This window comes from Lepisma saccharinum, chromosome 24 (genome assembly GCF_977018435.1).
Source record: "Lepisma saccharinum chromosome 24, izLepSacc3.1, whole genome shotgun sequence".
NCBI lineage: Eukaryota > Metazoa > Arthropoda > Insecta > Zygentoma > Lepismatidae > Lepisma > Lepisma saccharinum.
The window spans coordinates 47,355,468-47,636,080 of NC_139252.1; the positions used below are offsets into that span (position 1 = coordinate 47,355,468).

The 280,613-nt window shown below is 38.4% G+C and overlaps 7 protein-coding genes across 14 annotated transcripts; 5 read left to right on the forward strand and 2 right to left on the reverse strand.

Moving 5' to 3' along the window:
* Nucleotides 1-11,827: 11,827 nt before the first annotated feature.
* Nucleotides 11,828-61,898, reverse strand: Ttc26 (tetratricopeptide repeat domain 26). Of its 3 annotated transcripts, none has more exons than XM_083110983.1 (12): nucleotides 61,676-61,898; nucleotides 50,217-50,357; nucleotides 48,188-48,382; nucleotides 44,730-44,938; nucleotides 42,312-42,410; nucleotides 37,433-37,625; nucleotides 34,051-34,206; nucleotides 27,575-27,685; nucleotides 24,331-24,528; nucleotides 23,933-24,041; nucleotides 14,426-14,666; nucleotides 11,828-12,164 (listed from the first exon to the last, which is right to left on the reverse strand). In XM_083110983.1, the coding sequence occupies exons 1-12, from the start codon at nucleotides 61,676-61,678 to the stop codon at nucleotides 12,053-12,055; spliced, it is 1,767 nt and encodes a 588-aa protein (XP_082967109.1). In that variant the 5' UTR covers nucleotides 61,679-61,898; the 3' UTR covers nucleotides 11,828-12,052. The 3 variants fall into 3 exon arrangements, with proteins under 3 accessions (XP_082967109.1, XP_082967110.1, XP_082967111.1); XM_083110984.1 differs by lacking the exon at nucleotides 61,676-61,898 and adding an exon at nucleotides 54,100-54,149; XM_083110985.1 differs by lacking the exon at nucleotides 42,312-42,410.
* Nucleotides 61,899-62,230: 332 nt separating this feature from the next.
* On the forward strand, nucleotides 62,231-97,923 carry Nubp2 (NUBP iron-sulfur cluster assembly factor 2). 2 transcript variants are annotated; one of them, XM_083110816.1, is made up of 7 exons: nucleotides 62,231-62,352; nucleotides 77,005-77,117; nucleotides 83,840-83,928; nucleotides 88,932-89,041; nucleotides 90,034-90,145; nucleotides 91,542-91,695; nucleotides 97,544-97,922. In XM_083110816.1, exons 2-7 carry the CDS (start codon nucleotides 77,007-77,009, stop codon nucleotides 97,766-97,768), a joined length of 801 nt encoding a protein of 266 aa, XP_082966942.1. In that variant the 5' UTR covers nucleotides 62,231-62,352; nucleotides 77,005-77,006; the 3' UTR covers nucleotides 97,769-97,922. The 2 variants fall into 2 exon arrangements, with proteins under 2 accessions (XP_082966942.1, XP_082966943.1); XM_083110817.1 differs by lacking the exon at nucleotides 62,231-62,352 and adding an exon at nucleotides 75,784-75,806 and having other exon boundaries at nucleotides 97,544-97,923.
* Nucleotides 62,359-66,370, forward strand: LOC145978287 (oxysterol-binding protein-related protein 11-like). Its single transcript, XM_083110815.1, has one exon. The coding sequence runs from the start codon at nucleotides 62,719-62,721 to the stop codon at nucleotides 64,615-64,617; it is 1,899 nt and encodes a 632-aa protein (XP_082966941.1). The 5' UTR covers nucleotides 62,359-62,718; the 3' UTR covers nucleotides 64,618-66,370.
* Nucleotides 97,924-111,149: 13,226 nt separating the features above from the next.
* Nucleotides 111,150-112,801, reverse strand: LOC145978350 (putative E3 ubiquitin-protein ligase makorin-1). Its single transcript, XM_083110946.1, has one exon. It carries the CDS (start codon nucleotides 112,585-112,587, stop codon nucleotides 111,289-111,291), a length of 1,299 nt encoding a protein of 432 aa, XP_082967072.1. The 5' UTR covers nucleotides 112,588-112,801; the 3' UTR covers nucleotides 111,150-111,288.
* Nucleotides 112,802-112,812: 11 nt separating this feature from the next.
* On the forward strand, nucleotides 112,813-135,769 carry ECSIT (evolutionarily conserved signaling intermediate in Toll pathway, mitochondrial). Of its 3 annotated transcripts, none has more exons than XM_083110947.1 (5): nucleotides 112,813-112,923; nucleotides 119,666-120,276; nucleotides 127,710-127,936; nucleotides 130,255-130,465; nucleotides 135,388-135,769. In XM_083110947.1, the coding sequence occupies exons 2-5, from the start codon at nucleotides 119,763-119,765 to the stop codon at nucleotides 135,696-135,698; spliced, it is 1,263 nt and encodes a 420-aa protein (XP_082967073.1). In that variant the 5' UTR covers nucleotides 112,813-112,923; nucleotides 119,666-119,762; the 3' UTR covers nucleotides 135,699-135,769. The 3 variants fall into 3 exon arrangements, with proteins under 3 accessions (XP_082967073.1, XP_082967075.1, XP_082967074.1); XM_083110949.1 differs by lacking the exon at nucleotides 112,813-112,923 and adding an exon at nucleotides 113,046-113,140; XM_083110948.1 differs by lacking the exon at nucleotides 112,813-112,923 and adding an exon at nucleotides 113,151-113,286.
* A 32,981-nt stretch (nucleotides 135,770-168,750) lies between these two features.
* LOC145978003 (uncharacterized) lies at nucleotides 168,751-202,776 on the forward strand. Of its 3 annotated transcripts, none has more exons than XM_083110372.1 (15): nucleotides 168,751-168,783; nucleotides 171,400-171,509; nucleotides 173,085-173,198; nucleotides 173,793-174,005; nucleotides 177,684-177,848; nucleotides 179,555-179,756; nucleotides 180,519-180,797; nucleotides 185,677-185,738; nucleotides 186,557-186,916; nucleotides 188,764-188,886; nucleotides 193,135-193,320; nucleotides 194,851-195,035; nucleotides 195,862-196,014; nucleotides 201,259-201,354; nucleotides 202,158-202,776. In XM_083110372.1, exons 2-15 carry the CDS (start codon nucleotides 171,444-171,446, stop codon nucleotides 202,408-202,410), a joined length of 2,457 nt encoding a protein of 818 aa, XP_082966498.1. In that variant the 5' UTR covers nucleotides 168,751-168,783; nucleotides 171,400-171,443; the 3' UTR covers nucleotides 202,411-202,776. The 3 variants fall into 3 exon arrangements, with proteins under 3 accessions (XP_082966498.1, XP_082966500.1, XP_082966499.1); XM_083110374.1 differs by lacking the exon at nucleotides 168,751-168,783 and adding an exon at nucleotides 169,164-169,211; XM_083110373.1 differs by lacking the exon at nucleotides 168,751-168,783 and adding an exon at nucleotides 169,187-169,206.
* Nucleotides 202,777-214,106: 11,330 nt separating this feature from the next.
* LOC145978376 (uncharacterized) lies at nucleotides 214,107-270,504 on the forward strand. Its single transcript, XM_083110980.1, has 4 exons — nucleotides 214,107-214,222; nucleotides 249,508-249,658; nucleotides 258,393-259,443; nucleotides 264,385-270,504. The coding sequence occupies exons 2-4, from the start codon at nucleotides 249,527-249,529 to the stop codon at nucleotides 264,603-264,605; spliced, it is 1,404 nt and encodes a 467-aa protein (XP_082967106.1). The 5' UTR covers nucleotides 214,107-214,222; nucleotides 249,508-249,526; the 3' UTR covers nucleotides 264,606-270,504.
* Nucleotides 270,505-280,613: the final 10,109 nt, after the last annotated feature.

The window sequence follows — 280,613 nt, forward strand, 5'->3', positions numbered from 1 at the left end:
AGAAATGCGTCCAGGCAGCGCTTCTGCTCGTCCCGTCAACTTAGCATGAGCCGCGGAAGCGACAGTAAAGTCACTTGTTATTGTGTAAAACAAGTATCTTGTAACTTCCAGTGCAAAAATCTGTGCTCCATTTCTTGGCGATGAATTATGCCCTAGCAGTATAGCAGTATTTACTATAATTCAGCCACCCGGTAGAGGGTTTTCCCATTAGGGCGACAAAGCAAAACTTGTAACAGTCAATGGCTGAACACGTGAACAGCCTTGTTCATTGCGGATACATAGGTTGGTTCTGACTGGCAAGAACTGAATGTTATAGGAATGCCTTTTCTGGAATTACAATTATTTTCGTCATAATATTTTCTTCGCAAATCTTAAGATAATACGTTTATAGAACACTCCGGTTTACACGCTAATTTCTGCAATATAAGAGGTGATACGGCATAAAAAGGTACGGGGAGTTTTTAAATTTCCTGCAGTAAATGACAGTTTTCTTCAGTTAATATATATATTGCAAATTTCTGTATTTAGCCTACTTTTACGTCGCTTTTCCGTCATTTTGTTTAATCGCAACGATGAGAACGCATGGTTAATTTAGTATGTATCTTCTCTAACATCACATTTCTTCCCACTTTTGGCTAATCGCTACAATGAAGATGAATGACTTACAAGCAGTATTCGAAGTCGGGGTGCAGCAGTAGCGAAGCATAGTCTTACGAAGAAGGCAAGCAATGTTTCAGTACAACAAAACATGTAGTACAACGACATGCCGAGGGGAAAGATTCAAGGTTTATAGCCTCATTTACCCAGTCGCTGGATTTGTCAAAATATCGTAATAAAGTGACTGTACTAAAAATAAACCATATGATCCGCAAACGTCACATTTACTTTTTAAAAAAAATCCAGGTAACGTTATTCATATGATATTAAACGTTTTGCATATGCGAACTTTCCGCATACGACTAAAGGGAGACGGAATTTCTTACTTACTTATTAGTACCTTTATTTGTTCATTATTATTTAATAAGGTCAAACGGTGACCAAACCGATTTAGATAAAAAAAAATGGGAATCATTTGTTTATTTTACGCTGCATGATGTAATTTAGTATTTTTGGGCACCCTAAAAACAGCATTGGAGTAACTTAAACACTAAATAAAAAGTTAAACACAAACAATAAAAAATTCATTTCAAAGCAAAGAAACACATGCATAGACGATGTACTCACCACAATAAATTTCAAACTCTTGGTGTTGGTCGACCCCCTTCCACGATTTTCATTTTAACACTTATATCTCTCGAGCTAAACGAAGCAATTTTCAATTGCTCAATAATACACCCGCACTTCACTTCAACCGTTCCTAAATACGCGTTCATTCCGATAAATTCACAGCACAAAACACGAAGCAACAAACACTCACACTATCCCACGCGCTTTCCACAACTGCAAATGCAAGCATCTACACAAGATCACTTTGAAAATCTCTGAAACAACAGAAAGTGATACCAACCTATTTCATTAATTTTATCCGTCACAAAGGAAAGATATATCAGTTTGGAGATAAAAATTACGCGGAGGAATCAGAATCATTTCAGCAGAACGAGTATGTACATTAATATTTAAGTAATAAAGTGTCATTCAATGGCGTGCCTGGGGCGAAGGGGGGGTGGATGGTAGACATAACCCCCTTTTGGCCCAGTATATCTAAGAAAAAACGTCAAAGGAAGGAAAAGATGACAAAATGGGGACCGTAAAAAGACCCTGGGAACACCACTTGCGTCATAATAATAGAACTTAAAACATATTCGGGCCTCCCCGATGGCGCAGTGGTAGTGTCGTCGCCTTGTAATCAAGGGGTTCCGGGTTCGATACCCGGTGGAGGCACAAGTGTTTCAGATCCCATTTTAAACTGTAGGTCCAGTCCCGATTAGCCTTACTGTGCATAAACTGGACTTAAAACAACAAATCAATCATTAAAACATATTCTTGTGCTCATAATATGCAGAATGTATACGATTTACTTCTATGCCATGTACAAATATCAGTATATAGTTCTTTCTCAGATAGCTTTATTTTCACCCCAAGTTTTATTCAAAAGCAGTCAATATATTGATTGTAAAATTTGTGAAAGAGCTCACTTGAATTACTGCGTAAATAATTTGGCAGTTGCAAACACTGGTAGCGGTCAACACTTCTGGCGTAATTTGAGCTGGACCGACCAGGAAGCAGGACCAAGGTCCGTCCAATCTTCCCTCCCTCCCTGAGAAAACTCTTCACGGGGGTGCAGAAATTCCACTGCCCCAACTCCCAATGTCAACTTTTTTTACGCGTTTTACATTTCGCGAAATCTAAAATAATTTGTAATATAATATGATATATATGGAATTTAGAACAGTGATAATAACTTCTTTTAGTTATTTTATGACAAACAATTATTATTATATTTGCGATCTTGTTTACGTGTTCATGAAGACAAATATTCGTTACTAGTCTTTGCTGGCAACGTACCCATAGATGAATCCTTCTGCTTTCGGTTGAACTCGGCTATTTTCGGGAATCACGCAAGCTCGGAAAGCACAGCTTTTTGTAGAAGCTTTGTGGACGGATTCCACCAGAATTCACGCTTCGCCATGTGACTCCTTCGGAGGCCTTATTTTCCCGCAGAACGGCTGCAAGCATTGAGGCTGGTGCTTGCTACAGAGCTGCTGGGGGAGTTTGCGGCCGCATTTTTTCGCGAAATCGAGTGCGATGGAAACTAAATACGGTTAGAACATTAAGTACATTAAATGATATTCGAATTATGCAAGCAGTGCTTGCATTGCTTGTACTATATCTTCGCCTCTGGGGTGCAGGATACCCCCCCCAAACACACACCACCAACAAGCACAATCTAAGTATCACCCAACCTGCCACGATACGAGACGAACTTTTTCTTCTGTCCCATCTCATTTCGAAAACATTCACTTGTCCCATCTCCTTTTATGAGACGAGACGGAAAATGTCTCGTCTCGTGAGCAACACTAACATTAACAATATAAGCATCCCCCTAGCTGTCCCCAAAGTCTCGAGCAAACATCCTCCCATGTAACAATTTCCAGTTCAATGAAATGCCACTCACAAGGAAACAGTCATGCCCAGGTCGAGAGTCAAACCTGGAACATGCGATTTCCTCAGATAAATCATGAATTTTGTGTATAATAATTACAACGCCAGTTCATTCCTGGTAATTCTGAATCTGCGGTTTGGTTTACATATATAAGCAGGATAATATTCAGTTTTCGAGGGCTCGTACCTTCGAAACGAGGAGTCAAAAAAAAATATTAAGAAAGTTTTTTTTTTTTTTGTATTTATAATGATAAGCCTTTGCATACGTTGTTAATTCTATATTTTTCGAGACGAGAACGAGAATTGCCCTCCGAAACCGAGACGGATGTTTATAAATCGAGACGAGACTGTCAACGAGACATTTACAAATAAACACGAGACAGACATTTACAACTCTCAACGAGAACGAGACCAAGGCTGCCATGTCTCGTCTCGATAGGATCCTTAGTGGTGAAGTTGTGAACCAACCAATTAATGCGTTCGGGGTAACAAGATGAGGCGGCTTTTTTTCGCACTACAAAATTCAAAATATATCGTACCATTTCAATATGGGATATTGTTATACACATGGGCGTATATATAGTTCACGTGGGGGGGATGGATCAACTTTTGGTATGATTAGGGTTGCTTTATTTCGCAAGTGAAAATCCAGGACACTGCTGGCCGGAAGCTTGTTGGGGAGCAGGGGGTGGTCGACCCGACAAAGTTGTGTGTATGTAGTCACGAAGTCACGCTATTGATTCTTTTCTGTTCATCTTGTGTGACTGCGTTTTTAAAAACCAAATATCTTTAAGATGACTCGAGGGGGAAAAAATAACTGATTTGACAGTCTCAATGCAGTTTCTTATCTCAGAAATTCCGAAACTATCAGGAAATTGCAGACATTTGGTCTGCAGTCCCATCTGGTGTGTGGAATTACGTAATTTCCTTCCCATCGCGTACCCCGTCCTACGTCTCTAATTTAAGAGAATAAAATAAGTCCGAAGAAATTTTTATGAACAAGCGGATAGAACAGGTAACTCTGGTAATTTTACTGAACCAAAGGAGGGTGGACCCGTTGAACCCCCCCTTAAATATGCCCTTCGTTATACACATTATTTCCTTGTAATAATTATACATAAACTAAGTATTAATATGTACTGTACAACTGATGTAATCTTCTCAGTGTATTCTTTCTTAATTGCCCAAAAATATTTGATCATAACTTGCGCAACAGAAATGAAACACAAACTGAAATTGCTTTATGGAAAATAGGCTTTATAAATAAAGTGAAGAATGTGAAAATTCTTATTTTGCACTACATAGGTTACGGTAAATTTCGATAAATATAAGTTTAAAATATATATATTTTTGAAAGTTTGGTCAACAACCAATTTTACAAGCAATATTTTTTGCATGGCCTGAGAACATGCACGCAGCAGAACCCTTTCATTTATCTTGCACGTGAGCAGCAGGGATATTTCATGGAAGAATGGTCTCATTACAAAGCATAGCTTTCCTTTCCACTATCGCTCCTTCTTCCATTATTTAAATCTAGGGTGACCAGATATTTGTTGACCAAAAAGAGTATAGTCTATAGGTTGAAGGTGCGCATGCACAAATCGTAAAAAGAAAACGAAAATAAGAGTGGCTATTTGTTATTGCTTGTATTATAGCCCCTAAAAAGTAGGCCTACACTCTACAGATTCAAATTACTTATGGGTCTAATGTAATTAGCTAATTACAAATACTTACTCATCAATTTATACTTCTGGGATGATTTTGCTTACTTCAGTATGTTTAAATCGTCCTTTATTGCCAGTCCAAACTCTTCACAGGTCATGTCCACATTGAATTTCACTTTCATTACTTGTTCGAGTGTTAATACCAGGAGTGTACTTTTTTTCCTCTCGCCAATCAGTTTTAATAACACTGAAGAGTCTTTCACAATCAACATTTGTACCATGCAGAGTAAACAAGAATTTTATAAGAGGCACAATCACTTTTAAATTTGACCCAGCCTGTACTATATCTTTATACACTGACCTCCACTTACCCATCATTGTTTCTTTTCTTTCCCCCCCAATCTTCAAGATGTTTTTCAACGGCTGTTGAAATTGCACAGTAAGTGTCAAAAATATCATTATCATTAAATTGCAATGAATTTGAAATATGTTTTGCTTGTTGATGGAAATATGAAAATGACTTGAAATTGTTCATAGGAAATTCTTGAGTCAAGGAGTAAATACCTCAGTTTGTTGACATCTTAAAAAAACGAAGTGACCATGTTTCTAAGTATTTTATCACTTTACAATAAAACCTATTTGAAACAGAGTATGCATATTCCTCCTTCATACTCCCTTCTTTTACAAGTTTCATAAGTAAACTTTTTGCTGAAAATGGGAAAAAGTTCTGTTCCATTCTGTCCCTGTAACAGAACTTCAATTGCTGTTATATCACCCCTTTCAATTTTTAAAATAGTATCATTAAACAGGAGTAGCTGTGCATGCAGGAAATATAGCAACAGTTCACTTGTATCATCTTGACTAACTAACTAACTAACTCTCTAGCCTTCTTAAACCCGAAGGTTCATGGCTGCAGCAACACAGGCCTTCCAGGTTTCCCTATCTTGAGCAAGATCTATATACTCTTTTCCATACCTACCAATTTCCTTTAGGTCCATCTCAACGTTGTCCCTCCATCCTCGTCTTGGCCTTCCTACAGGTCTCTTACCATCAGGTTTCCCAACAAGAATCCTGTAAACTCCTCTTTCCTCTCCCATTCGTGCCACATGGCCTGCCCACCTAAGTCTTCTTGATTTAATTATTCTAATAATATCTGGACATGAATACAAATCATGTAGTTCTAAATTATGTAACCTTCTCCACTCACCTGTCTCCTCATCCCTTTTAGGTCCAAAGATTTTCCTAAGGATCTTATTTTCAAATACTCTCAATTTATGTTCCTCTTTCAATGTAAGGGACCAAGTTTCACATCCATATAATACTACAGGCAAAATTACTGTTTTCTATATTTTAACTTTTAGTTTCTTAGATATTAAACGAGAAGACAAAAGTTTATGAAGAGAGAAGTAACATGCATTTCCTGAATTAAGCCTACTTTTTATTTCCTCTTTAATATAATTTTCATTTGTTAATATTACTCCTAAGTATTTGAATTTGGAAACTGGTTCAAACGAGTTGTTATCAATAATTAGATTTTGATTATTACCTAACACTTGGTTTCGGCCTGTAAGCATATATTTAGTTTTCTCTTTGTTAACTTCCAAACCTATCTCTTTAGCAGTTTTGAAAAATATTTTAGCATTATTCTTAATTGTATTCACATCATCCCCCAGTAAGTCTACATCATCTGCATATGCTAACAACTGAGTCACACCATTTAATTTTAGTCCTTCTTTAGTTTCTTTTACCTTCCTAACAGCATATTCTAAGGCAAAATTAAAGAGCAATGGAGATAATGCATCTCCTTGTTTTAACCCATCATGAATTGTAAATTTGTCAGACATATTAATACCCACACGAATTTTACTTTCTGTTTCACTGGTGCATACTTTTATCATACTAACAAGCTTCTTAGGTATTCCAAACTCGACTAATATATTATATAGTTTATCTCTTTTGACCGAATCATATGCTTTTTTGAAATTAATGAATAGCTGATGGACATTTTGATTATATTCCCACTTTTTTTCAAGTGTCTGTCTGATGTGAAAAATTTGATCTATAGTTGATCTATTACGTTTACATCCACATTGATAATCACCTATAATTTCATTAGCATATGGGGTTAGTCTTGTTAAAAGAATGTTAGATAATATTTTATATGTTGTTGAGAGTAGAGAAATTCCACGGTAATTATTGCAGTTCATTTTATCACCTTTTTTAAATACAGGAACAATTATGGATTCTTTCCACTGTTGAGGGATTTCTTCTTTATTCCATATTAAACAAATTAATTTATGAATTTGACATATTAATGAATTTCCACCATATTTAATTAACTCAGATGGTTTTAAATCAATGCCAGGTGCTTTGTTATTCTTTAGCCTTTTAATAGCATCTTTAACTTCAGTCAAGTTAGGTTCTGGAACTAAAGGTTCTGCTGTGTGTACTTCATTTACTTCTGATTTATCTCCTACATGGACATTTAAAAGGTCATTAAAGTAGTTCTTCCATCTATTTAGAATATCACTTGGGTCAGCTAGAAAATCACCGTCTTTATCTTTTATCAAGTTTAATTTAGGTTGCCACCCCTTTCTAAATTCATTTACACCTTTATATAAATCTCTGATATTTTTATTTTTGCTGTTTGTTTCAATTTCGTTAATTTTGGTTTTCAAGTAATCTCTTTTTTTACTTCTAAACGTGCGGTTAACTTCTCGCTTTATTCTATTATAATTGTTTAGATTTGTATCATCAGAGTTATTTAACCACCTAAGTCTAGCCTGATTTCTTATTTCTATTAGATTATGACATTCATTATCAAACCATGGCTTACTTTTTCTCGGTTTATGGTATCCTATAATTTCTTTAGCTGCTGATTCTATTGCATTACGTATGTGCTCCCAATTCTTATTTACGTCTGTTTTACTTATATTTTCATCATCATTTAAATCCTGCAAAACATCAAATCTATTTGACAGTTTAATTTGGTAATCTTTCTTAATTCTTTCATCAGTAAACTTTCCTGTATCAAATTTTAGAACTTTTAGATTTTGTTGCTTATGATTTATCACTGAGAGTCTTTCTCTTAATTTAGCAATTACTAAATAATGGTCACTGGCACAGTCAGCACCTCTATGTGTGCGAACGTCAATTATACTAGTATGCCTTCTCTTATCAATGAGAATATGATCTATCTGATTATGAGTTTTACCGTCTGGAGAAGACCAGGTATATTTATGGATATCTTTATGTTTAAAAGTGGTACTTTTCACAATTAAATTCTTTGAGGTTGCAAAAGTAATCAATCTTATACCATTATCATTACTTAATTCATGAAGACTTTCTTTACCAATCGTGGGTTTAAATGTCTCTTCTTTGCCAATCTGTGCATTACAGTCACCTAACAGAATTTTCATATCATACTGAGAAAATTTATCAAAGACCTCTTCTAACTCTGTATAAAAATCATCTTTAGTATTATCATCTTTATCTTCCGTTGGTGCATGTATGTTTATTAAAATAATTTTACACCACCTACCCTGTAAAACTGCATATGATATCCTATCATTAATAAATTCTACTGTTTTAAGAGCAGAGATAATTCTATTATTTATGAAAAAGCCTGTTCCAAAATTATGATTTTCAGTACCACCATAGAAAAAAGTATAATTTTTAGTTTTACAATTCCCTTCTCCTGGCCACCTAACTTCCTGGACAGCTACTACATCTAATTTATACTTAACTATCTCATTAACTGTACACTGAAATGCCCCAGGCCGGTAAAGGCTCAGAACATTCCAGGTGCCTAATTTAATATCCTTATTCCTAATGTAGATCTTATCCTTAGTCCAGGGACCTCCCAAAGTAGTCCCCACCCGGAGATCCGAACGGGGGACTATTTTACCTCCGGAATATTTTACCTTGGGAACATCCATGGCCTTATATTGTTGTTTCTTGACATGTGTTTTTACACTGCAGAGTTGTCAGCTCTACGCCTAACCCCCAATATGAATGGAGGAGCTACTACACAAGTGTATCATCTGGGGAAAAAAAAAAATATATATCTTGAGGAAAAAAAAATGACTATAGCAATTGGGGCATTCTCCTCACTCAAAAATAGGCCTTTATCGCTTCATAATGACATATATTTTTTTCTACACAAGAAAGTAAAGAGAAGAAGGAACCTTGTCTTTCAGTGGTATAAAAGACCCTCATAATGACACCCAATAAATTCACAGAAACTTTCAAATTTTTTGTTCTCACAGTAAAAGTATTAAAGTGATTGTATATTTTGATAACCAAGTTCTCAACATCTATGGGTATTATTTTCGCACAAGGTACAGAAATTGCATTATGTAGAGTATGAACCCCACAACCAATAGGCAAAATATTTTTTTTCTAATCTGCACTCAGGGATGTAGCTAGGCTGATCAGTTTGGGGGGCCCAAACTTAAGATTTTTTCTATCAAAATATTATAAATTAACAAACTATTTATACACCATATAGGCATATGCTGTATACATACATTATATATGTATGTGTGTGTATATATATATATATAGTATTGGAAAGAAAAGGAAGGGCCTCCTCGGTGGCGCATGGTAGCATCGTCGCCTTGTAATCAAGTGGTTCCGGGTACGATACCCGGTGGATGCTCATAGTGGTTCGGATCCCACTTTACACTGTAGAACCAGTCCCGATTAGCCTTACTGTGTATAAAGTGGACTTAAAACACCAACTCAATCAATCAATAAATTGGAAAGGAACATCATTTTCTTCTGTAGCCCCCAACAGTCTACGAATATACTCTCGCGAAATACACAGCCATTATTCGGGAAACTAAATGCAGAATCAACTCATTAGCTTAATGGCTTATACACCAAGAACAATGTTATTAGTATTTAGATTTGTAAATTTGCTGGAAAAAAATTGAGAAGTAGATAAAATCCCTTTTCCGTGGTTTTAGATATAAAGTGCTGGAACCAGGTTTACAAGTATTGGCAACAGTGCAAATATGAAATGTGTGTGTAACGAGTTCAAGCTAGGAATATCATGTATACAGTTCATACCGGAATCGAATCCGGTATCTCTTAGTTCAAGGGCGGGCCCGAGTCTTCTACGGCATCTTATTGTTCACTTGGGAAATGATGGCGATAAGAAATTATATGCACACGTCTAATTTCTTAAAATTAATCTTATTAGTGTGTGGAAAACTGAATATATGATGGCACTGGATAAAACAAAGTTCCCGCTCAAATAATTACGCTCTCGTCTTTGGTTCGGCAGTTTGAACAACCTACCTGGGTTCGATACCTGATGGAGGCACACAGTTGTTTGGATCTCACTTTAAACTGTAGGTCCAGTCCCGATTGGCCTTACTGTGCATAAAGTGGACTTAAAACACCAGTTCAATTAATCAATCAATCGAAAGGTTCAAGGTTCGATCACTGGTGGTCAGGCCGGTAGCCAGAATTTGATTTCGGCATCCGCCATCTAAAGACGAAAAGGTTGGGGAGGAGTAAATGCGCTGAAGATGAAATTCTTGGTATATTGCAACTTACCATATACAAGATGTTTAATCCTGTTAATGAAGTAAATTTAATTACTACTACACATTATTAAAATCAGATATTTGTAGGATTTCGGGAAAGGGCTGCAGCCCCCGAGCCCCTTCCCTGGGTATGTGCCTGCTTGTATTCGTTCCAAAATTTCTGTGCTGTTCCAACATCGTGAGGACAATTTGGGATATACTTGAAAGTATACTTGAAAGCGATATGGTAGCAAATTCTGCTCTCGAAACTATGGAACTCGATGTGATGACCACGTGCAACTGAATGAAAGAACTCTTCGCAGGCCTTGTCCCTCAATATTAATTTTACTGACTAATTGTAAGTTTTTCTCAGCCTCCTTGATGGCGCAGTGGTAGCGTCACTGCCTTGTAATCAAGGGGTCCCGGGTTCCATACCCGGTGGAGGCACATAGTGGTTCGGATCCCCGATTAGCCTTACTGTGCATACAGTGGACTTAAAACACGAACTCGAAAATTGGAAAGTTTTAGAAGAACTAAACATGGCTTTTTATGCATTGTAGCTACATCCTCATCGTCGCATTTAACCCAAGAGGTAGAAAAGTGGCGCAATATAGAAATATATGAATGATTGATTTGGTTTATTTTACTTCGCTTTTCTGACACTTTTTGGCTAATCGTGAAGATGAAAATGAGTGATGTGAAATTGATGAGAGGACTATCATAAAGAACACACATGGCCAGTCAGTCCGGGATTCGATTCATATGAATCTGGCTTTTCGTCTAATTCTAGGAATTTTACCTCAGGTGTATGGTAAATTATGCCTAGCTCCCTCGTTATCATCTATGTTGTGTGTTGGTTGAAACTGAAAGCACCTCAAATACTGTCTGTGGGTGTATGTAACATACAGAATCGTCTCTGGAATACCTTGGCAAGGAGGTCCAAGGCTCTTCATCATTGGGCATGGATCACCCAGAAGGAGGCTCAGAGTCAAGGCTGCTCCGACCAATGATTTCAACAGTATCCACTCTCTAAAACAGTAATTCCCAACCAGGGTGCCACAAGATCGGTCGGCCTAGGGGTGCCGCAAGATATTGTAGGGATAAACAAAAAAAATTAAAAAAAAATTATAATAATTACTTTCATTCCCAACAGATGGACGAGCAGGGTATTCACTGCTTGGTGAAACAGCGGGACAAGTGCTTCTGTAACTTTGGAGATTACGGTTGAAATAAACCTTGTTGATTTCATTCTGTGGTCCCTGTTCAGTTTTCATTTGATCCACCCTAATACTTATAATACATGTAGTTCTTTAATTGATTCAGTGTGACTTAAACGAAAGCAACAGAAAATCACAGTTTACGACTTGTGCGCCTTTTCCCAAACACACTAGAATTAAAGTGGAACAAAAGAACATTCAGCTTCAACCTGGAATAAACATTTTCACATCAATATTGTCGGAATTCAAAGTAATAAAACTCACTTTATACTAAAAATAATAATATATTTTTAACGAAAAGCTAAAACAAAATGTGAGGCACAAAATATAAAAAAAAAAACCTTCTATCACTTGTAAAGTGCAAAAATGTATATCTCTGGGGTGTCATTTAAAAATCAACCACACGTTAACAACAATGGCACGGAGTGACTAGGACGGCAGAAATACCAGCAGAGCATAAGGATTAATTCCAAGCGCTCTGCTAGAATATTAAAAAAAAAAATGCAGGATGGATGTGTAAAATCCAGCACAGAGACTAAACATTAATTCTGTTGTCTTTGGCCCATCGCTTCATCACACGGATAATCTGCTCCACCTGTGGCTTTGCAGTGTTCCTTAGCAACTGGATTATGTCACTGAGAACCTCCCTGCAACGAAACGGGAAATGTACATATGTATAGACATAAGAGAGATGACACTGGCTTTTCTAATCTAATCTTTTATACATTTTAGTGGATTCATATTTAGGATTGATTGATTTACTTTATTTTACTTCGCGTTTTGTGCCTCTTGGCTTATTTGCGAAGATGGGGATGATTGATGAAATGACGAAATTGATGAATGGACATTCACAAACAACCAAGCCTGAGTGGGATTCGAACCCAGGATCCTTGGCGTCGCAGCGCGATGTGCTAACCGCTCGGCCACAGGGTCCGGCACATATTTAGGAGAAGATAGACTTGGTAGTAGATAAATACGGAGAAACTAGTTCTCACTTTATCCACGGAACTGTTTTTTTCTTCTTTGTTCTATTAATTTCAGTGGCCACTGCCACCATCCTCGTTGGAACTTGTACCGTTGCTTGGTGTGCAAGTTCCAACGAGGATGGTGGCAGTGGCCACTGAAATTAATAGAACAAAGAAGAAAAAACAGTTTCACGGATAAAGTGAGTACTAGTTTCTCCATATTTATTTTCTTGTAGTTACTCTCTTTAATTTCCTACCAAATGCAAGATTATTTTTCTTTTCTAAATAAATTTTGTCGCATTGTGAAGATTGAAGGAAAAAGAAATATTTAAAATAAATTTTGCTCATTTCATGAAATTTCGTACACACAGGAGATGTACTAGTTTCAGCGAAAAATTCAGGCTCGAGCAGGACTCAAACACGGGTCTCTGGCATTCCGTGCCATTGCAATTTTGCTCATATGTAGTCAAATGCCAACATTAGTAAAACTAGGAGCTATTTTATTTTGGAGGGTTTTGGTTGATAGTTTTTTATGTACAAATCATTTATGCACATATGAAATAAAAAAATAAAAAATCCAGAGAGAATTTCCAGTTCAGTTTTAAGTAAAAGGGGGTTTGGTCCCCTCCACTTATGCATATGAAGGCCAATGTTGGACATTATTATTCATCCACATTTGTATAGTGGTGTCAGTTATTCTACAGTGTTATACCCACAGTTTTAAGCCTTTTAAATCTGACAAATTTTGGCATGAGTGTGTTTAAGGGGCCAAGGGTGTGGTGCTGATCACATCACCACCACCACCTTTGACTGTGATCAAGAAAGTGTGGGACCCTAACTCCACACCCCCTGTACAATGTCATGGCATGGTGCAAAGCACAGGGGAGCACTTTACTTTCTTTTGAGTGTTTAAGGAAACTTAATGGAACATTGCCATTTGGAAAATAAAAATTGCAACACTTTCTAATCAATACACAAGAAAACAATCAACTCACTATTGTAAGGTGATCAGTATTAGCCAGGACAGTCACTTTATTTGAGTCTCACCCGATATTTTTGGAACATAAAACGGGATGCCAAAATTTTCCTTTCTGTGACAATTACTTATTGGCATAGATTTACTATGTAACACAAGCTGGAAAAAACATCACCAGCAATAGTTGGTTTGAAATTATATCACATTTCAATGTCAACAATGTGCCATATTTCAATTTTCTTAAAATATTGGAGTTTCTTCTCAGTTCGCCTGGAACTAATACCTCAATGAACAAGTGTTTCATACATGAATGCTATGTCAACAAGTGGCAAGAATACTTTCAGTACAAACTGTCAAAGCTATGTTGATTAATAAGGTGAAGTTTAATCACACATGTGTAAACTTTTAACAAAATGTAATTTGAAAAGAAGGCTGTTCTGAAGGAGATCCATTCATCGGTAAAATACCAATGGATGACTTCAAATTCTAAAGGACTGCTGCTTGCAGTGAAGTGCAGTGCATGTCATCATATTATGTAAGTTATTTACACACTATTTATTCATGTAATTAGTTTTCAAAGTATTTATTACTTATGTGAAATTTCGTATTTCCGCGTTGCACAATTTAATGGTTATTTCCGATTTATTTCAAAGACTCTGTCTTCATTCACTAAGGGTATGGAGTCTGGTGCTCCGCTGGAAGACAGAGTCTCTTCGAAATTAATCGGAAATAACCATTAAATTGTGCAACGTGGAAATACGAAATTTCACGTAAGTAATTCTCAAACCACATTTACCGCATCCATCATGAATAAGTATTTATGACGAAACAGTTATTATGTTAAAAAGTGTACATTTTGCCATCTCGTTTTTCCTGCAGGGAAATATGAAAAAAATATCCCATTTTGTCCTTTCAAAAATCTGGTCATCTTACACTACGGTATTCTGTAAGAAAAAATAAAGCTTACTTAGGTTCATGGCCAGCAATGATCATCTGGAATACCCCCACACAGGCTCCCCTCTTCCCTTCCCAATACTCAGGATTTGGGTCGAGCCTCTCCAGCATGTCGAAGGCCTTGGCTGCATAGAAGAACTGCCCCATCTTGTAGCAGTCGTTGGCTATCAGCTGCAGGAGGCTGAAGGATTCAGCTGAGGTCTCCATTTTCAAATACAGCTCCCATGCCTGCTGGGCTTTCTTGTTCATGATAACTGCACATGTAAAAAAAAATCTTAATTCAAACACTGAAAAATCAAACACTGTATATTAACCAGGAAAACAAATCAATAGTGTGTGTGTGTGTGAGGAACGCACCAAAAACTCGGCTACATTGGACATCCTTTTTATTTATTTAATACACTCTACAAAAGTTCATCCTTTCTTACATTAATTCTTGTAAACAATAGAAAAGAGAAAGTTCTTGTATTTGTCTCCTGTTGGTGGACTACAAAGAAATTTAGAAAAAATAATATATTTCAGTCAGTGCTATTTTTTGTTTAAGATGTTAGTGAGAACCTAATTTTCTGAAATGACAAAACATGATAGACCCTGTGTATATATATTTAATTTGGATGTAATCAATGCTTTTTTTTTCCTGGCGGCACGCAAAGATACGCCGTACCGGCATCATTTTATTGTTGAGAATAAAACTATAATAATTTATTTTAATGAAAGCAATATATATATAGTTTATGTGTGTGGGTATAATGGATGGACAATCAGTTATGAACATACCACAATATTTAGATTAGTTCTTATGATGCACACAATAACAAATAATAATAACAACAAACCATCTTGAAAGGTACCAAAAACTTTCTTCCCAGAAAAAACACTGACGAGTCATGACGATGATAATAATAAATACATTGTTCCGTAGCAGTTGTAGTAAAAATAGATAAAGAGGAAAATATAAAAATTCTTGTATTCTAGTAAGAGGGAAGATAAGTTTTTAGGGGGAGAATTCTTTCATATTGCTGTCAGTTTGCCATTGTCAGTTGTGTGCTGTGAAGTGGCTTGTTAATCTGTGACCTTATAATTTTACTCCTTGTGTAATATACCAGCATCCAATAGTTTTTCCTTTGCTACAATACCAGATTAAAATGAAAAGGAGCATTCTGCAATATTTCAGTGTTATTGCTAGAGGCATGCGTTTTTGACAAAAACATGAAATGTGAAGTAACACATTGTAATGTTAATTTTTCATGTTTCTGAAAGGTGTGAGGTGCATTTTCCTACCCTGCTTTGTCACGAAATAATGCGAAATGAACTGCAAAATAGACTCTTAAACACGAAATTTAGAGTTTATTTACCGACGTGACACTTTCTGGAAGTTTGAATTATCCTGCGAGTTATGCAATTAACGGAAATATGATTAATACTGCTGTTAATATTTGAGAAGCAAAAATGGACCCCCTTTGTACAGGAATAAATTTAATATTCTGGAAAAGACATAAATGTGCTATTAGAAGGAATTTCTTTATTTTGTGTAGTAAGTGCAGTTTTTAAATCAAATTTAGGATTATATTCACATTTTTTAAAACCAAAATGTCATTTTATATACCACTTTTTCACTGCTATAACAGCGAAATTTTATTTTATTTACCAAAAATATGTGCCTCCAGTTATTACTAACGAACATAATGGTACTGGTATTGTGAACAAAACTGAAGACAACGAGAACAGCAGATGTGATAGATCTTGTGTTCATATACTTACTTTGGCTGGAATAATAATAATAATTTTAACCATTGTTATTTTAATATGCATCATCTCCCCCTCCCCCTAGTCAATTTCTGTTCAGTTTTCCTTCTTGTTATTACTTTTAGCATGTGAGTGAATATTCTAAAAACTTGGTTTAGTAGGATTCCAAGCTTGGTGTTGACCTAAAATGCAGTGACCTTACACACATGTTTAAATACATGAATTGCTCTAATGATTTAGTCTAGAAATTTTATTTCTTGGTTCGGAAAACATGGACAAGTCCAGGAATATTAATTTTACAAAAATTGTAGACACCTTGACAGACCAAATGAAATATTTGGTTTGGTTTATTTCCCTTTGCTTTTCTGCTACTTTTGGCTACTTGTGAGTTCAATGCACATGTACCACGATACATACATGATTTTTCCAGATTTTACTGGTCAGTGGGAACCATAGATATACCTGGTGTTTCATAAACTCTTGAGGGGTTACAAAAATCTATTGCAAGTAAACTATTGAACTTCCGTTAATGAAACCAGTCCAGAATGAACGAGGAACTCATTTTTTTTTTTTACACCTAAAAATTTCAAGGTATGCATCATGGGTGACACGGGACACATCGACAGGATAGGAACGCAAATAGTTTGTGCGTGCATGTTATGTTAAGCTGCTAGGCGACACTCAAATCACCCATATCACTCACAGCATTTTGTGCAATTTTTTGGTCCCCCAAGATCATAGGAACTTATGCCGTGTGACTTATTTTTGTGGGTTTCATCAAACACAGGGTATTCGTCTCACCGATGCTGTGTGATATCGCAGCGATAGACACTATCAACACACCAGCAGCGTATACTGGGTTAAAAACCTGGGCTATGGTACCATCATAGTGTTCAAATGTACAAAAATTTGCTGCTGGGGATGATTTTCTTAGCTCATTTCGGGGGGGGGGGGGGGTGAAGTGATGTGGGGGGGACATTGTGATTAAAAATATATACCTCATAAATAAATAAAATATGGAAATGTACAGTACTTAAGGAAAGAATTTCAAGAATTGGCATAATTAAGAGGACCATATTGTGAAATATTTACGTAGGCCTACATACGAGAATAAATATAAAACTTCTACCTACCTACTTTCACGATTTGAAGTTCAGAGCCTCCTTGTTGGCACAGTGGTAACGGCGTTGCCTTGAAACTAAGGGGTCCCGGCTTCGATACATGGTGGTTTGGATACCCAGGGTGGCTACAAACAAGCAGAAATAAAATTCCCTGACTTTTCCAGGTTTTCCAGGACAAAATTTACATTTTTCCCTGACAATTACAAACTAAACTAAATCGATGTTTTTGCAAATGGAAATAATAAACTCATACAGATCCAGGTATGGATTTGTTAAGTACCAATATTATCTTCTATGAAATTGACTCAATTTCTCTATTCTCTATGATTTGAATTCAAACTTCAAAATAGTGAATTTGGAAAAGTATTACAATTCACAACTAGGGAATGATTAAGAAATACAATTTGTAAATTATCAGTCTCCTTATACATTCTCGGTATTATATGCTGATATTTTCACTGAGGTTTGGAACCCTCTGCTTGCAAAAACCATGAGTGCGGACTCATTTTTCAATGCATAAAGCTACTTCTCTTTTCTCTGTAAAGCAAATAACTTAACTCTTGCATATAAGTGAAACATTTGAATCGAACAAAATAAAGTGTCATATTTCCTTACATTATCAATGGGATTTCTGCTTCAGTACAGTATATCCAAGTGAAGTATGTACTGTGAAACTGACAACATGCAGTTATACCATTAATGCTGACGAAAAGGGTATGTAGGTATTAGAAATTTAACGCAAGGAATTTATAGAATTGCATTGTATAGGTACCTGATTTAGCTAACCACACATTAAAACAGGAAAACACTAATAATAAAAGCTTCTGAAAGTTCATATACGAGGGGCATCCTGAAAAAAGCTCCAATGGTGCCTATACACAGCACTAGTGGTCGGAGAGCGACCCACACACATGCAGGCAGGAAGAGGTGGCATGTAGCTGTAATCTGGTACAGTTGCAATGCAGCCGTTTTAGGACAGTTCTAGGTTAAAGATTGCAGTTCTCATACAGTCTCCCACCGACTGCGATGTAGCCTACATTGCACGCTCAGAATTTGGCACAGAGTCACCAGCAATCGTAAGAGGTGTGCAGACCGGACGTCGTGAGTGATCGTATGGTCAGACGATGGTGCAGACATTTCACGGAAGGCCAATCGAATGTGCACAACCCCATACAGCTGAGTACACACGGGCCCTTTGCATAACTTCAGGTGAGAAATCTTGGACCACTCCCTGAACAGCCCTGGCCTTGAATGTACCGACTTTCATCTCTTTGCTTAACTGAAGAGGTTTTTGGCAGGGCAAGGATTTGACAGCTACACTGCGGTAGAGATAGTTCCAGTCTTTGCTGTCAGACACATATACCATGGACATGCAAAATTTAGTGCCATGCTACGACAAATGCCAGAACAACGGTGGTGATTATGCCGAAAATTAGGTTAGGACTCACTGTTACTAATGCAATAAATTACAGCTGATATTCTTGTTTTATTTATACCTAATCGGCAGACTCTTTGATATTTTGTTATTTTATTTTCAAATTGGTGTATTTTCTTATTTTTTTATTTTTTACTATACGGTGTTATTTTTTCCAAAATTCACATTTTCATTTTAGCGCATTTTCTGGCAAATATCTGAAATTATACCTTCATGGTGTTTTTTTGAGTTGTTAGTGTTACGTTTCCCAAAATTCGCGTTTTTGTTTGAGAACATTTATCTGTCAGATATACCGAAACTTAATACTCCATTGTGCTTTTAAACTATTATTTTAAATTGTAGGTCACATAGTCTTCATATTTTCGTGCCAGTTTGTTATGTTGGAACAGATTTTTGAGGAAGTAAAAGTAAAGTGCTCCCCTGCACTTTTCCATGGAGTTAGGGTCCCACACTTTCTTGATCACACCTCAAGGTATCAGCTTCATATGATGCTGGGTGGATGCCGGAGCAGTTTGAATAGGTGGAAAACATCCCGGTTCTCCCCTGCAGAGGATCGACCCCGGGTCTCTCGCATAGTAGTCACATGCCCTAACGACTGAGCTCCATTATTACTCGATTGACAAATGCCGATGGTGCGCACTTAGCTTGGTAATTCAAAACATATATCTCGTGCGACAAATACGAAGATGTGGCTCTCGTGTGACGGTAGATACGCACTCGATCTCCTGTTAGAACCCTGCCACTTTCCTCTGTGATGCAAATGGCTTTGATAGAAGTTGAAAAAATCATGGGAAATACATGATTTAATTTCGCTGTCGGAATTATTTCATGTACATATAAGTATAACTCTACAGTTTACTCTTGAGTAAAATGTTGGAAAACTTGCATGTTCTATGTACACAAACATGGCCTAGAAAAGACAAGAATGTTGGATTTCATGGAATTTTTCGTTGTTTTAGGACATTTCTTTAAAAAAAAGCACGAAAAACGCCAACAATTCGCATTTTATGCCAAATTCGCATTATTTCGAACAGGCGAAAAATGTGTCCAGACATCACTGCACATTCATAAACATAACTTCGCATCAATTACCAGTTTTCACGGTTTTGGCGTTTGCGGTTCCCTACTAATCGGAAATTACTTTCTGGTCACCCCTCGTATAAATCAGTAGATGTAAAGTGAAAATTTAGCAGGGCTGGCAGAGAAAAGTCAATTCTTGGAGAAAGTGATTTGCTTTTATGATTGAATGGTTCGAGTAAATATGATATTAAAATATTTACTTATTTATTATTAGTATTTTATTTCATAATATTGGACATTAACTTCACTCAGTGAGAGATTAATGACCATCTCTCACGAGTTTAAACAAACAGGACAGAGAGTGGCGTTAATTTCATTGCAATACTAGTGTTGCGGTAAATTTGAGGTTGCGAGCATGCACTTGCCAATTTTTATAACGTTCACCAATGCAGATTTATGTTTCACTTTTTCGTGATAGTATTCAATATATATCCCGTTTGGTTGGATTCTTCTTGATATCTAAAAATAGTGCAATGTCATTGTAAACGTATGTTAACTTGTGCGAAACCAGTATAATACGTCAGGATGATGAAAGAAAACCTTCGTAAGCACTGCTACATTAAATAAGGTGAAGTGAGCCAGAAGAGTAATAAAATTCCAGCAGCATATTTGCAGTCTAAAGCTCTTCTTGTTTATGTATGCGATTTTTGTTGGATGTTGCAGTCCATGCAATTTCTGTCGCATGTTGTAGTGAGATACTTTGTCGGGTGGCGATATTCGACAAAAATAGTATGTATCAATAGAACCTATTTTTTTCCATGTTCCTTCAGTTTGCCCAAGAAAATGCCTTACTATCGGACGGCACCACCCGCTCTTATCCCCTCCATCTGTTGACAAGTCCCCTTACTACTCCCATACGGACAAGAAAAAATGATAATTCAATGCTTCCACGATGATACCATATGGTATCAACAAAGTAAGGTCGTACTGGCCCGATGATATTGTATTGTATTGCATTGTTGTTTTAAGTCCACTTTATGCACAGTTAGGCTAATCGGGACTGGACCTACAGTTTAAAGTGGGATCCGAACCACTTGTGCCTCCACCGGGTATCGAACCCGCGACCCCTTGATTACAAGGCGACAACGCTAGGCCCGATGATACCATATGGTATCATGGTGCTGATTACGAAATGAATGTGCTTTTTGAACCTTCGTACTCTTATGTTTGGGTGGAAACTCTGACACAGGTCTGGAGCAAGCCTGGGAAATTCATATTGATGACCAACCTCGCCCCCTCTCCGCAACATATCAATGCCACATTTCCGAACAGAGTTTCACATTTTGGCTCATTATTCAACTTGTACGGCACACAGGAATATGAAGAAACATGTTTCATTCTCTTTGGAAACGTCCATTCCTTGAAGAGAATACTAAGGTTTGCGCCTTCTCCCCAAAATAGTGGGAGAAGAGGGGCAAACTACAGATTTTTATGGTTTTTTTTATTGAAATTCGGTGGTCGCGCCCCCCAAACCCTTCCTCGGTTCGGCGTTCTGAATTGTACGCGGTTGCATGCTATGATGTTTTAGCTGAAGAACAAAACTTATCCGAAGTAGATTGCTCACATAGTGGTCGAGATATAAAAATTTTCCTCCAAAAATGCAAATTACCCATTTTTTTTACGTAAAGAAATCACATTTTGGCTTATTATTCAACTTGTATGGCACCCAAGAACATAAATTATATTTCATTCTCTTGAGAGATGTCCAGTCTTTGAAAAGAATACTAAAGTTTGCGCCTTATTTCCAAAATAGTGGGAGAAGAGGGGGCAAACTCCAGATTTTTTTTCATTGTAATTCACGGGACGTGCCCCAAGCCCCCTTCCTCGGTCCAGCGTTCTGAATTGTACACGGTTGTATGCTCTGATGTTCTAGCTGAAAAACAAAACTTATCCGAAGTAGATTGCTCCCATAGTGCCCGAGTTATAACAATTTTCCTCCAAAAATGCAAATTACCTATTTTTCGTAAAAAAAGAAAATCACATTTTGGCTTATTATTCAACTTGTATGGCACACAAGAACATGAAATATGTTTCATTCTCTTGAGAAATGTCCATTCTTTGAAAAGAATACTAAAGTTTGCGACCTCTCCCCAAAATAGCGAGGCAAGAAGGGGCAAACTACAGATTTTTACGTTTTTTTTCCATTGAAATTCGGGGGTCGTCCCCCCAATCCCGCTTCCTCAATCCGGCGTTCTGAATTGTGCATGATTGCATGCTCTGATGTTTTAGCTGAAAAACAAAAGTTATCCGAAGTAGATTGCTCCCATATTGCCCGAGTTATAACAATTTTCCTCCAAAAATGCAAATTACCCATTTTTTTTACGTAAAAAAAATCACATTTTGGCTTATTATTCAACTTGTATGGCACCCAAGAACATAAAATATATTTCAGTCTCTTGAGAAATGTCCATTCTTTGAAAAGAATACTAAAGTTTGCGCCTTATTTCCAAAATAGTGGGAGAAGAGAGGGCAAACTCCAGATTTTTTTCATTGTAATTCGGGGGACGTGCCCCCAAGCACCCTTCCTCGGTCCGGCGTTCTGAATTGTGCACGATTGCATGCTCTGATGTTTTAGCTGAAAAAAAAAAGTTATCCGAAGTAGATTGCGCCCATAGTGCCCGAGTTATAACAATTTTCCTCCAAATAGTGTTCGAATGTAAAATTCCCGCCGAGAAGCCCGGGCGAGAGAAATTTCTCTCTCTCTCTCTCTCTCTCTCTCTCTCTCTCTCTCTCTCTCTCTATCTCTCTCTCTCTCTCTCTCTCTCCTCCTGCCATCACTGGTTTCTGGCGCCGTGGTTATGTTGCGCATAAAAGGGGCCTAAAAGTTGAGGCCGAAACTTGCGAACGAGATTTCCTGTTAACGTGTAGAGTTCCATAACGATATCTTTAAATAAAAAATAAAAAATAAAAATCAATGAAGACGAAATTCCCTGACATTTCCCTGACTTTTTTTGACACCTCAAATTCCCTGACTTTTCCCGGTTTTCCAGGTTTTCCAGGTCTGTCGCCACCCTGATACCACTTTAAATGTAGGTCCGATCCCCATTAGCTTATCTGTGCATAAAGTGGACATAAAAGAAAATCCACAATGATTTGGAGCTTGTCGTCATATGTAAGCTGAATAGACAGCTTGTTAATTATGACCTTATTTCAGTTCACTCCACAACACAGCACATACCTTTCACAACAATACAATCCACTCACTACTGTATTCACATGCTGCCTCTAAATAAATCCCATGCACCAAGGAACCCTTAAAGACCATTTGACGCGATCTAGACTAGAACTGGTCCTTCAATTTATAGATTCACTCATACACCATTCAGCCAACAATTTTCTCCTCCCCATTGTAACTCTACTTGTTTGAAGGTCAACGATCTCTTTTTCAACTCGTCTGCAAGCATTCAATGATTCATATGGCAAACTTTCCCCTTGCCTGCGATAATTTGGCTTCAAAATTCCCTGTTCCTGGGAAAATTACATGCTGGTAAAAATTGGTTTGCAACATTGATCAAGACTGTTGAGGAAGTTGAGGGAATTTTCCCGCCAAATGCAACCGTATTCCCTCTCCTGTAACAGTTTGGATCCATAATTTGCCGTTCCTGGGGAAATTACATGCTGGGAAAAATTGGTTTGTAACACTGATCGGGTGATCCTTACGATAGCTCTGTTACGTTTGCCCATCACCCAGTGGAGTTGCCCGCCAGCCCCCTGGCGAATTCAAAGAAAGCGAGCAATGTTTCCAACTTCTAAGAAATCAGGTTCATCTTCTTAGATATCATCATCATCTTTCGCAGATAGCCTAGAGAGCCCTGAATATACGCCCCTGCGACACACCCATGTTAATGCGAGTGTTGCAAGAAGTAGACTATTGTGTTGATGTGTGCCGTGTCACCCATGGTGCATACATTGAACATTTGTAGGTGTTAAAAAAACTGTTTTGAGTTCCTCGGTCATTCTGGACTGGTTTCATTAACGTAAGTCCAATACTTTACTTGCAATAAATATTTGTAAGCCCTCAAGTATTTATGAAACACCCTGTAGTGCAATGACACACTGTATATTTGCACACCCAGACAAATCATCACATTCAGAAATAAATACTACAATACAAAACAATTTGATGCTATTTACTTACAACAACGGGCAAGGAGGCTGATGTATGTGTAGTCGTTCTTCAGCTTCTCGCTCTGTATCAGGAGGAATGTTTCCTCGGCTTCCTTATAAGTACCGACTGCTCCTTTTGCCTAGAGAGAAACAATCGGTCATAACACTAAATATACAATTCTTTACTCAATTGAATACTTAATTATTGTAATATTTATTCATTGTATCACAAGAGTGTAGAGGTTCCCTTGCTGGCCACTATTATTGATTTAGTATAGTCTGTTTTAAAGTAAATTAGTCACAACATAAAATAAAATTATAATCTGATGCATGCAAAACACAATTGTAATTTGATATGCTGAATGACTACTGTATCGTGCAAGGTGTACTCTGAAAGGAGGTGAATGTCTTATTCAGAAAATATCTCACCTGTGCATAGTTGAAATTAAAATTGTCATCATTGTAAAAATAGCTCTTAATGGAATTGAGGTATAGCAGAACATCATCAAACTGACGGAGAAGGAAGAAGCATGAAGCCATGCACTGCCTGCCAGGAATGGTGTCGCACTCGCTCGCACTTCCTCCAACCAGCTGGAAATACTGTTGAGCAATCTTCAGGTGTTCCCGCTTTGGAAAAAAAAAGGAGTATTTTAGTATCATTCAACACTACATACTGAGTGGCCACAATTAATGTTACCCTAGTCAGTGCTCTGGGGCCTGTTCAAAGCAAAGGATTGCACTGAAACTTGGTGTACAGCAGTGATTCTCAACATTTTTCAGTCTGGGACCCACCTTGAAGGATATTACACTTCATGGGACCCGTAAGCATGGATTCCAGCAGAATTATTGTAGGGGTGTGCACCCAGTTTATAATCATATTTGTGCTAAAATAGAGTACTTGAAGAAGCTTGCTTAAACAAATTACACATACTTCATTCTAGAAAAGTAAATACATAATTTTTATGTGTGGCAACTGCATATACACGTACAGGCGGTTGGAAATATCAAGCGACACTTTAAGTAGACATGCATGCACGTGACACACAGATAATTAAGAACTCATTGCTGCGACCGAAACAAAAACGATAGATATTCAATTGCCTTGAGTTAAACATCAGAGAGATGCCGATATAAAGCAATCGTGTAGAGTGTGAATAACGGAAATGTAGTTTAGACTACGTACAACAAATCTAAATTGTTAAAACAATATATCTTAGTAATTTAAATGTTAATTTAAATTAAGGCACAGTAAATAAATTTTCGAGCCCAACTTTGCGACCCATCAAACACCTCCTTGAGACCCACCAGTGGGCCATGCCCCATAGGTTGAGAAACGATGGTGTAGAGGTTATGGGGAAACAAATTCTAATGAAAAAAAATATATAGTTCAAATTTTCACCAGCAGGTTGAAATGTGGCGCTGAATTAACAACAAGCAGTGATTTGAGTTTATGTTGGTACAGCAGTGTTCAATATACATCCTGTCAACGTGAATGACCCTTTGGAAGCATGAGACAGTGTGATCAATGGTCACATAGTGTTTTCAGGGATGTGCTGTGCACCAGATTTCAGAATCACATTTGCACCTGGTGGTAAAAACTTGAACTTTTTTTTTATCAGCATTCGTTTCCCCATGGTGTTCATAGTTTCAGTGCAATCCGTTGCTTCAAACAGGCTTCAGTGGCATCTGAGTAGGACAACTGTAATTGTGGTCACCCAGTACTGATGAAATCTAAACTTGACAATATTATAATTAGAACCTTAATATTTATGTATTTACACATTCAACCAATGCAAGCACTGCTTACACTATTTTGACATGAAAATGGAACACCCCAGGGAAATCAGTTTACTCCCATTCTGAAAAATCGGTTAGGCCTAATTACAAAATGATGGTTATTATTAACATATTATTATTATCGTCATTATTATTATTTATTAAAGTATGTATCACATAAATTAGAAACCATAAACAATAAATTGACAAAGTTGAAATAGTAGTATTATAATCTCGGTAGCGTTTCTAATCCCTTCTGATCAACATTTGGTGTTAGTCCTACAAAGTTGTATCAGAAGAACCAATCTTCTTGAGAACAATTTCATTCTTCACCAACCGTTCACAAAACTCCTCGCATACCTTACACACAATGCAGCGAGATTTGCCTTTTGAGTTTGTGTCAAGATGCAGGAATTTAAATTCTTGTTTCAGGTCCATACTGAAAATACATATATGCTTCTTGGCCAATCTTATTCACTGCTCTACAAATAACGGAACACACACAAAGCAATACAACTCGCGACGCGAGCTAAACAGTAAACTGCTGTCTGCTCGAACATTCTCGAAGACAATGGATCATTTAGATTTCATAAAATGGGACAAATAGTGGGTTTTAATAATATCGACGGGACTGTCCCTGTATGGTCATCCTACATTGCACTGGACTGCATAAAAATGTGGTGTCATACACTCAATAAGTAGCTTAGTGGCAAGAACGTGCTGCTCTGCTTTCAGCCACCATAGGGGAAACCAATTCACCCAAAATATTACATAGCAAAGGGTAGAATCTGGGTGGAAATACAATCCTCAATGCTTATTATGAGCATTCTAGATCTTTTGATCTTCCCCAAAATAGCTGAAAGCAGATGGAGACACTGCTAGCAGAAACCAGTTACCAAGATTTGTCTTCATGAATATGTAAACACGATCATGAGCAATACTAATTTATTATTAATTGAGCAGTTTGAAGTAAAACTTGATAACCTACATAGGTATGGAACTAAGAAAAATGCAAGTGAAAGTTTGTCCATTGCATTGTGGCTCATATATTACCAAGATCTTCCTGTGTGTTCTTGCCAATTACCAGCAACTGAACACCCAATGTTATCTCAAATTTGAACAGAGCTAGGGGTTATCAAGTCTTACTACCAAGCCGCTCAATTATATTACAATTGAAACGAGTTATAATCATTGTTCTCAATTCAATGTACAGAAATTACAAATGATTTTATATTCTGTGAATCGTAAAAGTATCAGAAACATTGACTGTTGTGTCTGACTTTGGGGTGTTTTGAGGAAAACAGAATGTCTGCTCCCTCCAGTGGTCCAGTTCAAATTACATCAGCAGTGTTGACAACTACCAAATTATTGACACTGCGGTTTAAGTAAACTATTTCGGAATTTTTACAGTATTTCTTGATAACTAAATTACTTTTTGAATGGAATTTGGGGTCAAAAAGAGCAATGAGTATATCTTTTGACTTTGTGTTGTGAATTTACCAAAAATGAACATGAATACTTTTAGTTGTGTATTGGAAGTTGAAAATAATAGCAAGTATTTTACTGTTTCAATAATGTGATTGAGAATTTTTAAACCAGCACCTTTTAAATGTTTATAATCTTATGATTAATATTAATGTTCTTTTTTTTCATTAGGAAAATTAGGCCAATTAGGAGATTTAATTTACCCCCCCCCCCCCCCAACTTTTGTGATGCCAATGTAGTCAATTGAAATATGAGTTGCCCTCTTAAGACCACATTTTGCCATTTGGACTTTGATCCAATTTAAATTCTTGGCTGGAACCTCGATTTCTACCAGCAAAACATAGTCAACTTTTGTCACAGCAAACTTTGGGGTTTGTCTCACTAAATAGTGTGAAAGAAAGCACAACTATACCGATCCATTTTCTTGTCCCATTGCAGCATTCACAACACCCTTGAGTATGTACTCCTGTGGCACAGCAGGCTCTAGGTCTTTGATCAATTGATAAGCTTCTCGGATTTCATCCTGTTAACAAATACAAAATTATTAGAATTTATTCAACAATATCTGTCAATACATTTCTCAAATCCAAGTATGCAAAGCAATTACTTAAAATAGTTAAAATGTTAAAATACAGTGGACTCTTTCTAATTTGAACTCTCTTCTCTAGAGGATGTCCAGATTCACCTACATACACCCATTTGCAGTCACATGGTATGTTGTGTGAGGGCTAGTCAAAAAGTTAGTTGCACGAACATGAAAGAAATATGCAGGACAGTTCTTGTATTTACATGAAAGTACTCTACAAAAACTTTTCCAAGTCTGTTCAAACCTTTGTCATAGTTTGATATGAATTTCTCTATACTTTGTTCAAAGAATTCCCATCCAACTTTCAAAAACAATTCTTGCATCACAGTTTTCATTTCCTCGTCGGAAAGATATCACTGCTTTACAAGCTTGTCTTTCATAGGCTCAAAGGCATGACAATCCCAGGGTGCGAGATCTCAACCATGAATCAGTTCAACACATTCAACATTGTCCCTCATTGCAGCATTTGCCTTGGCCTTCCCTGCTGGTAGTCATCCTCAATATCCATGTGCCCATTTCTTGAACAACGCACATGATTTTGAGATTGTCTGGCACAAAATTGCTTTCTCATCATTCACTTCATGCAATTGGCGACGAATATGAGTAGGTTTACACCTTCTTGCACACAGAAAATAAATCACTGCAAGCGTTTCCAGTTTTGAATGCAGTTTTTGCTGACTTGTAGGGTGTTTGCTGGTTTAGTGTTTCATAGTATGCTTCTTGGTGTTTTCTTACTCCTGAATGCAGTAGTGTAACGAACATGCCCTGCGTCCTCCTGCAACTTACAGTTTTGCGCCCCTACTCATTTCTTTAAAAAATAACTTTCTTTTCTAAAATTTTAATTCACTTCTACATTTATATTACGTATTTAGAAATATGGAAATATATACATCTAATGTGAATCTATTAAAAAACTGGTACGATAAGTTTTAAAAGACAAACTGTAAAACGTTGTTAAAATTACAAATGAAAATGCACTGTTACTACAAAAATACAATATTGTTACATGCCCATTACCAGTCCTCTGCGTTTTTTGATGGAAGCAAATGCTTGTGTTAGTTCCGTCAAGTCCAGTTTTCGAGCACGATCGCTTTCAATGCTTAACAGCTTTCTTCGTATGATATCAGTTGATACTACATTCCAAAATGAAACAATTTCTGTAGCTATAGTGCAAGATCTTGTTGATATTTCTCCCAGAAATTTGTAGCAGATTCCTGTACAACTACTACAAAAGAAACTTAACAACAGCACAATTTCACCAAACCTTGCTAAAACTCGGGCAGTAAGTAGGGGCAGGGGGGGGGGGGGGTGAAAATGTTTCCAGCACATTTCCTTGCCTGTCGTCTACTCTTGACTATGAGTAGTAATCTATGACTTGAACTATTCAGCTAATGAAGGTTTTTCTTACCAGGAAATTCACTTTCTACTTTTCTAGTGATTAACATTTTCTGTCTGAAGTTGTAGGGCATACAAATATAATGTGTTCGGTTGAAAATATATTTTAACGCCGAAAGGAAAACTTTTGTGAACTGTCACGGTCTTTCTTAACTTTTTATTCTTACTGCACCCTCAAAGCTCGTGCATCCCCCCATGCCACGGGGGTGTTATTTACACCACTGCCTGAATGTTGTCAAAAGCTGAATTTTGAACCAATTCTACTGATCCTTTCTGATAACCTAAGGAGAGCATACTGCTCTCTTGAAATGTGGTGCTAGACAATGGAGAAGATCCACTTAACATTTTAATCTTGTTTGTCACACACCTCATGGAAGCAAGAAAGAAGTTGTCTAGCTCAGAACAGAGAAAGTTTCCAGAAATGAAGGTAATAAAAACTGAGTATCAGCGTATAAGATGCACCAGCACCTTGTTTTTAAAGGGAAAAATTGCATCTTATATACCAGCAAATATGGTAATTGGTTTTTCTTATGCAAGATATGGTAATGCATTAATAAATTTCATGAAAAAGTTCATAGAGCAGGATAATTTACGCCACTGCAAGGTTCTCGGTTTGTTAATCTCACATTAAATCCTTGCACACTAACACACAGCTTATGAAGTGTTTTCTGAAGACCCTAGAAATGTTCTTTTAATCCTGGTTAAAGAAAAATACATTCAGGGGTATGCGCTTAATGTTATGGTGGCTTCACGATAAAGCAGAATGTCAATTCCTCAGAATTGCAGTTCCCCCCGTTTCTTAGTATTAAGCTATTTGTTAATTAATTTCCTTTTACAACTTGATTAATAACCAAAATATTGTGTTAATAGCTACCAAGTTTATCCTGGCTTTGCAACCTCTATTTGTGCAAGGTGCATTAACCTTAATATTAAACCACGGCTAAAATATCTTCAGGGTAGGGCTCTTGTTTGAGAACGAAACCAGACAGTAAGCCTTCCAATGGAGACGTTTAAACAATTATATTAGACAAGAATACAGGAAAACCTCGTTAATACGATATTGGTTAATACGAAGTACCCTTTAATCCGAAGTTCTTCCCATTCCCCAGCCGATAAGATAGGATTTATAATGTATTTCAGTACGGATAAATCGAAATACGGATAATTTTTAATACGAAGTTGTTTACAAGACCCTTCGGCAAAACTGGTTTCGCTTAATTCGAAGTAGACACCTGCGTAAGTCGACAAGAGAAGATCGAATGTGGAAAGAGCTTGGACGTTATTTTAACTTGACCTTGACATGTTTCCTTGTCCTAAGAGCTGCTGACAACTCGAGGGAAGCAGCCCGAAATGCCCGCTGGACATTGACATTCTTTGTCAATGTGCATGGGAGGTCAAGCTCTTTCCCCGCTGAATGCGCCACCTTGGAAATATTCACCAGTGCCAGATGAGAAATGCGAGATAAGATCGCACGAATGTTCCAAAATACAAGACGCGTGGCACCTGGAAGTCTTACCAATCTGTCTAGCTCTGAGCTCGAGATACAGCAATTTCCCGTGAGCGAGCAACTTTTGGTCTGGTAGCAGACAACTTCCGGTAACCACTTTCATTAAAAGCGTGTTCTTTGTGCCCTGTAGAACCTCATAAAAAAAGGGAAACAGTTACAGATAATCAAAGCTCCGCTTCATACGTTTCCCAACTGTGCCGGTCATAAAATTTGCCAAAACTGTGTTTTGTTGTCTGAGTGACTTCTCCCCTTTATCTATCAGCAAACCGGGGGGGGGGGGGGGGGGGATCCGTTGCTAATTGTTTCGGCCACGATATTCTTGCTCGTGTGCGCACACCGGCTCCTTTGGCGTCTAAAAAAAAGCAAACAGTTCTGAAAACCTTTAAAAGGAACAAAAACCGCATGATAAGTAAAAGAAAAGTGACCCCCTTCCTTCTCCTACAACAGCTTATTATCCGCCACTGGTGTGCATGGTAATGTGATTTTTCACACTGCTGATAAAAGTTAGGTCTTCGACAACTGCATTATCTTTAAAATGCAGATGATATCCCTTCTGCCACGTGCTGCTCAAACTTATAGCCCGTCTCATTGTGTTTAGCTGCAGCTGGCGCCAGTGTTTAGTCTAGCGTCTGGAAACCTCTGGCTTGCTGATAACTGCAATGACTCATCCAGTGGGAAGGAATAAGCTTCATTGTTTTGAATCTCGCAAAGCCATATAAACCCCGCTTTTCTTCAGACTCACTAGCGGTGTGCTGTTAAAAAAAAAAAATGCAATGCTCAATGTAGGAATACGAGATGAAAAGTTTTGGTGGAGCGAGTGTTTGACCTCCAGAATACTTCTGAAACCTACAATAAATTGTCGATTAATCTGAAAATACGCAAGTTTCTTAAAACTTGTTTTTAGTTCATTTTATACTGCTGAACTAAGCGGGACTAAATATACAGTTTAAAGTGGGATCCAAACCAGAGTGATTATCGAGTGCGGCACTGTTTAATGTGTCCTAGGATACACATTTGGTGCAAACATCGCAAGTTGTGTGTTTACTTTTTCAGAGTTGATTACAATGCAAGTTTAGGAAGAGTTTGGACTGCTCCCTGAAAAAGGGGAGGGGGCGAATATGAAGTTAACTGAAGCAAAGAATACGTGACTTTTTTTACGATGTGTTTTAGACAGCCGAACCAGAATGAAATTTACAGGCCCGATTTTTTTGTTTTGTTTTGTGCCAGGGAAAGGTTGTGTTCTCTCCCAAGAGAATCTTCTCTTACCAGTTAATCCTGTAACGGACAATGTTCTAGTACATAAAATCCAATATTCATTCTGTCCAATTATCTCCTGTCTCTTGCTCGCGTGTGACTACTGTCAAGATTCACTTCTTGCAATAAACGAGATTGTTTTCTTTTCCGTAGGTCTCCATGCAAACGGGTTTCTTATGAACTAAAATTGTAAGAATTTCGTGGAAGAACAACAACTTTGCACAATTAAAAGAAAATACCGTTTTTTATAAGACTTTTTGCCACAACATGCATCCCGTGCATAACCGGTTGTATAACTAGGCAGGATAAATGGTGTTAACCGACTCCTTGTAATCTTTGTGTCCGCGTTAAGCTCCGTGTTCTCATTTTGTGTAACATTTTTTACACTTCCTTTAAAACGTACAATATTATTATATAGTACATATAAAGCTTATTTTCTGAGCTACCACCAAGTATAAAATATCCTTTGTGGGGCTAATTTATACTCTACTTTATTTACACCTGAAAACCGGCGCCATCTTGAAAAGTTCGGATAACTCGAAGTCGTTTAATACGAAGTTAACATTTTTTGGTCCCTTGAACTTCGTATTGAGGTTTTCCTGTACATGGATTTGGATATTTACATAATGAGCTACGTATTTCTTTGATTCTTATTTACATTCAATTTTCATCATAATATATTTTGATTCCTCGTATGCTTTACAAATTGATTTCTTCTTTCAAATTTATATAATCTTCTTTCGTCGATGATTCCTTCAGGACTTCTTTCTTTGTGGGAATTCGGATATGGACTTCCTTCTTTATGGGAATTGGTATATGGACTTCCTTCTGGACTTCTATGTAATCCCTGGAACGTGGATCCTTTATTCCACTCACTCTGGCATCTAAGTTCAATTCTCGCAAACTGGTAACACCTCACTTTTTCTTCATTTACACCCAGTCCTAGAGGGTTATGAGTTCGCTGCCTATTTCTGCTCTTCGACGATTGAGGAATTACTTTATTCTTTTTCCCCGCTCTCTTCTCTCGAGCTTTGGCCAATATCCTAAACTCATCCCTTGAGGCGACGACTGGAACGCGCCAACACTAAATAAGTGCAACCAAGTGTATACTTGGTGCCAGACGACTGAAATGCGCAGCCAAGTAGGTGCAACGGCTGAAGCACAACCAAAGGTAATGTGGTTCGCGACTGGAACGTGCCGCCACTGGTATAATCAAAATTTCCAATATCGGGATGGTAAATCAAGCGATCACCAATTTAATTTATTAAGTATTCACATTAATTTATTATTTTTATATCTTTTCTTTATCTTCTTATAATGGATTCTATTATTTTTCATCTTTCCAAATCACTTTGCGCTAATTTACACCGCCATTCGAGTATCTTGTGTCAATCTTCAATCTTGCACACCTCGTGCTGCCATCTCTATTCCACTTTGGCAAACCATTTACACGAGTTGGTCCCATTGGGTACGTAACAGCTTTCAGAACAGAAACTCAGTCTACAAGAGATATTGGACATACAATGTATTGTACTAGAGATTAAATTGTTTGCATATAGTGTTAGTGTATCGACGAAAAGTATACATATTACTTAGTAAAAAAAGTAAATAATCAATACAATACATTACATTGCAGAGAATATTACAGTATTTCTTAGCAGCATGACGCCAGTACATGGGTTACGAAAAAGAATAATCACTATTACCATTAGAATTTAAAATTTAAATATATAATCTTATTCAAGTGGTTAAGTATTCTTGCTTAGGTTCTACTAACAAAACAGTGAAATATTATGTATGTGAGGAAATGACTAATGTAAGTGGTACCAAAAGGAACATTTTATTTAGTTCCTGTGCTGCAGCCATTGTCATTATCACCATATTTATATTTTTCCCTCCTGCATTAAACCTAAGCAAACTTGACTTCCGCCATGTGGATGCATTGTTGCAAATTTACAAAAAAATGACGTGGAGTACACACGTAATTTTTTTCATGTCAGTTGGTTGACAATCTGTTTCTTACATCAAATTTCAAAAGTGTGTAGTATGTTTTCCAAAAAAATGTACAATTCATAATTAGAAATGGAGAAAATGAAAGCAAAAACATGTAAATTGTAGCACAGAGAAAGAATGAAATATTATTCACCTGTCGCAAGTAGTAGATGACTAGATTCAACCTTGCTTCTGGAATGACATCAACCAAAGGAGGTAGGATTTGCAGAGCTCCCTCGCCACCCCTGAACACGACCAAATTGTGCCTGATGAGGTCATGGCCAAAGCTGAATGACGACGAACTCTGGTCCTAAAGATAAAAAAGAAATATTAATTTAACACTATCATTTGGAAAACTGAATAATGCTTGGCTACATTGGGAGACATGAAATTAGGTAGCTGCCAATGTTTGTGTCGTTGCACCATTACTAGGGGTTATTTCTGCCAAAAAGTGGTGTTATTTTTGTTATTTTTCCTGAAATTTGCATTTTTACTTTAGCACACTTTTCTGCTAAATATACCTAAAATTATACCTCCATTTTGTTTTTAGACTCTCACCTAGGATGGTTAATTTTAGTAACAAGACGCATACGTTTGTCTTAAGCACAAAAAACCTTGTAAACAGGAGGAACAAAGAACCATTAATCTTCATAAGGCATTAATATTTTTTTCCTTTAGACATGAACTTAAGTGACAACTATAACATACATGACATTGCGTGAGAGCTGTAAATGTTTTACCCCAAGTAAAAGCCACCATAGATGAAACAAATGAGTTTTGAGATGTGGCAGGTTCTGTTTGGCTGGAGGGCAACATTGCCAGTGGCAGTGAAACCTCTGAGTACAGGTGGACAGGGACATGTTTTGCACCTTCGGTAGTCACATTCCCATTCCCACACCTCCAACCTGCCCTTCACATTAGCCTGCCACGCTACCCCCTTCTGCTCAAATTGACAAGTTTGGTGAGAGAACCAGATGCTTTGCTCTTTACTCTTGATCTGGCAACATTGCAGAAATCTGAATATGCGACCTGTGGCTGCAAAAATTTAAATTATTAAAGATAAAACAACAGATCTTACTCATTTGTGGCTTGTAAGGTTCTTGTAAAAACCGATGTTTTGAGTCCGTCGTCATGTCCTTCTTTACAGAAAAGTAGAAAGGTTAAGAAATCAGAAAGAAAAATGATTAAAGGGAAAAAAAGATCAAGCTACTTGATTTAAAACTGTCTCATAGTCCTCAGTTGTCTTGTGCTAACAACGCAACCACCTGTTACACTGGCCTCGCTCTGCATATATGTACACTTCCTGTTGACACCTCCCCATCTCTTCTTATGCCATCGGGTAAGCTGAATTTGCACTCAAGGTTAAGACTAGCAGGGAATGCTGGATATTTTATTGGAGGATTGTTAATGTTTTTTATTATTATTATTATTATTATTATTAAATCAATCCATTTTCCCCAATATCACCATCATATCTATTCAATCTTATTGTTCGATTCTAGCAAATTATTCTAGTTTTGAGTACTATTCTTTGTACAGAAATTGTATTGTGCTCTCCAATTGAATGACCCATAAATATCACATGGTCGCTCAGGACGGTCATGGTGTTCCCTTCTTCGATGTCTTTTTCATGCTCGCTGAGCCTTTCTTTGAAACTTTGCTCTGTTTCACCAATATAGCTTTTTGCCTGTGGTTATGTGAACATTTAAGAAATTACTTGATCATGATATGAAATTTAGAATATGTACATGAGTACTAAAATGATTTCCGCGAAACTTACTTCTAAATGTTCAATTAATTTCGGTGGCCTCTTCCACCATCCACTTGGGAAACTTGATGCTTCAACAAACACAGGATCCAAAATGTTTCAGTTGGGCATACAGTGCACACAATGATTGACACAAAAAACAGAGATGCATGCAATTATGCACTTTCCGCATGAGCTGAATATCAACAGTGGTTAGGCACATCATGTTTGGCTCCTGCTTTTGCAACAACACAAACCTATCACATGCAGCAGACGAACTGGTTACACCAGCGCCACTAGCAGTAAGTGAAGAAACAACAGGAACCGGAAGTCAATCCAACAGTGAAGCATCGAGTTGCCCAAGTGGATGGTGGCAGAGGTCACCGAAATGAATCGAACATTTAGAAGTAAGTTTCACGGAAATCATTTTAGTACTCGCGTACGTATTCTAATTATCAACCACCTTTTTTATTCCCTTTTTTAAACAATTTTAGCAGATCCTGGAAATATATTGGTTGGCAGAGGTGTATATTCAGGGCTATCTGCGAAGTCCAGACTACGTGAACAAAATACAGAAAAAATATCTATCAGAAAATGTGCATAAAATTGATCATTTCAATAAGAAGATGAACCTGATTTCTTAGAGGAGTTGGAAACATTGCCTGCTTTCTTTCTTTCACGAGACGGCTGGCCCAGCACCGGCAGGCAACTCCATGGGGGTGACGGGCAAGCTTGGCAGGGCTCCGATCAATGTTGCAAACCAATTTCTCCCAGCATGTAATTTCTCCAGGATTGGGGAATTGTGGAGCCAAACTGTTACAGGAGAGACAACAGGATTGCATATGGTGGGGGAAAAACCCTCTGAACTTCCAATTTTTGCATGTAATTTTCCCAAGAATGGGGAATTTTGAAGCCAAATTATCGCAGGCAAGGGGAAAGTGTGTCACCATTGAATGCTTGCAGAGGAGTTGAAAAAGTGGTTGTTGACCTTCGAACTAGAGATACAGTGGGGAGTAGAAAATTGTTGGCTGAGCAGGACTGGTTTACTGAAATGACAAGGACCAGTTCTAGTCTAGATCTTGGTGCGTGGAATTTATTTAGAGGCAGCGTGTGAATACAGTAGTGAGTGGGTTGTATCATTATTAACAAGCTGTCTATTCGGCTTACGAATGACGATAAGTTCCAAATCGTTGTGGATTTTTCTTGTATGTCCACTTTATGAACAGATAAGCTAATGGGGATCGAACCTAGTTAAAGTGGTATCTAAACCACCATGTATCAAACCCGGGACCCCTTAGTTTCAAGGCAACAACGTTACCACCGTGCCAACAAGGAGTACCTGAACTTAAAATCGTGAAAATAGGTAGGTTGAAATTTCATTTTTATTCTCATACATAGGCCTACATAATATTTCACAATATGGGTCTCTTATTTATGCAAATAAGAATGAAATTCTTGAAAGCCTTTCCTTACTGACAGTGTACATTTCCATGTTTTAATTTATGAGGTATATATTTTTAATCACAGTCCCATCACTTCAGCCCACCACCCCACATGAGTTAAAAAAACAAAAACACCCCCACCAGCAATTTTTTGTCCATTCAAACACTATGATGCTATGCGATAGCCCAGGTTTTTAACCCAGTATATGCCACTGGGTTGGTATAGGTGAATAAATGCCTATCGGTACCAAAGTTATCAGCCAATATGAATACACCAGCATCAGCATGAAATCAGTTCCAATATTGCCTTAGTAACAAGAATATTGAAAGAAAGATTTATCTGCTACCATGAGAGATTTCAGCTCTTGTTCTGCTGCCTTCCCATTGTAGAGACGAAAGTGGTTGCAAGCCTTGAGGTTGATGGCAATCGCAGAGTCTGGAAAATGCTGCAGGTACACCGCCAGAACCTCCTGCGAGACATCATAGTAGTCCAATTTATAGTAGCACAGCGAAACATACACGTTCAGAGCCAAGTATTCCCTGAAAGCGAATTTAAAAAAATAACAAAAGATAAAAAAGGAGCATAAAAAAGTCATATTGAACTAGCAGCTACATCTTAGGGAGATTTCAGACTGGAGCAACAGGTGACAACAGAGGTTCACACCGAGGTGACAAGGGACATGGCCCTCTTCACTCAATAGGCAAGCATCTGCAATATATGGCGAACAACAGACCACGTGCATGCCATTGAGAAAATGGCCCAGTCCGTGCAAGCGACAAGCAATACATGCAGCTTGTTACCTTGCTTCTGTTCGAAAGGTTGCAAATATTACTGAGCAGCACATGTCTCTTCAGTCTGAAAGTTCCCTAAAGGTGATTTCACACCAAAGCAGGGGTGCCCATAGAGGGGGTTTATGGCGCAGGCTGTGCCATCGAGATTTTTGGGGGGATTTTTTCCCTTCAAATAATATAAAATTCAAAATGTATATATTCTTCCAAAATATATGTAAAAATTTTACACTTTAAATACAACATATTTAATCCATTAGCCATTAGATGAAGAATAGAAAGTATTTAAGGGTATTATCGAAAAGGGGGGGGGGGGAATATCCATGATCAAGTATAGCTACAGTAAGAATCACGAACCTTCCGACCCTCTGTAAACAACCGCCTCACTTCGAATAACGTATCACTCCGCGCCAGCTGTTCGGGAATGATGCGGCCATCATATGCTGCTCACTCGCAACCTTTAATTTTACGTAACATGGAAAAAAATATTCTTATTTTAACTGATAATCTACACATTGAAGTATAATAAATTTTCTACAAGTGATTAAATACGTGTTCTTGTTCAAGAATGAACATATTTTTCTACGTCAAAAGTCCCATTTATCTGAAACTGGGTTAACAGATCCCCCTTCCCCCCTCCTCTCTCAGTATGACAGCGCCAAAGTTATACAAGAGAGAGAGAGATTCGTTTCAGTAAATTCAAGCCTTTATTGCCCAACATTGTTGACATGTAGAGTATTGTTTTCTCCTTTGTGCAACAAATATACCGCCAGTTTTAGCAGAAGCTAAACAAAGATAAGCCGGGGAATAAAAAGAGATTGTTTATCATTCTCTCGGTTTCTCCTCGTGCACAAGAAGGCGATAATAAGCACATTATTTAGGCACGTCTCATGCAAGTAATGTATTTTCTTACCTTGATTCAGCAGTTCCTTTTTTAACTTGAGGCATTTTCGGCGCTAGACATCATCCTGTCACAGTACGGTCTGTCAAATTTGCTTCCCAAAAAGGAACTCAACGTGGCATAAGGAGAAATTTAACGTCGATTGCAAAAATTGGGGAGATCGTCATCAATCATCACTATCAACATCTTCTCCACAATGGACAGGACGGCTCTTTGATTGAAAGAATACGAAAGCACCTCGCTTTGTATTGCGCTTATCTCAAAATCGGTGTACTTGTTTATACGAGCAAAGTGTTTTTTTCGCGGGACTCACAACTTGACCGGTCGTTTTCCTTTCTTTCACCACACCGAAAACACAAAGACGCAGACACACAATTACACTTGGACACCAACTTCACTGCTTGCTCATGATAGCAACGACACAATGTCACATAAACGTTAAGAACAACCTGCTTCTTGCCACTTTTCAAACTGCTGTATTTCCGAAAGACTACTCTGAAAACACGGGAGACCTTCCTGCACGCATGGAAGTCGCCATGTTCTAAACTGGCGCTATTTTCTTGCTGTTCACGTGATCGATTGTAATTTATACAATAATCACTTATTATTACTATAAACAGAAACCTTTAATGAAAATATATTTTAAAATTTATGATCCAATGTAATTTACACGTTTTTCTTCCATTAGCATACTTTCATAGAACGGACTACATGATGCGGAAGAAATCCGTTATTAGGCTGTTGCCAACCTCAATACTTCTCACTAAGTCAAGTACAGAAACGGAAGTGGTATGTCGAATGTCGGCATACGATAGTGTGATTTCACATTGTCAGTGACGATCCTCCTGGAGGTTGAGGGGGTGGAACGCAGGATTCGATCTATAATTCAGAGGTGTTCACCATCCGCATGGTGGCATCCTCACACTCCGGAATACTTTTGCGGGTGAAGGCCGTAGGGCGAGGGATGTTGATTTAAAATGAACACCTCTAAACAAGAGAGATGAAAAATGTGACAATAATTAAAAATTCACCCGCAAATATGCATTTTATATTATATGTAGCGTACAATAAAATGTGACTGCCTCAAAATATTTCTATATTCTACAGTCTTCTTTCCCCACTTTTATGCTTCTCTAAGTTGCAGTTTTAGTTCGCCTTTGTGTCTTTGCTGCATAATCCAGCATTTTTGAACGGGATGAAAAGGACATATGAGTGTGTTTTTGGATAAAGTAACTTTAAGAGATGTTGAAGTACACTCTGGAGGATACTGGAATCTGTGACATTGAGGTGTAGATCGACCACGTTGTGACACGCACATTTGTCATTAGTTACGAGATGATGACGGATAGGTGATATTTGAATTCCAAATTAGTTACCCCTCGTGACGGAGTGGTTAGCACATCGGGCTACGACGCCAGGGGTCCCGGGTTCGAATCGTGGCCTGGGCATGAATGTTTGTGAATGTCCATTCATCGATTTCATCCCCATCTTCGCAAATTTTCCATAAGTTGCACAAGAGGGTAAGTAAAATAAAGCAAATGAATCAAACCAAATTAGTTATTTACATTATTTTTATCTAATTAAAAATTATTAATTTAGTCAATCAAATCATATGTATTAACTCACTTTCATTATCTATAATAATAAATGATAACACTTTCAAACATCAAATAAATTTAATGAAGAAACCCCGGTTTCAAAACGTAATTTATCTCAATGTGCCACATTCTTCTAGCAAGGTTTTTTTTTATTAAAATATGAGAGAAAATTAATCCTTTGGTACGGAACCGTCTTACTCCTGGGGGATAAGATGTAAATTTTGTATTTGATTTTTTAAAATTTAGAGTTGCTTTTCTTCCACTTTTGGCTAATCCCGACGATGAGAATGATTGATCGTCAGATGAAATTGATAAAGGGACACTCACAAATAACACCCATGCCGGGATTCGAGCCAGGGAACTTCGGTGATGAGTCTGAAAGTCGGCCACCAGGCAAAATGTACATTTTTTTTATTATTTTTTTTTACATACATTCAATAACTTTCAACAGGTCCTCAGTGATACACTGCTTATTCCGCATCTGTTGACAAATGGGATGTTTTTACACCTTGTAGGCTAGGTGGATTATTTTTTAAAAAAAAGTTTGCAACACTGTTAGGGTACACGTGCTTTTGTTTACAGAAGGTCTTAAGTTCTATGATTCTCAGTTTAGTGTTCAGTAATGCTAAGGAAAAAGTTACTTTCGGTAGACACGCTGTCATAAATAAATGCTTTGTGGGGATTACAATATGGTTTTGGGAGGATGCATGACATGAATTTTGGGGGATGCACCATTGGCCTTTGGAGGGGGGATGGGTACCCCTGCACCAAAGTATGACACGTTGTCCGACATTCAAGAGATATGTCATCACTTGCGTACCCCTTTTCCTGTAAGGAGGGAGAAATTGCTAGTTAATGTGTGTGTGTGTATGTGTGGAGAAATATCACCTGTCACCTGTATCCTGCCCTTTGTCACTTTGGGGGTGAATTTTCCCTTAATTATACTACAGGAAGCTTTTCATATATAATTAATAAAGCTGGTGAATTATAAACCACAAACAGATGAAAGTAAAACAGAATTCTGGGAACAGAACTTGGAATTCTTTGATGGAGATAGAGAGTGATATTCACTCTTTCCAGTCTTGTATCGGCCTCTGTCAGTACAACCCTGAACAATTGGACATAGGGAATATAAGGCAGCATATTTAGATGTGGAGCACTGCCTTACTTCAGCGTGGATGTTTGCAACCATCTGGATGTTCCTTTCCTGCTCACTGAATTGGACGGAGGGGCCCTATTCTCTGGCCTGCGAGGTCACCTGATCTGAATCAATCGTTTTTTTTTTGTCTGGCAATATCTCAAATAACTTATTTACGAGATGCCAGTGGATGTGGACATGGAATAATTTGCTTGGATTTTCGCTGTCTATGATGTGATTTGTAACATAACAGGGATATTTGAAACAGTGTGGCAGAATTTCGTACTGTGCTTTCTTGCTTGCATTGAGGTTAGTGGACGTTATTTTGAAAACCTGTCTTAAGGTACCTAATTGTACCTTGTTAACATTGGTTCGTCAATCTATGACACTACTTTCCAAATCAATGTCAATAAATCTTGCTACTCACTGTACGTCAGCAGTGTCAGTACCTGTCCATACTTGTCACAGCCCAAATCTAGTTACTCTGGCTTCTCCAAACCTAGATTCCCTATCTCCAACTGATCAGTTATGCATCACCTATTTCCAGTTTAGTTTTTGCACGCTATTACTGAATCACCCTGTATATATATGATTCTATTGAAAATATTTATGGAATAAAAGCCTTCCCTGTTAGTATATGGAACGAATGTGAGGTAAGGCATGGGTATTTCCATCAGCTATTTCTAGCACTGTAATTAATATTTCAAATGCATATGCCTACAAGATTCTGCTACTAATTTCCAAATACTTCAGTTAAGAATGAACTACTACACCACTTGTCCTTCCCTACAAACCCATACCTGGACCTCAAAAGAAAACTGAGGAAAGATACGTCACTCTGCTTGTCGAACGACTTGAAAACCCTCACAGAAGGTAGATCCTGGCATGAGTCTGTAAGACTAATATTCAGTGGCGTTAAAATAGGATCCTATGCACTCTACAATATGAAACCTCCTACAACTGAACTGACTACACAGCGCAACGAAGGTTTTGCTTCCTGGGTTTTGTGTGGTCCTTGTGAAAGGTGGGCACGTACTAGAAACATATATGACTGACACTTGCATACGTCACACACAGTTTCCGAAAAATTAGAACATTTTGTACTATTTGTGTAGGAAACACTGGGACTCTACTTGTGTACAGAAAACGTAAAGTAATGTTAGCAAGACTCACGTAACACTCACGTAGCCTATTGTTTTTGTACATAATGTCTATACACTGTGTGAACAATAGTGACATATTTTGTTAGATTTGTGGACAGTTTACGTTAATAACACAGAGGAGAAATATTACTCCTACTGTAAGGAATACAACCTTTATTTTGGATGTAAAATTGGCTCCAAGATAAAACCTTGTCGCCACAAATACGTTGTTTGTTTTGTTCAGTTACTATGACATGGCTACATGTAATAGCAATGCCATTTGCTATCCCTATGATTTGACATGTTCCAAGGGACCATGTTTCAGTCTGCTACAGCTTGACCAAAATAAGAATGCCTGCGACTGTAGTTGCAGGGTCACAGGCATAAGAGAAGGGTAAGGGAGAGGAGAAAAGAAATGACTTGCACTTTAGTTCGCGAGTTTGCTGCACACTTCTGCTTCACAGATGTTTCTAGACATGCATCTATTTCGAAGCAGGCTATCATTTATCGTGACCCACCATCATCCCCTCCAACATTTTGCAGAACTCCCCATACCCAAAAAGCCATGCTGTTCAAAAATGATATCGAACACATGAAAATTGAACAAAACAGTGCACGAGACGTAGATACATCACACTTAATAAGTCAAAGTGAATTAAGTGATCTCGTATGGAACTCGGGAGTTGTGGAAAGGAAGGTAGAAATTCTGTGCTCTAGGCTGTAGGATTGGAACGTATTGCAGAAGGGTTTAAAGAACTCCATGAAGGCAAAAAAAATCTTGCACACCTTTTCTCTTGTTCTGGTTGTTCCTCATGCTGAAATGATGTTGGGGGTTTGATGATAGTATTGGGATGCAAGTACAGTGGGATCCATGAGTATTACCATGCAAATTGTCCATGACTATTTTCATTATTTTTTCTCTTTCATCCTGTGTTTTTAAGCGATGGATTTTTATGTATGCTGGTGCAGAAGTTGTCAACAGCTTGTTTTGAGTTTTCTTTTAATTCTTGAAGCTCTTATTGGCAAAATAAAGTGCACGAACATGGTGATGGACAATTTGGATCCCACTGTTAAAGTCAGAAGAGTGGTCTTTTTTCACATATTCATCAAAGACAATCTATGTCGAAAACATTTACTTAGGAGCAGGTGATGTTTCATGCAACATCTGAGAAAGAGGATAAAAGAGTAAATGGGTATAAAGGCTGTCCGGTTCCTCTTAACACTTCATTCATGATTATATAATTCTTAATGGTTTTCACTATAGATGTCATGGAAGCTTGTAACACCGGTTTTACTTAGTGTGTGATTAGAGAAAATCAGTTTGGCATTAAAAAACCTGCAAACCTTTTCAAAATTAAAAACTTGTCTGAAAAACCTTTTAACACCATGGAGAGATTAAATATATATATATTTTTTTGTAATTACTGAAGCATATGGGTCCCTTATGAATGATGTATGACCAAAACCAAGCATGATTCATGCCTCATCTATTCTCGCCAGCCTTCGTGGCAGAGTAGTTATCACATCGCACTATGGTGCCAGGGGTCATGGGTAAGAATCCGGGACTGAGCATTCTTTGTGAGTGCCCTCTCATCAATTTTATCACATCACTCATTTCATCTTCGCGATTAGCCAAAACTGGTAAATTAGCAAAGTGAAATAAACCAAATCAATCAATCAACTGTTCTTAGTATTTTATATATTACGACAATTGTTGCATAAGAGACATGTTCTTTTTCCAATTATTTTCCCTCCAGAAAGTGAAATAAATGTTCAATTCTTTGTAAAAGAGTGCACAATACCGCAGCCCTAAAACTTTGGGAACATCTCCAAGGGGCAGGGAAGAAAGTTCAGTTTTCGTCTAAATATTCAAACATAGGGTGTTTTGTGTGAGCATACCTCATAGTCTCACCTACGCTGAACAAAATAAGGCACCATTCCATTTCGAGGATATTAATTTTTAGCCAGAGAAGTATACATTTCCAAATTTTACATGAAAAACAGACTCAACATGTAAGGCTTAGGTCCTAACATAGGACTACCAACAGAGAACATAATAAGAGTTTCATAATTTACCTGTTATCTAGCAAAATTCTCTTGTAGATGTCGATGGCTTCCTGGTAATGTGAGCGCAGGTAGTGGATGGATGCGAGAGACAGCTGATCCTCTATCACGTCCTCCAGCTGCTGGTGATGCTCCATTAGTTTCTTCTCGTCGTTGAATTTGTGAGCCAAGTGGAACAGGAGCCTTGTCTTCAGGCGACCCTTCGGAGCCTTTTCCAGTGCCTGGAATTCCATGGTGAAATCACACCAAAAAGTGCAAAATATGTATTGGCTCGAGTAGCCTCGGTACATTTTCTTTTACTAAAAAAGTGGCAGAAATTGAGGGTGCATAGCTTACAGAAAAAACGACTAATCCTGTGTACATTGAGAACCTGTTACACTCAATCATTGCCCTGATAAGGGTCAAACAAACTGCATGTAGAGCAAGATGCCGCTGTCTGTAGTTAATGTATAACAAAACCTAAAACATGAAATTTTGCTTGTAATTATTGCCATCAATATTTAATTTACCCAGTACTGTATGGTATTGTAATGACAGTGAAGTGAGTAAAAATCTTTAACCTTTATATGGCGGAGCCTTGTGAACCTGTATTCTCGTTGAAGCCAGTGCCTTTTTAAACTTGCCGCGAAGTACAAAAAAAATTGTTCCTCGAGAACTAATTGTCGTAGAGAGACGAAATTGGTTTTGCTTTTTTTCTTAGACAGGGCTTTTATCGGAGATAAAATTTATACATTGTGCCTCACAATAATTAGTGTTAAAGGATGAAGAAAATTGAATTTTTGAAAAAAATGGCATGCCCCCATGCATTAATTGCTGTTGTGTGCAGCTGGTTGATATATCGCTAAAGGCTAAAATAGCATTCTCATTTGCAAGATTGATGCAACTCGTATTCTTGTTATTTAGCATTTATTTCTGAAGATAATATTCATGGTAGTCAACTTTCATGGTCCAAAATTAGAACATCGAATGAGCAAAGCATAGTTTTGGGTTAATTTCAGTAATTCGTGATCATCCATTTGATTTATATTATCTAAGCAGACACTATGTTCTTATGCTATGACGAACCTGTGTGATTCATTATCATTTATTTTCTTTTCAACTTTTGTATTTTCTTCCCTTATTAGTTTGGGTTTTGTTTCAAGTCCATCTTATGCACAGACAGGCTAATCAGGACTGGACCTACAGATGAAGTGGGGTACGAACCATTATGTATTTTTACTGAGACTGTTTGATTACAAGGTGATGGCATTACCACTATGTCACTGGGGATGCCCTCTGTCCCTTACGAGGTACAGTCCAGCCAGTGTAGACAGAACTAGCTGGAAAGGTCTATTCCAAATGTGAGAGAGGAAGCAGGTAAAAGCACCCTCTAAACGACCCTATGATATTTCGTTTATATACGAGGGTTGCAGCAAAAGCCATGGCAACCATTTTTTCTCCACAATGATGTGGGTCAGGCAATAAATTTTAAAATATACAATTGGAAGGTCACGATATATGCTAACGTTTTAAGTATGGATTTTGAACAACATAGAGATCTGTATCAGGATAGAGAAAACGAAAAAATATTGCGCAGGCCCAGGTTGTCCTGAACGTTGCATGTCAGCACTTGCAGTTGCTGGACATAGAGAACATCAATCTGAATGACATTTATTGACAACAGTTTCTCTCAAAAGGGCTCATTTCAATGTTACAAACCCACCAAAACTATGCAATCTAGCAACATAATTCCAGTGTTGGCAGTAACACTTATGCTTCCTGTCAGACAATAAAATTACGGACATACAGTGGAGCTCCGATTTTACGTTATTGGATTTTACATTTACCTGCAATTTAAGTTTTTTAAGTTGTGTCCCCTAAAAAACGTAAAATCGAGGCTCCGCTGCACTTCTTACACAAATTATCATGTGGACACAGCGGCGTAGTGTCCACGTAAGGCTTGAAAGTCCACCTTACAAGCTGAAATTATTGAAGAAAATGTATTTCATTCCCATATTTATTGCTTGAACACACACAGAAATATCAGACTGCAAGTAGAACTTTTAACGAAACAATTGAGGACTTGTTTTGATTCGAGTTGTTTCTCTGTAAGGCTTCTTGAGAGGACTTACGTGAAGGTGAATGAAAAAAATGATTTGGACTCGCCCATGGCGGGTGTGTTTGCTTATGTAGTATCTTCTCAACCAATGACAGGGCACCCCGATTCTCACGCACTGTAAGGCGCATAACGAGTAGGAGTTATCTGGCGAGATTTCTGTCCCCACTGCGCCCGTTTGCACGGACGGAAGGGAACCAAGAAAATCGACTCCCGTGTTGTTTCAACAATGCTTGACAGGAGGTGTAGCTAACAAAACGGGTGTCATTTTAAATGTGTAAACTAACTATTGAGTTCACAAAGAGATGGTTTAATGTTGGATATTACCTTCATTAGAAGCAGTGAAGTTAAAGATAAAAGAGGAATGTCTGGCAATTCTAGATCCGGCAGCGCCTGCAAAGTTAGGTGCATGCATCCCAGTTGCCCATAATGTTAAAAGGATGCACGTAATACTTAGCGTTATGATTTACAGATTTTTTTTGACCTTTTTCTTTGATAAAGTTGCTTGATATGCTTTCCAAAATGTGCGCAAATATCGTAACCATGATAATGAGTAATATTCTCAAATGCATTTCCATTTGCAAATTGTATCTTACGAATTTCCTACAAATGGCATTTTAGTGAAAGAAAAAGAATAATAAGAATAAAAATAGCTATGACATGGACTTTCCAGAAGAAGAGTTTGTGTGCTTAACTAAGCTGTATGCGAAATTTGTCAATTGCTACCAGTTGAAAGTTGAGCTACAGGTAATTTATTCTGAAGCCGAATATCAATTAAAGAGTGTGTTTGAACTTCATGAGTACCTGTGTACTACCCATTTGAATGAAGCTGTTGAACAAGTGTACAAACTAACAGATTTCTTCCTCACTGTTCCTGACTCAAGCTCTTCGGTGGAAAAATAGTTTTTTGCACTGAAGAGGATTCACACATTTCAACGCAGCACACAGACTCAGGCAAGGAAATCTGACTTGGGACTGATATCCATTAAAAAGGAGCTGCTAAAGACATTGACCAGAAACTCCCGATTCTACGACGACGTGATGGAAGTGTTCAGACTAAAGGATCGTCGGATCGAGTTACAGTATTAATGAGAATTTTCATTAAGTAATACATACATATGCTCTCAAGCGAGGAAAATGGCAGCATGTAACCATACTATGTCGGTGCACCTAAAACTGCATGTGGTGACAAGAGTTTCTAACTGAAGAAAATGTGTCCCCCAATTGACATTCATCAGATAATGAAGGCTTTTTATGGCACCTCTAGCGTGGATATATATATATATATATATATATATATATATATATATATATATATATATATATAATCACACCAGGTCAATGGTATGAACCAATTTACGTTCCCACTACTCACCCTATCGGCTTCTGGATACATCCCAAGATAAAAGTAGCAGCATGCCAAATCCGCGTGCACATCCGGCGGAGGATTCTTCACATGCGTTATGTTCTCATATACAAACATTGACCGTTTGTAGTCTCCCAAGTGGAAAGAACAGTAGCCGATCCACATCTCCAGCTCTGCAGATCCTTTTCCACTGTTTCTGTCGAACTGGAATCATAGCATATTGCCATCACAAAAGTTATGTTAAGCAAAACAGTAAAGCTAAGTTTGATATTAGGCCTAACACACAATAAATGTTAATGTTAGAATAGAAGTTACACGATTTCAGTAGCTATCTTTAATAGCAACATGTTAACTGTCATATACCGATATCCAATAAATACCAAAGAGGGAAGGTCAGCAACTGACACCAGAGAATCTTTACAGGGTCTGGTGAGAGGCACATCGAGCTGCTAACAATCGCTAACACTAATTGCACTGGTACTCCTAACCAAACAATTCCGCTTACTTCTAATAATGCATATGTGGTTTAGACCTCTTAGCAATAAATTTTAGTGGCTGTTATCAGCTGAATGTGCCCTGTATTATACCCTTCCTCAAATAGCACCATTAGTACTGATTCTGAAGGCTCAAGAGCAGCTGAGGCTTTCCAAAATGCACTTGCTGTAATAAACTTGTTCAGCATCATGACAGGCAAGAATAACACCGATAATGCAATTGTACATAATTTCAACAAGAACACGCATGCAGTAATAGCACAGTAACATTACTTACTTCTGTAAGTTTCAGGCACGGAGGTCAAAACTTCACAAAAATTTGAAAATGTCAAAAAATGAAAGTATAGGTCTACATGTACACTATATTTTACTTGACTACCCTGTGTACTTTTTTCTTAACTAAAATTGTGGTAAAATATACAGAGCTTCTAATCTGACATAAATAACATTTATCCTGCATAGGTAAGGGTTTCATAGATTGGAGACACATTAAAATCGGATATTTTGTGTTTCGCATGGTTCGCACTTACCAATTGTGTATTGCGGAACATAGTTCAAGGTGCCATTATGCTTTTTACACGAAAACAAACACCATTTTTCACATTCTGAGTGCTTTTTATTTATTCCTTTCTTCGCTTCTGGAACACACAACATGGCGGGCACATCTTGACTCACGTTGTGGCTATGAAGTTTTTCAACCTTCTTCACCAAAAAATACCTACTATCGTGTTCGTCACCGGTGGAAATTATACATTACGCACGGGTAGATGACGGATAGTCCCACGAACCATTTCCGATAAGGTTAGGTTAGGTTTGGTTACGTTAGGCAAGCATAGTAAAAAATAAAAAAAAAAGAGGGGTTGAAACACTGACAGGGGCTTACGTCATCAAACGTACGCAGCATCCGGTTGTCGTAGGGCAAGCAAATGGCAATTGTGCGTCAGTGAGATATTACTTTTGAAAAATACATGATTTCCCGGTCAAATATATTCCACGATGAAAGAAAATACCTCGACGAACGTTGTAAACCTTGGAGAAACTCATTTCCGTAAGTAGTTTCTTGTGCAAAATTGAAGAAATGTGTCTCCGATGTATGAAACTGTTACCTAGATAAGCACACACAGTTATGATCAATCAGTGTGATAGTAAGCTTCCATTGAGGGAGGGTGCACTGTTACTGTGTGTCTCGTAATGGAAAACAAACAGAACAATACAAATATTTGTACACATACTACTTTCAGAAATGAAAACATATTTTAAAAATGTTCTAATTATACCACACAAATCAATTAACTTTATTCTACTTCCACAGCAATAAAATTATGTATGGAAATAAATTTGGACTACCAATAAAATGTAGTAAATCCTGTCTTGTACGTTTTAAACATGAAAAAAAAATTGTCAACTGATTATTATCACAGGTGAAAGCAATATGTGGTATCACTATGGTTCCCTATATAAGGAAGTGACTAATAATCAAATAAACACTAAGCATTCAAAAATTCCTTGTTCTCTTTCTTTCTAAAAACAATGCTTCCACTTACCTCTAACACAGTCAATGCTCCTGTGTAATCTCTGTTTGTTAAGAAGTCTTCCAACTTTGGCAACTGGCGCCGCCCTTGCGACATCTGACTTGTTGTAGCGGCATGGCTGGGGCCAGCTGCAGGTTTCGCTCTTGAGAGTATCTGACAAACAACGAACAATTACTAAGGGTTTTTCTCTCTTTGCAAATATATATATACCGTGCGTCCATTTCGATCTGCAGCCGAGAGATCGGGAGAAACGTGGCAGGCGGCGCTGATGGAGGTGCCGACATTTGCGGCCTGTAATGCCCGCATATTTTTATGGACATATGCAGACATTTATATAAATATTGCAAAACTAGCACTAACCTGTGTTATAAGAGTTGTTCAAAGTGATGTCCACCTACATTCACACATTCCTGGCATCGTTTGATGAAATTTTGATTCACACGCAAAAGTTCTTCTTCCGTAATTCTTCCTAGTTCTGCCCTTATATTGTCTTTTAGTTCGTAGATGCTATGAGGGTTATTTCGGTAGACTCTATTTTTCAAGGTTCCCCACAAATAATAGTCACATACGGTAAGATCTGGCGAACATGAAGGCCATAAACCTCTTGAAATTATTCTGTCATCAAACACCTCCCTTATAGCATCCAAAGAATCAGCGGCGGTATGGGCTGTGGCCGAATCTTGTTGAAAATACCCATATTGTCTCTCATTATCTGATAACAACTGAAAAAACGGCGCGAGTATTTGTGTGCGGTACCTCTCTGAATTTATTGTGTCTTCAAAAAATATAGGCCCTATTATTCTTTTGGCACTTACAGCACACCACACACCAATTTTTGAATCGTGTAACGGAACTTCGTGTATTATTCGGGGATTTTCAGTGCTCCAGTATCTATTGTTCTGTGAACAAACATGACCACGCAAGTGAAACCATGCCTCATCCGAAAAAAATTATTAACTGTGGATCAACAATACCATCTACAATATTCTGCAAAACCCAATTACAGAAATTTACTCTACTTACGTTGTCAGGGGGCCGTAATTCTTGCACTATAGAAACTCTGTACGGTTTTAATTTTAGTAGCTTAGTGGCTGTATGTGCTGATGATTTTGACACGCCCATCTCCTGTGAAACACGGCGTAGAGGTTTGTTTGGAGAACGTTCTAACGCTGCACCAATTTCATCGAGTTTTGCTTCGGTTAGAATCCGTCGTTTTTGCTTAGGTGTTTTAAAATTTAACGATCCAGTTTCTCGTAATTTAAGGACAAGACGTCTAACCGTATCTCTATGTGGAGGTGAAACGCCTGGGAATTTCTGTACAAATTGCCTACACACGTCTCGACACGAGTCTGTTTTCACGTAAGTGTCATACATAAAAATTCTTTGTTCTAACGTGAACCTTGCGGCTGGCATTCCAATCGTCTGACTGACACAACACACATACACACTGCAATAACACAAACAAGTAACGGCAAGTAACCAAGAATAACACTCTTACGCACAGTACGAAATTAACACGCTCTTGGTTTACATCTGCCTGCCACTATATTCACAGCTCTGTAGTCGCGAAGAAACAAAAAACTTGAGCTAGGAGATTTCGGATTGCAAGGAAGCTCACGAACACCATTAGCTTTTAACGGTTCGTCTGCAGCGTAATCTTGATACAGTGTTGCACATTCGAAACCTCCAAACGATCCCCGTCGACACAAAACTCTTTCAAGGATATAAACTTAAGCAGGACGTTACTGGTCAAAACTATGATTAAAATGTTTTACAGAGTATTATCTGTGGCTCTTAATATAATTTCTAAAGCGTATTTATTTGTGTATATAAGGGTGGAACTTGGAAGAATTACAGAAGAACTTTTGCGTGTTATAACACAGGTTAGTGGTCGTTTTGCAAGATGTCCACAAAAATAAGCGGGCATTACAGGCCTCAAATGTCGGCATCTCCGTCAGCGCCGCCCGCCACGTTTCTTCCGATCTCTCGGCTGCAGATCGAAATGGACGCACTGTATATATCTTAGGGACGCAATTTAGTCAATGGTACTAGTTTACTATCTTTCGGACAGATTTTTTCATTTCTACAGAAGAAACTACTTACCGTAATAAGTTCCTGTAGTATTGTCTAACATCTGGAAGGTGTTTTGTGTGATGTTGGAATGTTTCATAGCGGAAATTCAACCATTGACGCATAGCCCCACGAACCATTCATACATAGCCCCACGAACCATTTCCGGTAAGGTTAGGTTAGGTAGGGTCACAATAGGTTACAATAGTTAAAAATTGGTTTCGAAAAAAATATGCGTAGCCCCACACACCATTCTCGCATAGCCCCACACACCATTCTCGCATAGCCCCATGAACCATTGACACATTGCCCCACAAACCATTTGCGGAAACGTATGTTATTCAGTTACAAAAACATTTTTTTTTAAAAAAAAATGATAAAAAAAACGTGAATACACGTTAAAAAATGATCCACGAAGCAGATAGGTAAGGACAAATGTCAAAAATTGACGAAACTCAGAAGTTATAGGTGTCCGAAGGATAGTAAACATTTACCTAGTCAATTATGAATCATTGATTTTAAAATTATGGAACATCAGCAAATAGGCTATTTGTGGCCAGCATCATGGACGTCCGCAGGATTTTTTCCAGGGGGGCAAACAAGGCACATTTTCCCCAATAATAGTGTTGTTCCCTCCAAAAAAATTGCTTAAATTTGAATTTATCGTATTCATGCAATAATTAACACATATTATTGTGGTATATGCAATTATATGTGAAAAATATATAAATTATGGTTGACTTTCGTTTCCACAGCCCCCCTCCCCTTCCAGACGCCAATCCCCACATGCAATGTGGGGAAAAGGCCCTCAACTGGAACCAAATGAAAGACTACGATGTTAATAAAATAAATGATATATGTCTGTCAAAACTTTCTAAATAAATTGCTAAAACTAATAGTGTCACAGACAACTACCAATAGCTATACTGTCTCTAAGGATAAAATCTCCCTACCATAGTTAAAAGGTGAGGCTGTAAAGGCTCACTCAGCACACATAAGGGCAACACGATTCCACAGAGGCTCCACGAGTTCAGGTGCCAGAGCCTCGTTAGCCTGCAAGACTTTAGTCAATTAAGCTGGTTAATTTCATATGATGATCTTTATGAAAAGCTCTGTTGCTTCTAATATAACTTGCAATTAAAATTAGTGAAATACGAACTTCTTCCTAGAGGAATCCAGGGGTAATTTCTGTGATTCAAGACGCAGAAAATGGTATCACTGACGTTTTATTTTAAGTCCACTTTATGCACAGATAGGCTAATTGGGATTGGACCTATAGTTTAAAATGGGATCCGAATTAGTATTGCTCCTCTGGGTATCGAAACTGGGACTCGTAGATTACAAGCTGACGGCATTATCACTTTGCCATTGGGGATGCACAATAGCATTCATACCATTGCATACTAACCAAATTTATTGGGAGGGGAGGAGGGGGTGGCAAAAAGAACTTGGATAATGTAATGGTCTTCACGTAGTAAAGGTTAAATTGAGTGTAGTGAGTCCAATATCAATTCACACCCAGGGAGAGGTTACGTACCTTATTCTTTGTAATGTGTAGAAATGGGAATTAATTAATGATAAAATTTATATGTGCCAAACAACATAGTAAGTTTGCAACATAGCAACTCTCTTCATCAAGGGTTTTAAAAATGGAATTTTTGAAATAAAAAACAGCATGAGATTCTGACTCACTGTCTGTTTAAGAATGAAACAAAGTGTAATGCCAATTTATCTTGAATTATCATGATACTCAGGCATTTTTTGCATGATTCGATATCTATTTACGTCTGTTAATACATACTTCAGTGTCTTAGAGAATACTTACTGAGTGTTATCTGGATAAGCATTTTTTCCCTTCTGCATACTCCTATATGATTTTTTTTTTTTTTTTTTTTTTTTGGAGCAGCCATGTGTTTATCGTAGTCTTGGATATGAACTGCTGCTGCCATCTGCTTTATGTGAATGAAGTGCAAAAAAATATTATGTCACAAAATGCTTTTGTTGTTAGGTTAGATGGTCTAAGAGACTAAACCTGATCCATATAAACTAACAATTGCAGCAACAATCCTATTCCAAGACACCGATAAGCAAATGACTATGCACAGGCAAATATGCATAAAAGGGAACATAAAAAAAATATTCTCCAGAAAACACACGGTACATAAGTAATCACTAAGTCAATGAAGAATGTTGTTATGACGTAAATAGCAATTGAACCATGGTAAAAATGCATGTGTGCCATGATTAGCTCAGAATTAAGTGATTGAACTTGGACCGATGGGGTTTTTATTGGCCCATACTCAAAATCATGGCATTATTATTAAAATAAATAGCACCAGTCCTTGCCCCACACTTAAAGTGCAACTTGCCAGGTGGTAAAAAACTTTGTTTCTTACTTCATAAAGTTAGTAATGAGGTAAATCTCAGGGGGCTTGAGTTGGACCATAATCTACAGTCTGGGAGCTCAATACAATAGTTTTAGAAATTCTGTTTGTTGAGTTATTAGTTTTATCAATATTTTGGAGATGTTACACTCTCATATAGATAGTAAAAAAATGTGTAAGGTTGTTCCGAATGAGATTTTTTGTAATTATATAGGAGTATTAGGAAGTTCTTTAGAATACTGGAAATGGTTGTGGAAGTAACTTCGAAGCTTGGAGAAACTGATTAGCACACTTAAAAGCTTCAAGTATTATTTACCACAGAAATTATGATTTGAAAAGTTGCTTATGCGAGCAGGCGATCTTGCTTTCCAGATGACTGGAACAGGCGTTTTCATGGATTTTCATGCAAGGCTCAATGGGATTACCAGACCGAAAAAAACTTGAAACCACCACACTGATATTCAAAAGAAGCCCCTAGTATGATAGTTGTACTTACTGGAAAATTGGTTGATTTGGTGTTTTAAGTCCACTTTATGCACATTAAGGCTAATTGGGACTGGACCTACAGTTTAAAGTGGGATCCGAACCACTTGTGCCTCCACCGGGTATCAAACCCGGGACCCCTTGATTACAAGGCGACGACGCTACCACTGCGCCATCGGGGAGGCCTACTTACTGGAAAATAGATCGTCAATTATTATCATAATTCCAGTAATCCATTAGATGTTTGTTCTAACATTGCGGATAGCTGGCAAATGCTTCTTTGGTATAGCTAAATGAGCAATAGGTGGAGCGATGCTTTACATAAGTTTCCTGTTGGGAATGCTTTCCTGAAGACAAAGGGAAACTTTGTCACCTTGTAATCAAAGAGCCCCAGGTTCGATACCTGGCAGCGCACTAGTGATTCGGATGCAGTCTTGATTAGCTCATCTGTGCATAAATTGGACTCAAAACAAAAAGTACGAACAACACCTAGTTGGAAGGATGGATCCTCCTGCTCCTCCATTCCCCACACTGCTCATCATCATTCATCATTCTTCCTCAATCTCGCAATTTGCCAAAATTGGCAAAAAGCTACTCTGGATACCAGAATAAAAAAATATACGATTCAACCTCATTGTCATGATTAGTAAACATTGCAGAAAAGCGACGTAAAAGTAGAAGAAATAAATACATTTGGAAACTTTATATTAACTAAAGAAAAGTATCGTTTCCGTAGAAAAGTCAATAACTCGTACATACTTTTTATAATATCATAAAATAAATTGAGGAAACTGATGTGTAAACCCGAGTGTTCTAAACGTATTGCAATTTTTACTTTTGTGAACAACTATTATGATGAAAATAATTGTAATTTCAGAAAGTGTATGTCTATCATTCTTGTAACAATACTTTCTTGCTGGTAAGATCCTATGTACTAACAATGATCAATGCTGTTAACGTAATGAACCATTGAATGCTGGCACTATTGCTTTGTCATTGTCCATCCATTAATCACTCGTTTTTATCCTGCGAGATGTGTTTTACACAGTGATCAGAACGCTAAATTTTATAAGTAGCTTCGCTACAACTACAGCTACTCTTCCAAAATGTAGCTTCGCTACAGCTACAACTACATTTACCAAAAAGTAGTTTGCTACGCTACTCCTGTTCGCTACTTCGCTACTTTTGCGCTACTTCTGTATTAAAAACTTAAAACAACTATATGGCTATTCAAAAGAAGCCCTAGTATGATAGTTGTACGTACTGAAAAATAGATTCTGTTATTTATTACCATGATTCCCTTCATTCTATAATTTTTATAGCAGTGTTACTTCAGTTACATATTTCTAATAAAGTGTTTGAGAATAAAGTACCTTGTAAGTGGCATATGAATTCAAAAAACTAGGTCTTACACGTATGCGTGATGTTCTGATTGTCATTTTAAAAATATTTATGTGACAGACTTCTTTTTAAAATTAATTGGAAGAATATCACATGTATCGAAATTAACTAGAACGTGTTGCACAAAATGGGAATAAGATAAAAATGTGATATGTAGCAATTTTATCTTCTTAACTTAAACAGAATGTTATTTGGGGGATGGCGGATATTTGCTCGAACCTTGAGGATAGCTGAGGGATGCTTCTAATGGTATAAATGAGAAACAGCTGGAACAATGCTTTACGTAAGTCTTTCTGTTGAAAATGCTTCCCCGAAGACACAGTGGAAATTGTAATTGTCACCTTGTGTTCAAATTGCCCCAGGTTCGATACCTGGCGGAGGGCACATGGTGGTTCGTATCAGTCTCGATCAGCTGATCTGTGCATAAAGTGGACTCAAAACAAACACTAGTTGGGAAGATGGGATCCTCCTTCTCCTCCATTCCCCACTCATCATTCTTCCCCATTCTCACAATTAGCCAAAAGTGGCAGAAAACGGCCTAAGAGCATAACTAAATAAACAATGCATCCTCATTGCCATGATTAGAAAAAGTTACAGGAAAGGGACGCAAAAGTAGGAAAAATACATAAATTTGAAAACTGTGTATTTTAACAAAAAAATGTCATTTCTGCAGGAAAGTCAATAACTTGTACTTTTTTTTTTACAATATGATAAAATATATTGAGGAAACTGATGTGTAAACCCGAGTGTTCTAAACATATTGTAATTTTAAAATTTGCGAACAAATATCATGACCAAAATAATTGTAATTCCAGAAACAATCGTTCTTGTAACAATAATTTCCTGCCGGTGTGATCCTATACACTGACAATGATCAATGCTGTTAACGTACTGAACCATTGATTGCTGGTACTATTGCTTTGTCAGATTAGTAGAAAATGGATTGCCCGTTTTTGCACTGTAAGTTGTGTTTTACACAGTAATTATCAATATTTTGCTGTCTGTTACGCCATCGATATCCACAGGATTTGTTCCAGCGGTGGCACAAACGGGGCATTTTTTCCTGGCGGTGTAGCAAATGCGGCATGATTCTCCCCAAAATAGCGATACAGCTAAAATAAATGGCTATTAGCCTGAATATATTCATATATGCCAGTTAGTTATCTGGATATTACAATTATTCAGATGTTAATTAAATAAATTACGCAGATATTTATAATCTGCGATATAAAGATATTTATAATCTAGATTATCTGTATTTGCATGTAATGGACTTCGTCTTATTGAGTCTCTTGCAAAAGTAAGCAATATTGTCATTTATTTTTGACGCCGTTGCCACATTAAAAAATTCCCTCAAAATGCTGAGAAAAAATGTAGCTGTAGCGAAATTTTCGCTACAACTATAGGAATTTTGTAGCTTCGCTACCGCTACAACTACAATTTAAAAAATGTAGTGCCGCTACAGCTACCGCTACAAATTTTGTAGCTAGCTACAGTAGCGACGCTACTTCCGACCACTGGTTTTACACAGTAATTAATGACATTTACCTGCATCTTACACTGTGGATATCCACATGATTTGTTCTATATGAACCTCCTGCAAAAGTAAGCGTTATTGTCAAATTTTTCTTTGACGCTGTGGTCACATTCAAATTTTCCTCAACATTCTCAGAAGAAAAGTAGCTGTAGCGAAATTTTCGCTACAACTACAGGAATTTTGTAGCTTCGCTACAGCTACAATTTTCAAAATGTAGAACCGCTGCAAGTAGCGTGCTACTTCCGACCACTGTATTTACAGCATTTAAAGACGTTACTTTAATGCTAGGAGATCTAAACATGACGCACCTACAAAACAACGTAAGGATGTAGCCTATGCATATATTTTGGTAACGGTAGTATAAGCCGGAGACGGATTTCTTAAAATTTACAGGAGAAAAGACGAGAAATTACTTACGGAATTGCATTCTTGAGGACTTTCTGAAGCCGGGGAAATTGTTTTTTAGAATCGTGCAACGTATTTTGCCTGTAAATAAGGTATTTTTCGTCAATCATGCATCTCCGTTGTACGATAGCTCGTGCCGCCATTACCGTCGACTACGTGAACCAAATGTTCCGTGCATTCGGTTATGTAACCTCCTCACAGTGTAGCAACCACGCGGAAGTTTGACAAGATGACGTGCGAGGTTTTTTTTTCCAATGTAAGGTAAAACTCTAGTTTACGTCCTTTTCCTAAGGAATACGTGTCATATATCGTTGGAAAGCTTATTTTATAAGGAATTCAACAACGTAAATCCCAAAGTGAGCAAAAATTTCCTGAAGGAGTAAATCGAGAAAAACCGATGTTGTCCGGATATGCGCAATTGAACGTACTGAGGAATTTTCTAGATGATGAAGCACATATCTAGGGGTGAAATGAGTGCTAATGGAACCTAACCTAACAGGCCTAACCTAACCTAACAGGCCTAACCTAACCTCGTAGGCATACCTCGACCCCGTGAATGAATAGTGGGGATATCGTGAACAGAAAGTGTAAAAAGAAAAAGGTACTTACCCGAAGAGATGCCGGGTGACGCACCACGATCGCGCATCGCGAACGCAAAGAAGCAATCACCATGCAGATAAGGACGTAAAGTAGAGTCTAGCCTCAATTTTCGCTTAAAAACCTTTTGTGAATATTTTGTGCGGCATTTATCGGTTCATAAGTTTTGAAACACTGCACATCAGCTGACGATAGACAACGTGAGTCAAAATTTGCCCGCCGAATTAGCAACGACCAATAAATGATTATAATGTTAAAAATAACGCTTTTTTCATGGAAAAAAAAGTGATCCCCAGCTTGAAAAATCTTCCGCTATGCATATGAGGTAAGTAGCAATGATTTTTATTTGAAAACAAACGAGTTTAATGTGTCTCCGGCTTATACTACTGTTAATGGAGAGGTGTATGTGGAATGAAAAAATTGTTCTCCAGAAAACGCGCAGTAAGTAATCGCCAAGATTCTGAAGTATGTGTTGACAAGCATAATATTAGAAATAGCACCATGTAAAAAGTGCCTGTGCACCTAGATAATTTCGGAATTAAAGAATCGAAACTTGGGCCAAATATAAAGCAGGATTCATAAAACTCTCTACAATATATTCCTACTAATGCGAATATTAAAATTTCGGTAACCACCAAACGTCTCTAATTCCCTTATTTTCGTATTTTTCACATTGATACTTACATATTCTGCATTCGTAAGGATTCTTCTATTTCGCGTTTCGTTTTTTGCAGGCAAATAATCTCAATTTTCGAAATATGGAGTATTTTTATTTTCTTCGCTTTTGCTTGCGTTACACGCGATATGGCGGAGAAATCTTGACTAGCGTAGTCCATGATCAGTGGTTATGCAGTGTTGCGACCTTCTTCATAGCAAAATATCTAGGTACTAGTATGGAGAATACGTAAGTATGAATGTGGAAAATACGAAAATAAGGGAATTAGAGACGTTTGGTGGTTACTGAAATTTTAATGATATGGATAACAACATAGGCCTTTAGCCTAAAAATAAACTTCAGTCTGCTGACGTCAGAACGCAAGGTAGCAAGAGTGTTGTGCGATAAGTGATTGAAATAAAACAAAGCAACTGAAACCATTGGCGCGTGGATAGGTTAGTAGGGCCACGCAAAGGTTTCAATAGTGAAAAAGAAAGCCCCACGAACCATTGGCGCGTGGATAGGTTAGTAGGGCCACGCAAAGGTTTCAATAGTGAAAAAGATAGCCCCACGAACCATTGGCACGTGGATAGGTTAGTAGGGCCACGCAAAGGTTTCAATAGTTAAAAATATAGCCCCACGAACCACTGGCGCGTGGATAGGTTAGTAGGGCCACGCAAAGGTTTCAATAGTTAAAAATATAGTCCCACGAACCATTGGCGCTAGCCCCACAAACCACTGGCGCGTGGATAGGTTAGTAGGGCCACGCAAAGGTTTCAATAGTTAAAAATATAGCCCCACGAACCATTGGCGCTAGCCCCACGAACCATTGGCGCTAGCCCCACGAACCATTGGCGCTAGCCCCACGAACCATTGGCGCTAGCCCCACAAACCACTGGCGCGTGGATAGGTTAGTAGGGCCACGCAAAGGTTTCAATAGTGAAAAAGATAGCCCCACGAACCATTGGCGCTAGCCCCACGAACCATTGGCGCTAGCCCCACAAACCATTGGCGCTAGCCCCACGAACCATTGGCGCGTGGATAGGTTAGTAGGGCCACGCAAAGGTTTCAATAGTTAAAAATTGGTTTCGAAAAAAATATTCGTAGCCCCACACACCATTCTCGGATAGCCCCACGAACCATTTGCGCTAGCCCCACGAACGATTCACGGATAGCTCCACGAACCATTCACGGATAGCCCCACGAACCATTCACGGATAGCCCCACGAACCATTCACGGATAGCCCCACGAACCATTCATAAATAGCCCCACAAACCATTCACGGATAGCCCCACGAACCATTCATGGATAGCCCCACGAACCATTCACGGATAGCCCCATGAACCATTCACAGATAGCCCCACGAACCATTCACGGATAGCCCCACGAACCATACATAAATAGCCCACGAACCATTCATAAATAGCCTTAGAGATACTGGGCGAAAGGGGGGGGGGTTGTCACCCCCATCAACCTCACATTGAGCACGCCACTGATCCTGTGCACGTCATGTTGTCGCAAGTTCGTAATCAGAAATGATGAACAGTAACTCACGTTTATTTACGTTCTAGAACTGTTACACAGTTACAAAACCGCGCATTTGGAAACACTGACCGGTTGTTACGTCATGAAACGCTCGCAAATATTTGGTTCACGTAGTAGACGGACATCAAGGGAACAGCTTTCATGCATCGGAGCGACATTAATGTCGAAAATTACATGATTTATCGGCAAAAAAATTTCAACGAGTTGAAAGCAAACTTCCAAGACCTTCCTAAAGTATAAATAAACCCATTTCGGTAAGTACTTTCTCCTGTAAAATTGAAGAAATACGTTTTGGGGATACGAAAATTTTACCATGCGAATAAATAAACTAGTCAATTACAAAGTTTTTATGATTTACTAGCCTAGCTGTCATTATGCACATCGAAAACTTACCATGTTCACAACTTCTAACCAAGGTAATGTTTCTTTATAATAAATCTACCTATTAGTCACATCGAATGAGATAAAACACGACAAACGGCTACGAGCCCTTCTATTTACTGGCCCACACCGCAAACAGCTACAAGTGTCCAATGTCCCATATCATTAGTAATTTGTTTACGTAGATGCTATGTGCTTCGGCTAGCTACAGGAATCTACATTTGAACCAAAACAATTCGTCGGCAGAGGTGATTGTGAAGGTGATAAGTTTTTGCTCTCTCGCTGGCATGCCAGAATCTTGCAGAATGCTATTATTATTATTAATATTTTATTCAGCAACCCGTTGTAAAAGAATCTTACATCAACCTCTGCTTATATTTATTTAGTTGGTGATGCTTATACAGTGTGCAAAAATAAGGAGACTGAAACTTTATAAATAGGTCGAAATCCATAAAAAAACACAAAACTTTTACAAACATGCTGTATACAACCTTTTGTCTGTGGTTTATTTATCTTTTTTCATAGTTTTACGGACACATATATAATAAATATATACATGCAATACAACTATACAACGAAATAAGTTGCAAGTGATAAGTGAATCAACAACCAAACAACGTTGAGCTGAAAACTTCGGTGATCAATTTCCGACCTGAAGGAGGGGTATTTCTTTTAGCTGCCACCATCAGGTAATGAGATGAAATACTTTATTTTGCATGATGTGTTACTATCGGTTTTAAAAGGAGTTTTTTATATTTGAACTGGTAGTTGATTATCTTGTGATCGCGAGTGCTGACAATTTAATTGTGAAGCACATATACAAGAATTTTCTCACTTTGTGAAAAAAAAAAACTTTTAGTGCAAACAGTGCTAATTACTGTCTGTGACTATCATGTTGCATAATATTAGGGTACAAATTTATTCCAACCGTGTTCGCAATATAGTTGGTAAAACGTATTTTTACGCTGATTAACTGGAAATAAGTTATTCCCGTAATGCACAAAGTGCACATGCTTTGCTAAGGAAAAGATTGTAAGATTAATTGAACAAGAAACATGGCTAATGACAGAATGCGCCAAATATTTGAAGGACAACTTTATAAATACACGAATGTGATGAAAGGTTGGCAATATAGATGGTTTATACTGGATCCTGAGAGAGGAATGTTAGATTATCATGTGTCCTACAACGAAAAGAAGCAAAGTCCTCGAGGATCAGTCCATTTAGCAAGTGCAGTTATTTCTCCCAGCGATGAAGATTCAAACACTTTCACTGTGAATTCAGCTACAGGTGAAGTGTTTAAACTGAGAGCATCAGATGCACGTGAACGTCAGGAATGGGTTACAAGATTACGTGCAGTTGCTGAAATGCATACGCAAGCAATTGCCCAGAACAACCCCCCTTTACCACCACGTGAACATCATTCTGTTCCTGTAATGCTTGGTGCTGTGTCACCTCAGTATTTTACGCTCTCTGTTTTAGATGCCTTTAGCTCCGTGAGAGAGTATTTGCTGAGAGCAGAACACAATTGTTACTCATTAGCAACTGCAATAGAAGATCTCCCTTCATCAGGCAATGGTTTAAAGAGTGTGGATCAAAATTTGCTAATGCTCAAAGCAACTGCACAAGCAACGCTTACATGTCTGGGTCAGTGTTTTGACATATTACAACAGCAGCAAGTTGTTGGTACACCAACATCTAATCAAGTTGCTTCTGTTCCAAAACAACGCCCTACTGATGAAGGAGTTCGTTGCCCAGAAACTGTTGGTGGCAGAAAGAACTCTGGTGAATTCAGCAACCAGTTGCCTACGACTGCACCCACTAGGGAGAAAATCGCTCACAAAATAAGTGTCAGTGATGAAGTTACCGATGAAGAAAGTGATACAGACAAGTCATCCGAGCTAGGTGTTGTTGAGGAACATAAGCCAATGATACTACACTTGTTGTCGCAGCTTAAATTAGGCATGGATTTAACCAGAGTGGCACTTCCAACATTTATTTTGGAGAGACGCTCTTTGCTGGAAATGTTTGCAGACTTTATGGGTCACCCAGATTATTTTCTGCAGATTCCAGACAAAACAACACCCGAAGCTAGGATGCTGGCTGTGGTTGAGTGGTACTTAACATCATTCCATGTTGGAAGAACAGGTTCGCTGGCAAAGAAACCGTATAATCCTCTTATTGGGGAGACTTTTCATTGTTCGTGGAGGGTTCCAGGACCCACCGAAGAACATACTGTTATTCGCTACACTGCAGAACAAGTTTCACACCACCCCCCAATATCAGCTTTCTATGTTGAATGCCCATCGAAAAATATGTGCCTAAATGGGTCAATATGGACAAAATCCAAGTTCATGGGGATGTCAATTGGGGTTAATATGATAGGTGAAGTTCAAATGTACGTTGGTGACTATGGTGAGAAGTATGATATAACGTTACCATCAGCATTTGCAAGATCGATTCTTTCCACTCCGTGGGTTGAACTCGGTGGAAAAGTAACCATCAATTGCGGTAAAACTGGCTGTTCAGCTATTGTGATGTTCCACACAAAGCCTTTCTATGAAGGAAAAATTCATAAGGTGACAGGTGAAGTGAAAAATGCAGACGGGGTGAATATATGTAAAGTGCAAGGTGAATGGAACAGTTTTTTCGAGTTAACATATCCTAGTGGCGACACCAAATACATTGAAGTATCCAAATTGCCCGTGTTCAGGAAGAGAGTGCGGAAATTGGAGCAGCAGAGTGATTTTGAATCGCGAAAGCTGTGGCATGCAGTCAGCCAGGCTTTGAAGGATGGTGATGTTACAGCAGCTGCCTATCACAAGAAAGTTCTTGAAGATCGGCAGCGGGTCGAAGAGAAAGCAAGGAAAGATTTGGACAAGCCATTTCCTACAATATACTTCCACCCGAAAGATGAGTTGTGGTTATTCAATGACATTCTAGTGAAAGTGTAGACTACATTATCATGATTTTGAATATGTAAGGGCAAAAATGGGGCTGTAATCAGTATGAACTTAACTTTTCCATTGGTCTAATGATTTGCCATTTTATTATAACTTATTGATTGGAATGGATTGTTGCTGTAATTGTATATGAAACCAGTAAGTACTTCCTCATTCGTTTTTGTTACCGTAACACAATGATGCATGGCTTTTGCCAGTGGCAGCAGTGTGAGGTTTTTTGTGTGACTGCCTGATATGACATTTGCTCTTGATCAAATGCAAATGATCATAATGATTCATGACTATATATTATGATATATTTATAGCTTTTGCTATTTGCAGAGCAACACTGATTTGTTCTTTCTTTTCAATACTGGTAACACTTATGTTGTCCATAGAGGCTTAACAGTACGTCACTTCAACTTGCCTTCATATAGAATATAAGTAATTTATAGCAATAAACGTGAAAGAACAAAAAATCTCGGTTAATGCTCAGAACAAAAACATTAATTTCTAGTTCATAAAGACATAATTCATTAATATATGACTGAACATTTGTCTCAATCTTTACCATGGGAAAATATAATAATTTCAAAACATGATGTAAAGGAATTTTAATACAGCTCTGAGCTTCCATATTGCAATGTTAAAAAGGTCACTGCATGGCTGTAACTTTTATTTGACTTTTCCATCTACTGTTTGGTTTGAAATTAATATTTTTATATTCATTCTGAAGATACAGCAGTATAATTTGTATATCATTTAAATGTCCAAGAATGAGCTAGAAAATTGTTACTCCAGTCTTTACAATGTTTGTGTATTGGTATGTTACTGATATCCAGTTTTTATTATTGAATCAAAACACTTTCACGTTTGTAAAATATAACATGCTAATTTAACAACGATCTAACTCTATTTCTAGTAAAAATAATGTGTTAACAAATTATTCTATATTTTTGTTTGAATTCAGTGGTAATTATTGATTTACGTGAATGGGAGTGACATATTTGTCACAGGTGGAAATGTACTGACATGGTTAATTGTACCAAATTGCATTTTGTTTATATGCAATTTCTGCACACAGTAGTACCTATTTGGTGCCATTTTATGTTTTGTAAGATGTGTGTCATGTACAGTGTTTGAAGTCCCTTCAATGTACTACATTCCAATTTACAAAGACTGAAAAAATGTACCAATATGGGGCTCAAAATTGTTTTCATGACAGGAACTGTGAAATATCGAAAATATAATCCATTAACAGACTAGAAATCTATAGTATTTTGATGTGCTAAAGAAACATATTTATGCTATCAAACACTTTTATGTGTATACATATCTTAATACCATATTATTGTTATTTCATCAATGTAATAGATGAGGGAATATCATTAGAGCTTTACTCATAAAGTAATATTATTAAAAGGTAGTTGCAATACGAAGTACATTATAATATTTGTATAGTTCTGCAGTACTTTTGTTCAGTTACAAAGGAAGATGAAAATATATATGTTCTTATGGAGCTTATCATTTATAGGTTACGATATATGACTGCTGTTTGCAAATTGTCCATCTGAAGTTTCAAAACATGTATAGTTTACAAATAATTATGATTCTGGTTTAAGCAAATTTATTATTGTGTTTGATAAGGTCATTTGACCAACTTTGGTGTAAAATTATATTTTATTCCTGTTTATAAACTTTATTTTTGCAAGTATTTGTGTTAGACATTTTTTCTGACATTAAATAGCTGCACAGGTGTATCAAGTATCCATTCATGATTTGAGTTACCATATCACTCTTAAACGTAAATGAGGAAAGAGATTTAAATAAACAATGGTAGGCTGTTGCTCCCTCCTCTTTACAATATACCAGGTGGTTACAACTAAACTAACTGTGTTGAGAGTGGTACAGCACGGGCTGTAATGAGCATAGGAGTCTGAAACTTCGTATATATGCTAATGAAGCAGTGTGCTCACGAATTATGCAAAAAAGTTCCAATTCTCACCACCAGGTTAAATAATGGCGCTATAAGCAGTCAGAATGTGATATGGATACAGGAAAAAGGCAGGAATGATCAAACACATGATAACAGTGGTTCTGGCACGTCTATTAGGAACTGTGGTTACAAGAACTGTTCAATATGGCCTCCCAACTTAGCAACATACTGCATCCGTAACATGGCATGGTCGATAGTTGCTCGCAGCATGTCTGGTAAAATCTGAGCGACATGTCGTTGTGTGCTAGCCTTCAGATCAGGCAGAGACTGGATATGTCCCTGATAGACACGTTCTTTTAAATATTCCCACAACCAGAAGTCACATGGATTTAGGTCGGGGGATCTGGAAGGCCACACATCTAGAAATTGCATAGAGATGATGCGGTCATTAGTGAACGTTTCTCGCAACAAATCTTTCACCTGGTGAGCGACATGTGGTGTTGCCCCATCTTGCATGAAAATGGTGGCGTGGTAACAGTTCCGTTCTTGCAAGGCTGGAATCACGTGTTGCACAAGGAAGTCCCTATAACGTGCAGATGTCACTGTACACCTAACAGGCCCTCGAGGTGTCATCTTCTCAAAGAAAAACGGACCCAGAATGAAGGAGCTAGTGAACCCACACCAAACAGTCACGTAAAGTGAGTGCAATGGTTGTTCCTACACAACATGTGGATGAGTGGAACCCCATACGCGACAGTTCTGTGTATTCACTGCACCGTCCAGAGTAAAATGCTCCTCGTTAGCCCACAAAATATTCCCTGGCCACATGTCATCCACTTCCATGCGTGCGAAAAACCGATGGGCAAATTCACGGCGTTGTGGAATATCTGGGGGTTTCAATTGGTGCACAGTATGAATCTTGTAGGGATAGCAGTGTAAAATGCACCGCAAAACCGTGTGAACTGTTGACCAGGAAGGAGACAATTCACGTGCTACAGCAACTTCGTCCACAATTTACATGGGGATGGGCCACCTTCCTCTCCCTGGTGCAACACCCAATTCACCTGTTTCCTCTAATTTCTTCATCATGTTCTTTAGCCCATTAATTGACATGGGCCCCTCTTCTCAGCCCTTTCTGTCGGCGATATTCCCGCAATGCAGTGTTGTTATTGCTCCCATTCTGGTAAAACAACTTCACTAGCAGTGCACGGTCTCTCGTCGCAATAGCCATTGTGTTTTATACGAACAAATTCAACCTTTTTAATTTTCAACGAACATCCACATCGCAAAAGGAATCATCAACAAGCGTCACCAGCAACAACCAGGGAGCTCGCACAATGGTTAGGCAATGCCACCGACGTCGGAATAACATACTGACATGTGAATTGGATCTTCTTCTTTTTTTTGCACATTTTACGAGCGAATTGCTTCATTAGCGTATCTACGAAGTTTCAGACTCCTATGCTCATTACAGCCCATGCTGTACCACTCTGAACACTGTCAGTTTAATTACAACCACCTGGTATCTGTCTGGAGACGGCGTGTGCCAAGTTGTAATAAATGATCTGTTGAATAAATAGCAAGATTATGTAAGAATATAAAATTTGGTACATGGCAGAATTTTCACTGTTGCCACATTGGTAACAATGTTCTGTTCAAAACATAATTGCTATGAGATTTACAGTATAGTATGCTCATTGTGCAGTTTGTCTTTAACTCTTAAATGCCGGGTTGTGACATATTGCCTTATAGCTATAATTTGTAACTCTAGCGTTCTTAGTTCCAGAGATATAAAATTTTATTTAAGAACATGCGGAAGTTTAAAATTCACGCTGAAAACACCTCCGTCGTTGGTGAGTTTACCCTAAGACATGCTCAGTCGTCTAAGAGTTAAAATATTTAGGGTGACTGTAACTTTGTAACAAGCTAATGGTTTCAAAGCAGATGGGCAAGTTGAGAGGTTGGTATTTTCAACATAAATAGTGCCTCATTAAAAATTGGAAATGGTAAAGAGGTTAATTGACATGTTATTGATTGGTTGGTGTCTTTAATTTCAAACAACTTTTATAGAAAACATTTTTTTTTATGAACTACCATATTCGAGTTGGAGCCCAAAAACTATTGGCCACATTATAATTTTTAACAGTTAAAGAAAGTATTAATAATATTTCATGTAGTAGTTGTAGTTGAGAGTGAAAAAAAGATTCTTCATATTATGTATTTTCTATTTTTACATCCACAATAATAGCTTGTTACAGATGCAAAGAAATTCATTTTTGTGTGCCTGTTCAAATATTGTGGACCATATCAAAAATTGAGATCTACCCAACAAGGTGTCATTTGATTGTCCTTTCATACTGAAAATGTTCAAGGAACCTTTTAGGTACCGTCCCATGTATTTTCACATGTTGCCAAAGTACTTTCATTTTGTTCTCACTTTTGAAAATATTAGGAAAAATAGTTTTGAGTCTCATATTCAAATAATATTGTGACCTGTACCAAAAAATTTTTTTTCTAGAAAATTGTGTTTGAAATTAGAGACATTCGAAACCATTAGCCTGTTATAAAATTACAGACTTGCTCTGTATATACAGCCTGTTGTCACATAGCATGCAGAGGACAATGGGACGAACAACTTATCTTGGGAACTTAGCTCGTTAAGATCTTGTTTCAAAGCTCCAGACCTTGAAAACTTGCATTTTGTATCCTGTATATATGCAGCCAAGCAGCACAGATTCATGGTTGCCCTGCTACTTGTCTGTGGGATAACATAGGAAAAGCGATAATATACTGTGGAGATAGCAGAGACAGCACCTGCAAATAGTCTTTGTGTTTAAACCCTATCACGTAAATTATGCATGTATGATCATCCAATATGTTACACTTCCTATTTTATACTTTTGTATTAGAGATGTGTTTCATTTGTGGTCTATAACCCTTCACACTCCAAAGGTTGGCCTCTGCCGTGATTGGTCACCCAGTCTATCAGTGGCATTCTGAAACTTTTGTTATTTTCCAACAGAGAAAATAAGTGTCAGTGGCAACCATGAATCTATGCCACATTAATGTAAACATGCAGGAAAGAGAGAGCTGTTTTTTGAGGGCTTTTACCATTGAAATGAAGCATAACAATACATTAGTAAGAAAAATTGTTCATCTACGTGTGGTGCTGTACAGAGTGTTGCATATGTGTACACTTGAAAAAAATGTCATCAACGTGAGATAATTGGAATGAAAGAAAATATTCACCTACACACACAAAAGCAACAACAAAAGAAGAAACAATTTCATAGCTTGCAAGAGCATATCTTCTATTCTGCTATTATTTATAACAACAATAAATACTGATAGAAGCATATTATCTCAAAAGTACATTTGATATAAAAAAAGGTAAAGTGTTCCCCTGTGCATTGCACCACACCAAGAAGGCGTATAGGGGGTGTGGGGGTAACGCCCCACACTTTCTTGATCCGGTCGTGAGTGGGGGTGATGTGATCAGCATCACGCCCCTGACCGCCTTTACCCCCCAGGGTTTCCCCCAGGTACCCATGTTATTCGACGCTGGGTAGGCGCCGGGGCCGCTTCCACCGTTAGAAAAGTTCCCGGATTTGAACCGGCCGGGGATCGAACCCGGGACCTTGAGCATGGTAGTCGGACGCGTTACCGACTGAGCCACCGCGGCCACTATTTGCAATTCCGTGGCATTGCGTGCGTTTCACATACGGGTGTTCACAATAAAATCTTTATACTAAATGTAGATTTACTCCTCTCCCTTGTAACTTAATCTTCAATTGAAAAACTGAGAATAGCAGTTCAACTTATTTTCAACAATTTCCTCCCCAATTCACACTGTATTTGAAGTAATACAAGATTTTTTAATATAATTAATACCATTTTAATTACGTTATTTATAATTAATAATGGCTAGTCCAAACTAATTAGTATAACGTGCAATATCAGGTATGTACTAAGCAAGACTACCATACTTGACAATCTTATTTTTATTTCACGGACCATGTGTTAACCAACGACATTCATTCAGCATTGAAAGCACGTGAATTGTTAGCAGGACAGAGGGTAGGACGATGCAAGAGTCCAGAAAAAATATATTATGTGTATGTAAGATATTCGGGTATTATACAGAATTCCCCCCACCCACAACAACTCTGTTGCAGTACTTAAGATTGAAGTATCAGTGAATGTGACATTGCTCATATTCCTTCTTCCCTCATGTTTCGTGTTTTTTCTCCTAGCATCATTTTGCCATGGTTCAGAGAGATTGATTTTTGACCATTAAAGCTGGGGTTCCCAAACTTCTTCGCTTCACGATGCCCTTAGTGTTTCAAGATTTTTCCATGGCACCCAAGTCAGAATGTAGCCGTATATAACACTTGCAACACTCAGTTATGGATCGACCACAAGGGAAAGAACCTTGGGTGAAAAGCATTTGCGCATCTTCCCTACTGTTCTCGGGGCTTCGGTGCAGAGTTGCCAGGTCAGACTTAAAAAAAATCGTGGACAAACCAGAAAATCTGCTAAAACAATGATCTAATAGTAACAAATGAATAATGTTCTCGAGGAAGGAGGCATGGGCATGCACGCTGGGGTACAATTGCCCCCTAATATTGGACCGCCGCAGATTTTTTCCAGGGAGGGACAAGCAAGGTATTTTTCCAGGGGGTAAACGAGGCATGTTATCCCGTGTTAGTGCCTCCCCCTCAAAGAACACCACTTGAGTTTGAAATTATCACGTTCCTACATCCCCATTATAATATTTAATGTAAATTATTGTGACTGAAATCAACTTATTTGTCTGAAGTAATATATACTTTTAGGATAACATTCATTTTCCGGAAAGGGGGACGGGTGGCAGCCATCATACTTACCCGTAGAGGTACAATATAACCAGAATAGAAATAGATTTTGGGTTGGGATAAAATACAACCATCTAAAAATAGTAATGCAATAATAGTAATAATAATATTTATTATTATTATGTCCTAGCACAATTGAGTAGCGTTTGGCATAATTTCACGGTTCCAACAGCACTTTTCATAGCTGAGTGGAGTTCCACGTGCTCCATTCAACCTCTCCTCTCCATGCCCAAGACCAGGAAACGCATTTTTGAGAAGGCCCTTTGTGGTTCCATAGGAACAGTTTATTCAGTTTATTAAGGAAACCTCCCGAGAAATCAATAGGCCTGGCAACACTGACTCTGACCACGCTAAAGGTTCCTTCCCCAAACCCGTGAGCACGTTGTGGTTCTGCGTAAGTTCTTTCCCTGTGGTTCCACTATACTTGTAAGGTAACAGCTATTTAGACCATAGTGCCCCATACTATTCTCAGTATGGTTACTAAGAAAATTCACATTGAATTGATGTAAACATAGTCGGCACTTTCCTTTGCAATTTAAGTTGGTGAGAGTTATTTTCTTGACATGAAAGCCATTGATTACTAAAAAAAGTTTCAGTCTGAATGGCCCTTAGACGCACATGCACAAATCATACAAACCTCAAAAGATATTATGTAACTCCTGCAGACTAGTTTCTAAAGAAAAGTCACTTGTTACTATTCCATGAATTTTAGCACCCACTGCAATTTGAAATCTTCCAGGTTTAGTGACTTCTCGCTAAAGTTTGCAACTATGTAGTGCTGACCTTTTCGAGTCCCCTTAGACATGCCTTCTATATGCTGTACTCGGGTGCCGAATGTAAGAAGTATTGCCGCTTACCTCAGGGTTCGCACAACGAAGTGAACATCTTCAGGGTATAATGACCAACAGCCTCTTAGCTGTCAGTTTTATACAACACGCACAGCAATTGTGTTCAAACCCCTCTGTTGAACACCATTGGAGTCAGTGTTACCAACTATCTAGGAAAGTTATCAAACGTGAAAGAAGCCATGTCAGAGTAAATTGTGTGTATACACTCGAACTACAGTGATCAGAACGCTACATTTTAAAAGTAGCTACGCTACAGCTACAGCTACTTTTCCAAAATGTAGCTTCGCTACAGCTACAGCTACATTTTCCAAGAAGTAGCTCACTACGCTACTCCTGTTCGCTACTTTTCCGCTACTTTTGCATAAAAAAAATTAACAACCACATGGATATTTCTAAGAAGACCCTAGTATGATAGTTGTACTTACTGGAAATTAGATTCTGTTATTTATTATCATGATTCCCGTAATTTTGATAGCAGTGTTACTTCAGTTGCTTATTTTCAATATAGTGTTTCAGAATAACATACTTATGTAAGCGGCAGATCAATTCAAATTTGATATATGAGTATTGCAATTACGATGACACAAAATTAATGATTACAACTATACACAAATAAAATTTGGTAGAATTATTTACATTTATATATCAACATATTTTCCTTGAGAATAAATATTCAGTTAAGTCACATAGTGGTTCGAAACCAGTCTTGATTTGCGTATCTGTACATAAAGTGGACTCCAAATAAAAACTAGGAAAGATGCCCGGAGTGTGGGGATCCTCCTGCTTCTCCATTCCCCACACTGCTCATCGTCTTTCATCATTCTTCCTCATTCTCACATTAGCCAAAAGTGGCAGAAAGCAACTCTAGAATATTGATTGACTTTTTGTTTTAGGTCCACTATGCACAGTAAGGCTAATCGGGACTGGACCTACGTTTAAAGTGTGATCCGAACCACTATGTGCCTCCACCAGGTATCGAACCTGGGACCCCTTGACTGTAGATAAGATAATTACTAAATAAAACATTGATCTTCATTGTCATGATTAGTAAAAGTAACAGAAAATCTAAAGGGAAATATATTGAGAAAACTGATGTGTAAATCCGAGAGTTCTGTTAACATACTGAGCCATTGATTGCTGGCACTATTGCTGTCATTCTAGAGGAAAATGGATCGCTCCTTTTTGCACTGCAAGTTGTGTTTTACACGGTAATTAATGACATTTTGCTGCCTCTTATACTAGGGATATCCACAATATATGTTCCGGGGTGGCGCAAACGAGGTATTTTTTTTCAGGGGTGCCACAAATGAGGCATTTCACCAAAATCTAAAAAAAAAAGTAGCTGTTAGCTGGAATATATTCATATATGTCAGTTAGTTATATTAGAATTATTAAGATACTAATGAAATAAATTATGCAGATACCTATACTGGGATATCAAGATATTTATAATCTACGTTGTCGATATTTCCATGTAATAGACTTTGTCTTTATGAACCTCCTGCAAAAGTAAGCGTTATTGTCGATTTTTTTAATGCTGTTGCCACATTCAAAATTTACCTAAGAATGCTGAGAAGAAATGTAGCTGTAGCGAAATTTTCGCTACAACTACAGGAATTTTGTAGCTTCGCTACCGCTACAACTACAATTTTCAAAATGTAGTGCTGCTACAGCTATAAATTTTGTAGCTAGCTACAGTAGTGCTGATACAAGTAGCGCGCTACTTTCGACCACTGCTCGAACATCAAACAAAGTATTTTTTCAAATAAATATATGTTTGTTTGTGTGCATTTAATATGTAAGTAATTTAAAACATATGCATGAGTGTTCATGTGCTCATGCGAGCAATATCAGGCAACATGCATGTACAATTCTAAGTTCATTGCCTATCAACCTGTTAAAGTACCTAGTTGTGGATGTATACACTGGACTCTTTTCAATTCAAACTCCAAGGGACACAAAACGAATCCAAAATTCAAATTAACAAAAATATGTATCATTAAACTAGATTTCAAGGGTATTAAACTTCTGTCAAATAATTTGAATTAAAGGGAGAGCACAGCTATGAACATGAATATATTGTTTTTAGCTATAAGCTACTTAAACTGTGTGGATGCAGGTTAAACAGCAAGAGCAAGGAATCAGGTGAAAGCAGGGCTGGCTTGATAGCTCATTTGGTAGAATAATGCACAGTATGCCAGAGTACCGGTTTCAAGTCCTGGTTGAGCCTTCATTTTTGCTGAAATTTCTACATAGTACATCTCTGGTCGAGGACAGAGTTCCCAGTGGGGATCCACAAAAATTCTCTACCAATAAACTAATTAATCACTTCCTCACATGTTACATTCACCTGAAGATGAATGTCATCCCACACAAGTGAACAAAATGGATGAAAGCACATTGTTCACTCACCTTAAGTGTTTCAAATGCTACTAATGCCAGCCTGCACCATGAACACACAATGAGTCAAATGATGCTCACAACTGTCTCTAACAAGCTTCATGAATGTCTTTTAACGCAACTCTCATATTTCTCTGTTTCCATTTCTATAATAATAAAAGAAGGAGACATTATAACTTGGATGCACCCCACATAAAAAAAAATGCATTTGAACATAAATGAGATTTTGCCTAGAGCACTTCTATAAGCTCCATCTAGTTTGCTGTATTTTTTGGCTCCCTATGCATTGACTTGCCTAGTTGGTTGGAAAGTGCAACACTGAGTTATCTACTTCACTTATTTGGTGTCTGCATCATTTGCTATGCACTATAGCAGTGTACAATATTGATTATAGTCACATGGTACGTGATAACCAATCAGTGAGTGTTGAAAGCAGCAGGCAGAAATTTATTAAATCTTCTGGACTTGAACACTGCCAATTCTTGCATTCAGCATCTATTTGGTTGATCCTTGCACTAGACCTAATGTCAAAAAGTGCAGTGACTAGATGAGGCTATTAACATGGTCATGAACATATGTAACATACTGTTTTTTTAGTATGATTCCTATTGACTACAATTCACTTTTGCCAACATTCTGAAAGATTGTGAAAACCACTTGCGAAGAAGGTTTCTGATTGGCCACACATCCAACCAATGTGCACATTGGACTTGAATCTCTGACTGCCAAAATAATATTTCAATGGTCCGAACAAATACAGTGGAACCTTGATTTTCCGTTCCTGGATTTTATATTTTCCCACACAATACATTCAACCTTGTTGGTGCTAACATTGCAAAATGTTTTATAAATCCATGATTATAAGTTTTTCCAGCTTGGCCCCCTGAAAAACACAAAATTGAGGTTCCACTGTAATGGTTCTCGGGAGCTAAGTTAGTACAACAAGGTTAAACAACATCCTACTTAAATTTTGTAATTGCTAGCCGTGCTTATGCTATGGTGTGAGGACATGCATTGTCGTGAAGGAAAACAACAGAATCCTGACATTTGTTCCGCTTGAAGGAGATTGCTACCCTCAGCTTTCAGTGAGAAGTTGTCTATGATATGGTGCATCAATATTTTTTGACTGATGAAATAATTCAGGTACAGTGTAGCCTTTGAATAAATGGATCAATTCTTGCAAAATTCTCAGAAGCCACATATGTTCTTGACCACCAGGGATGAAGTCCAGTCTCCACATGATCTCATCCTTTGTGGTCATCCACGTACCCTTGCCTAGGGCACACATTCATCCTTCAACTATAATTTAAGCCTGGTATAAATGCCAGGTGAAGAAACATCATCATTATAATAAACTGGTGTAAGTTGGTACTTGTCATAATATGATACAGCATGCATCTTTCCAAACATTGTTTCCTGCATTCCTTGAACTATATTCTCTTCAATATTTTCTAAATTTTCATAATTGAAATTAGATTGTACAATTTTGGTCTCTGAACAGCTACCTCTTAAAGTATATGAACCAAAATTGTAATCCAGCAAATAAAAACTGCATCTCATGCACATAAACATTCTTAATACTTCATACAGCTCAACCAATACGAGAAGAACAATGGTAAACTAAAGTGGACAGTCATTTTTTTTTATCCCTCAGTGCCCCCACATTGCCACATGTATAACTTCCCTCACCTTGCTTCATTGTCAAAAACTTAAATATTACATCTCTAATTTTGCTGCATACAGTTTTCCCCTTCATGATGTTACAAACGCTGAATAAAGGTGATGGCAATGTGTTTAAGGAAGCTGCTTATTTTGGAAATGCAAGGGTAGATTATATGATAAACAACTGCTTGCATGGTCCACGCTCCCTCCACTCATTTAAGGTTGAAAATTTGATGACGGTGCCAGAAGGTTTTTCTCATTTTGGTCAAGCTATGTATAAATAACACCACTCATGTTTTAAACATCATTATTATTGTAATTTTTCTTCAAGCATTCAGAAATTCTTCATCATTTTATCATTATTAGAATTATTCATCTGTTTGCATGTAATTCAGTATCATTCATTTTGGGAAATACATTGTAAATATATCATTTGTTAATATTTATCAAACTACTTGCGTTTTTATAATTATTGTTCAAGTACCGCTATTAAGCATTTAATCAGGTTTTTTGCTTATTGGTTCTTACCAACAGAGGATTAGTTAATCAATTAGATCTCTCATAAATGTACACTATTTATTATTAGACCATAAAAGAAAGTTAAATTAACCCTAATTTGTATTCACTCTTTTTTTTTCTTGCATTTCAAGTTTTGAATAAATTACTTTCTACTTTTCAGCCATGTTGACTGGAGTGAAGCATGTTGTTCTGGTGCTGTCTGGGAAGGGAGGTGTTGGAAAGTCAACTGTTAGTACGCAGCTTGCACTAGCCCTTAAGCACGCTGGTTTCAAGGTATGATGTTCTCTTAACAATCTGACTCCTTTGTGTTATGTCAGGAATGCAAAAAAAATAATGAATGTCTCTTGAACATTCATCTCTAAACATACAAAGTACAGAGGACATTTTTTTTTGTCTCATTTTGATGTGCTGAATCCTAGAGGTTATAATATGCCATGGAATTAGTATTTTTCACTAATACGAACTCACAAGCCATAACTCCCTGTGCCTGTGTGGAAATCCTGGAAAAGTCAGGGAATTTAAATTTTCAGAAAAAGTCAGGGAAGTTTGCTGTGTTTCTGGAAATATCAATATTTTGTGTGGAAGTGTACTATAAATTGGTTCTTGCACAAAGAAAAAGGACAAGCAAGAAATTTTAAGTGTGTTGTAGAGAAACTATGCTACTGCTAGAGTTGACGAGCTGTATCTTTGCGGGTGGCCTTGGCTACTCCGCGCAGAGTGTGAGAGAGATACGATTATGTAGTTGCCACCTACTCGCCCTTTGTGTGGTCGACAGCAAGGACAGAACACTAGGATAATAACGCGCAGCCGGTAGCTCCTCCCCCTTGCTACTGCGCAGCCGGGCTTGGGCAGGGTTCACCCGCAAAGATACAGCTCGTCAACTCTAGTGAGTATTACCGGTAGTTACAGTAGAAATTGTGCGTTAACTACTTGACACGCACCTTCTGCCTTTAGGGCTTTATGTTAGTCAGTTACAACCTTTTTATCGGACTTCTCAAAGGCTTCTAAGGGTTAGTAGGACCAAGCCCTTGCAAGGTCTTGGTGCAGGATTTATTTTTAATTATCACCTATGTAGGTTTGAAATGAAAGATCTTTAAGACCTTTTATCCGAAGATTTATTTAAACTTCCGATGTTATACAAACACTTTTCCAAACAGACAATTCACCTGGTACAACTTGTAGGCCTGAACCTATTAGTTGTACCGAAGTTTATAACCCTGGTCTTTTTGATGATGCATTAGAACACGTTATTCAGAGTTGGGTTTGTGGAATATCTGCCAAATGGAGCACAAGTACACCAGCCAATCCGAAGATTGAAGCAAGATATTACCCAACGTCCCCTGAACCATCAGCCTTTCGGCGACCAGGAGAATGTCCCGTAGGCTTACAAAAGTCTAGCTCTTTTATATCATAATTTTGTTTACAATTTACCATGGTTACTACATAGTTGTTTTATATTTCCATAGTTTCAGCATTTTTTCCTGATTTAATTTAAACAATTCATTACCTATTGTAACATTAACAATAACACATTTTTAAAGAAAAGATTCCAACATAGATTAATGCAATACAGATTGAACAGTTTTGTGCTTGAAAAAGCATGTGTTGACAGGGGCAACACATACTCTAGGAAAAGGGGGTCTTATTTTCAACTTTTTCTACTAGATATCTACTGCAGTAAGTAATATTGGCATTTACCATTTTCTTGTTGCAATTGTTGGTTTGTGTTTGGTACATATTAGGATAAATACACATATTACTAAATTTTACTATAATTACGTGTTATTTATACTATAATTGAGATTTTTTTAATTTAAAAAAATGTTTATCATCAGTCAATGCTTTATTACATAAAAGCTCACCCCTATCTCCTGTCATTTTGTTCAGTTTTCTGTCTTGTTATTGCTTCGTTTAGTGGGTTTCTAAGTGTGTGGTTTAGTTAAAATGTACTGTCTTGTAAAAATGCGTAAATACATGAATTGCCCTAATGACTTCATCTGGAAAATTTTGCCTCTTCCTCTGGGAAACCTGAGAAAGTCAGGGAATTTTATTTTTATGAAATTGTAGACACCCTGTGTATGTATCAACATGCACTCTATTTTATACATTATGCATCAACACGTAGAGAGATTTCAGAACAATGTGACACCCAGGGGTGGCTAAACATAAATTTTTTACCTGGGCGAGGTGGATTTTTGGTACCCCCTAACTTTTTACCCTGGTCTGCAGGGGTGGATTTATAAAATTTGTCCCCCAAGGCTATCCTTTGTTTTGTCCCATGCTGACATTATTATTATTATCATTAACTATTTTGTTATCATGGTACTTCACTTCCACTAATTACATGTTCTGTATTAATAACATTTGTAAACTTTAAAATACACACACACATCTGATTAAGAATTATTCAATAAACTTCAATAAGACAATATACTTAGATTTAACAAGAGAACACTCACTTAAGCTGCAAAACTGTTTCCTTCTGACTTTCATGGCAGCCAACTGATGAATGAGAGACTCAGAGTCAATTTTGTGCAGGATATCAACATTTGCTGTGAAGGATGTCAAAGTAGAACGTCTGCTATCTGATATGGAATTTCTGAGGGCAGTTTTAATGTCTTAGAGAACTGCCATATCGGACGGTGGCCTGTTGGGTATCAGCCTTCCGACAAGGACATCATAGTGTGGAAGATGTGCCACATGCAGGTCATCCTGCACTCAAGGAGCATCCTCCACACTATGATATCCTTGTCGGAAGGCTGCTGTCTGATTTGGCAAGGCTTCAATGCCACAGGCTGCTCGGAGATGCGCATGGCATTCTGTTGCATTTCTGCCATGCACTACCTCAATCCGCACCCTGCTCTCTCTTCAAAAGCATCGCATTAGAGCTGTCAGATTTCACATCACTTTGTCTGTTGGCACGCACTGCACTAGCAACAATAAGTGTGTTATACAGCTATGCCTTCCCTCTAGATGTGCTGGGAACAGTAACAACCTCTCTTAATCACAGGATGTGATGAATAGACCCCAGATTTTTATGTAACATCAAAGTACAAAATCTGTACATAAATATGTAACAATAATTGATAATATATGTATTTAAATATATATTATCAATAGGATATGTAGCTAAATATGTAGTATCAAAGACTCTGTAATATTGATAGTAATCGAGTATCCAAGCAATTTTAAGAATTACTAGATATTTATTTTATTTGAACATAAGTTGTTCAAATTATAATTTGTATCAAATTTATAAACTCAAGAATGCACAGCAATTGTACATTTTTAAGAAAATAATTTTGTCAAGTATTAATTACTTTTCACATCGCAAATTATTGCATAATATGTAAATATGTAAGAGAGCTCTTTGTGACTTTCAAAACAAATTGTAAAAAAAAAAAAAAGCATCTGCAGAAAGAACAATCAAATGAATATACTTTTGTACGTTCTGTATACATATTCTGTAACTCACTACGTACTCTTATTCACTGATGCCAAGTTTCTAGGTGCTTTGCCTGAACCTAAAAACAAAATGAAAATATGCAAATAGAAGGAGGGGGAGGGGAGAAACTCAAGCATCTTTCGATAAATAAGAGTTCCCGCAATTTTTTTGTCTTCACTAAAGACCAAAAAAAATCAGCCTGACCTTCGACTTAGCAGTCAATTTAAGTCACCATAAGCACTATGCATCTCATTGATTAGAAAATATGACATTACATGAGGTACAAATTTTCTTCATCATGTTTCAGAGATGAAAAATATAGGAAATACGATCAAGATAGGGGAAATAATACCGAAACATACAGGGTTATTATAAATGATGGACCCATTTTCAAAATGTCATAGGTAGGGAAGTGCAGATCCAAATTGAACAAGCTATATACTAATGGAAAGAGGAAGATTCAAAGTTTCTGGCGGGCTGCGGCCGGCAGGCTGTGGTGGTTGCGGAAGCAGCCGGTAGAGTTCGCGAGAGGACCGTCTCTGTCAGTTGTGAGCGAGATGGCGACCTTGGAGCACAAGGTTTTCTACATGCTTGAGTTCGCGAAAAGTGAGTCACAAATTGCAGTGCACCGGGCATTCCGTACCAAATTCGGTTGCAAACCACCAACTGAACGATCTGCGTAACCAGATCACTGCTGCTGTGCACTCGGTAACAGCAGATATGCTTACGCATGTGTGGAACGAGTTTGGCTACCGCGTCGATGTTTGCCGTGCAGCCAATGGTGGCCACATTGAACATTTATAACAGTTACAAACATTGTGGTAACAAACTTTGAACCTTCCTCTTTCCATTGGTATATAGTAGGGATGGCCAGATCCGGATCCTGGCGGATCCAAAATCCGGATCCGGTTGGTTCCGGATCCTAAAATTTTTCAGATCCGGAATTTTCAGATCCGGATCCGGATCCAGAACTTTCGGATCCGGATCCGCGGATCCAGAATTTTCAGATCCGGATCTAGATCCAGAACTTTCGGATCTGGATCCGGATCCGCAGATCCGGAATTTTCAGATCCGGAACCGGATCCGGTACTTTCGGATCCGGATCCAGAACTTTCAGATCCGGATCCAAAACTTTCGGATCCGGTACTTTTGAATCCGGATCCGGAATTTTCGGATCCGGATCCGTTTTGCCATCCCACATGCGCTTCTTTGGAAAGTAAGAATGTGCTTATAACATATTGTTACCTGCTAATATACATATATATATAATATACATACAAACATATATATATAGTGTGTGTGCGCGCGTGCACGATTTGTAATTAATTAATACACTTACTAGGGAGGTCTAAGTCTCCCCCTCCGATTTCCATGAAACTTGGCAGATGTATAGAGGCCCCCCCCTCAAATGTCAAGATGAGGAGAAATTGAAGTGGGGATCTGACCTCGAAACCACGTAAATATGGCATAGGAAGAAACAGGGGGCATAGGGCCTCTCTATACACCTGTCAAATTTCATGGGAATCGGAGGGGGACAGGGGTCAGATCCTTACTTCAATTTGTCCTCATCTTGACATTTGAGGGGATTTTGCCCCCTGAAACAGTTTTTAGCTCAAACAAAAAAAACACGTAATTCTTCCTTCGGGCCCCTCTATACACCTGCCACGTTTCATGGAAATCGGAGGGAAACACAGGGGTCAGATTCCCACTTCAATTTGTACTCATCTTAACATTTGAGAGGAGGTTGCCCCCTAGAACAAATTTTTTGCCGAAACAAAAAAACACGTATTTCTTCATTTGGGCCCGTTTATACACACACCTGCCAAGTTTCATGGAAATCTGAGGGGGACACAGGGGTCAGATCCCCACTTCAATTTGTCCTCATCTTGACAATTCAGTGGGTTTCGCCCTGTAAAACCGTTTTTTTAGCTGAAACAAAAAAAAACACGTATTTCTTCCTTTGGGCCCCACTATACACCTGCCAAGTTTCATGGAAATCGGAGGGGGACACATAAATCAAATGCCCACTTAAATTTGTCCTCATATTGACATTTGAGGGGGGGTTGCCCCCTAAAACCGTTTTTTAGCCGAAACAAAAAAAACACGTATTTCTTCATTTGGGCCCGTTTATACACACACCTACCAAGTATCATGGAAATCGGAGGGGGACACAGGGGTCCGATCCTCACTTCAATTTGTCCTCATCTTGACATTTGAGGGGGTTTTGCCCCCTAAAACCGTTTTTTAGCTGAAACAAAAAAACACCTAATTCTTCCTTTGGGCCCCACTATACTGCCAAGTTTCATGGAAATCGGAGGGGGACACTTAGATAACCTCCCTTGTTATTCTTACACTTTGTAATTATTTAACACTGCATATATTATAATGTTTTATTTTAATTTGTAAAACTGTAACTGTAGAACAATTGTATAATTTTTGTATAACATTTCTATCTTGTTATATGTGTTAAAGGTTTCATCCTGGAATGGAATGTCTCACATTTATGTGTGTTTTCATTTCCAATACATTCGAATGAATACATATTCGTTTCAATGGCATTTACAAAATCACTTCGGACATTTGTGCACGAGTGTGTTAGCCGATGCGTAGCAAAGTATTTTAGGAACAACACTTGAAAAAAATTCTTGTAGGACTAAGGTGTGGTAATATTATAATGGGATTGAGATACGAAACTCTCGGATCCGGATCCAGATCCGAAACTTTCAGACCCGGATCTGGATCCGGATCCGAATGGATCCGGATTTTTCGGATCCGGATCCGTTTGGCCATCCCTAGTATATAGCTTGTTCAATTTGGATTTGTACCTCAATAAATATGATGTTTTGAAAATGGGTCCATCATATATAATAACCCTGTATTGTTTTATGTAAAGTAAATAAGCAAATATGTAAAATATGTAATATCGTGGCAAATATGTGAAAAATATGTAACCTAAAACTTACGCAAAATCATGTCACTTATATAATTCGTTAACATTTTCCTGTACAAGGTATGTATCTAGAAAGGAATAGAATATGTAATTACATACAAATCCGAGCTCTGGTGATGAGTGTGTTGCCACTACTTTCTTCCCAACCTTCGTATTAACCAACACACTATGGGGAAGAAGCTATATCTTCATCATCTGGACCAGAGAAGGGTGTTGTTATGATTAGGGTTCAGCAGTGGATGACAAATCCTTTTTTTTTTTTTTTTTTTTTTTTAGGTCATTTTTCAGTCATTTTTGCAGTTTTTACTGCATTTTCTTCATTTTTTATTCTTTTTTCTCCTCACTTGTTGTTTTGTGAATTTTAAATGCATTTCCTAGCATAACTTACATAGTATTTAAATTTCCTGACGGCAAGTTCGCTATTAATTGAAAATCCAGTCAATGGAAAAGTACAATATTAATTTAACGGAAATGTTTGGCGATGCATTAAATAATTTATTCTTCCTCCAGAGGTTCCCTTGATGGCCACTATTATCACCTTAATCTGTGGTTTTAAAGTAAAATTAACCACAATGTTTAAAAAATATTTAATCCTTTTAGGTTGGTTTGCTTGATGTGGACCTGTGTGGACCAAGTGTTCCATATCTTCTAAAATTGGAAGGCAAGGATGTCCACCAGTGTCCTGAGGGGTGAGTATCAAAAATTTTGCTGTACTTTTATAGGTATGAATTAAAGATAGGGCAAAAAACTACCATAACCCCCCCAAAAAGTGAGAATGGAAATGACAAAAGAAATAATAACACCATTAAGCCTTGTTTCCATGATTATGAAAAACTAAATATGCTGACCAAGGCAGTAATTTATTTTATTAAAAACATAAACTAAAACGTAACGTTTCAACCTTCTAGCAAGGTCTTCATCAGACTCTGTATCAAGTACTTGCTAGAAGGTTGAAACGTTACGTTTTAGTTTATGTTTTTAATAAAATAAATTACTGCCTTGGTCAGCATATTTAGTTTTTGACAAAAGAAAGTACTATTAAAATGTTATTGTCAGTAATGCTTGTGCCTTATTTAATTTCCATTGCACTCAATTTCATGTAAATTTTACAACTTCAAACTCTTCCAGCAGCTCAGTTGCAAACACAAAGTATTCTGCTTTGAACTGGTATATGAAGAGCCAATACATCCAAATAAATAAGTCCCTAACATTACCCAAAAACTAGTCTTTCTCTGGCCATACACAACTGAACATAGCCCAAGACACCTAACAGAATAGTAGTCTGCCTATTTGCCTAAACATGACCATGAATATGAGCAATTGCTTATTATAATTACATTTTTATTGAAAGAAGTATCACCAGTGTTGACAACCAACAACAAATTAAACAAACTAATGTTTTTGTTTGTAACTTTGAGGTGAAGGACGCAATGGAACGTGTCTTCTGAGATCTGCAAACAGCACAAAAGTCCTATTTTTATTAATATGACACATTATTATGCAAACATTGTGTACTCGGGAAGTGCTAGAAAATGAACAGGTACATTTCCTTCCTGTTGTAATGACCCATAATTCCATAGCTTAATATAACTTCCGAACAATAATTTTAGCAGTGAGGTTTATTGAGTATTTTGAAAGGGAAAATATGTTCCCTTTTTAAAATATTATTATGTTCTATCCTCTTTTCAAGAATTGGCCTTTTTTTCACAGCACAACTGAGCCTATGTGGTGATTAACTTTTATCCATGGGGTGTAACCTTACTTCCACATAATACACCCTGAACTGCTTTTTACAGTCTAGCGAAGCTCTGGCATCTGTACCCATGATCAGTATGGACTTGGACCCCAGCAGGCATAGCTTGTGAGTTGCCAGGTGATGATGGAAGGAAACACTCATACCTGCCAAGCTGGTGTTGCTTGGAGGAGTAGCAAAGGTGTTGACTGACATGAACCATGGACTTGTGTTGCATCCTGCCCATATGTGTTTGTGATTATCCCTGCATCTATTTCATTTTATCACCATTGATCCTCATCACAATTAGCCAAAAGTGACAGAAATGTGAAGTCAAATAAATCAATTCATTCATTCAATATTTACCCTTATCCCCTTCCCTGCAAGGATACTAATGTTCTATATGAAATGTATTAAAATGTCGGTTCCCTCCTTTATAGGAGCATGCTTCGCCACTGTTACATAGTGTTCAGTGTGTGTTCTAAAGTTAAACTATAAGTTTCTGAGAGATTTTAAAGTCTGATAAAGTGTATATGTTTGGTTCTAGGCTGGCGATCCCTTTGGGAGTTGTTTTAGCAAATTTTCAGTATTGTCAAATAGCGTAACTTCATAAAAGGCTTCTCTTCCATTGGCATTTTTGTGTAAAAATCATCTTTAAGAAAGTGTGGGTGAGAAACTCATTTTCTCCTGCAGCCTAAATTAATGGTAGTTACTATCAGTGAATATAAGCACAACATTTTATCAGTAAAATTGGCAGTAATGTGATCTGATACTTCCATAAGTAGCCCCTATTATAGTGCAAAAATCTTGATTAGGGCTGAGCTGATACTGATACTGATGTATCATCATCAGCCGATACCGGCAGTATCGGCATCAGTGAGTATTGCTTGATTTTCTTTACCAAAGATTTTCAGTGGCTAGAAAAGTGGGAAAAAGCAACAGCTCGTCTGAACATTTGTCCTTTTTAGACGTTCGTTCGCCCTTCCTTGTGACAGATTGGGAGACCAGCACAGGAAGTTCCATAGATTTTCCTAGTAACACTGGATAAACTCCTATCCTCCTGGGAACATTCAACAATACTCCATACACATCGGAGAAATTAAGTACTAATTAATTTATGTATAATTACGAATTGACCTATAATTATACAGGGTGAACACAAACTCTAGGGACAAACTTCAGGAGGTGATTCCTGACAGGTAAAGGAACAAAGAAGTTCATATCAACATATGTGCGGAAACGCATATTTGCCAAGGTAGATGGCACTGAAGAATGACATCATCTTCTCATAACAACACTCACAGTGTGCTTTTTTGTGTTGGAGATTGTGTGATTGGAGCTACATTGAAGCACCATGGTCCGTTATTCATACCAGGAACAAGCCGAGATGGTCTTCGTATACGGTCAAACATGAAACGGTCGAGAGGCCCACCAGCATGATGTAAATCAAGCGACGGTGTTGTGTATCCTGTATGAAAACCGCTACTATTCCTATCACCTGCAACGTGTGCAGCGATTATCCAGCGGAATTTCCTCCAAGGGAACGGTTTTGTTGCTGGTTTTTGCAACAGGCCACCACCATATTGGGATTTCTGTTGTCAGTCCTCTTCAACGTTGAAGCAACCTTTGGTAGAGATGCCATCGTCAACCTACACAATCGTCATCTGTGGGCTACAGCCAATCCTCGGGAAATCTCATCAGCAACGGTTCAGCATCAATGTATGGGCACGGATTATTGGCGACTACCTACTTTGAGCATTTGTTCTTCCACAATGTCTTAACGGACAGATGTATCTGGATTTCCTGCAGAACACTCTGCCTCATTTGCTTCAGAATGTGCCTCTGGCAATACGACAAGTAATGTGGCTCATGCATGATGGAGCTCCAGCTCACTTTCGCATTATTGTTCGTGAACACCTCAACAACATCTTTCCCAGAAGATGGATCGGACGAGGAGGGCCTGTGGCATGGCCCGCTCTATCACCGAACTTAAACCCCCTCGATTTATTTGGGGGGGCATCCGAAAAGTGTTGTGTATGTTGAGCCACTTCCTCATGTGCAGACCCTTGAACAGTGTGTCCGTGTAGCCTGTGACGCTATTCGGGTACAGGCTGGAACATTCGAACGAGTGAGGCAATCCATGATGCGACGTGTGGACGCTTACATTGCAACCCATGGAGGCCACTTTGAGCACCTGTTGTAACATGGATGAAAGTCATGCCATGTAATGTGTACCGGTACTAATTGCTTTATTGCAGACTCACCGTCCATTTCTGGACATATGTTGATATGAACTTTTTTGTTCCTTTACCTGTCAGGAATCACCTCCTGAAGTTTGTCCCTATAGTTTCTGTTCACCCTGTATTAACGTATTAAATAGGAACACTTTTATTATTATATTTTCGAGACACTTGGCTCAGACTGGCTCCCCAAATTACGAGGGATGATCGGAAAAAAAGGTTACAAACCATATAACTTTTGTTTTATTCACTGTAACGTAACGAAAATTTATGTGTAAATTAATAACATGTTTGTCGTGTTGCGAGTTTGAGGACTTCGGATTCTGACCATGTATACCCGAGAAGCGGACATTTAAAATGGTGACTCGTCTAGAAAATTGGTCAAGAGAAGTGAGGGCAGTGGTGCGGTTCCTGTGGCCAAAAGCACTACAGCTGCTGCCATTCATAGGCAGATTGTAGAGGTATATGGGGAGGGGACAATTTCAAGGCAACATGTAGCGAAGTGGTGTCGTGCCTTCAAAGAAGAACGGACCAGTATTGTTAATGACAACCCTGGACACAGCGGTAGGCCAAGTACCTCAACCACTGACGTGAACTGTGCTCTTGTGGATGAGTGTATTCGTGAGGACAGAAGAAGAACATTACGCTCAATATCAGCTGAGCTGGGACTACCATTTAGTTGGCTGGCCACCATTATCTGACATGTGATGATGTCGAAAGAGCTGCCTCACGGTGGCTACGAGAATTTGACGCGGATTTCTGTGTAACCGGTATGGAAAACCTCATCTACCGTTGTGACAAATGCTTGAACAAAAAAGGTGATTACATCGAGGACTAGTGTTGAGTGCCCTCCATCATCAGGTGTGTTGATCTTCCAGCTATGTCTAACACATACGCCATAATAGGCTTTGTAACCTTTTTTTTCGATCATCCCTCGTATATTTCTAGATACGTGCCTAGTGATATGTCAAGTTAGTATGACTCTGTAACTAGCCTTTGTTATTTTATACTGGAATTATACAAGTATCGGTAGGAATCGGTCATGGTATTGGTATCAGCAAATGGTGGTATTGGCTCAGCTCGAATCCTGACCTTTCACAAAAAAGAATGAACTTGGAATGATCTTTACATTCAGTGTGTCATTAGACAATGTGCATTTTAGCTGTCAATGTATACTGATTAGTTTGAGTCGTAAAACACTGCATATGAATGATGGTAGAATTTAGTTTCATTATGTGGGACATGAAAAATATTTTGCCAAGAAATGTTAAAAAACAATTTATAGAATTATTTTATAATTCTATAAGAATGCATTCCGCTAACAATTATCTATCTCCAGTAAATATGAGGAAACACAAAAATGTGCTTAGGAATGTCAAACCCAAATTATCTATAATAAAGATACTTTTTAATTCCACAAATATACCCTTTAAACTGAATTATTCTATTCATAATATTTATAACAACTTACCTATTATTTATATTTCTATGGAATATTTGTACAAAAAAATCTGCCCTGGAAATTTGGATAATGTATCCAAGAAAAGCTGGAAATCTACGTTAAATTTGTTTGAGAGATAGAGTAACCAACCTGAACTTTTTTTTTTTTTGGAGAGAGAGAGAGTGGCTAATGTTTACATCTGGGTCTGTCTAAGAATATTTAGTTATTTTAAATTGTAACTGCAAAGTGTTTTGTAAGTATGTGCTTACTCTGTTGCAGCTGGGTTCCTGTGTATGCCGACCAAGAGCAGAAGCTGGCTGTTATGTCTATTGGATTTCTTCTTAAGAACAGAAACGATGCTGTTATTTGGCGGGGACCAAAGAAGACTGGTATGAAAATTTTATTATAGTCACAAAACAATGCTAAAGTTATTCCCCGTCCATTATTTAATGCCATGAAATCATACACTGGTATGTGGGCCTCATACATTCTATATATCCACTTTAGTTGGGATAATGTGATCAGCACCAGGTGCTCATTGATTGGAGGCTGTGTGAGCCCTAGAGCTGATTTGTACAGGGACATTGTAACCCAGGAATTACAGCTGGGTCTCCCATAAGGTGGCCAGGTAGATGTAAAGATATTGTCTTTATTAAGTACAGTGGGATCCATGAGTATTACCATGCAAATTGTTCATAACTCTTTTTTTTCTTCTTACATCCTGTGTTTTTAAGCGACTTGTTTTGAGTTTTCTCTTAATATTTGAAGCTCTTATTGGGTCAAATAAAGTGTACAAACATGGTGATGGACAATTTGCACAGTAATACTCATGGATCCCACTGTACATGCATTTTGTCCTCTAGAGCTGCTTGGTATTGGTACATGCAATATTGGTTAGTTCTGTTTCTGGTGAAGGATTTGTGCAGTTCAAGTTGTATTTGAATGATCTCTTAAAAGTCTGGACTTTTGTTGTAGTCAATACTATTGTTTTCAAGATCTTAGATTGCGTTATGTAAGCCAGCCTTCCTACTATATAATATAATCTTCTTTTGATACGTGGCATGAAATTATCATACTTTCAGTATGGAGTTAATTTTGATGTACATTAGTATGTTCAGATAGAGAGAGTCTGTATGTTAATGTAGTTTTTATGAGGTATATGTTTGAAGTTGTTTTTTTAATGTGAGAAGTTAGTTTTTGATAACTAAGTTTCAAATTAAAATTCAAAGTTCATACATACTCATTTATGGTATAAGATTATTGTAATGCAGCTGTAGAGAGAATTTGTGTGAAAGCATAACCTACTTTTTGCTATGCACATACAGATTTGCACTTGAATTGTAATTATATAACTAAGAATATTTTTTAAAAATCTTTCCAGCGATGATAAAGCAGTTTCTAACTGATGTCTATTGGCAAGACATTGACTATTTGATCATCGACACACCACCAGGAACATCAGATGAACACATCACAGTGATGGAAAATGTTCGGTAATACAAAGTTTTATAAACAATATTTTTTTTTTAGAATGTTCGTAACACTTGTTTTACTATCACCACAGAATTTTATCATCATTCATGAGAATACTTGTGTCTAATGGCATAATGAGGGATGCAGGGAGAAGGGGTGATCTTTTTGGATGGCACGTAAATGTCAGCTTCTCTTCCATGTAGTGGCTATACGCTGGTAACTGCATTCTTGCTGGCACGTGGAACACCAGTCAGTATAATCCTTGTGGGATTTGTGTTTTGTGTCACGTCAACGTATGTTTGTGATTGTGTCTCCATCCATCTCATCTAATCACCATTCGTCCTTGTCATCACAATTTGCCACAAATGGCATGATGGAGGGGTATTTTAAATTTTCTCAATAGTATGTACAGGGTGCTCTCCCTTAGGGAACATTTAGACTGGAATGATAAAGAACACATGCCACTTGGAAACAAACCTTCAGAATACATACAGCCTTTCACACTTTAGTGACACAATGAGCTAGACATGTCACTTGTCATTTTCGTGTCATGCATGCTTTTTTTACAGACTTGAAGGGCCTGTGTTGCTTATCATTTCTCACTTTGGCGTGATGCCCCACATAGTGCGTCACATTTTGTTTGTCATGTTGGTCTGAAAGTTCCCTAACAGCTGTATCTTTTATCAAAGATATGATAATTGCAGGCTTTATTTTCTACAAGAAAGTGATCTCTATTAGTTTCCGAAAAAAATAACTCTTAACAAACCAATCAGTCAGATTCTGTCAAGTCTATATAGATAAAATTTCAATCCATATAGAGTATCTGTCTGGCTTGCTTGATCATTTCAGGTATGACTCATTGCACCAAACTCCAACACCTTCTTGGTGGCTGATGCTGCTCCGCTCCCAAGATCCACATTGACTCCTCATGTGTCTAGGAGGTCGACCAGGGTTAAAGTGCCCCCTGATATTTAAAGTTATCTTCCTAGAGGAAGAAAAAGTAAATGACTGTTGCTATGCTATAGTCTGTGCAAACAAGATGGAATGTAGTTTCGTTAAAATGTAGAGTTTTACGTTGTTTTCGAGTTTCCCGAATAAATGCAGTTTATCTTGTGCAAAAAAAATGCTTTCGTGGTTAGGTTTAAATTTCTTAGCATACATACGTTACATTTAGTCTAACAACAAAAGAATTTAGCCCAACGTCAAAAAACAAAATATGGTGGTTGATCAAGGTGTTTGGGTTTGGTTCAATAAGCAAGACCCGATGATTTCAGATACATCCATGAATATCTGTTGCTTCAATTCTCCCAGGTGAACCTGGGATTGCACCCAGGACTGGTTTGGCGAATCACAAGTTTGGATTTACATGCTGTGCTATCACACGTGTTCAGTAACATTTCTTTATTTTTATTTCAGGACCCTTAACTGTGATGGGGCCGTCTTAGTGACAACCCCACAGGCAGTTGCTGTGGAGGATGTACGAAAAGAAGTGACCTTTTGCAAAAAGACAGGAATTCCAATTTTGGGTATTGTTGAAAATATGAGTGGTTATGTCTGCCCAAATTGCACTGTAAGTAAACATTGATGATACTAGTTTGTAATGTTTTTTAACCAGTCGTGTCTACCGATAGGGTATCCCTTGAATTTTGTGGGATTTATAGCTGCTGGGAATTAAATATGGATTACACTGGTCGACATTTTTTCAAAAGTTGAACGATGTTTTGAAATGAATAGGTGACTCTGAAAGGATTTTTCATGCTGAATTCAAATTTGAAAACCGTTTTGCTCCATCACGTCACAATTTTTCACAAATCGTGAAAACTGAATAGCATATATATATTATGGTATTATTGGGATCATTTGAGGTTTATATAATCATATTACAGACACATAGAATAAATAATTTTTGCAAATATAGTAATCAGTGGGACATATATTGAGATTGTAAAATCTATATTATGTACTATATTCATGTACATTTTCATTTACACATGTCTAGTAAGAGATATAACATAGTGCATTTCGAATTACTGAGACTCAGGATCAAACTTCATTCTTTTTGACTTTCTGCCTTCCCCGACACCCGAAGTAGGAACATCTCTTTTTAACATCCAACAAAAATCTGCCATCATGGAAACATTCCATCGTCCCTGGTATCTCCGTTCCATCTCTGCTATGTCCTTGTGAAATCTTTCCCCGTGCTCCTCGCTGAAGTGTCCGAGATTACTCGGAAAGAAATCTAGATGTGAGTTAAGGAAATGCAATTTGAGGCTCATTTTACAACCAAGTTTACATAAATTCGTTAGCAGATTTTTCACAAAATGTTCATAGTTAACGTGTTTTTCATTGCCCAGAAAATGGGCAACCACCATTTTGAAACTTACCCAGGCATCCCTTTCCGTAGCAGTCATTATTTCTTCAAAATCTGCATCCAACATCAGTTTCCGTATCTGAGGGCCAACAAAAATACCCTCTTTGAGCTTACCCTCAGTGACGGATGGAAATTTCCTGGCAATGTATTTAAAGCATTCGCCGTCTTTGTCTAACGCTTTCACAAACTGTTTCATTATCCCTAACTTAATATGCAACGGAGGAAGCAGTATTTTAGATGACTGAATTAATTGCCGTTGTGTCACATTCTTCTTGCCTGGAGAGAGAGATTCTCTACTTGGCCACGTTTTCACTATCCAATGATTCTCCCTGTCCCGACTGTCCCATTCGCACAAGAAGCAGGGGAATTTTGTGTTCCCAGCCTGGAGACCCAACAACAAATCTATCACTTTGAAATCTCCACAGACAGACCAACCATGTTCATCATATTTCACTTTCAGTAGCATGAACCTCAAAGTTTCATAAGTTTCCTTAAGCGACACAGAATATGCAACTGGAATTGATGGGAACACATTACAGTTATTGAACAGAACACCCTTCAGACTAGTCTGTGATGCATCAATGAAAAGTCTCCATTCACTTACATTGTAAGAAATACCATACAATTCTATGACTTTCCTTATGTTGTTACAATAAACAAGGTTTTCGTCTTCAGTAAAGTATGGGAGTAGCTCTGTCTCTCGATGCCTGTACCATGAGAAATGTGTTCCTGGAGACAACAGGTTTTTCTTACTCAGTCGGGAACCAAGAAGTTGGGCACTCTCCTTTGGTAAATTTAGTTCTCTTACGAGATCATTCAGTTCATGTTGTGTAAAAGGTTGCGGAGTGCCTGTACTTGTACCAGGACAGAAATCGTCACTGTCATCATAGTGTGCACGTTCAACTTCAGTGTCACTTGAAGTGCTGCAATTATCACTACTCATACGTGGTACAGGTACAGGTACATCTGGCCCATGAGGCACGGGCCTAATGGCCGATTGTATGTTGTTGAGATAGCTCACAGTGCTCTTGTTCTTAGCACTGAAACCGCTAACATCTATAGCACAGAAATAGCAGTCATCAATGTGATTTTTTGGTTCCCGCCATACCATTGGTATTCCAAATGGCAATGCTTTCCTCTTGCCACACTTCCACAATCGCAAAGCTTCCACACATGTTTTGCAAACTTCATGCGGGGCCCAGTTTTTGTCCTGATCACCTACTTTAACACCAAAATATTCGTGGTAAGCAGACCTCACAAATGTGGTGATACGTTGTCTTTGCCTCTTCACTACATAGCTTCCACAAATGTAACAGAATACATGGGGCGAGTTCAAACACTTCCTGGACGACGACGACATTGTCTCTCGACACAACACAGCACGAACTATCGACAATGACGAAAACTTTATCAAATATTTTGCATTCCCTACTGCTATTTACATATAACAGTTGGGCTGAAAAGTTCGTAGGCTGACTCATAGATGGCGTTACTAGAATTAAATCCATGTGATTTTTACTTAGTACTAACCTTCAAAAGATACGTGTATAAATTTCACAGCTGCCGGATAATTAGTTCGTGAGATATAGCATTGTGAGTGAAGCAGCTTTTGTTATTGTGAAAAAATGGATAAAAAATAATTTCGTGTGTTAATAAAGCATTGCTTTTTGGCGAAAAAAATACTGTTGAAGCCAAGGCTTGGCTTGATAAACATTATTCGGACTCTGCACCAGGAAAATCAACCGTTGAGAAGTGGTTTGCTAAATTTAAACGAGGCGAAATGAGCATCGAAGACGATGCACGCAGTGGACGCCCCAAAGAGGCTGTTACCGACGAAAACATCAAAAAAGTCCACAAAATAATTTTAAATGATCGTAAAGTGAAGTTGATCGAGATAGCTGAGACTTTAAAAATATCAAAGGAACGTGTTGGACATATTGTGCATGAATATTTGAACATGCGAAAGCTGTGTGCAAAATGGGTGCCGCGCGTGCTCACAATCGATCAAAAGCAACAACGTTTTGATGATTCGGAGCAATGTTTAGCGATATTCAACCGTAATAAAATTGCTTCCCCATCCACCATATTCTCCAGATCTGGCCCCCAGTGACTTTTTGCTGTTTGCAGACCTTAAAAGAATGCTCGCTGGAAAGAAATTTAGCACTGATGAAGAGGTAATCGCTGAAACTGAGGCCTATTTTGAGGCTAAAGAGAAATCGTACTATAAAAATGGCATCGAAAAATTGTATGACCGCTATAATCGTTGTATCGCCCTCGAAGGCAACTATATTGAATAATAAAATCGAATTTTGTCAAAAAAATATTTTTTACTATGTTAGCCTACGAACTTTTCAGCCCAACTGTTATAATATCTACAATACACTTAACTAAGGTTTTCGGATCACGTAACCTTATACACGGTAAATAAATTAAAAACTGTACTATTTGCATTAGTTGGTATCGAATAACAAAACTTAGAAACAAATTTATTGAATCATTCATTGTTACTAGGCGTCTTCAGCAATTTTGTTAATCATATAATGTAATAAGAGGTGCACTGCCATCTATCGGGAATATTATTAACTTCTAATTTCTGGGCAGGAATTACGATTTATACAACAATGAAGATTTCTAAATAACTGAGGGTGATACAACAAAAACAAGGTCACTTCTGAAATCAGCATCAAATGTAGTTTCAGAAACCACAATTAGTTTCCAAACATCAGAACCCATGTCGACCAGTGTTATTCGTGAAGTTTGTTTATGAACATGAAAAATTTGCTAAACCAAGAGTTCTTGTTAAACAGTTGTAATGAAGTATTCACAAACGTGACCTGTTCATTGAGCTTCCTCATAGATTAATGGTTACCACCTTTGGTATGAGTGGTCCCAAGTTAAGTTGCTGGTGTGTGCTCCAAAATTTCAGTATTGACGCAGCACTGAGAGAACAATTGGAAGATACCTGATGACAATAGTAGTGGACTTCAGTCTGAAAAGCCAGCAAAGTATGTCGATGGGAATCGGATGTGCTGACCATGCATCATCCAATGATGCACACAAAGAGCTGTAGGCTGTAGGCAGGGGGCCGACTTGTCAAAATTATTGGGGGACCTCTGATCACTGAAATAAATGAATGATTGACTCACTCCCTCCCTTTTTTAAAAATAAAAATTACATCTTCGTATAGCAGTTTTTAAGCAGCTATTATATTCCTCATGCAAATTAAATGTAACATGAAAAACCTTTGTGTGTCTGCTCATTTGTTTTTTTAGATAACAATTAACATTTTTATTTAAAAGTAGGCTATGTATTTACATTAGGGATGGGCCGATATGAAATTTTGGCCGATACCGATAAAGTACCGATATAAAATTTACCGATACCGATAACCGATATTCTACCGATCCGATATAAAATTAGAAATGGTATTTGAAGAACCTGAAAGTTTCATTGACCTCCTTAATAAATGTGTGTTTCGAGGTGACTGCAGTACAAAAGAAATTGCATATTCAGACATTTATTTTTTAGAAAGTAGGGTATGGAGACTATACATAAAAATTACAACAAAATGGCAGAATTTTGCACTAAATTATAAGATATTTATCGATATATCGGATCGGTAAAATAATCGGTAATTTTACCGATAAACCGATACACCGATATGCCTATATCGGCCGATACCGATAGAGTACCGATTAATCGGTCCCATCCCTAATTTACATTAAGAGGCCAACATAACAGTTTTATGCCGGCCTCGGTAGCCGAGTGTGTTGGGTGGTCGGCTCAACTCGCTTTGATCCGGAGGTCTTGGGTTCGAGTCCCGGCGAGGGCATGGGTGTGTTTTAATGTCCGCAACAGACTTGTAAAGATAGGACATGTGACAGGGTGAAAAGAACCTGAGTGTTGACGTACCCATAAAAATAGCAAATATTTACAATATTTAACAGTTTTATTTAATTATTTACATAAATGCTAACACAAATCGCAGGCAAATATAGTTTTACTTTTTTGTTCTTGCTACAATATTTTACTTTTTTAATTTAATTTTGCAATAATAAATAAACACATAGCATGCCATGCTTTAGCAATAATGCCTTTGATCGTAGCCGTTCCCGCTTTTGCAATACAGACTTTTCAAGCTTTCCTTGCGTACTTTACTTGCAAGCCAGTGTTAAATAAACTCAAAGACTTTAAAATTATTTTCCCCTTATTCTTTGGACTAGAGGAAGAGATTTCGAGGATAACTAAATATCGTACATATCAATATTACCTGAAAGTCGTGTTTACGACCTCAAATTGTTCAGAATTCACTAAACAACATACTGGTATAATTGTCATATCACCTCGTTATTTTGAAACTCTTTTTAGTAAAAATGTTAACAATACTCATAATTATATACTTAGTATATAGTAATAAGTCATGTGTTTTGCTGTCTCTGTTCACAGCCCCCCCCCCAAGTTGATGGTTTACCGGTATCAGCCCCCTATATTTGATGGTCTAGAACATTTCAAATGTGTATTTAAAGTTAAGTTCATGTTGCACAATTGGAAACTTTACAAGAGAAGCAAAATAATACATTAGATCCTCTTAAGCAAAATTATTTGAGGGGCTCTGCCCCCACATCATTAACATTGGGGGCTCGAGCCCCCCCCCCCCCAATCCCCATGGAGTTGGCGCCTATGGCTTTAGGCCATAGAGTTTATTTATTTCACCTAGTTTTCCATGGCAAAGTTTAGGCTGTGTAGCCTTTTCTTCCACTTAACCACGTTTACATCAAAATTGCATGTGAAACATTAGGAGATATTTAAGCCATTACAAAAAGGGAAATATTGAAAAAAAAAGTAAAACAAAAATTAGGAATTGACCGAAATGGAATTTAAGATGAAGTAAACACAACATACATAATAAACATAGCGAAAATAGTGTAGTGCTCCGTGTGGCTCCAGCGTTAAAACCTTGCTCATTTACTTTTTTACATTTCTTGCACTTTTTTGTATTCCTTCATGAATTTATTGTAATGTTAATAATATTTATAACATATTTCAGGAGTGCACAAACATATTTTCAAGTGGTGGTGGTGAATCGCTGGCATCGTATGCAGGTGTTCCATTCCTAGGTCGCATTCCAATAGATCCACGCCTCGGGAGATGTGGCGATGAAGGAAAGAGCTGCTTAGAAGTGTTGCCAGATTCTCCCGTATCAAAAGAATTCAAGAGCTTGGTGGAAAAAATTGTGAGCAGGAAAGAGGAAGAAATGGATGTTTCAAGTTGAGTCATTGTAAATTTTCAAAAATAAGAAAATTTTCCTGTTACATAATTATGTACGTTCTTTGCAAGATCATTGTTGTGCATTTTCTAAAGCAAGCTAATGTCTATTTTAAAATAAAAATACTGAAAAAATTATATTGTGTGCATATTGCTATTTCCTTTGTGATAATAAATAAGAACAATAATAAAAAAGTGATTGCAGAGAATAATTCCAACTTTGTTGTGAAGATTTGTCATCATTGTTCTGTTTTTCTTGTCTCTAGCAGTGTATAACTTTCTTTCTGAGGATGGATGAATCAACCCTTCCATTATCCTGATTGAAGATTTAAGCTTGGTTTTAGACATCTAAATGCACTTCGGTGATCTCTTAATTTTAGATGTTATCAAGGGAGTGCGATCATACATTTACGATCGTATGTTGATTGAAAATTTATTATTAAATGCCTTCAAGGGAGAGGGAGCAGAGGGGATTGCTGCCCTTAATTTGTCCATGATTATCTCACAGGTGTGACTGATTGTCATAGGTGCGTTCCTTAAGTCTTATCGAAATGAACAAATTCAACGAATATAACTGGGCTCGTGAACCATAAATTTATGGAACGCTATACACGAAAGTGCAGGCGCAGCGTTTTGTTTTATAGAAAGTTTCCACATGGCATCTAGTGGTGTGCATGTAATGGTAGAAATAAATACTACTGCAGGCATTGTTAACCATTTTATTCACATTTTAAGAACAGTTGAGGCACACTCGTCTTGTGCATGTTGCTTCTCATTTCTCTGTTCAACTTGAATTGTTTTTTTCCCCGAACTAGTTCAATTTGAAGCTATCATGCACACACATTATCTGCAAGTAGCAGACAATTTTAACTGAACAAAGAGCCTCCCAGTACATGCGAGAACGAACTTCATGCTTTGCACAAAAATCAACTTAAGGAATGCCATAACGAACTTCACAAAGTTTACGACAGGACTTGCGTAACAGCAAGTGGCCATAACTAGTTTAATACATTGAAAATTGTGGCTTTCCAAATGGCCCATAATTTCATTCTATCTCCCCCTCCCTTCTATATGTGTGTGTGTGAGTATCCATACCTATGCACTTGCATGTGTGCACACATGCAGTTATAGCTGTGCTAGTCCAGTCCATGGAAGAGACTCAGTTCATTTTCCAGGGTATGATTGCAAGTGGGATTAAGGCATGAATGAACTTTTGACTTTTTTATCACAGACATACATTCATCAGATAGAGACAATGAATGCAGCATGTGGAGCACACTTTCATATTTTTAGATATTGTACAAGTTGAGATATAGGGCTAGCCTGAGATAATATAAATGCAATAATATGATTCTTGCAAGTATTAAAAAAAACATAGTGAATGCATAATTTATCATCATTTCATGTAGATTGAACCCAGTTTTCACACACATCTGTTCATCTTATATCTTGATGAACTCATTGGAATGCTATCTTGCCTATCATATACATTGCGATCCATTGAAATGTAGACTGCCGTGTCTGTATTTGCGCTATTGTTTGTCAGCATCGTAGAGTGTCGATGAAGCAAGTGCACAAGTTTCCATAATTATTTTAAAAAGTGATTTACTTACCAGATTTATAAAAGGTGGAGTTCAAACTAGTCACCTTCGATGCACACACATTTTTGATACATCTTTATTAAGACACCCACTAATGTAAGCTTGCGAGGCAGCTAGAAACTGGTTTTTACAGAGGTCCTGAAAGTAGATAGGAGACTGTGAAGTGATAAGGGTCCTTGTTTTGTAGTATGCGGCCGTTTATTAGCCTGGTGACTGTGAAGTGATAGGTGCTTCTTATGTATTGTGTTTTTCCTAGTGTATTCACCCTCCAAGTGTGTTATGGCTCAGCAAATATTTTCTACTGCACAGCGTGTATTTATTTATGATTCATTTGGATTAACTCCAAGGCGATTTGAAACAAGATTCCTGGGTGTTAGTTCCATGCGATTTTTATCTCTGGGGTAGTTCAAAAAATGCTGTATACAAGTCAAATCCACACACCCTGGAAGAATTGAAACGTAACATCCGCAAACAAATTACCAACATTAATCAACAGGATATTTTAACCAAAAACTATATGATATTGTTATCCCTGTAGAAACTCTCAATAAAATAAATATTAATAAATTTAAAAATGATTTACTCAATGCTTCAACTGCAGCAAGTTATGAGTAACAAAAATGTGTGTACAACGAAGGCGAGAAAGTTTCAGCAACTTCTTTCATAAATTGATAAGCAAATAAATCACTGTTTATACTAGTTGCAGAACTTGCATGCTTGATTCATGGACAGTCTACAGTGGCCGCGAGCACCTTGCTTGCTGATAGCGCAAAGAGCGATGCAGCGGTCTACAATTCAATGGAATGCTCTACAAATATAGACTATTTAATATCGCATATTCCTACCCGTGTGTCGTGAAAAACAACAAAATTCAAGAAGAATTGAATTTTAGACTCCTCTTTCTGAAATTTCATGTTGCTCTAGTTTCCAAATGCACGGCTTGAAATTATTTTCTGTGAAGCTTTACTGTATATAAAGAAAATGTACTATCACAAATAAATTATATGTGTAACAGTTGGGCTGAAAAGTTCGTAGGCTGACTCATAGATGGCGTTACTAGAATTAAATCCATGTGATTTTTACTTAGTACTAACCTTCAAAAGATACGTGTATAAATTTCACAGCTGCCGGATAATTAGTTCGTGAGATATAGCATTGTGAGTGAAGCAGCTTTTGTTATTGTGAAAAAATGGATAAAAAAGAATTTCGTGTGTTAATAAAGCATTGCTTTTTGGCAAAAAAAAATACTGTTGAAGCCAAGGCTTGGCTTGATAAACATTATTCGGACTCTGCACCAGGAAAATCAACCGTTGAGAAGTGGTTTGCTAAATTTAAACGAGGCGAAATGAGCATCGAAGACGATGCACGCAGTGGATGCCCCAAAGAGGCTGTTACCGACGAAAACATCAAAAAAGTCCACAAAATAATTTTAAATGATCGTAAAGTGAAGTTGATCGAGATAGCTGAGACTTTAAAAATATCAAAGGAACGTGTTGGACATATTGTGCATGAATATTTGAACATGCGAAAGCTGTGTGCAAAATGGGTGCCGTGCGTGCTCACAATCGATCAAAAGCAACAACGTTTTGATGATTCGGAGCAATGTTTAGTGATATTCAACCGTAATAAAATTGCTTCCCCATCCACCATATTCTCCAGATCTGGCCCCCAGTGACTTTTTCCTGTTTGCAGACCTTAAAAGAATGCTTGCTGGAAAGAAATTTAGCACTGATGAAGAGGTAATCGCCGAAACTGAGGCCTATTTTGAGGCTAAAGAGAAATCGTACTATAAAAATGGCATCGAAAAATAGTATGACCGCTATAATCGTTGTATCGCCCTCGAAGGCAACTATATTGAATAATAAAATCGAATTTTGTCAAAAAAATATTTTTTACTATGTTAGCCAACGAACTTTTCAGCCCAACTGTTATGTGTATTTAATATCACATAATTAATATTATTTTTAATTGCATAGAGTGGTTTCCTTCCATGTATGGGTTTTAGATTGACAGTGCTGCTTATTAGGCTCTGAAATATAGGACGTTGTCAATCATTCCACTACGAGTGTGGTACAGTCAAGTGCGGAAGATTCAAATGAGTTTGAGCGAGCGAAAGTGGTCCGATGCAGTACTCTAGACTAGACACTATGTGAATGAATCTTTCCAGTAATATCAAAACTTTTGTTATTTTTTGAATACCATATATTCCATGGATATCCTGGATTGGAGATCCCATGGATATCCAATTATAACACCATTAAGCCTTGTTTCCATGATAGAAAAAACTCAATATGCTGACCAAGGCAGTAATTTATTTTATTGTAAAACATAAACTAAATGTAATGTTTCAACCTTCTAGCAAGGTCTTCATCAGACTCTGCACCAAGTACAAATGTAACAAGGTATAAAAACAGGACGATATATATATACACAAACATTACTCCCCTCCAGACTAATGGGGGACTGAAGTTATACAAAGAATGGAAGGTGGTGTTAGAAAGAGTGGAAAAAACAGGAGAGAAAGAGGAGACAAGAATGAAGGAAAAAGAGTGTGAGATAAAGAGTCCAACCACATTCTATATGGAAGTAAATATGTTTAGCCTTTTAGGTGAAAGTACAGTTGACAAGGGAAAGCCACCTGCTAGAATGTTCCAGAACAACTTTCTAATAGTCTGGAGGGGAGTAATGTTTGTGTATATATATCATCCTGTTTTTGTACCTTGTTACATTTGTACTTGGTGCAGAGTCTGAAGAAGACCTTGCTAGAAGGTTGAAATGTTACGTTTAGTTTATGTTTTATAATAAAATAAATTACTGCCTTGGTCAGCATATTGAGTTTTTTATGGATATCCAGCATTGGAGATCTCGTGGATGCCCATAATACCCATGAAAGTGACATTCTGGATATTCTATGGAGATTTGTGCTGTATGGGATAAAGATTTCTTCTGGATATGGCACCAAAGTTTGGGGAATCTCTCTCATCCTCAATGTCTGCATGAGGGTATTTGGAACTCCAGATCCAAACATTATGTTCACATTGCCACTGAGTGGCAGGTCGCCTCATCACTGAAGACGATCATCTCCCCCTGAAATCATTATTCTCAAGCAATTCCTGAATGTTCATGCTGAACACCAAGTAAAGTGCTCTGTCTGGTTCAGTTAGTGGCTGCACAAGTTACACCTTCTAAGCATTCAGTTACAAATGCTTATGAAGTGCATCCCATACTGGAGAGTGGGACATTTCCAAACTCTACTGGGCTGCCAACAATCCCCACTTTTTACACCAGAGACTGTTACACAGTGAAAAAGTGACATTGTGGTGTGCTGTGTCAACGCAAGGAATAATTGGTCCATACTTTTATGAAGATGATCATGGAAGGGCAGTTACTGTAACGTCACAACAGTATGTGAACATGATTGAAACATTTTCACGAATGAACTACAGAGGTATGCAGTGAATGAATCCACATGGTTTCAGCAAGACGGAGCTATAACGAGGATATCGATCGCTGCTTTACGAGACCTTTTTGGAGGCGCATCATGTCCAGGAACAGCGATATGAACTGGCCTGCAAGATCACCAGATCTGGCAGTGTGTGATTTCTTTTTATGGGGATATTTAAAGGATCGTGTGTTTACTACTCGTCCTCATACACTGGATGAACTAAAGATTGCGATATGTGAAGAGATTCGGTCTATCACTGCGGACGTACTGCAAAAAGTTATGAGAAATGTCCATTCCCGAATGTAGGAATGTTACCTCAGGGAGGGACGCTATTTAGAGGACATTATTTTCAAAATGTGAGTTAGGTTTTGTTTTGCAAATGTTGTACATGTACCTTTTTATGTACATTTTATATATATATATAAAATATTATATTATTACTGTGTATTACAGCATTATCAAAATCTCCCACTGCCAGGTGCCACCCTGTAGAATTTCTCAGTATATTACAACTTATTATACAAGATGTTTAATCCTGCTAAAAAAGTCAAATTAATTACCACTATACACTATTTAAATTATATCTGCTGGATTTCAGGAAGGGGGGTGGGGAGCTTCAGCCCCCCCGAACCATCCACCTGGCTATGTGCCTGTTCGAATCCTACTCTAAGCTGTAGGCTCAGTCCCAATTAGCTTATCTGTGCATAAAGTGGCTTAAAAACAAACTTTGAAACCTTTGATGCTTTATGCTGTTTGGTCAGCACATTTTGCATAAACAATATGCGTGCACACAGTAGATATTTTAAGTGAAATTCTGCAGTCTAGTTGTACACAGTGATTGTTACAGGTCTCCCTGCATTCTGGCCACCTAGAACTAAAGAGAAGGAACAGGTACAACCTTTTCCAGATACCCTGTATATTGTGGGGATTCTGGGCAAAGGTTTAGCAAAGCGTATTTGAAGTCCACGTTACGATAGAGAAACTGGAATAGAACTACTGTTTAAAATTGGATCCAAAGGTCTGTGTAATTTGATTGCACTGAGAATCAAAACTATGAACCCTTCACAACAAGGTGATGGTGTTAGAGGCAACAAAAGTATTGCTCGGCAAATTGTCCACAATTTATTTTCATTAATTTTTCTTTTGTATCCTACATGGCTGCAAGGAATAGATTTTTACGTATGCTTGTGCAGAAGCTCTCAGCAGCTTCTTTGATGCTTTGTTTCAATTCTTGAAGCTCTCATTGGGCAAAATAAAGTGTGTGAACAGTGATGGACAGTTTACTTGGTAATACTTATGCATCCCACTATACATAGATATTCTATGACAGGGGTCCTGGGTTCGAATCCTGGCCTGGGCATGGATATATGTGTGTCCATTGATCAATTTCATCATGTCGTCACTCATCCCCATCTTCGCAAATTACCCAAAAGTGGCACAAAAAGCGAAGTAAAATAAAGCATATCAATCAATCAATACACATAAATATTAACTATATCCATGTGTTGTTAATATTTTCATTGTAGCTTGTATTTTTTCATGTTTCTATTCATGACTGTGCTGTTTAATATTATTGAATATGTTGAACAGGTGATCGAGCAGATTCCTAGTAACATTATTCAACCAGGATGATGATTGCAATCAAGTCTATAGATCTCGTCTGTTGAAAAATATACAATATATAAATTCATTTTTAGAAAATAAGTCTTGCATATTTTAGTGATAAACTGACATAGCAGGCTTATATCAACAGAATTATTAGATTGCTTTGACAATTTGTATTATGCATATACTTCGTTTACACTTCAAAGTTACTTTCTGTATAAATCTACAATGCAACAACATTAGACTCATTGTTGATTGAAAAGTTTGTTCGGGATGCACAAATGTCCCAGAATCAAATGGGAAAGCAGAATGATTAAGATTATACTTTCATGAACATATTTCTATTTAAACACGTCAACCTACTTTTAAAGTGCTCATTCTACAAAACAATGTAACTGTACATTGCACCACTCCCTCTCAAAAATGAAAAAGCTATTGAGTTACAAGAAGGTGCAGTAGATATCTTTGCCTTCACAGTGGCTCTGCTCAATGCACTTGCTGACAACAATTAGTTATACTGCTACCTTGATTTCTTTCTGTTTGCAGTGCTGAATTTCAGTTACAGTCAAGTGCCTATGTGTACAGTCCACAGTTTTCAATCGAAATTTCGACATTGTATGACAGCTGCTTAGTTCATAATGGCATCTAAAAGGAAGTGTACATTTAATGCTAGAGTTCAAAGTGAATTTTTGTTTATTAAGAAATGGAACTAAAATGAGACTGTGTTGTGTTTCAAGTGCAGTGCATTTTTTGCTGTAGGCCATGGTGGTAGATCTGACATCACACAATTCTCTACAATTTCCGATGTATGATTCATTGAATTAAAACTATGATTATGCTTGACTGCATAAAATGCAGCTAGTTCATAAGCTTCATTATCCAGTCCTATAACATTTGCTGGTAAGCTTTTCCGAGGTAAGAGCAGCTACCAGGGCTGCCTTTGGTTTTTAGACTTTTGTTGCAAAAACGTGTCTTCTAAAAATAGGCTACAAGTTGGGAGTTTCCACGTTCCTCTGCATTCTTGAAACTTGGATATGAAATGCCTTATCATCTTTGCAACCCTATATAGAAGTTTCAGTGTGTAGTCCATAAAAAGTATGATGTGCGTACATAATACTTTGTCCGGTCCCGGCCGCTCACATGCTTCCGGTCAGCGGCATCTTTTGATTTTCACTTACGAAATGTAGCAATCCTAATTCGTACAGAAAATAACTAGGAAATATAAATGTATACATTCTCTTACAGACGTACCTATGAAAGCTTTCTTTACTCTTTTCCTTGGGCTAGTTTTTTCATACCATTCTTAATTATGCAATGAGATAGCTTGATTTTTACATTTCTAATGTAAATTGGGTATTTTGAAGATATAAATCAGATTTGTCAAATTTTCAGAGTGATGTGCATATTTAACCCTACATATCTCTGAGATACATGTGGCTAAAATTGTTTATTTTCTCAGAAGCAATTAGGCACACTGTTCTAATCTTCTCTCTTTGACTGAATACATGACCACAATCTCCACCTGGTGCCCCATAGTGTCTGAGCTAAGTAAGGTGTTGTATCTGCAAGATAAAGAGCAGCTGATTTAGTTTGGGTTAGTTTGTTTGCATAATCGGTCGTTTGTATAAAAAAAACATTGAACTCATTCGTTCCATGCTCTGCAGCAGTGAAGAAGATATCAGTGATTATGATACAGTATGTAACGTTGTTATTCGTACACAAATGTCATATCTACTAGTAAATATAATCATTTTCATATGTACCTGGAAATTAATGTTAATGAAGGTTTCACCAACAAATGTCAATAAAAATGTATGTTCAAAGTGTATAAACAGAGAATATAATTTGTGTGAAAAGAGAAAAACATGCTGTTTCATGCAACATTGTTATTCGTACAGGCAAGAGTTTCAATCTTCCTCGCATACAGCGCAACTGCTATTTGGGCAATTTCATGTAGTTTGCAACAAGTTTGAACATGCAGGCGCGCTCCCCATCAAGCGGAATGCTGGAGGATGTGAGGTCGGGATAATATACTCAGCTTTGACGTTGAATGACTGTGTCGTTGGCATAGGTATTGTTGTACGCCTATTGTCTATCTATCAGCGTGTTCGAAATGGGCAAGGTGAAGGAACTTAGTTCCGATCTGAAGGATGTTATTATAAATTTGGCCCTTAGAGGTTATTCGTTAAGAAAAATTGGACAAACAGTCAATAAATCACACTCCACAGTTCAATACATACGTAGTAAACAAATTAAGAGAGGAAGGTTCAACACAGAATGTGCAGAGAAAACCAAAAGAGAGATGGTTGAATAAACGTGATGAACGCTTTATTTTATAGAGTGTGAGAAAACCCCCGACTAAGTGTTCCTCAGTGATCACATTAACACAGTTCCAACAGTTAAACACGGTGGTGGGTCATTAATGATTTGGGGCTGTATGTCGTCCAAAGGTGTTGGTACCATCCAGTTTATTGATGGTATCATGGATGCATATGTCTATTTGGACATATTGAAGAACAATGTAAAGCAGTGCGCTCAAAAAATGGACATGCCGCCTATCTACAGATTCCAACAAGACAATGACAGTAAGCATAAGGTGCGAGTTAACATGAATTGGCTAATATGGAATGTACCCAAACTACTACAAACACCAGCTCAAAGTCCAGACTTAAATCCCATTGAGGATTTATGGGCAATTTTGAAGAGGCGAGTCCATAAAGCAGGTCCAAACAAGAGTGGAAAACTGTTGTGCAAGCAGAGTGGAATAAAATAAGCTCTGAAACATGTCGGAAACTGGGCAATTCTATGAAGAACAGGTGTCAAGCAGTAATTAAAGCCAAAGGATACACATCAAAGTATTAGAACTGTCAGTCAATTTGCTCTGAATATACTTTTTCTTTTATATTATTAAGTGTACAAATAGAAAAGTTGTACAAAAAATGGCATTTCTCTTTCAGTTTCATTTAATTTATTATTGTCATTGGTTAAACAGAATTTGAGCAAGATTTTATGTTCCTAATGATATTAGTTATTGAATTGTAAAGAAACAATTTCAAAAGAGTGTATTTCCTTTCAGATATTAAAGCATTTTCTTTGAAAATCCGTTTGTACGAATAAGAATGTTACATACTGTAACTAGATTTCAGATTTGTATGTCATTTCATATTATATCCCTTTGTAGATACATACCTTGATCATGAAAATGTTAACAAATTACATAACTGACATGATTTTGCATAAGTTTTATGTTACATATTTGCCAGGATATTACATATTTGCCAGGATATTACATATTTTACATATTTGCTAATTTACTTTACATAAAACAACATATTTCAGATTTTTTTTCGTATGTTTTCGATCTCTGAAACATGATGAAGAAAATTTGTACCTCATGTGATGTCCTATTTTCTAATCAATGAGATGCATAGTGCTTACGGTCACCTAAAAATTGACTGGAAATTCGAAAGACAAGCTGGACCAAAAAAAAATTACGGGAACTGTAAAAGTTCTCCCCTGTGCTTAGCACCACGCCATGAAGGCGTATAGGGGGTGTGGGGGTAACGCCCCACACTTTATTGATCCTTATTTATTGAAAGATGCTGGAGTTTCTTCCCCTCCCCCCTTTCTGGTTACATATTTTCATATCGCTTTTAGTTTTAGGCAAAGAATCTATAAACTTGGCATTGGTGGACAAGAAAGCTACTGTCCTGTACGTAACGAGTTGCACATTTAGTTCCCTTCGCTTATACAAAAAGTACAAAAGAAGCTATGTATTTTCATCTGATTGTTCTTTCTGTAGATCCTTCTTTTTACAATTTGTTTCAAAAGATCTGATGGTTTGCAAGTAAAAATAACGAACATATTACACACCATTTGCACATGGTTATGTATTCAACAGATTGGGGTACATGTACCGGAAATCAAGTGCGTACGTCAACAAACCACGCACATTGGACAAACTTAAAGAGGCCATACGCCAAGAAATCACTGCCATACCAAATCAAATGTTGGGGCATGTTTTTTACAGCTTCGGCAGGAGACTTGAAGAGTGCATGGCGAGAAATGGACACCACTTGGATGACATCATCTTCAAAACCTAAGCCTTTGTTGTAGAGATTTCTTTTACTGCCTGTTAAATGGTACATGTACCCCAATCTGTTGAATACATAACCATGTACAAATGTTGTGCAATACATTTGTTATTTATACTTACAAACCATCAGATCTTTTTGCCGCACTCTGTACAATAATTTGCGAATGAAAAGTAATTAATAGTTGGCAAAATTGGTTTCATAAATATGTACAAGTTACTGTGTTTTTTAACTTTATAAACTTGGTACAAATTTTAATTTGAACAACTTATGTACTAAACATTATGTTGAATATGTTTAAATAAAATTAATATCTAGCAGAATTTTTGAAATTGCTTGGATACTCTATTGTTATTAATATTACATATTCTTTGATACATATTTAGCTACATATCCTTTTGATAATACATATTTAGGTACATGTATTTTATCAATTATTGTTAAATATTTATGTACATATTTTGTACTTTGATATTACTTAACAATCAGAGGTCTAGTGATAACATAGAGGAAAGAGATGGTGATTCGAATACTGAATTCGAATGTGGTGATGAGCGTAGTGAACAGCAGAGTGAGTTTGTGTTCTAAGTCCATTTTATGCACAATAAAGTGGAATCCGAACAACTATGTGCCTCCACCGGGTATCGAACCTGGGACCCCTTGATTACGAGGCAACGACATTACAACCATGCCATCGGGAAGGCACACACAGTGACACATATAAATAAATGTTTGTATGGTTACAATAAATAATATACGTAGTGCTAATGAAATGCTTTTAAGATATTTAGGAATGATTATATGCAGTGACTAAAATACATAAAATACATTAAAGTGCAATTTGAAAAGTAATCATTGAATATATTAGTAAAAGAGTACTTGTATCTCACAGATACAAAGCAATTGATTGTGTTACTTTTCCAGGTGTGACCGATAAAGGGTTATATATTCATATAGGTACTACTTCCGTATAGTGGAAACACCATTGCGGAACATTTCTTTAGGTGTAATAATGAATTTCTAACGAAAATAATGTCTATTTTTTAAATTTACGAGTTTCCCTTTTCCGGTTCTGTAACACACAATGTGGCGATAGGGTACTGGTACATCGTACATTGTGGCAGTGTTTTGTCAATTTGGAGTGTGTATGCAGTGTTTCAACCTTCGTCACCGAAAAATACCTAATTTTGTGGCCGGATTTGAAATAATGTTAATACATCGTTGGCCTCACAAACCATTGGCGTTAGCCACACAAACCATTTCCGGTAAGGTTAGGTTAGATTCGGTTAGGCAAGCATAGATTGAATTTTCGAAAACTAAAAAATCTTGCAACAAAAAGGCATGTTTGGAAATACTGACAGGGGGTTACGTCATGAAACGCACAGACCATCCTTGATGTATAGAAGCAAATGGAAGCAACAGGAATTGCGTGTCGGAGAGATATTTTTATAGAAAAAAAAATTCATGCTAAAAAATATTACATGGCAAACAAAAACACATTGAGGAACTTAAATGATGATACAGAAAGTGATTTCCGTAAGTAGTTTCTTCTGTAAAAATGAAGAAATCAGTTTCCACTATACGGAAGTGTTACCTTCATATATAATGATTTCACAATGACTTCAGCATCTAAGAGTATATGCAAGCTTTTGTTCCACAGATGTCATTTACTTAAGAACACAGAGGTAGAATAAATACATCTACATACTCAGCTAAATGTAAATTTGTGCGAAGTAATATCTACCATTAACTATATGGTAAATTTCTCGTATCGGACAAACGGATTTCTTCAAATTTACAGGAGAAATTACTTACCGAATGCAGTTTCTTTATACTTGAGGAAGTTCGGAGAAGTGTTTTCCCGCATCGTTCATTTAATTTTGCCTGTAAATCATCTATTTTTCGATATAAATGTGTGGCCGATGCACGAAAGCTCTTGCATCCATTTACTTCCAGGTGGATGTAGCCTATGTGTGATGACGTAATCCCGGTCAGTGTTTCCAAACACGTGTTTTTGTAACTGAACAAGGTACGTTCCCGTAAATGGTTTGTGTCAATGGTTCGTGGGGCTATGTGTCAATGGTTTGTGGGGCTATGTGTCAATGGTTCGTGGGGCTATCTGTCAATGGTTTGTGGGGCTATGCGAGAATGGTGTGTGGGGCTAAGCATGTTTATTTCGAAACCAATTTTTAACTATTGTAACATATACGTGACCCTACCTAACCTAACCTTCCCGGAAATGGTTCGTGGGGCTATGTATGAATGGTTCGTGGGGCTATGCGTTAATGGTTTGTGGGACTACGTAGGTATTTTTGGGTGCAGTGGGGGTGGAAACACTGCATGCCGAGTACGGTAGTGAAACTGTGACCGCCATTTTGCGTGTTACTGAAGGCAAAAAGAAACGAAGAAAACTTACTCGATATGTCGCAAATAGAGCTTATTTCCGTGAAATAAGCGAAATGCCACCTTAAGTAATGTTTCTAAATGCAGAATACGTAAGTACGAATATTCAAATTAAATGAACTAGCAAATTTCAGCCGTTTGTCCGATACGAGAAATTTACCAACTATATATTTTAAAATTCATATTGGGTTTAAATGTCCTAAAAATATATAGCATAACATTAAAAAATAATGCTGGAAGTAAATCATACCATTATTTTTATATAAACTATAACACTACATAATAAATGGAACCTCTGGGAGTTTTCGACCAAACTCATGAAAAATTTAACAATAAAATGACTGGACATTATTCAGAATACTACAAACTTGCACTTATTTTACAAATCATCATCTGACCAATCAGAATCTTCTGAGTCAGAGAAAAGGGCCATCAAGTCTTCATAACTCCACTGAATGTCACGATCTTCCAGGAAATCCCACAGAATTATGTGTTGCAAAACTTCCCCATTTGCATTCCTTCCTCTAGGACGCTCAGGGGGACCAACATCAACTTTCGTTCCATCTGGATATGCATGTAGGTAGAAACATTTGTTACCAAAGAAGCACTTTCCTTTACCTTGCCTGAAGTATTTACAGTCTTTTGTACTCAGTGCATTTTTGTAATCTGTTATTATTTTATCTTTGTCTTCCATTGTGTCAACCCAATACATACTAGGGCACACAAAATCTGAGCTTACACGGCACTCAGGGCAGGACTTTATGATTTTACGGTCAAACTGTCTTGCTTGTCTCCACTTCCTTATGCATGCTAAGCAGAAGCAATGATTACAATTGGATAGTATGCCAAATCTCTGTTCACAAGGCGACTTTTCCATCACCGTTTCAAAGCAGATTCCACATGTCTTGTCCTTTGAGCGAGCAATTGCAAAGGATAACTCCATATCTCTTTCATGCTGTCGTACACATTCAGCTGCATGCTGTTTCCTCTGCTCTTCATCAGTAGGATGCAGACATAGGCAGTGGCACATGTCACACATATCACCATGCAGATATTCACATTGGATACCAAACTGACACTGTCCAGCTTCTGCATATGGGCACAGAGACTTCTCTGCATTTGGATCTTGACGTCTTCTTCCATGTGGATCAACAGCTTCTGCATATGACTTTTGACCAGATGCAACGTTAGAGGTTTCTTGCGTTGAGGGAACAAACTCAGGAGCATTGATCCAATTCCTAGACACATTTAACGGCTCATCACTTTCAACACAGTCTTGTTTTCTTGCTGTAGGGAGAACTATGTGATTTACTTCTCTACAGTCAGAAGACTGAGATGTTGAGCCTGACGACAACGGAACACTTAGAGAACTACTTATGCATCCTCGCACGGCATTCTGATCCAATCTGTTTCCAGATGGGATACTTTCAGTATCATCAGTTGAATGTGGGCAATTGCTGCTAGCATCCATGTGAAGGTATCTGCATTCTTCTCCATATACACAACTTCCTCTCTGAAAATAACGGCACACGGTAGACTGAGACTGGTTTTGTGCTTGGGATTGGGTTACTCTGTGGGTTTGGTTTAGATTATGTGAATATCGGCAGTTTTCCCCTTCACGGCAGGTGCCCATAACAAAGAACCTGCAAGGCACATTCTGCATCCAGCTATCTGCCATTTTTCCACAAAATTGTGTCGTCACTATTTCTGGAGATCTTGTGAAATTAGTTTTTCCTCTATACCGAGTTTTACGAACATTTCTATTGAAGCAGTTTTTCTTTTGCAGTGTATTATGAGCGTTTGTTTTGATTATAATATGTGCATTGATGTGTTTTTCTTGACCATTGAACGGACGGAATCACGAATTTCACCAGTGTTCACTTGACAGATCGCAGACGCGTTTCAAATGTTCAATAAAAGAATCACGCTACGCGTCCACTGTGCAGACTGCAGAAGTAATTTTCGCATGCTAGAGTTGTAGCAATAGTGTATAAAATCCGAATCGTTTAAATTTGTAAGTACTGTACATTTTATGACAAAATCTAGGTTAGATGTGTAAAATATAAATTCATTCAACGAAATTAAGTAGTGTGTTGTGTTGATTGCGTGTCGCCGGATCATATCCTCCATAGACAAACCACTTTAAAGGGTAGACCACAATTCGACCGTCACTCGGGAAAGTTAATAGTTTCAAAACTTACTTTGTTCCTTCGACAGTGCTGAACGAATGGGTGGGTTTGATCGTGGGTGTAGAATGGCTTTTTGTTACTCACTGTAGATTGAATTTGAAAGCCGGCAGGATTGAAAATAACGAAAATGAACTATTTCGACTTTAATTCTATACTGTAATGTTTCCAATGTTACTAATTACGTTATAGTGAGTCACTACTTTTTTATTACCTATTTTTGAACATTCCGATAATATGTTACATTTACCACTGGCCGTCTTGATTTCTACGATTCCCGTGAGGCATTTCGGCAAGAATTGACAATATAGAGAAAATCTGAAATTTTGTTAATTTTCGGTATACTAACTAATTTTGGCCTCCTAATCACGAATCTGTTGTAAAAAACCGGGGGTCACGTCTGGAAATTGTATATTTTGATGAAACATTGTTCGTTAGCCCCAAAAACCATCCACGGGTAGCCCCACAAATCATTTACGTTAGCCCCAAAAACCATCCACGGGTTGGTTGGAAACAATGACAGGAGATTACATTTTCGGGTAAAATTTTCGTATCCCCAAAACGTATTTCTTCAATTTTACAGGAGAAAGTACTTACCGAAATGGGTTTATTTATACTTTAGGAAGGTCTTGGAAGTTTGCTTTCAACTCGTTGAAATTTTTTTGCCGATAAATCATGTAATTTTCGACATTAATGTCGCTCCGATGCATGAAAGCTGTTCCCTTGATGTCCGTCTACTACGTGAACCAAATATTTGCGAGCGTTTCATGACGTAACAACCGGTCAGTGTTTCCAAATGCGCGGTTTTGTAACTGTGTAACAGTTCTAGAACGTAAATAAACGTGAGTTACTGTTCATCATTTCTGATTACGAACTTGCGACAACATGACGTGCACAGGATCAGTGGCGTGCTCAATGTGAGGTTGATGGGGGTGACAACCCCCCCCCCTTTCGCCCAGTATCTCTAAGGCTATTTATGAATGGTTCGTGGGCTATTTATGTATGGTTCGTGGGGCTATCCGTGAATGGTTCGTGGGGCTATCTGTGAATGGTTCATGGGGCTATCCGTGAATGGTTCGTGGGGCTATCCGTGAATGGTTCGTGGGGCTATCCGTGAATGGTTTGTGGGGCTATTTATGAATGGTTCGTGGGGCTATCCGTGAATGGTTCGTGGGGCTATCCGTGAATGGTTCGTGGGGCTATCCGTGAATGGTTCGTGGAGCTATCCGTGAATCGTTCGTGGGGCTAGCGCAAATGGTTCGTGGGGCTATCCGAGAATGGTGTGTGGGGCTACGAATATTTTTTTCGAAACCAATTTTTAACTATTGAAACCTTTGCGTGGCCCTACTAACCTATCCACGCGCCAATGGTTCGTGGGGCTAGCGCCAATGGTTTGTGGGGCTAGCGCCAATGGTTCGTGGGGCTAGCGCCAATGGTTCGTGGGGCTATCTTTTTCACTATTGAAACCTTTGCGTGGCCCTACTAACCTATCCACGCGCCAGTGGTTTGTGGGGCTAGCGCCAATGGTTCGTGGGGCTAGCGCCAATGGTTCGTGGGGCTAGCGCCAATGGTTCGTGGGGCTATATTTTTAACTATTGAAACCTTTGCGTGGCCCTACTAACCTATCCACGCGCCAGTGGTTTGTGGGGCTAGCGCCAATGGTTCGTGGGGCTAGCGCCAATGGTTCGTGGGACTATATTTTTAACTATTGAAACCTTTGCGTGGCCCTACTAACCTATCCACGCGCCAATGGTTCGTGGGGCTATATTTTTAACTATTGAAACCTTTGCGTGGCCCTACTAACCTATCCACGCGCCAATGGTTCGTGGGGCTATCTTTTTCACTATTGAAACCTTTGCGTGGCCCTACTAACCTATCCACGCGCCAATGGTTCGTGGGGCTTTCTTTTTCACTATTGAAACCTTTGCGTGGCCCTACTAACCTATCCACGCGCCAATGGTTTCAGTTGCTTTGTTTTATTTCAATCACTTATCGCACAACACTCTTGCTACCTTGCGTTCTGACGTCAGCAGACTGAAGTTTATTTTTAGGCTAAAGGCCTATGTTGTTATCCATATCATTAAAATTTCAGTAACCACCAAACGTCTCTAATTCCCTTATTTTCGTATTTTCCACATTCATACTTACGTATTCTCCATACTAGTACCTAGATATTTTGCTATGAAGAAGGTCGCAACACTGCATAACCACTGATCATGGACTACGCTAGTCAAGATTTCTCCGCCATATCGCGTGTAACGCAAGCAAAAGCGAAGAAAATAAAAATACTCCATATTTCGAAAATTGAGATTATTTGCCTGCAAAAAACGAAACGCGAAATAGAAGAATCCTTACGAATGCAGAATATGTAAGTATCAATGTGAAAAATACGAAAATAAGGGAATTAGAGACGTTTGGTGGTTACCGAAATTTTAATCATTTTCGTTCGTAAAACTACGCATATACACCTATATATAAAAAAATTCAATCTGCTTTTTTTTCAAATTTCCAGACGTGACCCCCGGTTTTTTTACAACATATTCGTGATTAGGAGGCCAAAATTAGTTGGTATACCGAAAATTAACAAAATTGGAGACTTTCTCTATATTGTCAATTTGCTCCAAACTATAACCTGATTTGCAAACTAATATAAACATATGTAATTGCTAGAATTATTTTAGAAAAGCCATTATGCTAGCGCAGGATATTCCCAATTTTCGCCTTGTACTTCGATATTTCGCATTAAGTTTTGCATCGTATTTGGGAGGACGAGGGAGGAGTAGATCTCTCTCTCTCACGCACACACCCACATATACGGTACATATATACATATCCATACATACAGTGGCGGCGAGGGGGCAGTTGCCGCCACTTTTGCCCCCGCAGTAAACCTTACCTACAGAGGAAAATATACTGTCTTTGACACCCCCCCCCCCTGGTTTTGGAACCCAATCGCCGCCACTGCACATATATAAAATATATTCCACAGGGTTTCATAGGAGATCCAGAATGTAACCTTCTGAATAACAACTGTTCCGTAGTACACAGGAGAGTAAAATGTATGTTTTGTATTCTTTTTACAAAATTTGTAATTGTGTAATAGAAATAGGGATACAGACATGTTTGTTTATAATGAAAATATGACCATTCAGTCACCTTACGTCATCTTGTGACAACAAGAGGGACCTAACTCCATTTTAAGAAATTTACATGAGGGAGGAAACTGAATGCGTGCGGAGATCCGTGACTCAAACTTACTGCTAAGGATTAGAAGTGGATATATGTCGATCTGACTCCAAATAATCATCTTCAGAGGTTTTTTTTTAAACCAAAATGAAAACCACATTTTTGGAGTTACGTTCCTCTGGTTCTCATACAATGAAATTTAATAGACCAATAACTCTCCTTGATTGAATTTGAAATATTCATAATTTAATTCATTCCGAGGCAAAGCGGAAAATTTATCCAACAGTAAAATTTTCAAAGCCGGGAAACGTCTGTAACTCGTTTATTCTGTAATTGTTGACATTCGTACTTACCTATTCTGCATTGCGAAAGATTGTTTAACAAGGGATTTAGCTTTTTTTAACTATAATAATTTCCATTTTCGAGATATCGAGTAATTAATCTTCCTTGTTTTCCCCCTTCCATAGGTATTTTTCTGTGAAAATTAGTGCTAATGGAACCGAACCTAACAGGCCTAACCTAACCTCATAGGCATACCTCGTCCCCGTGATTGTTCGGGGGGCTAACGTCAATGGTTTTTGGGGCTACCCGTGGATGGTTGATGTTAGTCCCAAAAACCATTGACGTTAGCTCCAAAAATTCACGATAGCCCCACGAACCGGGGACGAGATATGCCTATAAGGTTAGGTTAGGTTTCATTAGCACTCACATACAGACATGAATTAACGGTAAAGTAACTTGACCGATGAGAGAGAATACTTGTACGACCTATCACAAGTCTACAGAAACTCAATTACGTAAGTGCTTTCTCCTGCAAATTTGAAGAAATCAGTTTCCCGGCTTTGAAAATTTTACCTTCAATTCAATAGTGATTCTTATTTTTTTGGAACGACTTAAGATGACCGGACCCCTCTCTGATTTTCTTCATATTTGGCATACTCACTAATTGAGACCTCCTAATCATGAATCTGAAGTTAAAAGTTGTCGGAAACGTCTAGAAATTGCAAAATAAGCGAAAATAAGGCGTTAGTTTTCGGAATGGAAACCGTCGATTTTCGCAATTTTTTTTGTTTCACAAGGAAATATATATATATTCCTGATACTACCACAACACCAAATTTTTAATATGTTTGCCTAACCTAACCACACGTCAATGGTTCGTGGGGCTATCGTCAAAGGTTCGCAATTATTTTGCAATTTGTGGATCCTGATACTACCACGAAACCAAATTTTAACTATGTTTGCCTAACCTAACCACACATCAATGGTTCGTGGGGCTAGCGTCAATGGTTCACAATTATTTTGCAATTTCTAGAAGTTTCCAACAAATTTTAACTTCAGATTCGTCGTTAGCAGGCCTCAATTAGTAAATATGTCAAATATGAAGAAAATTGGAGAGGGGTCCGGTCATCTTAAGTCATACCTTTTACATATATGTGTGTGTGTGTGTGTGTGTGTGTGTGTGTGTGTGTACAATAAAGCATGTCTGGATATGTGCTAACAAAGAATTGTGTCATTTTAACATTCCAACTACTGTCAGAAAAAGTTGTGACAGGGTTTTAAAAAAAAAAGGAATGGTGGCACCATATAGTCAAAAACTCACATTGGATATTACCCTCAAAGTAGTTATCTCCCTCATGTACACACTGATCCCAGCAATTCTTCCATTTTAAAAATGCATCCTGGAAGTCCCGTTCTGTGAGGATGTCCAGCACTACCAACATTTCTGCTTGGATAATAATTGTGTCAAATCAGCAGTCTTGTAACTTGATCTTTCAGGTCAGAAAACCCCTAGTGAACAAATCACATACTGTGGTCAGTCATAAACACAGATTTACATTTATATACCTTTTTCACTGACTTGACCAATGTAATACCTGTCACCATGATCATAGTAGACACCATAACTGTTCTCAGGCCTTACTGATGGCATAGTGGTAACACTATTGCCTTGTTATAAGGGGACCCCAGATTCAATACTCTGTGGATACCAGCAGCATGCATTCTGGGTAAACTATGTCTGCTGCACCTACCCAGCTAAAATAATGATAAGTGTATGTGAAATCGTAACGTGCGAGTAATACGAATAAAACATTTCCATCATCGCCTCTTCATGTTCCGTAATGACTGGCATGCCACAAATGCGTTGCAACCTGTGTCGGCCCAGGGCCCCACAGTGGGTATATGTTTATTGAATGCGGTGCCTCCTGAGTCCTGACCCTGCATTGAAAAAAAAAAAAGGTAAAGTGCTCCCCTGTGCATAGCACCATGCCATGAAGGTGTATAGGGGGTGTGGGGGTAACGCCCCACACTTTCTTGATCCGGTCGTGAGGGGGGGTGATGTGATCAGCATCACGCCCCTGACCACCTTTACCCCCCAGGGTTTCCCCCAGGTACCCATGTTATTCGACGCTGGGTGGGCACCGGGGCCGCTTCCATCGTTAGAAAAGTTCCCGGATTTGAACCGGCCAGGGATCGAACCCGGGACCTTTAGCATGGTAGTCAGATGCGTTACCGACTGAGCCACGGCCCTGCATTGAGCATATGAAAATTCTTCGTTTAGTTGAATTGGTCAGCTGGTGCATACTTTGTTGCTCACTGTGCATTACCGTTGAATATGTTGTACACACTGGTAAGCGCCGCATACTGGCCGTAGTATGACATGATACCACATGTGTTTTTACATATTTTTCCTTCTGTGTGTGTTGATAGTGAATGATATTGTGGTGGTATGTCAGAAAGTGCATCTGCAATTGGAGATTTGTTGAAGAAACCATTTGATTGTCGCACTTTCAGTGAGAAACGTGTTACTATAAGGAAACCTGGGGTAAAATCTTCTGTGCATGGTATTCCCCATACCATCCCTCTCATTGAGAACCGGTAATTTTAACTCAACTTCGAATTGGACACAGCCGTTTCACACATCATCATTTGCTGCAAGAGCTGTACTCTCTGCTGTGCCGTGTGTCTAATGTCATTTTAAATATTTGGCACATCCTTCTCAAATGTACAGTTAATTTCTTTAGACAAAGTTTTAACCTTCCCAGTGATTTATGGTCCGTTGGGAAATAATGAGTGTATTTTAAATAATGTTTTTAGCTTTGTGAGAAGAGCTACCCTTTTCCACTGTCTTTGAGGAAGTTTTTTTATTGTGTGTCTACCTTTTTGATATGTTGTGCACTTTGAACCTTTCTGAAGGGACTTTTTACACCTCTTTTTTAACTCCCAGGTAAGGCTTTTAGATAAGGCGATATTTCCCCAAGTATATTGAAGAATGCAAAATGTTCATGCCTGCTGATGCATCACAAATTTAAATTTAATTAATTAATCAATCGACTATATAAGAAATCACTAATTAACAATTACTGTTCTCTCTTTTGCAAGGGTTTGCTACAGTGGATGGTCCAGGGTATACAGCAATGCTCAAATCGTCATAGAAGAGTAATATTAAAGATTGTAAGATATTTTCTGTAGCTGCTTCATGAGTGTTATTATGCTGTGGAGAACAGTGTCTTGTGTCGGATTGCTTCCCATGATGCGATCCTCAAGAACAATGAAGTGCCTTGTGTTCTCCTCAACTGTTGTTATTGGCAGCACATGCGAAAGATTGCTGGATGTTCATACTGTACAGAAGCGTCTAATATGTGTCAACGCGTGTCTTCGTAAGAAAACTGAAGATTCTAGTGAAAAAAGAATCGTTCCCATAGACTTCTTTGAGAGCCTCTCCACCAAGAACAAAGAAACCTATTTAGAAGCGGTAAGGATTTACGAATCAAGGGCTCCCATGAGACGGAGCCATGTGGAGTTCATATATGCAGCTTTGCGACACATGGAAGAGTTTGGCGTTCACACGGATTTGGATGCATACAAGAAACTTATTGATGTCTTCCCCAAGGGACCGTTTATTCCCACAAACTTAATGCAGGTGGAATTTATGCACTACCCAAAACAGCAGCAGTGTGCCATTGATGTCTTGGAGCAGATGGAAGTCAACGGTAAGTTCTTGTGTGTTTGAGCACTTATTGAAACAGTGCTAAGATAGCATATCTTGGCTGAATAATGCCAGTGAACATCTATATCAATGGTATTCTCGTGATTTTGTAGTGGTGTGATTATAATTGTTCGATATTTTTTATTAGGGCCTGGATAATTATGTAATGATTTTGTTAATATTTTGATGTCATATCAGTGAGATGTTGGCATTTCATGCCAAATTGTCCTTCAAAACATCGATATTAAAGTACATACAACTAGTGCTATGCACAGGGGAACACTTTACCTTTTTTTTTTTTTTACAACTACAGTGGTGTATTCTCCATGTTATCATATTTGACACCAGTAATCCAACTTTTTCATATATTTTTATATATTTAACACATTGAATCCCAGGGTATTTAAATTGGCAATAATTCAGAAACCCAGGCATTTTATGTGATTTTCATCAATGTGAAACAATTTATTTTTTGGTCTTACTGTACATGTGTTAAACATCAAAATGAAGGCAATTTCTTTGCCTAGACGATAAAAAAGAAACAATTAGAATCTGTGTATTCTTGCATGTGCTAGAGATGTTTCATATAATGAAAAAGTCCGTACTCTAATACTAAACAGTGGCGGAAATTGGTTTGCAAAACTAGGGGGAGCAAGAGCAATTTACTTTTCTTTGGTACATAAGGTATATCTAGGGACATTGAATTTTCGCGATTCGCAAAATGTGAAAAAAAAGATGAAATTTTGAACATTCTGGACGTAACTACACCCCAATGATGAAATATGCATGAGTTTTATTTGCGAAGTAATGCGAAATGTGTGCTTTTCCATGCAATGAACGCTTTTTCGTTAAATAACCGTGAAATATCATCAAATTAAGTAGAAAACACACAAAAACCGGCAATGGAGGTTGTGCGCGCAAACTGTCAATTTGTAACGAAACGTTTGCCTAAAGTTTCCTACCACTTGTAGCTGAAGAACGTTTTATCTTCGATCACATCAGGAAGATGCTGCAAATTGGGATTTCCCATGCACATAATCTCAGTTCGAAAACTTCGCTCCCTGTCAAGCTGCATTCCTTTCTTCCCCCAAATGTCTACTCAACTTCCAGTTTCATTGAACTTGCTAGCTGTAGCAGCGATAAGATTAGTCTGGTTTTTATTTCCACTGCTGATCTAACATTTTATTTACCGCTCTCCTCAGTTTTTGTTTACCATAAATTTGTCTCCCTAGGTATAGCATAGAACGGGGACAAAGTGGCAAAAAGTGGGGGGCAACTGCCACCATCCCCCCCCCCCCCCAATCACCGCCACTAATCTTGCTCATTTCATATTATGCAAAGTATTGAAACAAGCTTCTAAACCATAATTTAAGTAAATTATTTAAAGAACTCAAAAGACAAATCAAATTTCCTTTGGTACCGGGAAATCTAAGTTCAGTTTCAGGTGAAGAGGAGATTTTATAAGAAATATAGAAATTGTCAGACTTCTGTTTTTGTTTTACTTGTATGCGTGCATTGCTGTTTTTTCTAATACATTAATTAATTTAGATAGTGTGTATAATAAATAAGAATTATTGCGGTCGTGCATTATACACCACTGGTATATTGACATATTTATATTTTCATATTTAATACTCATATACGCAGTGGCGTGTATGTTGCAGCCTTAAAATTGTTCACTCAACACTTCTGTGGAAAGTGTGAAAGGCTCACTTGGGAACATTGTGAATAAAAGGATGTCTTCGGTTTTGGAGAAAAACCTAGAGTACAATATAATTCTAGCTTTTGTCGACCTCCGTGGCAGAGTGGTTATCACAGAATGCTACGATGCCAGGCATCCTGTGTTCGAAACCTGCCTGAGCATGGACGTTCTTTGTAAGTGTCCCTTCATAAATTTCATCTTCACTTCACACGCAGGAATGGCAGAAAAGCAAAACAATTTTAGCTATCATTAGGATGCTAAGTGGAGGCAATAGTTTCTAAGACTTGGAAACTGAGTAGGTTATACTCCAGAAGATTTGTGCAAGTTAAAATATGCACCATTACTACTTTATGCAAAGTGGAAAGATCATTCAGTCTGTGTTACATATTTCCTGCAGATTTTTGGATTTTGTACATATTTTGCTGTTCTTGTTACATAATTATCTGTGGCCTAATTATTATATTGAATTATCAGAATCAGTTGCTGTTGCAGTATTAAATTTTTTGTCTCATTTATTTGACTTCTAATAAAATGCAGGTTTTCTTCTCTATCATCTAATTCCAACTGACCGTTTATATTGAAAAAATCATTGAAATCAATTGTAGTTATTGCTTACTAGATGTGTTTGGTGTATATACATTTGACACTGTTATTCTTGAACAACTACAGTTTTCTATTTTGATTACTTTGTATCACTTTTCTATTTGTATGAGTTAATTACAAGGATGAGAGTAAAAATGAATAGATGATAGGACAACGAATTAATGAGACAACAAGGCTCGGCGGAACGTTTGGCTGGCGCCAGACAAACCATTTTCAAAATTTCCACTCCTTTTGAAAAAATTGTGATATTTCAAAATCTGAAAAAGTTTTCACTGTTGTCTACATATTCACAATAGTTTCGTTGGTACATTACCATATTAAATTATTGCGATATCTGGAGAATAGCAAAAGCGTATAGGGCCTCCCGATGGCGCAGTGGTCAAGGGGTCCCAGGTTCGATACCCGGTGGAGGCACAAGTGGTTCGGATCCCACTTTAAACTGTAGGTCCAGTCCCGATTAGCCTTACTGTGCATAACATGGACTTAAAACACCAACTCAACTCAACCTTCTGAGCGTATGAAATTTTTCAGAATTTATAAAGGAGAAAAAATTTCCAAAACAGCTTCTCTGCATTGACCAAAGGCCCAGCCAAGCCTTAAGTGGCCAAATTTCAATCTCGCCACTGAACTTCCAAGGTTCAAGATCCAGTCAGGGTATGTGTTTTTTGTGAGTGCCCAATCAGCTAAGTCATAGCCTCCACCCTGATTTACCTATGTGAGCACAACATGTACTTACAAATGCTTTAACAAACAATGAACATGATCTTTTAGCAATTATTACAATAGTGAAATGCAGGTGGCAACAGTTTATGGATTAAAAACTCTAGGCAAGAAGCATTTAATGATTCGGAATTAACCATAAGGTTGCAGGTTAGTTGATGAAATGAAAAATTATTTAATTTGTGACTGCAAATTGAATTTATTAGGTTATTTTCTTTCTGGCATGCACAGGAGATGTACTATGTAGAAACTTTTGCGAAAAATGCAGGCTTGACCTGGACTTTGGCATATTGTGCCATTGCTTTACTAACTGATCTACTGATTTCTCACTTGTTTTTTCTCATTTGTGGAATTGTCTCTTTGTCAGTGCTACCGCAGCACTGTTTGAAACACTATTGATGTTGACGGTTGGTAGAGCAATGTCACAGTATGCCGTAGACCTGGGTTCGAGTTCTGGTTGAACCTATTTTTTTCTTCTGAAATTTCTATCAAGTTTTCACATCATATTAGAAATGTTATGGTTATCTTCCACAGTAGATAAAATGTTAAAGGTAAAATAAATGCTGGCTGAAAAGTTATAACATGAAAAATCTCATAGATGGCTCTAGTAAATACGGCATCTGCATAAATTGCATGCATTATGTTCGGTGTTTTTGATCCATACCTAGGGACGTGAAGTTTTAGTTTTATTTTACCCTGCCATTTGGTGTTATTTTTTGCTGTTTGTGGCAAAATTTGGTGTTATTAATTTAAAATCTGTGTTATTTTTGCATGCATATTTACTGTTCCTTCTAGTCTTAAGATTTTCCCATTGTTTTATTTTTGGAAAATGGAGACAAATTTTAGTTTAAATGCAAAAAAAATATGGCTTACCTTTGTGAGAAATGACCAACTTTCTTCCATGTAGAAAACTATTTCATCACATCTACCACTGAGTATGAAATGTTTATTGAATTATAGAGTCCAGCGCAGATAATTCTGCCGTGCGATGCGCGAAACAACTAAAGAAGCAGTGTTGCTAATGGAGCAGATAGAAAAATCGCTGCAGTGCGCCGATGCACAGCTGTTACGTACAACAATAAAATTAGAGAATTCAGGTCTATCTAACGTTGAGTTTTAAACGTCATGCATTATACCAGGACTAGGATTAATATGTACTAACAAGTGGCTTTGTATGTAGCTACATACATATGGACTAAAAATTCGCAAAATATGAACTAACACATAAGTAAAATTACCAAAAATGCTGCAAAGAAGACTTCTTCATACGATTCCTTATTTGAGTGATTTCAAACAAAATAAAAAAATATATATATTTTTCATTGCATTAATGCACTGGTGGCGTTCTAACTTTTCACTCCCAAAACCCGTATACACTGGTATGGAACTGCAACGGCAGATAATAACATGCCGACGTGTTAAACCGCTACAATTGCACCATAACACTCTCCTGAAGCAGTATTATTATTTCCTCTCTGAGATCGGCGACAGTCGGTTGCCTTTGTTGTACATTTACAAAGGATGCCGGCTTCCACAACAATAACAAGTACATATACTGCCACTAGATGATAAGCTGCGCGGCTTTTTCTTTTGTTATGAACCAGGGCCGGCGCTAGTCATTTTGCCTCCCTGGGAGGTGGCCGCTCTATTTCGACCCCCCCCCCCCCCCCGGTCATTACGCAGCAACGGAAAATTGAAAATCAATATATTCCTAACTAAAACATCAAAATATAAAATAAATAATGAGACTTCTTATGCTATTTCAATACTATTCAGCGCAAAAGAATATTTCGCTCGATCACAGTTTTCAATACGCTTATTTTTTTCTTCTCTTCAAATTTTGCCGCTCTGGGCGATGGGACGGTTCGCCCTCCCCTTCCGCCGGCCCTGCTATGAACTTGGTCACCCATCAAAGCATGGCAATTTTAACACAGAAAACAATATGTATCGCATTAAGCAGCAAAAATGACAGCCTCCTCTATGCAATTTCTACAAGAACACGTGCCGGAGCCAGAAATGAAATGATGTTGGAGCCACATAATTTATTTATTTTGAATAATTCCAAAATTATGAAATATGAACAATTTGTTGCTGCTGTTCGCTGCTCTCTTGCCAAAATGCTTTATTGGGATGCTAACACCATGACTGGCTTCCTCCTTCACATGGCCGTATTTAGAGGGGGGGTTTCTAGGGTTCAACCCCCCCCCCCCCCCGAAACATCTGACATGTTGGATTAATGGAAGTTCAGAAACCAAAATCTGTAACTCTTTTCAATTTTTTTTTGAAGGACTACAAAAATACAAGGAGACAATGTTGAAACGAGCGAGCTAGAATTTTCATACATTTGGAATTCTGAAAGTTGAGTGAAACAGGATTTATTCTCGGAATCGTAGCCCACCCGCGACCCCTCCATTTTCACTTCTGCTGTCCTCTTTCCAGTGTTGTTCCTGCGTCATAAGGAATATATGCGTAGACTAAAAATTCCCTTATGATTGTCCCAATATTCCATTTCCAACTTTTAAATTCCCTGTCCGATAAAGTCAAAAATCCCCCTTCATAGGAGTTCAAACCTACGATCTTCAGTTTCGTAGCACATTACGTTCACGATTGAGGTTACAATCCATGCACCAGGCTTAGTTTTCAAAGAGAATAAATGGTTCCACACTTTTCAAAATTCCAAAAATTAAGTTTTAAGGTCAAACAACAAAAACTTTATGACTAAAATTTCCATTTAAATTTTAGAGCTTTTTCTTGAAGGTATCTTAAAATTTTATAACAAAGTACAATAATTGGGCATTTCAGTACACACTGTATGAAACGTAAAAATAAACCAAAAAAAAACCTTTATGCTGGATATAATTATTATTATTATTTTGGAATAAAATTGTTTTATTATGAAATTTTAATTATTATTGTATAATTATTGTTATTATTTATATTATTCAAATTTCTGGCGACGCCCATGGGAACAATTATGAATGAACCCCCCCCGAAAATTTTTCCTGCCTACGGCCATGCTCCTTCATGAACTCGTGCACGTTGCTTAGAATTTCCCGAGCTTGGCTATGCAAGGTTTTTGATTTCAACTTCGACAGAACTGGAGGCATTATGGAATTTAACGTTCATTAGCAAACACACACTTTTACATACACACACGCAATACACGCACACAACGTCAAACCGGTCAAATACTTAGTATAAAATAAAAATATGGTGCTTCCAATCCAACAAAACTCACCGCCACTTTACCTGCCTTTTCCCCTTCCGTGACAGAAATAGTGCTTCATTATTACAGTTGGCAACACTAGTTACTAGCTAGCCAATGAACATGCACTGCATAAAAGAAGCAAGCACTACGCCGTGCTATATTGCCACATTAGCGTCCCTACCGAACGGTGGGAACCGCGAGCTGGAGCGCTATTCAATTGTTTTCAATGATGTTTGCGCGAGTGTGTCCAGGAATGGAATGACAATGTGGCAACAATAGCGAAGGTTTTCGAGCAGGGTAGAACACATGATGCTAAGAGAGAGGGAGACGAAACGAAAATTCGTTTCTACGCAACGGCAAATTTACGTGTGTGGCACTCTAACACCCAAATCTTTGAGCACAATCAGGTACATCATATTTCTTGAACAATGCGAAAAAATTCCTCTGTGATCTCAAAATACCGTTTTCTGTACACACACATCACACCCCCGAAAGAAAGCAGGTGCTTTTCCCTGAAACTTTTCCCGTTCCTACAAAATTTCCCTTCTGAAAAGATCCCCTTTCCCCGAGCGAATTCTATTTCAAAACGAGGTGAAACACTGTCATTCATGTCAGTGAAACTATAATGAATGAAGCATGACAATCTCTCTTGAATCGAACTGTCACCAGCTAGACTGCAAATGACAGATCTACTAGTGCTTCAGGCAGTTCTTTTTTAACAAAAGAAGTGTTATCCCAAGTTTATATTGCATATTTCATGGCATTTTTTGTGTTAAAAGTGCAAAATTAGGTGTTATTCTGAAAAGTGGCTTAATTCATGCAACCAAAACACCAAAAACTTGCCTCCTTTATCTACCCAAATACATTTTAAATGCTTTATTTCGATTTCTTCAACTTTACGGTGTTATAGTTAAAACAAAAACTTCACTTCCCTATCCATACCTAATCCTTGAATGAACTCAATTAAAAAAAAAATAATAATGTATAATGTCTGTGAATGTCTATCCATAGTTTAAGTGAGAAAACTGATGTCTTTTATCATGCTGTATATTTGTTTTGTGTGGTTTTAAACAAGAATGTTGCTGGCACATGACGTAAGAAGTGTTTTAATGTCACATCACAACCTTTTTTTTGTGTGAGAATGTGATTCAACAAGCAGTGTGCACAATTGAGAATTCATTCTCATCTCAGAGTTGCCTTTCAGGAGTTATACCCGATTCTGAGATGGAGGAAATGTTAGTCAACGTTTTTGGAAAGTTGGGCCATCCTGTTCGGAAGTACGCACGCATGATGTACTGGATGCCAAAGTTCAAGAACTTGTCTCCTTGGCCGGTGCCAAAACCTCCTCCCGAAGACCCACTGGAGCTGGCGAAACTTGCTCTGGAGAGAATGAGTAGCGTAGATCTTCAGAGCAAGGTTGAAGTCTTTCAGGTGATATTCTAATTCTATTGGTATTTGTGTGTGTGTGTGTGTGGTTTGATTTGTTGTGTGACATTAATTTGGTGCAAATTTGTTGTTAGTGTGTAGATGGAAACTATTTGTGCTATGTTCGAAGACTTCAGTAACATTTTATCATTTAGGCAGTGTTGTAAACATTGATTTGTAGACTGTATAAACGATGTTCCATCTGTGATAAAACTTTTGGTTATGGTGTCCCAACCAGGTGCAGATTCACGGAGAGGATGATAAAGGGTGATCACCCGTCCCAACTGCTAGGTTTTTGTATAAAGAGTGTCTCAAAAAATACATTTTGAAATAAGTTTAAAGAAGAGAAAAATAGTTGCAAAACATTTCATCATTGAAATGAATATTGCAGAGGATGTCATTACATACATTACATGTCGCTGAAGATATCAGTAGGTGTATGATTTGAAAATGCTAAGCAATTATTGTCGAGGGACATCCTGCGTAGCTCAACATAGCATGTTAGTGATTCTTCAGTTGTTGCAGGTCGAGTCGAAACTATCCGTGAGTAAATCTCCCAGAATCCTGTGGACATGATACATTGAGCTATGCAGGATGTCCCTTGACTACTTCAGGAACGGTAGCTTAGAAAAGGTCGTCATCTACTGGACATCATCTTCAAGCCGTAAACCTACTGCTCTCTCAAACGGCACCTCTGCGGTAACAACATTCTCTGCACTGTTCATTTCCATGATTAAATCCATTACAACTATTTTTGTCTTGTCTATACCTTTGTTTCAAAATGTCCAGTCTTTTTGAGGCACCCTTTATTATTATGCCTAATATTTTTAAAGACTCGTGTCTTTTACACGAAGTTTGACAGTCTCGAGAATTCTTTTTAAAGTTAAATTTAAGATCAATTTTTGCTCATGATAGACTAATCGGGACTGGACCTATGGTTTAAATTTGGATCCACTGTGCAACATGCCGCTAAAGGGTATGGAACTTAAGACTGCTTGTTCTTCGTTTTTTCACTTTACTCCTTATATCTGATCATTCAGTTGACATGGCAATAGGACGAATGATGATAGCAACATATAATAATAAACAGGACTAGGATTTTTATGACTTAGCATATTTTATTTTTGGTAAGGGTGATGTGTTCTCCAAACATAGAAATTCATATTATTAAGAAACTAATAAAATTAAGGTGCTTTTTAAGGGCATATTTTGGCATATTCAGTCTTATTCAGCATATTTTTTGCATTTTCAAGAAAATATAGTCATTTTCGAAGTGGATTCATTCTTACTTCCATGTTTACTAGGAACTTGTTTTTTTTCTTTCGACTGTAGCAAGATATTTTTCATTTTTATTTTAAAATATAGAGAAAGTATTCATTGTGGATTACAACTCAGGGTCCAGAAAGTGAACTAAAAATATGTGAAAATATCTCAGCATTTAGATATTGATGATAACAGACCAGTTATAAGGGCATATGTTTCAAATTATAGTGCATATTTTGTAAAATTTTAGGTCATAAGAGCGTATTTTATTTTGCATATTTTGGTGATTTTTAGTCATAAAAATCGTAGCCCTAATAATAACCATCTATTTCAGCAATGGACCTTTTTCTTGAAAAAAAAAAAATGCAATGATCTCTAGGAGATAGAAGTGAGCTTGTTTCCTGTTTATAGTATTATATATTGTTTACATAAAACACTGCAATTGTAGTTTAGAATGGATTCTCAGTGAGGAGAGTTGCAAGACTGCAACCCCACTTCTGGACCTGCCATTGGTTCAAACCTCCAATTTATACACACTATTTTGACATTTTTGCTACAAAGTTTTTCTTTCACCTACCCATGTCTAGGGGAAAAGTGGAGAAGACTTTGGAGTCCATATTATTGATGTTCGGAAACTTGATATTGGTTCAATTTCCAGTGTAGATGTCCTGGGATCCCGGACAAATTCACTGTCAGCACAACAAAGACCTAGTTGATGTTTTTATCTATTTGTGTCAAATGAAAACTATTGTTATGAAAAGTATTTTATAAAATATAAAGATAAAATGTCCTCATAGAAATTAAGTTTAGACTTTAAATGTGTGTTACTCACTGACCAACAGTCTGATTTTTCTGAATCTTGCAGTATTTAAAAATTAAAATTTAGTTCTCTCTATTTTACGAAGATTTTTTTTAGTGCAAATAACTCTGAATTCAACAATAACACAGCAGTAAATAAATAAAACCTAATATAAAATTTTCCATGAAACTGCATGGTCATTTGCAAGTTCCCGATATCTTTTCCTCCTCCAACATGTAAATGAAACATGGTTTTGTTGCAGGCAGATCAATTGGAGGATTCTATTGACCACACATGGATCGTGAGTGCCCAGAGCATAGTGCAGCAAGAGCTTTTAGAGAAGCACCCGACTGACCTGCCCATATTTGTGGAAGGAGCCTTCAGGGTGTGGCTGAGGGACGCTTCGGTCAACTATTTTATCCTGAGGGCAGATCCAATCTCGAAACCTGAGCCAGAAATTCTTGATACTGATGGTAAGCATTTGTTCATCTCTTTCTCTCTGTACACGTCTTATTCCAGGGCATTTACCAGCCTGGAAATCCTGAAAAAATGAGGATTTTTCTGGAAATGTCGGGAAAATTTATTGTTTCTGGAAAAATTGTAGTGGTTTTGTAGTGGTTTGTGAACAAACAAAGGAAAAACGACAAGCAATAAATTAAAAATTTGTTGTGGACATACTTCAATTTGATACATTGAGAATTACCAGTAGTTCCCGCAGAAATTGTATATTAAATACTCTAAAGAAAAGGACATGCTTTGAACTACTTTCATGTAGAAATCTACTATAATCTGTCCCAGGTATCTCTGGAGAAAAAGTGAATGAATAGTGCCGCGATACTACTCTACCAATGAACAGGTGAGAGGGAACAGGACTGCATGGGTCGAGGGGAAGCTTCTCCAGTTCCCCAGTTGATTGATTGATTTGGTATTTTAAGTCCACTTTATGCACAGTAAGGCTAATTGGGATTGGACCTACATTTTAACCCTCCCGTTGCCAAACTTTTCGACACCTTTATTTTACCAAGTGGGGTATTTTGACTACCCCAATACAATTTTGTGATTTAGTGTAATATTTGTTTTTAGATTCTGTTATTTTCAATGAATAGCTTTATTTAGTATTGAAATACCGTTTTTCAAATTATTAAAAGTATTTAAACTGAACATAAACACCGTATGGTGACACTAGTGCAGTGTTGCCATGTATGCATGCTCTAATTAAACTCAACAATAGTAACCTGAAAAAATAGAGAACAATATATATTATTTGAGCTAAACAATGGATGTATGGTAAAACTCAACAATGGAAAAATTAAATAACGAAGATGAATGAGAGAGATATTTCGTAAAACCTTCATTTTTTACAAATAAAAAGTTAAGACATTTCATACCAATCGGGGTAGTCTCACAACCCCACCAATATATCCCGTCAATAAAAAAAAAAAAAAAGGTCAGTCACGAGTGTAAATACAATTTCTATCATTTTAGGACAAAGTCATGAAACCACAAGTATGTAGCTCTTCAGATAAAATTATTATAGGGAAAAATCAACCTGGGGTAGTCAGAATACCCCACTTGGTAATGTGAGGGTTAAAGGGGGATCCGAACCACTATATGTCTCCACCGGGTATCAAACCTGGGACCCCTTGATTGCAAGGGGACGACGCTACCAGCAGTTTCCGTTACCAGCAGCGTGTACTGCTTCACTCTACCCACTCGATCCCCCCCCATCCCTTTTCTTTGCCGCTATGTGCAGCCTTGCTCTAATATTCCGGGGATAGGGTGGAATTTCCCACTTCCTTGTTGTAATATTTGGGTTGTGTTTATTAGATATTAGAATTAATATAGATTTTATTACTATGTTTTACTGTAATTGTTATGATTTTTTTAATAGAATTTTTTGTTAACCGCCATTATCCTGCCATTATCACTTTTACATGTTAAGTGAATATTCTAAAAACTTGGTTACTGGAATTCAAAGTTCTGTGTTAGCTAAAATGTAGTTAGTTCTTATGCACATGTTTAAATGTATTAATTACCCTAATGGCTTTAGTCTGGAAAATTTTGTTTCTTGGTTTGGAAAAGTCAGGGAATTTTGTTTTTATGAAATTGTAGACACCCTGCATCCATTTTTCAAATATTCTTTGTTGACTAGTTTCAAATTTCATCCTGCATAAGGGGGTGTAAGGGGTGACCTTCCACGTAGTAGTTTTTTTGTCCTTACGTGTGCTGAGTGCCCCTGTACAGCCTCAGCTTTTAACCGAAGTCAGAATATTATAGTTACACAACATAACAGTTGTTATTTTAGTTACTGTAAGGGGCTGGACCCCATATCATGTGACAGGTGCAAAATAGCCTAAGTGCTGATGCACTTAAACTTTTAAATTCAAATTCATACCGAATAAGAAGTTGTGCAAAAAACTGGTAAATACCAATTCTTACCATAAATACTGTCACATCTCTGGAAGGAGGCTCCTCACCTGGTGTTCAAAGTCAACAATTTTCCCTGGCAAGAATGTGCACGTGAGTCATTGCTAGTTGAGCTAAAGAAGTAATAAAACAGAGTGTCTACCAGTGAAGAAAATCAATAAAAAGCCAAGAAATTATGCTTGGTCAAGAATACAGTATAGTGAATTTACATTTTTATATACCTGTGCTGCGATTTATTAAAATTGAATATCTGGAAATTTAAAATTGTATTGAATTGTGTTTAAGATCCGTTCACTTTGTTTCTTCAGGATTACATTCTTGCATGCATAAAGTTTTATAAAAATATTAAAGTAATGTGCCAATTCCCAATCCAGGATGAAGTCTGAAGCATTAAGTTTTACATGCCTTAATAATTAGAGATAGATTTCTTGTTAAATTACTTCAGTTTTTATCTTAACTGGCCTTGAGAGCAGAGTTTTTTTTATTGAATAAAGATATATTTTTTTAATTTCCAACTATACCTAAGTAAGGGGTGATTAAATAAATGTTAAGATAAAGGAAAAAAAAGGTCTAGAAAAAGATCAAGAATTTTGGATTTGTTATTTTGGTAGACACCCTGTAACGTTTGTGTTTAGCTTCCATGATGAAATGAGGTGATTTTGAAAACCGGGTGGCTGTTATTGCAGTCCATAAGGTAGAGATGTCAGACATCAGCAGAAATTTTCAAGACTATCCAGAAGCTTCGAATCTTGTTGTATTGACACTGGAAAAATAAACGACAGATCCAGGAAGGAATGGCCAGGGACTGTAAGGATTGTGCAACTTTTCAAAATGTCCATGTCTTCTGTGTTTCAAAGTGAAAGCTTACAATTGATGTACAGTGGGATGCATAAGTACCATATTTACTCATGTATAATGTGCACCTTTTTTTTTTTTTTTTCAAAATTTTTGCTCCCAAAAACCGTGGTGCGTATTATGAACGGAATAATTCAGACAGACAGCATGAAACCGTACAGGGACACTTGCATTTATTTTTCATGTTTACGGAACGTTGTAAAGCTTAAATCCTGGAGTTTCTGAATATGGCAACAGTATTCCATTCAAGATAACAACACTAATGTGAAATGCAGTTGAAATAAACTCATCAGAAAGTGAAGGAATGTTCTGATTTCTGTGGTGCTTTGGATGAAAGAAAACATAAGGAAAAAGAAAACAATAATTAATATGTATTACTGGCCAAATATATATATGGAGTGTGTAAATTCCTTAATGGAAGAAATCTTGTGTTGCTAACTGCTAGTTTCAAAGTCCTGAATGTGCCTCGTATAAATAAATGTTACATTAGTCACGGACAAAGTATATACTTTGAAGTTCTTTTAGAAAAAGTAAAGAAGAAATGAGCAAAACTACGTATAAAAGTTTGAAGGTCCTTTCACACATTTCACATTTTTCACTTTGTAATGTAATGTCCTGCAACACCAAGAAAAGCAGTGCAACTCTGGCGGAATTTGAGCATGCACCTTCCGTCACATGGGATCCATGTCAGCAGTAGTTGTAGGGTGAGAAATAATAGAAAATAACTTCCTGAGCACTGCAAATCCATAATGTAATTTTGATATTGCTGTCTACTATTACAGAATAAATAAGGTGCTTCAAGAGTGAAAGTTTTGGGATGCTAAACACAGTGGAGGAAGAAGGGAGAGGTGGCATGGGTTGGAGACTTATTGTTTACACAAGAGGATATTCTCCTCTTTGTCCACATAGCAACAGGTGACTCATTGAATAGGTGATGTTATTCACTCTTGATCAGCATAGCAACAGCTTTATGACTTACTACTAAGAAAGCCATTTCTTGAAAATGGATTGTACTGTGCATTATATATGAGATATCATTTTTTGTAACTTTTACCCATCAAAAACAGGGTGCGCATTATACACACATGCGCACTATACACGCGTAAATACGCTATTACTGAGCAAATTGTCCATCGCCTTATTTTTTCTCTTTGTTTTAGTCAATGAGAGCTTCAAGAATCAGAACAAAATGCCAAACAATGAGTTGACAACCTCTGTACCAGAGGATGTAAGAGCCAATTGTTTAAAAACATGCAAAAATTATCCAAAATAGTTGTGGACAAATTACCAAGCAATTCTTGTGCATCCCACTGTACATGTCACTTTCTCACAGCTGTATTAACATTTCAGAGGGTAGTAAAAGCAAAATGCCTACTGGAGCATTATGCTGAAAGTGGGAAAAAATGTTTACCTTTGAGTAGGATGTCAACTTGCAAAGGGGCTAGATGTGTGCTACAAGTTCATGAGAAGCTAGTCCATGCAAGTGAATATAGCACCCAACACGACAATTCACAACAGCAGCAAATGGAACTTTCCCTACTGTTTCATAAATGTATTATAAAATAATACTGAAAACTTACGAACCCAAAATAGAAGTGAAATTATCGTTATGGTTTATTGGTGTTTATAATTTTACATCGTTAGGTTAGGACTCATAAGTTTGGTGGAATCTTTGGTGTTTTTGTTAAGTTAGGAGTCCTAAGTTTGATGGTTTGAACTTTTTTACATTTGACTATTTGAGTGTGCATACAAACAGTTTTTACTAATGAAAAGTGGCAAAAGTGCTGGGAGATGACAGGTTTTTACTTATGTAAGCCATACTTTGGAATCAAATAACTCTGTTATTTGTGTGTTCCACATGCCGGAACCAAGTTTTTGTTACTCGTAATTACATAAAACATCGAAATCTGTCGATTAAAGAAAAATTCAATGTAATTCTTGAGGGCGTACAGTGGGTCAGTGGCCTCAGAACCTGTATAATGAAAGTTGTCAATCATAATATCTCCTACAGTGTATATTATTGATAGTCAAATGTTGCATATTTTATTAACTTAGTGTATGTGTGTTTTTCAGTCTCGATTACTTCGTCACTATTTCCTTCTTTCTCTTTCAGATGTGAGTAAATTGACTTTCACCTTTTTTAGCGACGATCATAAAGAGAGAGAATTAGTTACTTTTCCATCAGTCCACGAACAAGATGACGGCACCATATTAGCCATGTGTGCTACGGGAACATCCACGAGGGATTCCTTGTTGTCATGGATCAGGTTTCTAGAGAAGTCGAATCCGAAAATAAAGGACATTCCTGTGCTATTTACACTGAGGTCGCCTGTGGGTGATATCGTAGAGGTAGAACAAGAGAATCCTGAAGAGGGAAAAGTTGCAATGAAAAATAGGACTCCAGAAACAGATGAGAATAGATAGTGGCATGTAAATAACAGTTTTAGTATTGTTTATTGCAAGTGAAGTGCTAATAAAACGTGTTTTTCTATTTATTTTGTTTTTGTAATTTGTAAATTAGTACCTTTATATGAATGGTGCTTGTAACGAGTTTTACACAGACAACTTTCACTCGTGCCTATAATTGGAATGTGATGACTCGTGTATTAAGATTGTTTTATTAACAAACTTGATTTTTGTATTTTTTAAATTTATGCAGTGGAACCAGGATTTTATTTTTCAGGGGACCAGTGTGGAACAAATTTACGATGCAGGAAAATGTAGAATCTTAAGAAAATGTTATACAATGTTGCATAAATGGAAACCATGAGAATTGAATCCATAATTTATTTATTCGTTTGCTTCACAGAGAAAACCTACAATTACAGGAACGCATACACATATTCAAATAATAAATATATAACAGTGTAGATTACATATAAATACACACACACACAAAAATGCATTTATACACAAGATAATACGTGAAGTACTGCAGGAAAGGAACATATATCCATCCATATACACATATATTCATTGTTCAGAACATAGAAAGTGTAGTCGAGATTTCCCTGTATTTGCACAAAATGATATGTACTTAACATACAGAGCATTTCTGAATAATTATAATACTAACACACGGTGCAACAGACCTTTATGGCTGGGGCCTACCTACTAACTGCCAGCCTCACTCCCACATGCCTCATCCAACCAGTTACAGAGTGACGTGTGGTAAGCATGACTAACCCCCAGTGGTCGTAAGTTTCCAAGACTGGGTTATGCTACTCGATTTCCTCACGATAGTGGGTGACTACTGGTCCCATACACAGGCTGAAATCTCAGGAGAATAGTTGGTACGCTTCCCCCAAGAGACAAACCAGCCGCATAGGACTTGTGGATAATTATAGTTATTAAGACTTGAAGCTTTCCTGGCAACTTCTGCCCTCAAGATAAGAGACGTTAGCCAGGGTGGCGACAGACCTGGAAAACCTGGAAAACCGGGAAAAGTCAGGGAATTTGAGGTGTCAAAAATAGTCAGGGAAATGTCAGGGAATTTCGTCTTCATTGACTTTTTTAAATTTAATTTAAAGATATCGTTATGGAACTCTGCACGAGAACAGAAAATTGTTATAACTCGGGCACTATGGGTGCAATCTACTTCGGATAAGTTTTGTTTTTCAGATAAAACTTCATAGCATGCAACCGTGTACAATTCAGAACGCCGGACCGAGGAAGGGGGTTTGGGGGGCGCGACCCCCGAATTTCAATAGAAAAAAACAAAAATCTTAAGTTTGCCCCTCTTCTCCCACTATTTCGGGGAGAAGGCGCGAAATTTAGTATTCTTTTCAAAGAATGGACATTTCTCAAGAGAATGAAACATGATTCATGTTCTTGGGTGCCATACAAGTTGAATAATAAGCCAAAATGTGATTTTTTTTTTACGAAAAATATGTAATTTGCATTTTTGGAGGAAAATTGTTATAACTCAGGCACTATGGGAGCAATCTACTTCAGATAAGTTTTGTTTTTCAGATAAAACATCATAGCATGCAACCGTGTATAATTCAGAATGCCGAACCGAGGAAGGGGGGTTTGGGGGCGCGACCACCGAATTTCCATGAAAAAAAAAATCTCGAGTTTGCCCCCTCTTCTGCCGCTATTTTGGGGAGAAGGTGCAAATCTTAGTATTCTCTTCAAAGAATTGACGTTTCCAAAGAGATTGAAATATATTTCATGTTCCTGGGTGCCATACAAGTTAAATAATGAGCCAAAATGTGAAGCTCTGTTCGGAAATGTGGCATGGATATGTTGCAGAGAAGGGGGAGGTTGGTCATCAATATGAATTTCCCAGGCTTGCTCCAGACCTGTGTCAGAGTTTCCACCCAAACATAAGTGTATGAAGGTCCAAAAAGCACATTCATTTCGTAATCAGCACCATGATACCATATGGTATCATCGGGCGAGTACGACCTTACACTGATGATACCATATGGTATCATCAGGGGAGTAAATGTTAAGCCTCTAAATATTACGTGGAAAATGCATTGAATTATCATTTTTTTCTTGTCCGTATGGGAGTAGTAAGGGGACTTGTCAACAGATGGAGGGGATAAGAGTGGGTGGCGCCGTCCGATAGTTGTCGGACGTCGTAGTAAGGCATTTTGTTGGGCAAACTGAAGGAACATAGAAACAAATAGGTTCCATTGATACATATGATTTTTGTCGAATATCGCCACCCGACAAAGTATCTCACTACAACATGCGACAGAAATTGCATGAACTGCAACATCCAACAAAAATCGAATGCATAAACAAGAAGAGCTTTAGACTGCAAATATGTTGCTGGAATTTTATTACTCTTCTGGCTCACTTCACCTTATTTAATGTAGCAGTGCTTACGAAGGTTTTCTTTCATCATCCTGACGTATTACTGGTTTTGCACAAGTTAACATACGTTTACAATGACATTGCACTATTCTTAGATATCAAGAAGAATCCAACCAAATGGAATATATATTGAATACTATCATGGAAAAGTGAAGCATAAATCTGCATTAGTGAACGTTATAAAAATTGGCAAGTACATGCTCCCAACCTCAAATTTACTGCAACACTGTAAATTCCTGTCTGTTTAAACTTATGAGAGATGGTCATTAATCTCTCACTGAGTAAGGTTAATGTCCAATATTATGAAATAAAATACTAATAATAGATACGTAAATATTTGAATATCATATTTACTCGAATAATTCAATCATAAAAGCAAATCTCTTTCTTCAAGAATTGACTTTTCTCTGCCAGCCCTGGTAAATTTTCACTTTCCATCTACTGATTTATACGAGGGGTGGCCAGAAAGTAATTTCCAATTAGTAGGGACATTGATTTTTCGCAAACGCGAAAACTGTGAAAAATGGTAATTGCTGCGAAGTTATGTTTAGGAATGTGCAGTGATGATGTCTGGACACATTTTTCGCCCGTTCGAAATAATGTGAATTTGGCATAAAATGCGAATTTTTTACGTTTTTAGCGATTTTTTTTTAAAGAAATGTCCTAAAACAACGAAAAATTCCATGAAATCCAACATTCTTGTCTTTTGTAGGCCATGTTTGTGTACATAGAACATGCAAGGTTTCCAACATTTTACTCAAGAGTAAACTATAGAGTTATACGTACAGCTGGCAGAAGAGGTGTGACGTACTGCCAGGCGACTCCACTGTTTCGCATTGGGGAGGTGCTCTTCCGCCAGAACTCTTCTCGTCAGCTTGACAATGACCCGCCAAGAAGAAATCAAGACTTCCTTCTCCCCGACCACCCCCAACCACCCCTAAATTCTGCAAATGAACCTGACCCTCCCTTTCCCTCTGTGCCCCGTCTCCCTTCATTCAGCGATCTTCTCGTCGGCTGCCGGTTGTACATGGAATAATTCCGACAGCCACATTAAATCATGTATTTCTCACGATTTTTTCAACTTAACAAGTGAAAAAAAGATAATGCCAATTTTTGGTGCCATAATATATCGGTATCTGTCACGTGAGATAGATTGATTTTAATTTTTTGGGTGCGTCGCCACTTATGGTCATTATGCACCCTTCAGTATATACTGGGAAAATTCCATTATCTAAAATCCTTACCTTAAAATTAAAAAAGGGGTATGGAAAATAACTTTCCCGAAATAACTTTCAAGATATCAAACTCTCACGAAGAGGCGTAAGCCATTTGACTTACTTTGAAACAGTAGTTTAAAAACACCATGAAGGTATAATTTCCGATATTTGCCAGAAAATGCGCTAAAATGAAAATGTGAATTTTGGGGAAAATAACACCGTGTAGTAAAAAATAAAAAATAAGAAAATACACCAATTTTTAAAAAAATAACAAATATGCCCTACCGATTAGGCATAAATAAAACAAGAATATCTGTTGTGATTTATTACATTAGTAACAGTGAGTCCTAACCTAATTTTCGGCATAATCACCACCGTTGTTCTGGCATTTGTCGTAGCATGGCACTAAATTTTGTATTCCCATGTTATATGTGTCTGACAGGAAAGACTGGAACTATCTCTACCGCAGTGTAGCTGTCAAATCCTTGCCCTGCCAGAAACCTCTTCAGTTAAACAAAGAGATGAAAGTCGGTACATTCAAGGCCAGGGCTGTACAGGGAGTTGTCCAAGATCTCTCACCCGAAGTGATGCAAAGGGCCCATGTGTACTCAGCTGTATGGGGTTGTGCACATTCGATTGGCCTTCCGTGAATTGTCTGCACCATCGTCTGACCATACTATCACTCACGACGTCCGGTCTGCACACCTGACACGATTGCTGGTGGCTCTGTGCCAAATTCTGAGCATGCAATGTAGGCTACATCGCAGTCGGTGGGAGACTGTATGAGAGCTGCAATCTTTAACGTAGAACTGTCCTAAAACGGCTGCATTGCAACTGTACCAGATTACAGCTACATGCCACTTTTTCCTGCCTGCATGTGTGTGTGTAGCTCTCCGACCACTAGTGCTGCGTATAGGCACCTTTGGAGGAGCTTTTTTCAGGATGTCCCTCGTATATGAACTTTCAGAAGCCTTTATTATTAGAGTGTTCCTGTTTTAATGTGTGGTTATCTAAATCAGGTACCTATACAATGCAATTCTATAAATTCCTTGCGTTCAATTTCTAATACCTACATACCCTTTTCGTCAGTATTAATGGTATAACTGCATATTGTCAGTTTCACAGTACTTCACTTGGATATATTGTACTGAAGCAGAAATCCCATTGATAATGTAAGGAAATATGACACTTTGTTTTGTTCGATTCAATTGTTTCACTTATATGCAAGAGTTAAGTTGTTTGCTTTACAGAGAAGAGAGAAGTAGCTTTATGCATTGAAAAATGAGTCGGCACTCATGGTTCTTGCAAGCAGAGGGTTCCAAACCTCAGTGGAAATATCAACATATAATACGGAGAATGTATAGCTAAGGAGACTGATAAATTACAAATTGTATTTCTTAATCAATCACTCTTCACTCTTATCTCATTTAGTCGTAACTTTAAAAATAATCAAGTAATTTATTTTAAACTTACTGCATATGAAAAATTCCGTAATCGTTCCCTAGCTAGTGAATTGTAATAATTTTCCAAATTCACTATTTTGCAGTTTGAATTCAAATCATAGAGAATAGAGAAATTAAGTCAATTTCATAGAAGATGATATTGGTACTTAACAAAACCATACGTGGATCTGTGAGAGTTTATTATTTATATTTGCAAAAACATCGATTTAGTTAACTTTGTAATTGTCAGGGAAAAATGTAAATTTTGTCCTGGAAAACCTGGAAAAGTCAGGGAATTTCATTTCTGCTTGTTTGTAGCCACCCTGCGTTAGCTCTCGAAAGCTCTGAAACCTTTTCCCTATCACCCTGTGTCTCATCTTGCTGAGTTACTGTAACGAGTTTACAATGGCCAACGACTTTTGGCCTGAACAGCATAACGTGTAACACAAGAACTCTCACCATTAGAAAATATGTAATGGTGAACATTTCTTGAGTAATGCAACTAGCACATCACCTGCATATCCTCAACCACAATCAATATGTAACAATATTCAGCATTGTTAGATTTTATCTGAAACCATGGTTGTAACAATGCTCGTATAGGATATGGCATATTGTCCAAGAATGTAACTCCTACTCGGTAATCACCGACCATAAAGGTAATTTTGAAGTTTAATTTGTAGTTACTGTATTGCTTTCACTTTGTTTTACCCTGATTAACAAGTCATAAGTTTTTTGTACTTTTAAATTGAGAACACATTCTACAGCTTCCTTTTACCTCATCTTCAATCTCTTATAGTCATTGTTACCTACACAGCTGACCCATTACCTGACCGTTCCTCAGTAGTGTTGATATAGTGATTTTCTTACCAAATGTGGTATCTTACCCAATATTCACAGCTTTTGTAATTTAGCTATAGCTAGGGCTCGGAAGGTGAAGACCTATAAATTGCCAAAAAGAAAGAGCTATAAAAAGACCTAAAAATATCAAAAAAGGACCTAAAAACAGAAAAAAAGGATGTACCCGGTGGTTATAATTAAAGTGACGGTGTTCAGAGTGGTACAGCATGGGCTGTAATGAGAGTAGCAGTCTGAAACTTCGTAGATATGCTAATAAAGCATTGCGCTCGCGAATTATGCAAAAAAAAAAAAAAAAAAATAGTTCCAATTCTCGCCACCAGGGTAAAAATGGCGCTGTAAGCAGTCAAAATGGAATTTTCCTTAACTCTGACGTCAAAGTCGGTGACATTGCCTAACCATTGTGTGAGCTCCCTGGTTGTTGTTGGTGATGCTTGTTGCTTTTTCCTTTAGTAATGTTCATGTAATTCGAATAGTGAAATTGTAACGATATTTTATTACAAAGAGTATTGTTTTCTGCGATTTATAGTGTTTTTCCCAAGTTTTGACTGCTTACAGTGCCATTTTTACCCTGGTGGCGAAAATTGGAACTATTTTTTTTTTTTTGCATAATTCTCGAGCGCATTGCTTCATTAGCATATCTACGAAGTTTCAGACTGCTACTCTCATTACAGCCCGTGCTGTACCACTCTGAACACCGTCACTTTAATTATAACCACCTGATATAAATGTGATCCAAATTAATTAATTAACTTCAGTTTTAACCTCCACACCCCCTTCCTCTGCATGGCACCTCGTTATCTGACTTGAGATCTTTGCAGGCACGTGCTGTCTGGTCGTATACACCGTGCTGAAAGCTTCAAAACAAGAGAAAGTTGCCACTTACAGCACGACCTTCCAGACAAGTTACGGTTAAAGGACCTTGTACAGTCACGAACACTGCCGGCTTGTAATGAATACATTGACTTTCAATCGAATCGTTACAAGCCGGCAGTGTCCGTGACTGTACCGTACCTGCTTCAGTTGTCCAAAATTTTTTTTTTTCTCATTTCAGGGATGGCTCAAATATATTTATTTCTCTCTTTTTTTATTTCTTTACTACAGAAAGGATGTTTAAGAGGTGATGAACTTGATGATGATTCGAATTGAGAATGGGCAGTAAAAATGTAGTCGAAAGAAGGTAAAGTTGCAAAAAAAGCCGTTAAGACCTAAAAATAGGCTAAAAAAGGACCAATAAGCCAAAAATCGCCGAAAAAGGCAAAAAAGGACAAATAAAACCCACCTTTTTGTGGCCTAAAATGACCCAAAATGAACATAATGTTGGGCCTCGTCTTCGGACACAAGGGAAAAAACGGACTTTTCCTCAACTTTCGAGCCCTAGTTATAGCTTAAGGGATAAGGCAGATGAAATTGGTCATGTGATACGAATCTTCCAGCATTTGACAGACCACCTAGTGATGGGAACTGGACCAAGGTAAAACTTCTGAGGTATAGTAATGCCATGATAATTAAAATGCCTATAGTTGCACCTCAATGTGGGTGGTCAGTAGTGCAGGGGGTCTATTAACAGGTGAAGAGGTGAGATGAAGAAACAGGGAAGAGTTACGTAAAAAATGAAGTAAAGCTGGGATTAAGAGTAACATTTATACAGGAAAGAATAAATTAAAATATTTGAGAACGACGACTAAGTGATTCAAGGACTTCTTGAGATTTTAAATATATATTTTCATGAAGGGCCATTTTTCTCAAAAGGAAACAATATGAATTATTTTCAAGAGAACATTTGAATAACATGCATGCAGATCAAGGTGAGGAGAGCATGCATTTTTATTAACATGTACACACCATCACAGAAAATTGTGTGAGAGAGTAGCATTTTTTTCATGCCTAGGGGCACCAACACTTTAAATCTAAGGTGGTCCTCACTGTTAGCATAATAAAGTAGAAAAATGTGACTAAATATCTAAAAATAAAATAAAAATGCAACAGTAATAGTAACATGTACAAAATAATGTGTGTCTGTTGCCTAAAGGATTATTGACCTCCCCCCTCCTCGGAAATCAAGAGAAATGAGCACCTATGAAAGATAAAACTTGTACTTTGTAATTATCATGGCATTAGTGATACCAATTTTGCAATAATAGCTTAACATTGACTACAGATGTAAATAATGGAATAAGACAGACTAAGATAACAATATTCAAATGCTCAACAATACACAACAGTACCTAAGAAACCACAATTAATTCATGGCTCAATGCGATGAAGGAAGATTTCAGGTAAAGTAACAATATTTTATTTTATTTTCAATTCCAGGGAAATGAAATGACTTCAAGAACGGCGAACATGTAAGTCGTATGAATAGATTCTTATAGGTGGAAGGTAACGTGGAAGCTTTTGTGTGTTTTTGTTCATGATAGTTAACCCTAGATTTGTTCTGGTTCTTCTATGTTATGTGAGAAAATGCTAGAAATTTTTCATGCTATCAGATTAGCATATGATTTTGTGATTATTTACAAGTTTAAACTCCACAAGAACTATTTGCGGAATTTTTCATTTACTTCGTTTTTTCCATCTCTTGAGGCTAATATTAACAACTTGATTAGATGAAATTCATTAAGCGACACTTACAAAGGACAGACATGCCTATGGCAGTAGGGGTGCCCATCCCCCCTCAAGGCCAATGGCACATTCCCCCCAAAATCATTCCACGCGTCCCCCCCAAAATCATCATGCGTCCCCCCATATCATATCATTCGCACCCTCAAACCATATCGTAATCCGCACAAAGTATTTAATTACCACAGCGTGTCTACCGAAAGTAACTGTTTTCTTTGCTTTACTGAACACTATACTTGATCTGCCCCTCCTCCCTAAACAGGGGTGCCCATCACTCAAAACCACCCCTAAAATCGTTCATCATATTGCTTGTCTTGTAATGAAACTATAGTTTAAAAACTTCACATTCACCACATTAAAGTGCCAATCATGCATCCTAGCAAAACATTATTGCGAGCAAGATAATATTTACATCCATTTCTTTGCAGGCTTTCAAGAATATTAATTTAATAGGATGCCAATACTTTCTTAGTCTTTTCCAGCTTCTCCTTTGACACGTTCGGGATTGAAAACGTGTGGATACCATATCGCTAAATACAGTCTCCAAAATTTAAAGTTTGAACTCTCTCTCCACAACAGAAATCCCTTGACAATCTAAGATTTAACACTTTACCAAGAGCTCTCTATCTTCATCTAAATTTAATACTCAATCAATTTTAGACTTACTGTTGATATTGAAGAGTGGATATTGCCTCCTCCAAAAAATTAATTCTCAGTCTCCACACCAGAATTTCCGCAACAGTCTAATACAAGAATTGGATATCCCCTCAATTTAATGCTCAATCCCTCTCTAACTAAAATACCCGCCATAATCTAAGACCTAGAGTTGGATACTGCCCCCCCCAATTTTAATTTAGAATCCCCCCCCCCCCCAGGAACCCACATGTCAGTTAAGGCCTAATATGTAAAAGTTGGATATCTCTCCCCCCAACCTTCGATAATACCCTTAAACACTTTCTTTTCTTCAGCTAATGGATTAAATATGGTGCATTTAAGGTGTAAAATCTTTACATATATTTTGGGAAAAGATATAAATGTTGAATTTTATATTATTGGAAGAAAAAAAATCCTTCCCCCACCCAAAAAAAAATCAATGGCGCAACCTGCACCATAATCCCACCCTGTGGGCACCCCTGTATGCCAGGACTCGAACTCGAGACTGTCGAGATCATGGTCGAGCAGTCAAGGCCCTCAGCCACCGAGATACTTACCCCTACAATTAAAAAGAAAGAAGGTGTTGATATGATAGCATGAAACGTTCTTCTAATTCTTTATCCGTATTTGTTATTTATCAGATTTAGTTACTAAGTCAATCATTACGTGTTAACCTGTCTATGGCCTTCTAGACTGGGGGTCATGAGTTCAACACCTGGTCAGAATTCCAGTGGTTTGAATACTAAGAAAACACTTTAGGAACGCTTCTGAAGAGCATGTATCCGTAGAAGTGGACACATTTGGGCCAACACTGTTAGGCCGTATATCTTCTATAGAAGAACCACAAGCAAAGAAACCTGCACAGACCTGCAACTCCTGTGCACTGCACTCCCACGAGGAGGGGAGGGGGAGAGTGAACCATGCTTCCTTATGGACCGAGCTGAAAGGAAGAAGGGAAAGCTGCACGGGGACTTTTCTTCCAGGGTTTTTCCTTTGTGGTCACTCTATACTCCCTGAATCCATGAGCTCTCTAATTCCCAGTCTAAATGGGTAGAGAGGAAGGGGTGCCTCAATAATAATAATAATAATAATAATAATAATAATAATAAAATTATTATTATTATTATAATGTTTTAATTGAAATAATTGCATTAAATCAAATTAATACTAATTACAACATATAAATTAATATTGTATTATTATTGCATGAATAGGTAAAGAGAAGGTATAACAGTAAAGATATAACAGTGCATATTCATTATGTAGCTTACCTGTAGTTAACATCGGAATAATTTATATAAAAACAAGTGCTCTGGCAATGAAATTAATGCCATATTCATGAAGAATTGAATATTTATTGAATAACAAAAACAATGTTAGATGCAGTTGGAGAAAAGTAAAGTTTCTGATTAATATTTTTATGCACATTATTATGAGTAGTAGGTTGTAATGTCATTCAAAGCTGTATGATCCCAATATAATCCTTGACTTTCAATACGTTCAGAGGAAATTAATAACCATCAATTAGTACTAGACAATCCTTCTGGGGGAGATGTCTGGAACCCCCCCCCCCCTAAATACATCCTTGCTTTGTGTCCATACACTTTCCCTTGCTAGGTTTTCTTTAGCTGTATCAATATTCTCACTATGGCCTCTTAATGCTAAGCTTTGTCTACAAGAGAAAGTAAACTGCCCCTATCTCTTCAGGTTTTGCCACCCAAACACTGCTACTTCTTATAGACTTGCAGGTATTGGACATTGAAACTGAAACACCTGCGCAAATAGCCTGGGATGTTTGCGGGACTCACCAGAGCCATCTGGTAGTTGAAGTCGTACTTATGGGCAATGAGTCACGTTTGCGGGTCCATGGTAGTCACTCCAGTAGAAGAGGTTCGTCAGTAAACGTCAAATCGTGTGTGTAGAAAGGTATAATGGAGGACAAATCAGACTTCAAAAGAGGGCAGATCGTAGGGGCGCGTCTAGCAGGTGCATCTGTGTCCAAAACTGCTGCAACACTTTGTGACGTCTCACGAGCTACCCAGGGTGATGTGTGCATATGAACAGGAAGGACGAACCACATCCAGGAGGAACAACTGCAGGAGACAACGGAAGTTGTCGGAAAGGGACGTCAGGGCATTGACTAGGATTGTTGCACGAAAATGAAAAACCACCGCATCGGCAATCACCGCAGAAGTGAATACACACCTCACAGAACCTGTGTGTGCGAAAACAGTCCGTCAATACCTGCATAAGGACAACATTCATGGCAGGGTTGCTATCCCGAAGTCTTTCATCAGTAGCACAAATGACGTAAAGCGAGTTCAGTGGTGCCAGACTTATAAAAACTGGACGTTGGATGACCTAAAACGTGTCATATTCTCGGATGAGTCAAGCTACACCGTGTTACCAACAACAGGGAGAGTGTTCGTCTGGAGAAGTCCCTCTGATGCATACAACCCAGAGTGCTTGGTACCCACAGTCAAACATGGAGGCGGATCCGTGATGGTGTGGGGTGCAATATCATGGCAGACTTTGGGCCCACTAATTGTTCTCGAGGGTCGTGTCACTGCCTAGCACTATAGGACCTTTCTGGAGGACCATTTACACCCTATGGTTCAAACATTCTTCCCGGATGGTGGTGCTGTGTTTCAGGATGACAACTGCCCTATTCACACTGCTAGTCTTACCACAGAGTGGTTCAATGAGCATGACAGTGAGGTTGAACATCTGCCATGGCCCTCTCAATCACCGGACCTCAACATTATTGAGCGTATGTGGTTTGTTAGAGGATCGTGTGCGGAAACGTTTCCCTCCACCACGTACACGTGCTGAACTTGTCACTATGCTTCAGGAGGAATTGCTCCAAATCCCTCTGCACACTGTGCAGGACCTCTATTGATCCTCCCACATCGTGTTGCTGCTGTACTGGCCGCCAAAGGTGCCCCAACACCTTATTAAATAAAAATTCTGGCTTTCTACCAGGTGTTTCAGTTTCAATTTCCAATACCTGACAAAGAAGAGTATGTGAGAAGGCTAGTGACGTATCTTACCACAACTACTCGGAAGAATCCAGTAAATCCAAAACTATGCATCGCATCACGAAAGAGCAGTAGTTGAACAAAATTATCCTGTCGAAAGAGATTATGTACGTATCATCTTCCTGTTTACGAACTGTATCTCTAAATTACACAGTGGCTAACTTTGTGTTGATCCTTAGTGTAAGTGCACACTTCTTCATTTTGAGTTTGTCCAGTAACTCTGCTTGTAAGTTAGGTTAAGCGATATTGCATTTTGTGTTAGTGGATTAAATTTGTATATTTGCAGACTCAAAAGAAGAGGTATTACAAGATTCACTGTACATATTTTAAATGCAGATCTTTTTATATTTTGATGCAATCGATATTTATATCGAATGCACCAGTTGGTTCTCCAGCACAAGACTGTAAGGTACAAATTGTCTTGTGTCCCTCGTCCAACTGCAAAAAAAGAGACCCCCACAGATGGTAGAGATGTTGACGGCGTTGTGGGGCTTTAAACCAACATCTATCTACCTGTACCAAGACAAGCAACAGTAGTTCATAGTAAAACTCTTTTTGTCTTCTTATAGGACAAAAGGCATAACTACCAGCTTCCCACCAAAAAAAGTGTACGACAGTAGGTGGCTGTGTTGTCGAAAACCAACCACATCGGCAAACCAGCCAACGGCATTGCCAAATGTTACACCACCCCTGTTGAAAGGGTCAATGGCCTCTCTTCATGTTGCGACTTTCTCCCTCTACTGGCACCGTGTGGTTCAAATTGAAATACCTGTGCTACATGGAATGTTTCTTTGTAGCTGTTGTCAGTGTTTGTACTGCTTCTAGTTAGTTTTGCCATGGAAGAGCTTTACGTTTAAATGCGAGGGAGACTGTTCAAAATCAAATAGAAGAGGCACCGTGCAAGGAATTCTTGCAATGTGGAAATTGCAGTCGACATGATTCTAATGGTAACAGTGTCCATGTGACTACGCACAGAGTGGCAGATAACCAGTGGAATTACACCTTATGCCCTATAAAAACCTATCTCGATTGAAGGTTTGAGTCAGTAGCGAAGCGTAGTCTTACGAAGGAGGCAAGCAATGTTTCAGTACAACAAAACATGTAGTACAACGACATGCCGAGGGGAAAGATTCAAGGTTTATAGCCTCATTTACCCAGTCGCTGGATTTGTCAAAATATCGTAATAAAGTGACTGTACTAAAAATAAACCATATGATCCGCAAACGTCACATTTACTTTTTAAAAAAAATCCAGGTAACGTTATTCATATGATATTAAACGTTTTGCATATGCGAACTTTCCGCATACGACTAAAGGGAGACGGAATTTCTTACTTACTTATTAGTACCTTTATTTGTTCATTATTATTTAATATGGTCAAACGGTGACCAAACCGATTTAGATAAAAAAAATTTGAATCATTTGTTTATTTTACGCTGCATGATGTAATTTAGTATTTTTGGGCACCCTAAAAACCGCATTGGAGTAACTTAAACACTAAATAAAAAGTTAAACACAAACAATAAAAAATTCATTTCAAAGCAAAGAAACACATGCATAGACGATGTACTCACCACAATAAATTTCAAACTCTTGGTCCATTGGATGCCACCCTTAGTGACGATATTCATACTCCATTCTTCTTTTCTTCTCTAGAAAATGTTTAAGCACACAATCGTAAAATTTAGTTTCATCCATTTTGAGTTCCTTTAATAGTTCCTTCTCAATGGACAAATGAGCAAGGGCTGACAACCTTTCCTGACCCATGCTGTTCCTGGCGAATGTCTTGATACGTTTCAGCGTTGAAAACGATCTTTCAACTGACGCTGTTGTGGCTGGTATAGTCAGTACTAGCAGACACAGTTTGTGGAGTTCGGGCATCACTTGTTGTAATTCGTTGTTTACAATGTACTTCAAGATGTCCTTTACACTCTTATTGCGGAAACAATCCCGAGAATAGGCAATACTGAGCTCGGTGTGCAACAAGGTTTTGTCAAAATGCTGGATGTACAGTTGCATAAGCGATGAGAAGGCAGTTTCTGGAAATGTAGCAGCATACATGCGAAATTTCCCGCTATCGAGCAATTCAACAAATCGTAGGGCCTCAAGGTTTTCAAAACGTGAAGACAGTTGGCTTATGATGTTGTCTATAACTTCACAATATATACGTTGGTACTGAGATTTTGTGTCGCCTACATTGTTCCTCTTCCTTCTCGGCTGTGTTATTCCTGCAATATCTATTGTCCTTGTATAAATTATGTCAAATTGTTCTCGTTTCTTGGTAATGTCACTTTTGACACTTTCAATTTCTTTGAGGCAAAATCCAATATCCATAGTTTTTGTTTGCAGCACATTAAATAAATATCCCGTCAAGGAAAATATTTCCCCAAACAAGAGAAGAAAAAAAGTTGGTTTCGAAACTATCCAGGAATGCCAAGAAACCACCCGCAGAAGAAATTGTTTCACTGTCCCAGTCTTGTGCATTGCCAATAATGTCCTCAAACATTTCAATTATCTTCACTCTATTTTCGGACGTTTTTTGTACAACTGTAGTTCCACCTGGTCTGAACCACTTCAGGTAACCTTGCTTTAACTATATCGTCGAGAGCAGCATTTCTTTTTGTCGAATGCGAAAAGAAAGAAGCAAGGCCACTTAGCGTCGAGAAAAACACTTTGCATTCACTAATGTTGCTCACTGTTTGAGAAAGTACTAAATTTAAGCAATGTGCAAAACAGTGAACAAATATTGCACTAGGGAAAATCTGTCTGACTCGTGCTTGTGTCCCCTGCCATTACGGCTGCCCCGTCGTATATTTGACACACCAATTTTGATTCCCAGCCTAGTTTTCGAATTGTTTCAACAACGTGGGCAGCAATTACAGCTGCAGTTCGGTTCCTGCTGACATCCTCAAACCCCCAGAAACGCTCAACAATTTTTCCTGACTTCGTCACGTAACGAAACATCGTCGAAAGTTGCGATTTCCGTGATACGTCCGAGGATTCATCGATCATAATAGCTACGAACTTGGTTTCACTTACCTCGGCCTTAATTGCGTCCGTTATGACACCACTCGTGCTTTTAATAAGGTCATTCTGAATCTCACTTGACAAGCCAGTAAATGTTGTAGAATTCTCCAAATGCCTTGCCAGCAAAGTATCAAATTCTGCCAACATATTTACAAGTTCTACATAATTTCCACGGTTCAATGATGCCTCACTTTCATTGTGTCCCAGGAATGATAATTCTTGACTACCAAGAAAGGTTGTTACACTTGCAAGACGCTTTAAAATATCGCGATTTTGACGAACAACTTTGTTATGGCGCTCGATTGTTACTAGTCTGTGGTGATCCAGAGCAAAATCCACACGAGATTTTCCGAATTCCTTCAGAGTTAAAAATGCCCTTATGTGAGATTCTGCTTTTTCATGTCTCTGTAATGCATTGTGCACGTTATTCAGATCACAGTATCCCTCACTTGACCACACGGAGTTCGTCTTGTGCACGGCGAACAATACGCATGGCCAACAGTACAACCTACTGCGTGCTTCACAACCTGCTAGCCAAATAAACTTGTGGTACAAATTGCTTTGGAAATGTCGCACAAAGCCCCTTGGGCTAACTTGTTTTAAGTCCGGTAAATGCGGTGATGGTCGACCCCCTTCCACGATTTTCATTTTAACACTTATCTCTCTCGAGCTAAACGAAGCAATTTTCAATTGCTCAATAATACACCCGCACTTCACATCGACCGTTCCTAAATACGCGTTCATTCCGATAAATTCACAGCACAAAACACGAAGCAACAAACACTCACACTATCCCACGCGCTTTCCACAACTGCAAATGCAAGCATCCACACAAGATCACTTTGAAAATCTCTGAAACAACAGAAAGTGATACCAACCTATTTCCTTAATTTTATCCGTCACAAAGGAAAGATATATCAGTTTGGAGATAAAAATTACGCGGAGGAATCAGAATCATTTCAGCAGAACGAGTATGTACATTAATATTTAAGTAATAAAGTGTCATTCAATGGCGTGCCCGGGGCGAAGGGGGGGGTGGATGGTAGACATAACCCCCTTTTGGCCCAGTATATCTAAGAAAAAACGTCAAAGGAAGGAAAAGATGACAAAATGGGGACCGTAAAAAGACCGTGGGAACACCACTTGCGTCATAATAATAGAACTTAAAACATATTCGGGCCTCCCCGATGGCGCAGTGGTAGTGTCGTCGCCTTGTAATCAAGGGGTTCCGGGTTCGATACCCGGTGGAGGCACAAGTGTTTCAGATCCCATTTTAAACTGTAGGTCCAGTCCCGATTAGCCTTACTGTGCATAAAGTGGACTTAAAACAACAAATCAATCAATCAATCAATCATTAAAACATATTCTTGTGCTCATAATATGCAGAATGTATACGATTTACTTCTATGCCATGTACAAATATCAGTAGATAGTTCTTTCTCAGATAGCTTTATTTTCACCCCAAGTTTTATTCAAAAGCAGTCAATTTATTGATTGTAAAATTTGTGAAAGAGCTCACTTGAATTACTGCGTAAATAATTTGGCAGTTGCAAACACTGGTAGCGGTCAACACTTCTGGCGTAATTTGAGCTGGACCGACCAGGAAGCAGGGTGCAGGACCAAGGTCCGTCCAATCTTCCCTCCCTCCCTGAGAAAACTCTTCACGGGGGTGCAGAAATTCCACTGCCCCAACTCCCAATGTCAACTTTTTTTACGCGTTTTACATTTCGCGAAATCTAAAATAATTTGTAATATAATATGATATATATGGAATTTAGAACAGTGATAATAACTTCTTTTAGTTATTTTATGACTAACAATTATTATTATATTTGCGATCTTGTTTACGTGTTCATGAAGACAAATATTGGTTACTAGTTTTTGCTGGCAACGTACCCGATGAATCCTTCTGCTTTCGGTTGAACTCGGCTATTTTCGGGAATCACGCAAGCTCGGAAAGCACAGCTTTTTGTAGAAGCTTTGTGGACGGGTTCCACCACAATTTCACGCTTCGCCATGTGACTCCTTCGGAGGCCTTATTTTCCCGCAGAACGGCTGCAAGCATTGAGGCTGGTGCTTGCTACAGAGCTGCTGGGGGAGTTTGCGGCCGCATTTTTTCGCGAAATCGAGTGCGATGGAAACTAAATACGGTTGGAACATTAAGTACATTAAATGATATTCGAATTATGCAAGCAGTGCTTGCATTGCTTGTACTATATCTTCGCCTCTGGTTTGAGTGCAATGTCAATTTTTTGAATTCGTTTGATCCAAAGTTATTAATCAAAAGGAAGACACCAGCAGTTGCCACACTTTGGAATTTTTCTTTGTAACACTATACTATTGTATTATGTGAATCATGAGCAATTCTGTTTAAATACATTTGGTTTAATATATTGAAGGTTCTATATTATAGAACCGTGCGTCCATTTCGATCTGCAGCCGAGAGATCGGGAGAAGCGTGGCGGGCGGCACTGACGGAGATGCCGACATTTGCGGCCTGAAATGGCCGCTTATTTTTATGGACATATGCAGACATTTATATAAATATTGCAAAACGAGCACTAACCTGTGTTATAAGAGTATGGTTTTAATTTTAGTAGCTTAGTGACTGTATGTGCCGATGATTTTGACACGCCCACCTCTTGTGAAACACGGCGTAGAGGTTTGTTTGGAGAATGTTCTAACGCTGCACCAATATCATCGAGTTTTGCTTCGGTTAGAATCCGTCGTTTTTGCTTAGGTGTTTTAAAATTTAACGATACAGTTTCCCGTAATTTAAGGACAAGATGTCTAACCGTATCTCTGTGTGGAGTTGAAACGCATGGGAATTTCTGTACAAATTACCTACACACGTCTCGACTCGAGTTTGTTTTCACGTAGGTACGTGTCATACATAAAAAAATCTTTGTTCTAACGTGAATCTTGCGGCTGGCATTCCAATCGTCTCACTGACACGTCACACATACACACTACAATAACACAAACAAGTAACTGCAAGTAACCAAGAATAACACTCTTGCGCACAGTACGAAATTAACACGCTCTTGGTTTACATTGCTCGCCACTATATTTACAACTCTGTCTTCATCTAGTCGCGAAGGAACAAAAAACTCGAGCTCGGAGATTTCGGATTGCAAGGAAGCTCACGAACACTATTGACTTTTAACGGCTTCTTCTACAGCGTAATCTTGATACAGTGTTGCACATTCAAAACCTCCAAACGATCCCCATCGGCACAAAACTCTTTCAAGGATATAAACTTAAGCAGGACGTTACTGGTCAAAACTATGATTAAAATGTTTTATTATCTGTGGCTCTTAACATCGTTTCTAAAGCGTATTTATTTGTGTGATGAATTACAGAAGAACTTTTGCGTGTTATAACACAGGTTAGTGATCGTTTTGCAATATTTATATAAATGTCTGCATATGTCTATAAAAATAAGCGGGCATTACAGGCCGCAAATGTCGGCATCTCCGTCAGCGCCGCCCGCCACGCTTCTCCCGATCTCTCGGCTGCAGATCGAAATGAACGCACGGTATATGTACATAATAAAACTTCACCAACAATAGTGATTTCATTGCATCTACCAGTAATATAGAGATACATAGGTTACTGTTGCATTTGGTCCCAAGCCTGGATAAAGAGGGAGGACAAAAGGCTGGTTAAAGGACTAGGATTCACCAATGTTAGGTGTAATCACTAAATGCCAAGAAATACTACAGTTAGCATTCATCTACCCCAAGAACAAGCATTGCCAATCCCAGAATGGTATAGGCGAACACCTGAAAAGGAGGACATCTTCAGTCTCTAGTCCTAAAGGTTGAGGGTTAGTCGTTGGTCCAAGCACCCCATACCAGAATAAATTAAAACTTTTATAAAATAAATATTGAGCTTCGGATGAAAGTTAATGACCTGCAAAGTGGACGGGACAGATATATGTTAATGTCAACCGGGAATGTATGAACAAGGAGACAACCAAGGAAAAATGAAAGCCAACAAAATGCTGGCATATTAGATAAAAATAACTTTGCAAGAGTTACGTTGGCAGGGGCAAAGGGGAATTGAAGGAACGCAATATGCAATGATACAATGCTCAAATAAATGTTGCATTATGTGATATTTGCAGAAGAGAACAGGAGATGAGGCAGAAAGCAAAAAAAAAAAAAAAACGACAGTAAGGTCGAAGTACAAGAGGGAAAAAGTATACAGTAGCACTGTTACAAACCGATCAAAGAAAAACGAGGTGTGTAATGAGTGTCAACAGTTCCAACAGCCATCGCAGTTGCACTGGTTCCTGGTCCAGGGCCGGCTCTACCGTACGTGCATTTGCACGGGGTGGCAAGCTCAAGGGGACGGCAAAATTTATAAAAAATGGAAGCTGCATTATTTGAGGCAGGTTGGTCATCTTGGGGCGGAGAAAATTCAAATTAATTCTATTTGCATATGCAGTATAAAGCAGATACGGATAAGAAAAGCAAAGAGTAACTGCGAAAGAAAGTGGTGCCGCAGCTATTATTGTTTTGTCTGTGAAATTGGTAAGCAACGTCTACTGTGCGTGTGCGGTGCCAAGTTACAACGCTATCTATTGTTTGATCGCGCGTCAGTCCTCCGCCCCCCGTCCCCTGTTATCCAGGTTAAACTGACGTGTCGAATTCGGTAGTCGGAAATAGAGCTGCATTGTTCTTTGACGTGTTGATCGCGAAAGGTGGTGATGATAGGTATTGCCGAATCGCGCAAGACCCAATAGTAAGTACGAATATCCGCTGTTTTTTGTCGTTGCTGGCTGCACCTCATTTATGCCACTGAGTTATGCGATGAACTGAAAGTACTTTCCCACTTAATAGAAGATGATTCGCCTCCACTTGAAGTGTTGCGCTACATTATTGACAATTGTTTCGCTCCAAATGTAGCCGTAGCTTTGAGAATACTGCTTACTCTGCCGGTAACAGTTGCAAGTGGTGAACGTAGGTTTTCGAAACTGAAACTTATTAAAACTTATTTACGTTCCACAATGGGCGAATCGCGGTTAGAAGGACTTGCCATGATCTCAATTGAACATGAATGGTTCTGTTATTCGCGACTTTGCAAATACAAAAGCTAGAAAAGTTTATTGGTTTGGTTTGAGTTGGTGTTTTAAGTCCACTTTATGCACAGTAAGGCTAATTGGGACTGGACCTACAGTTTAAAGTGGGATCCGAACCACTTGTGCCTCCACCGGGTATCGAACCCGGGACCCCTCGATTACAAGGCAATGACGCTACCACTGCGCCATGGGGGAGGCCCTAGAAAAGTTTATTGTAAGCTTTCCAACTTTAGGGGGGGAAAGGTACAAAGTGAATAGTGTAATCATGAAGAAATCGTGGTTTACGAAGTGTACATAATTGTACGTACATAGTTCATTGTAAATAGTAATGAAGTGAAGATAGGCTATGTTACTTCATGTACAAAGTTCTGGAAAACGTACATAATTATGTACGGTATACGTGAATAGTCATGAAGAAATAGTGAAACAAAACAGGAGAGCTGAGAGTTCTGCACGTCGGCAATGACATAACGACCTATCTCATTTTTTCCAACTTTTCAGGAGAAGCAAAAAACGTTTTCGCACACACTTTCATAGATGTTTGTGAGGAAACTATTTACCCTATAAAAAATTTTGTTCTGTCATTAAATTGTATTATGTTTCTGCTGTAAAATAGTGTGGTTGAATGTTACATGTGTTGCGTTATGTGCTTGAAATTTCACAATTTCTTGACATACGTCGGTATGTCAGATCAAAATAATTACTCACACAGAAATATCTTTGAGATACGCCATGCAAATTAGTATCAAGTTACAGCTTCATGATTTGAGAAATCTTCTTTTTTAGTCACAATGTGAGCAAAACTATATAATATTTATGATTTTATTGTTCATGACGCTTTTTTTTCCAAATTGAATGGTTATTTTTATTTTGAAGTTCTTTAGATTTACATGCTTTAAGTACGTGTACAAATTACAAAACTCTTCACTACAAGTACAATTAAAAAGCTATACATGCAAAATTACTACATAACAAGAGTACAATATTAGGAGATAATTTGGCTACATTACATAAACATCAATAAAACATTTTTGTGGAATAGAGTGGAGAACAGATTCAGTGATTCAAATTTGCGTAAACGTTTTTGCAGTCACTGTCTAGAACAGCGGGAAAAGGACCTTCACACATTGACAATAAATGTGCATATTTCTCTTGCGCTATTTTCACAGATTCTTCGTTCAATGGAGGTGGAATTCTCGCAGCTATATCTTTAGTATTACATCTCTTTACTACGATTTTTGCGGGATTCTCTTGCAGTAAACTTGTTTTTATGTAGATAGTATCTGGCTTGTTGTCTTACTTATTGCTTTCAATTCTCTCATTTTACTTTTCTCTGCAACGTGCTGCTTAAATTTATCTTCTAGCTTCATTTTATCTTCATCAGATCCCGTATTGTACGTAATGCATAATCCACATTGATCTTTTTTGGGTTGATGAAATGCAAGATTCATACCCTTGAAAACATTTGTGTATGTTTGCAAAGATGCTTGACATGTTGTGTCAATCTCTTCCTTGTACATCTCATACATCTTCTTTACAGTTAAATCAGAATGCAGATACTCCTTTGTTGAATATTTTCTACAATAGTGAGACTCCATTCGTGGAAAGCGATTTAGCCTATCTGATCTTCTACTATACTCCGTTTCCTCTCGTCATTTTCTTTCAAATGTTTGTATCTTCCACCTCGTTTTTCAGTTAGTAATATGTCTGTTTCTTGAATGTTGTTCACTGTCGTATGTATAAATCGTTCGCTAATTCCAAGAGTACTCAAAAACATCTTCTTGCAAACCTTCAGCCTTGTTCCATCCAGGGAAAGATAGTAAAATTGTGTTTTTGTACGTCTCGATGCTTGTTTTGTGGTTTTTGTCTCGTATCTTCTACATCAACGTGTCGTGCCACGTACTCCCTTTGATGTTGCAAGTTTCCAAGAACGAAAAATCCATTTAAAATAATTATTCGTGATTTCTCATTGTTCTTCATTACATAATATTTTCTTCCTTTGTGGGCGCAGCCTGTGCAGGGGGGTTTCAGCAATCTTCTTTTCTTAACAACCTTCACTGTAGTTGAACTGAAGTATTCATAGCCTTCATTACGTAACTTCTTACTCAGATTTTTCTTCCCTCCTTTTCTAGAAGCTGTATTAGAGCCTTCTTTTGGTGATCCGTCTCTAGTGATGGCATTGCTATCACATATTAAATAATTTTTATCCTGCACTTTGCTTACCACACATTTTGAATTGTCAATAACGCCCAGTTTCTTGTGTAATGTACAGTCATTATCTTGAATGAAATGATCCCAGCAAAGCAGGATGTAACATCTGGAACACGAGGAGAAGACCTCATCCTTGCATCTTCTTGCTTCACAATGTTGCGATTTTCCTGGCAAATAATCTGGATCATCCGAGTCACTGACATCTTCAAGAAATTCACTTTCGGCATCAAAGTCACTCTCGTCCTGTTCTTGTGTAGGGGATGATACATCGTCCTTCTTCTTCAGCAGATAAGACAGAGGTACATCTTCGTCAGATGATACGGCAGATTCTTCATTCAATGTTTCTATGACAGTCCCTTTGTACAGTGGGATCCACGAGTATTACCGTGCAAATTGTCCATGACTATTTTCATAAATTTTTCTCTTACATCCTATGTGTTTTTAAGCGATGGATTTTTATGTATGCTGGTGTAGAAGTTGTCAACAACTTGTTTTGAGTTTTCGTTTAATTGTTGAGGCTCTTATTGGGTCAAATAAAGTTCACGAACATGGTGATGGACAATTTGCACGGCAATACTCATGGTTCCCACTGTACCACTTCCTTTCTGGAGGCGAGTAAAATTTTACAGATATCCCGGCTTTGATGTTATTTTTTCTCTTTCCGATCACGTGTAATTCTCTTGATGGAACAATATTTCTTGAGCCATCTTCCCAGAGCACTAAGACGTCCATCTTATTCCTAACAGAGCTTACAAACAATGCTTAATATACAGCTTTGATCCTTCTTCGAAAAACCGTGCCACTAATGTTAAATTGTGCTATTTTCGACATCAACAAAAGGTATCTAACAATTCATTTTACCTCTTTCTTTCCTTATATTTTGTTAGACCGTTTCGCTATTGTTAAGATTGTGACCTCTGATTTGTAAGCACTAGAAATATACATTTCTGCATTGCTTTATTTACCTCTTTGTGAGTGTGTTGGCCCCGATTGTTGCATTTTTCTGCTGTAAGCAAAAAGAGATACGCCAACTTGCGAAACAGTTTAGGATGTACTTTATCTGACATAACGACGGAAGTCAAGATACGCCGCTATGTCATACCAAATTTTTTAACAAATTGAGATACGCAAAATCAAAAAATATTCATAACTTCCTTATTAATTGGATTTGAGTTACGCCGATTTGCCAGGTGATGCAGGGCACCGGTATGATCACAACGATGTTAATAACTCAATTTCGCAAAAAAATTAGATACGTCGTTATGTCATTGGACCGACGATATGGTGAGTAAATGCAAGAGATATTTTATTATTATTAGGCTTAAATATATATTATTTTTTTATTTATGAATAACTTATCTTCTCACATTATGTATTCTTTCATTTTATTATGCTAAAAATTGGTTATATTATATGAAATTGCCACGGATAACAAGCTTAGTTGTTCATACATTACGTTTTCTTTGTACGTATTGAAGGGGGGGGGGGGCGGCAAGAAATAAAATTGCACGGGGCGGCAAAATTCCTATGGCTGGGGCTGTCCTGGTCTTCAGGAACCAATGGGCCTCCCCAAGCTTGTATGCACCTCTCTATACGACCTGGCATGCTTTACACCAGGTTGTCCAGTGTATCCTGAGGAATATGGTTCCATGCCTGTATGGCGGTCTCGGTGAACTATTTGAGGGTCTGTGGTGAGTTGGGACGATTGACGATAGCTTTCTTCAGGCGTGCCCAGGGACGTAAGGTTGATCAGTTTGGTGGGGGGGGGGGGGGGCTACTCTCTCTAGGATATAGCCTACTCTCGCGGAATACACAGCCATTATTCGGGAAACTAAATGCAGAATGAACTCATTAGCTTAATGGCTTATACACCAAGAACAATGTTATTAGTCTTTAGATTTGTAAATTTGCTGGAAAAAAATTGAGAAGTAGATAAAACCCCTTTCCGTGGTTTTAGATATAAAGTGCTGGAACCAGGTTTACAAGTATTGGCAACAGTGCAAATATGAAATGTGTGCGTAATGAGTTGAAGCTAGGCATCTCATGTATACAGTTCATACCGGAATCGAATCCGGTACCTATTAGTTCAAGGGCGGGCCCGAGTCTTCTATGGCATCTGATTGTTCACCTGGGAAATGTTGGCGATAAGAAATTATATGCACACGTCTAATTTCTTAAAATTAATTTTTGTGTGTGGAAAACTGAATATATGATGGCACTGGATAAAACAAAGTTCCCACACGCTCAAATGATTACGCTCTCGTCTTTGGTTCCGCAGGTTCAACAACCTGCCCGGGTTCGATTCCCGATGGAGGCACATAGTTGTTCGGATCTCACTTTAAACTGTAGGTTCAGTCCCGATTAGCCTTACTGTGCATAAAGTGGACTTACAACACCAGTTCAATTAATCAACCAATCGAAAGGTTCAAGGTTCGATCGCTGGTGGTCAGGCCGGTAGCCAGAATTTGATTCCGGAAGGGGCTTATGAGTCATTCCATATGAAATCAACACAGCCCACAACCTGACCATCTTAGATTTCCATGAAATTTGGGGAGTTGAAACTATGCATGAAAGTTAGTAACTATGAAAATTTTTAGTTTCGTTTGTCTTGTAATTGTTAAATTATTCAAGGTCAAAGTTCGCATAAATTGCCCTTTCTGAGCTCCCTTAGCTGTACTAAATGTGCTGTAACTCCATCCCTATTTTGCCTAGGAAGCTCAAATAAAGCGTATTGTACAGGAAATTGAACAAGCTTTCCAGTGATATATAACAAGCATACCTTTGGATAAAAATATAATTTTGTCACGTGATCTTGATCTTTGACCTTGAATATCTCAAAACATGTCATCACCAAAAATCGTGAAAAAAATATATTTGGTACCTCATGCCATACTCTAAAACATATCAAAAAATCATTCTGGGACTGCAATGGGATCAGAAGCTACAAAATAATATGGAATGACTCTTATCCCTTATCGGAAGCCGCCATCTAAAGACGAAAAGGTCGGGGGGAGGAGTAAATGCGCTGAAGATGAATTTCTTGGTATATTGCAACTTACCACATACAAGATGTTTAATCCTGTTAATGAAGTAAATTTAATTACTACTACACATTATTAAAGTCAGTTATTTGTAGGATTTCGGGAAAGGACTGCAGCCCCCGAGCCCCTTCCCTGGGTATGTGCCTTCTTGTATTAGTTCCAAAATTTCTGTGCTGTTCCAACATCGTGAGGACAATTTGGGAAGTACTTGAAAGCGATATGGAAGCAAATTCTGCTCTCGAAACTATGTGCCTCGATGTGATGACCACGCGCAACCGAATGAAAGAACTCTTCGGAGGCCTTGTCCCTCAATATTAATTTTACTGACTAATTGTAAGTTTTTCTCGGCCTCCTGGATGGCGCAGTGGTAGCGTCACCGCCTTGCAATCAAGGGGTCCCGGGTTCGATACCCGGTGGAGGCGCATAGTGGTTCGGATCTCCGATTAGCCTTACTGTGCATATAGTGGACTTAAAACACGAACTCGATAATTATAAGGTTTTAGAAGAACTAAACATGGCTTTTTATGCATCGTACAACTTTGCTTCTTTTCACCCTACTTTTACAGTTTTTCTTCCTAAGAATTCCACTTAGCATAACACGCTACGAAACCAGAGGTCCAAGGTTCGGACATTGGACAGGTATGGTTGTATCATGTCTGTCCCATCCCCATTCCTTCGGCTCATCATTCATCCTCATCGTCGCATTTAACCCAAGAGGTAGAAAAGCGGCGTAATATAGAAATATATAAATGATTGATTTGGTTTATTTTACTTCGCTTTTCTGACACTTTTTGGCTAATCGTGAAGATGAAGATGAAAATGAGTGATGTGAAATTGATGAGAGGACCATCATAAAGAACGCACATGGCCAGTCCGGGATTCGAATCCAGGACCCCTGGCATCGTAATGCACCTTGTTAACCACTGCACAACAAATAGAAACAGAAAATGCTAGATAAGTTATTTGCTTCTCCATAACTCATGATTATATAATAAGTATTATTCGCTGTATGACTAGGGATTAATTATATTTGTATGTCTAGCCAACCTAGCCACCTAAGCAGCAACAGCTTCCGCATTTGCAGGTGGAGGCTAAATGAAGAACAATCACAGAAAGTCAGAAAGATATACAAATTTTGAAACATAATACTTATAGAGCATACAGACGGATGTAAAAAAATGCTACATACCTAGTTTTCTTCCTTAATTGAAACGTGGTTTATTATTCATTATACATGAGATCAACCACTCTGGGAGTCGAACCCAGGATCTTGTGTGGTAGTCAGACTCTCTTTTAGAATGCCAATATGTTGGATATTTGGTCGATCAGTCGATCCTGATCCATTGTCTCCAGAGGAAGACAATCTGGCAGCTTCTCATTCAACATTTTACTCGCGATGTAGGTAAACGAGATCACAAACACTTCGTGATGCTATCTTCGCGCCTTTACAGAAGTTTACCACCACTCCTACTTCAAACTGACAGATATCAACTATCCACCAAATCAACAGATGAACCGACTGCTTCGATATTTCTCCGAATTTTCAGAAAGTGGTCTTTCCCTCCTTGCAGGGCAGGTCATTCATTCCCGCGCCGAAAAAGGGACAAGCAATAGAATTCTGTTCTTGGAATTTGAAACGCATGGGGATATCTTTTCTGAACCATAAAATAATTAACGCAGAAAGTTCTAGCCACACGTAGCTAAATCTTCCTCTATGTGTCGTCCTTTCGGCGCCCACGGAGCCAGTGCAGGGCCAGATGAAGAGAAAGTGCGGGTTTTGGGGGGGATCCTGGATCTGGTGTGCAGCAGGGAGGACAAGTGCATTTTCAATAGGTCTCAGACTTCCCTGACCGGGGTGGACCACAAAACTATTAACTGCATCCCCTCCCAATACATCTGTTTGTGTTCAACAAGCAAGAAACAGGGAAATAAGAAAGAAATGCCTTGCTTGGGTTCATGCTACTGAAAATTGAAGAAGTGTTTCAAACTGCAAGCAAAATTTACTGAACAATTATTTTGCAATATTTGTCATCAAAGTAAAATTTGCCGGGGCCAGTGCCCCCCGTGCCCCTCCTAACGACGTCCCTGGGAGTGCCCATGCATTTTTGATGCAGTTAAAATTGGGGAATAAGCTGGCCATGGCTGCGATGGATTCTGTTCTCATACAGGAACAGGTGATGATAAGGGCACGGTGGTGTCACGCAATGTTGTCACAAATGGCAACAATTTTTTGAGTACTGTATGTAGTGATCCAGATACAGAAAATGGACTGTATGAAATGGCACAAGAGATGAGAAAATGTTTGATGGAATAAGAAACAATAAATGACAGACTATGCAAAGTTAGAATTGAAAGAAGGTTCAGGTTTAGTGTTGTCAGTCCATTCATCCACAGAGACTTCCTCTCAAGATCGAGATGGATGTTTATGAACCGAAACGAGACCAAGAACAAGACAGGCATTTACAGCTCGAGAGATTGCCAAGTATAATGGCGGTAACATCCATAGTCTCTCTGCCTTTCACCTCGTTCTCATGAAACCGACTATTTTACAATGGCCCCTAAACATGACCTCACAATTTTCAATATACATATCCCACATGCCCCACCTAGTGGTTGCAGGACCTTGTAGTTGGTGGTGGGGCTTGCGTGCTCTGATGATCCCCTAGGCTATACCGGCGGTAGCATAGCTACTGGCAGGGTCTCCCATGCCGGGCAGGCTAGCGGGTAAAGAGCCAGACTAAGAAGCAACCTAACGGTCAACGGCTCCGAAGGCGGAAGAAGATGGATGGTCATCTCAACGGCTGAGGAGGCGGAGGAACCTAGAGGAGTAATACCTCTATAAAAAACCTTGGTCCATCTGGCTCCGGATGGTAGCACCTTGTAAGGGCCCCTTGCCAGGGTTACGGTGAAGACCTCAACGACATCTGTGGCGGAGAAGGAGACCTTCGGAACGGTAGAGATGGCGGAAGAGGCAACCCACCCTCTTGGGAGAAGAGGGAAACCACTGCCTTGTGGAGAAGGGGAACTTCAAAGGCTAAGGGAGTAAACCCCGAAAGAAAATCCTGGTCCCCCAGGTTGGGGGTTGGAGTGAGAGACTTTAACTCTACCCGTAAAACGTAGAGCAGAACAGCTAAGCTATGCTCACTGCAAGCCCAGAGGCAGAAAGGAGGCAGCCCCTCCACTGGGCTAAAATGCTGTAGGCCAATCCCCTGCACATTTGAACCTACAATGATTAAAAGAAGAACAAGAGAGCAAGCCGGACAGATCACGACGACGACGAATTGGCGAGGATATGGCTCAGTGAATGTTGGAACATGGAATGTAAGGGGTCTAAATGGGAAAGAATGTGAATTAGTAAGAGAGATAAAGGAAACAAAAGTGAAATACCTTGCAGTTACAGAAACAAAGAAGAAAGGTAATGGAATTGAAGAACTTGATGAAAACTTTGTTCTATTCTACAGTGGAGTACCAAAACAAGAAAGAGCAAGATCAGGAGTGGCATGTATGATACATAAAGATAGAAAGGAAAATGTCAAGGGATGGAAATTTATAAATGAGAGAATAATGACAGTAGACATTTTCGAGCAGAAAGAATTAACTCTAGTGATTGTATATGCCCCTAACGAGAATGAAACTTCAAACAACAAAGATCAGTTTTATGAAATACTACAAAGAACTATTGAAGACATAGATAAAGAAGTTATTATCCTAGGAGATATGAATGCCAGAGTGGGAAATAAAACTGATCGATGGGGAAAAGTAATAGGATGGAGAAGAAGTTATAAATAACAATGGAGAGAGACTATTGGAACTCTGCATAATAAATGATCTGATTATCACCAACACTATGTATATACATAAAGACATACACAAATATACTAGAGAAGAACCAAGTAGAAATGAAAAATCTATAATAGATTACATCATTGTGCGGAGAGATATGAAAAAGTTCATAAGAGATGCAAGAGTTAAAAGAGGGCCAGAAGTAAACACTGATCATAAACTTCTCATATTAGATATGACCATAGGGGTTAAAAGTAAGACATCAAGGATGAATAGAAGGAAGAAAACGATAAATTACAACATAAGAGAGAAGATAAAGGTATACAAGTTGAAAGAGAAAAAGGTTCAAGAAGAATTTAGAAAGAAAGTGAAAGAAGAACTAGCGAATGAGCATGTAGAAGAAAGAGAAGAGGACTTAGAAAAACTCTGGAGTAAATGGAAAGGGGCAATAATATCTGCAGCTGAACAAGTATGTGGAACATCTAGAGTAGGAAGCAAGAAGAAGATAACAAATTGGTGGAATCCAGAAATAGAAGCAGAGGTAAAAGATAAGAAAGAAAAATGGAAGAAATACCTGTCTGTGGGTACTCTGGAGGCATTTGAAGAATATAGAAAGCAGAGGGATAAAGTGAAGAAAGTGGTTCAAGAGGCAAAGAAAGAAATGTGGGAGCAATTTGGAAGAAATATGGAGCAAAATCGTAAGGAAAATCAAAAACTTTTTTACAAAGTTTTGAAGAACATGAGGAAACAAAAAGATTGCCCTTTAAAATTTATATACGATGAAAATAAGAAATTATTAACAAATTCTGAAGAAATAATGAAAAGATGGAAAAACTACTTCCAAAAATTGTTAAGTGAAAACGAAAGAAACATACCAAATGAAGAGGAGGAGGAGGAGGAGAGAAGACCTGAAGAACCAGATATACTAGATGTAGAACAAGAAGTAATCACACGGGAAGAGTTAAAGAAAGCTATTAGTAGAATGAAACTAGGAAAGGCAGCTGGTCATGATGGCATTGCACCAGAAATGATCAAGTATATGGGAAAGGAAGGAGAAGATCTGTTGCTCAGAATAATAAATGTGGCATGGAAGGAAAAGAAGATAGTGAAGGATTGGGAAATATCAATACTAATACCAATATATAAGAAAGGAGATAACAGGGAATGCGGAAATCATAGAGGTATTTCACTACTCAGTGTGCCTGGCAAAGTCTATTCAAGAATTTTGGAAACTAGACTAAGACAAGAAATAGAGGATAAATTAGAGGAGACACAAAGTGGATCCAGACCAGGTAGAGGTGTCCAAGATCACATATTTACAATAAGGCAAATAATAGAGAAAGTTATAGAATACAATAGAGAATTATACCTATGCTTTATAGATTTGGAAAAGGCTTTCGATAGGGTGCCATGGCAAGAGCTATGGAAAACCCTAAAGAAAAACAATGTAAACAAACAATTAGTAGATGCAATACAAAGTTTCTACAGAACAAATAGATGTTATGTCAGAACTGGCAATAACAGATCAGAGGAATTCATAACATCAACAGGAGTAAGACAAAATGATATTTTATCCCCATACTTGTTTATCATTCTAATGGATGATGTTCTGAAAGAAATAAAACTAAAGATGAGAAAATTCAAAGTAGGAAATTGGAAACTGAAAACTGTAACTGTATCTGAACTTTTATATGCAGATGATATTGTATTGTTTGCAAATTCACAAGCAAACCTACAAAGAAATTTAGAAATAATAAATCGTAATATGTCAAAGAAATATATGAAAATAAACAAAGATAAAACAACTGTGTTAAGGATAGGGAGAATAGAAAAACCCTGCATAATAAGCCTTGAAGATTCAGAGCTAAAACAAGTACAAAGTTTTAAGTATCTAGGTGTTACAATCAATAGTAATGGAAAAATAGATGAAGAATTAAACACTCGAATAAAGAATACAAACAGATTATACTATGCCATAAACAAAGGATTTTTAGGGAAAAAGGAAATAAGCCAAAAAACAAAAATGATTGTGTACAAATCAACTTATGTACCAACATTGATATATGGAAGTGAATCCTGGATAATTAATGAAAAACAAAAACAAAACTTACAAACAGTAGAAATGAAATATTTGAGGAGAACAGTGGGAAAGACCAGAAGGGACAAAATCAGAAATCAAACAATCAGAATAACATTAAACACACAACCAATATATCAGGATGTTGAGCAAGCACAACTCAGATGGTTTGGACACCTCAGCAGAATGCCTGAACATCGAATACCTAAACAGGTATGGGAAGCAAGAATGGGAGGATTGGATGTAAAGAGACCGAAAGGAAGACCACGTAGGACATGGAATGAGGGAATGAAGGATATCCTGAGCAGGAGGAACATCACGTGGAGTGAAGGAAGGAAGTTGGCAGAAGATCGTGACAGATGGCGAGCTCTCTACAAAACCTCGACACCAATCGGTAGAAGAGGATCGGAATAAGTAAGTAAGTAAATATCCCACATGAGGACACGACATTTTTATTTTGAACCGCCGCCATTTTTACAATCTTCCTTCGTGGTTGGGTGCATGCTTATGAAAAGTTGAAAAATCTGTTGGGTTTGCTCTTTCATAGCTTCATTTGTATTTTTGTTATTTTACGTAGCATTTCTTCCACTTTTGGCTAATCGCGACGATGAGGATTAGTGATGATCTGATGACATTAGCCTAATGAAGGGGCACTCACAAAGATCACCCGTGCCCAGGCCGGAACCTTTGGCGTCATAGAGCATTGTGCTAACCACTCCGCCACGGAAGTCGGCTGTATGCTATTATATATCCTCCGTAGGGGAGAGGAGCTTACAGGAGTGGTCCTGTGTTTTGGAGAATTACATGCATTTCAATGGTTTACTAGTTCGAAAAAGTATTTCTGAAAGCAGGTTTAATGCAAGGTAATAATAATCAATATCGTGAATTGGATAGGGTTACATCCTTATCAATTTCAAGTAATGCAATCTCTTCAATAGCTTCCATGATGGCGCAGTGTTATTGTCGTTGCCTTATAATCAAGATATGGCGGGTTCAATACCTGTTGGAAGGATATAGTGGTTCGGTAGGTCAAGTTCCAGTCCCCTCTCTGTGCATAAAAATAAACTTTAAGAAACAACTCGGTTCTCTTCCACGATGTTTTTCGACTATTCTCAAGTTTATTCCACAATCATATTGTAGCCATATTTCTATATATTACTTATATTTATCTACATTATTTTTTCCCGAAATTATTGTATAATATCGAAGTCTTCTCTAAGTTTGAAGCAACAACCTAAATTAATAAGAAAGTTACAAAGCACGCTTCTTTATGGCGACTAACATTGATTTATCATCACCTCATAGCTAGTTTCTAAGACCAAATACTTTGATCCATTAATGCCCATAAGTTAGGAAATTCATCATGATTATTTTATCGATCCTCAAATGTATAGCTACAATTGTACACAACTACTGAGTTGGTTCGTATAAATAAGGGAGAAATCGACAGGTTCACGGAAAGTTTAGAAAAAACATTGATGGTCCGTTTAATGATGCTTTACTGAAAAGATTTCCTGTTAGATGGCGGGGCAATCGCTACAGGCAAAAAATAAGGTAGAATGAAGTTCGACATCTGTATATGTATAATCTGTGAATCAAAATTTGCTTATTCTGATAACTGGTTGTGGTGTGAGTGTTTGAATTAATTATTTTAAATAATATAATGTGGTCTTTGTTGATAATCTAATTACATAGAGAAAAAGGAAGTAGGCTAATGAATACTTTCAAGATATACTGTTCAAGATATACATCTGGTTTCGCATAGCATTCGATTAACAAAATAAGCACATAATCTAATGTAATGCTTTCATATTGCAGCATTGTGGGTATTGTGCAAGGGAGTCCATAACATATTTTCTCCACACTTTCTTCGACAAAGCGTTAAGCCTAACGATTTCTTTACAGCCATTGCTGGCTGCAGGAAGTTCGTGGTTAATCTCGCAATTCGCAACATATTGAAGCATATTTGATTGATTGCTTTAGTTTATTTTGCGTCGTATTTCTGTCACCTTCGTCCAATCGCGACGATCAGGATTAAGTGTGGTAAGACGGGTAAGGTGCATATTTTTCATCACACAAATGTTACCTTGTAAGAGATATTTATGTCTTATTGCACTGGTCGTTACGTTAGGCATTTAGGTTAAGTATCCTTCTTTTAAAAATAATAATCAGTGACAAATGTCAGTCATGAGTAGGTTAGGCTGTTAATTTCAAACTCGTCCTACAAATAAGATAATTTGTCCACTGATCCTTGTTTTACTGTGTGATTCAACTTACGAATCAGTGATAGTGATTGGAATAATACGAAAATTACATAAAATAGGAAATACATAAATTTAACGTACTGTACATACATGTACCTCGGAATTCTTTCTAATGTCCGTAGTTCCGTAAGTACATGTTCCCGACAACTAAAAATTCTCTATGTATGCTTAACAACACAAAATTTTCATGGAAAGAAGCCCATCGTGAATATTTTTGTAGTTAACATGATGTCCAACCATGTAGAATATGTGATATATTTTAGTATTATTTAAAGCAGAGCACACACACACACACACATACACACACGGAGAGACAGAGAGGGTATATAGAATAAAGAGGCATAGGAGAGAGGAAAAGATAGAATGACACAGAAATCTATGATGTGATAGAGAAACAAAGGAAGCAAATATGAAAGAAGCAAAGCCTGAATACAAACGAGAGGGAGGACGGAGAGTGGTGTCGAAACGAGACGTGACTTGGCAGAGCCAGATTTGTGAACAGCCGTTATGTTCTCGTCTGTAGAATCTCGGAATTACGTTCAGTGTGTGACCGCCCAAACGTTTAGAGCGAGGAGAGGTCACCAAGGCAAACATCTTTTCATAATGACGTTTCTTCTCTTGAGGCCTCGTTTCGACCATAAACTTTTGAAAAAGTAGAATTTTATCCTGACTGTATGCAACCGCGCTGCACAATTCAGTAACTGTTACTGTTAGAGTAACTTTGCAATAACGACAAAATGCACGGCCTATCTGTAAATGTCAGGTATATATAGATATCTGCTTGTAATCTGAATAAGTTGCATAGGAAATAATTTTGTTTCTCAAATACAGGGTCATCGAGAATGATTGCCGGGATTTTAAACTGTTATTATGATAGAAGTATTTAATGGATATACACGTGTGGCGTCTTAAAATGTTCAGAAAGGTTTAAGGTTTCTGACTTACCTTAGTACACTTCCATATGGGCGCCATTTGTAGCTCTGGTGATGTCTAGGCAGTATTCAGTTTCTGCCACGTCTTCTGAATCGTGTCCAGAGTTACAGTTGCAATTGCTGCAGCGACCCTCCCTTTAAGGTGTTCCCGCGCTTGCGCCGTTTTAAGTCTCACGGTCACACAAGGTCACACGAAACTTTAAACTTTTCTGAACATTTTAAGACGCCACACGTGTATATCCATTAAATACTTATTTCATAATAACAGTTTAAAATCACGGCAATTATTCTCGATGACCCTACACACCCTAGTTTACCAGAGACTCTAACGAGACCGAGAGTCTCGTCTCTTCCCGATCTTACCGATTTTTTAAACGGCTGTCTTGTTCTCTGTAATATCCAGGGAGAGACAGTGAAAAAGAAAGATACTGATACAGAGAGAGAAAGAAAGACAGGGACGGAGAGAGAGAGAGAGAGAGAGAGAGAGAGAGAGAGAGAGAGAGAGATACAGAAAGGAGAAGAGAGAGAGAAAGAAATATAGTAGCCATGATCGCCGGAAGAGAATCCGCCACTGACGGGCCGGGGAAGCGGTAGGGGGAAGGGCTGACAGTCACAAATTATATAAATTACATTGTTTGCGATTTATTGTAAGTTTTTTTATGATTCGATGGGATTAGCATTTAATTTTAAACGGGAAATAAGCAGCGATCACTTTATTTAAGGTCCAAGGAACAAGAGTAAAGCAGTTGGAACCAATTCTCCTGGTGCAATAGATAACACAGATAGGCTAATATTCAACAACTAGAGTAATCTGTGATGATAAAGAATTTTTCGAATTGTCCACCACCGTACATCACATTCATGTTTGAAAAAAGAACATCTTCTCTAATATGGAGGAAGATTGAACACAAATGGATGCTGATACGACTTTCTTTGGAAAATGATATGTCATCAGTTTCCGAACCGTGATGACTACGTAAAAACCTAGTTTAAGGTATTCGTATAAAAATCCATTCTAATATATTTAATTTTGTTCCCATTTTAAACAGTCCTGGACGTCTGAAGCATAGATTGAGTGACAAGAAGAGGCAAGATGAGTTCTGCTACCAGCACCGTCACGCTGAGAAATTTGGTGGATCTTGCGTTGGGCACTCCAGAGGTGAGTACCATGGTTGCCGCAAAAAAAAAAAAAATGCATTATAATACTGCTACTAATATTACTATAGCTATTTATTATTTTGGTTACGCGAAATTATTTATGTTTCACAATGCTTTAATAAAATATACAACCTTTGTTCAATAAATACGGTGAATGAATTGCTGGCGTGCTGTGTAGTTGGTACTACTGGTTGTCAGTCATCGTTCGCGAAGCCGTGTGGTTGTCCAGACGTGCAGTTTGTGTGTACATGTTGTGGAAGTAAGATGCAGTGCAGCGACGCTGTTATGGGTGAAATGGAGCAACGTACGAACGTGAAATTCTGCTTCAAACTTGGAAAAACGCCAACGGAATGTTAGGACATGCTGCGCCAGGCGTATGGAAACAGTGCTTTATGAAAAAAGTGTGTGTACGAGTGGTAGAAGCGCTTCCATCAGGGTCACCGAAATCCAAAAATGTTAGGTGCGAAAAGTCGCGCATCAAGACAATACTGATGATGCTGGAGGGATCACTCATAGAGAATACCTGCCAGAAGGCACGACATTGAATGCGGCCACATACGTCAACATTTTGGATCGCCTCCTGAAGATAATCAGACGTGTGCGCTCCCAGTATACCGAAAATGGATCCTGGTATCTGCTGGGCGATAACGCACGCCTCCATACTGTCATAACCGTGCAGCAGTTCCTGGCATGTAAGGAGGTTGTTGTACTCCATCATTCCCCTTATTCAATAGATCTGGCCCCTGCCGATTGTTTCCTTTTCCCTCGCTTGAAGAAACACTTAAAAGAACAACGGTTTTCGAACATTGCCGACATCCGACGCAATGTGAACTCTGAACTCAACCGCATCCCACAGGCTGCCTTCGCACGAAGTATCCGAGACCTCTACACGCGTTCTAAGAAGTGCATTACCATTGGAGGTGATTATTTTGAAGGACAATAAGTTGTATTCCTGCATACTGTATCGCCTTTCCTGCAAATAAATCATGAATTCATTCATTCAATCTTTCACCGTATTTATTGAACACAGGTTGTATAAATAGAGGACGGAGTATAAGGGGTGACCCTTTGCGAGGAGACTCAAATGTCAACCTCACTTCCACGTAGTACACCCTAAGAATTTTGCAGACTAGTGAGGCTCTGGTGCCTGGACTCATAACCATTATAATCCACCGTGGGACACGTATGCTGACCTTGTGCATTTGTGATTATCCTTTCATCTCATCACCTTTCGTTCTCAGCTTCCCGATTAGCCAAAAGTGGCAGAAAAGGGAAGTGAAATAAACGAATTCACATCAATACAAATAAATAGCCTCTCCGACGGCGTAGTGGTAACGTCATCGTCTTTTAATCAAGAGGTCCCGAGTTCGATACCCGGTGGAGGCACGTTCCACAATGGTTCGGATCGCACTTGAAACTGTAGGTCGAGTCTTGGTTAGCCTATTTGTGCATAAAGTGGACTTAAAAACAAAACTTCACGCTTCTAACAAAATATACATAAATATGTTTTCATGCCTTTGAAGGAACTTACGTCATTTCCAAGTATTTTTAACATTCATTTTCCCCTTCTTTTCAGATTGGAGCGGTAAATTTCAATGTGCTACATACGTTGCTGCATTTGCTGATTCGCAAATGGGGAATAGACAATTGCAAAGTAGAATTCAGAGGACCGGATGCCGACAGAATAGATGTAAGTACTTGTATCATGACTTAATATTTAACTGAGTACTCTCCGAACATTTAAGCAACATACGTAATTCAGAATAGAACTGGGGGCTTAACTTTGGGAGTAAGAATAAAAAAGTTGTCTATCCAATAAAAATTGCATCCAATATTATTTTGCTAAATGACTGTTACATTTGCGAAATCACAAATATTACTCTTTATTACTTTATGAGGTTTCAGGAGGTTAACAAAAGAAGCCATAACTTGTAAATTGTAATAAACTTGGATTTTTGGGGAGCATCAAGTTACTTCAAGTGATAAAATTGCCCACAGTTAACAACACTGGTATAACGACGTATACTGCCGCCACAACCATCTCACCGCCGCCCCCTACCTGGACTTCTAATGGTTGAGAAGAAGTTAGGCTTCTGAAAAATTACGTACATTGTGTCTCCAAAAATAGACGCTGTTGGTGTTCCCCCTGGAAAAATCCCTTGCATATTTCAGGTTGAGAATTTAGAATGCGGACGGGCATTGTCATGCAACAGAAGGTCCACGTTGAGCACGTTGAGAGTAGCAACTTCTCGATTGTAAACTTAACTGTTGGGTTCCTTTGCAGGGTCTCATGTCCCAGGTTCCTACGACGCCCAGTATGTTGCTGAAGGAGCTGCCAGTACTGCAAGATGCCGCCTCTGGAGTCCCTCTCCTGGATAAAGACAGCGTCACACTTGTCACCCCTGCGCGCGGAGGCTTGGACGCTGACCTCGCCAGCGGCAGAAAGAAGTCTCCGACGTTTCTAGGGAAGCATGCCTGTGAGCAACTTGAGAAAAGAGTGAGTACAGGTTAGCGTTTCAATCTTTGGAGCCTTAAGCCGGCCATACATTGGCGTATTTTTGTTTCGATGTGACGGAGTGGTGAGAATAGCATGCTACTAAACCAGGGGTCGAAGCGGGATTAGGCGTGCCCATTTAATTATATTTTGTTGCTTCTTCCGTCACATAAATTCATCTTCATCGTCGCGATTAACTAAATAGGTACGAAAGAATTTTAAAAAGATCTACGTTCATAGCAATATTGCAGTTCGCTTATTGTGAATTTGTTTTCATATTTTATACTGACAAAAAGAGTTTTCCTTTCACATTTGACCAAAATTAAATGTTCAAGAAGAAAACAATGGAAGGGGTTCAACTTTCAGCAGTCCGAGGATAGTACAATTTAAATACTTGAATATTAATGCAACTATTGATTATATGGATATTATTCACTGATGCTAAACATGGTTAATAATTACATTATTGTCTTAAACAGTTTTGAATTAATAAATTGTTGCTTTCTAAATATCTCACTGTGCATATGGACGTACTAATAATATTAGCAATTACTGTATTATTTTCATTGTGCTTTTTTATTATTTCTCCAAAAAAATGTACTAGTTTTTGCCATTTTTATACTTTATTTTTAACAATGAATTTTGATACAGTTATTATGAAGATACGAATAAAATCAAATTATTATACATATAGAATATAAGTTTGTGAATCACCTCAAGACTATAAGTTATATTTTCAAAATGATTCCAAAGGGCCGTCTAGTTCACAGCACTTTTTGACTCTCTCTGCATTCAGGTATGGAATCATGAGCTGGGGAAACAAGGCACATAGCTCCATACTGTTTAAATTACAAAAAAGAGCACTTCGAATTATGGCAGGTGTCAATGGAAAATATTCATGCAGAAATCTCTTCCGTAACTTCCGCTTGCTGACATTACCCTGTTTGTATTAGGGATGGCCAGATCCGGATCCGGTTGGTTCCGGATCCTAAAATTTTTCGGATCCGGAATTTTCAGATCCGGATCCGGTACTTTCAGATCCGGATCCAGAACTTTCGGATCCGGATCCAGAATTTTCGGATCCGGATTCCGTACTTTCAGATCCGGATCCGGTACTTTTGGATCCGGATCCGTTTTGCCATCCCACATGCGCTTCTTTGGAAAGTAAGAATGTGCTTATAACATATTGTTACGCGCTAATATATATATATATATATATATATATATATATATATATATATATATATATACATACATACATACATATATATATATAGAGTGTGTGTGCGCGTGCGCGATTTGTAATTAATTAATACACTTACAAGGGAGGTCTAAGTCTCCCCCTCCGATTTCCATGAAACTTAGCAGGTGTATAGACCCCCCCCCCTCAAATGTCAAGATGAGGAGAAATTCAAACGGGCATCTGACTCCGAAACCACGTAAATATGGCATAGGAAGAAACAGGGGGCATAGGGCCTCTCTATACACCTGTCAAAAATCATGGGAATCGGGGGGTACACAGGGGTCAGATGACCCCCACGTCAATTTGTTCTCATCTTGACATTTGAGGTGGGTTTTGCCCCCTAAAACAGTTTTCTAGCTGAAACAAAAAAAAAACACGCATTTCTTCCTTTGGGCGCCTCTATGCACCTACGAAGTTTCATGAAAATCGGAGGGGGACACAGGGGTCAGATCCTTACTTCAATTTGTCCTCATCTTGGCATTTGAGGGGATTTTGCCCCCTAAAACAGTTTTTAGCTGAAACAAAAAAACACGTATTTCTTCCTTTAGGCCCCTCTATACACCTGCCACGTTTCATGGAAATCGGAGGGGAACACAGGGGTCAGATCCCCACTTGAATTTGTCCTCATCTTGACATTTGAGGGGGGTTGCCCCCCTAAAACAGTTTTTTAGCCGAAACAAAAAAAACACGTATTTCTTCATTTGGGCCGGTTTATACACACACCTGCCAAGTATCATGGAAATCGGAGGGGGACACAGGGGTCAGATCCTCACTTCAATTTGTCCTTATCTTGACATTTGAGGGGGTTTTGTCCCCTAAAACCGTTTTTTAGCTGAAACAAAAAGACACGGAATTCTTCCTTTGGGACCCACTACACGCCTGCCAAGTTTCATGGAAATCGGACACTTAGATAACCTCCCTTGTTAGTCTTACACTTTGTAATTATATAACACTGCATATATTATAATGTTTTATTTTAATTTGTAAAACTGTAACTGTAGAACAATTGTATAATTTTTGTATAACATTTCTATCTTGTTATATATGTTAAAGGTTTCATCCTGGAATGGAATGTCTCACATTTATGTGTGTTTTCATTTCCAATACATTCGAATGAATACATATTCGTTTCAATGGCATTTACAAAATCACCTCTGACATTTTATGTTAAACAAGTAAGATTATTTTTGTGCACGAGTGTGTTAGCCGATGCGTAGCAAAGTATTTTAGGAACAACACTTGAAAAAAATTCTTGTAGGACTAACGAAAAATTTCTTTGTAATCGAAGATCATAATACCTTTTAAGGTGTGGTAATATTATAGTGGGATTGAGATACGAAACTTTCGGACCCGGATCCGGAACTTTCGGATCCGGATCCAGATACGAAACTTTTAGACCCGGATCCGGATCCGGAACTTTCGGATCCGGATTTTTCGGATCCGGATCCGTTTGGCCATCCCTAGTTTGTATATCTATGAATGTCTGGTATACGTGAAACAAAATATTAGTACTTTTGAAACCAACGAATATATCCATAGCCTGAACACGAGAAATAAAGATAAAATTCCAATGAAGGGTCTTACTCTCTACAAGAATGGGCCTAAAAACTCAGCAGTTGACCTGTATAACAAGTTGCCCAGAGAGTTAAGACACGAACCAAAAGTGGAAAGGTTTAAAAATAAAATCAAAACCATGCTAATTAAACATTCATTTTACAGCATACAAGAATATACAGAGGCAACACTCATCTTTTGAATGCATACAGACATATCTAATGGTCAGTGTGTGAAGGACTCAAGGTTTTGTGTATGTGTAATCAGAATGAATGTTAAAAGGTATGGTTAGTTACCATACATGCAGTGCTTGCTGTTGCACATCAAACAGAAATTGTCAAGTATAATATCTTTATTTGTAAGGGTTATGATACACCAACATATATGTGTGTATCCTATGATAAAATTACCAAACTTTATTATCATGCATTTCTATTTGACATGTCCTATACTACAGATGTACCTACTTGTACAAAATTGTAGTCCTTGGATGCAAATAAATCATATCATATCAGGCGTATGGTTGGTTACAAAGTGCAACACCATTGATTTGGTGTTAAGTAGTGAATTTGGTGTCTGCACCGTTTGAAGCACTTTCTAGAGCGATGTACAGTGTGTATGCTCACGTGGTACGTGCTAACCATTAACCAATCAAATGAAGAATGAAAGAGGCAGGCAGGCATTTGTTGCATGTTTTAGATTTGAACACAGCTTATCATCTACTTGGTTGAAAACAGCTTCTTTGCACCAGCCTGACCATTACACCTTGTGTCAAAAAGTTTAGCGAACTAGACGGAGCTAAATATTGTAGTGATTTGATCAAATGTTGATGCAATTATTTAATTAATGCGTACATGATGATTGATGGCGTTCTAACGTTGTAGGTGGAGCACCTGGAATCGCAACTGGACGTTCTGTCGAGTCTCCCATCGAACCAAGACCTGATCGGGCGGACGAAGGAGCAGGGGGCGCCTGCCCCCGTCTCGGATATGTGGCGGTTCCTCAACCTTAGCAAGAGGATGGTCGCTGCGGAAGACGCCATTGCCAAGGTCGGTCACTTTTTATCTTTTCATTCTAGAAATTGGCGCCTGAATTTTAAAATCCAGTTCTATTGTTGTTTATTTTTTTAAAATTTTTTGAGTTCAATTACGGAAATTTCTATTATGTTTTTCTTAATGCTTCTTTTTTAATAACTATTCTTCTCGATAAACGTGGATGAATTTTTCGAAAAGTGTGATATCGTGTTTTTAAAAAAATCAGTTATTAACAACAACTATGAAAATAAAAAGTACACTTGCAGGGAGTTATTATGTACGTATTATCTTTAATGGAACAACTCATAATAATAAACCCATTAAACTGTGAAAATTGCAAATGACGTGAAAATACTCTGCGAAATTTATCGTTTATTGACTTTCGTTATCTTTTCTGTTGTCGACGATCATCTCTTTTAAAATCTTAGTTTTACGTCACTGGTTACTCACCTATCCTGTTCCTTAAAATCAAATTAATATAATATTAGCATGACTAGCATCGCATTCCTCATGCCTTTGAATGGAAAAACAGTTGCCTGCCTGAAGCACGACGACACATCTATCGTGCTGCCCCCTACAATTCGCGATTAAAATTACCACCTGAGCGCTAGTGTCGCTTCCAATATGGCCGCTCGACGTAGGATAGATCTTTGTTTACATTCAGTAGTAGTACGTAATAGCAGCGTGTTGTCATTGCTGGTATGGAAGAAACGTTTAAATTACGCGTTATATTTAAATATTGCGAATGCGATGTGAATTCCAGAAACTATAACGAAGGTGAAGCTGTGCTGAGAGCAAAGCATGTAATTATGATAATACAAACAACACGGAAAACGCACGAAACTAATGTATAGGCACTGGTTTTTCAAAGCGGTGCTGTTTCATGTACACTGCACCTCGGTTGTAACTGCCTAACTGGGGCTCTCAGAAATAATTTGAAAATAAAGCAATTCACCTGTATTGCAAAGCTTGGGAGGAAATAAAGGAAAACATGCTGTTGCAGTTTTTTTCCCCAAACAGGCAGGCTGGTTTAATAACAACACCGGATAATGATAATAATAATAAGAACAATTTCATTGAGGCTATTTTCAGTCTTCACTGAAAATTGACATACTGAATCAAACAGCAACATTAGCATGCCAATTATGTTTTTCTGACTTACCTTTATGATTACGGACATTAATTAATTCTCAAACTATTTTCATCTTTGCACTTAATCGACTTGCACCTGTTCCAAATTACATGTATAATACATTGTTTTCGAAAAAAAATGTTATATTCATAAAAATCAATTTAAAACTTACTTTCATTACAATAAAATCATCTTTCCCAAAGGTTATTTCGGAAAATGGAGTGAACAGACTCGTACATTCTTCGTAATTACCTTTCCGCATTTCAGTTATGCCAATTTTGTCAATCAATTCTGTTTTCCCCGATTTATTTAAACATTTCATTTTGTTGATTCCACGGGGTGGAAAACACATGTAACTTTTCACTTGTCCTGAACCACAAAACTATTTAGAGCAAAAAACTGAACAGCATACGCTACTTTTTCGCATGTTTTCCATGCTTTGAACGGCTTCAACACGGCGAAGCGCAGCGAGGTGTCCTACGTGGAGTGGTTCCTGAAAATCTCACCAGATGGCATATCGGATAATTTTAATCGCGAATAGCTTTTCCTAACCAGCCCCATTGACAAACGCTATGTTTTACCGTTGCAGCTTACGTCAATGTTTGAAGACCTGGCCAAAGAAACCGACGACGCCAAGACACTTGCCGCACAAGCACTAGACACCTTGCAGGAGCATCAGAACAACATGATCCGCATTGAAAACAAGATAGACGACCTCTTCAACAAGCTGCTGGAAGACGCGGCGAAACTCTGGGAATTCCTGGGCGGTGACACTTGCACCCTTCCTCCAGGTCAGGGTTGACATGTTTAAAACAAACGTGTTTAAAACAAATGCCTATGTTTTATTTACAAGTGTTTTAAACATTTTTGTAACTAAATAATACGTGTATGAAACAGTTTTGTACCACACTTAACTTATATTGTTATTAATATGAATGTATATTGTTACATTCACAATAAAATTTAGGAGTGTGCGGTATCCACAAAAGTCGGTACCAGTATCGGGGGAAAAAATTCCCGTTCTGATCCCGACTTCGGGAAATGATTTCCCGAGTTTTCGGGATCCCGAGCAGTAGGGAAATTTCAAATTGTCTTTTCTAAAAGTGGCAAATTCTCGATTTTTTTTTGCATTGCAAGTATCTGACGTTTCTGTGAAATTGTTAGCTTTTATTAAAGAAATGGAAAAAAAAAACTATCACTTAAGGAAGAATGACGTGTAGAATTCGAGATTTCCAGTGTCGGGATAAAATTGGGCCTGGCAATTGTGAAATAATCGAACCTTCTCTAACAGCTTACGTGCGAGATTTTCCAGTAGCATAAATAGGTATTTTAAGAAGTATTCAAGTGCTTACTTTATAATTAGAAACAACAGTCATTCCTTGCATGAATAAACCTTCTTGACATTATGTTTTAAACGTTTTATTTGTTTAAAACATATTTTTGCTCTTGATTAAAGCACTGTTTAAAACATTCAAAACATGTTTAAAACAAAAAAAACTGCTAGTTTTGTTTCTTTGTATAAAATAACACAAATTTTGTCAAACCTTCCGCAGGTATCTTTGGGAGCGGGAACATCTACGACGCAGCTAAACTGCAGGGGATACCCGTTCCCATAACCAGGGTCCCGAGCATTTCGAGCAGAAGATCAAGTAGGGAATCGGCCAGAATCGCGCCGGTAGTGGACGTTGAACGTGACGAGAGACTGGTGGACCTCGCGGAAGGGAACGCCAACACCGACGCCATCTTGCAGTCTGTCACGGAGGATCTGGATATCATGCGAAGGGATATCGACAACCTGGCTTCCCAGCTGGGTGAGTTGGTGGCTGCAACAGGTGAGTCATACCAAGTTCTCTTTCGAGCTACTGATTACAGGTAGGCTCTGGATGTCGCTCAGCTCTTGTACTTGGCGGCCAAAAACGCTGCTCAGCGTACCGAATCACACAGAACTGGATGTCCAGTAGGAATATCCTAGTTGGCGCTTGACTGGCTACCTTGTTGGAAATGATAGACCGTGTTTTAATTGCAGCTGGCTTTCTCTGATAGAGTCTGTGGAACAGCCAATCAGAGCGGAAGTTTGGTTATATGAAGATAATATGGGTTTGGCAAGGGGAAACTGTTTCTCTGTGGTTTCCGAGTGTTGATTGTTTTTGTACTCTGCTCGATGAAACAAAAAGGGTGTTCATTCATATCTTAGGAATTTATCCAAAGCGATGTGATTTGTACACGACAAATGTGATAACCGATAATGAAAATCCTTATTATTACCAGTGCATTAAATGCTTGACGTATTTAGTTGAACAAAATATTTTTTATGAATGAATCCTGCGAATCTCATGTATGAATAATTGAATATGCATACCCGCGTTAAAAAGCTTGTTAAGTACACCCAGGGTGCGAAATCACTGCAGATTGGTGGTGGGTAGGAGCAAACAGACACACACATATTTCATAAAATATGTGTCAAATATTAAATAATCAAATTATATTATAAAATATACAATAGATTATATCGACTGTCCTTCATTTAAAATTCGATTGCTAATTGAAGATTTTACTGTACTACCAATGCTATGAACAGTGATTTGTGACTAGGGGGGGGGGGGGGGGGGAGGGACGAAAGTTAAGATACATTAAGAAGATAGGTTCCTATATAAAATCCACATCTAAATGCTATTACGTGTTTCATTAATATTTGTATACATTGCGGTAGCTGACGAAAGGCGATGAGAAATGGAGTAGAAATAACAAGTCGGACTAATTTCTGTGTTCTGGGGATTGCTTGGTTTAGTGTCCTTAGACATGTGACTCTTTGTTGTCCGTTCTTTGTGTAGGTTTTCGATATTATTCCAGTAAGTATATTCGAAACTCCCCCCCCCCCCGGAAAAGTTTGGTGCGGGGGAAATTTCAGGACAAGATCGTTGGTGTGGGGAATTCCCCCCGCCCCCCTCGGGATTTCGCACGCTGAGTATACCTTGATTACTATATTTTCTTTCGAGTCAATTTCTAGCCCATACTTAAAGAAAAATAATAATAATAATTTTTAATAGCCGTAGCTATTCCGTTCTTCAAATCGCTCGTCTAGTCGCCCATATTTATATCTTGTCTTCTCTGCGCAATGCCTTAAGGAAACAAAAGTATAACGACAAGTACGGCAACAAGTATCGTGTGAGGTGTAAACTAGCAGCTGAGCAAGTACCACACAACTAGTCCAAGTTCAATTGGAAAATCCAGCAGGATGTCTAGCCTCGTGTGATTCAGGCATTAGAAATTCCTTTGCTTTAGGAAAAACTGTCACGATATTCTAAATTCTGAAGTTTTACATCTACGATGGCCCCCCAGAACCAGATATTAGCCCCCCAACGCATAAGAGCTCATCAAAAAGAAAACGAGAAGACCCATCCAGATTCTAGGAGTTTTCCGTGTTAGCAACCACCGGAGTAACAGGGTATCAAGAAAGAAAACCAGAGACGTTGTTAAAGTATTGAGGAGGGACTGTGTACTGCAAACTTTTATACCTGGCGACTGACCTTCATGGCTATTTCTGGCTCTTTCTGTCCCCAAATCGTCTTCGGGGGCAGTTTATCCAGGATTTTTTTCCTTGGGGCTGTGTTGGAAACTTTTGGGGGTGTAAGTTTGGGGATGTTAAGTGCATATTTTGGACCGTTTTTAAAATGTTCGCCCTAATTCAATTTGTTCATAGATGTTTCCAGAGATTTACCCCCTCCCCTCCCCTTCACGTAACATTTCAGTAGAAAAAAGATGTCAAATGCACGAAAAGATGGAAATAGGCTTATGTGATAATGTTAACATTTCAGTCTAACGTTTCGAGTATTGCTTTCCGATAATGTTCAGTACTCTATTTAATCAATCGTTAGACAAAACACGGGATGACATTGAAAAACACAAAATTTAAACATATTATTACCAAGGATCATTTCATGGAATTCTTAAGCTAGTTATATAGAAATTAGGAACTCTTGCGCAATATTATTAACTGTATTTGTATGGTTCTTGTCGTAGGTGTAACTCGGAGTTAATCTTGGGGGGTGCACAATTCATCGATGAAATATCGGTGAGAATGCATTGCATGCGTGCGCTCTTGCCTGTCTGAAGTAGTAAGTACAGATATAATATAACAAATATCTTACCACACTGCGAGCGAAACGAGAAATAATTTTTTTAGAACTATTTCTTTGCAAACTGATAATGCATATTATTTAGCGACAATATTTTCATTTCACAATATTTCACGATGTTTACTCTTTACAATCATTCGGCGTCCTCTTTACCTCAGCACATGCTTTATACCCCCTCCTGTTCGAGCTTCAGTTAGAAAATATGTATATATATATAATTTTAATAGTTCTATGTTGCGAGTGAATTCCAAATTCTGCTTATGTTTTCAAATCTCTGTTTAGAAAATTCACAAACTGAAATACAGTAATGAAACTCTCTATTTATTTCGAGCATGTCCATGAAGACTTTAAAATATAGTGGGAAGTTGGGAAGAACGTTAGATAGATACCTGGTATTACTTTTGAATAAAATCGGTATAGGAACTTCATATTGAACTCTTATACCCTTACAAAACTTTGGAAAATACGCTTGGCGCTGTTGAGAGTTTATCTTTCAAATACTGAATGAGATACTAGGGAATTAGGAGTCATGTGCCTCTTTGCCTTAAAAGAAAACGAAATAACATGTGCAAATAAACGCATGGCATGTTAGCTGTAAAGGGAAGGCAAGGAATTTTCACATCTAAATTGTGATAATGCTTTATTTTCAATTACTTAAAAACTGAATAGCATTTATTTCCAATTTCAACAGAAAGAGCGCAATGAAACAAGCGATATCTTTCTCTCTACGTTTTCCAGCAGACAGTGGCAAGCGCCATCGTGCCCACCACTGGTGCGCCTATGGTCAGATATAAATTTGGGACTTAATGTAAATTAAATTTATTTTTATATTTAATTCCTTATACTTCCTTTGCTTCCTCTGAAAAGTCCGAAAAAATTAAATATGTCATTATGTCAGAGAACAGACTAGATAAAAAGAGGAAGACAATTTTTACTAAATCTATATCTTTGCAAACTGACAATAACTTTAATTCAATAGGGTTCCAGTAATTTCACAGGGCACTACGATGCTAACGCATTTATATTTTTATCTGTTTTGCTTGTTCGGCAGCCCATTTGTCCTTTGTGCCCAGGCAACCGCCCCCCCTCATTTTTACAACTTTCTTTTTAATATATAATTTATTTTACAAAGGCAAGAACTCTTAGAGCCACACAAATGGTCACATACATCAACTATAGATGTGAATGAAACACTTAGGTTCTTCATGAAATACTTGCCGCTTTATATTAATTACTCGGTCAGTAAATTTTTATATTGGTACTTATGAATATTCGTTGGAAGAAATTGTGCCTACATATAGTGTCACTGCTTTTCTACTCTTCTACTCACTACTTTCGGTTTCTTTCTGTCTGGTTTCATTTTATCTATCTTCTTCAGCCAATTTTACAGTAATTTCAGACATTGTTACACTAAGCAGAACGACAACACACGAACTGAGATGCCACACTGAGACTGACCTAAGGCATTTGACTGTTCCCTTCTCTACCACTCCAAAATCATCCATCTCACCAGGCACCTGAAATACCATTACATGAAATTTGTTTGCTATGGATCAACAGGTTTCATCGACACAATCTCGGAACTCTTCAACATAAAAAATAAAACATTTGGGAAATTCCAAATAATTGTGTTTTAAAGGGGCTACTTCTTGATATTTTCTGCACTTTAACTATGTGAAATTTCTTGAGAATATGAGTTTTTTATTCCAGAATGCAAAAAAAAAAATTAATTAAGGGAATGAGTGTAGTAAATTTTTTGTCTTCTCGTTTAAAATCTAAGAAACTAAAAGTTAAAATATACAAAACAGTAATTTTGCCTGTAGTATTATATAGTGTGAAACTTGGTCCCTTACATTGAAAGAGGAACATAAATTGAGAGTATTTGAAAATAAGATCCTTAGGAAAATCTTTGGACCTAAAAGGGATGAGGAGACAGGTGAGTGGAGAAGGTTACATAATTTAGAACTACATAATTTGTACTCATGTCCAGATATTATTAGAATAATTAAATCAAGAAGACTTAGGTGGGCAGGCCATGTGGCACGAATGGGAGAGGAAAGAGGAGGTTACAGGATTCTTGTTGGGAAACCTGATGGTAAGAGACCTGTAGGAAGGCCAAGACGAAGATGGAGGGACAACGTTGAGATGGACCTAAAGGAAATCTGTAGGGATGCGAAAGAGTATATAGATCTTGCTCAGGATAGGGACAGATGGAAGGCCTGTGTTGCTGCAGCCATGAACCTTCGGGTTTAAGAAGGCTAGAGAGTTAGTTAGTGTAGTAAAATTCGAGATTTTCAGTGTCGGGTGAACATTACCCGTGTAGAAAATGTCGCGACTAGTCGGGAAATGGCGACTTTTTATCTTTCCGATAAACGTCAGCATTAACCTCCCACCCTAAAAAAAAGGGTCCCGCATAGTAGGTTAGCGCCACTTGTCTCCTTTGTGTTGTCCTTCGTAGCATTTTAACTTATCACCATTCATCCACATCTTCGCGATTAGCCAAAAGCGACAGAAAAGCAAAGCAAAATAATAAGAAAAACTTATTTTTCAGTAACTTTTACACTTCTTGTTTCAGAGAATATCCCATTTGACGAATTGGTAAAAGGAATGAAGCAGATGGACAGTATAAAAGACCAGGTGAGATTATGTATATGTTTAATTATATTCATATAATATATAAATCAGAGGATTAAACATAATTTTAAATCTGAGGGTTGTAAAGGTATTTCAGGGGACGTAAATTTAAATTCAGTGCCAGAACGACCGCAAATTAGGAAACAAAATATTTGGTGTTGCGAGAAATTTGGCAAGAATATTCAATTCACATTCCAAGTTGAAAACATCAACCATCAAGAAATTATCTGTTGTACCAGCAAACTAGTCAAGAGACCACCAAATAAAAAATAAAAAATCTGTTTGTTTTTTTATTATTTTTCTCGGAAGTCGAATATTTTGGTGCCGGGACATTTTACTGCTAGACATTTTTCTATTAGTTTTCACTCTTTTGCAAACATTTTCACCTCTGACCCCTGATTCACTTTCAGTGACTGTATATTCTGAATGTCGTCCTCGTCACTTAGAAAATGGTTTCAAAAAATGATTAAGTGTACTGGCGGTTTTCTCTGAAGCAGTGCAAGGCCCGCGTCCACACTAAAAAAAAAGTGATGAAGTGCAATATAGGTAACAAAGAATTGTAAAAAATGTTATTTCGATGTAGATTTTAACTTTTTGAATAAAATTATAGATATAACTGACTTGGAATTTGTCACTTTTTTCCCGTTAACTGTGCCTATTTTTTTGTTTTGCTTTTATTTTCCACATATAAAAGGCTCTTTGCCTACCTATTTGAACAAAATAAATGCCTGAACTTCCGGACTATAGCAATAAATTAACAATAAATATTAAGTTTAATGACAAAATATGTCAAAAAAATATATATTTACGTTTCATTCCAGCTTGCCATACTCTATGCAGCAGAGGGTGAAGGTGAAGGTGAAAGTGAAGGTGAACGTGAACGTGAACCTGAAGGTGAACGTGAAGGTGAATGTAAATGTGAACGCGAAGGTGAAGGTGTAACTAAAGCTGAAAGAAGCCTTAGAGGAAGCAAAGACAGTGAGAAAAGCAAAGAAGGAAAGAAGGAATCGAAAGGATCGAAAGAGATGGTACTCCCGCATATAAAACGCATGGACGAGGCTCTGGCGTCACAGATGGACAACTTCCAGCGCCAGTTGGACAATCTGGAGAACGAACTCGGAGTCGTTATGGAGAAATTGAATTCTGGAGGCTCGATGCTTGGTGGTGAAGTATACGGACAGGTGAGCTTTTATTTTTCTTGCTCAGTAGTTTTAAAGTGCCCAGCAACCTTCTCTTTATAACTTGTCTGTTCTTATGTGAAGTTCTACCGTTGATTTGTCTACATATGTAATGTCAGGATCTCGATTTCAGGGGGTGCTGATGGGGTGTGGGGCTCACTGTGAGGGGTGCAATGTGTATTGCATAGAAAAACCAGTTCTTTCTTTTTTATATTTAGTCTTAGTGTGGCTCACTGGCAGATTGCTATTGTTATAATCCGTATAGCTGTTCATCGCAGTGTAAGATCACTTCAGTGGCATTTAATTATACTTTTCAGAAGTGTTATGGTAAGTATACTTTCAGACGGAAGCGACAAGCGAAAGCATCTGAATGGTCAGCTGGTATTGTACATTTTTTTGTCAACAGAGTAAGTGTGAATGGGAAGACGAAGTGTTGTATATACATAGAAGTACATACTTAAAATATGAAAGGATGATTTTTATAAATTAGCAGATAGACCGTTATATTTTAGCTGTCGAATATTCTAAATTTTAAGCTAACTTCTTCCAGTTTTCCAAAATTTGTAAACTGTACATCAATAATAATAACAACAACAACTTATCCTAAAATTAACAACATGAGGTAAATATGTTAAGAAATAAAAAGGAACATTGATTTTTCGGCGTCATTGTTTTCTCAAGATCGGTGTTATTTTTTACGTTTCTATGTTATTTCCCCCAAAATTCGCAGTTTTTATTTTAGCACACTTTTCTGCCAAATATACCTAAAAACATGTCTTCATTGTGTTTTAAACTATTACTTTAATTTGTAAGTCACATAACCTATGTTATTCTCTATTTTTGGGCGACATATATAGCCGGCAACCGAGGCGAAGTGGTTAGCACATCGCGCTGCCACGCCGGGAATCTCGGGTTCGAATCCCGGCCTCGGCATGAATATCTGTGTGTCCATTCATCAATTTCATCATATCATCACTCATCCCCATCTTCGCAAATTAGTCAAAAGTGGCACAAAAAGCGAAGTAAAATAAAGCAAATCAATCAATCAATCGGGTGACATATACCAATCGATGTTACGGCTCCTGTGTGACCCGTCGCTTTATTCGGTGACGCAAAACGTTCCGATAGAGGTGAAAAATCGTAGGACACACCATGGGCGTCCGGAAGGGGGGGCAAGAGGGAACCGTGGCCCCCCTGGAAAATGAAAGTCAACCAAAATTATATTTCACACATATAATTTCATTTCAGCCACAACAATATGTGCTAATTATTGCACGAACATGATAAATTCAAATTTAAGCAATGTTTTATTGAGGGAACAACACTATTATTGAGGAAAATGTGCCTTGTTTTCCTCCCCCCGGAAGAAAATACCTTCCTTGCCCCTCCCTGGAAAAAATCCTGCGGACGTCCATGGGAGACACCCATTTACACGTGGTTTCATGTAGCTGTCTGGATTATTCCATTCATATTACGCACTATAGTTTTTTTGGGGATACAATTTTGGGAAAGTGTGTACGTCATACACGCGTTAATATGGTAGGCTACGTTTTATTTTTTTAAAGCCTAAAACACGAGAAATGTTGAATTATCGGGGTATTTTTCGTTTTTTAAGCACGAAATATGTTGAAATTCGCTGAAACACCCACGACACGCATTGCTATTTCGAATATATGAAAAATCGGTTAAAACATGCTACCGCACATACATAAACACATTTCTTGTAACACCAATTTTCAATTTCTTGACGATTGCGTCTACTTTCCAATGTGTCACTTCTTACGCCAGTCAGGCACTCTGTGCTTGATATGCTACTTTTCCATGAAGTAATGTGAACGTCTCTCACTCAGGACACGGCAGGAGTTGGCGACGTGTTGGCCAAGATCCAAGCGATGCAGGCAGAGGTTGATAACTTCAGAACGGCCATCAACAGACTCTTGGGTGAAGACGAGGACAGACAGGCCCATATTAATGTAAGTATCTCACCATAACGTCTGTATCGCCTACACACATGGAATTGAATTCATATACGAGTAGTATGCTGTTTCTTAACTATGTGATAAATACAACTGAAAAATCATTCGTTCCATTAATGGTCCAGTCACTATAATATGCAGCCCTGTGGATTAAAGAAAGGGGCTGTTTACCCACTGTACCCCCTCGAGAATTACGTCGAATTTTCTTTTAATCGACAGATTTTAATGTATTATGTAATGTAAAAGTGGTTCCAGCTTTAGGAAAGCACAAATAACGGAGATATTTGATGCCAAAGATTTGCCCACGTAAGTAAAAACCTGCAATTTCAGAGCGTTCTCGCCGATTTTTGTTAGTAAGAACCAGTGGCGGCTCGTGGTGAACCGAAGTGGAGGGTCGACAGCTTACAAATTTGCTCTACTTGTAATGTGAGTTTAATTGATTAATTTCGTATATAACAGCCAACATGATAAGAAATTGATATAGCTATTCGTCTTTACCGAATATCATGTTTTGCACGTTTGCACATATTATGATAAATTAATAATTATTTAACAGTAATGCGAAGATTACGAAAGATGGAAGAAGAAATAGAGTTCTAACAGATTTAGTTGTTTTTTTTTTTAACTTAACAGAGGGGAAAATTGATAAGCACAATGACGAATATTTATGTGCATTAAAGTGAAAATTTCTAGTAAAAATGTTACACAAAAAACGTTTCCTGTCCAACATGACTAATTAATATATGAAATAGGGCAGCAAAGTAAATATCTCACTGGAAAGGTGATATCTGCGTTACCAGAAGCTCAAGTTCTACAGTAAAAACTTCAAACTTACCGGAAATCTTCTTCAGACATGCTTGTTCTAGATTCAAATTCGGACTAGGCCGGCCTAGGATTTTTATGTTTATTTTATTCATCCAGACTTCTGGTAGAAAAACTTCGCACCAACAAGTTCTCCACATAGCTCATCGCAACAAACGCACAACTACAGCACACTACCGAAAAAGCTTCACTTTTCCATGGAAAACGAAGAAACAACAAGCAAAGAGAATCGAGTATTCTCTTTGCAACAAGTGTCAATGCTATCGTCTACCCATGCAGTCATTTTATTGCCTCAGGGTTGCCAGACAATTTTGCCAAATTTTCAGAAATTCGTAGTACACAGGTTCCTGTAGCGGCTCTTGGTGAGTTTAGATGACTAGTTTCTAATTTATTTAACAGCCGGCTTGAAAAGAAATTGTGAAACTTTGTCACACTATCAGGGTTTTTTCAAAACGTGCTAATCAAAACATGTAATTAAATCTAATTTTGTGAGTAACACGAAGCTGTAGCCGACTTCCGTGGCTAGCATACAGCATTGGAAAGCCATGGATCCTGGGTTCGAATCCCTGCCTGGACATGGGTGTTCTTTGTGAGTGCCCTTCCATCATTTAATTATCACTTATCCTCATCGTCGGGATTACCGAAAAGTAGCACCTGTCTGTACTTTTTCAGTTACCGATATTTTCTTTCCTCATTGGAAATTGCATTATTTATTGCTCTATGGAATACAGAATGATTTTTTTTCGACGGTTGGTAATTTTCCTTCTTGTGTTAACTTCATTGCTTCTGGCAACTCTTCATTGTTTACCGTTCGCCTACGGGGTTGGTTTCGGACGACAAACCCTCCGTCCTCCCAGCCACAGATCCCGCGCGTTATTCCGATGGCGTGCAAACTTCGCAATTGTCGCGGAAGAATGAATACAGAACCGACTAACCAACGATCTATAAGCAACGGAATATTTGTAATTCAGACAATGTAAAAGATAATATATAAATGTTAAAGTAATGTTTGTTCACTTGTGATTACACACGGCAGTGCGGCGTCCGTATCGTCCTTATGAGCGGCCGCCCCTGGTAAGAACTGTTTGTATGCACACTAAAATAGCGTAAGAACACGTCGGAAATAACTATCAGTACCAAACCTAACAATACTAGCGCCTAACTGTTGTGTGGTTTTTACGCACACAGCTGGAAATCGGAAAGTAATTCAGTGGCGAAGATATAGTACAAGCAAAGCAAGCACTGCTTGCACTATTAAAATATTATTTAATGTACTTAACGTTGAGTGCATTATTTATTTTCTATCGCACTCGATTTCGCGAAATTTTACGGCCGCAAACTCTCTCCGCAGCCCGTTGGCAAGCAGCAAACTCTCTGCTTGCAGCCACTGTGCGGGAAACCAACGCTTCTCAAGTATCATATGGCGAAGGGTAGATGCTGGTGAAGGTAAGGTCCCCAAACCACTAATAAAAGCTCTGCTTTTCGGAGCTTTTCGGCTTCTCGAAAACACCCGAGCCAAGCAGAAAGCAGACACTACTATCAGAAAACATAGAAGTGTTAACATGATCTCGAAGATGTATATTTGCTTTATTATAGACACAGAATTATTGAAATAAATTAATATAACTGTTCCAAATTCCATGTAAACTTTAAAGCATTACTTTGAGTTTCAAGATTTGTAAAACGTGTCAATAATGTCGACGTTCAGGGATTAAGACAAACATGGTGTTCCGGCACTGGGGAGCGCTGGAATCTACAGAACAGCTGGCTGTTGTCCGCTTCACACTTCTCTTGTCTCAAATTACAACGCACGCCAGTGTTGACAACTACCAAATAATTTACACTATATTTATCGTAAGTTTTCATACAAACAATAAACTGATGTTTTTTCGATAAAACGTATGTAAAACAAAAAAAAAAGCAATGAAACTCTCTTCTGAGACCTGCAAATAGCAAAAACGTTAAGTCATAAATGCTATCCAACTCGAAATATTATTTTTATTAATATAATACATTATTAAAAAGAAGAACCAGCGCATGTTCTTCCTATTGTAATGACCTATTATTCGAAAGCTTAATTAATTTTAAGCTTCAAGTCAGTTCTTTTACTCCCCCGTGAACATTACTTTTTACAACGAGGTTGACATCACTTTTCTGTTACCTTATGAGCTTTTCGGAATATTTTCCATTTGTGTGGGAAGAACGAGTGGTTGAAGTGAGTGTTCTCTTTTGTTTGGTGTGTTGTGAAGTTACGAAAACAAACATGGATATTTCAAATTTCGTACGGGAAGCTGTAAGTAATAGCAAGTATTTTATTATCAATAACGTGACAAGAATTTTGAACTAAGCAGTATGGCCGTTGAGAGAGGAGTTCATGGATATATTATTATTATTTAAAATGTCCTTTCTTTCCTAGAAAAACTGGGGCAATGGGCTGTATAATTTATATACCCCCCCCATTTTTCGGAGTACTGCATTGCTTTCCTTCCTCTTAAGACCACGCTTCGCTACTGGAAAGTATATAGTTCTTTGTAAATGCTCTGGCCTAGGTTGCTTTTTGCCCGGTAGTCGGGGAAGCAACGGTTGGGTTCCCTCAACGGCTTCCACGTTTGAAAGGTAACAATAGGACCTTGCCTCGGTGGTTGGGGGCGGGTCGTTTGTCGGAGGTATAAATACCGGTTCCGACTTGGGGGGTCTCATATTCTCATATCGCACTCGCAGGAAGTTGCCGGTTCTCAGATGCTCCGATACAAGGCCCGATCGATTAAGACAGTTTTTTGGATGCATCGATACATACAGAGAGTAAGCGCCGTATGCGTAGGGACCTCTGCGTGATAAACTGCGGGGGCGGGTTAGCGCTATGGTAAATAGTGCGCTCGTAAAGTGGAGTCTTGATAAGTGCAATTCTCTGTGTTTTGGGGCAAAAGGCAATCGGGAGCAGTTGATATTGGATTTGTAATGAAAAGATGTATATACGGAGAAGGGTGGAAGTGTAAATAAATGTTCTACATAAAGAGATAACTGCAGGAGACGTTAATTCTTCTCAACACTACGTAAAATTATAGCTGCTGTTGTGGAAAGTCGTTTTGGGTGCTATATTCACTTGCGCAAAGCCTTCGGGCTGTTCTGCTACACGGTAAAGTAACACGCTAAGGTAACAGACGTACTTTACTTCACAAGAACACATTTCCGAGAGCTAAAATCAACTGAAAACGTTCATGAACAATAAAATCTTCATAAACCATGCAAATATTTCACTTTCTCCAGGGGGTACAGAGGATCAAGGCTACCTAAAGGAAAAATCAACGAACATGTATTAAAGTGTCCACAAGAACACAAGTAACTTCTCTTAAATTCAGCTATCTTTTAAACAGCACACGCCACCTCGTCATGCTAATTCTTGAACCGTCTCCTTTCCCCCAGGCCCTACTGGAACAGGTGGAGATGCTGAAGGCTATGAAAGCGGACAAGGAAGACATCGAAGAAGCTTTGGCGGACAAAGCTGACACGGGCGCCGTCAACAGGAAGGTCTCCCACGAGCAGTTCGACGCCATCTGCGACGATCTCACCAAGCAGCTGGACGATGCGTCGCAGAAGCTCACCGATCAGGTAACGTAAAACCTAGTGCTTACTGTAACTTAATAAAAAAAACAACAACCATAAACTGCACTTTCTGGACTTTCGTATGGAATATTATGAACTTAAAAACCAGAAGGATCGAATGATGGAGGGGAGGGGTATCGAACCCAGGATGTTGTGTGTCGATAGTTGTGCTGCATTGCTTATGGCGACGGGAATTGTCCTTAGCCGACTGTGGCTTGGTTTCACCAGCATGGTTTCAACTTTTTCTTGCTGTAGCACTTTTCTCACTGTGTGTTTAGTTTCCTATTTCACTATCTCGGTTACTTTCCCTCACTCGAGGTTCTCTTCTCTCTCTCTCTCTATCTCTCTATCTATCTATATATTTATCTGTGTTCTGTTCTTTTGGCCTGTCTCTCATTCTCTTCTCTCTTCCTGTCTATTTGGAGCTTCCTTTCATTTTTCTCTCCTTTGTCCAAGAGATTCTATTCTTCCTATCTTCCTCTTACCATATACCTCTCTAACCTCTTTTATTCCTTTCTTTCTCGCTCTTTTAAGTTTATTTTCTTTTTCTTTTTCTGACGAGTTTCTTTTCTTGTTTTCTTCCCTCCTCAAGCTTTTCGTTTCGGATCATTCTCTTTCCCTGTCACTTTCTCCTTCTCTCCCCCTCTTCTTTATGACCAGCTTCTTATTGCACTTCCTTTACAATTATTCACTAAGAAATATTGCCCTTCATTAGGACACAAGGCTTTGCAACTGAAGTCGGCCTATTAACCTAGCAGAAATATAAAGATATGGCAGTGGAAGGCTTAAGCCGTAAAATTGTAGGTTTAGAAATTATAAATAAAAGGCTTGATAGTATAGAGGTTTATTTAACAACAAAATGCCTGAAGAGCTTGAGACTACATAAATAATGATTACAAGAGTATAAACCCCCAATATAAATACAATAAATTATAAAGAAACAATTAAATTAACCAATTAAATCTTTACATAATTTTAGACTTCCTTACAAGTTATTTTAACCCAAAAGAGATTATAGTAATGTCATTTCAATATTAATTTCCCCCCAAAAGACATATCTCTGAATAGAACAAAGTGTGCAGTGCTTTAACTAAAAATCCCAACTAAATACTCTACATAAAAACTTAAAATACTAAACCACTACAAAACAACTACTCCCTGTACTTTGTTCCATTCCGAGATGACCCCTTTCAACACTCAAAGAGAACTCAACTTAACGTGTTTTAACCTCTGCTAATCAGTGGGAAGTGAAGTTCCCACACGTGGTTTGCTTTCCTCCGACAGCCACGCCCCTTTTTTCAAATTAAAGCCATCTGGTGGCAAACGAACTAAACATTTCTTTCTTTTCACTCGTACACCTTGCATATGGTTATATCTTTTAATTCTCTTCTTTCTCTCTAATTCGCCATGACCCACGAAGACACCGTCATTGTTTTCAGTACGAACATTCCCCTTCAGGCAAGAGAATAGCTTTTAATTTCGATCCTCCTACAAGATTTTTTCTTGCCGATGTAATAAGCGAGACACTTGTTGCAGGAGACCATGTGGCAGCAGGCCCTGGAGGGCGTCCAGAAGGACCTGGGGACGAAGCTGGACAAGGGCGAGATCTCCCCCCTGAAGGACTACGTGAGGGCCAAGCTGAAGAACATCCAGCAGAAGCTGAAGGCCCTGGCTGCCATGAAGGAGGAGAGGGAGGCCGCCGGCAGCAAGAAGGTCCTCAGGTAACCACGCTCTTCGCTTATTGTTACTATGGAACGGATTTTTAGGTGCTGGCAGGGTTGTTAAAGGATGTAATGGATTCCGCAACAGAATCAGAACCTTTTTTCTCGCACAATTTAAATTCGGTCCAAGTTGCGTATTTTCTCATTTCCATACGGAGCTTGGACCGAATTTAAATTGATCCGAAAAAAAAAAAGGTTCCTGGACCGTATTTAAATTGATCCGGAAATAAGGTTCCTGGCCAGAATTTAAATACTCTACAGATAAAAAGGTTTTTTACAGTCCCAAACCCATTTACGATTGCTGATTTTCTCTCCTGGACCGGAATTGAATCTATTTAAAATGTCTGCACCTTTAACAACCCTGATTTGTTGTACCTGAACATATTCAAAAAATGTAATAAAATTCGAAAACATTTAATGTTATCATAGAGAGTTAAACAAAATTGAATGATTGATATGTAACAGTAAACTTTTAACCTTTCCAACTGTTTATCGTCCATGTTGAGATATGATGACAATGTTTTAACCAATGCTTTTAGCTTTATGTGAAGTGCAGGCTTTTACACTGTATCTGAGGAAGTTTTTAGTGCCTTTCCTTTTTAATGTTCCGTGTATATTCTGTGCAGGTCTTTCAATCATACTCAAGGAGTTCTTCACACCCATTTTTTAACTCTAAGGTAAGAGTTTTAGATCTGGGAATTTCCCCTCGTATATTCGGAAGGGTGTAAAATGGCCAAGTGTATCGATACTCCCAAAAACTTTAATTTATTAATTTATAATGGATCGAGAACGGAAGTAATGTTTATTTTTTCTTTGTTTATCCTAGAAACCTCAACTGCATCTCGTGTGACAAGGACGTTGTGATGAAGACTCAACTAGACGCACCTGGCGTCCCGGCGCCTGCCCCCTTCCCTGGGAAACAGGATATCAGGCCTTATCTCACGTACGAGCTGGATCTGATCAGGAAGCAGAAGAAAAAGTAAGTGAAACAGGAGAGAAGTGGCCAGCAGTGCACGCACCTGAGAATAATCAGCACAATGCATGCACGCACATATGCACATGTATGCATGTGTATGTTCCCGAGCATATGTGTACTACTATTCTTCCTAGGAATAGCAATGCAGTTACTATTCTGCCAAGAAGGAAAAAAACCTTTCTTGCTGCAGAAGTACGGAGAACTGTTTAATTCGATGGCCAAATTTCGCAAGGAATTTCTTACTTATTTTCTTACTTACGTTTTGCTCAATGATGCAATATTTTAATGCTACAAGCCCTCAAAATCAGCACGTTTTATACTGTCGTATGCAGCCATGTTGCACTCTTTCATGGCTCCCGCCGTAATTTATTTTTACTGTCTGGCAAGGACTAATGGGTTGGACGATATGGAAACATCTTTTGACCAGCAGAGTCACAGGCAGGGTGACGTCGCATGTTTCAACATGTTACGCTCCAACAACTGCGGGGTGTGAGCGACTCGGCACTGTGTCTGTAAAGAGACACACCCAGATGAAGAACCAAAGTTCACGGTAACTCCAAAGGTCCGCACTGGAACCATCTCAGGTGGGCATAAAGAACGGCTCGAAACACCGGATATAGGTTTTATATTGCTTTATTATGGCAAGTCAGTTGGTGTACATCTGGGTAGAAAGAAGCGCGAGACTGAGAAACCGGGTAATTGCGTATTTAAACACGGTAACTTCTTAAATATCCACCTGAGATCGTCCTTGCGAACTTTACTCAGTATAAAAACCTGCGGGTTGTGAACGACTTAACACTAAGCCTGTAAACAGACCCACGCAGGCGCGGATACCAAGAATTAACTTCCTTTAGCAATGAAAATTCGGCGTATTTATACCCGTTTTCTGTAATCTCGAACCCCTGTCTAGCATGTTATGTAGACAAAATCTTTCTCAAATTACAAAAAATGCGCAGTTCATAAGTTAGCTTTCACAAATTATCTAAAAGGTTCTGATCTTTTTTGAGTTAGCAAATATTTGTACATTGATAAGTATAAAAATTAAACATTCCGCCATAGTTTCATACATAAAGGTTAGTACATCTACATCTTTCTGATTTTTAATTGACGTTCATTCAATGACGTCATAATATTTAGTACATCGGAACAATCAACTCTACTCTTTTGGTCATAACATACCTTTTACTTTTCAACTTTTAAACTAGGCACCTTATACATTTTCTTTCTTTCTTTATAAATGATTTAACAAATTTATCAAATTAAGCAGAGCGTAACAAACTCCATGCTTGCATCATTGTCATATACAGAAGGTCGTTTCACGTCCATGGTAACAAAGTTAGAACCCACCTCACCTTAAGAAAAGCCGTGACTCCACGAGCGGTGGTGCTCCACGTGATACCCCTGTCTTGCAGCAATGGCCCTGCAGCGGAGCTTCCATTGGAGGAGACTGCGTTGAAGAACACATTGGTCCAAACGATCATATTCCTCCTCACAAGCTTTCCAAAGACCCTCAATTGTGCGGGGCCATCTGCTTCCCAAGGCTCGTTTCAACAACGGAAACCCACAAAAATCCATGGAAGAGGCATCGGGGGATTTCACAGGGATGTCTGTAAAGGGGATTGCATGAATGCCCGTTTCACGTGCCATCCGATCCATGTATGCCTGCGTGGACTTTGCCGTATGACTGGAAGCCTTGTCCTGGTGGATGACAACACGAGATGTGTCGCTGCTATAGAAAGCAGGAATATCATGTCTGTAAAGTGGCTCCAAAATATTCGTCTGGTAATAGGCTGCATTTATATTAGCATTTTTTTCCACTCTGCGCAGTGGAAGTTTGCCGTTATGGCAGTAACCACCAACAACCATGAACCCGCGTGGAAAACTTTCAGCACATTCACGTACCCACTGCATCACGTGGACGATAGTAGAAGGCCCTTTTTTTTACCACATCCCCGACAGATACACCCATGCTTCATCCAGGGACACCACATACTTCCAGCGGTCCCCTGCCAGATGGTGATCGTAGAGCTTCCGACTGTTGGTCTTCCTCTCCTGGACATGTGAGGTACGCAACTTATGAACTTGAGCCTTGTGCTTCCGCACAAGTTGTAAATCTTGAGAAATGATGCGATTTACAGTTGCAGGGAAACATTGCACTGCCTGTGCAATCACTCTTTGCGTTGCAGGGTTTTCACATCGCACCAAGGATCTCACTTTCTGCACTACATCGGAGGAACGCTTGGGCTTCCGATATGTCCGAGGCCCACTTTGACTGGTTCCAGCAACAGGTACGGTGCAAGCTTTATGGCGATTCAACACTGCATTGATGCCCTTCTTTGACACATGGAATGCTTTCATGTGGCACTGTTTAATTATCTGGCTATAACTATAACCAACGTCGGAAAGGGCACAGATGTACCCCTCCCAAAAGACTGGAATTTTTGGTGCCATATACAACCTTAGTGACAATGAAGTTCGACCAGTCACAAATATAGGAGTGCGTTGTGAAAGAAGGAGAACACATGCATATGCTGAACATATTTTATTCAGCAGGCTACATGGAACAAAGGAAAACATAAATTTCCGCTGCAACGCAGCAATGTATGGTGTCCACACAAAATAAATCATTTTCGTCCATCTACACGTGACATTGAAGTTCGACCACTGTTAGAGGGGATCCTGTTTACCATGGTGTGACGCCGCCCCGTCGGCGAATAACTGTGGCTATGCGTCGGGGCATGCTGCGGACGAGTCGTTCAAGGTATTCCACATCGATGCGGTGCCATTCCTCCTGCAGAGACGCGATAAGAGCAGCCACTGTCGTGGGTCCCCTCTGTTGCACACGTCACTTAAGAACACGCCACACATTCTCAATGGGCGAGAGGTCGGGACTCGATGTGGCCATGGCAGAGTTCGCACTTGATGGCGAGTCAACCATTCTCTTGTCAGCCGCGCTGTATGAGGCCTGGCATTGTCGTGTTGAAAGATGAGACGCCGCCTGTGGAACAGGTGCCTTCGCACTGTGGGAAGATGCCGCTCCAGTATGCGTGTATAGGCGTGTGCATTCACAGTGCCCTCACAGACGTGTAGTAGGCCAACCCCAGATGCCGTCATGCATCCCCATACCATCACTGACGCAGGTTTCTGTACCCGACGTGCATAACATTTTGCTTCATTCTGTTCCTCCTTCCGACAAATGACTGTTTTCCGTATTTTCCCGTACACAACATCGAAAATGGATTCGTCCGTTCACAAAACCCTGTTCCACTGCCGAAATGTCCATCCCCGGTACATTCGTGCACACCGTAGTCGATTGCCTTTGTTCAACATGGAAAGGAAGGGTTTACGTTTCGCCTTGTACACTCGGTAACCGCATCGCTGTAGGTAACGGCGAATGGTTCTGGTTGACACTTCAATGTGAAACCGTTCTCGAGTCCACAGTCTATATTCGGCCACAGAAACATGATTGTTGGTCTTGATATAGCGCCTAAATATCCGTAGGTCACTCACGCTCAGCAGGCGTTTTCGACCGGGGGCCTTACCTGGCTCTGTAGTACCCGTATTTTGGTGGTGTTTGATGATGCAGTGGACGGTTGACTTGGGTAAGTTCAGTTGGCGCCCTATTTCCCGTTCACTGAGTCCATCCCGTTGCAACTCCACCACTCTTCTCCTCACGGTGTTGTCAATAGGTTTGCCCCTGGCCATGGTGATGATGCATTGCGGTTCCTCGGTGCACAGCACGTGCTTATATACGGCGGACTCCCTTATCGTGTCCGTGACGTCATGCTTCCGTCGAATCCGCCACTATCTGGAATTTCCCGTATGGGTCTGGTGCCTGGTCGAAGTTCAATGTCACGCGTATAGTTCCCCGTTTTCGTTCTTTACGTGACCTTGGGTGCAACATGCTGGGATCACGATTCTTGCCTGCTCACACGCCTCCTCTTACACACATGTGTCACTTCTGCGGATCACCTATTCCACCGCCTATGCCTCTGTGCATTTAATCACGTATTCCTTTCTGGTCGAACTTCATTGTCACCAAGGTAGTAAACACTCACTCACACACCAACCATCGTCTTTGCAAGTCAGCACACAGTACTTTCGTCCTACTGGCTCTGGCTGCTCTGTGCTGTGCCTACGTGCTGCTCCCTGGTGATCGAAATCGTTACCATCAACGTGAAACAACCTTCTGTATTGCATACTAAAACTAACCTACATTGGATAAATACTCTGTCAATAACGTACTAAGGAAACTTTTTCCGACAGAAAATGTAACGAGCAGTGGCAACCGTGTGTCTGTGAAGTGTGGTTGCATAGATACAAGATAGAAAATGCAGTTATTCGTGGGCCCGTAGCAGATAAAGAGCTTCACACATCTTGATTTCGGCCACGGTGGAGGTGATGTGGTCAGCACCACGACATTTCTTTGGATTTTCATTTCTTGACACGTATGATGATTGAATTGTTGTTTTAAGTCCACTTCATGCACAGATAGGCTAATCTAGAGTGGACCTACAGTTTAAAGTGGGATCCGAGACACCATGTGTCTCCACCGGGTGCCTTGATTGCAAGGCGACGACGTTACCATTACGCCATCGGGAGGCTCACGTACAGTGGGTTGCTTGTTACAAAGCGGATGTTCCCTTGTGCTATATTAAAGGTTAACTTTCGGTACTCAGTATTGAACATTTTTCATATTTCCTCGTCGTTTCTGGTTCGATTCCCGGGGGAGGGGGGGGGTGGTCTAAGGTCGGAATTCTTCCGGCCTTCTCCCCGCATAAAGCGGCTCAATGGCTTACCCAGCCTCACAGCAATGGGTACCTGGAGGTTAAGGCGACCGGAGCGTGGTGCTGATTACATCACCTCCAAAATAGCCGAGATCGAGAATGTGTAGGGCCCTACCCTCTACATCCCCTAAATGTGCCTTCATGACACGGTGCTATATTCAAGGGAAACTTTACCTTTTTTTACCTCTTCGCTTCCTGATAGGTTAGATACGATGCACGACATTGAGAAAATAGCCCGGTCCGAGCGACTCGTGCAGCTTAGGAAAGTTGCATTAATTCATGAGGCTTCATTTGCAAGCGACACGTGTCTCTTGTCACCTGTCGCGTGTCGCTTCGGTCTGAAATCTCCCTAACAGTGGAGTATTTCGACGGAGGAACACCTTCAACTTGTTAAAATCTTTAGACCTAATATTTTCTGTTGGAAAACTATCAGTATCACTGTATTTTCATTTCCTTGCAGGCTTCCAATCGCCAGAGGACCACGTGCTTTTGAGCAAGCTGGGGCAGAAGAAAGGGCCAGGAAGAAGCTTAAGCCGCCGCCTGAGGAAACATCAGTGTGAGTTCAAATTACATTAATTTTCTTAACATACAGGGTGTCGCGGTACAACACGGACAAACTTTCACACCTCTTCATTTCCTATCTGTATTCCTTGTCTCTTCTTTTATAAATTTTTACTGTGTTACTGAGATGGGTGTGTAGTATTATAACAACTATGGTAGTACCGTTAGCAGTGGCGGCGATTGGATTCCAAAACAGGGGGGGCAAGCACAGTTTACTTCCCCTTGATACATAAGGTTTAGCATAGTTCGGTAGCAAAAGTGTCAAAAAGTGGGAGTCAACTGCCCCCCCCCCCCACTCCAATCGTCGCCACTGACCGTAAGTCTGAAATATAAACGCTTTTCTTTGTTTCTGTAATTACCAAACTGTATAGTAGTTGTCGTGAGCGTAAGCAGGATTTGTTTTTATGCGGAAGGGGGGAGGGGGGGCTAGTAGCAAGACTGCATCGCCCCCCACCCCACCTCTATCCAAACTGGCATAGTACGTTTCAAGTTACGAAAATACAGAATGATTGTTACTTTGTGTACTTAACAACATAAATAAAGTTCAGTTGGTTAATATTTAAACTATTTCTATTTAAGTTTTATTGATAGCCAAGCCCCCTTACCCCCAATGACTAGAATTACTTGAAATTAGCATTCCTTTGTAATAATTAATTAATTACTGTTGCTGTAATGAAATTACGTGTGTAAAATATGTAATTTTTGGCTGCGATTCGTTTTCCAGGGGGGATTAACCCCCCCCTCTTTCCCTGCATTGTGTGCACGCAAAATTCAATGTAATTTCCCCCATCTTTCCAGGCCCTTCCACTTGTGCAACAGGTACTGCGGAGGCAGCCACACCGTGACCACCGCCCAGCAGAGAGTGGCCAGGGTGGGCCACTTCTACAACCAGTATGGCCCCGAGTGCATCTGCACCCCGGAAGGGTTCATCGAGGGAATGGACGGGAACATGTACAAGGCGCGGGTGCAGCTGAGGCGCCCCATGACAGCCACTCAGCCACCCCAGAACCCTCCGGAGGAGAAGCGACCCGCCACTGCTACAAGTGGGTAAGATTTATTAATTATTTTTCACCGTCTCAACTCACCTTCAAACTCTCCAGTTAACTTGTTTCCGTACTTATATAAGAAAACATATTTCGATTCCCCAGTGTACATCTTTTGTTATTGGTGTTGTGGATCAACAAATCTTCATCCTGTTTTACTTGTATGCTAATAGTATCAATTTTTGCATGATGTTTGAGCATGATATATTTTTGCATGACTTTTGTGGATCATGTAGCTATATTTTTGCATGAATGTAGATATCTATGTAGAAGTTTGATATAATATAAAGTGTATTAAATTTAAGACTTTGTTTAATATAAATGTACACAATTATGACTGTCTTGTGTTTAAACAGACTTATAATGCTGAAGAAATGTTGGCATTTATGTCAGTAAATGATTGAAATAAATAAATGTATTTTATGATGTAATTCTTTCGTTGTGGCAAAATTATTAGTTAGTTAGGTTTTCGTAACTAATAAACGTATGTTAAAACATGGGTTCAGAATACATCTCGACTCGGCTCATGTGTTGTGTGAATGTAATGGTTTGCGCAATTTTCATTTGCTCTGAAACAAAGATACAGGTTTACCCCATATAATGTTTTTTTTTCCTCTTTTTTAGCAATACGAATGCACTTTATTCGTGTTGAAATGTTTATACATCGAGCAGAGAGAGAAGGAAACTCATTTTGAAAATATATTAATTTATTAAGGTGCCAATATTATACTTTGTCCATTCGGCACCCTCTTGGCCTCAAGGTCATTTGTAAAATGTGCGTCTCACCTCTCCGCCAACCTACGTACGTTTCTTCATGTGACCTCACTCTTCAGTAACGGTGGTAATAAGGGTTGCGTGACTTTCGATTCACCCTGTAATGGAAAATAATTAGGACAGCAAAGAATTGTATTTGTGAAGTGTGCTAATTGTTGTTATTTGTGGGCTGAGGAGAAAAGTGATGACTTGAGATGTGCAAAATGTTGCCAGCTGGTAGGATCACAGACACTATGGAATTACATGCTGTTTGATTGACTCAGCAAACCAGAAGGTCTTTCGGAATGCTGATTAACGTGACAGCAAGGTAGATGCGCATACAAATGGTTCTCCCACAACAATGCAATCTGTGGGAAATTGCCATGTTGTTGCAGACTTCATAACAGTAATGTCCGATTTGCCATTTCTCCGATTAGATTTGGAAGATACTTCCTTCCAATGCTTGTCTTACTTCTTTCCCTCCTAGTCTTGTTCTCTCTTTTATCTATTCCTTTCTTTCTATTTGCCTTCAATTTCCTATTTTTTGTCTTTACGTTTTCACCGTTTCATGAAGTATAATAAATCAAATGTCATTATTCATTACGTTCACTGTACTCTGTCCCTCCCTTGAGATACTTTGGGGACGGGTGGAAACTGCTTTGCCACCCCGCATGTCGGCGTCAATACATGACATCATGAGCGTCGCCAGAAATTTTCCTAGGGGGGGGGGGGGGGGTCGAATCGAAGATGTCGAGGACACCCCTCTCCTCAAAAATATTGTGATACAGACTAGTGGCATATGCAGAAGTTTGTCAAGGAGGGGTTCATTTTTAAAATTATTGCATTATCGGTATTTTAAATTGTTGTTATTATATTATTATTATTATTATTACTATCATTACTACTACTACTACTACTACTTGTTACAACCAAGTTTACATAATAGTTTGTAACAGTAGCAGCAGCAAACGCAGTAGTATAAGAAGCTTCAAAACATGTGAAAGATACAAATTAACAAAGATACAGTGTTGCAAATTATGAAAGTTTCGTACCAAATTCGATATCTCAAGACCATTTTTAAACAATGACGCAAAATGAGGTGAAATAAAGTGCTTCGTTTATAAATTGCCATAAATTGAAAAAAAGTAGATGGACAGTTCCAGGGGGGGGGGTCGACCGACCGGTTAGACCCCCCCCCCTGCCGACGCCCATGCATGACATGACATCGTATACTCATGAAATTGGTGTCTTCCAGACATCAAGGGAGATTCCATAAACTACCTAGCTATCGGTAATCAACAAAATGTATTGTAAATACAGTTGTTGTAAATACAATATCAATGCCCCTATGACTTTAAAAAAAAGTTATTTGTTCTCACTATACAAGGAGCAAGGTGTTTGAAGGTTTAACCCACTTTCGGTAATAACATTTTGTGATGTCGTTTCGCTTTATACTTTTCTTGGCACGATACCCTACATTGATTTTACAAGACGAGACAAGACATGAGACGAGGAACGAGACGGAACAATGTAATAAAAGTAATATTTTCGAGACACGAGACGAGATGAGATGAGATGAGATGAGAAATCGCGTTTCTTCTCGTGTGCAACACTAGCGACACGTCTAGCTTGTCGTGTCGCTTCGGTACGAAGAGGTGCATTTATTTCTGAAAGGTTCGTTACCAAGTGAAAAGTGCCACTTGTCTTTGTCACTGCGGTTGGAAACTTTGTTCCAGGAGACGGTAATTGTATGTGCACGATCAAAATCAGGGATGCAATACCTGTATATAAACAAGGACATATTTGTGAATATTTTGTACACATAGCAAATTTCGTTTTGTCAAGTCAACCTAATGCTCATAAAATTTATAGTGAGATCCCAACACCTGTGTAATGTGCCTATAGAAGGGGTCGAACACGGGATACCTTTATTGCAAACCTACAGCGTTAAAAGGAGGCCCTCTGCACTGTGCGAATTAAGCTTTTTGCTTTTTGGGGGGAGACGCCCATTCATTGGTGTATTTATAATTTCAAAATTACAAGATAATAAATAGGATATTGGACCTAATTTTGAGGGGGCAAAATAAGATATTGGACCTAATTTTGAGGGGACAAAATAAGACATTGGGCCTAATTTTGAGAGAGCAAAATGTCATTGGGCCTAATTTTGAGGGGCTAAATAACACGGGGCCTAATTTTGAGGGGGCAAAATAAGATATTGGACCTAATTTTGAGGGGGCAAAATAAGATATTGGACCTAATTTTGAGAGATGAAAATAAATCATTGGGCCTAATTTTGAGGGGGCAAAATAAGATATTGGACCTAATTTTGAGGGGGCAAAATAAGATATTGGACCTAATTTTGAGGGGGCAAAATAAGACGGGGCCAAATTTTGAGAGGGCAAAATAAGACATTGGGCCTAATTTTGAGAGGGCATAATAAGACATTGGGCCTAATTTTGAGAGGGCAAAATAAGACATTGGGCCTAATTTTGAGGGGACAAAATCAGACATTGGGCCTAATTTTGAGGGGCTAAATAACACGGGGCCTAATTTTGAGGGGGCAAAATAAGATATTGGACCTAATTTTGAGGGGGCAAAATAAGATATTGGACCTAATTTTGAGAGATGAAAATAAATCATTGGGCCTAATTTTGAGGGGCAAAATAAGACTAGGCCTAATTTTGAGAGGGCATAATAAGACATTGGGCCTAATTTTGAGAGGGCAAAATAAGACATTGGGCCTAATTTTGAGGGGACAAAATCAGACATTGGGCCTAATTTTGAGGGGCTAAATAACACGGGGCCTAATTTTGAGGGGGCAAAATAAGATATTGGACCTAATTTTGAGGGGGCAAAATAAGACGGGGCCTAATTTTGAGAGGGCAAAATAAGATATTGGACCTAATTTTGAGGGGGCAAAATAAGACGGGGCCTAATTTTGAGAGGGCAAAATAAGACATTGGGCCTAATTTTGAGAGGGCATAATAAGACATTGGGCCTAATTTTGAGAGGGCATAATAAGACATTGGGCCTAATTTTGAGAGGGCAAAATAAGACATTGGGCCTAATTTTGAGGGGACAAAATCAGACATTGGGCCTAATTTTGAGGGGACAAAATAAGACATTGGGCCTAATTTTGAGGGGACAAAATAAGATATTGGACCTAATTTTGAGGGGGCAAAATAAGATTTGATTTTTTTTTTTGATTTGATTTGATTTAGTTTATTTTACTTCGCGTTTTGTGCCTCTTGGCTAATTTGCGAAGATGGGGATGAGTGATGAAATGATGAAATTGATGAATGGACATTCACAAACAACCAAGCCCGACCGGGATTCGAACCCGGGACCCTTGGCATCGCAGCGCGATGTGCTAACCACTCGGCCACAGGGTCGGGCAGGCAAAATAAGACATTGGGCCTAATTTTGAGGGGGCAAAATAAGATATTGGACCTAATTTTGAGGGGGTAAAGTAAGACGGGGCCTAATTTTGAGAGGGCAAAATAAGACATTGGGCCTAATTTTGAGAGGGCATAATAAGACATTGGGCCTAATTTTGAGATTGCAAAATAAGACGGCCTAATTTTGAGGGGGCAAAATCAAGACTTGGGGCCTAATTTTGAGAGGGCAAAATAAGACATTGGGCCTAATTTTGAGAGGGCATAATAAGACATTGGGCCTAATTTTGAGAGGGCAAAATAAGATATTGGACCTAATTTTGAGGGGGCAAAATAAGACTTGGGGCCTAATTTTGAGATTGCAAAATAAGAACATCCGTGGCAGAGATGATAAAAAAATTGTCGCGATAAAAAAATATTGGGAGGAATCCTCGGCATCAACCCCCGCCCCTCCTCCGTTAATTCGCACACTGGCCCTTTGTACTCACGGATAATAGTGTTGAAGATACTTCTTACCTTCAGATTTTTTAATGAGCTTGCTAGGCATGACTGTTATCAACAAACATTTCGAAATTTTAAGAATGTGCGTTAGGACATTCAATGCCTATGTAGAATGTCTGTGCAAAAGTATGCCAGGATGAAAGAATGTTTAGTAATCTAAGTGGGACTCACTTTTCCTGCGTTTCACAAGTTACTTGCATCAATATAATTCTACTCAGCGTTATTGCACAATCCTTGTGAACTACGCGTACAAATTAATTGATTGAAGACAGGCATGGGGAAAAGGTAAGAAAACATATTCTTCTTTTCACATTGCAACTCCGATTTTGCCCTAAATGTCTGTAAAGGTTCATAATTAGGAGGATATAAGGGTGAATTTAGAGAAAAATGACCATAGGGCCTCCCCGATGGCGCAGTGGTAACGTCGTCGCCTTGTAATCAAGGGGTCCCGGGTTCGATACCCGGTGGAGGCGCAAGTGGTTCGGATCCCACTTTAAACTGTAGGTCCAGTCCCGATTAGCCTTACTGTGCATAAAGTAGACTTAAAACACCAAATTAATCAATCAATCAATCAAAATGACCATGGGCCTTACTGAAAATTTAAAGGGAGTGTTGATAAATTGGGGGTGTGGGGTGGGGGTGATGTAGCTGTACTTTCTTGCAATAGGTCTACAAGTAACCAGTAGCGGCGATTGTGTGCTACAACTTGGGGGAGGCAACAGTTTACTTACTCTTGTAGAAAAAAGCTTAGCATTAAGAGGCCACACTGCGGGAGCAAACATTGGTAAAAGTGGGGGGGACTGCCTCCCTCGGCCCCCCTATAAGCCGTCACTGCAAGTAATGTTATCAACAGTTACTTTACGACACGTAAATGTTTACTTAAAAATTTGTAACTCAAGTTGGCAACTCTGTTTCCAACTATATCTTCTCTGGATGCTAAGGTGGAAGGATTTTCGTGGAAGTTTGTAACATTCGTCATTTCTAATTGTGCGTGAGCATTTCAGTCTTTTCGGTTGGTCGTTACATTCGTTTGTAACGTGGTAGTCGAGGTAGAGGGAAGTCATTGTTGATGGAGTGTCTCTTGTTGAGCTAGAATGGAAGATAGAGAAACAAGAGCATCTGGAATTGATGCTCCCACATGCAAAGTACCGTGGCCCGCATAAGAAAGATTTTTCTAATTAAAATCATAAGGCAAAGCTGACTCTTCATTCATTGTGTATCAGAAACATAAATAAAACAATCTTAGTCTTCATATAATTGTTTTTATTACAATTAATGATCATTATTTGTGTGTAATTTGTTCGCAAGAAAATTTCGTGCAGAAAGCAACTGTAAAAGTAACTTATCAAGTACCAGTAACTGTAACTGAGTTACGTTTCAAAGTAAGTAACTGTAACTATCAGTAGCGGCTCGTGCCTAAAATAACAGGTGAAGAAGTACATTTATAGGCAATGAAAAACAAATAGTAAGTGTCAGTGGGCACCCCACAATTTAAAACGTCTTATTTGTCTTCATCCGTCCATCTGGAAAATGGTGTCTGCAACAAATTACACACTAAGTCATTTACTGGGTTCATTGTACAAACCACAGCTCAACACATGAACACAACACACGATAGGAAACGCGAAACAAGATCTCGCGAGAACGCAACGATTTTGCCACAACCACTGGATGCAATGTTTTCTGTCGACGAGAGAACTGCTGCACATAGATGGCGACACCCGTTCAATTCCAACGCTACGTGACGTCACCGTTGCCATGACAACCGGCTAAAGTCTTCCGCAACCTGGCGGCGTCTGCTCTTGGTTTGTTTATGCTACGACGAAATCTTCGCGTGTGTAGCGCCGAGCGGCGTATTATTTGAGTATTATCGTGTGCGTTCTGCTGGGAAATAGTTTAATTTAACAAGCAAATGAAAAATGTCAATATTAATTTGAAAATTAGGTGAAAACATCTGCACTTGTTGCACTTGGCCAGCCGCCACTGGTAACTATAATTCAATTACTTTTAAAAAGTAACTTTCCGAACAATGCTTCTTGGTGTCATTCATGCAATCAACAATTAGAACTGTAATCCAAAGGAAAATCAAAGTAGTTATCCACAGTCGTAACTTTTTTGTTGTTCTACACGTCTTCTTTGTAATATTATGAAAAGAGCAGGAAAGGATTCTTGTTCGTCTCATTCTCACCGAACTTGTTACTCCCTAGTTTCATTCTCATCCAACGTGTCGGTAGGTACCAGGGCTTGCCTAGTGTTGACTCTTTTCCGGGAAATGAACCCTACTCGACAAGATTTATTGACCTTATGAATGCTAATGCACCATATAAACTTCCATTCCTCCACTAAACCTTTGGTTATCATGGGATCCCAGGTTCGATCCCCGGTAGAGGCACATAGTGGTTCGGATCAACTTCAACTTCTGGTCCAATTCATATTAACCTACGTGCATAAAGTAGATTTGAAAGAAACTTTTTTTATTTCGCATCACTTTTGGCTTAGCGGCGGATTATGACAACTTATAAATTACGGATCCTAAGAAAACTCGATGTATAGTCCCAACTCGCATGAGATCTGCGTAACTTTCGCTGCGAATTCTCTCGCGTGGAATCATTTGCCATTCCAGTGACGTCACGCACTGCGTCAAGGTCCACGTGATCAGGCATGGCGCCGGCCTTCTCCTTCTAATAGTCTTGCTAAATGCCTATTTTGTTGTTTGTATGATCTATAAACGCAAAGGTTGCTAAATAGCTGTTACGAGTGACTCTCACAAGCGAGACGGAGAATGGCGACTGAAGAACCTTGGCTTTATTTACGTACTACACGCAATGACAGGAAGTACCTCGCCTGGCAACTGGACTCCCTCGTCCGAGGATAGATCCAGTGTCGTGTGGTGACATCGTCTCTGTCTCTGGAATATATGGAGCAAGGCTGAGCGTAACGGTAAAGAAGGGGAAAAAGCGAGTGCGCGGAACAAACAGCGCGCTGCTCCAAACAGCTAGTAGCTGCAGCCGCGTTTCTATCTCCATGCACTCACATCCACTGTTGCGCGTTCATTGGTCGAGTTCTAAATGCACAAATGACTTGTTTTCATTCGTCAGGGATTCCCTTGACAGAGTGAAGATTGCAGTGTTGGTTCAATACAGACAAAATAATGTAACTATTTCAATGGAAGTGATCATTTAGCACGAAACCTGAATTTTATTTATTTGTAACCGCGTCTGCAAATATCGAAACAGTTTTTAAAAAATATAACGTTTTAATAGATAGTACAAGAAAAGATTAGGCCTCGCCGTTCCAATTAATTTGATGAAAAAAAAGAGACGCTAAATAACCAAATACAAACTTTAGACGCATATTTCGAGTGACTGAAAATCTGCACACATTTGCTAACTTGCGCTCGCACACACACACAAATAACACACGCTGCATCATAGGCGCATTGAAGGGGACTTATGGGTATCAGAACCCAGTGGCGGAGCGTGACCTTTCCAACAGTGTAAGCCTAGCATGATGAAGGCTTGTGTTTATTTTTGGGCTGGGTCAGTGATTTATCCACAATCATCAATCCCTCCCCCATTTTTTCACAACACTTCCCTGAAATTTTTCACAAAACCCTAATTTTGGCACTAAATTTAACCTTACACCCTTTAAAAACGAAGTTACACTAAATCAGATTAAATATTCTGGATAAATCCCTGAGCCTGGTGTTTTCTTTGCTAGGCTGTATATCTCCTACATTTCAACTGGTAATTACGTCAGTTTTATTCCTATCACAATGAGTAACGTAACCATAAAAAATGCAATGTTAGATAAAATGAAGAATAATGATAATAAAGAAACGAAAACAGAAAGAAACAGAAAAGTGCTGATTACTTTTTACAACCGCTGCATAACCAAGTATCAGCTCGTACCATGAATCACAAAATCGGGGCACTTTATTTTTCGTTTCTGTTACCGTGCCTGCTAGAGAAGTGGTGGGTAGGCCTACCTACATCCACAAGTTTCTTCTTGGCAGCAAAATCCTTGCTGGACAACGGCGTCTTCAACAAGTTCTCCACCCCACCGCACAATCATACTCGTTTTCTTTCATAATGCAGTTGTTGTTGTTCACTATAACACTACAGCAGAGGAATGACAGCCCCCTTTTCAATGGATGGAAGTCGCAAAGAAATACCGCGAGACTTTAACCATGTACACAACACATGAAAGGGGAAACAAAAACAAATCACATCCAAAAGCGGTCACTGCTCAATGCACTGATGTTTCGGACTCAAGAGGGGGATATCCCTTTCGGACATAAATAAATGCCCTATCTTGCCTTAAAATTCCCTTATATTTCGTAAAAAAAAGAAAGACAAAATAAAATATGAAAGAAATGCTCGCTAATTCTGAGGATTTATCCAGAAATTTCTGTGAAAGGAGATGTAAGTGCTATCTAAGGGTAGTGTAAAAGAAAATCCTGCACCTGAAAGACCATAAACAGCCATTTCGTACGTTGTTCGAAGAGTGTTTAAACCACGGACTATGTAATTAATCATATTTTGTTCACATTTGACATGAGATTTGTAAAACTGGTTCAATATTCAGTTTTAATTAAACATTTTAATTTTTGAAAAAGTTATTGCACTTGTTAGCTCAATTACTACCAGCTGAGTTCAAATATAAACGAAAAACAGAAATCTTAATATTTCCAATGTTTGTGCTCTCCTACAAGCGAAAAACAGAAACAAGCGTTTGTATATCTAATTTTCCCGTTTCTCGCTCATTTTTAGATGTTTCTCCTTTTTTTCCTTCCTGTTAGTTTTTTGCTTCAGAATTCCCTGTTCCTGGAAAAAACCTCCTTGAAACACCACTGGCTCAAATTTCCTTTGCAGCCAACCATTCATTCATACCCGACAACGCTGGAGAACCCTCCTCTTGCAGGGCCTGGGTCTCGCTCGCGCGTGTTCACGGTTAGCCAGTGAAGCCAACCAAGCATAATGGTGCTAAATCTCGCACAAGTTTCAAAAGTCGTTTGGAAGTTGGGGATATAAATTAAACAAGAGGGCCGCTGTTCGTGGAGGTTGAATTTTCTCAAACTTTTCACGTATGACGTCGAACTCATTCCGTTGGTTGAACCATTCGAATTTATATTTATTTCTTGTTACAAATAAATATTAATAATATGTAGATCGCAGAACAATTTAGTAGTATGTAGCATAATTATGGAGTTTAAACGAGACCATGGATGTCCAGAAGGGGCAAGGGGAGGAAGCTCTTCCTGGAAAATGAATGTCAACCATAAAAGAATATATTTCACACATATCATTTCATTTCAGTCACATCAAATTATGTTAATATTGTAAGGGCGTTGCAGAAAAATGTTAACTTCAAATTGAATTTGTATCTTTTGAGGAGGCAACTTTATTATGGGGGAAATATACCTAATTTACCCCCACCCCTGAAAAAATTACTATGCTTAATCCTCCCTGGTGGAAAGAAATACTGCGGACATCCATGAACAACACTTTTTGTAAACATAAGGTTTGCAACGCTGTTGTAAGCCTCTGGTCGGAAGGTTTACACACGTGGGTTTTGGCCCGTTCTTCTCCACCCAGAGAACGGGCCTTGCACCCAGATAGGGTAGGCACTGCTCGTTCGCGGTCAGAAATTTGTAAGGCAAAATTCAGAAGGCTTACAGCTTTCCACAAGCAGAAGGCGGGAGATCAAATGTGCCGCCTGGCGCTGAAGTGTTGCAATCTAACAAACATGATCTCGAACACTGGTGTCGACCCGATTTGAACTTGGAAGTTGTTTACGAATTTTTGCCAGATATTTACATACATTTTACTAGAACTAATGAAGTGTAAGCCCGGCTTACACGGCTTACATGGACGCTCCGCGCCTGTCAGAACCTCCATTTGGACTTACGTTTCTTGAAGTCATTATACAAATTATTTTGCCCCATTTTCCTACCAATAATGATATTGAAAATACTTTTTCAGCAGCCATTAAAAAACTACCTGGTTGCGCCTATACACGCAAGAAATTTTAAGAAAGCGCTCTTTGAAAACAATAAAAACGTGCAAGAATGGCCCTGAATTCAAGTTTCCAGTACAGCATGAATGCTTGTTTATAATTGTCTCTCATCATTTCTATGAGTTCGTAAGCCACTTTCATCGTTGCAATTAAAGTTCGAAACCCAAAAAAGTGATGTGAATTGACAAAAACGCAAATTAGCACACAGAGTAAACTGCTAAGAGGTTTTTTATAGTTAGGTAATAGTTTTTCATTAGAACATCATTCCCTTATTTCACTACAAAGTGCAATACCCCTCCCCCACATGTATGTATATAGTTCCGAGTGTTGTATGTAACAAAATGCACTGATTAGCTCTTGCGCTTGCGGTAATATTAGTATATTTAAGGATACTATTACTAAAACGAAAAAATAGGCTTTGTTTGTTTTAGTACTACAATTACATTCCATACTAGAAAAAATAAATATTCCCAGTAATTGTCCGTATACAAAATTAGTACTATCCCATTTCTTATACAGCCTAATAAGACTTGAAGCCACACGAGTGTATCGTACTATTATACATAAATATAATGCCTAGAATTTGTGTTGTAAATAATATAATTACTTCTCCGAGTCCTCATAAATGAAAGGGAATTGAGGGAAATTAATCCTCTATCAGTTCCTTAGACTAAAGTATAAACGTTTGTGTGTGTGTGAAAGATTAAGAGGTGTTCGCCACTGGAATATGTAAGGAAATATAGGACATTCGGGTGAATAAACGTTTACGTTCCAAAGACGTATGTGCGAATTTATTAGAGTCTTACGTTAAGTTTATTCTTGCTCAATCAATCAACGATCCTTGTATAAAATGACATAAGAGTGGTATATCAGTTTCCGTTTGTACCGTCCAAGTTCGACTGCTTGTTGCTCGTTGCTGTTTACCAGTTGGTCTCTTTATTTGCTGCCCGTCTGGCGAATCAATACCTCGTGCCGGCGCAGACAGGCTTTTGAACTATATACATAAGGGCGCGGTACAGCGTTTCGATCGTCAGTATGTGGGCGACAGGGACACAGATCAGGTGGGCTGCACTGGGAGTCGTTGGCGACTCGTGACGCTCGTCCATGGCATCAAGAAGTGCCCTAGAGCTGGATTTGCCAGCAAGAGCAGGTAAGCTTTGCTCTTTTCTAAAAAAAAAATTGTTTTTGTAACAAGTGAAACTCGACTGAACGAAGGTGCTGCTGCTATCGTTGTCTGGACGGATTTCAAGCAAGACGTGCAAGGAAACTTGACGCAAACTTATCATGTCGCGTAGTTTTAAAAGTTCACATCTACACGGATTGTTTATATGTAATCTACACTGCTTACATGGGTTTATAGCCTTCATAAAGTCGTATACTATAATGCAGAAGCGTGGAATGTGATACATAGTGGTTCAGTTTTCCCGCTTTATATTAAATTCTTACTGTACATTTTAAGACTTTGCTGATTGGAAATAGTAATGAAAAATCTACGATAGTTATCTTTGCTTGCCACTCTATATCTGTTTAAATGCCGCGTGCATACACCGACTATATTTGTAGCGCCAGAATATAAGAATATATCCACACTTAAAGCAACACAATGAAGTAATATTCTCCTACTGCAGTTACCTGCTATGTTTTAACCCAGCTCTTTCAGTTTCACGTACTAAACTAACTCGACAATTGAACGAAGTTTTATAATTTAATCCCTTTTCTTGCGTTTGAAGTTTGCAAGTTGAGTTCAGGTATCACTGGGGTCACTGCAAGCGCCATGTTGTTTACACGGATTAATTATGTAAATTATTCACTCTACGTTGCTATCCATGTGTAATATCGATGCTGTAATGCACAACTCTGCCTGATACTGACATATAAACGAAACAAAGAAGGTTAAAAATTATCTTCTTTCTATGGCGGCTCGTATTTCGGCAACTGTCGCTGCTTCTCTGCTGTCAGACCTTACTCAGCTGTTTCGCCTTTGCAGTGATGAGTTGAGGCAGCAAGGATTCATCTTACAAGGGCAAAGTTGCCTGAAATTGGTCAGTTCTATTATTCGCTTATTGAACGACCACAATATCTTCAAACGCAGCAAGTATAGAGTGTCGATTATGTCCGAACACAGCAAATATACATTTTGTTATTTCCTAATGCTGTGCTTCAACATACTAATTGGTCAGTTTAGTCCAGAATTTGTGACTGCGTGTCAATTTATCAGTTCGTGTTTAGTGTCCGTGGGGCATAATTCTTGATATCATGCTTGCATTGCAGCTCTTTGAAGATATTTTACGTTATTTTACAAAATAGCCCTTTGGTGCTCGTCGATTGGTTCATTTATTTGGTTTTTTTACGTCCTCCTTCTTCTACTTTGGGCTAGTCGAGACGATGAAGTTGAGTGCGATAAGATAAAATTGATGAAATGGCAACCACCGACACAGAACACAACAGAAGCGCCACAGTTGATTATACCTGTAAAACCAGACACCAGTGTCTTGTTAGCCTGCAAAATGCAGTCCAGGGTGTACTATGTGGAAGAGGGGTGTTATATGAAAATGCATCTTACACCCCACTTAGGTGTTCGTAGGCAACAGGTTGGAAATGCCTGACATAGACCATAATTATACCGGGTGTCCCAGAAATCTTTCCCTGATTACAAACTTTATTCACATCCGCTATATGCAATGTAGAGATGTGAAAGTGGTGGCAAAATGTTGGAAAACTAACCAAGTTTATTTGTTGCAGGTTTCAGTAATGTGGCTGTAGTGTAGCAGTCTCAGTGCCAAGGAATCCGGAATTAATGCTCTTGACATCGGGTGGCATCTTTCCAGACAATGTTTCTTGGACTTGACAGGATTTGGGAATGAAGTTAAATTCCATTTTTTAAATACCAACTTATTGATGGGAGATATTCTAGACGAAAGAATTCTGTACATTTGAAAGTTCCTCTGCACTGTTATTGGTGACTGGGTCTCGTGACACCAGAGGACATGCTGAGCTTTTTCCTGATTTGTGAACATTTCCAGTTTTCTGGGCACTGACACTGCTACACTACAGCCACGTTACTCAAACCTGCAACAAAAAGCTTTGTTAGTTTTCCAACATTTTGGCACCACTTTCACATCTCTACCTTGCATATAGCGGATATGAATAAAGTTTGTAATCAGGGAAAGACTTCTGGGACACCCGGTATTATAGATTGGTTTATTCTACTTCTTGTTGTACAGTTGGTCGCGAATTTAATAGTAAATATTTTCCATCACCACAATGTCCGTTAGCGTTATTTTATGCAACTCGAGGTTCGAGAATTGAAAGAAAATCCGCCAACGTAGCAAAACACAATGTTTGCTCCATAATCAGTTCAATTTCTTCTCGTAGAAATGGAATGAAAATGCCATTATCTTTGCGCCTGCCTGTGCAAGAAATGTAAGTTGTTTTAAACTGCAATAGTGTGTTGCAGAAATTTCGCTCGAGTGCCAAATAGTTCGTACGGACGACCCTAGGAATTGGGAGCTTCACTCGAGCGAATGACGCTCGAACAGACAAAATGAACAGTATACACTCAAAGCCCAGTAGTACACATATAACCGTAATTTGTCTGTGGTAGTGGACCCTCAAATATGGATCGTGAAGTGAATGACGCAGTGAAATTGAAGCGAGCATAGTTAACATCGTCATTCTAAACTGGAGTTACAATAATACCCAATTATAGTCAGTGTTGCCAAGTTGGCCCTTTTGGGGCCAGAACTGGCCCTTTTGAGTACGTACTCGGTCCCAAAATTCAGCAAAAGCCCGAAGGGGCTTTTTAGCCCTACAGAGAGAAATCTTGCTACAAATCTAGCCCTTTCAGTAAGGAAATGTTTTTTGGTATTTTCCGTAAAGTGAACTGCAAAGAAGAATTCACTTAACCGACCCTCCTCTGCACCTGCAAGCTCGTCCTGCGACCCCTCTTGGGGAGCAGGTAGCAAGTGCACATTGTCACTTTATCCCCTTGTTTCTGGTTTTGATATGCTGTGTAGCCCGAGGCGAATTACGGATAGCGTCGATTCCAGAAAATGCGAATCTATGTTCAGTTGTATTGCATCTGGTCCTTGAAAGATCACAGAAATGCGGTGCGGAATCGACGAATCGTTCGTAACGGTGATGCTTGACCAGAGACTAGTTCGTGTGTGCGGCCGTGTGTGTGTGAGAGTGTGCGTGTGCATATATATGAAGGAGGAATATGCCGAAAATGTGTAATGCTTTTGTGTAATTTACTGCACAACAATTTACATTTACGGGAGAAATAAATTATTTAAGGTAAGAAAATTTAATTTAGTAGAGCGTATGCCCCTCATCTTGACAATTGATTATTTGTGGTTCTTGAGTTTCAGAAATTTTGCACCAAAACACCCAAGATTTGTAAATCTAGCCCCCTGGATGTGAATTTTAGCTCCATTTTGGGTGCGATTTAGCCCGTTTTTCTCTCATGCTGTTGGCAACACTGATTATAGTATAATATGACAATGAAATAGATGATTGTGGGCTGAAACTACCAAAACGGATATGTAAATCTACAGTTATTGTCACTCGAGAGTGGGAGACTGGAACGAGTACGATTGAATTGAATTGTTGTTTTAAGTCCACTTTATGCACAGAAAGGCTAATTGGGACTGGACCTACAGTTTAAAGTGGCATCCAAACGACTGTACCATGTGCTCGAACGAGTACGAGCGAGTGAAAGTGGTCCCATGCAGTACTCTACTGTGTAACTATTGCTTGTCTAGAGTCTACCAATACAGGGTGTCTCATAAGTAATAGCTCAAATTGGCACAGGTGAAAGTACACGATAATAGAAGCAAAAAAGTCTCGGTAAACATGGGTCTGCAAACGAGCCGTTTTCAAGATAATCGCGAATTTGTGGTTACAAGCCGCCACTGACTTCATTGTTTGTTGATTGATTTAGTGTTTTAAGTTCACTTTACGCACAGTAAGGCTAATCAGGACTGGACCTACAGTTTAAAGTGGGATCCGAACCACTTGTGCTTCCACCGGGTATCGAACCCGGGACCTCTTGATTGCAAGGCGACAACGACACCACTGCGCCATCGTGGAGGCCCTTCATTGTTTGTAAACGTCGACCTAGTTGGTAAAATGCTAATAATGTGTGCGAGTGTGTGGTTACAAGCCGTCATTGATTGCATTTTGTAAACACCGAGTGCTTTACTCCTTGCGCGGTCCGAAGTTTGCTCTTTGTTTACAAAACAGAACATTTCCAAGAGGTGGCGTTGTAATCAAAGAGGATGGATACAATCAGTACACAGTTTAATCGTACTGTGGGAGACACGTCAGTTGTGCTGTACTGCGTAGTGCAAATGCCACACATTCGCAATTATCTCGAAAACGTCTCGTTTGCAGACCCATGTTTACTGAGACTTTTTTGCTTCTATTATCGTGTATTTTCGACTGTGTCAGTTTGCGCTATTACTTTTGAGACACCCTGTATAGTCTTACTGTACGGATTACACTGTTGCCAAAAATCAACAAAAACAACAACAACAAAAACGTTAAGCAAATGTAAAGGTTTGGAAAAGCTTGTCTTGAGTCAGTTTCATGCACGATTGCTTCAAACTATGGTCGTGACAAACGTGTAATGCCAGGGGGTGCTCGTTGCTATGTGAAGTACGTATGCATTACGTCATCTGGGAGGATCGGGTTTGACGGTGCTCGTTGCTATGTGCAGTAAGTTTGGTGCGGGGTACATTTAGCTACTAACACGTCGCAAAAATCGGAACAAGCAGGTTGTTGATTTTGTAGCGTTCGATTTATTTTTATTGTATTTTTGTACTTCTAGACTGCAATCATGTCTAATTGTGCTGTAGCAAGCTATGAAAACTATAACCAGAAAACTAAAGGAACTGACATAAAATATCATAGATTTCCAGACGATAATTGCGTAAGTAAACAGTGGATTCATGCTTGTAGACGAAATGTAAAAAATGCAAGTGTGCAGTGCCAATTATTGTGAAGAAGACTATGTGCGAGATCTAAAAGCAGAATTTCTGTATTTTCCACCAAAGAACGTGCTGAAGCCAACTGCAGTGCCATCGCTAAAATTACATCCAATTACTTTAGTACCAAATAATCGAGGAAATGGTGTAGTTCTCCTAAACACTTATCTTCACAATATGCTTCGCTTGTAGGACGTGCTAATAAGGTTTGCAGAGCTGTACGCTACGAAAGACACGCAATAAGGAAACGTGCCGTAAGTAAGTATATTTTCCGGTTATACAACTCAGACACACATGGGAATGGAAATGGAAAATCTGCGGACAAAGTCCTTTAACGAATAATAATTCGTACACTTGCACGGTCAATCATTGTGAGTTCATGTAACTTTTCTCCTTTATTGTTTAATTAAACTAAGATATTTTCATCGATATTCTCAAAGCGTTTCATTTACCGTGTGATCAAAGATCTATTTCTACAGGCTTGAATTAGTAGGTTAGGACATTTAAGTTTGATGTTCCTAGCACTCATCAAGTATTTCGAGTAGGTTAACTTAGTTAAATTAGTACTGTACACTTTGACTCATCTTCTGCACGCGTTTGCATGTAAAGTTCTTAATACGAAAAAATACTTTTTAGAACTATGACAACGATAACTTTCAGCCAAATTTGAACCAGACAAATTAAAAATATCTGCAAATAACAAACTGGAATTGCGTTTTCAAAGTCTGAAACTACTATCTTACAAACTATTTCATCATTCTTCCTCCACATAAAACTTTTCAAAAACTTTTTGCATGTGGAACTTTGATCCGTACGTAAATTATTGTACAGTAAATAAATATATGAAGAAGGTTGGGAATTCTTTCGAATCTAGAGTAAGTATCAAATGCAGAGTAAAATTTTATCTAGATTGTATATTGCTTCTTTCATTTGATAACTTCAAAAATAAAGTTACATTATGGTGAATGGTAAAGATTGGATTTTAAGTATATCAGTATAATTTTAATACTTTCTGATGTTATGTAAAATTTGAAATGTTCCTGGAAATGATTGGAACGTTCTGAATGAATAAGAAGGAACTATTTAGTCAGAAAACTAAATATTAGGCATTTGTACTTCGTTGTGTTAAATGTTGTAAATAGATTATACCGGACTACTATCGGATTAGAAATTACGGATATTCAAGTTTGGACTCCAATTAAAAGTTAATCAGTAGAACCACATAAAAACAAGTTACATCAAAATTCAGCTTATTCAATTCTGTGTCAATCTATAGTTACCTATTTATTTTTTATTATGCCTTCTATTTTTATTATCGTGAGAACAAGATAGGATTATTTTTTAGTTTGGCAAACTATCGCTCTCTTTGAGATTCTATAAATAAAGAACGGGTGTTTTTTTATTTATAGATTATATATTATATAATTTATTTATTATCCAAACTCTAATATCCATAATTTATAATCCGATAGTACTCCTGTGACGTTCTGTGAGCCCGTAGTACTTCGGAGGCCTCTGTCGATCTCCTTGGCGTAGTGCTTAGCACATCGTGCTTCGACGCCAGGGATCCCGCATTCGAATCCAATCGGGCAAGATATTGATTTGTCCTTAATGGGAAAATTGAGAATTTAGTAAATGTGATAGTATATGTGAAAACAAATATTGATTGATTGATTTGCTTCATTTTACTTCGCTTCTTGTGCCACTTTTGGCTAATTTGCGAAGATAGGGATGAGTGATGAAATGATAAATGAACACTCACAAACATCCATGTCCAAGCCAGAATTCGAACCCAAATCTCTGGCGTTGAAGTGCGATGTGCTAACCACTACGCCAAGGAGGCCGGCTTGTGGAAACAAAGAAAGAGATCCTCTTATGGGTTTTCCTTTCATATTTAAAGAAAGACAGAAAGGCAAAAATAAACCAAATCTGTCAATCAATTCTTTCTTTGTAACTCTTTCACTATGCATTTCTTCTTTAGCATGCAACGTTTCTTATTAAAATCATAATACGATTTATGAAATAATGAAATCTGAAATTCCAATTAGAACACGGAGAACCTTCTTTGTAATATATCGATCATGTTTCAGAAAAATTAATTTTTACAATACTTTTGCACGTGCAATTTTCCCCTCTTTTAAAATTAGCGTGTTTTAATTATGTTACTAATCATTAAAGGAATATCTCAATACCATCCCGAAGTATGATAATTAATATTTACCCCTCAAAGTAATGAAACACTTTCCCTCTCTGAAACTCGCTTAGAAATGATAGCGGCCGTTTGCTTCTGCCAAGCCCCGAACGAACATAACCCGAAGGGGCGCCGAGCATAACCGATCCTCCCACATGACGTCACGCGTTCGTGCATGATCGGCAATTTTCGGATGGCGCTACCTTATAGTATATTAAGTTACCTTGGTGTAATGCGACTTTACAGGAAATCGAGCGTGTGTGCCTGTGATTACAAGGCGATAGCATTGCCTGCCTACTGCTCTATCTGGAAGGTTTAGTTAGTGAAATGTAACCCCCTCACCTTCCGCTTTATCTCGCAGTATTTCTCCGTATTTAGTCCAATCGATCCATAACTATATAGGCATGTGGAACGAGAGATATCTGTTCATATCCTTCACTTGTGTCTCGATTGTATTTTATAGAATAAAACTATTACAGAAAATAGTTCGTTTCGAGCACATGCCCAGGTTCGCTACGAATTCAAGATGGAACAGTTTTTCAAAATGAAGGAAATAATTCTATATACATTTATTTATGGTTCTTATGGCAATGCAAAAATTTCCTGCATTTTCGTGTTGTTAAGCTCTAACTTAAGTTTTAGCCTTACAATTAACAGACGGAAACAATGCATCAAGCGAATATTTCATATCCATTTTATATCAATCTGCCTAAATAACCGTATAATATACCTACTTTGATATATTCAGTATGGCCAATAAATATTAACTAGCATAATCTTCGCAGATTTCATACCATTCTTTTTTCAAAAAAGGTGGGTGTGACCATTATATTAAGCTTTTTAAGAACTAATTGTGCCGGTACTTAAAAATCATTTATTACTAGGTAAACTGTATTTGGTGCAAGATTAGGATGCACGGAGTACTCGTGAATGTACACTCAACGGCAATAAAACTGGGACACCTAGATTCTGCAATACTCGCTTCCCTGACAGGCGTTATGTGTGTTGCATAACTGTACGGCGGTGATCCTAATGGTATTTTAAAGTTGGCAACACTTCCATGCGTTACCCATTTTTACGATAGTACAGAGTGACTTTTACGGGCACATTATGGACAGAGCGGCGTCAATTTTGTCGATCAGGACCTTGAGCGTGTATTTATACTCGCGGTGAAAGACTGTATGTATATTACTGTCAGTGTTCGCAACAAAAAAATACTTAGGGGTCTCGGGTTCGAATCCCGGCCTGGGCATGGGTGTTTGTGAGTGTGCACTCATCAATTTTATCATATCATCACTCATCCTCATCTTCGCAAATTAGCCAAAAGTCGCACAAAAGCGAAGTAAAATAGAGCAAATTAATCAATAAAAAAATACTGTTTACTTGTTACTTTAAAAGCAAGTACGTAAGTGTAACAGTGTTACTTTTTTACAATGGAAGTAACGGTATCAGCAGTTACTTTCCCACACGTTAATTATTAACTTGATAATTTGTAATGTGTGTGTTTTTCGGGGGGAGCTAAATTTTAGAACTGTGCATTTTTTGATTAATTTGAAATTTGGAATACCGAAAGGGCCACCTGAGGTAAGAAATATGCAAAGTTGCAGATCCATATCTTTTGTATTTCCGAAATTAAAGGGGTGAAAAATATGCGATTTTGACAATTTCTTTCAACATGTTGTTAACTTTAAATTGCAATATTTCGGCAATTAGGAAAGTTGGAAAAAATCTTCAAGGGCTGTTTCAACGATATATTACACGCCAACATCAGGGTAAAAAAAAAAAAAAAAAAACAATGTGGTGACGTGATGTACAGAAAATTTTGGTAGTCTTTTTCTCAAAAACGAGTCCTATTTTTTTCCAAAAAATATATATGTCACGCAAATATACTAGTATTAAATAACTGTGCAAAAATTTAAAATGGGATTCCAATGGAATTCGGAGTACGTCAGAGTTAGGTTAGGTTGATTGATTTGTTTTATTTTACTGCGCTTTTTGTGTGACTTTTGGCTAATTTGAGACGATGGAGATCAGTAATGATATGATGAAATTGATTGATGGATACTCACAAACATCCATGCCCAGGCCAGGATTCGAATCCGGGACCCCTGGCGTCGTAGCGAGATTTAGGTCAGCTCAGGTAAGGATACAGGTTAGGTAATGCATGCTAACGTAGAGAAATTACATTAATTCAAAGGTAAGGTATAAAATGAAGCGAAACACAATATTATTGTTTGAATTAATGTACATGGAACTGATATTAACACCCCCAGTTCTTAGCGATACAGCGTGAATCCAAAGACCTGTCTCATAGGCAACACTGTTGCTAGTGCACATAGCAAATACTTGAAAAATTTCGAATGATCAAAATATGTTAGGTGTGAACGATGTCTATCGCAGTGATTTTCAAATGGATTCCATTCGAAATAACATTGTAGTTTCCATGAGGAATTTCCAACTCCATAGGCGCAAATAAACGCCGTCCCGGTCGAAAAAGATATTATGTGTGTTTGTGTGCACATGTATTTTTTTTAATGTTTGTGTGTTTTGTTTTCTGTATCATGTTTATCATCATTAAATCAGAATACTAAACATTGCATTTTTACATTGTTGCTACCCAAATTTTAAAATCTGCAGCGATATGGCAGAGTTGGTCATATATTAGAATATATTGCATAGTTATTCATGCTGTTACTTGTTGAGAAAGCCACTCACGCGCTAGAATTAATTACTTTTATTCTAATCTTGTATTACTTAATAAGTTTTATGTTTTGAGATATTTCACAGCTTATCTTAGTTGCATTCGTGCTTTTGTTAGCCTCTGTAATTTCGGTACACAGACTGGGGATTGTTTATGAATACAGTGGAAAATCATATACGGTGTGGACCATAAGGCCTGCTTAGGCGAAAAATTTACGCCATGACCAAAATGCTACCGTGTAAATTGAGAAATCTTATGCCATTTCAGATGCCATGGCATATTTCATGGCATTTCTCAACGATGGAACCCGTCCTATTTCCGTAGCATTTTTCGTAGCAGAACCAATCAGAAACGACCTCTAGGTCACGAGTGCAGTTGTAATGGCGGCCGCGTGAGATGTAAACAATGTATCACTTCACATGTTTAAAAGACGATAACGATTCAACCGAGAGGAATAACGTTCGTATTAAACGGTTTTAAGTACAAAATAATGGCGGTGCTTAAATACATATTTTGTAGCGTTTACTGTACACGTAGAAGAATATTTTTTTTTTTTCAGTTATGAACACCGTGCACTCAGCATAGATGGTGTAACTCGACGTGCCTTTCGTGCTGTTTGTATTATACATTGTAATTGCAAAAGCTAACCTAAATGTTCTATGAAATGCTTTCCTGAAAATTACTATCTGCTATAAGATTTTTTGAAGCATTTATATATAGCATTTATGCTAGCAAAAGTGTTAAATATCTTTTTTGTTTATTAAGTACTTTTATCCATTTTTAGCTGCAATAAAGTGCAAAGCTTGGAAATTTGTTTACACATTATGTATTGAAAATCACATCCTTTAAATGATGCCAATTGTTGGTCTCGCAAAGACTAGGACTTTCTACGACATGTTCCATGACAGCTGTTAGCCCCGCTGGACTCTAGTGCTCTAATTTCTGTATGAATATTCTCATTCAGTTGGTGGATAATCTGAGACTTGTGAACATACACCCTCTCTTTCAAATAGGCTCACAAGAAGAAGACGTCAGGTCAGGAAACGGTATTTCGTAGTTAATTTATTTGGAAAGACTTTGTGATTGTGTGTGTGTGTTTTCCAAATAAAACTCCACAATTTTGATTCCATGTGCACTTGTACATTTTTACATGATAAAGCTCATTACTATGGGCTACGATTTCTGAAAGAAGCGAAAAGACAAAATTAATAATCACGAATGTTATTAGCTGTGCAAACTGGTTGGTGACTTATGGGCCACCCTGTATTAAAGTTAGCGGCAGACCCAATCGGGTAAAGGCAAAGGAAGGAGGCGGGGGGAGTCTTCTGGCAAAGAGGGAAAACTCATGTTAGCAGCAGCTGCGTGAGTTGTCCTGGAAACTGGCGAATCGATACGTTTTATGGATTGGACTCCACAGGTCTCCTTGGCATCGATCCCCGCCCCCCTCGTAAAAGAAATCCCTGTTCCTGTCTGCTCCGTGTGTTGTGCCCCCCCCCCCCCCCCGCGCGTCTATATTTATCCCGCAAAACAAGCTCCTTGACGTTCCGTTTAATGAGCACTAATTTTGTATATCTGATTGCTTTTACGTTCATTACTGTTGCCGTGGCAACGGTAAACACACAGTATGCCCTAGGTGCGGCTGACGGCATAATATAATAGTAGGCAAATTGTCAATCACCGTGTCAATTCATTCTGTTTTCCGCAACGTGGGTTTTGAGAATTGAAACTAAAAAGCACGATTATGCAGAGTAGAACCACAAACCATGGTCTTCTCTAGAATTTTTTTGAAGGGAGTGTCAGACCATTCATAAAATTTGAATAGTGGAAATAGCAACAAAAATAATTATTATCATGCTTATGATGATTATTATTATTACAAACTAATTATAAACTACCAATCTCACTCCACTTATTATTACATTTTTGGGGGACATTTTTACTCGATCCATCAGATAAGTGAATATCCAGCATAGGTCTAACTGTTTTCTTTAAAATTATTTTATTCATACAATTAGTTAACTGAAATGCATAGTTATTCTATTTTGTTATTAACATTTACACACCTCGTTTTAGAAAAATATTTAAAAGTTACAGAAAAACTTTAGTGAAACTTTATGTTGTGTGACCGATCACATAAGACTCATTTTTGGAAGTTTGAAAATTATGAAATAATTTATTTGTTAGTTTAAATGGTATAATATTAAAAAATGAACGGGTTGCATTATTTTATACTCATGTTTTCATATTTAACATTTTTCTTCGGTATTCTGTTCGAATATTAACTAATTGAACTTTATTTACGTATATTATTAACAATAAAAATAACAAGCTCTCTGATTTGGACGATGAAAATTTCCAGGGAGGGGTTGTCAACCGACCACCGCCCGTGAGTATAACCTCTGCTCCAGGACAAATACAATTCCATTCTCTACAGAAACATAGAACGAAGAAGAACCTGGATGCACAAGTACTGCTCGTCAAATTGTCCATTACTATTATCATTCATTTTTTTCTTACATTCTGTGTGTTTTTAAGAAATGGATTTCTACGTATACTGGTGTAGAGGTTGCCAGGGGCTTGTTGATGTTGATAGTGTAAAACAAAGTTAATAAACATGGTGATGGACAATTTGCTTGGTAATACTAATACATCCCACTCTACGTATACCCCTATTCCCAATCGTTTCCTTCTTCACCTTATATTGTTCACATTCCTTCTTTGTTTCCTAAGCATTCGTATTTCGAAGGACGTGTGTTGTTCCCGGGTTCGATACCGGTGGAGGCACATTGCACAGGGGTTCAGATCCCACATTAACCTGTAGGTCCAGTCCCGATTAGCCTGTCTGTGTATAAAGTGAACGCTAAACAACAAATGAATCAATCAATCCATTTGTTGTTATCTTCTGTTGAGGTCTTCATTCTATGTATTTGTAGATTTCACAGCCATAGAAACACTGGTTTAGTAGATTCCAGTCTTCACGGACAAAATCTCTCCTGGGTGGCGGGTTCGAATCCCGAACTGGGCATGGGTGTTCTTTGTGAGTGTCCTTTCATCATTTCCATCGTCGTTACTAGCCAGAAATGGCAGAAAAGCGACGCTAAATAAAAATTAAATCAAGCGAGTGTTTGCAGGGATATTTCAGGGAACATGGTTGACAACACTGTTCCATTACATGGAAGAGGAATATTATTTCATTCGCGTCTTCTTCGCCACACAGTGGAGTCCCTTCTGGACAGATAAGAAACCAGGAGAGTCCTCTTGGAAGAAATCGATCGTCGGGACCCCTGCAGTGAAAACGCCCGCTTACCACGCCCCCTCTTCTCGGAACACGAGGGGGGAGAGCCCCCAACTTGCTTGTGATAACGAAATCAGACGGTCACGAGTAGGATCTCCTTTAAGGTGTTCTACAGCTTGAGCAAACGGTATCTTCAAGGTTTGAGTGAAGTAAACATTATTATTGTCATTTGGTGACTGTTGTCAGTATTTTGTTAATTATGACTTCGTATACGAGGGTATATCAATAAGTTATTGCATGCCGCTTCGGTGTTCGGCTGACATCGTTTATTTTCGTATTCCAATCTGACGAACGCCGATCGAATCTGATACACCCAATGTTGCCAAATCTATTGTAAGCGCATAGTTTCATCTCTTGTGCACGGTTAAAGGAATAAAACAATAAAGAGTCTTGTTATGAGTGGGCCTCACGAGCACCAATGAAATACCGGTCGGAGCCGAGGCAGGATCACACTTGGCAACGCTGCTACAGGACAACCTGTGTTAGTTGTGCAGGTTCACTTTACAACTGCGATTGCCACCCTCGAACACAATTATTGACTTATGGCTAGCAAGACCACACGTTCTTCTTGGTTAATATCACCGTCAATCAAAACCACTTGTAACAAAACACTGTAAGTGTTATAGTTACATTCCAGTAAATAATACCAACTTATTTCTTGTGAAATTCTAACCAGTTTTCATGTATCACATGACCAACCTTACATTAAAAAGAAACCTCAAGTTTGCTCCAAGATGGCGGATTTAGAGATGTCCATTCTGTTGGTAATATACTCTAAAAAATGTTTCCGACTTTCCTATACCATATTTTTGTTGTTTCACTATACGTATTTGTTTCAGTCGTGTTTCCAGACGTATGAACTACATTGTAAATTAAATTCACGTTTCGAATAAAATATAAGTTTGGTTTGTAGCAACTGAAATCCCATTGCAAATGTCCGGGTATTGTTTCACGGACAAACTCCTTGCTTGAAGGGTGCAGTTTTAATGTTGCTCAGTGGCGCCATCTTGTATATGTTCACACAATAACTGACCCAATTGTATTATTATTACTCTACGAACTTAAAGACATTTGCGTTTGTTATAGAAGCTTTTGTTGTCGGAAAAGTGGACGATATCAGGTTTGTTTTCAGTTGAGGTTTGCGACCATGAAATATTACAGTCGATGCATGGCGGCCAGAAGGAGGACAAGGGGCTTTGGCCCCTCTGGAAAATAAATGTAAGATTAAAATTATATATTATATATTAACCATATAATTTCATTTCAGCCACAGTAATTTGCTTTGATTTATAAATATTTAATTTCAGTTAAGACTGGTACACTTGCAAACTGAGCCAGTTGTTGGAGGGGGTTCCTGCATGCGCCCCCTGGGAAGAAAATCCTTGATTTTTGCTCCTGAGGAAAATCCTGCGGGCTTCCTTGAGTTTTTTGTGTGAAAGTGCTACCGAAATTAATGTTAATACAAAATATCCAAACAATATTAAATAAGTTTCTTATAAGCTAATGAACCATCCCCAGTTGAGAAAATCTTCATAAAACATCCCTCACCTATAATTTGCATACGCATCCCCAATGTAGATACTGCACTGTCTCCATATTTTTCTCTACAAGCATCCCCCCACCAGTGGCGGCGATTAGGGGGCGGGCGGGGGGCAGTTGCCCCCACACTATGCTAAACCTTATCTACAAAGGGAAGCTCCCCAGTTTAGGCACCTGCCCCCCCCCCACCCGCTTTTGGAGCCAAATCACCGCCATCCCAGCTATTCCAAAAGTCGTGAAGCATCCCCCAGCTTGGAATTTCCACCTCGAGCAGTAAGGTAAAGGAATGACGTATCATCTGCTACTCCCACGGTGATCTTAAAACTTACATCCATCCAGTGATTTATCTACAGACCCCAACACCCACTAACATTTCTTGCAACCCTAAAATTTTCGCTTTGGTACTAAATTTACACTTATGCCATCTAAAAGTGACTTTACACACTTCCCCCAGATTAAAAGTTCTGTATAAACCTTTGCATATACTTTGTACTTAACTCCCGTGAGTTTTATTGCGGTTCATTACTCAGTTTGGCCAAAAAATCGTACCGTGTATGGCAGTCCTATAGTCCCAAAATTTTCAGAGGCTATACTCTAAGTTTTGTGACACGTTGAGAGGATACCACGCTTCCATTAACATTGTATTATGTTTCCATGCATAAATTTATTTAATTTTTTCATGGTAGAATGGTGATGATGCTGGTGGTGGTGATGACTCATAATTGACATAAATGAGATATATTACAATAGAGAAGACATTAAAAGAAAAATGAAACGCATTTTTTAATTATTACATTTGAATGTAAGAGATACAGTACATTGTACTTTTTCTTGTTGATATTGCCTTTATAAATTGTGTTTGTATACTGTTAATACCTTTAACAATACTGTCAAGAACATTAAAAATGAGGTAAGTGCTGTGAAGTGAGCAGTATTTTTATATTGAGCAATTTAGTGTTCTTCTGAGTTGTTTCTGCCTGTGTACTTGAGTTTTTGTTTTAGTTAGCCTATTTTAAGCATACAGATAGTCTATCGGGACTGGGCCTACAGTTTAAAGTGGGATTCAAACCACCATGTCTCCATCGGGTATTGATTCCGGGACCCCTTGATTACAAGGCAACAATGGTATCACTACGCTGTAGTGGAGGCTTCTGTCTAATGGCCTCCGTGGCTGAGTGGTTAGCACATAGCCCTACGACGCCAGGGGAACCGGGTTCGAATCCCAGTCTGGGCATGGATACTTCTGAGTGTCAATTCATCATATCATCACTCATCCCCATCTTCGCAATTAGCCAAAAGTGGCACAAAAAGGGAAGTAAAATAAAGCAAATCAATCAATCTGTCTAATCGAAAACACTCCAAAGTGCCTCTCTTGTCTTGCACAATCTCTTTGAATTACCATCATTTGCAACAAGGTGGTTTTGTAGCCGTATCTTCATATATTTGTGAGGTTTAAACTGATGAACTGGAGAAACACGTAAAACCGGAAATATGTGTCCGTAATAAGCTCAATGGAGTAATGGCCAAATTACTTGAAAAAATAGATATACACGAAACTAAAGTTAAAGGTATACGCATTGTAGCAGGTGTACGTACGTACTAGTGTTGCCCACGAGACGAGACGAGACGAGACTTTGGTCTGTCCCGTCCCGTCTCGTGAAAATGCTGTCTCGTCTCGTGTCTCGTCTCGAAAATATTCGTTTGTCCCGTCTCGTGTCCCGTCTCGAAGGGTTCTGTCTCGTCTCGTCTCGTCCCGTCTCGTTTTGTCCCGTCTCGTCTCGTAAAAGTGATCCGGGATATCATGCCAACAAAAGTCAAAAGTAACAGAAACACGAAATATTTTTCCGGAAAGTGGGATAAAGGTCCAGATATTTTACCCATTGCGTGGTGAGAATAAATAAGGTTCATTAATATTAAAAATGCAGTTTGTTGGTTACTGATTGCTAGGTATCTTATGAAATCTACCATGTAGTTTATCTCGCTTCATACAACTGTCTATCCATCGTACATTTATACCGAGTTTGTTAGAACCTGTCCCGTTTCCCGCGCTAGCGATCGCTCGACAGTTTTGGTGCCAATGAGAAACGAGAAAAAAGTCGTCTGCTGGGCAGCGAGGAGCGAATGGAAGCCAGAATAGAGGAGCTTACGTAGACGTTGTTGCCACGTTGCGTATTTTAATTTGCTGCCTGGCTTTGGCTTTCCCCAGCACGGAGTTCAAGCGGTCTTCAGCAGCAACACCGCTTGGTTTATGCTAGAAAAGCCAGCAATCAGCTACCGCGGGAAGCCGGACAGGTTGTAACAAACACGGTATAAGTGAGTGCTCTTTTTCATTACTGCTATACCTTTTGGAAGTCTTGAATTGTTTTCCAATAGACCTTCTTTCTTTCTGAATGTCGAACTTCCGTGCACTATGAAAATGTATATTTTTTATTTAAATTCTAAGCTTGGCGCTGGGGAGCAACAAAAAAGTTTTTAAATGTGTAGTACGAACACAAAAGACTATTTAAAATTTCAATATTTAGTATATTACAAATAGAAAGCATTTATTGTTCTTAATATTGTTAAACATCTTCTATGACATAAGTTTCAAAAAGTGTTTGTTTGTGATATTGTGCTGTTTCTTATGCCCAGCTTATGACGCACATACTTCTTTGTTTTCCCTTTAGCCTCTACGTCCGGTACCACCACCGCTTGATCTAATTTATCCTTCGGCAGGCACGCATCTAGAAATATATGTCGGGGGAGGGTGTCTGAGCCAAGTGTTTCAGAAAAAATGATAATAATAACATTAACGACAACAATTAAGCAAATGTTTAAATTAATGCATTAATATAATTCATAGGTCTATTCACTTGAATATGTAAATTAATCAATTGTTATTGCATGACATGTTACAAAGATGGTAGAAGAATAGTAATATAACAGCACAAATATTAGCTAATATCTAGCTTACGTGTAGTTAAGATCGTCAAATTCTGCATAAAAGCAGCTGTCCTGGCAAGAAAATTATTGTCAAAAAAGGTGATGAATTGAATATTTGCTGAATAACAAAAAAAAGATGTTACATCCAGTTGACGAAAAGTAAAGTTCCTGATTAATATTTTATGCTCATTATTATAAGTAGTAGCGTACATAAAACTTCATTGATACTGTCATTCAAAGCAGTATGATCCCAATAGAATCCTTGTTTTCTAGTAAGTTCGGCAGGAATATGTAACCCTCGATTATGCTAAACAAATATATTTTTTGTTTAGCTAGAGCAAGGCCCCAGGAGGATGCAAGAAGCCTTTCCTGCAAAAGTGTATGTTTTACGAAGCGAAGAAACGTGACAAAACCACCACGTATGGAAGGCAAACCTGCATTAATTTTATATCGCACGTTTACAGAGCCGTGCCTCCTGAAGTTATTAAAATCCCAACTTCAATGATTCTTTTAGACATGCTATAGTTGAAAAAAATATGTTTAGATGCACCCAAAGTGCTTCATTATCAGATTATGCATATAACGTGTTATTGGAATCAACATATTTGTGTAAATTGGGTGCCTCCCCGATGGCGTAGTAATAACTTCGAGGTCTTGTAATGAAGGTTCGTCGCGTCGATACTCAATGGAGGCACAAAGTGGATCGGATCGCACTTTAAACTGTAGGTCGGTTCGCGATTTAGCCTATTTGCGAATCAAGTGGACTTAAAAAAAAACAAAAAAAGCAAACAATATCAACCTTAAGAATATTAGAATAAACTAATTCACCCGCAGGTAAGTCAAATTTCACATATCCTTCTTCATCTTCGTTCATAGACTTCCTGCAATACTCTTGTGTTGCATCCCAGCAGGTGCGAAAAATGTGAAGTTATTATTTCCCCGTACTGCGTTATTTTTTTCATAACAGTAAAACTAGATTCTCGTTTTATCTGAACTTTTAAAAAAATGTGCAAAATACGTCTCTATCTTTAAACAACCACCCTTTCCCCATGTATGTGTAAAATAATCCCACTCTGTCTCAGAAAAACCTCTTCCTAAGATCAAATGAAGGAAACAACTCTCAAGTCTCAACAATTATAAATTTTTGCTTAAATTTCCTATCATTTATACAAACAGTAGCACATATCATGTCCTTTGGTGCAACACTGTCAACAGCTAATGTTACTTTCCTCGTCCTAATAAATTTACTTCCAACCAGTGACGGCGCCAGGGAAATGTGACTGGGGTGGCGGAGCCTGGCAACAAAATATTGTAAGGGGGCAGTCACATTAAAACGCCCGAAAACACTACACATATATATACTTATATAATAATAATTATTATTATTAGAATTATTATTATATTCATGTATGGTGTTTTGTTCGTGTATTTTATTTAGAGTGGACGTTTACTGCCTAAATTTACTTCTTGATTACAAGTTTATCTCCACATGATTAGTTTTAATAAAGACATTAATTATTTTTTATTGGTAAGTTGCGTTGTCTCTAGTGGCCTATTTCAGTATTGAAAGACATTCATAATTTTATAATTCATCGTCTTTCTTGAGATGAAACTACTGATATAAATATTTAAGTTATAAGATAATAATATAAATGATGAAAATAATGCTTCTAAGAGTATAATTTTCTTGGAAAATAAACGTGACGTTGGAAGAAATGAATCTTCTTAAGTATTAGAAACAATGTGAGGCACTTAGTGAAGTGCAATTCTCCTGTAGGAGAATTCTGCTCTATGTTCTTTGGAGAACACATTGCGCACCTTTGGTACGTCCAGGACTTGACATTTCTTCTCAATGGCAAGAACAGCCAAATGAGGCAGTTTGCATCCAGCATCCTGTTTCGAGCAAGCCTTTTCAAAGATTTTAAGGACAACCATCTTCGTAACGCTGAAGAGTTTTGGGCAAAATTTGTGTTTCACCTTTCAGGGAAATATTATCACAGGATAAAAAATCAGACAAAGGTTACAGTTATCTCGTAATTCAAGAAATATTCTGACCCTGGCAAAATACTTACTCTTACTCTACCACTCCAACGTATGTCTGTGCTATCCAATTACAGGCACCTATGGAGTTCGTGGGAAGAAGTTCTTCGATTTTGATATGTACGAGAAAGAGCGAACCTGCATCTAATGATTGAAGAGTGGCAAATCCTAAAAAGCGTTCTTTTACCTGCCCGCGATATGTTTTGAATCGAATTTTAAGTGTAATTTGCATTTTAAGGTTCACGTTTAATACATTTCCAAATAATATCCCCTCATTAGCTTCAAGAGTATCGAAGAAATCCCCTTTGTTAAGGTTTCCTCAGACTCATCTCGAAATTCAAGTCCCTGAATAGTAAGAAACCGCGATGAATCCACAACAACTGACATGCAGTGTCGGGTTTTCTTCGATCACCTTTGGTCCTGGGTTCGATACCCTGTGGAGGCACTTTAAACTATGAGGCCAGTCCCGATTAGCCTTACTGTGCATAAAGTGGACTTCAAACGCCAAATCAACCAACCAACCAAATCTTGAATCAACTTTGAATGTCTTTTACTAATTAGCGTTGTCACTAATGACCACGATTAGAATAATTTGCCCGTACTACAGATGATGTCTTGTGGTCCTGAAAATATTCGTGATGTTTTAAAATCATCCACATTCAACACTTTTTCCCAGTTCTTAAGACGTGTTAAAACTTAGGTTAATCTCGGCTATTACAGGACATAAATGAATGAGAAATCACCTATGCCCAGGTCGGCGCTCGAATCTTGGACGAAGCAAATTAATATTTGTTAATCAAGTTGGTATTACAAGCAGGAAAGTAATATCATGCAGAATACACCACTTTGAAAAGGTGAAAATCGTCATACTCTTATAAATGAACTCGCTTATTATTCGATATTTAATTGACTTCAGTTGGGGAGCCCGGGTGGGGGGGGGCGAAGTGTCTGACATGGGGCGTCCCCCTGCCCCCTCTGGCGTCGTCACTGTTTCCAACCCTCTAATAACTTCGCTGCTGATAGCCTCACCTTAGAAATGGAAGCTTGTGTGTCGGCGAATAATACAAAGAACTTGTGTTCACTGTCCCTCTTTCATTCAAAGTCTGCCGTTTTCCTTTTCAGCTTTTCCTGCAAAACTTCCTGTCAGCAATCAAACCAAATTACAGAATTTTTATTGCCCCTCCCTTGCATCAACTTTCATTCCTATTTTAGGCCTGGATTTATGGCACGTACCCGCTACTGCAGGTCAACCTCGCCCTATGTTTGGTGTTTGCCCCTGAAGCAACGGTGTCCTTTGTTCAAAGCGAAACCTTTGTCAGTGGGGAACGGCGAAAAATAGTCTCGGAATACACCCTGGTCGTAAACAAGCTCCCACCACCCTGACATTGCTGTCAGCTTTCCTCTGAAGTTCGATAAAACTACGAGGAAAATGTAGACAGTAGATACTAGATGTATTTTGCTCATAAACTTGAAGGCTAAATTTACAGAATAAAAAGAACAGCTACAACATTCCTTCATCTGATTTACAGAAAGGCTAATCGGGACTGGACCCACAGTTTAATGTGGGATTCAAATCACAATGTGCCTTCACCGGGTATCGAACCCGGGACCCCTTGATTACAAGGCGACGATGCTACCACTGTACCATCGGGGAATCCCCTCATAGAACAAAGTTTCCTTCTACGACGATTATACAGAACTTAATGCACTTCCTTCATTTGAAATCTATTCTATGTCAGCCTCAGTATTTCGTTATTACAATCCAAGGAATAGTATTCTCCTTAAATAAGAAATAAAGAAATAAAAAAAAACATTGGAAATAATCTTCAAACGGACGTAAAAAAATCGAATCCAACCACCTGCAGAATGCCTGAGGGAAACAACAAGAATTTTCTCAACAAAGACATATCCGAAATTTCCATAACATTCTAATAATTTCGCAACCCGTGCAAATAATCATGTGGTAAAATCTTGTGGTGTCGTGGTTCCCTGTAAACACTAAAATCACCAAATTACTTCTTTCCATATTTCCCGTATTTTCTCCTCCTCTTTAGCTCTCAGCTGTTCGGAGTGGGATAATGCAAGATTATTTGTCCCTAATTATCTCCTTCTCTTAGCCTTGCTAATATCTTGGACTCCTTAATAACTTTCCCAACAACTCCTTATCAATTTGTACTGCCATGTTTCCTACAATGCTTTTCCTACTTTCTAATAACAATCACTTCTGTACACCCTTTGATGTAAAAATTAAATAATAAAAATAATCCATATCCGTCAGTCCGTTTATCTTTCCAACCTATAGAGCTGATACTATTTTTACAAGATAAACCTCGGACGCAGACATTCCACGATCTTTTGCCCCCTCCTTCCACCTTCTCTACCTGCCCTTTTACTTGATGTTATTCAGAATTGTATTCGTATCTGGACTACTATCGTAACATAACGTTATTAACCTGGAATATTTTTTTTAAAAAAATGGGGAGTAACGCTGTGTTTCGAAAGAGTATAGGAAATAAGTTTAGGTATTCATTCATGCCTCTCTCTAGAATAGTCTTCTTATTTTGACTTAATACACGCTTATCAACGTTTCTAATTGAAATACTTTATTCCAAGCAAACAAATATTTGCAACTGATTAAAAATTTTGCTTTTATTTTTTCGAGACATTCGAGACGAGACGAGACTTTTCAAAAGCCGTCCCGTCCCGTCTCGTGTCTCGTCTCGAAAACGAGACGAGAAAGGCATTCCGTCTCGTCCCGTCTCGAATTTCAAAAGGCTTGTCCCGTCTCGTGTCTCGTCTCGAAAACGAGACGAGACACGAGACGAGACGGGACATGTCCCGTCCCGTGAGCAACACTAGTACGTACTGTTATCCAGAGGATATATGCCGTATACCCTTGACTACAGCCCTGGTGTATGGTGGTGTTATCAACAGGAACGATTCCAATCCGCCGCATTCGGGATGGGATGGGACTGGGAGTGAGACCGGATTTCCATTTCCACGCCAAGTTATGCAGTCCTACAGCAACTCGCATTGTTTATCTTCCTTTGTTTCTCGTAGCAGTGCACAAGGTCAGCATCACGCCCACTGGCTGACGGGAAATGAAGCGGGAAGGAAATGAAGCGAACATTCACTTCCTGTGAGGAGCAAGTTAGAAACACAAATTTTAAAAACTTATTCCTAGTTTCTTTTGCGGTAGATTTTTTGACGAACTGGCTAATTATCATGTCTATATCTTGGAATTCTGTGCCATAACTAGAACGATGAGGGCAGGCCATGGGTGCCTGAGATTTCTGGAAAGTATTAATGTATTTCGAATGGTGAATTTGTAGAGATATTTTATAACAAAAAATATTGCTGTGACTTACAGGCCGTAAGTTACAGCAACTATTATTATTATTATTTGAAATAGGGTTACATTTAAGCTTACAATCTATTTTTACACTAATTATCTAACTATAAAAACAGCTCTTTGTCCTACATGAATTAATGTTAAGTATACAGTTATGGAAATTGTATATAGATACAGATAGAATATGGAAATGACAAATGTATATAATTTAAAAAAAACATAAGTAGTAGTAGTAGCAATAGTAATGTAATAAGAAGAAGAAGAACAACAACAACAAAAAACAATAATAGTAGTAATAATTGCAATAAAATATTATTAATAATAATAATAATACAAGTTTCTGTGACTCCCCCCCCCCTGAGAAAAGTCCTGCGAACGCCCTTGGCGCAGGCCAAACTTAGGCACTTGCCCGAGGCCTCGCGCTCAGGGGCCCCGCACCAGATAAAAATAATGGTTTGTATAGGATTTATTACGAGTTTATCTAACACTGTTTCTTCCAATTAAACAACTAATTTAATTTTTCTCGCCTTCATGGATTGTTTTGATATACCTAAAAATATCTAATATCAGTATTATTGCTGTGTAACCACATTCTAATCAAAGTATACATAACAATCATGTTCACAATCAAAAATAGTGAAAATTTAATTTTGTATGAAACATGTAAATTCTCTAGTGTCATAAATTGTCAATGAGAAGTAAACAATAGAGGATTGTGATTGAGAACATTGATTAAGAATTGCCACTTTGATAGATATTGAACAAATACGGTTTTGTAATTAAAAGTAATGAACGTCACACCAGTGGCACGTCGGGAACAAAAAGGAAGACTACTTTTAGAACCTTTAACATTGATTGATTTGCTTTATTTTACTTATTTATTTATTCCAAGTTTCAAATACAGCACTTTTAAGGCCATTTTACACTGAAACCTCTAACAAATAACAAGAAAAGTCAAGATGGTTTTAGGTGAAAACAAGAAAGGTTAAATATAAACATAAGACATAAACAAGGAAAGAAACAAAGATTTACATATTCATTTTTAGGGAAGATCGGAAAATACTTTCAGGGGCAAGAATGTCTATGTTTGTGGGTAGTTTATTATATAATTGGGGCAACCTGTGGAACAGAGAGCGCTGTATAAGGGAAAGCCTAGCGGTAGAGTTGTTGAACAATTAAGTGTTTCGGGTCGATCGAGAGGGAACTCTGAAGTTGAATTCTGTAAGTATAAATTCAGATCTTAATTTTCCATTGATGGTTTTATAGAAAAATTTCATATCGGCCATATCGCGTCGGGTCTGCAGTAACTGGATGTTTAAAGTAGTAAGGATGTCAGATGCCGCAGAGAAGGAATTCTATGACGAACGTAAAGAAGCTGAGAACTTTTGGCTAATTTGCGAAGATGAGGATGAGTGATGACGAAATATAAAAATTGTTTGACTGTAATTATGCTTAAATTGTGATAATACTTCAGACTAAGGGAACAAAAACCTCTGATTTTATGAGACGTTAAAAAAAATGTATTTTGTATGCCCCAGGCCCCGCACCCACCTAGGGCATGCTCCGACCGCCTTTACGTCCCGCTCCATCTAGGGCAGAGGTCTCCAAACTCAACGAGCTATTGAGCTATACTCTGTCCCAGCTAACTATGGAGCAGGCGAACGAAAACAAGTCACTGCGCAAGTAGTGACGCGAGTCGGCTCCACCAATGAACACGTGAGAGGAACGGAATTGCGTAGAGTGGGGGAAAGCGACTACAGTTCCCAGCCTTCCCATCAGCGTGTACTGCTTCTCTCTGGTCACTAGATTTCCCTCGCTTTTCTGACACTATACGCGGCCTTCCTCCATAGTTAGGTGGGACAGGGTATACTTCCCACATTTGAAGAAAACATGACGGGCTACCAAGTGTGGATTAATGTTTTACATTTCTTTGTTGGTTTATAAAAACTTTAAGATACGTAGCCTAATCATTTTTTACAGCACTAAGACGCCAGGGGCCTCGGGTTCGAATCCCAGAATGAGCATGAGTTTTCTTTGTGAGTGACTCTTCATCAATTTCATCATTATATCACTCATCCTCATAGTCGCCATTAGGCAAAAGTGGCAGAAAAACAAGGCTAAATAACGAAAGTCAAATCAAATTATTATTTTTGATCAGGGTACGAAATCCTGGGTGGGATGGTGGGAATTCCCCCCCCCCCCATCAAAAATTTCCGGGGGAAGAACAAAAGATAAGCAATTACTTTTAATTTCAAATATACTTTACTAAGAATAATTTCCAAAAGACACACAAATTAGTGTAGTTGTAAGTATTGAATGCTTTCTCTCTCAAGAGATCATTAACAAATCTACATCAATACGCATCTTAAAAGTAAAACAAGAATGCAAAAAAATAATAATAATAGTAATTGATTTATATTAATATAAAGCAAAAACTAAATAAAAACTTACACATAATGAAATCACTTAAACTATTTCATAATTATTAACATCTTTAACCGGTTAGTAAAGGAATTAGTTAGCTGCTTTGCAATATTTGATATGTATAAAAATAACAAATTAATTTATTTGATGTAATTAATAATAATAATAATATATTTTTAATTGAGTAATATATTTGTACTTTTAATAACATTTCAAATATGTAGGATATATCGTATAATTTACACAGATGTTTGTGGGGGAGGGGATTTGTAGATGAAGAACTTTCCCCCCCCACCAGTTTTCAATGATTTCGCACCCTGTTTTTGATTTCTCTGCAACATTCAGAGGCTGTCATTTCTTAAAGAGAGTTCAAAACATGTAAATACTTTTCTTACAAGCACAGTAACTTTTTAAAACTTGCCCCTAATCATTTTCATCCTTCTTAGAGTCCGAGTGCATTCGGAACATCTCCAGTTGACTGCGCGAGTCTAGTCAGCGAGCCTACGAACAGTGTACAGCGTGAGCAATAGAGTTAGCTATAGGCGCAGAGTAGAGATGACGTCAGCAGTTCACTTCTTGATCGGAGGCGTCGAGAGTTATGACTCGCTCCCAAGGTGTAAGCGCAGAACGGACAGAGCTGTTACGGAAATCATCTCACTTCTACTATGTTAATGAGAAGGATGACAAATTGGTTAGGCTGGGTCAATAGGTTGTTACAGATATTGGAACGAGTTGTCCAGATGTCCATCTATCGGCAAAAGCAGATATTTCTGCCGAAGTTTCACTCAAATATTGCGAAACCCATCACGAGCAGCTGGAAATGACCCCGCGAGCCACCTGTACTTCGCGAGACCTAATCTAGGGACATAAGGGACATTGTTTGAAAAATTCCCGCCTGAAATCGTTCGCCCCAGAAATTGAACCAGAGTCTCGCAGGCACGAATCGAACAACTCCACACAAAAGTCAAATGAAGAAGCTATTGAAATGGCTTCGAATTTTCGAGCAACGTTTCCTGCTTTATCTTCGATAGCTTGTTCGCATGGAAACAAAGCATCGTTCCCGCCCAAACACTGTTTCCGGAAGGAAGCTGCTTGCTGCAGCGAACTGAATCAGCGAAACGTTGATGTTTTTCAGTTCCACTGTTAACAAAAGGCAGCGGATTGGAGGAAACACGGTGCATACTAATATCGCTTTATCATGATTGTTTCCTGCAAAAAAGCATTCAATTGTAGATCCCGGCTGAGTTGGCTGCCCTGAGGTGGTGCAAAAGGTAGGGTGAAGTAAAGCATGCTACGTTTGTAGTATAATTTAGTTATTCTAAAAGTTCCAGTGGCGTATTTACCATTTCATTTGGGGGACAGGTTTCTTAGCTACTCCGATTAAAATCAGTGCACTTCGTAATTGCTTCGCAACAGGCACGTATCTAGAAATATGTTTCGGGGGAGGGCGGAGTCCGTCAAAACAACAATAATAATTAATAATAATAATAATGTTACAACTAAAATAATTATAATAAAATAATTAAAATACTCTTAATTAAAATATTCAACTTTATTAATATTATATTTTTATAGTTAAAAGGACTTTATCTACAGAGCATTCCCTGACATTCGCTACAAGACTCGGCGGCAAGCGACCCGGCGTCAGGGCTTGTCTTTCCCGGTGAATCGGATCCGCGGCAGTCGGTAGAGTCGGCTATTAAAATTACAGTTTTCATATTGTGTACTAACCTTGACTACAGAAGGTGTTGAAAATGATGTACCTCTGCTGCAACACATTCCTGGCATCTCCAAAGGAAATTTGGCATTTACACGTGCAAGTTCGTCTACTGTAATTCTCCCGATTTCTCGTACAATACCCTCTTTTAACTCAAGGATGGTGTGCGGATTGTCTTTGTATACTTTATTTTTTAGATTTCCCCATAAATAAAAATGGCAGGCTGACAAATCGGGGGACCTAGAGAGTTTTTGTAACACCCGTTTCTTGTGAGAGGCGGCGGATATATTTCCGAGGAGACTGTTCTAACCTTTGTCCTATCTCATCGAGTTTTTCCTCAGTAAGTACACGTGGGTTTTTCTTTCTTTTTTTATTCAGAACTGACCCTGTTACTCTAAACTTTTTTACGAGGTTTAATATAGTAGTCCTATGTGGAACGGGAACACCAGGAAATTTCGTTGCAAAACGTCGTCGCACTTCTCCACAATTCCTCTTTCCGAAGTAACATTCGACAAGATAAATTCTTTGTTGTAATGTAAACTTTTGTGGTGCCATATTAAGCCACAATCTTCAACACACGGACACGACACAACACAACTTCCGAGGGAGGATTATACTGGCGTCAGTCTGCAATGTCAACAGAAACGGAAAGAGAGCGAAGGCAGGGAGAACGAAAAAAGACAGACTGTAGCGTGCGACTGTCGCGGACCCCGTTCACCGGGAAAGACAAGCGCTGACGCCGGGCCGCTTGCCGCCGAGTCTCGTAGCGAATGTCAGGGAATGCTTTACCTTACGTGTAGTTAAGGTCAGGAAAATTTGTAAAAAAACCTGGCCTGACAGGAAATTTATCTCAAATAGATAAAGAATTGAAAATTTATCTTCTATCTTCTATATATATAAAAATGTATGTATGTGTGTGCGTGTGTGTGTAGGCATATTTGTTTGTTCGGGCATAACTCTCGAACACCTGGAGCAATTTCAACCAAACTTGGTACGCGTATCACTTGCAATCTGGAAATAAATACTGTGTGGGGTAAGACACCCCTGTCACCCCTAGGGGTGGGGTAGGAAGGGGTGACATGTAAAAATAATCGAGAACTACCGATATTAATTTCCGCACAGACATCCGTGACTCTATGCAATCCGCACAACGATAGTGTTTATCGGGTTGTCTAACATTCAGGCTGTGCTGCGAATGGAGTCCATAGTTTTTCGTGACACTCCCAATGCGGTTCAACTCCAAGTTCATCACCTATCGGCATGGGGGGGGGGGAGGTGAGAGGGGGTGGAAAATAAAATGCCACGAATAACCTAGATTAGTGTCGGATCCATAGTTTTCGGAGTCGCTAAGCTAATTGGTGACATTCACGATCACATTTAAAATTTGTTACATTTTACACTATAGTTAGAATTCATTATTTTCCTGTCTAATACAAGATTGGGATAAATAAATACCCGGGCAACGCAGGATAATCAGCTAGTTGAATATAAAGAAATGATGTTCGATCCAGTTGACGATAAAAAAGTTCCTGGTGATATTATATGAATGTTACGTTATAAGTAATAATAAATCTTGCATAAGTCTGCTTTGGGAGTGTCATTCAAAGTCGTATGATCACAATATATTCCTTGACTTCCAGTAAGTTTGGCAAAAATAAATAACCCTGGAATAAACAGCAAGTATATTTTCGTTATTTAATTTTGGTTATTTAATTTTTGTACTTAGTAAGTCTGTCGTAGGGGTTCCGAACCCCCTGGACCCCCTAACCTGGCTTCGCACTTGCACATCCCAAACGTTTCTTCGGCATTTTATGTTAGGAAACCCCAATTTATGAAGGTGTTGTGTTGTGAATCTATCACTGAAATCTTTGGGCTCAAGTAGAAATTACGAATTGCAATAAAGCCTGAGTGTTCTCAGTTTAGCATGAAACGAAGTTCAGCTTCCTTGCCTATAGGCGATTCCACTAGAATCCTTTCAGCTTAACATCCAAAGAAGACACATAGTTGGAGACAGAATTGCTAAATTTAGTTATCGCCTCACACGTTACAAATTTTATAGTTATCAATTTAAGGGTCATAAAGTAACTGTAAAGTAACCGTTGATGACGTTACTTCTATTCCTAAAAAAGTAACTTTAACTAGTAGTTATCCAAACAATTTGCGAGCCATGGTCTTGGGAGACCATTCCTTCGGTGGGCAAAAAGTAGATATACAGTATAGCATATTTGTGATGGAATAATGATAATAAATAATAATATTAAAGTAATAAATAATGGTTTATTTCATTATTATTATTATTCACAACATTTAAGTTGATTTCGTGTACATTTCATTACAGACATTGACAGTTAGTTTAATAATTACTGTATATCTACTTTTGGCCCACCCTGTGTATTCCTTTTCTGACGCACGTGCATTCCAAAACTACAAGACAAATGCCCTACATGTCGTAATTTACAGGATAGGCAATGCAAAGCTTACAGTTATCGAATAATGGAGCTGCGTGTGTAAACAATGTACTCTAACCAGTTTGGAACTTGATAAATTGTGGGAACGTAGCGAGATAAGCTATTGAGGACATTGTATGATTCAGAAGGCTAGAATATGCATTGGAAGTGGAACAGTAGACGTAGTGCGAGTGTCAGCGTTCAGGCTCGCCGTCAGTGAGCGGTAAGTCAAGAATGAGCGGGTGAGCAAGTGATTGTTGTCTATACTGATCGCATGTCCAGCTGGTGGCTGGGAAACAACGAATCAGCGATCAGTTGAATTCTCTTCGACTCACATCGGGCATTTTCGAGTCACGAGGCACCGAAAGTTCCTGGCGGAACGAAACAAATGAGCCTCGGATACACAATGTTGCCAAACGTACTGTTTCAGAAAGTTGATCGGTTCCGTTACTCGATAAAAGTTGTTCAATATGTGTGTTTCACCTACGTCACAAACTGTTGCACTGTGGGATCGAGCAGCCATGATTGAGGCCGGTTCTTGTAAGCATACGCAATTCAAGCGGGCGGGAGGTAGATTTGACCCTTGTTTACGATGGTACATTGTGCAGTATTCGGTTGTTTAACAAACTCACGTTTATCCTCCAATTTCCCGAGAAAGAACAGAAGGTGCGCTTCACGTCACGGAACTCTGTAATTGTTGATCAGATGATCGGTGGGAATATATTGTGCCAACATTAATGAAGAAAGCAAGCATTGCAGATTGTGGAGTGAACATTTCCTCTCAGGAGGTAAGTTCATATATCACCTTTCTCTGTGACTTTTAGTACAAATGGATCAAGCTGGTGTGTTTAATCATACTTGCAAGTAGTGTTTCTTTGTTTTTGTTTGGTAGAAAGGTGCTGATACTTCCGATAAATTTGACGTTAAAATGATAATCTTCAAAGTTTAATTCATCTTGATAATTTTACGTTTGTACTTGATTATTTATATTTCGTGATTTAACACAAACTATTATTAATTTTTAGCCGATCCATGAGAAAAGGTACCGATAGTAGGCTTTGCGTACTGTCAGAAAAAAAAGCACTGCTTGATTAAAACTTATTAATGATACATCAAAGTATCCCAAATTGATTGACTGGTTTGGTTTATTTTACTTCGCTTTTCTGCCAGTTTTGGCTAATCGTGAAGACAAGGCTGAGTGATGATATGATGAAATTGATTAAGGGAAACTCGCACTCATTCCCAGGCCGGGATTCGAACCCGGGACCCCTGGCATCGTAGCGCGCTGTGTTAACCACTCCGCCACGGAGGCCAGCATATCCAAAATTGTTAAAGCATGGAGTGAAATTACTGTTTTTAAGGAACTTAACATTTTAAGTTACAGCGCTTGAACAAACCTTAAAGGGAAACAGAGACGATAATGGCAGATCCTTGAAAATATTAGTAAATCTGCACTGGATGTAAATATTTCAAGCAGAATCCGAACCACGAATAAATACGAAAACGAATTGATTCCAGGTAGCTGCGTCAAGTCATTTAACACACGTGAACTAGAATTGGCCAAAGGTTTAGGCCCCTTTTCATTTCGTTATCGTCCAGTTCATATCGACACATCTTTTTGTGTCGACTGCGCAAAGAGCTTGAACACGAAAAATTACCGCCATTTCCAGATGGCACAACATTGTCATTAATTGTATACAATGTTGCCGAAATTGTACACAGTTCTAACAACAAACGTACAGTTGGCGCAAGTATAACAAACGTTACGTGCAAAGATAATGGTTCCCATTCTCCTACGTGGTGTGTATTTCCTTGCAGACGACATACAACTCGGGCGCAAACATGGCGGCGGTGCGAATTCTGACATCACATGAAACACACCTATAGTTCTCAAAGCACGGGAAATTAGTACGCAACAAACAAGCTAATAAAAACAAGTAACAAAAATAGACTTACGCTTGGCAACGTTGTAACGGGAGAGCGATGTTACCCCTACAGCTTTTACTTCCCAATTGAGCTTGTTCTCACTCCTAGAGCCACACACTCCCGAAAACGATTGGTGGACGAATAGGGCTATGCAGGTCAGCCGCCAATTGGGCCCGTGATCAGTATAGTCTACATTTCTAGATGGTGTTCAAAGAAATATGAACACTATTCTCCATCCACTGCAAGAATGAAGTTAATATAAAGAAAAGCACGTGACTTCTGAGAAATTGTTCCTTTCCTGTTAGTTCTGTTGTTATTTGGCCCATGAATACATTGGTCGTGGATGTGCAGCTCATAATATAAGTTCCCGCGGCTTCCTTATAGCAGTATGAATGGTATGGCTTTATCACACGTGTTCATACGCAGACGATTCATGCACATTTGACATTAGAGCAACCAACAGGATTTCTCGAAAGTCACGTGCATTTGTGTGCACTGACTTCGTTCTTCCAACGGGTAAAGAATAATATTTTCAATATTCTTGTCGCAGGTGGTGTTTCATTTATCTACACAATTAGGTTAATCGCGACCAAGTGATTGAAAACACGATGTTAGAGACGATGCCCTTCATTGATGCCAGAGTTTGTTTTGATTTTCTATCATAAATAGTTACGCCATAATAACTGTGTAAAGTTGTTTCATTCCTTTTGACTCACCCTGTAGTTCTGCCGTGTATAAAGAACACACAGGATAGTATAGGCCAATGCCTTACCTCAGCAGAACGTGGCCTTTGAAAGCGTTGCAGGCGAAGGTTGTTTTCTCTGGGTGGTAAATAAGGGCATTTTTTTTAAAAAAGAAAAGGATCGGATTTCAACTTGTCCTGGAGTGTCGGTCCCGTTGACCAATTGGCGAGTTATAGGCAGGATCCAAGGATTTTAAATAAATTCAATTCCGGTCCAGGAGAGAAAATCAGCAAGTGTAAATGGGTTCTGGACCGTAAAGAACCTTTTTATGTTTAAAGTATTTTAATTCGGTCCAGGAACCTGTTTTTTCCGGATCAGTTTAAATTCGGTCCAAGTTCCGTATTGAAATGAAACAATACGCAATTTGGACCGAATTTAAATTGTGTGAGAAAAGAGGTCCCGGTCGCGTATTTCACATATGCACATTGAAATAGAGATTGTGGGCGTGGTTTGTAATGGAGAAGTTTCTGATTGGCTGGTCTATTTTTTTTCTTTATTGAGTACTTCTATGGCGTGCCTTACAATTGACTACAGGCTTGAACTTGTTGAATGATTTAACCACTTATATTTTCCTTTCCCATTTATTAGCTACTTATTATACATTGCTTTGATCTTTTCTACATCTTTTTAGTTCACTTTCACTAAATCAATACTTATCCTCCAGCGATTTATTTTATATTCTTTCACCTTGTGCTGCCATCTACTTTACTTTTTTGAAACTCCTCTCTTTTCATCTTGTGTTATTGTTTCCGGTATGTAATATCTGGTTTGTAATAACTTTTTACAAAATAAATAGCCGCGCGCTTATATAGTCGAAATTAAGGTTTTGGCGCTACTCAAGGCTTTGACAGATTTTTAAAGTAAGAATTAAAAATGTTCCTTTTTTGCATCTGACGGAAAGCGGAAAATGACCCAATATGTTAAAAAATTGTATAAGAATTTTCATCCAACGCAACATTTTAAAAATTATTGCCTCTTTTATTTCCAATAAGAAAGTCTATTCGCTTTACGAGTATAGATTACTATCAGATTGCGTTGTATTTTTCCCACTAGATGGTTCTGCTTGTAGTCTGTTGTTTACAGAAAGTGTTCGCACAAGTCAATGAAATAAATGCCAGTGTCCTATCCTATATCATCGAGGCAGTCTGCTAGCCAATAGGGAGCATTCATAAACAAACCACGCCCCCAATCTCTATTTCAATGTGCACATGTGAAATACGCGTCCCGGTCCTGTTAGCGGAACCCATTAGAATTTATAGCTTCCTGAACCTTTAACAACCCTGGTTATATGTAGTCGTACAAAAGATCTAGCACCAGTGCGAATTTCAGCTAAATCGCCCCAAATTTACTTCAGTTATCGGTTCACAAGGAGAGAAATTAGTGAAAAACTCTGTCCATCAAACGAGTCTGTTTAGTCACCAAAAGTGGCGTTTTTGACAAAAATTACATAACCGCAAGAACAAAAATGCTAGTCCCATATAACGACCACTAATTGTGAACACTGATACAAACATAAAATCGTTTCATATCGAGCGAAAGTCATTGTTGTTACAAGGTACCTTGCAGTATCTAAGTAACAAAGCTTCAATGTTGTGGTGACATGTTACTTATTTGATCCAGAGTCTGAAATCGAAATATTTCAGATAGATCCACAAGGTATACCGAACAAAGGAAGTTAAGGGTTTTGGTTATGAAAGATATACCAGAGTTAAGTTGCGATCAGTAAAACCTTGGGGTAGAATCTTTACTAGTTTCTCCTATCCCTACTTCGTGAAAGGAAATTCGAACAAGAAGGGAGGGGAGGATATAGGTTCTATAATGGCTATAAGTGGCGACTATGGTAACATGCTTGAATGCAGGAAGAATCCGGAAAAAATAACGAACATGTTCGTGTTTGGAAAACAACAATATACTCACTTGAGTTGTTGGGAGAGAAGAGGGTAATTAATGACAATGGTTTAAGAGCGGTTGTACCTGTATAAAACATATTTGTTTGAAATAAAATATAATGCAAATGCACAAAAATAATAAATTAGTACTCTAATAATTGTTCTACATGTGACGAAACGTCATTACAAACAACAATACAGAGTTTTCCTAAAATCCTTCCCACATTTAAATTCACTATAACTTTCTAGCGAACAGAGATATTTCAGTGAAATTAAGTTTGTACTGCACGGTAGTCTTTACAGTTCTACCTGACAAAACTGCACGTTGAGAGGATCACGTGACTTCGAGCCATCAGGTGATTCCAAGATAGCGTCGATTCAGGAGAGCTGAAATAGTGCGTTCTGGTGTGCGAATTCCAAACTTACAAGAGCAGGGATAACCAAAAATTGAATGTGTGGTGTGCTGTGTCGACGGATCACTTAATCGGGCCTCTCTTCTCAGAGAAAGATGTCGTGAGACGGGCGCTACCGGCCTCAACATGCTGCAGACGTTCTTCCTTCCCCAGCTAATTGCACTTGGTATCAAGGATAACGTGTAGAGTGAGATTATTTCCGTAACAGCTCTGGCCGTTCTGCGCTTGCACCTTGGGAGCGAGTCATAACTCCCGACGCCTCCAATCAAGAAGTGAACCGCTGACGTCATCTCTACTCTGCGCCTATAGCCAACTCTATTGCTCACGCTGTACACTGCTCGTAGGCTCGCTGGCCAGACTCGCGCAGTCAGCTGGAGATGTTCCGAATGTACTCGGGCTCTACTTCCAGCGAGACAGAACACCTCCCCCCCCCCTTGCAGTCAGAAACTTCCTGGGTCAAGAATTCGGAGGCAGGTGGATTGGCGACAGAGTACCCACATCATGGCCCACAAGGTCGCCAGATCTGAATCCGTGTGACTTTTGACTGTGGGGATATGTCAAGATGGAAGTATATTGCAAAATCATGACCATATGGCTCTGGAGCAAGCGAGAGCAGCTACCAGCTGTTTACAGCAGCCCATACTGCTCTGCTCCTCCCATTAGCTTCATCCCCTTCTCTGTCGTTATGCGCAGCTTTGTCCCATAGATTCTCTAGACAGAGTGCATTTTGTAAACATTGTCAAATATTGACTCGCCATCATTACACTTTCAGCCACTTTAGATATGCATATTGGTATTTCGTGTTATCCATTCGAAACAGGCTTGCTAACTATCTCTTTCTCTCTGCAGTGTTGCCAACCACGGAGCGATGTCGTCAAGAGCGAGATGGTACAGACTGTGGCGCCGCTCGCGTCTGTGCCATTTGCTGTTCTTCCTTGTCACCGTGTGGCAACTGTCAGCCATTATCGACCCCGCCCGCCGCAAGGTGGAGCACGGAGAGGTGAGTTACGGGCTAATTAAAGGGCAAGGTTAATGGGGCTGTGGGCGGCGTTTACCCAGATCCATAACTGTGTGCGTAGAAGGAAGTTTCGATCAGTTGGTTGTTTGAACAACGTGTACTTAATAGTTAATAGCGTCTTTCCCTATTTACCCAATTTTGACCTAAAGCCCCTATCACACGGAACTGGATTTCTAGTTAGAATGCCCTAGTTGGCGATGAACTGACTTTCTGGGTAGTAATCATGGCCGCCTGGCTGACTGCTTGACTGGTTTTGAGGAATAGGACATGTTCTAATTGCTACTAACTTCTTCGACTAGATTCTGTGGAACAGCCAATCAGAGCAAAGTTTGGCCATGTGAAGATATTCTGTGAGTTTGTAAAGTAGCCTTTTTTTGTCTGTGGCTTCCGAGTGCATACAACACGAAAGGCATGTTTACAATTAAAAAAGCTAAAATATTCTTCCATACGTGTATAGTAAACGTTGTAAAGTATGTATTTTATCAGCGCCGTTCTTCTCTACCTAAAACCATTTAATGCGATGCGATATTCCTCTCGGTTGGATAGTTATCGTATTTTAAAAGTGTGAAGTGATACGTTGTTTACATCTCGCGCGGCCGCCATTATGGGAACGAAAGACTATCGACAAGTACGGTATAACAAGTACCGTGTGAGGCGAAAACTAGCAAATGGGTAGCCAGTCCAGCGTCAACTAGAGCATTCCAAATAGAAATCCAGTTCCGTGTGATAGGGGCTTTAGTCAGGACTAGCATTAAAAAAAAAGAAACAAATAAAACAGTATTTTTGTATTAAACATGTTTTAAATGTTTTAAACCGTGTTTTAATCAAGAACAAACCGTTTAAAACATAATATAATCATCTCAGGAAAATATGTTGTTTGTAGTTATAAAGTATTCATATTCTTGTTAACTTGTAAATGTCGAATGTAGGCTGTCAGATAAGTTTCGGCTATTCCACAGTTGCCAGGCCTCATTTTATCCCCGCTTTGGCTACTCTGTTTTCCGAAATATCACATTTTATTCTGAATGTAACAAGATACATTCACATTAACAATAATGTACTACGATAAGTAAACAAAACTGTTTCATCATACACTATTCAATTATAAAAGTATTTCAAACACTTGCAAAGAAATAATCACGTGTTCTAAAAATTTAAAGAAAGTTGTATACATTTTAGTGCTCAATTAGCTTCTTTATACATCACTTTTGTCCAAGGTACAGTTATATTTTATTCTATAGTTTTAAGTACAATTTTCTATTGCTTTGTGTAATTAGTCTTGAATGCTTCCGAGTTAAAAGTGAAAACTCTTCTAATTCATTTTACAACACGTTAAAATGAGTGCATAACAATTATGCTGTATAAATTACACAGTACTACTAAACTCGTTGACTGTAAGAGCAAACGAAATGTGATTTGAAATAATTCCTGTAGCTGGCACAATAATCAATAAATGTAGCCAACTACGAAACCGGGTTTTTAAGCTTCTCCAGTCGAGTTTTGACACTGCATGAGCACTTTGTACTGTTGTAAATACTAGGATAACAAACATAAATGAGATTTATGAAAATAAACTTTTAGAATTCATAATTTATTTATTAAACTTAAAAAATAAATTTACTAGCGTAAAATTGTGTTGCATAAGAATTGTCTTTAATAGGTCAATTACAATCATTTTCGTATAATTTAATGCGTTTATGAAACTATATAATCATGTGCACTATCTTAGTTTATAATAATTCAAAACTGACTGCATTAAAAACAATGTTCCATTCCACCACAGACGTTTTGTGTTAGCCAAGACATGCGTACGTACCATTTCATCTAAAAATATCGCTCCCCCAATAAATATGAATAGAAATTAGTCAATGTTCTCGCAAATCTCAAATACCATTATCTAAGATTGTTAAGGCTTTTTTTTTTTTAAATAGAGCTTTAATAGAGAACATTATAATATAACTCAAGGTGAAATGCTAGCAGAGTGCGTACGTGCCACAAATCTCAACCAAACGTTTTAAAATAATTTAAAAAAATATTTTTGTGTGTATAGTCTCTCTATTAGTAAAAGCGCAAATATCACAGAAGCCAATGTATAATTAGTGTGAAATAAACCCCTAGCATTTCCGAAATCTGAGGCTCAATATATCTTGAATGTTGTCTTTCCTGAAAATAAAAACAATAAAATTACTTTCTCTACAAATGTAAAGTGAAGCTGTTAGTGAATAGACGGAAGTACTACTACTAAGGTTTCACAATCGATATATTCTGTTTATTCTTTAACTTTCATGTAAGCATCATGTACAGTTCATGAACATACTCACAGACTAAAATATCGCTATTGTCTCAAGAAGTTGGAACTATATTTGCAATCGTAAGCTTTAGCCGTATGGCTTTGAAGTATATATCGCAGTTCTCTACAGCATATATTTCCACTGCTGTATTTCCTACTTTTCACATCAATCTTACATACGACACCTTCTTTCTGTTTTATCTTGTCATGTTTATATCAAACTCTGCGAGTTTGATGCCAATTCATAACTCAATGTCGAAGGAATTGATTGACAATTTATTTTACAACCTAGAAAAAAGTTGTTCGTTCAATCGGCAAGGGAAACTTTCAAGTTTTCCAATCAATGAAGAAGAAAAAAATCGTTAATAATACAGCAACCGTTCAAAGAAATGCCGGAAACGAATAGTCGAACATCTAGTGTGCTCCTCAGTTATGGTTGGTAGTTTGATACTAGCCATAAATCTATTGGCTTCCAGCCACTTAGTGCTACGTCATCCAAACACTGGTTATTTATAATGTTTTAGTAATTCCCTTTGTATCAATAACTTACATTCTTATACTTGTAAGTAACCTTTCATTGCACAATGTCTATTTCAATTATGAAGCACCATCTGGTTAGACTTGCTCCGTGGCGGAGAGGTTAGCACAGCGCTACACCACCACGGGTCCCTGGTACGAATCCCGACTTTGGCATGGATGTTCTTTGTGAGTGTCCCTTATCAATTTCATCATATCATCCTCATCGTCGCGATTAGCCAAAAGTTGGAAAAAGCGAAGTTTATAAACCAAATCAATCAATGAATGAATCAAAACCATCTAGTTAGAAGAATATATTTATATTTGGGACGCCGACCTCCGTAACGGAATGGTTAGCATGGGGTGCTATAGCGCCAGGAGTTCCGGGTTCAAATCCCGGGCTGGGCGTGGATGTTCTTTGTAAGTGTCCCTTCATTCTCATCTTCGCGATTAGCCAAAAGAGGCATAAGAACGAAGTAAAATATGCCAATTGGGTCATACAATATTTTGCTTTCAGAGTTAATCGTATTTCACAAAATTGAAATTTAGAATATTAAAAAATTCTGGCTTGTGTGTACATATTTTCAAAGGTTTTGTTCTCTATTTAAATATATGATATATTGTATATAATGTATGTACATAAGCGGTATAGTGAGTTTGGGGATAAGGTAATGCTGCTGTTCGTAATATAATTAAACCAGTTTCACACTGTCTGATGTGAATGGAATAATTTGTTTGTTGTTCGTGTACCGCTCTGACAAATGTAAGTAATAATTGTGGAAATTAATTTTAGTTTAAATTGAAATGAGATTGTAGGCTTATGAAGGAAACCTTATGTGTAAAATCATATATCCTAAATAATTCATGGTGTGCAATCTCTTGTATACTTATCTCTTATTCAAGTACCGTGATAAACAAGTTTGCTCTCCAAACATTAGTTTAATCTTAGGAAGCGATGGCATAATGGATGAGCTTGTAAATACAAGCACTGGGTATGAGTATGACTTAAAGAGAGAGATACCACAGATTAGAGATACTAGGAAGAGTTACTCGATTCTACTTTTTGGCGAGTTGTTAGTTGCTTTTATTTATTTTTACTCGGTGGTAGTTCGTTGCTCTTTTATAAGTGGTTTGAATGAAATAAAGTATTTGTATCTTCTACAATGCCAATAAGCCTCCAAGAAATTAAGGAACATTAATAATAGCAAATCTGAAAATATGACAACCCTTGACAGTCAATAATAATTGATAATGCTCAACTACACTCAACGTTCCTATAACGTTTGGTTCTATTGAACAAAAGAACAAACACTGCTCTGCTTGTTACAAGTCTTTTCAGCTTTGCTTCATCTATACATATCCTATGCGGATCGATTGCTCAAGGAAATTTCATGGAGCGAGTGCACATTATCTGGGTGGCGTTGATTGACACGACCTTAGATTGAGGGTACACGTAATCTTCTTTCATACTTTCTTCCATCCTTTGGAATTGGTCAATGTGTTTAGTATAATACACATTTGCAGTTGGTCATTTAGGCTTAACATTTTTTTCTTTTAATTCCAGCACGTATTTCAGGTATACATGTATTTTCGATCGACAACAGCCTCATTATTTCAGGTCACCTAGGATAGAGCCTCCTGCAGCGAAACACGTTTTCAGATACAGTATATTTTTCTAGATGCATACAAGTTGGCTTGTATGCGTCTGTCGGTTTCAATGTACTTTAGCCTCTTCTTCCTGAATTGGATTCCCAAGTCTCAAGTCATTGCTCTTCCTCTTCTTTTCTATTTTTTAGGAAGAGAAGGTGTTGTTCCGATTGGATACTCTAGTTATCGGGTTGAACTTGTTTCATTCGTCAACCTGATATTTTTAGCCGAAGACGTTCCATAAATGTGTTATGGTAGACAGTCTTTGTTCAACCACTGCTTCACAAAATAATCCACAGAATTCGTTAATCTAGGGAGAACTCTCCATTGTTGCGAGCCAAACATACTTTGTCGACTTTTTCAGTCGGCGCTAACGCCTCAGAAGCTAACATTCTACATGCTTCCGATTGGATACTCTAGTTATCGGGTTGAACTTGTTTCATTCGTCAACCTGATGTCTTTAGCTGAAGACGTTCCATAAATGAGTTAGACAGTCTTTGTTCAACCACTGCTTCACAAAATAATCCACAGAATTCGTTAATCTAGGGAGAACTCTCCATTGTTGCGAGCCAAACATACGTTGTCGACTTTTTCAGTCGGTGCTAACGCCACAGAAGCTAACATTCTACATGCTTTCCTAATCTGAAAAATCTTTGTACTCCTTCCTTTCGTAAGTCGAGTTGGTGTATCAGTCTACAAAGGCACTAGAGATGTAAGGGGTGAAGTACACCCTGGACTGCTGACTAACGAGGCTCTGGCGTCTGGACTCAAAGCCAGTATAATCCTCTGTGGGGCTTTGCGTTTATGTTCTTCCCATGTGTGTTTGTCATCAGTTATCGCCATTCATTCTCATCTTCGTGATTATCCAAAAGTGGTTGAAACCTAATCAATCAATCAATCAATCCAAAGACACTAATTAAAATAATAATTACAGCAGGACACGGAACCCTGTGGGAACACATCTACGTATAGTACCTGTATCACTGCCATCTCTGAATCCAGTTGGAGGAGTATATTTTTTTTGGAGGCCAATCTCAACATTTTTAACGCTGCACACTAAAATGTTTGTTTGTTCTTGTAAACTTCCACAATCTACATCATGTTCATAATCTCAGTTAACTAAACCTTTGACTGTCGTCGAAACGTTCTCTCTGGTTCTTTTTCTTTATGTGCATTTGGCTTTTTCTACTTGAGATTCAACATCAATCGGTACCTATTGATAAGGTGTAGAATCCAAACAATGTTGCTCGCATTAAGCCCTTGAACCTGAGCTGCGTTCTTTAACACACCAACGATGGATACTGCTCTCTGTTTCACGGCCAAAATGGTACTGATGTAGAGTCCAGCGCAGATAATTCTGCCGTGCAATGCGCGACAGAACTAAAGAAGCAGTGTTGCTAATGGAGCAGATAGAAAAATCGCTGCGGTGCGCCGATGCACAGCTGTTACGTACAACAATAAAATTAGAGAATTCAGGTCTATCTAACGTTGAGTTTTAAACGTCATGCATTATACCAGGACTAGGATTAATATGTACTAACAAGTGACTATGTATGTAGCTACATACATATGGACTAAAAATTCGCAAAATATGAACTAACACATAAGTAAAATTACCAAAAATGCTGCAAAGAAGACTTCTTCATACGATTCCTTATTTGAGTGATTTCAAACAAAATAAAAAAATATATATATTATTTTTCATTGCATTAATGCACTGGTGGCGTTCTAACTTTTCACTCCCAAAACCCGTATACACTGGTATGGAACTGCAACGGCAGATAATAACATGCCAACGTGTTAAACCGCTATAATTGCACCATAACACTCCTCCTGAAGCAGTATTATTATTTCCTCTCTGAGATCGGCGACAGTCGGTTGCCTTTGTTGTACATTTACAAAGGATGCCGGCTTCCACAACAATAACAAGTACATATACTGCCACTAGACGATAAGCTGCGCGGCTTTTTCTTTTGTTATGAACCAGGGCCGGCGCTAGTCATTTTGCCTCCCTGGGAGGTGGCGGCAGATGCCGCTCTATTTCGACCCCCCCGGTCATTACGCAGCAACGGAAAATTGAAAATCAATATATTCCTAACTAAAACATCAAAATATAAAATAAATAATGAGACTTCTTATGCTATTTCAATACTATTCAGCGCAAAAGAATATCTCGCTCGATCACAGTTTTCAATAGGCTTATTTTTTTCTTCTCTTCAAATTTTGCCGCTCTGGGCGATGGGACGGTTCGCCCTCCCCTTCCGCCGGCCCTGCTATGAACTTGGTCACCCATCAAAGCATGGCAATTTTAACACAGAAAACAATATGTATCGCATTAAGCAGCAAAAATGACAGCCTCCTCTATGCAATTTCTACAAGAACACGTGCCGGAGCCAGAGTTGAAATGATGTTGGAGCCACATAATTTATTTATTTTGAATAATTCCAAAATTATGAAATATGAACAATTTGTTGCTGCTGTTCGCTGCTCTCTTGCCAAAATGCTTTATTGGGATGCTAACACCATGACTGGCTTCCTCCTTCATGAACTCGTGCACGTTGCTTAGAATTTCCCGAGCTTGGCTATGCAAGGTTTTTGATTTCAACTTCGACAGAACTGGAGGCATTATGGAATTTAACGTTCATTAGCAAACACACACTTTTACATAAACACACGCAATACACGCACACAACGTCAAACCGGTCAAATACTTAGTATAAAATAAAAATATGGTGCTTCCAATCCAACAAAACTCACCGCCACTTTACCTGCTTTCCCCTTCCGTGACAGAAATAGTGCTTCATTATTACAGTTGGCAACACTAGTTACTAGCTAGCCAATGAACATGCACTGCATAAAAGAAGCAACGACTACGCCGTGCTATATTGCCACATTGCCGTCCCTGCTGACCGGTGGGAACCGCGAGCTGGAGCGCTGTTCAATTGTTTTCAATGAAGTTTGCGCGAGTGTGTCCAGGAATGGAATGACAATATGGCAACAATAGCGAAGGTTTTCGAGCAGGGTAGAACACGTGATGCTAAGAGAGAGGGAGACGAAACGAAAATACGTTTCTACGCAACGGCAAATTTACGTGTGTGGCACTCTACGTCGAGCACAAGGCTAGGCGTATTCCTATATGTTGTGAAGACTTGCATATCACGTTTTTACACAGATCAAAGTCTTGGTCGGGGATACTAGGGTAACTCGGGTAGACGATCTTGTGCGCACGATGTACGGCTTCTCTTGTATATGTGCTGTAAATGCGGTGCGCTCTGTATATTTCCCATCTGGCGTGAACTGTTTCATTCGTGTATTAATGACCATATCATTTATTCCACATACACTCATGTTTGCTTTTCCACAAAATTTATAGCATCGATCTCTGACATCTCCATTTCGAAACAAGGGTCTACGCTCGTTATGCACTTTAATATGTCGCAGATAGACCGTTATCATTTGCCAGGTTAGGTGACGGTCGCTTGATTATCACTACTGATCGAGTTCGTATTCTCCCTAGCCGGTTTACACGAGGAGATTAGCTTCATATACCATACTCACTTCAGCTACTATCCCTTCTACTTGAGCAATATAAATCAGGTCTTACTTATAGGCCAGAATGTTTATCCTGGTACAGCTCCTGCCAAGAAATGATATATTGTCTACGGGCCGTTGCAAGAGTTCTTTGAAAGGTCGAGCAAATCATATGAATGAATTATTTAACTCTTAGAGGGCAAACTCATTTCCTCACCTCTCGCTTCTTGCCTGGGGGTTGCCTTTCCCTCCCCTCCGATGTGCATGTGGCAACCAAGTGTAGTGTTCAAATTCCCCTCGCAAATGAACGGCGAGCTCTGGCTGGCAGAGAAGGAAGCACGTGCTGTCTCCAGCGCTCCTCGTAGTGGCTGGAAGAACTCACGTGATGGCTGTCAAGGCCTTCCCGCAGATAACAGACCACCGAGTGGCGGGAGCGGTACCAGGATATGCCTTATAAGATATACGCTCACTGTTATTTCCAATATATGAAGTTTATCGGACCAGGAGATTTATGAGTGCATTCGTAACATTAACCTCACAACAACAATTATTAATCAAATTATACCCAGTGCAAGGTCTCTTACTAATACTGGTAGGTCTAGGATCATTCTTGCAATCTTCACATCTCGTACATAATAGTTAGCAAGATCTGTTACTAATACGGATAGGTCTAGGTTACACCACTCTTGCAATCTCCACATATATTAATCAGTGCATTTTCCTCTTTTGCAGAGCTCCACGGAGAATAATATTGTTGAGAACTGGGCAATGACGACGCTGTCTTTCGTGTGGTATAACATCAGCATCCACACGGAACCTATTCACGACTGGTGGCGCCTCATGCGGTCGACAATGGGACCTGTTTTCCTGTATTCAGCCTACTACGAGCAACGAACATCCCCGCACAAGGTGAGAGTGATCGCAGCCGCTCCGTTCGGAACAAGATCACACCGGATCGAGTGCGAAGCAAAGACTAAAGATGGCGAGAAGCGAAGGCTGCAAACGACCAAAAAGTTAATCCGTGAAAACTGGGGACTGCCCTACTCGGCATACTTCATCATGTGCAACGTCGGGAAGGACTTCTTCCCGGAATCCGTAGCATTGGTTGATCCAGTGAGAAATGTGCTGTCCCCTTACCTAAAAGTCCACTACCCTCCTCCAACCCCTGCCGCAAACGTGACTTCCCCGACTCTAGCTGTGTGCGTGAAGCCTCTCCATTTCCATTACAACAGGGCTGTTTGGTTAGTGGAGTTCATAGAGATGTACAATCTACTCGGAACCGACCATTTCTTCTTTTATAACAAATCCGTGGGACCAGATGTAGATCGTGTTCTTCGTCACTACTCCAAGCGTGGTCTGGTTACTGTCTTACCCTGGAACCTCCCCTTGAAGACCAAGAAGCATATTCGCACCGAGGGAATCTTTGCAGCACTCAACGATTGCTCCTATAGGCAGATCAACAGGTACACGTATGTTGCAATGGTGGACCTGGACGAGTACATAATACCCAGGAAGCACAAGGGTTTCAAGGAGCTGCTAAAACAACTCGCTTCGACAACAAGGAACAAGGGTTCGTTTGTGTTTAGGAACGCCTTCTTCTACCTGTACTGGGAGAACGACACCAGCGTTCTTCAGTCGGGCGACTCGACGCCATATCTCCAGACGCTTGCCAAGACGCGACGCCTTAAAATGATACACAGGAGCGGCGTCCGGAGCAAGTACATCGTCCGTCCACCGGATGCCATCGAGCTTGGAAACCACGTGGTGTGGGAACACGTGTCAGGTAACAACAGCTGCACCCCACTTTGTGGCGTCACAGCACCGCTGCACCAGCACGGAACTAAGGTACACCACCCCATGTCAACTCACTCAGCTCACTCACACCATTCCCTTCATTTTATAGGAGAAGAAATGAGTCCCTTTTAACTTGCTTGCTAGTTGGATAGTCGCGTAGAAACACGGATGAGCATTGCCTTTGACTCGGAGCATTTAGATTATGAAAAGAAGACGCCCTCCTTTGTAACAAGTACTTTGTTTAAATGATACTAAATGATTCGTATTAGTGCTGGTAGAAGTTTAAATAATTAACCAAGGTAAATATGCAATTAGTACACATTCTCGTTTAAGTTTTCATCGCCGACAGTACTCATTGCATTTATTATCTGCATGTTTCTGATAAATTTGTGCGATGATATCCGAATGAATGTAGAGAGCTTGCAGAACTCTCAATACATAAATAGGTTAGGTTTTGTACTAAAAAAAAAGGAACGGAGTTGCATAATGCTTTCAGTAGCAGTTGTCATCTGTTGCTCATGTTATCAGAAGCATCTGTGATAAATTGCGCCTCTGCCAGTAGATGGAATAAGATAGGTATTTTATTTCATGATAATAGTCATATTATTAGGGGAAAATATGTTGAACAAGCTGCTAAAGAGTACATGGATGTGGTAGCATAGTTTTTACATCATATAATTTTCTTCTTTCGAATCCTTGATATGTTGATTGTATTGCTAAAATTTTCTTTGATAGTTGAAGAATTGATTTTGGCCTTTGCAACAACTCTGCTAATATCGGTATACCACGAGTATAATTAATGTCTTGGGAAAGAACTTACGACGGCCTGACTTTCGTGTCTTTGGCAGTGGCAAACAGTCCGGAGCTTGTCACAATCACGTAGACACATTCTTCATCTAATCATGATAAATGTCTATCCATCTCTGTCAGGTGTTTCTCATACAGTTCCTTACTGTTCGCGAAACATTCAAAAACGTGACTGGGAAAGAACTTCTGCTGAAATTTCCTTTTGTGATTTTTTTTAAAGTTGAGATTCCTATAAAGAGTCGTGTTAAAAGTATTTGCAGAAATCCATAGCCAATGTCTAAAGGTTCTTTGTGTATCTGGATTAGGGTCAGGGAATGAATTTTTACATTTCTCACCACATCAGTAGTACAAGTAAGAATGGAGTCCATAGGTTTGCTTGTATATATCCTCTTTGGAATTAACTCTGGGCCTTTAACTTCTTATTCAACACAGAGATGATTCCTTTCTTAGACACACTAGAAATTTTCTTCTTACACAGTTGTATAGTAGGTTATGAAAAGGATAGTATCAGTGTTGATTACAATAAGGTTGTTTGTTCTATTGTGAGATTACCGACCTTGTATCTCCAGAACTGGCGCTATATTCGCGTTCTGAATTCCTTTCCAGAGATGGACAACAATCCACCGTATAACATCCACTTCCAATCTGAAAAAATGTAATTTTTTTGTAGTCAATTTACAGCCGTAAGAAACACGTTTATGTGGATATATGTAAAAGTTAAATGTATGCATTAAAACTGTACCCTTAGCACATATACACTGAACAGAATGCCGTGCCTCTTATCATATTTTTCGTTAAATTTGTTTGTAAGAAAACTTGTTACAAAGAATGGCGTCTTTACTCAGAAAATCTATTACCTCAGATAATTAACACAAGATTTTTTTTCTTGTAAGATAAAACTTACGTACATATAATTTCTAATCGTCAGCTCTTAATTATTCGCAGTGGAATGTTCAATGACATTCTTCGTGTGTATATGAGAGAGTGAATCAATATTATCAAGTGCAAAATTCGAAAAATGTCAATTAAAGGGTGTCATTGAAGTGTGTATTGAACGTAGTTAATAGCTAAAGCAAATCATAAAACGAGTAATCAACATACGACCTATTTAATTTCTCTAGGTACAGGGTGAACCAAAAATTATTTCCTCCTAAATTATTTTAAGTTTGTGTAAAATATTACTGCATTAATCTGCCTTTTCTTCCATCGTAACTGTTTTCTTGGAGAGTGTTTCACAAATCTCACAGAGAAATCGTTTCTGAATTATCTCATTGATTTTCCGTGTTGGTGTTTGTGAACCCATGTGGGCTCCATACGGTCCGTTCTTCCAGAGACTCGCTTACCATAGTTTCGGCATTATTACCCTTCCCCCCACTTTCCTCATGAAACCAGAAAACTTAATAATTTCATGAGGATATTGAGACTTTTAGCTAACTATGTAAAATGACTTTCGGGGTAATGATTTGCATATAACTCAAAGTGCCTTGTGACTGTTGATGTAAATATTCCGTAAGGTGAGTTACATTCAAACTTTAAAAAAATGATCAGTAAAGAAAAATTCCAGAGCACTTTTATCCAGGAACTGAAGTCCGGGTAAACCAAAGAGGTTTTTTTTCCCCTGGGAAAGTTAATATAGTGTCAGCAGTACCTCCCCTACCTCTTCCAACAGATGGACATGGGAACATATATCGGGGATAGGTTACGGCGTTGGTGCACTTTTGTGTACCACCCTGTATATAATCACCTTGGAGCTTTTGCTTACATGTTCAAGGCTTCTGATTTGTATGATGCTGATTTTCTTGTTCTGAAAGATCAATATCGCTCTTTTAGTTCAAAAGAATCGTGGAAATTTAGCTACTGGTGTGTAGAAGCTGTCACTAATACAACACGGAACTCTGCGACAACTGATAACAAAAATCTCAAGCATGTAGATAGAACTTATATGTACGTAATAAAATCTCAAATAGTATAACAGGAAGAAATAAATCTCTCCCGAAAATAGCCATGTGTACCTGAGCACCGTTGCTGCTCACCTAACATACCATGTTATTATTTTGTTTATATATACACAATGTTCCTCCTCACTGTATGCTCTGTAGGTGCGTTTCATGCAAGTATTTATGATACAAAGTTTAAAACTTAAGCATGTTTTGTTTTAATAAGTGCATATTGGGCAGGTTGTCTCAGGTTCATATGTTAATAGTTAATGATCATATGTAAAACAAGCAAAACAGTAAAAAAATGTCACAAATGTAAAGTCTTGGCAGACAACATATTTTAAGTTCATACTTACATGTGTGAAACGCACTTCTAAGTATAAAGACGCAATGTTAAAGAAATTAATAATTCACATGTAAGCATGCACAGTTATTAGTTATTAACTTTAAGAACAAGTTGTTTTTGCATGAGGATAACAGACTAAAAATAAATATTGCTGTTCTTTGTGTCGTACGTGTAATGGAATTTATAAATATTACAATTGTAAATGCATTCACTTTGTTTCGCATAACATGAATATCACTCTCCTACACACGCACTCAGTGGCGGCGATTGGGTTCCAAAACTGGGGGGGGCAACTGCCTCTCGTCGCCCCCCCCCCCCCCATTGCCACCACTGCACGCACTGTAACACGAGTTGCTAATAATTCGTGGAATACAGATTGCTAGCTCGAACGCAAAGAAAACTGTTCCCCCCCCCCACTTTTCACCAGTTTTACCCCGCACTATGCTAAATCTTATCAACAAAAGGAAATATACTGTCTTTGACCCCGCCCCTGGTTTTGGAACCCAATCACCGCCACTGCTGTTTGGGAACTAAGTTTTATACAGGTTCTAATATTTTCAATCGTATCTTTATTACCTATTGTCATATTAGACAGAGACCTAAGTATAAAGCGATGATAAGAAATGTTTTGCAATTTTTCTGGCTGAGATTAGATTAATTAACCAACATTAAAATATCCATTCTTATTTTTGAGAACTTTATGATGCTATGCAGTTCTATGATCAATCGCTAGATGGCAACTGCGTCTAAGTTTCAAGACTTCTTCAACCAACTTATTAGTTCCAGTACTCAGCTGATACATAGATGTCACTAGTATCAGACTAAATCGATACATCCAAAATGTAAATCCATTCTTCTAGAACTTTGCTTTTATTAAACAGTGTCCCTCCCATTCAAAACTCTCCTATTAATGTGTCAGAAATTTATAAAAAATGATTTCACAAGGACAAGCAACTTGTCATATTTACTGATGTAGGAACATATGAACAGCTACCAGATTACCATTTCAAAATATAGATTTTTATGTTAAAATGTAAGGCACAATCATTCATAGTAAGTAATATACATTACCAAGAAATGTGTTCACAAACAGTGTGAAACTGGTACATTTTCACTTCGAATAATGATTTTTTTAATGCAGTTTTTAGCACAACATTCTCATAATCGATAAAACTATTAGGCTACATATGTTTTCAAGTGTAGCTGAGGAGCTAATTTCCCCCATGAAAGACGTATTTTCTTAATTCAAATTATGTAATGTTCAAAATGTAGAACATTTACAATTCCTCTCGGTCGGATTCAAGACTAAAATGTAGGAAGTGTTCAAAAAATAAAAATAGGACGTCTGGTAACCCAGCTTTGATGATACGGAGAGTTATAATTAGTGGAAAGCAGATTTACTAAAATTGATGCTGATCAGCCATAATTTGTTTATCGTCGATTTTAAACGAAAGGGGAGAATGTATGGAAAATAGTAAGGTAAAGTGATTTTATAAAGTATAGCACAATACAACGATAACAATATGACACATGTACGAAGCTGAGAAAACAACTCATATATTATTCGGATTTTGCATGTTGGAGAGGAAAGTGAAATCAATTCTTGGTGTATTAATATTGTTGCTAAATACATAGCATATTCTCTGTTTTGTTCCTTTTCTTAATTGAAGCTTCACAAAACATGCTTTTCGTGTAGCCTACTTCTGTTTCACATTTTATACAAGGAACTCGGATTCCAATTATTTTTGTATTTAGCATATGACTAAAGCGAAACTTATTGTTTATGTGTGTTTTATTTAAGTTCCATCTTGCTTTGAAATACGCGTTTTTATAATTCCAGGCAAGTCATCCCATATTGTCAGCGATACATTGGCCCTCTCCCACCACTACAGGATATGCGAATTTGGAGGATATGCCTGCATGAAGCAGCCGTCTGTGGTCGACAAAGCAACGCATAAATATGCAACGGAACTCTTGAGAAGGGTTACGGACACATGCCAGAAAGTGTTCCCAGCGATGGGACATTGCCCCGAAGCCCCGCCCTTGGGCTCGCCATGGTAGCATTTTGGTGAGAACATGGTATTTTGAACGCAAGCCATGGGACGACTACTTCTGCGCCATCTGGGGCGTGGATTCCTAAACATCTCTGGTAGCTTACCAATGATGTAATCTATGGGCGAAGGCGAATTACACCCATGCAAAGTACGTGCGTACATAAAGCATTGTTTGAAAACTTCAACGGGTTGCTAAAAATCCGTACAGAAGGAGGGGAAAACATCATACCTAGGTATTTTGTCTCACTTGCGAAGTAGAAATCGTAGAGGTGGGTCCATTTGACAGATTTTATGTTAAGCAATTCTTAGGTGACGCAATTTGGAGGTATTAACAACTTTGCACTAAACGACCGTTTTGCGATGACCATTCCATTAAGGCTTTCCAAGAACAATCAATGTATAAGCTCATTGTGCAGGAGATTAATTACATTTAACTGTTAAAATATATAATATTATTGGTGGGAAAATCAGTCCTCCGAAAGAGGAGAATGTTTGGAACAGAGTAAGGTAAAGTGATTTTATAAAGTGTAGCACAGTACAACGATAACAGTATGACACATGTACGAAGCTGAGAAAACAACTCATATATTATTCGGATTTTGCATTTTGGAGAGGAATGTAAAATCAATTCTTGGTGTATTAACATTGTTTACTAAATATCTGTTTCAGTGAAATCATGTCAGAGGATGAAATTAAGAGCTAAACAGCTTGAAACTTTATGGAAACAGTAAATTTCAGCTTCCTACCTGCTGTTATAGAATTAATGGTGTAGCCACAAAACAAGAAATGCTGGAGTGGCATTTTACGAAGTCTGTAATGGGACTCGAAAACTACATATGTACCCAATCAGAATTACACAATCTATTCAGACTGTCCACAAGTCCTCAGTATTGATTGACTTGTGGTGAAAGAGAATGGGAGTCTTCGCACCAAAAAAAAATACGTTCTTAAACATTAATAGTTTATGTAAATTTTAAACTGAAATGATCGCGATTTATCAGAATACAAATGTTGATACCAATTTGGATTTAACATTTATCACTTTACAGAGAAAGCCAAATATGTAATGTTACTTGAAGTAACAAATGTTTGTTATGCCGAAAGATTGCAAAAACCTGCATCATAGCCAGAAAAACGAAAAAAGAGAACCATCTTGTGTAGCACAAAAATGAATAATGAATAATTTAATGTATTAATGGATTTAAGTGTACATGCGATCATAATTCCAATGTTTAAGCAAGCTTGATATTCTGTCAAGAATGTTAGTGTCACAACCTTTTTGAAGAAAAGAGCTAGTTTTTTTTGTTTCTTTTAATATAATAATATATGAAATTATGTTTGCAGCTGACTGATTGATGTATGCTTCTAGTTGCGTTAATTTTATGCCAGTCAATTGCATATTTAGGTGAGAATATTACCTCCCCCCCTTTCCATGGGTGGAACGAGAGTGATCGCCATTCAACACGTCTGGAACTAAGAATATATCATGAGTTAATGTAAAAGTAAATAGCAGTCGTCGCCCGTTCTTTAATGTCTAAAATTGATACTTTTAATGGCTAAATTTATCGAACGCCCTTCGATAGGGATAAAATAACAATCGTTTGCAAGTATAGGTGGGTTTCATCTGACATCAGGATTCGCACCGCCGCCATGTTTGCGGCAAAGCTGCTTGTCGTCTGCAAGGAAATACCCACCACGCAGCGTTCGTTACACCTGTGCCAAGTGCGCGTTTGTTGTTAATACTGTCTAAAATGTCGGTAACATTGCATAAAAATGTAACGAAAAGGCCAACTCTAGTTCACCTGTGTTTATTTACTTGAACCAGCTACATGGAATCGGTTTGTTTTCGTATTTATTAGTGGTTCGGATTCTGCTTGAAATATTTACATCCAGTAAGTAACCTATGTTTCCCGCTCGGGGTGGGAGAAAGTGGTCATCGACGAACTTGAGTACAGATTAACTGAAAATTTTAAGACTCAGCCATTATCTTCTGTGTTTCCTTTTAACGTTTGTTCAAGCGCAGTAATTTGAAATGTTGAGTTGTTCAAAAACAGTAATTTCACTCCTTGCTTTAATTTGGGATATGCAGGCCTTAGTGACGGAGTGGTTAGCACAATGCACTACGATGCTAGGGGGTCCCGGATTCGAATCTCGGCCTGGGCATGACTGATCTTGACTAGCCAAATATAGCAGAAAAACGAAGTAAAATAAACAAAATAAATCAATCAATTTGAGATACTTTGATATATCATTAACATGTTTTAACCAAGCAGTGCTTTTTTCTGACAGTACGCAAAACCTACTACCGGCACCTTTTCTCAAGAGTAGGATAACAATTAATAACAGTTTGTGTTAATGAATGAAATATAAATAATCAAGTACAAGCGTGCAATTATCAAGATGAATTTAACTTTGAATGTTATCATTTTTATCGTCAAACTTATCAACACCTTTCCACCAAATAAAACAATAACAAGGAAACGCTACTTGCAAGTATTATAAGAAACACCAGTTGAATCCATTTGTACTAAAAGTCACAGAGAAATGCGATATATGAACTTACCCGACAAGAAAGGTTCACCCCACCGCTCTGTACTCTTTGTTTTGTTCATTAATGTTGGCACGATTTATTCTCGCCATGACGGCGTATTCAAATCAACAAGGAAAATTCTGTGCCGTGAATTGCACCTTCTGTTGTTTCTCGGAAAATTCTAGGATAAACGTGAGTGCCTGTTAGACCTAAACAACCTAATATTGCACAAAGTATACCATCGTACCAAGGTTCAAATCTCCCCCCCCCCCCCGTCCCGCTTGAATTCCGAATGTTTACAAGAACCCGCCACAATCATGGCTGTTCGATCCCACAATGCAACAGTTTGTGACGTAGGTGAAACACACCTCGCCTTCCGGTTGATGTCTAAATTGGCAACCACCTCTCTCTGACGTCTGAAATTAAGTAATTCCTCCATGGACGTCTAAAATTTGGAATAATTATCCAGTTTACATAGGGGTAAATAATGACCGATCACATGGTTATCATTCTCTGAGGTGTCCAAAACTAAAATAAATCGTCAACAACGCTCCCTTTGATGTCTGGGGAAACGAATCATCCACCGTGACAAAAATCAAATGATCACTAACGATAAATTCTTCAATTAACCTAGATGGCAAAATCTAAAAATAATGCCAAACTCAAGAATTTATTACAGTTGTCGTCACTGGCGTACGCAGGGAGGAGATGATGGGGCTACAGCCCCTCGGGAAATTTTGATAAAATCTAAATTTCCAAATGATAGCAGTGAAAAACGCGGGGGAATAGACAAAGTGGTATATGAACCCCCCTTAATTACCCCGATTTCTATTTTTGTCTATGAACAACTTTAAAAACGAAAGTTAAAAGTGGAATTGTGAAATATTATAGCGTGTCTCCCTACAATGCAACTATTCACCGTTACAATTCCATCCTCCTCCGAAAAAGAATTCTACGTGCACTAGTGGTTGTGCCACTTGTTTTTTGTTTTTTTAACTTTTATTTGATATTCACCCTAAGATACAATTGCAATCAGGCACGTAGCCATGGGGAGGGCTAAGGCGGCTGAAACCACCCCGAAATTCTACAAATATCTAATTTAAATAGTATAGGCTATAGTGGTAATTAATCTTACTTCCTCATCAGGATTAAACACCTTGTGTAATGATTTGTAATGTAATATACTGAGAAATATATATTCAGAGCTTCTACCCCCCACCTTTTCGTCTGCTGGTAAGGAATGAGCCCCTCCCGAAATAAAATCCTGGCTACGGTCCTGATTGCAATGCGATCGTAAGTTTGTGGGTTCGAGATTCCAAATTATATATTTTGTAGAGAATTTGAAAACATTACTAGCTTCCTAACAGTACTATTCAAAATTTGAATTCTGGTTATGATGCTTAACATTCATAATGAAGACTTTAATCTAAGATACAGAGCAGCGTTTTGTGTAAATAAAAAGCACAAGACAGACACTTGAAGTGATGAACTACAATCACAACTCGCTACATCGTTCAGTTGAAGATGAGGGCTGAATATTCTAACCACGTTGAACAATTATTTACGAATCGTAAGAGTTGTGAATGATCAAAAATGCTGTTATAACTACACTAAAGTTGCATAACTGCAAATATAGATACTGTTAGGACTAAACGAATATTATATTTTGTAACTTAACTCAGTAAAAGAACCGCTTTGAAAAATGAAAAATGTGGACCATTTTATTGCCTGTTGTAGTGAAGATCTGTTAATAGATATTTTTCTTTCAAGTAAACGTTAGTGTCTGATAAATATATATGTACATATTTTTTCCTGAAGAACAGAAACAATCTAATCTTTAAAAAATACTATGGTGCTTTATAACAACAAATGGTTAAGTTTTTTCTGCCTATACGCTGTTGTGCTGTTTCTGTGTGGCTGTGTGACTATGTATTGGTGCAAGGTGACAGTTTCTCTCTCTTTCACGTTAGTGAAGTTAACCTGTCATTGGAAAAAAAATGTCTAATATTTCTTGCCTTATTTGAATGACGTATAAGGGCCCAACAGTTTCAGAGAAGTTTATTTTGAAAAATTCTTGTGATATATATGTGTATATAACGAGCTTCTAATAATGTATTGATGTGTATGTAGATTTTTAAGTTGTCTTTTTTTCTGTAAGGATGACCAGATATTAACAAACATTAAACATAGAGATTGTTGTGTGTTATACCAAAAATATCACCTACCGGTATGTCAATAGTGCTCTTTCATATTTTCATCAAGTGTAAATGTTCGAGGCAAATATACTAAGGAGGCTTTACTTACATTCGTCTTACCACGTGCATGAGAAAGCACGTGATGATAGGATTGACACTAAGGATAACTGAAGTTATAGCATGAATTTATTGTGTTCTTAGAAATACAGTGTGACCCAAAAAAGGTATATACACGTAAACAGAAATATCAAAATCAAGTGTCCATTGCATTTTGAAGTACTGGTAATGGAAGAATTACATTCCAAGAAGAGTCCATGCCCTCAATGCAGATTATTCGGACCGAAGAGTGTTTTCTTGAGTGGTACTTGGCAAAATGTGCCGACCTCACGAAGCTATACTTTTTATATAGGGATGCAAAACACGCAAGAGTCAACGAATTAAAGGCAGCTGTTCATCGAGAATGCTCACAATACCGAACGAAATGATGATTCTTGGTATTTGAGATTTCAGTGTCTCGAGTTTACAGCAGTACCTGGACCAGAACGGTCATCTATTTGAAAACAGACGTTGACAAGGAAAATCATTCATGCAATCTGTTAAATTTTGAAAATGAATCTTAATAAACATTGACTATATTATCATTCAAAGTGTGTGTACATTTTTGGGGACACCTTGTATGTGCGAAGGGGTTGTTCAGAAAGTTAAACGTCGAAACATTTTTCCATCTTTCAGCTTAGTTTTATTATCTCAGAATTTTCCGATCATAAGCACTACGTGCTTCATAACAAAAAAAATATTATTCTTCTCTTATGTTACTTATGTATAATCTTTGGCGATTATTCAAAATTCATAACTTATACACTACAACTTATAAGCATCACCAAATGATAACAATAAAGTGTCCAATTTTCAAAATTATTTATAAAAAATCTGGTCTGTAATGTTTCTGTTAATCAAAAAGATCGAGTTGGCTACGTTGTTAGAATATGTGTCCATGTTGTGATTTATATTTCTCGTAACATTGCTATTTTTAAACTTGCACCAGTTTCAAATTTTTATATGTTAATACACGAGAAAAACATTTGGAAATCTTTAAGTGTATGTCAAACTTTGTGTTGGGTTTTAAGTGTACCTAAACATGTACCATAGTTGGTCTTGTTAAAATTAAATACTAAATTTTATTCGCTTTTCAATGCATTTTTTTTTGCCTGAGGTTGTATTTAATTATATTTTTCAACATAATCTCGTATGTGTGTATGTATCAGTAAAATGTTTTTCTTACTGGGTTAACTATACATTCTTACATTATGCATGCTTTATTCATTCATTGTTTTCTGTCCAGGGGCAGTCTTTCCTTGCAACCTCCATGCTGGTCGATCTTCAGCTCTTCGCTTTGTCCTAGGACCCATTTATTTTGATGTCGTCAAAATCTTGTTCCCCAGATTTTCTTTCCCTCGACTATTCCTTCAATGGCATCCCTTAGGATACAGTTTCTTCTCATCCAAGAACCCAACCATTTTCTTTTTCTCTTCACGATTATCTCCAGCATTGATCCCTTTCCCCCAACTCATTCTACCACTGTTTCATATCTCACTTTTCCATTCGTCTTCTTAACCACATTTTCAGAGCTTCCAGTCGCATCTTCTGACTTGTCCTCAGTGTCCATGTTTCCGCACCATACAGAGCTACACTCCACGTAAAGCATTTCATCAGTTGTTTCTTAGTTCTTTGTTCATAAATCTGCAGAAAATATGTTTCTTTAAATTGAAGGCTTCCTTCGGCATTGCTATTCTTACTTTTATTTCTTGACTGCATTTCATATCACTGCGTATGATGCATTTTAGATGTGTCTTATATAAACAACATTTTTGCATCTTGTATGTGGGACTTCCCAATGGTGTAATGGTAACATCGTCTGCTTGTAATCAAGGGATCCCGGGTTCGATACCTGGTGCGGAGGTCACATTTTTTTGTGCTGTAGTGTCTACACTTTACAAATCAATCACTTGTTATTGCGGATGACTGTACAAAATCAATCTATCCCAAGTTTGTTTCCCCGACAAGGTTGCCCCCCGCCAGACTCATCACTTTTTCCTTCCGTTAATGTGACTGAAGAGGTTATCTTCAGGAATTCAACCATTGCGGCCCTCCACAAGCTCTCAGATTTCAAAATCATTGACCCCCCGAAAGATCATCGCCAAACGACAAAGACCCCCTGCAGAGAGGCCGACCTCGCGATAACTTCGCTGGCACACAACACTGACGCAAGATCCATTTTGAGTGAAGAAATTTGTACGATTCCTGCCAATTGCCCTAAACTCCCCACCAGCTGATTTTGCATAAGGCTCCCTACAAGCAGTGTTGCCAACTATTTTCGAAGAAAGTCCCTAAAGTTGTCGAAAGTTTATGCAGTACACACAATCTGACTATTGCCGAGGCCCTTTAAACCGGGGACCGTGTGGTATGCACCAATCTCCAGGTTTCTAATGTAGTTGTTTTATGCTCATGGGTGCTGTTGATACAAAATTGAATAATACTTAATGTTCTTATTATTATATTTTTGTGGAAACTTACTCCGTGACGGAGTGGTTAGCACAGTGCGTTGCTACACCAGAGGTTCCGGGTTCGAACCCCGGGCTGGGTATGGGTGTTCTTTCTGAGTGTCATTTCATTGATTGATTGATTGATTGATTTGCTTTATTTTACTTCGCTTCTTGTGCCACTTTTGGCTAATTTGCGAAGATTGGGATGAGTGTCCTTTCATAAATTTCATCATATCATCATCACTCATACTCCGCGATTAGCCAAAAGTTGCAGAAAAGAGAAGTAAAATAAACCAAAGAAATCAATCTTACTCAAACAACAGGTGAGCTAAATTCTGTCAGCGGAATGTGTTTATTATTTCTATTATTATTATTTTTAGAATTCGAACAATTCGATATAGTCATTTTCGTATTTTGTTGATACAAAATTGATTATTTTATAATAATTAATGTCCTTTTTATTATATGTATCCTTCTGGGAACTCTTATTCAAACACAGATATGCGAAGTTCTCGCAGAACTATGTTCATTATTATTATTATTATTATTATTATAAAATTAGAACAATTCCTGGACCTCCACAATCATCTCTACGAGAAAATAAATTAAAATTAGCTATTTGAAGATCGTTCGGGATGCAAACACACGAACTCCTAAGGGAGATTTCACATCGAAGCGGCACGCGACACGTGTCGCTTCATTATTTCACCAGTTGAATACAGGCTTGTGCGGCCTGGCATGTCGATACGCTGTGAAACGTTGCTGTTGATTGCTTTGTTCCAAAGCGACATGTGTCGTAGTATAACACCATTAAGCCTTGTTTCCATGATTATGAAAAACTAAATATGCTGACCAAGGCAGTAATTTATTTTATTAAAAACATAAACTAAACGTAACGTTTCCAAAGTCTTCTTCAGACTTTTGTACTTGATACAGAGTCTGAAGAAGACCTTGCTAGAAGGTTGAAACGTTACGTTTAGTTTATGTTTTTAATAAAATAAATTACTGCCTTGGTCAGCATATTTAGTTTTTCATGCGTAGTAGGTATATATTCGTGAGGTTAGCTACACTGCCTTCAAATGCAACTGCAGGATATGTTCAAGAAGACCCCCCTAAGGCACTCAAGGAAATAACACATCAGGCTTTCCAGAATTAGCCAATCGGGAACTGCTCTCTGATGATAATAGAAGTGTTACTGCGTCAAAAAGACGAAAAAACGTTGTTGCTAAGCACATATTGACCACTGGAAGCCAATAAAGCATTTTGAGACACCAATGTCCCACGCAGTCTACGAAATGGACTATTCCAAAGCGCTGGAATGAGGTATGTTCATCATCTCTTTTGTTAACGGATTGATTTTTACTAATTGGATGCGTCTCAATGTGTAGTTCAAATTTGCTGACGCTTGATGATTCGATTATTCGCTTGTTCAACCTTGTTAGTTCTGTCAGGATAAGTAGATTAAGAGGAATTAAAGGGCGGAGCATGTGGCACGCGATGTGTGTGTGTGTGTGGGGGGGGGGGGGGGAAGACTTTACGGGATACTTGTTTGGAACCTGGTGGTAAGAGACAGGGGCGGATTAAGGACTGGGGCGCTGCTCTCAGAAGGACACCATATCGGGGCGTCCCACTTAATTAGCGCCAAAACCTTATTTCTGTTTGCATGAAGGTAAAGTTACCTGTGGGGGTAAGACCCCACACATTCTCGATCTCTGACATTTTGGAGGTGATCAGCACCACGCTCCAACCGCCTTAACCACCAGCATTGCTCCCAGGTACCAGTGGCGTATGCTGGTTTTAACTAGTGGGTAATCTCCGACACTTGATTCATCCACCCACTCCTGAAGTCTCCCTGCAAATTTACCTCAACATCCATACAGGATTTATGAATATATGTGTGAAAAATTTTACCTTATTGTTGCGACCACTGTCGAATAATTGTTGTGATTGCACTTGCAGTTAATCTACGTTTAGAATTTCAAATGATAAAACAAGAGAATATAATAAATCTATAAGAAAAAACCTGTAACAAAGAATATGAAAGGAATGCGGTAGTGAAATAAAAACCCTCAATATTAATTTAAGTGTAAAATTCAAGTTACCCCAGTACCCAGTCACTCGTGCATTCCCGATTTTTGTTTTTATACACGGAAGTTTAAGTTCGAGATCTATGGTACAAGAGATGCTACTGACCTACCTACATTAACTATTTGAAATTTCTCCGGAAAAGATCCCGTTCCAAATATTTTCGCACGCAAATATTGTATTATATCCATTCATTGCCTTTAACTTCAGTGAACACAGCACTAGCACAAATACTAAACCACTAACAGCTAAACAAATATTAAATTCTCGAATCGCTACAACACGCATTCAATTCCCTGCGCTAATCTTCTATTGCGGTTCCTTCCTGCTTGACACAGAATTAAATTCCCTGTGGATGTTGAAAAATTCCCTTTCCCAGCTTTATATTCCCTGCGATGCGCGAGGTTCTATAAGTTGGAATCATTGCGTTTTTTGTTTATATATTTTACATTCAAACATCTTTTATCATTATGATCATTGTTAATCTAAAGAGGGGGGAAAAGCAACTTAAATTACCTAATATATGTGTACATATATATATAATTTATTTCTGATAGCCACCCAGCGTCCAATAACATGGGTACCTGGGGGTAACCCTGGGGGGTAAAGGCGGTCAGGGGAGTGATGCTGATCACATCACCCCCACTCATGACCGGATCAAGAAAGTGTGTGGCGTTACCCCCACACCCCCTATACGCCTTCATGGCGTGGTGCTAAGCACAGGGGAACACTTTACCTTTTTTTTAGCTTTCCCTTTTAAAAATTATTCATTTCTGTGAAAGAAGTACTCTCACTGGTTTTGAAGGCTACAAAGAAATTAATCACGCATTTTAAAATACAAAAATGAAAAAAGTAAGCATATAAATAGTTTAATTACTTCATTAATCGATTGATTAAACTGTTATTTGACGTCGCTTTTCTGCCACTTTTGGCTAATCACTACGAGTGATGATATGACATTGATGAAGGGACATTTACAAAGAACACCCATGCCTAGACCGGTATTCGAACCCTGGAGCTCTGGTGTCGTAGGGAGCTGTGCTAACACTCCGCAATGGAGGTCGGTGTAATAGTTTTTTTTTTTTCCTTTGACAATATCTGTTGAAATAGCAGAGATCAGGAAGACAGAAGCAAACGTAAAATGAGAATTTTCATAGAATTGGTTCGCAAATGTTGTTCAGATTTCTCTGTTTCTCGCGCATTTTCAGATGTATTTTCTCTTCTTTCCTTTTCAGTACGTAATTTGTGAACCCAAAACCTGTTTCCTGATAAATTTCCCTGTCGTAAACAACACAGCTCCTACGATACAAAGGCCATCGGGGAAGAATGGCAGAAGAGGGTGCCAGCCAAGGGAACGGCAAAGGCTCTGGGGTGGAGAGTGCGACCGATGGACTCTTTCCAGAAGGAGCTTACCCTTGCCACGGAATAACCGCGCCTGAGAAGCAGTGTTTCCTTCCCCTCCCGTCAAGGGTTTTAAAGGGAGCCGGTGGAATCTCACCATGACGTCACCAGGTTCCACCAGCTGGAGAAAAAGCCTCACGGACATTCCGCGGCAAACGGTTGAAAACATTCGCGCGCTGGAAGCAAAGAAATATGTGATTCAAAGATTGGTTCGGAAGAATATTGCGAAGAAATAAAAAACAAATTTTTAAAAAATTATAGCCGGGTCATCTCCGATTACCTAGGTGACCCAGAGTATACGCCGCTGCCAGGTACCCATTGATTTGAGGCTGGGTGAGCCCCGGAGCTATTTTATGCGGGGACAAGCCGTAATAATTCCGGCAACAGGTGCACTCGGGCACAAGCCCTTTAGTTCGCGAGACTGCCGGAATTATTCTCGTTTTGGTTGATCTACAGCGCCTTGAATAACGTAGTGTGGAAAACGACCCAAGAAACTGGTTCCCGAGACGGATGACAACTTAGATGGCAGTGCGATCAGTACCGCTGCTAATTTTCTTATGAAAGTAATGTGGCTTAGTTAGTTTTTGGAATATATTATGTAGATTTGTTTGTCTTGAAAGGCGGTACGTGAATTGATGGAAACAGTTATATTTGTGGAGTGATTTACAGTCACGAAATGGGATTAATTTGGTAAGAAAAGTAAAATAAAATTAATAAATAAATAGCATGCGTAACACAAGAAGAAACATCGCAATGTGATTCCGGACGTCAGGTGTTGGACTGTGTACTACAGTTTATTTTTCTATGTTATTAGAATATAAATAGTATCCTGAGAGATATTTCATACCGAGCCGACAAACCACAAGTGTCGCTTGGAAGCGAGTTGTCGGTAAACAACCAATGCAGCCTTTCGAACCGTAGGGACACAAGCTCTGACTGCACCGTTTCCTCAAGGAGATTTTAGACCAAAGCGACACGTGACAAACGATACGGGGATTTCACACCAAAGCGACACGGGTCCTTCGGTCCAAGTCAACTTTCATACCGAAGCGACACGCGACATGTGTCGTTTGGAAACGAGCCAATCAAGAGCAACATTTCACATCGTAGCGGCATGACGGGCAGCACAGGCCAGCGTTCGGTTGGTGAAATCCTCAAGCGATAACTGTCGCGTGTCGCTTTGGTACGCAATCTCCCTAAAGCATGCGCGAACAACAATTCACGGCAACATGTTGCAAGCTATTGTGGAAATGGCCCAGCTTGAGCGACACACAAGTGACAAAGCGACACGTGTGGCTTATCGTGTCACCTAGATCTGTTGTTCGCAAACGCTTGCTAATAGACTGAAGGCACCATGTCGCTTGTCACTTAGTTGGGAACTCGTCCTGTGGCGCGTCGATTAGATCTGAGCACCCTTCCTGCTTTCCGACCGAAGTAACAAGTAGCACGCGAATACGACATAATGAACGTGTCGTTTGCTGTTTCGACCCTCATGCACAATGAATGCTATTTTACAGTCTGGAAGTGTCTGTGTCACTAGTGTGACAGTGTGAACATCCCGTGTCGCTTGTCCCATTGGTCTGAAAGTTTCCTTACACTCATATCGATGGCACTAAGGAAGTTTTGTGGGTTTCCCCTTGTCGTTTCATGCAATCATCATTATCATCATCGCCGCGATTAGTTTAAAGCGGAAGAAAAGAGACAGTAAATATCAAAAATACAATGCTTCAGTGTGTATATCTTTAAAGGAAATGATGATGATGATGATAATAATATTGAACCTAATTCATACACAAAAATTTAGTTACCAAGAGCATTCCACGCGTATTTTTTCTCCCGTATTATTAATGAAAGTATAACGATAACAGGACGTGGTCGACTGTCTAGAATGTTCGTTAATATATTCGCAACCACTGTACCAAATATCATAGCAATTATTACACTCATAGAAATGCTTCATGTAAAAGAATCAGACGTTGCCGCGAAAACTCAATTTACTTCCATTATAAGCAGACGAATGCCATGCAGCTGTACCGACACCAGCGCCTCTAGCGGTATCATATTCGAGTGGAACCAGCCAGAGAGCCCAGAACAGTGCCGTTTTCCACACTACGTCATTCAAGGCGCTGTAGTTGAACTGTGGATACAAAGAGAGGAGAAAGAGAGAGAGAGAGAGTAGTAGAAAAAGAGAAGAGAAGAACACGTGCAGAAAATGAAAATCAGGGATAAAAAAAGTAGAGGGAAAAAAGGAACGAAACACAGAAACAGGGAGATAATGAAAGAAAACAGAAAACGAGGGAAAAAAGAGAAAGAAAAATAGAGAAATATAAAAAGAGAAAGAAATACAGATACAAGGAGAGAAGGAAAACAAAAAGAGAAATGGGAAAAAGAATGACAGGGAATGATATACAGAAACAGGGAAAGAATTCAAACCTGCACTTCCACACCTCTAAAATTGCCAATGCAATGTGATAGAACGTATTATCTTACAACCAGTTGGGGTGATTACGGCATGGGGGGGGGGGGGGCAGTTGCCCTCCGCTTTTACCACTTTTTGCTCCCGCACTATGCGGCCTCCTAATGCTAACTTTATCCATCACGAGCAAGTACACTGTTCTTGCCACCTTCCCCAACTCACGGGATGGGAACTCGAGGGACGATTGCCAATCGGCACTGCTGCCCTAGATCAAATCGATGCAGAAGAGATATCGATTAAATAAATAAATCGCACCATGTTGCTATGATCCTGCAACAACAAGAACGAGAAACGTTAGAAACATGAACATGATACTAATAAAGAGTGGTACATTATCAAAAATATAATTTGGTTTGCCTACTAAGTACTTTCTGTGTTAGGTTTAAAACTTTCCCGTCACCCCTCGTAATGTACTATGAACCAGATATTACTCAGTTTGAATTATGGCATCTGCACAAACCCCACTTTCTTCCGACAGATACTCTCTGTACGAGAGGCACTAAAAACGTGTAAAATAGGCAGGCACATAGACACAAGAAAAGGCAGTAAACATGAATGTCCTATAAATTTTCTCAGTCTATTGTGCAATTACTGACTTCACTTTTGCATTCCATTGGTATCTTTCACCTAAGTCACAAACTGTTGCATTGTAGGATCGAGCAGCCATGATTGAGGCCAGTTCTTGTAAGCATACGGAATTCAAGCGGGCGGGCGGGAGATACCAACACCAAGGACGTATTTAGGGGGGTCCAGGGGTTCCGGACCCCCTCGAAAGACTTATCAAGTTATAAAATTAAGTAATGAAAAATATATCCGTTTAGACTTTGTTGTATAATTTCCTCTGAACTTATTGGAAGACAGGGATTATATTGGGACCATATGGCTTTGAAGAACAGGTAGGACGTATTTAGGGGGTTCGGACCCCCCCCTCCCCACTTATTCAGTACGAACATTAAATGAAAATATACTCGTTTAGCATTTTTTTGTGGCATAATTTCCTCTGGACTTATTAGAAGACAAGGATGATATTGGGATCATACGGCTTTGGAAAACAGAGACATATGTAGGAAGGGTTCAGGGGTCCTGACCCCCGAAAGACTGAATGAAAATATTAACATTTGGTTTGGTTTGCTGGTTTGAGTTGCTGTTTTAAGTCCACTTTATGCACAGTAAGGCTAATCGGGACTGGACCTATAGTTTAAAGTGGGATCCGAACCACTTGTGCCTCCACCGGGTATCGAACCCGGGACCCCTTGATTACAAGGCAATGACGCTACCACTGCGCCATGGGGGAGGCCCATATTAACATTTGTTGCATAATCGATGGTTATGAATTTTCTCTGAACTTTTTAGAAGGCAAGGATTATATTGGGATCATACGGCTTTGAATGGCATTACAAAGAAGATTTATTTACACTACTGAAAATAATACGCATAAAATATTAATCAGAAACTTACTTTTTTCCAACTACATGTAATGTAATTTTTGTTTTTCGATAAATATTCAATTATTCGTCTATTTGACATTAATTTAATTGCCAGGACACTTGTTTCTTTATGTAAATTATTCCGATCTTAACTACAGGTAAGCTACGTAATGAATATGCGCTGTTACATCTCGATTCTTATGCAGTATTTTTACCTAATCGTGTAATAGTAAAATAATATTAGTTTATGTATTGTAATTAGTATTAATTTGATTTAATTTAATTATTTTAAATTAAACATTATTATTACTATTCCTAACACACTTGGTTCTGACCCCCCCCCCCCACAGAAACATATTTCTAGATACGTGCCTGACCAACACAGACATTCGTGATTTACAACAAACGTGCAGTTGGTGCAGATGTAACGAACGCTACGTGTTGGATATTTGTGCAAACAACAAATAAAATTGGCTACAAACATGGCAGTTGTGCGCATCCTGACGTTACATAACACACACCGATTGTACTTTTCTAAGTTTTGCGTCGCATTTCTATCATTTTTGGCTAATTCCGATGAAGGGTTGTTTAGATTAAATTGATGAAGGGATCTCACAAAACAAGAGATTACGTTCTAGAATGTGCAAGAGTAAGTAAAAAAATATGAAAATAATTATGTAAGGCCAGAGGCGTCTCGTGAACGCATGCGGTGCATGCTGCGCATGCGTCAATTGTGGGGGAAAAGGACAGCTTGCTCTGCGACGACATTCATGAGCATTTCTACATTCTAATTTCTTCATATAGGAGAAGTATTTATTTTACACGAGAGCGCTGAACTAAGCTTATATTACATTTCTTGGATCTGAAGTGACGCATGCAACAATTGTGGGAAAAGAATTATTACTTTCTTTCACTTCAGATCCAAGAAATGTAATATAAGCTTAGTTCAGCGCTCTCGTGTAAAATAAATACTTCTCCTATATGAAGAAATTAGAATGTAGAAATGCTCATTAATGTCGTCCCAGAGCAAGCTGTCATTTTTCCCACAATTGACGCATGCGCAGCATGCGTTCACGAGACGCCTCTGTGTAAGGCAAAAATCCACTCTCTCCTTATCATTCATTAAAAATCAACAAGACTTTTCCATGCAGCTGGGATATCAAGAATCGAAGCAGAGAAGTCGGCAAAGTGCATTAGTCAAGGTCAACACATTGTGGCAGGGTCATAACTGACTCCCTTGGGGGGATACAGTACCCTTTCCTCTCTGCGGCTCTCCGCCATGTGTATCTACGTCAGCAACTGGGGACAAAATTAAACAAGAACAAAACGCTTCCAAGTCACACCACCCTTACATCGCA

What these genes read in the sequence shown, in the direction of transcription:
- Ttc26 (XM_083110983.1), bottom strand. An exon ending in TGTATCCAGAAGCCGATAGG is followed by an intron (nt 44,939 to 48,187) that starts GTGAGTAGTGGG and finishes ATGGAATTCCAG; the next exon opens with GCACTGGAAAAGGCTCCGAA. An exon ending in AAGAGCTGAAATCTCTCATG is followed by an intron (nt 34,207 to 37,432) that starts GTAGCAGATAAA and finishes TTTTATCTTTAG; the next exon opens with GACCAGAGTTCGTCGTCATT.
- LOC145978287 (XM_083110815.1), top strand. Translation starts at nt 62,719, where the DNA reads ATGGCTAATGACAGAATGCGCCAAATATTTGAAGGACAACTTTATAAA.
- Nubp2 (XM_083110816.1), top strand. Translation starts at nt 77,007, where the DNA reads ATGTTGACTGGAGTGAAGCATGTTGTTCTGGTGCTGTCTGGGAAGGGA. An exon ending in GTCCACCAGTGTCCTGAGGG is followed by an intron (nt 83,929 to 88,931) that starts GTGAGTATCAAA and finishes ACTCTGTTGCAG; the next exon opens with CTGGGTTCCTGTGTATGCCG. An exon ending in ACAGTGATGGAAAATGTTCG is followed by an intron (nt 90,146 to 91,541) that starts GTAATACAAAGT and finishes TTTTTATTTCAG; the next exon opens with GACCCTTAACTGTGATGGGG.
- LOC145978350 (XM_083110946.1), bottom strand. Translation starts at nt 112,587, where the DNA reads ATGGCAGATAGCTGGATGCAGAATGTGCCTTGCAGGTTCTTTGTTATG.
- ECSIT (XM_083110947.1), top strand. Translation starts at nt 119,763, where the DNA reads ATGAGTGTTATTATGCTGTGGAGAACAGTGTCTTGTGTCGGATTGCTT. An exon ending in GGAGCAGATGGAAGTCAACG is followed by an intron (nt 120,277 to 127,709) that starts GTAAGTTCTTGT and finishes GTTGCCTTTCAG; the next exon opens with GAGTTATACCCGATTCTGAG. An exon ending in GCAAGGTTGAAGTCTTTCAG is followed by an intron (nt 127,937 to 130,254) that starts GTGATATTCTAA and finishes GTTTTGTTGCAG; the next exon opens with GCAGATCAATTGGAGGATTC.
- LOC145978003 (XM_083110372.1), top strand. Translation starts at nt 171,444, where the DNA reads ATGAGTTCTGCTACCAGCACCGTCACGCTGAGAAATTTGGTGGATCTT. An exon ending in CGGAAGACGCCATTGCCAAG is followed by an intron (nt 177,849 to 179,554) that starts GTCGGTCACTTT and finishes TTACCGTTGCAG; the next exon opens with CTTACGTCAATGTTTGAAGA. An exon ending in TGGACAGTATAAAAGACCAG is followed by an intron (nt 185,739 to 186,556) that starts GTGAGATTATGT and finishes GTTTCATTCCAG; the next exon opens with CTTGCCATACTCTATGCAGC.
- LOC145978376 (XM_083110980.1), top strand. Translation starts at nt 249,527, where the DNA reads ATGTCGTCAAGAGCGAGATGGTACAGACTGTGGCGCCGCTCGCGTCTG. An exon ending in GCAAGGTGGAGCACGGAGAG is followed by an intron (nt 249,659 to 258,392) that starts GTGAGTTACGGG and finishes CCTCTTTTGCAG; the next exon opens with AGCTCCACGGAGAATAATAT. An exon ending in GGTGTGGGAACACGTGTCAG is followed by an intron (nt 259,444 to 264,384) that starts GTAACAACAGCT and finishes TTATAATTCCAG; the next exon opens with GCAAGTCATCCCATATTGTC.